The sequence below is a fragment of the Trichoderma gamsii genome, assembly GCF_001481775.2.
Source record: "Trichoderma gamsii strain T6085 chromosome Unknown Scaffold_13.2, whole genome shotgun sequence".
NCBI classification, from domain to species: domain Eukaryota; kingdom Fungi; phylum Ascomycota; class Sordariomycetes; order Hypocreales; family Hypocreaceae; genus Trichoderma; species Trichoderma gamsii.
In genome coordinates, this window is record NW_020171350.1 from 1 (window position 1) to 244,013 (window position 244,013).

Below are 244,013 nucleotides of genomic sequence, written 5' to 3' on the forward strand. Positions count from 1 at the left end.
CCCCCCCCCTTTGATCCCGTTATCTCTTAGTTAGACTATTCTCATACCAAAAAAAAAGCAAGGCGAATGGGAAATGGGCAAAAACACGATGGGAACGTGCAGCCACCCGTTCTACCCATCGTTCGCCCGGCCCGATGCAGCTAGAAACCAAGATACAGACCAAAAACTTGGATAAAACAGAACTAGCAGAGCTCCCTTGCATGTGCGAGTTAATATGTACCTGACGGTAATCTATGTATGAAGATGGGGTAAAACCGCCATACCGAAGGTGAAAGTATCCGCAGGATATACCGACGTGTGCAAGTGCTTCGCCTAAATGAAGATGATACCAAAAACTCTCACTGCTTTCCCCTCCCCTCTTCATTGCAGATGATCGCGAGAGAGAGAGGCGAGAATTAGGAATAAGCCGCATTTTTTTTGTCTAAGCCAAGTCGGACATTCTCCGCATGATGCCAGTTCATGCATCGCGTACAAGTAGCTTCACTGTCTGTTTTTTTGCCACTAGTCAACGAGCAGCCAGCTCGGTGCTCGGATATTATCCAAAACGAGGCCGAAAACAGCATCGTTGCCAAGTCTCAGGTAGCTGGCATGATAGATACGTGCTTACTACTGCTACGGCTAACGGCTTATAGACGGACTCAAGAAACAGAGACCGAGAGACCGAGCGAGAGTGGAGATGCTGCCAACAAACCACAAAGAGGAGTAAAACAAAGCGAGGCTGTTGTAATCCCCCCTCATCTCAATTGCATCTAATTGGATTTGCCTCCCCTTACTTTGCATTACACGGAGTGAAAGAGAAACATGTAAGCAAAATTGAGCACCGGGGAAAAGGAAAAGTGCATATATGCATGTGTTAGCATGTGCCAGCCATATGTTACAGCAAAAGGCAAAAGGCATACAAATGGATCCATTGGCTGGATGCCATCCCCCCTTTCCCATGCACATGCAAGACTCTCCCGCAAAAAGAGGCACCTGAAACAAAACATGATCAATCGTTCGATCAAAGGAAAAAAGACCCGGTTTTTAAACTGTACCCAGGCTTCGTAACATGGCCAACACAGCTTTCGCCTTGCTCAACCGGTTTCCTGCAGGGTTCAGATAGGCACAACCGGCATCCGGGATGGATATGGAGACGGAGACAGCAGAAAATGGAGACGAGACAGCAAGAGATGGAGACAAAGCTTGTAAATCGATCGAATCATCGGCATGGATACAGCGCATGCATACATATGTACGTGTTCCTGTATGTATGTCATGTACGTGATTGAGGCGTCTGTCTGCAAGACATGAATCAATCGCCGGCGGGCGGTCGTGCAACTCGATAGGACTTCATGGTGAAAGGTGATAGATGAGGTTACATGAGAACTTGTCATGTGTGGTTGCACCTTGAATGATTTCAGTTTTGTTTTAGTTTCGTCTGCCCATCTATGGCATGATACCTAGCTAACTATCCAAGAATAAACCCATAAGATAAAAAAGAAAGGAGACGAAATATGCTACAAATGTGCACTCCCAGAGTAGTTACCCCCTCGTCACTTCAAATGTCTGAACAGACACAAACACAGACACAGACAGATAGACAGACACATCACAAGCAAAAGACAGACGCAGACAAAACTCCGTACTCACACACACGTGCGCTCACGCTCACGCTCACGCTCGTCGTCGTTCTCATCATACCTTGTACAGCAAGTCGAGGAACCCTGTCGCCAGATCAACAACCACGCCCTTGTTCGGCAGCGATCCCGCCACGCCGTACAGCGCCGCAGAGTCGCCCATTGCCTTGCCCTTGGCCCCCTTGCCCTCCACCAGCCGCACCCTCTCCTTCTCGCGCTCCTCCTCCACCACCGTCTCCAGGTCGGTAACTAGCCGCTCCCACACCTTCACAATGGGCATGGTCACTGCGACGTGGATGGCGGGGGGGCTCTGTAGCGCGTTGAGGTGCCAGCCCTTGGATGACATGCCGTCGGCGATGTCATACACGTTGAGCGTCTTGGCGTTGAAGGCGACGACCGACACCAGCGGCTTGCCGATGAGGTCCAGCTCGCCGCCCAGCACGGGGCCGTTCTGAATCGCCTCGGCAATCTTCTTGGTTGTCCCCACAATCTTGACGCAGGCGTCTACGTAGCCCGCCTCGCCCAGCCGCATCATGCTGGCCCAGCAGCCGGCAATCAGCGCTCCAGGCCGCGATCCCGCCATGCCGGGCGACGCGTAGACGCCGCCTGCCCAGTCGGGAGAGACAAAGTACTGGTAGGATCGCAGCTCGGCGTTTCGGTACAGCACCGTGGAGCTGCCCTTGGGTGCGAAGCCGTACTTGTGCGTGTCGCAGCTGATGCTGGTGACGCCCTTGAGGCGGAAGTCGAAGAGCGTCGACTCGAAGCCGGCCTTTTCGAGGTTGGCAATGACAAACGAGCCGAGGCAGCAGTCCACGTGCAGGCAGAGCTTCTTACGCTGGGCGAGCTTGCTCAGGGCTGCAATGTCATCGATGATGCCGTGGGGGAAGTTGGGCGCAGAGCCGACAAGCAGGACGGTGTTGCTGTTAATGAGGCGCGAGACGCGGCGAACATCTACTTGATACGTGGGAGCAGGGCAGTCTACGTAGTGAATCTTGATCTTGAAGTACTCGCCAGCCTTGCGGAAAGCCGTGTGTGCGGTCGCAGGCAGGATCCTGTAAGTCATTAGTATGCCATACATACCATACATATCATGCCACTTGTAGGTAGATGGCACTTACATCTCGGGCTCCGTAACTCCACGCTCGTTGTAGGCCTTTTGGCGTGCAGAAAGCACCGCCATCAGGATACTCTCAGTGCCGCCAGAAGTCGTCACTCCAGCAGCTCCCGGAGGGGCCTGGAACATGTGGAGCACCATTGCCACAATCTCGGCCTCCATCTTGCGCACGCCAGGGAAGACATCCGGGTGGATGGGGTTCGCCACGGTGAACTTGCCAAAGGCCTCGGTCTGCAGCTTCAGCAGCTCGTCCTCGCCGTGGTACACCGCACCAGACACAAAGCCGTCCTCCCAGCGCGTGTGGTCCATGTTTGCAAGGGCGTCGAGCTCTGCGCGCACCGCCTCGTCCGTCATGCCCTCCTTTGGCAGCGTCAGGTATCTCGTCTGGCCCGGGGGCACCAGCTTGCTGGACATTTTCTCGAGCGATTCCTTGACCTTCTTCTGCACCTGGCCGCGCACGCCCGGCGCCCGCAGAAAGTAGCCATACAGCGTCCGCTCAATGTCGCGGTACAGCTCGAGGATGGCGCCGATGATGCCTCGGCCCTTGAGCTTCCACCACAGCCGCCGGGTATACCGGAGCACGAAGAAGAAGAAAAGGATGTTCTTGAGGCTGCGGCAGAGGAAGAAGAAGACGAGGAAGACGTTAGCAAGGAATAGGTCCATTCTCAGTTTCAATTGCGCCGCTCGGCATCTCGCAACACTCACAGGTCCAGGTTGATCACGCTGAGGGAGAGCGCCTGTCTGCGGCGCTTGACGCTCTCCAGACTGCCGCGGAGGCTCTGAGGAATGCGCGAGCTCCCTGGCATCGCGGCGGGTTGTTTTTTTGTTTCTGTCTATGCTCGTCTAACAATGCTGGAGCAGCAGAGGGGATCAATTCAAACAGGCGGCATAGCAAAGGGGAAATGAAGCCACAGCTCGAAGAGACGCTGCAATGAGAGGAGTGAGGAGGATAAGCTTTGCAAACAACCAGTTGCAGCAACTTGCCACTAACACGAGCTGCTCGACGTAGTGGATGTACATTCTGCCGCGGCACAGGTACCCCCGCCGCCAGATTTGTGCTGCAGAGTACATGCCATCCCGCAATCAATTCGTCGCAGCCAGTCCATGATGCGCGTGTTCCGTGTTCCGGGAAAGAGCAAGTGGTCTTCGTCTCGAACCTGCCCAATCCCGCGCCTCGGCTGGCATCTACTGGCCCCGTAAAATACCTAGAGTGGGTTAGCGTGTGATATGACGCCCTCCTTCACATGTTCCAGCAGGACGGCCGCTAAGCCGAGACGGGAGTTGAAGCGAGGGACGGAAAACCCGCGGACGCCGTGAGATGTTGAACGTTGAACAGGTTGATAGTAAATTGTCGTTTTTCCTCCAATGAAATCCAGAATCTTGTAGTTGGCATATGTTGATGACTACTGATTATACACAAAATACCGCAATGTTGAGGGCTTCTACAGAAGTGTTTGTGAGTATCTGTGACTGGACGGAATCGTCCAAGCAGCCCGGGATGGGGATTGAGTTTTGTATTTACCCGCTTGGCCATGAAAACATGCCATGTCAATATAATTCCTCTGGTTGAATGCGGTAGATCACTTACATGTCACTGATAATTAAAATTGAGATAGAAAACTCAGAGCAGCGTTGATTGCTGTGGTTCTCAATACTAGGTAGTGCCCTACCAACAAATGCCCTATGCATCGTGTACTCAGTCATTGTGTTATAACTGTCCAGCACCCCAGCTCTATTATCTAAACACTTTAGCTATATTATGAACTATCTTCTGCTACTGCCATTACTACTATTACTATTGTTACTATGGTCACTAAACGCATTACTTCTACTACTTGTATCCACTCCACAACTGCTACTGCTACTGCTGTCACTGCTACTGCTAATACTACTGCTGCTACTTCTACTACAAGTGAATGAAGCATCAAATAGTTATATGTAGGCTAATTGCCTTATCAAGCTATAGCTAGTACGTTGTAGTGTACTAGAGCTGGGGTGCTGCATGACTTTACCCCTTGTTCTATATGCAAGGCATATCATCACATGCTCGTGGACCAGCATGCCGCTTCATCCTAAAGCACACCCACTACACGACAGAGCACTGTTATACAGTAGTATTCAAATATCGTATTATCAAAAGGTAGCCAAGCAGCTCTAAATAAAATAGGTGTCCGCCCTTCCCCAAATATCAACTCATCCTCCACGCAGGACGAATCCAAAATAAGTAAATAAAAAGACATAATTCATCAGCGTAATACCGTTTTGCTTATATAAGGTTGCTTCTCCCTCCATCTCCCAGTCTTCCTCTCCACCTCGAGTAGTTGAGAAAACCCAATCATCGTTCTCTGAATACCTACTCCAACTTGGTTACTTTCACTCCATCCAACCCCCGTATACCGTTCCATTTTATGCCCAAAATACTCTCTTTTCTTCCAACTTTCAACAACACAAACACACGTTTAGTCAGCCATAGATAAAACGCCGTGGATGTACAGATTCCAAGAAGGATATATGCTCCGAACGAACGCCGGGATTATTACGCAAGTATATCGTTTTTTGTGTGTTTTTGTCTTGTGTTTTCCTTGCCGCCGCAGTCGCCCGCCTTCCATATTTTCCCAAGTGTTTGTTCAATTCTTCTTTTTATACCCATAATTTGCCGCCCGAATCTCTTCTCTCCCTTTCGCTAATGGTAGACGATTGGAACGCCTGCTTCCCCTTCTAGTTGCCAAAAGCCGCGTTCCATTTCTTATAGTAACTTGACGACACGGTTTCGCAGCTGCCCTCGCCTGACTTGGCGCAGCCCCAGAAATAAACCACAAAGTCGCCGTCTTGGTAAGCGTCGCCTTGGTCGGTGCGCGTGTATGGGCCGAGTATGCGCTGCGGCACGAGAGCCAGCTTCGAGAGAATGGTGGGGTGCCATTGGACAATGTGTTCCTGCATTCCCTGCGTTAGTCCTCTTTTTTTATTTTCTCCCATTTCATTAGTGTCTCGGCTACACTTACCAGAGCGTGTCTCTCTGCCTTTTGGAAGTTGTAGCTTCGGTACAGAGGGTCCATCCAAGTCTCGATGAAGAACTTGCTCCATTCGCTGTTCCTCATAATCACGCTGCCAGCCACCAGACCCGAAGTGTCCTGGCTGACAATGAAATCAATATTGTCGGCTCTCAAGTGCGAAAACGTTCTGATGATGCTGTCCGGAGGAACAACGGGGTAGTTCTTGATCATCAAGCTCTCCAGCCTCCTCTGGCCCACAACTTGTTCTTCCAATGACTTGTTCACATCCATAATGTAAGCGTCCTGGTCAAGATACCAGACAAACTTGCACTCGGGGAATTTGGTCAATGCGTGTCGTATAGCCATGAGCTTCGACCAGCTCTGTGGCGCTCCCTGGGTATCGTAGTCGTAGGCCTTGACGATAAATGCCTCGTATCCTATTGTTTTCTCTGCGTGTCAGTCATCTGTGCGCATATGGGAGCAAAGGTAGAGTGTGTGTTGAGATGCGAAGAAAAATGAGGGGCTACCGACCATGCTTGGCCGCATACTGCTCTCGGTTCTCTCTGATTGTTTTTAGATAGGCGTTATTGTATGAAGTCGGGTCAATAACGGTCACTATCACAACTGGCGGCTGGCCTGAGGGCACACGCTCGCGGTCGGGGCGAGGAACGCTTGGATTTGAAAACAGCCACAGCAGCGCAAATATCGCAAACGCAACAATGCCAATGGTCCTAAGCCGACTCCTCCGCAAGCTGGGCAGTCTCGTCGATCTGGGTCGGAAGGGAGGCGGGTTGGAGCTCTTGCGAGCAGGATAGGCGTAATGCATCTTGGCGGTTCGAAGAGGGTATCTCGTATCTCGTATATCCCCAACGCAGTAGCCCGTTTTGCCAAGGATATGTATCGATTGAAGCGGTTTTTTTTTTCAAGTCTCTCTTACTTCGTTTCGTCGCAGTGCATTCAATCAAACAATGCAGTCGAATCGCTCGTTTCCAGAGGTGGCAGGATGCGAGAGTCGCGGCAAGGCGTCTTCAATCGTCCTGAGGCCAGCTGTGCGACGGCCGATAAGGAGAGACTAAGCAGAGGCAAGTCCGTCAAAGCCACAGTCTGCAGCGTCCGGCGACTCAAGCTCGTGCGAAAAGAAGAAATCAACAAAATCAAGAACCCCAATCGAATCGAAGTAAACGAGTGGCGTTGGATGTGACGGGCCGCTGCGACAAAAGGCGATTCGCGCGCGGTGAGGCGATGGCGAGCGACGATCCCTTATGACATTGGATTTGTACCGCGCTGCTATTCTTAGGGGTCTGGTCTGGTCTCTTTTTTTGCGGCCACTCAACACGAGGTGCCGGCGCCGGGAGTACGAATCGCCGGCCCAGCTGCGTGCAAACGGCGCCCTATCCTTGCGACTTGGCCTCGTATTTTTGCTAGCAGTGCTGCATACGGACTCAAGCGCCGAAGCTGACGGGCTAGTACCAAGGAGGAGATGTGATTCAGGCGTTATCGCAGATGGGATGAGGCTGATAAGGGCGAGGCTTTTCAAGTCAGGAACTGTACTTTGCTCCTCGTATTAGGTGGCATAGGTGTGCAAGTCGAATGGGTACCTAAAGATTGCTTACAAAGACTGCCAAGAGAAATAGAAAAGGTGGTTGAATTGGGCTGAACAACAGTTGTAATGAATCATCTCAGTATACAGTCACGCCTCTATGTGAAATATGCCAAAGCGGCAACTGGGTGCCACTCCGTGGTGTTAGCTGCCTTTGAACACCCTATCCCAGAAAAGATACGATAATTGGCACTGTTTCTCAACAATTGTACTAGTAGGATAAGGTATGCATTCTAAGGGACTTTTTATCAACGGCTTCCCAGATGGAGAATATTGATCTAGAAGTATAATAGTCAAGTTCTTGGCTAGGAGAAGAATAACCTTTGGACAAGCTCGTGGAATTATTCCTTATAAAGAAAGATGCTGTATTTCTTGTACCACTTGAGTTAAATCGCATGTGAGTGAGATTGAATTACTATTTCGAGGATCATATGGATTTTTTCTTTTTCTTTTACTACAATGTAAGAAGTATTGAAACATGCGGACAGGGCGATCGACATTACAGGCCCTACTTATCGTGACTGTCTGTTCTTCATAGTGACTGTTAAGGACTTCTGGCACTTATAGCATGAAATTTATACATTTATACAACAATTGAGAGACGTGTGCTCCATAGAAGTGAGAATTAAGACCAGAAACTTTACATGTAGTTCAAATAGTATGAAAAAGGGGCTAGAAATATGTTCAGCAAAGACTAGTACCTAGACACCGCATGGCAGGGTTGGCTCGGTCCCAGCCCTAGGCCTTTGTTTAACATTTACCTTCCTAGAAACGTAGGCAAGCCGGAGTTGTTCAATAATCATGTAGAAGTCTAATATCTTATATAATATCTGACGTTAGACAAATTCTGATAATAAAACCGACTCCAAGCCCTCTACCTTCAACTATTTCTTTTGACATTTCAAAAAAGATCATTATCCCAACACGTCAGAATGCCAGATCTAGTCCCTCTTGTCATCAGGGTGTCGGCAGTCTTTCTTCTTCTTGGACTATCTCGATTGCTTTTGAATAGATACAATCGGCTGAGCAGAATCCCTGGCCCGTGGCTTGCATCCTGCACCAATCTCTGGAGATTTGCTCTCACATGGACTGAAAAGGCCGAAGCTACTCATATCAGGTTACATGCTCAACATGGAGACGTGGTTCGCCTGGGACCGAATCTCGTATCAGTCACAGATCTAAATGCTGTCAAAAAGATATACGGGGCTGGGTCCTCTTACGAAAAGGTGTGAAAGTTCCTTTGTGTCCCCCCCCTTATTTTTCTCTATTCTTCCCAAGATGGAACCTTCATTTCTAATGTTGACTAGTCCGAGTTCTATGCGCCTTTTCGTGATGTAGCGCGAGGGCAACTTCTTGAAAACTTCTTTAGTTTAAGGAATAATGCCTTCCACAGAGTTCTCCGGCGAAGCGTCTCTTCAGCATTCTCTATGAGCACACTCGTCCAGCTGGAGCCATTTGTGAACTCAACATTGAGCGCGTTTATGAGAGAGCTCGATAAGAGATTTGTCAATACGGAAACCGGCCCAAAAGTCTTTGACTTCTCACGGTGGCTCAATCTATATGCTTTTGACGCCATTGGCGAGCTAAGTTTCTCCGAGAGGATCGGCTTCATCGAGAGCGGTGGAGATATAGAAGGAATTATGCATCAGATTGAGATGCAGCTTGGCCATCAGAACACTGTAAGGCTAGCCTACCGTTCGGTATTCCACACAAATTGAAGCAATGTTGATACTCACCCGCCGCTTTCTAGGTTGGCCAGATGCCATGGCTCGATTGCTTCTGGGCGAAAAATCCAATCAAATTATGGTTGGGCAGAATGGGCATTCTACATGAGCGAGACTCCATTGTGGTTAGATTTGCCGCACGGAAATTAAAGGAACGGTACGAGGCCCTAAAGTCTGGCACCTCTCCGCCCACAACAGACTTTCTCGATCGGTTCGTCCAAGCGGGGATCAAGGATCCTGAGCTGATGACGGAGCAAGAGATCCTTAGTCTCACTCTTGTCAATATATTTGCAGGTGGCGATACCACTGCCATTGCGCTCTCCGCCACTTTCTATTTCTTGCTCAAGAATCCCTCCACTCTGGAAAAGCTAATGGCTGAGCTTCACGAATCTCCGCCTAGCGGGGATAATGGCATCATGAGTTATAGCGAGGCAAGGAAACTTCCGTATCTCAAAGCTGTGATCCAAGAAGGTCTCCGGATGTTTCCAGGAATTGGTAACCCCCTTGAGCGAGTTGTCCCTCCCCAAGGCCTAGAGGTTTGCGGACACTTCCTCCCTGGAGGCACAATTGTCGGGACTTCAGCTTGGCCACTACACTCAAAAGAGTCCATATTTGGTGCGAATCCGAGGGAATTTCGGCCGGAAAGGTGGATTGAGGCCTCTGAGTCTCAAATTAGCCTTATGAACAGTGCCATGTTTGCCTTTGGAATGGGTGGTCGCTCATGCGTGGGACAGAACATTAGCCTACTCGAGATATATAAAGTCGTCCCTACAATTCTTTGGAAATACAAGGTATGTAACCAAGTTGCTTTAGGTACCAAACTCTTTGAAGAAATCTACTAAACTGAATTTTAGCTTGCTTTTGCGAACCCTACAGCTGAGTGGACTACATCAAACCGGTGGTTTATATATCAGAAAAATTTCTTTGTTACACTTGAGCATCGAGTTTAGGCGATATAATTGCTTCCATATGATAAAAAGGAGAGCAAGAGAAGACGGTTGAATAGACTTGATAGCTGAAATGAACAACAATAATAATGTGTTATAAGGTATACAGTCAAGACTCTATGTAAAATGTGCCAGGCTGTCCAAATGATGCTGCTTAAAGGTAGGTGTACTAGGGCGTACGGAGCAGATACTTGCTGGAATCGCAGTCTCTTGAATCCCCAAGGGGCTTCTCGAGCACGCAAAAACGCACCGGCAAATCTCATACCATGCCCACGGACAAAGAACCAAGACGGCCTTTGCCCAAAGCGATGGCAGAGCGTCGCTATTTGCACGCAGACTAGTTGGCTTGACACGGAAGAGCGAGTTCGAGACAACTTAAGAGTGTGCAAAACGTTGGGATATCGTCAAAAGTAGAGAGGGGAAAGCACTGGTAGATTCGCATTGAGGCAGAAAAGTTCATCATTGATCCTTCTTTTCGTCCTCATCAAGGTCACCGTCATCGTCGTCAGTCCCGACATCCAAGACTCTCTCACTCACATTCTTCAGCACTCGTTCACTGAGTTTCTTCACTCCTTTCCAAATTCCCATCAGAGCCGTAAAGGCCCCAATAATGACAAACAATAGGCTGATGTTCTCGACTCTTGCTCTTCCGCCTTCCTGGCGTCGTCCCGTCATGTTGCGCAGGTTCCACCAATGCCACGGCGAGACGGCGAGCATGGATTTGAAGATGCCCACAAGGCCAAGTGAGAAGAAGCCTTTGACGAAATGTTCCGACCATGTTGTTGGCGGTTCCCAGTCTGGCTCTTGAAGCGCTTCAATATCCGTTACCACGCTCGTCACGGTTTCGCTGATTGTACCAACGGGATCGACCCAGAGGTTGAGGAGCGGGTCTGCCATGAATCCCAGCAAGAATATGCTCACAACAAGAATCGCCACCGTTAGCCCGGCTTGAGCCCATTTGCTGCTTAGCATCGAGGCCCAATGAAGGCGCACCAGTCGATAGGAGAATTTGCACGTTGGGCATTGCCAGTAATTTCTTGGGGCCGTGGGGTTTGACAGCCGCCAAGAATTGAGACATCCCTCATGCACATATTTTTGCGATCCCTTGCACTTGCATGGGGACAAGAGTCTTCCTAGCTCGGCGTCATCAGATACGTATACCGGCTTGCTCGAATTTGAAGGGTATTTTGGTTCCACGACATCCAGGCAGATACGACACGTTCGTGGTTTGTATCGCCTCTGATTGTGCGAAGCATTTGGTGGCGGCTGACTTTGAGTTTGTGCAGATGCGTGCTCTCTATCGTGGTCTGATGCCGTCCACTCATCTGGATACGTGGTGAAAGTCTTGTCCGGAACCGACGACTGATACGGCGCTCGGGCTCGCTCGCCAAACCACTCCATCGCGGCTGTAGCTTCTCAGCCAGCTGGTAAAGCAATAAGTAGTATCGAGAAGAAAAAGGATGACAGAGGAAGAGCAGTTGGTAGCTTCACATGGTACGAAGTGGCAGTACCTGGCAAGTTGTCTGGTCAGGCAGTAATGCGGGAAAGGAAGAAGAGCGACGCGTCAGGTCTTCACAGTGACAGTAACAGAAGAGGCCACTTCATCGATTTCCGCGTCACATTCCATGTAGCTCAGCGAGCCGAATTCTCCGGCTGCGTGACTGCGGAAAATGATTTTTCTCTGGCGGAGTTTGGTAGACGAGAAAAGCTGCCGCACCAAACGTGGTACCTACTAGTAGTGCTGGAAATTCCCAAGCTCCCCCCACCGGAACTCGGCAAAATAGAAGCTCCGCAGCCAGCCCACTGCCTGGCGAGCTTGACGCGCAGCTCAGTGTGCCTGCTGCCGCAAGTGGGATTCCATAGTGTTGTAGCAGAGCAGCTGGCCAGGATAGCTTCATCAACACCCGAGAAGAAGCATTTGGCGCTCCGCATATCGACGCAATTGACCGCATAGACTCTCGACCAGCATCCCGACATGGCTGACCGATACTCCTTCTCTCTGACCACATTCTCGCCCAGGTACGTAGCCTGATGTCATCTCCATCTCCATGCCAAAGACCCCTCTACTGACCCTGTTCCCTCAATAGCGGCAAGCTGGTACAAATCGGTACGCATAGCTCCTGGAAGCTGGATCCATCGCTCGAACCATTCGGATGGGTATAAAGTCGGAATTCCAGAACGAGGCTGACATGTTTGTTTTCTGAATCGCAGAGTATGCGCTGAATGCGGTCAACCAGGGCATCACTGCTCTGGGTATCAAAGGTATAGTCCAACTTCAAGAGAGCAGCAGATGGCCGGTGAGCTAACCAAATGAACTCACAGCCACGAATGGCATCGTCCTTGCTACCGAAAAGAAGTCGTCTTCCCCCCTCGCCGACCAGAGCAGTCTGTCCAAGATTAGCCACATCACGCCCAACATCGGTACCGTCTACTCCGGCATGGGACCCGACTACAGAGTACTGGTCGACAGAGCGCGCAAGGTTGCACACACAGGCTACAAGCGCATCTACAACGAATACCCTCCCACCAGAATACTCGTGCAGGATGTGGCCAGAGTCATGCAAGAGGCCACCCAGTCAGCTGGTGTTCGACCATATGGCGTCAGTATGCTGGTTGCAGGCTGGGACGAGGGCATCGATCCCGAAGAGGAGGAGACTGAGATCAAGGAGGGCGAGGAGGTGAAGAAGACAACAAAGACGGGAGGAATTCACAAGGGAGGTCCCATGCTGTACCAGGTTGACCCCACGGGCAGTTATTTCCCCTGGAAGGCCACGGCCATTGGCAAGAGTGCGACCAAGGCCAAGACCTTTTTGGAGAAGAGATACTCCGAGGAGCTGGAGCTGGAAGATGCCATTCACATTGCTCTGTTGACGCTCAAGGACAACATTGAGGGTGAAATGAATGGTGATTCTATTGAAATCGGTAAGCTCTCATCTCCTAATACATGGAACATACGAGCGGGACATGTTTATTGTTTCTAACACTCGATTGCTTTTTTAGGTATTGTTGGAGCCCCAGCTCACCATCTGCTTGGCGTGGAGGGCGTTGAGGGCGCCACTGGCCCCCGGTTTAGGAAGCTGACTCCCCAGGAGATTGAGGATTACTTGTCAAGTCTATGATAGACATACCCATGCTCTGAATAATGATAAAGCAGGCTTTGATGTATACCAATGAAGCATAAAAGCTTAATAAACAAAAAGAATTGCACGATACAGGGCTAATTCGGACCAACTGTATCTTGTGCAAGCCAAGCCGAGTGAAGCAAAGAGTGAGTAAAAGCGTTAATGCTCTTTGCAACAGCCCAGGGCGCTATATAGTAGAGTAATCCAAACAATCTTGTGAGATTTCCTGTCCCTTTTAGTAGGCTCTGCGGCGATAAATCAATTTACGCTTTGGCAGCCAGAATAAAGGATGCTCGCGGACCAGCAGCCACACACACAATCTTATAACCATCTGCAACCAGGAACGGAACATTCGTCCATGTTTCTACTCTCTCAACTTCTCTCCCAAGCCCAAGCTGACCATTTCTGTTCTCGCCACAGACGTAGATGAGCCCATCCGTAGTTAGTGCAATGGCATGAGCATCTCCCAGAGCGACATCCACCACGTCTTTGCCGCCGTCGACCTCCGTATAATTGGGCACGCCCGAGAGCTCTGGAAAGGCATGTCCTCGACGACGATGCTGAGAGTTGCCTGATGATGCTGATGCTGATGTTCTTGCAGCTGCCGCTGGCGAAGGGCAGCCCCAGACGTAGACGCTACAGCTGTTGCTCGTCAGCGCCGCGACAGCAGTTCCGCCGGCGGTGACGAGTTTGATTGGATCATCTGCCGACGCGATGTCATTGAGGTCGGGTACCGGGCCCGGCTGATCAGACGGTCTGTAGGATTTTGGTCGAGCCCGGGTTAGTGGGACCTTTAAGTCCGTTATTTTCGCCATCTACTTTCTTCAAGGTTGGCTTACCGATCTAGCGGATCAGTGTCTCTACCAAGACACGCTTCAAAGCGGGAATCGCCAAAGGTAGAGACAGAGCCATCAGAGTGGAGGATGACGAAGCCGGTGTTGAACGCGGCGACTTGCGTGGCTCGAGGGCGGCAGTCGAAGATGGACTCTGGCTCGGCACCAGCTCTTCGAGATGTCAAGGACGAGTACTGTACCAGCTTGTTGCTGTTGTTGGCGTCATTGTCGTCGCCATCTTTGTCGTGGACAATGGCTAAGAGTTTTCCGGAGGCGGCTTCGGCTGACGTGTAGAGAAACTCGGCTTCGGTATCAACAGTCTCGGGGGATACTAGGCCGGCGACGAGCAGGCCTCCATCTCGGTGAACTGCCAAAAGGAGTCCTTTTTGTTAGTATAAGCGAAATCGGAGTGTTTGTTTACGGCAATAGGTGGTATCATAATGTGAGCAATACCGATGGTGTAAGTGAGTCGAGAGACTGGTCGTTTGATGGTGGCGGCAGAAAGAACTTTTGCAAAGCGGTAGAGGTCATGAGGCTCCTCTTCTTCCTCTTTTGAGCTTTGACGATTGAGGCAGAGCTGGTGCCAGGCGTTGAAGCCTGTTGCGTAAAGGTCCATGGATGGAGACTTTTACATTTACATGGTTAAAGTGGTCGCTGGTGGGTCGGATGTGATGTCGATTGGCTTGTTGTTTTTACGAAGAGCCTTGTATGACAAAATGAGGCTGTCTAGTGACTAGCTCCAATGTTACTACACCATTTTGGCGACTCAACCAGATTATGGCATACAAGAGCTTTAGGCTCCTGTTTTCACTACAGTATAGGCAAGCCAATTGCTTATAATCCTTGGTGTTGATGCAGGTCAGATAACATCAAGAGAAGCGACATGTATAGATTCAATGTTGCCTACAGAGATAGGCAGATGGATTGACCCAAAAGCCATTGAAGGTGTGAAAGTCAACTGAGCAAAAGTACTACATCACCCATGGCTGATGGCTCAGTTCTGATTGAATGCTACATTGTAATCTTCTTTTCGTCTTGAAGTTGATAGATTCACGCATCCACTGCTTTGCTGCGTGTAAGTTACATTGTAAGCGGCAGGCGTATTACGCCGTGTATTGGGCGTATTATCCACCAGAGCGGGTTATTTATAGCGAATGGTACTGCGCTAGCCTCTGTAACTTTACGGCCGGTGAGCCATATCCGACGTATGACTCCTATGACTCCCCGGCGTTGCATGAGAGCACGGAACACCGCTGCGGTAAATCGGCCGTAAGGGATGTTTTGGCGAGTTCCTAACAGCAATTACTAGTTCCGTGATGGCGGGTCGAAATTCCCCGAGAAAGTGGAGGAGGTGCCGGCCGAGAGTGGTTGGTAGCATCAAGATTGATGGCTGGTTATATTAAGCGAGATGAGTGAGTACATGTATCAATTATACTTAGCTACAGGCCCTTGCAGTTACGGATGGACTATTGCAGTTACGCTGCTATGACAGATGACTTTTCAAGTCGAAGTCAGACTCAGTGTTCACTTCAAGATGCTACCTGCTTAGATTGTAGCTCAGACACTTATGATTCTCCACTGTAGTAATGCAGCACCGTGAACACTCATCTTGGCAATACACCTTTCAAAAGCACGCATTGACTTCTCATTAGCCGAATCCTTCTAGAACCGCGTGGTCTATAATTATTAATAATTATTATTAAGCTCTCCCAAAAGCCTTGGAGAAGATCAAAATTGTCGCGGTGCCCAAACAAGCCTTGTGACCACCTCTCAATTGGCTGGCCTGCAGGGTAAAGCGCCTTTGTGAAACGACATAATATCGCTCGTCAGGGCCTCCGACATATCAGCCTAACTGTCTTGGTCACGATATTATGTACCGTATGTGGCCAAGTTGGTAAGTATTCAGCGTTTGTGGGGTGAATTGAATAAGAAAACTCGCAGCTTTGCTGTAGGGCATTATTATCTGGCATTACTAAATGATCATGGCGAGGCCATCATGATTGGCCGTTACGGCACATGTAGACATCAATACATTAGGCATCACGTTTACGTTTGTCAGGGAATTGTCGGCAAAGCACTTGGACGAACGAGACAAACAGAGCTAACGACGCCAGCCTTGGTTGTGTCAGCTAATAGCAGGGTGCGGTCATATCTACACCAGCAAAGGCGTACAGACGGCGAAATAGACTTGCTTGAGACTACTACATACAGCCTTGAATGACGGTTGCCTACGTAACACCTAGTTGAGTTCTTAGCCGATAGAATGAACCGCCCAAAAAGAAAAAAGAATTGGAAAAAAAAAATTACTTAGCCCAAGTTCTATACAGGCTCTGTTTATTGAATTGGGCGCTGATGGCTCCAAAGTTGTTGGCCTCCCACCGATCTGAGTAACGGGTGCGTGTGTGAAGTCATAGGTAGTCAAAGTCGTATTTCCTGCGCATAATACAGGCCTCGTCCCCCGCTCGTCATCGGCTTGCGTCTTCACCTTCGACATCTTTACGAACATCTCAAGATCGTCTGTCGAATCGTCCCAAATATTAGCCAAAACGAGGGCCTATACTTTGTCCCAATCTGGAGACGCCTCAGCTGTTGACGCCTCGGGCTGTCTATACGCCCTTGAGCTGGGATCAAGCCCACCCACCGCGCGTACCAGCCGCCATCAATCGAAACCGACTTACTTGCCCACTATTACCTAGCAGCATTGTTTACCTAGTCATACGATTTCAAAGCAATCCAGGCTATCCATATTCCCTGGTTCGCACGAATCGATCCGTCTGATAGGCCACATGAGCTTGCACGCCCTAAGGCTGTTACCCCGCAACAAGCTCTAGGGACGCCTTGTGAAGCATAATTGATATCAATCTCGAGCTAAGGGCCAAATCCCGCCAACGGCCCTATTTGCTCTTTCGGGCAACTTTTTTAGACAAACAGGCCAATACCGCCTTTTCCCTTTCCGTTTTGATTGCGTCTGGGACACACGTCAGGCTGCCATCCTGGAGCCTGTGGCTTCGTAGAGGTGGTTGTTGCCTGAGTCACACCCGATCCGCAGCTGCGGGAGCGCCAAAGCACCGTCTCATGTGGCGCACTCCGGCATGCATGTTAGCGGCAGATGGCCTGGCATCTGGGAATGGAAATGGCCCTGGTCTTTGGCCTGGCCCGGCCTCGGGTCCGGCTCCGGGCGCGGTTCCCAGGGCCCTGTCGACGATGCGTGGTTCGTCTGGGGCTGACGTGACGCCGTCCAGTGTCGACGGCTCTGGCTCAGGCTCGGGCTCTGATTCGGACTCTGCAGGGCGTGGCTCGGGAGACACACCCCTGGACCAGGAGGCGGGTCATAGCATCGAGAAGTGGGCGGGCGTCATTGATGATGCCGGCATTGGCGTGGACGAGGCTCTTGTGCCTGGGGCTGATATTAGAGACGCCTCGTCCACCCAGCAGGTTCTGGACTCGGGAAGCCAGGCAGAAACTCCAAGTGGCAATGGAGAGCAAGCAATAATGGCGTCGAGGGCGTACCAGCTTGAGATGCTCGAGCAGAGCCTGAGGCAGAATGTGATTGTTGCTGTAAGTGTGATATCTTTTTATACTTACATCAACTTTTTATAGTGTTTTAGGAAAAAGTAAAGTTGTCTGACTAATGGATGTAGATGGACACGGGGAGTGGCAAGACTCAAGTGTAAGTCGAAGTAGACTTGTCCACCACTATATGCTGACTTTGCCTTGTACCAGGGCTGTACTTCGTATCAAGGGAGAATTGGAGAGATGCGACCCAAAAAAGGTGAGCTGCCAATGGCTTCATGCTGGAATGAAAGGAATACAGACGCTGATAAGACAACCTCTAGATTATTTGGTTTATCACGCCGACTGTGTATTTGAGTGCACAGCAGCATACAGTTCTGAAGCTGCAGATCCCCTCGGTGCCCATGAAAATGCTCGCTGGCAACCGCCATCTACCTGGTTGGGCGCAGGAGACCTGGAATTCTATTCTGGAAAACACTCGAGTTATCATTACAACGCCCCAGATTCTGCTGGATGCTCTCGACCACGCTTACCTTAAGATGGAACACTTGGCGCTGATAGTATTTGATGAAGGTAAGCGTTTTGATCTTTTCCAGAAGCAGCGAAAAAACATGGCAGTTTGATATATATATAGTTTCGAATCGCTGACATGTCGATTCTGATCTAGTCCATAATTGTGTTGGTAAAAACCCTGGCGGCAAGATCATGCAGAATCATTATCATCCATGCTTGTTGGCTGGCAAGAGCGTGCCAGCAATCATGGGCCTGACAGCAACCCCAAGCATCCAATCCGAGGCTACAGATCTCGCAGTCTTGGAGCAGCTGATGGATGCAAGATGCATCTCCCCCACGCTGCACCGAGACGAGCTCCTCAAATGCGTCAAGAGACCCAGTATCCAGCATAAAGTCTACATGCCTGCCGAGGATTACTCCACTCCTGCCATGGCATCTCTGGAGAAGGTCTATGAGGGTCTGGACATTAACGAAGACCCTTTTGTGCAGTCGCTAAGGGAAAACCTGACGGATAGGAACGAACGTTTGTTAGAGAAAACTATAATGAAACAAGACACCTATACGCATATTCAAATGAAGACATTCAAGTCTCAGTCGCAGAGCATATGCAAACAGCTGGGTCCTTGGGCTGCTGACCTTTTCATCTGGAAGAGCATATCGTCTTTTCTCGAGAAGGCTGAAACCGGCGACGAGTTTTTCGACCAGTGGTATCATTGTCGGAACAGTGAAAAGAAGTATCTGGCCGACATTTTTCGTCGAGTCGACGTCAAGCCCCCTCCCAAGGCTCCCCAAGATCTAAACGACATTTCAGACAAAGTCCTCATGCTGTTGGAAGAACTCTTGTCAATCGATGAACCAAGCACAATGGGAATCATCTTTGTTGAGGAGCGCGTCATGGTGAAGATGCTGGCCGAGCTCCTGTCCATCAACCCGGCCATTACGAAGAAATACAAAGTTGGCACCATGGTTGGATCTTCCAACTACTCATCAAAGCGAAGAATCGTGTATGATTTTGGAGACAAGGGCGATCTCAAGGCTCTGCAGAATTTCCGCTCTAGCAAGATTAACCTACTCATTGCAACCTCAGTCTTGGAAGAGGGAATTGACGTCCCTGCCTGCAATCTAGTCATCTGCTTTGACGTCCCAAAGACTTCAAAGTCGTTTATACAGAGGCGCGGACGGGCGCGAATGAAGGACTCGAGGCTGTTGCTTTTCTTTGACGAGAATGACGCTTCCTTGAAGAAATGGGAGGAGAAGGAAGGCGAGATGAACAGACTCTTTGAAGACGAACAGAGAGACATGCAGCAATTGGCGATGATTGAAAAATCTGAGAGCCTAGGCACTATATTTTATATTCACCCGGTGACTGGGGCGAGGCTCGACTTTGACAATGCCAAAGCGCACTTGGAGCACTTTTGCAGGGCGTTATCGCCAGCAGAGTTTGTTGACAGCCGACCAGACTACATCATTCACGAAGAGATGGGTGTGGGTTCTCATGCTTTGACTGCCACTGTTATACTTCCACCGTTCATACCTGTGAATCCGAGGCAGTACAAGAGTGCGTCTGTGTGGCAATCAGAAAAGAATGCTACCAAAGATGCCGCCTTCCAAGCCTACATGGCCCTTAACGACGCCGGGCTTTTAAACGAGAATCTATTGCCATTCAAAGCCGATGAGATTCCCGGTATCGATACCCGAGTGCCTGAGGTGGCTGTTGAGCCCATGATGAAGCCATGGCATCATGTTGCTCCTGCGTGGCGAGAGACTGGCGATAAATGGCTCTACTCTCTCACTTTATCTGAAGAAGATGGCCAGTTGATTGGCGAATATGAGATTTTGCTGCCTGTAAGGCTTGACCAGCCTCTGCCTCTAGACCTGTTCCTAGACAGAGGCCATAAGCTGGAGCTGAGATTCTCTGAAGGAAGGCCAGTGCCGCATGGCCAGGTTGCGTCTTTGCCAGACCATACGTCAGCTCTTCTTGCGCTGCATTTCTGCCACAGGTGGCCCAAAGAGGAACTCCACAACGAAGGACGAGAACACGTGGTGCGAATTTGGGCCAAGAACGACTCGCCCTCAATAGACCAGATTGGTGCAGTTGGATTTGAGCCGTTCGAAGAGGACCATAAAAATGGACAATATTTTATACGAGACAACACCAACTCTCCCTACATCTACAAGGACATGATCGAAAGAAAGCCCCCTATCGATCTGGTGCAGAATGCTTTTTACGGGTTTGAAAAGGCTCCCGAAAAGGGGCCTTATCTCGTGCTCAAGAAGTGGACGCGGAGAACCGATTTCCTGCACCGCTTGCAAGGGAATCCCGAGAAAGAACAAGCTAGCAGCAGGCCTTACTCGCGGGTGTATCCCATGGAGTGGGCAGTGGTTGATACCGTGCCGGCGACGCATGCCATGTTTGGCATGATAATACCCACGATTATTCATGAGCTGGGTGTCATGCTGATGGCTAAGGAGCTGGCCACGACTGTTCTTGAGCCTGTCGGGATATCGGACTGGAGATTGGTGAGAGAGGCTATCTGTGCGCGGAGTGCGAACGAGCCGATGAATTATGAGAGACTGGAATTTATGGGCGATTCTATTCTGAAGCTTTGCACTTGCATACAAGCTGCTGTTACCAGTGAGAAGGCCTCCCAGTTTATTATTTTCTTTCTCTGGCTAATGTGATGTTGCTTAGAACCCGATTGGCCTGAGGGCTACCTTTCTTACTGGAGAGACCGACTGATTTCTAACGTACGGCTATACCGGGCAGCAGTTGAATTTCGACTGCCCAGGTTTCTTGTCACAAAGCCTTTCACAGGTCATAAGTGGCGTCCTTTGTACTTGGAGGATGTCCTACAGGAAGATATCAATGCACCTACGACCGAGAGAAGGCTTTCGACTAAAACACTCGCGGATGTGGTTGAAGCGTTGATTGGTGCTTCATACAGCGAGGGAGGTATTGCCATGGCAGAGAAATGCATTGCCATGTTTCTGCCGGAGATCGTATGGGATGGCATGGTCAAAGGCAGAGAGATTCTCTTCAGTAGGGTGCCGCCAAATGAGCCTCTTCCGCCGATTTTGGAGCCCCTGGAGAGGCTGCTTGGGTATACCTTTCAGCGCAAGGCTCTTTTGACAGAGGCCTTGACGCACGCCTCGTACATGGCGGATAATATGATGGACCATGGCAAGCGATCCCTTGAAAGGTTGGAATTCTTGGGCGATGCTGTTCTTGACCACGTTATCGTGACCAAGGTCTTTGAAGTGACGCCGGAGCTGCCTCATTATACGATGCATACGCTGAAGACGGGCTTGGTGAATGGCGATTTCCTCGCGTTCATGACGATGGAACACGGTTTGAAATCCGTCGAGACTGTTGTGACGGAGGAAGGCAGCGTGGAACACCAAGAAACGCATACCTATCTGTGGCAGTTTATGCGGCACGCGGCGAATTCCATTGGAATCGAGCAATTAACGACGGTGACAAGACACGCAGCCCTAAGGGAAAAGATCCTCGACGCCATGGAGAACGGCACGCACTATCCATGGGCTCTGCTGGCGGCGCTGAACCCGAAGAAGTTTTACTCTGATTTGTTTGAGGCGGTGCTTGGTGCCGTATGGGTCGACTCGGGGTCCATCGAAGCGTGCAGGGCTGTGTGTGCGCAGTTCGGACTGATGAAGTACCTGGAGCGGCTGCTGCGCGATAAAGTACATGTGCAGCATCCAAAGGAGGAGCTGGGCAAATGGGCGAACTCGGAGACGGTGGTGTATGATTTCCATACGGAGGATGTGGTTGAGTTGCCCGGGAATAAGGAGTTCTTTTGCAAGGTTGTGATTGGGGAGAGGGTGGTGGTGGAGGCGAGGGGGGGGATTAACAAGGAGGAGATTAAGACGAAGGCTGCGACGGAGGCGTTGAAGATTTTGGTGGAGGAGAAGAGGAGGAGGGATGAGGCTGAGGCTAGTGGTGATGTTGTGATGGGGGAGGGGGATTGAATGATGGATGGGAGGAATGTTTGATTGATGTTTTGTGGATGAGCTTGTGGTATATTTTGATGATAAAGGAACTGGTCATGATAGTATGGAAATGACATTGAAGAAGGGACTTTGTTTTAGGATATAAAAGGGGATTGTAGATGACAGTGGTCTGTCGTCTTTATGCTAGGTTGGTTGACTAGATAGATACATTTCATTTCAAGAGCGATGCTCACATCTCTTTTTCATTTATATAGAAGGCTAATCAATAAACAGCCTCTTTATTATCTACTGTTCGAGTCTATCTATTCTCTCTTTAACAAAAGAAAAGGCTGTCCAACGTCTTAGTTCTACTATCTAACACCCCAGCTGTACCAGTCCATAAATGAGCGTTATATATAAGGAATCTTAACTGCGATATACATCCCGTAGTAGAAGCAGTAGAAGCAGTAGCTAAGATGCCGGATACCAGAATTAGTGTGCTGGATAACTTCTCGAAAAGTATCAAGCATGCTGCTTCAGCTCTTCTAATATCAAGTCCACCATCCATTCCAGAATCTTGTCCATGTCACCATCCGCTCCCTTCTCACTCGGCACCCGAATGGCCTCTCGCTCCAGCACATCAGCCTTATACTCACCCTCCACATCCCCGCCCTGAAACATCCACGAATGCTCCGCCACGTAGTTTGGCCAGACAATCTTGTCGACGTATCCCGGCGGGTCGGCCCAGAAGCCCTCCAGCGTGACGTATCCGTCGCGGGCCTCACGACGAGCCTTGGCCTTTGCGTAAGAGGCGCGCAAAAAGATTTTGATGTCGAGATGGGGCTGGATGGCGGCCATGGAGGGCGGGTAGAGGAGGAAGCCGTCCAGGATGCAGAGATTCAGGGCGGAGGTGGTTAGGGGGTGGGTTGAGGGGAGGAGGGAGGAGACTTTGGATTTGAGGGCTGAGATTGTGGTGGAGGGGACGGGGCATTTGCCGACGGAGTTTTGGTCTTCTTTGGAGTCGAGAGCTGGCTGAGAGTGAGAAGTTGGTTAGTTGGTACTTGTTATTAACATGAGTCCCCGAGGAGGAGATGAGTTGTGTCATACGGGAAAAGAGGCATGTTGGCGGATATAAGAGAGGGCCTCGGCCATGGCAGGGACGTCTATAGATTCTGCGCAGTCCCAGTCAAGAAGGCCATCCTTCATGGGGAGTCTGGAGTCGCTAGTAAGCATATATATATACATACAAGTGATGAGGAGATATGAGAGCTGAAGTTTGAGTGAAAATAGAAGCCATATTCACTCAACACACAACACAATGGAGGGGGTGAGTCTCACTCAGTCTCGGGCCTGTAAAAATCATCTTCGTGCAGGATAAACGTGCTGGGGAAGATGTCGCGCAGCAGCCGGGCGAGCGTTGTCTTGCCGCTGGAAGAGCAGCCTGAAAGGGCCACTATGAGGGCCTTTTTATCTGCCATGGTGGTGGTGAGCGAAAGAATGGCGTTGCGGATTCAAGGCGATTTATAAAGAGACTTGGAGGATTCGCGGATTCACATGAATGTAGAGCACGCGGTCTTTAGTGCTGGATTAGCGGCCGGAGGTGGGGTTGGAGGGGTCTTCCAGGGCGGGCAGGTCGCCGTGTTCCGGTGGAAGAGCGCTGTGGCTAGTGGCGCCTTTTTTCTTTTCTTCCGCCCGAGACTTGAAACTTGCATGTCCCGTATCGCTTGCAACTCCTGAGCATCACCGCTTGAGACTCTGCCTCTCATCTTCTCCCGCGTCTTCCACACCAAACCCACCATTAGATCATACGACAAACCTGCTCTCGCCGTATCCAGCAGTCAATTGTTCGCCCTCGTTTCTACCCCGCCATGGCTTCCCCCGACCAGCAAACGCAGACGGGCATGATGCTCACCACCGCCCTCGCCAGCGTCGTCACGGGCTACGTGTTTGGCATTTACACCGCTAGAGGATACCTCATCTCTCCAGCTCTGGCGGAAGAACGACGAAAGTACCACAACGATCCTGTAGAGAGCGAGGAGAGCGACGTGGATGAGGACGACGCCACACTGGACCATGCACCGAACTGGGCCAACGGGCTGGACGCCGACGTGAGACAGGGGCTCAAGTTTAGAGATTCGGGAGTGGCGGAGAAGAGGAGCTTGATGGAGGATACCAGCGAGGAGTGTAAGCTGGTGCTGGTTGTGAGGACAGATCTGGGCATGACCAAAGGTATGGTTTTCTGTTCTCTTGTTCTGCCTCTCTTTGCTTGGTGGACTCTTTAACTTACTCGCTCGTTCTATCACAGGCAAAATCGCTGCTCAGTGCTCTCACGCCACGCTCGCCTGCTACAAGGCCCTTGCCCGCGCCGACCCGGCATCCCCCGAACGCAAGTTGCTCGCCCGCTGGGAGCGCTTCGGCCAGGCCAAGATCGCCGTTCAAGTCAAGAGCCAGGCCGAAATGCTGGAGCTGCGAGGCAAGGCTCGCGCAATGGGGCTCACGGCCGAGGTGATCCAGGACGCGGGCCGGACGCAGATCGAGGCTGGCAGCATGACGGTGCTGGGCGTTGGACCGGCGCCGAAGAGCTTGGTGGACAAGGTTACGGGAGGGCTGAAGCTGTTGTAAGACGCTGTAAAGATATATATACACACGGGATATTATTGCATATGGTTTTGATTTTTATGGACTGAAAAAGAAGACTTGCGGGCATTGCTGCATCAACGGCGTCTAGGCGACAGACAGGCTGCTAAGCATTTTTTAAGCCACGGTAGGATGCTATGAGCTTCTATGTATGTATTGGTTTACACGAGACGAAAAAGGGTATATTAGGAACAGAAGAAAAAGAATACAGTGTTTGACGATTTCACGACAAGACATCTCTCTCCATCAGCGCATATGGTCACCAACTGCACATCCATTTCTTTCGTCTATGATGCTATGGGTATTAGTATATACTACGTTTTGATATGTACCAACTGCTATTACTCCTTCTTTGCAAAGCGCGATAGCGCCGGCCCCAGATCCTCCTCTACCTCTTGTCGCTTCTTGTCGTTCTTCTTTTGCTGCTCTTTCCACAGCTCGTCCACCCGCATCCTCTTCTCGTCGATGATGTTCCTCTTGCGCTGCTTGCGCAGGTACTTTTTCAACGCGCCATTCTTTCCTCTGGCGCGGTTGCGAATCTCCTCGGCAATGTCCGCAGGCTTGGCATCCAGGTCCTTCTCGGCCTTGCGCTGCGCGTCGGACCGCAGATCGATGTTGCCGATAAAGTTGGGGTCCAGGGCAATCATCTCGGGCGACAGCTTATTGAGCAGGCCGCGGACCTCGGTCTCCTGTCGCTGCTTGTTCGTCTCGAAGGGGTTGGCCTCGAAGGCGTCGAAGTTGGCCTCTCCGGCGCCGGGGACGATGACCGAGGAGAATCCCTTGTCGTGGCTTATGCCGAGGACATCTTCAAAGGGGCACCACTGGACGCGCTCGACGGTCTTGCCCTCACGGCCCCATTTCATGTAGGGGTGCGTTACTCGTTCCTGGGTGGCGGCGTTCTTGTCGAAGAGGCCCTTCCAGATGGTCGTGGATGTGCCCCAGCCGACGGCTGTGAGGCCGGTATCTGAGATGGCGACAGAAGACGCCGGGGTGTATGTCGAGTAGGTGTTGACTTCCTTGAACATTCGAATGTCCCAGACGGCCATTTTGGCGTCTTGTCCTGCTGAGACCATGTATCGGCCCTCTCGATCGACCGCAAGGGATCGCACGGGGCCTCGGTGTGCTAATAGCTTGACGACTGGCTCGGCGGAGTTTGGTGACCAGAGGGTTACTGTGCCGTTTTGATGTCCGGCATGGATGATGGCGTTGTAAGGGTTGTGAGTTAATGAGCAAGGGGGACCAAGTCTTGATGGGATTTCGGCGACGACCTGACCGGTTGAGGTGTCTTGGTACTTGAGAACGCCTCCGGTGTTCTAAAATTGTGTGGTTAGTTGGAAATGCCATTTCGCAACTGAAAGAAAAAGGGAAAACTCATACCATTGTAGCCAAGAGGAAGTGGTATGGGAGAAACTCCATGTGTGTGACTTCGGAGTGTTTCCGCAGGCAATGTAATTCGACGCCATTGCGGTCGTATATGTAGACGTATTTCTTCTGCGCCACCGCAAAGAATTGGTTGTTATGCAGCCACTTGACATCCCGGATCGTCTCTCCCAGTTGAATCTCGCATCCGAGCTTGCCTTCTCGCCAGTCCATGGTCGCGACGTGGCCCTTTCGCCCGCCGAGCAGCAGCTCTCGTCCGTTCCTCGAGTAGTCACATAGATATGGACCCAGTTGATCTAGGTTGAGCTCGAATCGCTTCTTCGCCGTCTCGATCGCAACATTGGCCACAATTTCGTCTTGTCGGACCTTGTATGTTCGTTCCAGCTCTCCTTCGGCCTCGAGGAATCCGGATTCGTTTTCCAGCAAGATCTCGGCATCCTTGGCTTTGAGGGCTGCATTCTGATATTTGTTCTCCAGCTCTTTCAAATTCCTTCTGAGTTTCTTGTCTTTGATCTGTTTGGTGTTGATCTGCTTTCCTCGGCCATAGGCCTGGTTGGCTTCCCTTATCCGCCGGGCCTTTTCTCTCTCTGCGCGAGTGGCTATGTCTGTTCGTCGCTCTTTGGTGACAATTGCATCATCCTTGCGGGCCGTGGGAGGCCGCGCGACGGCTGTTGGAGCACCCATTGTGCTGGTGTGACCTTTGGGCGATTTCCGTGATCAAACTAGAGAAATCAAGACGTCGGGTCCTGGGCTATGAAGGTCGCAGACAAAATTTCCAGCGCCCAGACTTTGTCGCGGCCTATCGCAGTGCTGCTATTGGCAGAGCAAGAATACGCTAGCCCACCGCGGTTATCGATAGCGAGCCACAACAAAAAATTCTCGATAACCAAGAAAACCCCACCATCGAGATAATCGATTCTGCATTTTGTCTTGCGCTTCGTATAGGCTAATCTTGCGAAACCTTGAAAGATTCGCATTAGAGTAAAAAATTGCCGAAAAATTACTTGCTATCTGGCATTTCGCAGCATAACAAACTGGCATCGCTACCGTTTCGGTTCAAGGCTGGGGGCGACGCAAACATGTCCGCCGTGGCGCATCATCATCGGCCCACGACAAAAGTCACCAACAAGCCATTCAAGTCCAAGGCTGCTTCCAAGCATGAGTTGAGGGATCGCGCAAAAGGTGCGGATACCTGATTGCGTGGAATTGAACTTTATTTCTTTCTTGCCTTGGCTACTTTCTCCCATATGTTGCACACAGCCCTAACATTGCATTCCACAGGCCGAGTCCCAAACGAAAAAGGATCGCGCAAAACTCCCCACCAACAAGTCATGTCTAAATTCGACCGACGAAACCAGGCGAAGCAGAATCGCCTCACGAAGCACAGAGAGCATCTGAAGGAGACGTCGGTTTTCTCTGGGAAAGATGCAGCCCCGAGGATTGCTGCCGTCATTCCTCTTTGCGCTGATGGCGACGCCAAGGCAGCCATTCAGTCGCTGAACAGCAGCGTCGATATCGAGACCGATCTCAGCAGCAACAACCTCCAGGTGACAGTCGACCGTTTCAAGCAGAAGCTGCAATATGTTGCCCTCACAAGGGACCTTAACGCTTGCTTGGATGCCGCCAGCGCAGCCGATTTCGTCATTATTGTTCTATCTGCCTCCGTCGAGGTTGACGCATTGGGAGAGCTGATTCTTCGAAGCGTCGAGAGCCAAGGCTTGTCGACGCTGTTCACGATGGTACAAGGGCTTGATAAAATTGAACCAGCAAAGCAGAGACCTGGTGTCATGACCTCGCTTAAATCCTTCATTACTCACTTCCACCCCGAGCAAGAGAAGCTATATAGCATCGATAACAGGCAGGACTGTGCCAACCTTGTGCGATCCCTCTGCAGCACAACCCCCAAGGGCATCAGGTGGAGAGATGAGAGGAGCTGGATGCTGGCGGAGAGCGTCAAGTTTGCATCGAACGACTCAGAATCTACAATTATCACCGGTGTGGTTAGGGGTAAAGGGCTGAAGGCGGATCGACTGATACAGGTCGGCGACTGGGGCACATATCAGATCGAAAAAATTGTCGCCGCCCCTCTACCGAAGCACATCAAGAAGAAAGGAGAAACGACGGTTGAGACTGAGGAAGAAAAGGTTTTGGAAGAGCCCTCTGAGGATCGAGATGGTCTGGATCAACTCGCGCCTGAGGACGTTATGATGGATGCAGAAGATGACGCCGCCATGTCTGTGGCGCCATCAGAGAAGAAGGGTGTCTTGCTAGACGAGCATCATTACTTTTCGGATGAGGAGGACGAAGCGACAGCTGGAACGAAGAAAGTACCCAAGGGAACCTCAAAATACCAGTCCGCTTGGTATCTGGATGATGTGTCGGACTCCGGCTCTGATATGGAAGATATGGAGATGGATGACGAAAACGCTGAAGAGGAGGAAATCGGTCCTGAGGATGGTATGGAAGGCTTTGCCCAGCCTGAGCCCACAGAAGCCGCTGCTTCGGAATATCCCCAGTCTGAGATGATGGAGCCCGATGAGGATGAGGATGCTGTTCAGTTGGAGCAGTACCGAGCACGGAAGCGTGATGAGGCTGAAGACGACAGAGAGTTCCCTGATGAAGTTGAACTTCACCCTAATGTTCTGGCCAGAGAGAGGTTGGCTCGATACCGTGGTCTGAAGAGTCTCCGAACTTCACCGTGGCAGGAAGATGAGGATCGAGCTCACGAACCAGAGGAATGGCGTCGATTGCTGCAGATTCCTGACTACAACTCTTCGCGATCAAGAGCGACCCGTGAGGCTTTGGTTGGTGGTGTGCAGCCCGGAACTCGCGTTCATGTCTATGTCAAGGGCATCCCAGCCGCCGCAGCGCAGTCCTACAACCCCAACTCCCCAGTCACATTAGTTTCCTTACTCCGTCATGAGAACAAGAAGACTGTGGTCAACTATCTAATCAACCTCAGCTCTGATTATACTGCTTCGATCAAGGCCAAGGAGGAGCTGATTGTCCAGTGCGGCCCTCGAAGAATGGTTATCAAGCCTCTCTTCTCACAGTCTGGCTCGACGCCAAACGACGTACACAAGTATTGCCGATACTTACACCCTGGCCAATCGGCCATTGCCACATTCATGGGACCTGTTACGTGGGGCGCTGTTCCTGTCTTATTCTTCAAGCGGACAGTTGCGGGTGCAGATGTTGAGGGTGAGGGCACATCAAACGCCGGCCTGAAGTTGGTTGCGACAGGCACAGCTCTGCCTCCTTCAACATCTCGCGTTGTTGCCAAGCGCGTCATTCTCGCCGGTCACCCATACCATATTCACAAGAAGATTGTCACCGTTCGATACATGTTCTTCAACCGTGAGGACGTGGAGTGGTTCAAGGCTATGCCCCTGTGGACCAAGCGCGGACGAAGCGGCTTTATCAAGGAGCCTCTGGGTACTCATGGTTACTTCAAGGCGACGTTTGACGGACGCATCAACCCTCAGGACTCTGTGGCAATTAGCTTGTACAAGAGAGTTTGGCCGAGACATGCGGTTCCTGTTACTGGATCGTTGTTGGCAGCCGGTGCTGTTGTTGCTGAACAGGTGCAAGAGCTGGATGGAGATACCATGATGGAGTAATGGAACCGTTGCAGAAGACATGATGGCATATTCTAGAGCTTATGATTATTATGAAGGTTTTCTCTCTGATTATACATTATTATTTGTGTGCCCTACTCTTTGAAAAGGGAATTCTTTGATGTGTAGTTTGAGGCTGCAATTTATGAGCCTTTGAAGAAGCCGACTGCTATTTCTGACGATTCCATTTCATACTTGATAAGTGAAGACGCCAGGGTAATCAACGTCCCAAGCTGATCCAACCCTTCGCACCACCTCAACACGTCCTTTGTTATACTTCCATAGTTATCACCAGCGGTTGTGCTGCTGACAAGCTCCTCAGCAGACAACTGCTGCGACAGCTTGTAATCAGACAGAGTGAGGATCTTGTCAGCAGACCTGCCGCGGAGAAAAGCATTGTATCGCTTCTTCCATTCAAACGTGGAGGGGACTTCCCAGAGATCGCGGATACAGGGGAGGGGGGCATTGGCGAATTTTTGGCAGCTGCGGAAGTCTTGCTGGCGAAATCTGATTTCGAGGAATACTTCTACGGTATAGACGAGACATACTGTTCTAATTTGTGGACTGTTAGTGACGGAAATTTGAGAGGGGGAGGGGGGGAGAGAGAATATTGAGTACCTTCGTGTGGCTTCATAAAGAGCCCACGTTTTGCGATCCAGAGGGTTGTCGGGAGTGTCAACGAATGTATTGTACTCCACGGTGTTGTGTACTTTTCGGCAACAATGCTGTGTGATGTTTTGTTGGTCTACTGGCTTTGGAGAGGGTTGATGCAACGATGGGCTTACCATTAATGCAGCGAGAAGAAACCTGACGTCGTTTCTAACTATTGTGGCTGTGTCTTGTGCTTGGAGTAGCATGTACATCGTCATGGCCTGCATGGACTCGAGCGATGTCTCCATATCAAAGGACTCATACTGACATTGCCAACAAGTGGTGATTAGTTCACCAGATCTTTATATGAAGTAGTGTATAAGATGTGTAGTAATACCTCGCTATCCAGTCTGGCAATCTCTTTGTATATCGTCTCCCATATATAAGGACTGCTAGCCGGGGTTCTCTCCAGCCACATGCCTACCAGAGCCGCGCAGATACTTAATGTCTTTCCTAGACACTCGTGCCTTTGTGCTTTTGCACAATTATATGTCGAGCTGTCATCCAGAGCACATTTGCTGTGGATAAAGGGAGGGAGGGAAAGGCCGCTGACCATCAAAGCGGGATAAGCGCTCACCTGGCCAAAGATTGTCTTTGTTGCAAGGATTGCATTTGCAGTGAGGCCGCGGCGGCTGGTGAGCATGCAAGACGAAGAGTCGTGGGCGAGGACGTCTGAATGAGTGCCTGAGGCGTTGATGGGGTCACGAAGGTGAGCGTCGTCGGCCTCTGCAACAGCCGCATCATGACTCATGTTCATGTCGACGTTGCCCATGAATCTCATGACATTTTGACAAGGCTCTATCATGGACGCTATGGTAAATGCTATATCAGCCCCGAGACCGAGATCAGCTTGCATTGTGGCCGTCCAGGTATCAGAAGAGTCCACAGACGGGGCCAGGACCGGCGCATCGGCCTCAGGAGGAGGCGGCTGGGTGGGCATTGCCATGGATTCGCTGAGAGGAGCAACTTCTGGATCCGGAGGAAGACCAAGCTGCGTTGTTCCGTGCTTGGCGGGGACGCTGCGGAAATCCGTAACGCCATCATGCAGGCTCCCGGATCGGCCATTATCGGCAGTACTCATGATCGAGTAAGGGGCCATGCGCGGCATCGTGACGGCGGCGTATTCGCACGAGAAGCCCTTGTCGATGCATCGAGTGCAGCGGGGGAGAGTCAGGCTGCAGCGCGCTTTTGCCTTTCTGCACTGGACGCACGTTTTTTTCCTAGACATGGGCATCTTTGCCTTTTCTTCTACACGATAATATGACGATAATATAAAAAAATAGTGATATCAAAATGTAAGAGATGAGGCTTTGAGATGTCAAAGTCCGCAAAGGGAAATACGCGGTCATCAATGCGATTCAGTATTAGTCAAGGACGGGCGGATAATATCTCCGTGGTATCGGAGTTCGCGTGGGTCTCATGCCGGAGTTCAGGTGGATCTCGGTCAGGGGGGCAGCGAAGGCACCGCCATGGCTTGATTGATGGATCTGGTGGCGCCAGGTCGGCTTCTGAACGGGTTAGACACAGTCACGCAGTCGCAGTACAAAGATGGAAGCGGATTAGACTCGAGCGTATCGGCTTAGTTAATCGCCAAGAGACAAATTAATACGTGAGGGTCGGCGACGGTAGGTTCATTATGCCTGAGCGATACACGCCTGACGGAGTTCCGATTTTCTATGGATGGCATCATTAATAATGCGATGCTCGATGAAGACGCAATACAGAAAGACCGAAACCACTATGACTGAATATAGGATGTTACGGAGGAGAAAGGGGAGACGAGATCTCATGTTGTAAGTACAAATAGTCCCTCAAGCCCTTGGGCAGATGAATGAATGAAAAGCACACGCTTCGTCCAAAATACCATCGCCAACATCACTCCTCAGTCTTTCCAACACAACAAATAACAAGCAATCTCACATTTGTCTCTGCTAAACTATCGCAATGGCTCCTACTCGAGTTGGTATCATTGGTCTCGGTGCCAAAGAAGCTGGCCTTGTTGCCGTTGGATCTTGGGCCGCTTCTGCCCTTCTGCCATCCTTTCTTAACTCGCCTTACTACGAGATCACTGCCGTGTGCAACTCTTCCGTGGAATCTTCTCAGCGATCCATCGACTTCCACAAGCTGGGTCCGAAAGTCAAGGCCTACGGCACCCCGGAAGATATTGCCAACGACCCCAATGTTGACCTGGTGGCTGTGTCCATCAACGTTGGACATCACTACGTCGTGACCAAGCCTGCACTCCTGGCTAAGAAGCAAGTCTTTGTAGAATGGCCTCTTGGAGCAAACACGACAGAGGCAGAAGAGCTCACGCAGTTGGCCAAAGACGCCAATTTGAAGACTGTCATTGGCACGCAGTTCCTCTCTGATCCCGCTTTTGCCAAGCTCAAGGAGATAGTCGACAGCGGTGTCCTTGGCAAGATTACGAGCACAGAGGCTCACATTGCGCCCAACTATGGACCTCCCGACGTCTGGGGCGCTGATGCCACCTATTACTTGGATCTCAAGACCGGTGGCAACGAGTTCCATATTGCAATGGCACACTGTAAGTGAAATCTGACAGGTGAATCGTGGTTCGGGCAACAATAGAAGCTAATATTCACGAAAAAACATCAGTCCTTGCAGGTCTTCTGCATGTGTTGGGCGACTTTGCTACCGTCAAGGCATCCTTCGCCACCCAGTATCCCACAGTGAAGCTTATCAACACCAGCACTGGCGAGATTGTCAGCCCATCATACCCCAGAAAGGCCCCGGAGCACATGTTCGTCCACGGTGTCCTCAACAACGGTGCCCTCGCCAGCGTCAACTATCGCCGCTCACCTCATGCCATTGGCAAGCCTACGCAGTGGGTCATTAGTGGTACAGAGGGCGAGATCGAATTCACCATTGAAGGACCCATGCTGCAGATGGGTAGTCACAAGCGGGAAATCCGTATCAAGACGGCCAAGGATGGGAACGAAGCCAGAGTAGTTGCGTGGGAAACGGAAACAAAGACGCCGGCCCATGTTGAGGGCGTGGCATTCCCGGGTCAGAACACGGCTTATCTGTTTGAAGATTTTGCTCAGGGCAGGGCTCCCGATTTTGAATCCGCGTTGAGGCTGCACAAGCTTTTGGACAGAATTGTCAAGGATGCGAACCCCAAATACGATTAAGATGCTTGCGATGTCTAATATATAGATAGCTCGCATTCAAGATTACCTTTTTAGCGCCAACAAACCGGTCAATTTACTTTAGTCGTTATGAATGAGTGCCCCGAAGCTGAACAGAGAATGATAACAACAATAATAGCATATTTGCCTAACGCGAAGTGAAGTTACTCATATCTACAGAGGCATTCTGAGCTGTGAAAGCCATTATTATCGATATATATATGTATAAAATCCATGTTTAGACGAAACAAATGGCAAAACTGCATGTACCTACTTTTGGACTGCAACAGCCGTGCACTCGCAACCAAACAAATGCAAGTGCGTAATTTCGATAGCGACAACATGCTGGCTCCTTTTCAAGTGCCCGTTCGGCTAAGCTTCTTGGTGTGTGTTCAAGCGGAGAGCTTCAAAGGGCTTTGAGAAGTTGTCGTCGTAGGCATTCAGTGATGCAAGGGCACTAGCTACACCTTCAGAAGACGCCATTGATTCCTTATAGTATAATTATGAGACGCGTAATAGTCAATTTACCGTGGGATATTTAAAGAAAAATTGTTCAACTATAACTACGTAGATTAATAGTCTAAGAGTATGAGTCCAGAAAGTAAGGTAGTGCAAGCTAGCGTTGGTGGTTACATGTAAATGGAGTCGAGTTGTAACGGCACGCGATGTCGTTGTGATTGCATGCAGCTCGTATTTTGATTGCTGCTACATGTACATAAATACGGAGCATATTACCTGTGGTTAAAGCTTACAATTGACGAAAGCTATGGCTTCTGTAGCCTCCAATCCACTTTTAGTACAAGTAATCAAGGGTCTCGTATGGCAAAGAGGATATTGTAGCTGGCTAGATCATTTGAGGAAGTACGTTTCGTCTAGCTACATATACCATTGCGCGAGCCCTGGGCAGTAATAAGAGTGGTATGATATATTGATATAGAGGTAATACAACGACACTAACTTTATCCAGTGTGCTAGTTGAACGTCCAATGAGTAAGGCTTGAGTATTGATTCCATTGTATAAAGCACTGTATGTGCAGGAGCCTTATCAATCGATCATATGACAGATGACTGATGAAAATTGCTCCACTGCATTTCTAAAAAATTGAAATTAATCCATCAATCGCATCTTATCGTGAAAATCTCCAAGGCGAAAACATGTTCTCGGCTGCTCGCTAAGATATACCAGATTCAATCACTCGCAGCGTTTAAGTGGCCAATTTACGCTACGATATCGTGCTAGTTCCAGACAAGAAGCTACAGAAGAGTTGCAATCGGGCAAGCAATTGCTAGTTGCGGGAAATCGCTAAAAAGCGGATATTCGGGCGGTAATGGCATCGGCATTATTATCAAATGAGTTTCGAAGCATCGCAGCTATGACGATAGGTCCCTCTTAGCCTATCTCAAAATATACCCGTCGGATTGCCCGTCCTCAAGGAGCTGGAGCCTCATCGCCCGACAATAGTCCAAGTGCTGTCGATCTAGACTAGATTTCTCTTGTTTGAAGCTACATTCTTGCCGTCGTTAGTATTAGTTGATATTTACCCGTCGGCCTCACCCCGCATTTCGGCTTCATCTCCACGATCTTCAAGATAAAGATGCAGTTGTAGTGCATCAATTTGCATTATAAAAGCTTGATGCCAACCATGGACTGTTCAATCTTTGAATGGCGATGCAACATCCAGCAGTGGTCTCACCCAAAGCCGTTGTCTTCCTAACATGAAAGCCTAAACTGGCTTTCAACAGCTTCATACTTGGGACATTGAAGATTCTTTGGTCGGCTAATTCGCCTACCTCGCTTTATAATGAGACTCTTTCGCCTGGGGCTAGCCCGGCTTTCATTTCTCTTGATTGCCTTCTTCGTTGCCTCTTCTTATCAGACATGCACGTCCGACGACGATTGTAGCCTCAATGGCGTTTGCGGGAAAACTGGCGTCTGCAAGTGTGACCCGGCTTGGACTGGTGATAAGTGCAGTGCGCTCGACATTCGCCCTGCCAAACGACCAAGCGGTTACAATCTGACGGCAGAGGGCACATCATCATGGTGCTCCAAGATCGTCAAGGACCCATGGGAGAAGAATCTATACCATCTCTTTGCTTCCGAATTCACACACGGCTGTGGTCTTGACTACTGGGCTCCGTATAGCCGCATCATCCGTGCTGAATCTCACACGGGTCCTGCTGGCCCTTACACCTTTGCCGCTGAGGTTATGGGAACGTTCGCCCACAACCCGAATGTTGTGTACAGCCCGGCTGATCGAGAATGGCTCTTGTATTACATCGGATGCCCCACGAATGTGACAACAGACAGCTGCCAGTCACAGAGCTTCACCTGCGGACCAGGAAACGACAACAATGGAGAGAGTGGTATCTCCGTGCTCGGCAGCAAAGATCTCCGGAACTGGGATTTTAAGGGACAAGTGATGCAGGGCGACAATACAGGCGATTGGGATGCCGATGTGACCAACCCCGCCCCATTTCCCTTGTACGCCAGCTCTTGCTCGAGGACAGGCGCATACGCAAATGGCCAACACTGTGCTGGCCACACCGATGCTATGCTTCTGGTCTACCGAGGCTGTCCGTATAACTGTGGTGGCGCAGAGCAGATCAACGTAGCCATCTCGGAGACTGGCTTTGAAGGCCCTTACACAAAGATTGAGACAGATCCCATATTCGACGAGGGTAACGAAGATCCATTCGTCTGGCGCGATAAGCGAGGCAACTTCCACATGCTTTTGCATTCTCTCGAAGCAGATGGTGGTTTTGGTTCTGGACCAAAGGTTGGTCGACACGCCTGGGCCAAGAATTATACCGGGCCATGGACATTTGGCAACGAAACGCTGGCATTTAGCACCGAGGTGGAATATGATGATGGAACAACTATCAACTTTTACCGCAGGGAGAGGCCGGAGCTATACTTTTCGGATGATGGACTGATGACGCCGCTGTTGCTTACCACTGGCGTGCAGCCCCAGAATAGCCCTCAAAGCTACAGTATTATTGTACCTTTGGGAGATGCTGGAGCGAAGGCTCAGGGTAAATAATACTTTTGATGAGCAAATAATAAACTCAGTTTAATTAAATAGGGCTGACTGGCGTAGATTGCTTGACCTTGGCAAAGCAAATTGTAGCCCAGGTGATTGACACAAAGTTCTTGAGCTCTTTTGAGGTTCTCAAAAATTTGACCTTTTAAATATGTAGAGTCTAACTAGTCTAACTCGTAATTTCATTTCTCATTATCTTTTTAGACCTCCGAGCTTAGTATTAATATGCCAACAGCGTGATGGAGCGACAAGCTTTTGAGTCATTCTGTCTTAAAACCTGAGAGACAGTTTACAGCGCATATCTGAACGACGTATTCTCTTTGTCAGACAAGTCTTCGAGAGCTCTGTCAAAGGTAGGCGGTCCATAGAGCCTTGTCCGATTCTTGTTCTCTCTGTCCAGCATAACGCGACCCACTTGAGCAAGGAAGAAGCAAACAGCAAAGCAAACCAGAATACCTGTAAAACTTTGACTAAACGCCGGAGCGAATTTCCTGCAGGGGAATGAGAATTAGCATTTTGACAAGACTTCCTTGTAATGCATATGAAGCAACATTAGCTATAACTTACTGGTCGAAGAGCAAAGAACCGGTAACATTGCCCAGTGAATAACCGATAAAAGTTCCGGCAGCGTATACGGCCTTTTTGGTATAACCGCCCGTGTTCGAGGTTCCAAGGCCAATACATTGAACCCAAGCTGCTGAGAAAAAGTTGAGAAGGTAGAAGCCAAAGATCTTTGCGCCCTTATTATCGACTTTCCAACTGCAATGCGTATTAGTAATCCTTCTAAAGCAGAAATATGGAAGGGAATGAACATACAGTAATGAACACCCAAGAATCACCGGAAGACAAGACAATGAGATGATGTAGAATCGAGAGTCTTTCCAGTGTCTGCCAAGATATCCTGAGCCCAAGACGCAGATGAAAGCCATGGCTCCAGTTGGAAGATTGAGTAAGAGAGAAGTGTAAGCATCGAATCCCATGCCGTTGAACACGATGGACGCAAACTGAGTGACCACGGCTGCACCGGTGCAGCTCAATAGAGACAGAACAATAAGGCCCCAGAACTGATATTCCAAGAGTGCCTCTGTAATCTGGTAGAGCTTCACATTTGTGTTCGTGGTGCCTGCGTTATTAAGACGCGTGCGCTCAATCACGCGCTCTCTCTCGCTTTCTGTAAAGCCCTTGGCGAGTTCCGGAGTGTCGGGGAAGATGAAGAGTAATGCGATGCCCCAAAAGAAAGAAAGACCTCCTGCAAATAGGTACATTATCTGCCACGGGTGCAGACGGCTGCTCTGGATATGAGCCAACCCAAAGTTGATAACGGGAGAAATCAACAATGAGCCGCCGCTGAATGAGAACCAAATGCTAGATCGCAAGACTTGCTCCTGCTTCGTATACCACATGCCGACGACGAGCATAAAAATCGGGTTGACGCCGGCTTCAACGACGCCGAGGAAGAATCGATTTGCCAGAATGCCAGAGTAAGTCTTGCACGCAGGGGTTGTGAGCATGATGATTGACCACAGAACCGATAAAACTGAGCAAGCTCGCTTTGGACGAAACCGTTGAGCCAACAGCGAAGCGGGATACATGCCGACTACATGACCGAAGTAGAATATCACAGAAACCCATGAGAACTTTTGGCCTTGTGTCAAGCCCAGGTCTGTTCGTAGACCAAAAACGGCTGCTTGACCAAGCAAGCCTTTATCCCAGTACTAATTGCGAGTTTGTTAGTGGTTTGCTTTCTACGCAACTTGGGCCTCCGATTGTTCGAACATGTCAACGAATCGATCTATGACTTCTTACCTGAAGGGCAAATGTGATACACAACTAGAAACAAGTCAGTGAAATGATCGAATATTCAAGCTTGTTTTAGTAACTGGAACTTACCACTGGCATCAAGCGCCAGTCGATCTTTCGCAACAACGCCCGATCCGCATCCGTTGTAATCTCAATAGATGGGTCGCTCTCAGTAGACCTGTCTACCACGCCCTCAACCAATGATTCATCTTTCTTCTCCATTGTGGCAGACATGCAGCAATACTACAAGAAGGAGAAAAGAGACAATCACAGGAGAAAAAAAAAAACTTTCCAAGGGTAGGATTCGATGCTTGTCATAAGTAGGCAGTAGGTAACATTGGCTTATACAAAGACAGCGGCAGTTCGGGGTTGTCAAGTCCCACTCGGCTTCAGTTAGATCAGCACTAGTCTGCTTAAAGGCGAGACGGGTAAGCGGGTGAGCGGGTATCAAAAGGAACCAGGGACTGCAGAATCGAAATATACACGTAGAGGCGAAATATGAACAGCTGGTGGGGACGGTTCATTGCCGTTTCTGTGTGTGCGAGACCAATTTCTGTATGCCGCCGATCATCTCGGAGGTTGGGTCTTTTTTATATCCGCGAGTCAACAATATGTCGATCAGCAATCGATTCATTTTACTGTAAGACAACCCATAGAACAACAGCGTATGAGGGTTATTAACCCTAGGAGATCTAATATCAGTACTCTATCCATATCTTGGTGCGTAAATAATTAAAAAAGAAGCTTTTTGGGTCTATCTAGAGCTTATCGAGCGTACTCCGTACGGCAAATATGATTCTCAGTGTAATCGAGCGGCTATCTAATGCCGGATGTAGTGAGCTTTTAGTCAGAGACATGGTTCAACCTTGCCCCTTTGCCTCGCATCCGTGTTGGATTAGCAATCACGTTATGCTTGACTAATAATACCAAAAAATAGATATTTTGTAATAGACCTTGGCCTGAAATGCCTACGGATCGCGTAGACCGATGCTATAGACTAGCTACTTAAACATGGTATATTTTGCAGTTGATACGTTGAAGCACAGGCCTATTGTCTACCCCACGCTGGAGTTTCGCTCCTGGGCAATACACAAACCAGAGGCACATCAGCCAAGTCGGAAGCTCAGTGATCAGGATAAAGCAAAGCGTATGGGCACACAATTATCACTGCATATACGAAGCATGTAATAGGCCTTTCTGTACGCTATGACTGGCTAAAGCATGCAGAGAGCTGTAAGTGAACGAGCTGTGTAGGTTAATTATGTTCTTATCACAAACAATCCTATACAGTGCTTGTGTTATGCAAGTGATTCGAGAACAAGATTGAGCCGGGCTAAGTGCTGGGTTCACGCCCCCGAACATGAAGCTTATCTTCCGGGGATGATCAACCTCGGCATGGCCCGCAGATGCGGCGATACGCGGCGACTTAACCGTAAGCAGCTTATATACAAATAGTCAACAGTCTCATTCTCCAACAAGATGCTGGCCACAAACATCTGTGTATTTGCACTTAATTTTCCATTCCTCTAACATGATTAATAGACAAGTCTAGTTTATGTACGCTTTTAATCCTCGCAGTCTCTCCTTGGCAGCCTCGAGCACAGAATCGGGCTTGCATACGGCAAACCGCATCCACTGCGCTCCAATGTGCTGATTCGCTGGTGAATAGAACTCGCTGGGCGGAATTGCTGCCACTCCAAGCTCCTGGATCAGAAACCACGCCAGCTTGAAGTCTCGTGGGCGTTCCTGGACATGGGGTGGGAACGGGTAGTTCTCTGGGAGGGTCACTTTGCTCATGTTGACCACTACAAAGTAGCCTCCTTCGGGTTCTGAGTACGGCATGTCAAGCTCACGCCAAATATCGTTAAAGAGATCCATCTTGCCCTTCATGTCAGAGACGCACTCGTTCCAGAAGCCGTTCTCTTCAGCCTGTTCGAATCCTAAATGACTTGTTAGCGCATTGTTCACCGGATTGGATGTAAGATCGGAGCTTGAAACTCACCAATTGCAAATGCTTCCTGGAGCGGTGATGGAGAGCAATAGCAGATTCGTGCATGTGCTTTTGTGACATATTGTACAAGCTCCGCGGGTCCCATAACCCAACCTATGCGCCTAGTTAGCTCTGAACCAAACATTGTTAGAGTATTTGAGAAACTTGAAGACTTACCGACTCGCCAACCGGTGGCGTAAAAGTTCTTGCCCGCGGAACTCAGGGTAAGAGTGATTTTCTCAACCTCCGGCGATAAAGTCGCAATGCGAGTAAAAGGAACATAAAATAGTCGGTCGTAGACTTCATCTGATATGATAAGAATATTGTTCTGAACGCAGACATCTGCAATTAATTTGAGCTCCTTGGGGGTAAAGATCTTTCCCAGGGGGTTGTCTAAGAGTTGAGTCAGTTGGAAGCCACGCTTTGCGGATACAGCGACTACTCACGAGGTGTATTTAATACCAGCATTCTCGTCCTAGGAGTGATGGCGTCTCGGAAATCTGCGATATCAAGGCTCCAATCACCGGCGGAATGTGTTTTTGTCATGCCAGACTTTGGTGGTTGTAAGGGCACAGAGACAACCTTGGCGCCCGCCATCTCAATATTGCTGATATATCTGCTACCCGTTAGTTTATAAAACAACAATCATTTCAATGCTTGTAGCTCAGACAGCATTAGATAGTGCGCTTACTGGTCGAAAAATGGTTCTAGTAGTAGAACTTCGTCGCCCTCCTGGAGGAACGCCATACAACAGCTCAAGAAGCCTTCATTGGCGCCAGTAGTAATTGTGATTTCTGTTTCAGGGCACAGCTTGCGGCCCCAAAAAGGAGAATATGCGTTGGAAATAGCCTCTCGCAAACGAGGCCGGCCCTTTGGAGGAGCATACTGATTGCAGTCGAGGCGCTCTACTGCGCTCTTCGCTGCGTCTATGAGGAACTGTGGAGGATTGTAGCCGAAAAAGCCCTGTCCCATGTTTACCACGGGCTGATTAGGTGTAGTTGCGGCAGCAGCGTTGATAATGGACCTAAAGGCAGCTATTAGTGCATCGCAATGAAAAGAAAACACTTGGTTGAGTCACTCACCACACATCCATGGTAGAGCCCGCCACCCGCGGAGCCGGTTGGATCGGGGACTTTGTCCCGTTCTTTAATTGAGCCATTTGTGCTGTGATTGATCGGTTTTTTCAAAATTGAGATATATTCTTCAGCATTCTACACCTGGAGTCGATGGCGGCGCGGCGGGCTGACCTGGCCTGCTTTATATCTATCGCACAGCTAGTAATGAAGTCGCTCCGTAGACGTCCGAGAGTGAGCTCGCGTCTAAAATCTGACGAGAGTGGATTGATTTTGCCATCACTAGATTCTCAGGGCCGCGCGCACTTGTGCCAGCTTACCGGCTGTGTTGACTTGTTTGCTATCATGACTCAATGCTACTGGCTCGCGTTCAGGCGTTATGGGGGCATTTATATTGCCGCCATCTATCTTACAGTCATTGAAAACTCCGGTCCCTTATTTTGTTCCACTATGTATGCTAGCTGCGCTCAAGATCCTAGCTTTTCAACTCCCTCTTAATGTAGAAGTCAGCTACTATTTTACTAGCTTCATGGGAAGTCTCTATTTTCGACAAATACCAAGAGCAGTAGTTGCTCATCGGAGTCGATACGGAGGTTGAATCGGCCCATCAAGAATCCGCAACCGTCACTTGCGCTAACACGATGCCAAACTTTGATGAGATATGTTTCGCCCTTGTGGCTCTAAGACAATATGCTGACTAAACCAGCCACGATACCACTGTGTAGACGATGTTGGTAGTAATTGTTTACCACGAAGTGTCTCAAGAAGGCACGCAACTATCCTTTTTTTTTTTTGTGCATCTGTAATGTTGTACGATGCTTAGGCTCTGGTATACATCGGAGAAAAGTAATGAGCAATTGTGAGAGCTAAAGACAATGAAGCACAAAACTCCGATTTTCGGCGGCACATGTAATCGTACCGTGAGCCGGACCCTCGGATCGGGTCTGACTACCTATTAGGTAGTTTAAAGAGTTGCTTAGTTCGATTCAACGAGACTGGGGCGAACCATCTTCTCCGAGCTAACAGTAATACGTAGCCATCCGTGCTATAGACTGCACACGTTGATCCGCCACCTATTCCACCCAATCATGGGCCGGCCATGAATCGTATCACGGAGTAATAAGGCTGAGGGTATTTGTTCCTATGGAAACGTTTCGTATTGTGCTGGCTCCTTTAGAAAGATCGGATATATAGCTTCCAGCAATCGTCCCACTTGCTCCGCTAGCTGCGCTTGTAGGCATGTAGTCTGCAGGATGCTAATTTGTACGTCTCACTTGGAACTAAGCAGGCTTTGATAGGCTATTCCAACAATCAAATTGCCATAATTGGAAGCCTGGTGTTGCGTCTTGGAATCCCGCCAATACCACATGCAGCGAGCTATTAGCAACATTTCATCGCGACAATTGTCGGAGTACCACTTTAAAATACGTATAGAAAGGGCTTTTGATGGTACATGATCTTTAGACTTACATATTGAGGCCTTCAAATTTATACCTACATTCAAACGAATCACTCTACATTTATCTTCCATTACTATTTTTGATCGTAATTTGAGCTATTTGGCCTTGTCAAGGAGCATCCTGCATTGATAGCTGAGACTTGACGGCTAAGATTACCGTCTCGGCGAATACGCTGCGTGACTCTGCTTTTGTGAACTCACTGGTTGTTTTCTACCAAATTGCGCCAACAATTTCGTTTTAGCGGTTTTTGCTTCCATGCCTATATAGATCTCGACGGGTGTAGATCATCAACGCATTTAGGAATGCTGTTCCTTAAAATATGTCACTTTTTAATTGGTTCTAACTGGTCACTGGGTAGCATGACCTAGTAAGTTTGTCCAGCCGTTGTGTTTCATTCATCTGGTCGCTTGATGCTTCTCATTGGAATTGACATGCTGATTGTCTAAGCACTAACAGCGCCACGCATGTACTAAATTCTCTCACCAAGCGCCATCAACCCTCTATCTAATGATATTCTCCCCATCATTCTCATGTGAAAAGAATTAAACGAACAGGTCTTATTTCACTCTCATCAGCTTAGCTACTAATCTTTCGCTAAATACGGCCCGTATGGTACATATGAACATTAGACTCTTCATCAAGAAACCCTAACCTCTGCTGCGACATTAACGCGTTCTTCATCGGGGATACCGCCTTTGTAACCATGTTCATGTGCAATCTCTAAGACCTTTTGTTGAATACACATTGCAGGGGGCCTGCTTTCAAAATTGCCTGATTAACCATATCTCGGTGAATTGAGGTCCCATCTTCGCCAGGAGCAAATTTGAAGTCGTAATTCCAGACTGTGTACGCTATTGTGAATCGCAGTACGATCATAGCTAGTCTCCTCCCTACACAGTTGTATGGGCCGAGCAGGAAGGGGTGGAATGCCCGCTTGTCGATAATAAGCTCAGGCCGTGTCGTCCACCTTTCTGGGATAAAGCTATTTGGCTCTTTAAAGTATTTTGCGCCTGTTAAGATTGCGGCGGTTAGAAATGAATTAGATTAAATGACTTGATGATAGTTGTAAGGCTGGATATGGAAGGGTAAGTTCCAGCGGATACTCACTTGTGTGCATAGAATGAATAGGCACAAATATTAATGTTTCGCCAGGAATGAAAACGCCATCAATTTCCAATCCCTCAGGCGGTGTCATTCGAGGTCCGTTGGCGCAAGTTGGATTGTCCATTCTCATCGTTTCATTAATCACGGCGTTCAAATATGGCGCCTCAGCTTCGCCCAAGTCAAGGTTGGTAAATTCCCCAGATACTGTACGACCGAAGAGTGACTGTAGTTCTGAACGGAGCTTGTCTCGAACGGTGGAATCTCTTGCCATATAGTAAAATACGAATGACAGTGCGGCTGCAATCGTATCAGTTCCACCAGTCATAACAGCCTGGGCGTCCGAGTAAATGACGTCGATATGGTGCATAGCTTTGGGTTCCTTGGAGTTGTAGTCTTGGAGAAAATATTTCATAATATCCTCATGTTCGTCAGTTGCTTGCTGTACTGGTATCAGTATGCCGCTTGCAAGATATATGGTGCAGATATTGCGCATCGCAGTACCTACCTCTCTCCTTTTGTCCACCATCTGGCAAGCCAACTTTTGGAAATTGATATGATCCTTGCTACCGCCAAAGGTTTGCAGCAATGCAATTGGCCACCATATCAAACCAAGCTTGGCAAGAGTACCAAGAGTCACTTCGAGGTATTGCAGCATGGGATTTTCTTTGCCAGCTTTGATTGATCCGAAACTGGCTGAAAATCCCATCCGGCCCATGTTATCAAATGGTATTAGAGTGGAATATAGTGAGGTATTGATGGGTTGGCCCTGAAGAGATTCCAATTTCTCTAGCCATTCGTATACTACCTCGCGGGCGTAAAGCTCGTATGCCTCTAGAGCTAATGATGTATAAAGATCTTAATACTGGAGAACAGCAATTTTGAACCGGGCTCAACTGACATTTCGTACTAAAAGCTTTGTCCCAAATCTGACGTCTCCAGCGATGTTCGTGGTGATTCAGGATAGTGTCAAGATTTGCATGACCGTTATAGTTCACAGATTCATATGGCGAATTCCGCTTTGAACATGCTGATCCTGCTCCATGTACCTTATGCTGAGCGTCTATCGATAGAGCCATGAGCTCATTAGGACCTATAATGTTCCATGAACGCGTCAATCTCAATTCCATATGATTACTCAACTGAAGGCTTACCAATTCGAACAATGTCTCCGTATTCTTCGAAATGCTTAGACCAGCGAAGGTGAGACTTTCCGTTCAAAGCTTCATATGGCCCATACAGTTTGGTGATCTTTGCTGCAAACGGACCGGGAAAGCGGCGCGTGCGATGAAAAAAGATGCGATATACTAGGATACTACTAAAAAGTCCCAGAAAATAAGACGCCGATATGATGCTAGCATTCGAGGCGCCATGGACCACCCCCTGTGAATGAATACAGCGCACCAATAGCAAGCATATTGCGATGAAGTAGAACCCAACAATTTTGGGAGCCTCCCAAGCCCTGTGTCCATGAATGAAATGAATAAGATGGGACAAAATACCACCTGATGCCGAGGCAACGGCCAGCATGACAGGCCTCATCGTTAAATTTCGGTACAACTCGTGAGGTTGGCTCTGTAAGTTCAAAAGGCTTTGGTGAGGTACTGCTGCAGACTGATTGAAAACAATTGAAATCCTGCGAATGAGATAGGAAGAACGTGGGCTTTTAAGAGAAAGTGTGACATGCAAGGGAGAATATAAGCACGGCAGAAAGTGTATTTCTATAGACGTCAAATCTGAATAATCATGAGCTAGGATAAGCTGAGAGTCTAGGCCTATAAAACTGCTTGAAAAAGCCTAGAGATGCAAAGAGGGGATAACAGGCCGGACGATTAATTAGCACAGACTAAATTTGGGGCTTTCAATCAGAGACAAGTCCGCTGTATTTTATTCAACGTATAACACAAGCTATATTGCTCCCGTCTGAGACGTTAAATGTTAGGGCTTATTCAGAATGACTTATAGGCCATTCTGATGCCGTCCTGATTAAACTTCGGGTTTCTTACCTTGAGCCCAGCCTAAAGCTTTATCGACGGGATAGATATAGTTTTTTCCTCATTACTCCACATTCCTATTTCAAACTTTCTACAATTAAAATCCCTCGTAATATATGGGGCTGAGTTTGGTCTGAGACTTCTTGCTGCTGAATTGATGTGATGACGTATCCGTACAGCTGGCAATGAGCGCTCAACTCAGCCACAAGTAGTTCCAACCGGTAAATTGATACGTCTACACTGTCAGGCTCAGTGGCTCAATCATAATGCTCAGTGCTTTGAAACTTGAGATTATACAGTATATTCCCGTAGAATCTTAAATCTGAAAAAGGCATTTGCTGATGCTGATTACGCGAATCGAATCCCGCCAAAGACATGGCTCCTGTGACTATATAAGCCCTAATTTGCTCGGCAATTGGAACATTCGCCAGCTTTGTTATCTATTAACAAATTAGAACATTTGCCATTTGTATTACAGCTCTTCATCAGAGACTGCATCACAATTGCAAAATTTTCCGACTTAGACCGAGAGTAATATTGTCAAGGCACAAAAGCACTCGAGTTTCGAGCGTAAATATAATAATCTTCAAAACTGAACAATAAATTGAACTTTGCAAAAAGCTATCGTAACCTTGCCAGTATGTGCTCACAAAATTTGGTGACTCTGAAAACCACGAATCATTTGTGCTCTCGTCGGGACCTATAACTCAAACACAGCTCTATACCGGACCGCATTTGCTTCCAGGTCACTGACAACCTTTTGGAGAGAGCCAAGATTTTCGAGTTTGGTGACTTGAACCAGAGGTTTAACCTCGTTTTTGGCTGCAAACTCGAGCGTCTCAGCATGCAATCCCCTAGAACCAACTAGACTTGCATATACACGATACCCATCGAAGAACATATTGCGCGTGCTTGAAACTATCGTTAGTAGACGTTCAGGTCTAAGTATTCATGCCATCATAAACATCGGGGCTTACTTAAGATCCATAGGTCCCATTGGAGCAGTCAGTGGCACGATAATGCCGTTTCTCGACAAGAATTCTTTTGTCATTGCCCTACACGGATGTTAGCCACGCATGTTGAATAAAGAAGGAACAAATTGACTTGAATAAAGTGTGATGAAGAAGCAATTTACATACTTTTCAAAATCGGGATAGTAGCTTCCAGTGATGACCAAGACGTCTACTGGAGCTTTGATGGTTTCGTACATGGTACTGACAAGGTGGAATTCACTGGCTCCCCATGCGTGTGCTTCCTGCTCTTTGTCTGCCGATGTACTGTAAACAACGACTTCGGTGCCCATCTTGGCAGCGAATTGAATTGCAAGGTGGCCAAGGCCACCAATTCCGTAGATACCAACCCGCATACCAGGCTCGACCGTCTCCCTGAGAGCAGCGTATACTGTAACGCCAGCACACTGGAGAGGAGCAGCGTCTTCGTTAGAAATGTTATCCGGGATCTTGTGCAAAAACGTTTCCTTGCCGATATAGAATTGGCCAAAGGTACCATTGTCGTAGTCTCCTTCACCCAAGACAATACGATTATAGCAGTAGATATCTTTGCCTTTAAGACAATACTTGCAACTGCCACAGGCATCTCGATGGAATCCACCACCAACCCGGTCACCAATCTTCAACTGCATCACGTCAGAGCCAACCCCTTCAACATTTCCGACTCCTTCGTGCCCTAGAGCAATGGGAGCACCGAGTTTGACAAATGCTATATCACTTGCGCAAAGACCACTGTGTGTAATGCGAACAACAACATCTTTAGGGCCCAATTGCGGAATTTTGGTGTCATATGCAATGATGCTTCCATCTTGAGATCGGTAGCCTCGATATTCTTTCCCAACGAGACTGGATTGAGCCATGGTGATAGGATGAGTTTTTGTTTCCTTTGTTGGCTGCTGTGAACTTGAGGCCAAGCGTTATAAGAGGTTTTATGTATTTTGACTTGATTGTCGAAAACGGGAATAAGTATTTGGTTAATGATTGAAGAATTGAGAGGCTGCCTCTGACATATATAGCTGTTGTTCAGAAGCGCTGAACGATGCGAATAAACTGCGTTTGTGTCTTTTCGACAAGATTAGCTTTCATATAGCAAGTAATCAAAAAATTTATAATAGATAAGATTGGCAATACTAGTCGTAGAATAAGGAATCAATCGGCATGATGATCTATAACTTAACCTATTTATTTGGCATACAACTTTTGAGTAAGTCGCTTTGTAATCCCTCCATCAAGATCAAGATCATAGCACGATTCATAGACTTGTGTGAGTGGGGCAGTGCATTTTATACTACTACTTAGGGAGCTCTCTCCGACGTCGATTGGCTATATTGGCATGAATATCCTCGAATTGATCTTCTGATTCCATCCGTTTCCGATACGATGTGACTTCGTCACAGGATCATCCGAGGTGACAGCTTACAGCGTATTATAGTTATAAAATGAACATTTAGTACATCTAGGAATCTTGATTATATGGTTATGTTGGAAAAATACTAATGGACAATGCAAGAAATATGGCCTCCGGTAACGACATTGTATCAACTCTATCATATAGACGATAAATTCGCCAAAGCCTCAGATTAGTAATTGTAAAAAGATTAGATAGCCTGATGCAGAATCTGTCCATCAAAGGAAGATTCCCTCACCTCCGGTTCGAATACTATACCTAACATTACGTTCACATTCGATTTGTTCACTACAAAAAAGCAAAGAAGGGAGCATAAAGGAAAGAGAGTGTGGCAGAATGGATCATAATAATATCGCAAGACAAACAAATACCGTAGCTTTGCTTTAACCACGCCAATCGCATCGCGCATTTAAACCAATAATCTGATTCTCTTCGTACTAGCAGCCAAATGAATCTAGAACTTAATCGACTATTAACCAGTATTAAGTAGACTACAACTACTACTTCGAGTTAATGCTTTCTTAGTGGTGCCTACCTCGGATTAAGGCATTGGCCAATGATCTGCTAAGATTATTAATCGCTGCGCTTTCCAACCGATTTGCCGAGGGGACTCAAAAAGATTGGTTATATCCTTCCCATATATTGACAAGCAGCCTCTTCGATATGTAATTCAATCTATCTGAGAGCGGAAGTTTCCGTTAACTTTCGCAGGGAATACACGATGGATTTGCATCGCAAACACTTCCGCTCCGCCAGTTGTCGCGCTCAGCAGCATGTATATAGCACGTTGACATGGAGATGCTGCGGAACAAGCCGAAAACACATCCTACATTTTACCAATCATCGCCGCAAGCCACGTCCTTGAAAGCAAGCAATTCTCATTTAGGAATGTTACGACTATGTTGTTCTAAGCCGTGATGAGACAATTAGTGATCACAATTGATTTCACATCCATTGTGGCATTGTAATGTATGCAGAATTATAGTATCTATACCAAGCTGCGAAAGTTTTACTAAGTCCAAATACTCTCTCTCTCTCGCCTGCAAATCCGCATACTGCCAACAACACTGTCTCTGAAATGTATATGTATAAGTTCATTTCCGTGAAAAGGTAAAGTTAAGTTATTTGGATAATCTCATACTCTTCTCCATCATACCTAGACCGCCTTTGCCTCATTCCAAACACCCACAAACTCTTTTCCAATTACCATCCGACGATCATCTTCTGTAAAAATCTTCTCATCGGGATTCAGCTTGACTGAAAAATCAGGATCGGCAAAAGTTGCTTTTAAAGAATCCATGTCGGAAAAAATAGCAGTAACGACAGCATCGCAGTCAATGCTACCTATAGCGCCGCCGAACATTGTTTGGATGCTTTCTTTGTTCTCGCCAGTAATGAATTGCTAAGTTGCACGTTAATAAACGCAAAGCTTCTTTTTTAGCAATAACTTACCACTCCGTAATACAAAACTCTGTGTCTATTCAGAAGTTCTGCGACCATAGGTATATGGACTTTGGTATAATGCTGTTCGAAATCTTCGTCAGACATACCTTTCTTTTTGGTAACAAGAAAGGTAGCCTTTATGCCTGTCTGGAAGCCGGTAGTCATCTTGTCTGTTGCTGATAAAGTTCTTATTCCTCTTTCTTTGATATGGAAATTTCGATCTTCTTAAATATTTCTCTGGTTAACTTGTATTATCGCCTTTCAACCCACCCTGGTCCCGCCTGCAAGGGCTATGTCCGCACGAATCCGTATTACCGGTTTTTGGCGGAGTTTGCATAGCAAATGCAAATAAGTGGAATTTAACTCCCGAACAACTCTTCAATATGTTGTCCCTTGTCAGCAGCTTATTTGAACGAATGCGGAGTCCGATAATGGTGATGGTAGCTACAACAGATCAGGTACGCGGATTATCAATACCCACTTGCATAGGCAGTTTACTCATCCAAATTGAGACTCATCAGTAATAACTCCGCTATATTTCATGTTGTTTCAATGTATTAATTTGTCTCGTCTTATATACCAGAGCTACATATTAATACCCCTTACAGAGGAGGGTTAAAGTACTGTTGAGTTTCTTACTGCGCGATCGCTACCCTTATTATATGGAGTTCCTGTTTGGCTGAACATCTTTAGCCTTGCGATAATCTCAAACTCTCATTTGAACACTCAAATCGGCTGTCCTCTTACACGCTAACGCCCTCCACATGATATCCTTTATTTGCGTTTACTTCGTACGCCGCGCTTAGGCACAGATATCTTCAACAGGAAAAGAAGAGAATCGCAAACCAATCCAGAGCTAGTCTTAAGAGAAGAAATCCGGAAGATGCCTCGTGTATCTCAGAAAAGAGCTGGCTCAAAGCCTTGAAAAATTAGTTCACACGAATCTAAACATGTCATTCACGTTGGGAGTCTCATCTCTTTAAGCTGACTGCGGGGTTGGCAGTTCAGCTGTCAAGTGTGCCCAATCCTAGCCCGATCAGGTCCATAGTTGTCATTCTGCAGACTGTTGCTAGCGCTAAGAACGCTGTGTGCTATCCTGTGCTCTATTGCAAAGCAACTGGCATTTATACAACTCAACCAAAGCCTCGAGTCAGAGCTTTTCTTTTTATTGTAACCCTTTGAGCACTTGAAACAGTTATCGGTAATGCACTATGAAACGTTGGCACAGCTCTTCTTGCGATAGCCCATCGGTTATTGTGAAAAACGAACAGCCGCATTGTCACGCATGCAATACCGAATGCAATCTGAAAGATTTAGCCAGCAACAGCGGCTCGCAGAAAGGTTTTAGCTTTTCAATTCAAAATGAGCCGCCAGGTCAGCTCAATCTAAGTTGGCCACCATCTGTTCCTTACATCGGATTGGAAAAACCAGGCTTATCGCTTCCGGTCAATGTACAGAACTTAGATTCTCAACAGGATACTGAGGAATTCCTAAACTATGGGAAAACTCTTGAACTGGATGAATTCAGGCTAGCCTGCCTCACAGCGCCAGAGAATGATGACTATCCAGTCCATTTGACGCTGGAGACTTACAAACACACAGATTGTCCCGAATTTGAGACAGTGTCATATACCTGGGGCGGGGAAGATGGTGACCACGTCCCATCTCAGCCAGTGTTTGTGGGCCCATACTGGGATGTCATTTTCCAGACAAGAAACTGTTGGAATATGCTTCGGTCTATACGCCCTTGGAGAGGTGTAAGGATGGTGTGGGTAGACGCCCTATGCATCAACCAAAATAACATCAAAGAACGTGGAGATCAGGTTGCGAAGATGAGGCAGATTTATGAAGAGTGTGCTCGGGTTATTGTCTATCTGGGCCCAGATATCGCGCTTCCGGCGCAAGGGCAATTCCCACATCGGCGCAGGCTGGAAGAATTAGATCAAGATCTGGGCCACCTACACAAGTCATCTTCTGACGACGAGAAGTTAGGGCAGATTGAGGTCGCCATGAGGACTCTCTTACATAGAAGATACTTCAGCCGCGTCTGGGTCATCCAGGAACTGGTAACGTCGCAAAGGGCTGTAATGCGAATTGGAGACACAGAATTTGCTATGGACAATACAACTGCTTCTCGACTGGAGGACGCCAGTACAGACTGGAGCTGGGATCAAAGTGGAGCGCCGTGGCTTCAATATATGACGCAGAAATCGATCCAGGTAGAGGATCTGTACGGAGTTTTGGCAGTTACTTCGAAATCGCATCGCACGCGACAGATCTACGAGATCGACTGTTTGGCGTTCTTGGTCTAATCCGAAGAGATGATAAAGAAGCGGCATCATGGCTGCCAGACTATTCTCTATCGGCCCAGCATATTTTCGTTGGGCTCTTGGCTCATCTTATACTCAATCTCAAGAAGACGCACCTTCTTCTACATGGCTCTACATTGTATGCAACGACATCTTCACCCTCGTGGACTCCATTGTGGGAGTCAAATGAAACATGGCAATTCCTTTTACTGCTGCAGAAGTCAATGGGAACGAAATGATTGGCTGCATTGGCCAATTTTTCTCTGCCGAAAATAATTGCGCAGAGACTCCAAATCTGTTCACATTGGAAAACTTTGAAAGCCCTCAACATCTTGGTAAAAGAGACACGTGTAATAAGTGGTTGGCCGATACTTTCCACTTAAGACCATGGGATCAGGATATTGCCATTCATTCAGCCACTGGTGCCTTGTCTATCCACCTAACTCACTTATGCGCAATCCCTTCAACACCAGTTGCTGTTGGAGAGATTGGAGCCTATAGAGTCTTTCAAGTGGCTGGACCCAAGGCTGATATATTTCTAGCCTCGAGCAATCCTCTTGATTCAACGGTCAAACCAGGGCAAGACCACATATTTATGCTCATTACTGACGACTTAAAATTGCTATATTTTATTCTGAGAGAATCGGAGGGCGCAATTTGGAGCCGAGAATTACAGATTAGTAGGCGCCAGTCTATCCAAGTTCGTTAAAATTTCCAACTACCAGCTTTGGAACAGATGGATTGAGAATCTATATTGTACGATTACACGGATCCGAGAGCTTCTGGATAATGCATTTGAAAACTTTAACACTCGCTCAATAAGAGCTTTCTTTCCCTTGGCTAGTACCGGGTGGGATATGTTTCCAGCTTATCATGGCCTCTACGACCCAGGGGTTGATTCCCGTTCAAACTTCGAAAAAGCCTTTCTCTCATGCTTTGAAGCTCGTTTCAAAGCAAGCGTCGTAGATGGTTTCTTCGAATGGGAAGTTACACGAGGCAAAGATGGTTTGGGGAGATACACGGATCAGTTGTTCCTGCAGAATACCGATTACACAGATTCTTGCGACATAGAAGGCTTCGAAAAGCTCATGTGGAATGGACATTGGCAGCCGGTCAAGAGAAAGATTGAGCAAACTAAGGTCTCAGAGAAACATATTTATTCAATTGAGACGACGCCGCTGAGCTTGAACAGGACCTTTCGGCTACGAATACCGGTTGATACAGTGGAAAAGGCAGTTCGATTCTTCTTTGCTCAGGTAGAGAGAATCCGGCGATGTATGAAGAAGAACACCAAAGAGGTAGAAGCAGTTCTTCGGGGAGAGCCGAGCGATCAGTATCGTTTTGTAGGATGCCCAATGTTTCCTGAGATGGAAAAAGGGTTTTGCCTTGATGGAAGCACGAATCAGGTTCACATTCATTAGCAGACGGTCGTTTCTTACAAATCTCTACTTTTCATCGCTACAGCGATATAGAGTGGAGTGAAGATGTGATTTAACACACGCAAGATTCGGTCAGCCACTAAGGCGCTCCCAACGCACCACTACTCTGCTCCGCGCAACGGCATCCCTGCCTTTTTATAGATGCCATCAATAATCTCCATAAGCTTCACACTTTCATCCATATCAACCCAAGGCCCATTGTATGGTTCCTGGATTTTTTCCGCCTTGACACGATCGACAAAGGCCTCGAGTTGGTATCTATACGTTGTCCACCAAGACTCTCCCCTCTTGCCCCATACGGGCCCATCTTTGTAGAGAGTTTCAACGGTCTTCTTGCCGCTCTTCTCGGTAATGATGATCTTGTGCCCAATGTACGGCGCAATAAAGGCCGTAAGCTCGATTTTGGCTTGCTCTAGCTCCACCACTGTTGTCGGCGTCAGATCCCAAAACTGTGGAATAAAACCCAAGAACTTTGGCACCACCAATTTACAAGTGGTGGTGCACATGACTGGCGGTCTCGCACTATCCGCATTACGGATAACAAAAGTTGCCTCCATGGCTTCATCGACTCGTTTGTCAAGCTTGCTGACCTGGGGCTTCGCTTCCAATACTTCAAAAGTAGTTCCTTTCACATCATTGGGAGCGGATGCCCAGTATAAAGAGCCCGAGACAACGTAGCAAAGATCCATGGAAGCTCCGCCTCCCAAGGCGTAGTGGAATCGGATATTACCTGAACCTACAGCACCAGGAGGAACAATCATTTTCGAAGAAGTAGCCGTGACGTGGCCATATTTGCCGCTCTCAATAATCTCCTTGACGCGATGAGCGGCAGGGTGAAGTCGCCAGTGGTAGGCTTCAAGAGCGATCTTGCCATTTTCTCTCGCGCAGTCCTGAATCTCTTTGGCCTCGCCAGCATTGGATCCAACAGGCTTCTCAATCAAGACGTGCTTGCCAGCCTTTAGTGCGTTGATCGCCCATTTATGATGAAGGCCGTTGGGGAGAGGAATGTAGACGGCCTCGACATTGGGATCTTGGAGGATTTCTTCATACGAGTCGTAAACTTTGGCTGCGGTGAGCTTGTATTTGGCCACCTGTGCTTCAGCTTTTGCCCTCGATCTGGCGGCAATGGCAACAATCTCGGCGCCTTGATGGGTCTGGACCGGGTCGAAGAATGAACTGAAATTGATCGCCGCGGCTGATATGACGCCAAATTTGATTGCATCTGGATTCTTTTCTTTCAGGCTTTCTTTTATCTTATTGATGCCGTTCCACCAATTATAGGCGTTGATTATATGCTTCGCATGAGGTTAGTATACATTGGCATGGGCTTCTTGAACAAGCAACTTACCTCAACCATAGACGACATCTTGTAGTTGGGATTGAGACAGTCAAATGATGAAAAATTGAATGAAAAATAAAGCCAAAATTCGAGGTGGTTTAAGACGAGGCGCGGGAGGGTATTATAAAGTCCGCTCAAGAGATGCGGACTTTGTGGCCAGAAACCCGAATCCCGCGCTATCACAAGACTTTGAGCGAAGGCCGAGGAAAGAGGAAGCTGTTCCTTGTTGATATAGTTAGTCTGAATGTAGGGGGTATCAACTAAGTCCGAGAGAGACAGTTCCCAAACAGAGTGCTTCCTTCCAGTCGCTTCAACTCGATGCCAGCAAAAGGCGTGTTCAACCTCGGCGATTTGTCCGCGAAGACGACACTAAGAACGGCGATGTTCCAGTCTCAGGAGCGTTTAAGCCAATATCTTTGATTGAAGCATATGCGATGAGATTATCGGTTTAAGATAATGAAGCAACACTCTCAATTCTCAATGGCGGAAACCAACTGGAAGAGGCAAACATCTGAAAAAGCCACATCGCGGAGAAGGAGCTAAAATGAATGCGGGGACCGAAGTGGACGCTTACAGATCATACGAGGTAGCAAGGACAAGGGTCGATACTACTTAGCTTTTACTTCACCGAAAGGCAATGGTGTTGGATTGGAAATTCTTAAGTCCGCAATTGCCTGGCGTGATGGCAGCCCCGATGTCGTTGTTGGCATCATTCATTTCGTCACGAGTTGTACGCCTCTAAACGCACGAAATAGCATTGATCACGGCAATCGGTATGCAAGCAAAGGAAGCCAATCGGTTGAAAATTTACCAGCTGTCATGACGTTGAGGAGCCCCTTTTGATCTAAAAGCGCCTCAATGTTCATATCATGACAATGATGAAGAAGCGGTCCGACGCGCACTCTGCTGATGGCTCGCAAGCCACCAGGGAGATAGCATTGGAATCTTGAACTCAACTCCAACACTTAGCAAAGGTCCTTAATGCACTATATGTATCTCTTAAGGCGGAAGATGAGCACTTAATAACTAAGATATATCCCAAATACTACTCGTCAATCCGTACTGACATGTAGGTTGCACGGCTCGTTTATAGAGCTCGGCATATGTGTGTGGTACATGCACAAAACTTGCCCAGTAGTAGCTCTTTATTGTTTCCATAACCCAATCGGTCAATGAGCCAAACTTTATATATTCTCCCCGTATTATCTAACTTGACTCTAATTTATGCTGTTTACAGTCAGATCTCTGCATATAACTTTAAATTAACACACACAATTCCCTTGCAGCTGATAGCTCGTCAATCCCGCCCTGTTAGTCAGCGCCCAAACGCCACTTAACGCGTGCCAAAACCCAGCCCAGCATCTCAACCCCACCAAAGCTCCCGAAAAGCCCAACCTCAGAAACGCGAGGCCCTCTGCAAACGCGCCCGCAATGCAGACACGACATGTCCTACTACGACGTTGATGCCATTCTTACCGACGGGGAGGTACGTATTGTTCTTGAATCTCAAGTTTCCAGGGCAAAAGAGCCCAACTTGACCGGAAACTTACTAAAAACAGAAAGTCCCCTGTCGCTTCGAGCTCGACGTGCCGTATCTCGGCCATCTCGACAACTCCAGTGGCCTCAAACCCGGCTCCCGTCTCGCGCTGCCCCTCTGGCTCGCCGAAATGTTTGCTCTCGCCTCCGCGGGCGAAGACTCCAAGCCGCCGCTGACCTTGACCCTGCCGCCCTGCCTGTCCGACCATGTCCAGGCCGCATTGAAGGCTGACCCGCGAGCCGTGGCGTTGCGAGACCAGAGCGCATACTTCTACGGCGTGGCAGTGCGCATGCTAGATCTGTTTGACGAGAGGGAGCTGAGCGCCATTCTGCGGAGGACGTTTGTGGTGAGGGCGGCGGATGTGGGATTGCATGCGCGAAAGGCGGAAGAATCCGGGCTAGGAGGACAGGGCGAGGAGTTCTTGCGGGGACTGGATGAGTGGGAGAGGCGGTTGTTTAGGAGAGGGCATGAGGGAGTCAAGGGTGCGAAAGAATGGACGGATAACGTGAAGAGGTCATGAAGTTTGAGCGAGGAATTGGGCGATTTAGCATGATACCCTGGCATTTGGCTACGAGATGCGGATGCCTCGAACAGAAATAGATGAACAAGGTCTGAGAGACCCGCAATGAATATAATGATCAGCTGTCAAACATGTATCTCTGGGGCTTCCGACTCAGAGGTGATAATGCAAGTCAAGATCCGACATTAGATCAAGTGCGGCAGCGAACCACTACCACGCAACAAGGCCGTCCCACCATGTCCGTACATACACATTGTGATCTTTTTACATTGATGTAGCTACCTGTGATACACCCTGAGCCAAGTGCTTTTCCGCAATCTTGCTTATAGTGCAAGACAAATGGTCAACTACCTAATACTACCGCATCTTCAAAACTACCAGCAAAAAGCAAACAGCGTCCATGCGTTTACCAATAGTAAGAGTATCCATGCACATTTCGCTTTCACAGCCTCATGCAAAGTGATAAATAGCGGTGGATGTGCATACAAAGACAAAGGCTGCCGTATAGGGTACGGATATGCCACTCAGGTACATCACCATTTTGATGACCAACAGCCAGACATTACCGGAAAAATGAAAGGGCGGTAAAACAAACAAACAGGCGGTAAAGAGGCATCAGGATCAACCGCATCAAGTACTATATACCCGAAATCATACGCTCCTATTGCTCCCCATCCAAGTAACGATACACACATGACCAGACATGTACTCAGCCTCACTCAATACAACACAAAACGATGGCATGCATGCATCACATCTCCACCAAGCAAAATTCTCTCCCAGTTAAATCAGAGGCAGAAAGAACAAAAGGCTGCCAGCTCATACCCTCCATCACGTTCCCACTCCCACACGCAAAAAAACCCCAACCATTGCCCAATCAATTTTCTCAAGCTTCCCACAAACTTGCCTCACTTTTCCCAAAGAAAAAGAACACTAATCTCCATCAAACGCCAGGGGCTATCCCTGTTGCTCTTCTCTACACCGAATTCTCCACAAAACCAATTTCCTCATTCGGAAACCTTCGGTGAGATCAAAGTCAGCCAGCAGGATCATGGCTCAAGTCTTTGGGCGACGTGGCAAGGCAAAGCTTCCTCGTGACAAATTATAAAAAGGCAAAAACTCTGATATTGAGAGAACCGTATACACTAAATAAAGCCAAACCAAAAACTACTGCAAAAGCCAATCGCAGCTTCGCAGCATGGTATATCAATCCTGTATCCTGTTGTACTACAAGTGCGCCTCCAGTGTATCAGTCTAGGTCTATCCTAGGCGCACTCTGAACTCCTACAATCCTGCTATTCAAAACAAAAAGAGTCTCATCCAACATCAGATCATACAATTCCATTACCGTAACCATGCCCATGTCCCATATTCCATGCATCAGTAACACCTCTTACAGAATCAAGAAAGAGCCAACTCCAAACAGCCTGCTGTAAGCGTCGCCCATCAAACCGTCGGTCTAACAACGTATCCCACAAAAAAAATCGTCGTACAACTCCACCGGCACTGTAAATGCTGCAACATGCAGGTGTGCATGCCAAAGTAATTAAAAAATAAACAGTGAGCACCAATAGTATGATGACCTCTTGCTTAAGAGGCAAAACGTGATAGTAGCCACTGCGAGCGCTGTGGCGGGTTGTTAAAGCCTGTAACTGTTTGTCCAGTCATTGGCTAAACGGCCCAGAAACGTATCCAACCATGGTCCAGTACAAAATAGAAATAAACAAGCGAAATTGGAAAAGGGGGGGGAAAAAAAAATAACCGAAAGAAAACGCAGAGCAAAGTTAGAAACCATGTCGAATACGAGTATACGACAAGTATTGGAAAACACACAAGCTGTACAAATACTCAAAGAGTGTCCATAAGGATAGTCCAACGGCAGGGAATACCGAATTGCTTGTTGCTGTCGGCTTCTTTCTAGTAAGACGAGGGTTCTTATTTTTTTATCCTTTTTTTCTTTTCTTTGGTATATCCCGGGTGTCCCAAAGTATTTCCTCAAATATGAAAACAAGCGTTGCACCAAGTCATCGGATGAAATCAAGCGTAGTATGCGCGACATGAATAAGTCAGTAAATTTTCTTCATTGTCCATATGATTCTTGCATTGGCCATAGCGAAAAATTTTCAGCGTCTTGAAAAGCTGACGCCACCAACGAGTCTTGCGACGAAGAAGCCATCTCAATGTCATTGTCGTCAAGTCCAGACACCATCATGTTGAGGCCTAGAGCATCGTCAATAGATTGAGACGCATAATCGAAGAAAGTGAGGCCGTTAGAAGCCATTTCAGGGCTAAAAAGGTCGCCGAATGCAGCAACAGTGTCATTCAACTGGCTAACAGGATCATTCATCTGTGTAGCGGACACAAATGCCTCCTCGTCAATAGGGAGAGAAGAGGAGCGCTGGTCTGGGGACCCATAAGCTGTGCCAAGTGATCCGGATTCGTCACCTTCGACAGTAACTTCGCGGAACCATAGCTTGAGCTGCTTCATTGGGGGCCAGCCGCCGCCTCCTCTGCCCCCATTCCTTCTGCCCACAGAACCTCCCCTTGCTCTGGTAGGCTTGGCTGTGAAGTGTGTGCGCCGAAGGTGGGCAGCGGCATTGTAGTATGCTCCGTACAGCTTCCCCGACGCGCAGGCTTTACACTTGGCAAGTGGAAAAAGGGCCGTGAGTTCGGAGTGAACGCCGGGATCGCGGCAAATCCACTTCGTGACGGTACTCCTATGCTTGGCTCTGATATGGCGCCGAAGTTCATGATCACCTCGAAAACCATTAGGGTATTCGACGCAGTGGGGGCACAGCTTGGGAGGCTTCGTCTTTGACTTATTCTTATCGCCCTCTTGAAGAGCGCGCTCCTTCCTGGGGGCAATGGAGGTTGCCGTGTTTGGGGGCAGTTGTTGAGGCATAGGGGCAATAGCAGTCGTCTTGCCATTTTGGATCGTGCGTTCGGTAGCCTCTTTGAACCGACGCTCCGAGTAAGAGGCGGTTGACCTTGTGCTGTTGATGCTGATGTTTGAGTATTCTCTTTCCATCGAAGCAGAAGAAGGGAATAGACTCTCCAACGACCCGTATTGATTAAGAGAAGGGACAATGCCATTTCCGATAGCCAGGAGATCATTATTCAAGTCTGAAGCCTTCCTTGGGCTACTTGGCTGAGAATGATTGAATGTTACTTGGCCAAAGTGTGGTTCTTCTTTGAAGGACGAGACCGAGGGCATTCGGTACATGTTGGGGCTGGCTTGAACACGACTATTTTCGCGACTCATAGGCCATGGGCGCTCAGCAACTGAGGATGTCGAAACCATTGATGGAGGACCTGAAGGCAGGCCGTGGGAACGCACGTCATCGAGAGAGGTGCTTATTCCCGTTCTGGACAGGTACGTCTCTGGATTCTCACCAAAATTGAGGGAGTTTAGAGAAACAGAGCGTTCGTTGATCTGAGTCAAAGGAACAACAGAGATCCTCTCATTGCTGTGAGGATAGCGGGCGGATGTCAGAGCCAACGTTCCTTGAAGATCTTGCGAGGGCATGCTGGATTCTGAGTGGATGGATGCGTTGCGTTGCATAGGAAAAGCCAGCGCTGTCTGCAGTTGGAGAGGATAGGGGTTGCGGTTCTATCAAAAAGAAACGTGTTAGCGGATGTTCTGTCCTGGCCATGGGTATGTGTAATAAGGAGAGATGAAGAAAGAGTACGACATAATAGACAAGAGAAGAAAGGGTATTGATGTAGACATTGGGTGAGTGTCCATCATGTCCAAATCCTTGGTAGATGACACCATGTGTGCAGAGACTGTGGAAGGTACGGGTTGAGACACTCACATTGGCAGCGGGCTCGAAAGGCGCAAACGCGGGATTGGCACCGAGGCCTCTGTTCAGGGCCGGAGCGCGATCCATGTAGGCGGCGTTGCTCCCTGAAAACTGAAAGTTGGAGACCTGGACTCGCGGAGCCACAGGCCGCATCTGCTGCGTATTCTGGGCGGAGAACATTGCGCTACGGGGGGATGTCTCCACGGGATATTCCATCAAATGCGCTGCCAGTTGAGGCTCTGGCCTGGCACTTTCTGGAAGCGGATATGGAATTATGAAGTCCTTGTGTCTCAAGATAGACGAAATGGGACAGGCGAGATGTTGGATGTTGATAGACACCTATGGATGGATAGGTAGAGAGAAGAGTGACGGGGAGGAGACAGGGGCACGGCGAGTATTAAATATTGGTGTGTAGCTCGCAGTATATGGCGTAGGGGGGGTATATAGCAGCCGCAGTGGCAGGAGAAGAGTGGCAGCAATACCCAGTAGGCCAAACGCGAAGCAAATGACTGACGTTGCCAGTGCGAGAACGTCAAAGTAATTAAGGCAGAGACTGGGAGCTCCGTGTCCGGGTATATATAGCAGGGCAGATAGGCAGCAGCAGCGAGTTTGTGCAGCCAAGTATGGTGCCAGCAGTAGTAGCAGCAGCCGCAGCGCTATAAACAATCGGGATAGGGCGAATGGATATGAAAAAAGTTGAGGGAAAGGGGAAAAGGATCGTAGGACGGTGAGCTAATAGAGTATTATAATAGTTGAGAAGTAGGGTGTAAAATGAGAGGTAAGAAGACGAAGAAGTAAAGACGAAAAGTAAGAAAAGACAAGGAGAGTCGGTCAGAAAGACGAGCGATCAAGTGTTGTTGGGCCAGATAGACAGTACTTGTATGCAAATCCAAGTAGGATAGAAGGGGAAAAGAAAAAGAAGAGAAGGCGGCGCGGCCAGTTATATGGTGCAGCCTTTAAGGTCCGGCGACTACAGTTCGCCAAAGCGCAACAGGTTGAAATGGAGCACCAGTATAAGCCGCCAGCCAGTTGAGTTGGCGCTGCAGACCGACCGCCTCGCTGGAGAGTAGAAAGAGCGCCAGGCGGTCGAGGCATCTGGAGCGGTGATGAGCTCTGCAGGTACTCGATACGGGACAGGGTGTGCCTTGGGAGCGGCCAGCACGAGGTACAGCGCTGGTAGAGGAGAGAAGCAAACGGGTTGCATTGGGAGTGGGAATCAGACTTGATAGAAGCGAAGCACCAGCGACATGCTGCTAGCCCCAGAGAACGCCGGACGGAGCGCCATACTGCGGGTTCAGGTGACTTGGAGCGTGCCCAAGAGGCTCAACTTAGCCCAGGCTAAAGACGGTCGCTGCCGACGCTACTCGCAGCCCAGGTCTCTCTACTGCGCAGGTACCTGCGCGCGCTGTATCTGCGCTGCAACCTGCGTCCACTCCAGGGTCCCCGCTACCAGAGCCCGCCAGCGCATGCAGCCCAGAGGACACGCTGGAGCACCGTCGAAGTTCTGCATACATGTAGTGGGGGGTGACGTCTCTCGTGCTGCTCGCCCAAGGCGGTCTCTGGGCGCTGATCCGCTGTAAGCCTGCTAGAAGCTGTGCAGTTTTGCACCGTGCGCACTGTCAATGTGTTCGATGGCAGCTGTTGAGCGCTTGACGGCAAGAGCTGGGGCTAAACGGCGGTCGGCTCCGTCAGGATTTTGCCTACAGCGTTTGCCCATCCTTGTCTCTGCCTCTTTTTTTTTTTAGCTGAGCGTTTTTGAGACCTGCAGCTCGTGTTCCAACCTCCCCAGTCTCCGGCCTAGACGCCAATCTGCCGATTCGAGAGCTGTTGAGGCATGCCCATGTCTACTCATCTATCGTTCGCTTGCCCTGCATCACCACTAATTGCCTCCTGGTCCCCCGGCGCTCTTGGATCGGTGCTAACAGGGATGCCGCGAGCTAGAGCGATATGGGCCAGCAAATCGCTCTCCGTCCATCGCGGGCCTCGCCACCGGAGTGGATATCCATTGGACGTCCACGATCAACTGCTGACAGGAAACGAGCGAACGCTGCAGCAATAGAGTAGATAGAGACACAGGGCCGTACTGCTGCTCAAGGGTACATGTACGGTTCTGCCACTAGCTAGCAGTTGCTGGCTACTGTCTGGAGACTGCTGGGATGGCGCGATTGGACGCCCAACCCTGTCCGTTGCTCGATGAACCTGCTAGACATCCATCGCGAAAGCCAAACCCAGTGATCGGGATGCGGCTATGCGGCTCGCAACCGAGACATGCCCAGGCAATCAGCACAGTTGCACCGTTACTGCTGCTAGCACATTAATAGCATTTGAAATCTGAGTTAGTGGCCGCTAGTGTCCCATCCTTATCGCGGGCGTCCATGGAAACCGAGGCCAATGACACAATGGCTGCCACTGCTCGACCTTGTCGTCTCTCCGGCTTCGCTTCATGGCTGAGCCACCACAGGAATAAGAAGAAGAAACTAAAGCCAACGATTGTAGCTGTACGCGAGCTCGAGGAGTATATCCGCATTAGAGCCATGTTTGGGGCTGGCGATTGATTACCTGCCACACCAAACGCCGGGCAAGGCAAGGCCTTGGCGTCGATGGGAGTTGCTTGTATGTACCACAGCGTCCAGGGGATCGGCAGCAAGATGTATGTCGAGTTTACTGCAGTACCGGTACCAGTACCAGTACAGCGTACAGCGTGCCTGTGCCCTACGGCGGAGCAGACGATGTCGAAAGGGGGGAAACAATGCGGAGGTACGGGGCATGGGTCAAAGTCTGCCAGACACGTCGACGCTCTGTAAACGTGCGAGCGTATGTGTATGTCTGCGCGTGGGTGATGCTTCAGCACCCGCAACGGAGGCACGTTCTTGAGACCATGTCAACCTCTGAAGCCCGGATCCAGAACGACGTCAGCCATCTATATGCCCAGCGGCGCATCACACAAAGGCCAAGGCCCCTTCGGTGTTTCGTTGGGGGCGCATTGACTCACAGTGCTGTGCCCGTGGCAGCTATTTTGCATCTTACCTTTACTGCAGGAGGCTGCTAGAGTAGCTCCAAAGGGGGGGCGATGCCCTTTGTTCAGTGTCGCCAGCGTCAAGACTTTTGCCAAACCATCCCCCAAACTTCGGTCAGTCCCAAGGGTTACCGAGAAGGAGGGGCTTGCAGCGAGCCAAAGCTAAAGCACCGCCCGATCGCCAACGTGCCTTCGTGGCCGGGACCATGGCTCTGTCAATTCAGGAGCCAAGGCAGCCATAGTAGCGACAACAAAGTAAGGCGAGAGCGCGCACGACAGCTCTGCCCCAGGCCAAGCCAAAGCAAGCCAAGTCCCCGGCGGTCTCTGGCATGGAGATGGCGTACAGTAGGCTCTGCTGTGGCAGAAACAGAGACTAGCCCAGGATGCCCGAGATCCCTGGTGTGCCGCCAGCAAGCCTAATTCTTAAGCCTCTGGCGCTTGTCTACAGAGGTGGATGATGTCTGGTCCTTGTAAGTGCGTGTGGATGCTGCTGAATGCGAGCGGTGTCGAGAGCATGCGCATGCACGTCGCAGCTTTATTTGCAACGCAAACACATATGCTGCTGCTTGCTGCAGGCTTACCTGACACCAGCTCATACAGTAGCCTGCCTTGGGTACCTGCTTATCACCGCTGAGTGCCTACTTGGTACCTTAATATTGCCACACGGCTGTCTTTTTCTACGTGTTTGTCATGGGCCGGCGAATTGGCGGTGAGAGCCAGCATCCGACATGCTCGTACGGGTACCAAGTATTACTCTGTATTCGTACTTTGTGCCTGTATTGCACGGCCCTGACTGGCCATGGAGATGCAGCGGCTGCAGTGGTCGGTGTTGAGTGAAACCGGGGAACGGCTGTGGATGCTGCTGTTCCTGGATCGACGACCCACTAAGGCAACCTACCTGCACGCCTGCGGTAGGCATATAGACGTGCTACATTCTTGTGTACACGCATGTGTGTGCTAGCGCATGTACAGATATACAGCGGTATGCATGTGCAAGCAGTTGCAGGCAGACCGGTCTTCTCGTCCTGCTGTCGTGGATGAGAGCTGCCAGGCCTGATCTGGGTTGGCTTGATCCGAGTTTGGGCTGTTTGCTGGCGCGCGACGTGAGAGGACCGACCCGATATCAAAAGCTGGCCAAGGAAGGGAAAGGGTGGCAGAGGCCGGGTGCCCCAGTCAGGTCAAGACCGCTGTCGCGAATCGCGGCTGGGCCTGTCTGATTCGACGATGACGATGGCGATGGCGATGGCGATGGGGATGGCGGGGATAGGAAGCGCTGGCTGCTAGCACTCGATTCGCATGCAAGGTCCAAATGGTTTCCTTTCGGCCCTGGGCTCCATGGGACACGGCGGAACTGTTCCTGGCAGCTTTTGCTCCCTACCGCACAACGTCTCAGATAGGATCAAGCCCGACCTTGTGATGAAAGTGCCGATTGCCAGGCCCACGGCGTTGCTCTGAAGGCGTACCCAGGCAAGCAAGGGAGAGAGGCCAGACCCTGGGATTCAGCTGCCCGTGCAACCATTCACAGACGAGACGCTAACCCAGCAACAACATCGAGTGCTGCTCCCAGCATGTCACTGGCAGGACTAACCAAGAAGCGTATCATGGTCTTGTCTCCTTACCGGCGCAGCGATACAGGTCTATAGACAGATTACGAAACCCATGCTTGCCTGTATTAGTATATTCGGTCGCAAGAAAAAGCAGTCCAGCGGTACTACACTACTCCGAATAGAGGCATTGCCGTGTTGCATTCTGTATCATATCACGTACATACACAGACTTGATGGCTGGAACGCCAAAGTTTCAGGCCTGGCGGTGCATGCAAAGATGCGGCGTCTTCTATGGTATGTTTGTCCTGGCAGCCCTATAATTCGACTGATAAAACCGCGCATGCGTTTTTGGCAACAGTGGCTTGTATTTCCCGTTTGAGTCCCGGTACGATGGGCACAAAAAACGCTCAAATCGCTTCTATTTACGGACCAGTACCAAGAACAGCTACACCGACCATCCTGTGAGTTACACTGTTGGAGCCAGGTGCCGAGCCCGAAGCCAGTAAATCAGCAAAGGACGCAATTAGCCGGGTACGTGTACGGAGCATTTTGGTTGCGATGCCATCCGTGGATGTCACATCTCATTCATCTCCTATCCAGCTGCCTTGTATGGGAGTTCGCTTAGGAGCTGCTCCAAACAAAAGAAAAAGAACCGGAATCGCCAGCCGGATAGCTCCAGTTGCAGTTGCTTGCAACAGATTAATGCCTCTCGTCTCGCTACATAAGGTGAGCACTTGTAGCAGCGCCTAGCTTAGCTCGCCAATTCAGCCTTGTCAGGATCGCGGCGCTTGTTCTATCCGTCGATCCCGCGATTGATTCTCCTGCTGCGAGAAATACGAGAAGCGCAACAAAGTACGGATGGCATGCGCGCGATACTGGTCCCTTGCGTCCAAGCCGTCTCTCCAGGCGGCCCTACGCACACAAGGCACAGTAGAAGATTCCAACCCCACGCAGCGAATGGAATCAAATCCTTCCTCATGTCGTCCTCCCAGCACAGACCGGCCACCCAAATCCCATCGCCGCAAGGTAATTGATGGGCTTAACATCACCCGAGTCATGGACTCAACCGCTAAACTAAATCGCAGGGTATGACTAGGGGGCTTTAGGCTAGGCGATCGCGGGGCTGATGGCGCTTTGGATGCTCGAGATGGATGCTGGCCGTGCCACCAGAGGCCATGGAACACGTCTAGAAGGCTTCGAAGGCTTCGAAGCCCTTGGCCCGAGCGTCGGGGAGGTGGTCCGTGATGCCCTCTAGTGCTCGATGATTGCAAGTCGCAAGGCATTTTCATGCTCTCTACCTACAGTAGTCCTTTCGTAATAGGCATTGATGTGTTGGCAAGTGGCTTTAATCGCTCAATGCAACCGGTTGCTAATCGCAGCTGCGCGAGCGTCTCGCTGACCTCACCCCCAAACTTGTTTTCAGCTCTTCAAGGCCGCGTCTCCGAGTTCGCAAGGCAGAGGCGAGACGGAGTTTTGAAAAGCCAAATACTACCGGGGAGTCCAGGCTTGGTGGCTCGAGCGTCAAATATGACCAAATGCTTTTATCATGTGAAAAGTCACAGCCCTCCTGCCCGGTTGGTGTGTGGCCTCTTTCTGCTTTCTCCGAGGACCCTGGAACGCTGCTCTCTCTCTTGTTAGTGGCCAATTGCGCTGCTGCGATTGAGTCTGGGGTCAGGCCGTGACTCAGATTTGCCGTCCCGATGTGCGTCAACCGCCATCGCAAAGCGTAGACGGTAACCTGCATTTGACCGAAACAATTGACTGCTGCAGCAAAGCCACCACGTGTACCTGATTGTATGGGGAGAGCAGTACGCGCGAAAAAGCTCATTTTACCACACGCCGGCTTTGTATCCGCGCCTCCTTTGCCCAGCGTTTGATCGAATGCCAAGTGTTGCCTTTTTTCTCTCGCTGTGTGGCCTTTCCTGATTCTGGACGCCTTCCGTCATCGACGGATACCCTGGGAAGTCCAATCCCGTCCGCCGATGCAGGGGTGCAACCTTCAACGCTCAGTTTAAATGGACAATCCGGCGTGTCAAATGACCTACCTTACTATTGGCCATCTAGAAGGGCTTAGCCCATACACAGCTCTGTACATGTACATACAGTCACTTCTGAGGTTAGAGAGAGAGTCCATCGAAAGTTTGTCTGGGGTGGGAGGCAAAACAAGCAAACCCGGGGAAGGCATTTTGGGTGGATGGCCTGTGGAGGTGGATATCTGAAGGCGCGCATCTCGCCGATGTCCTAGCTGAAGTTTTTCTGGAGAGAACTTCAAATCGGTGAAGGATTGGTTGGTTGATTTGGAACACATCTCTTATCTATCAGCGCAGAGGCTTGGCTGACACGGTAGTAGTGATACCTTTTTAGTCTGAGGGCGCGGAATTGATGGATGACAGATGAGCGGATGTTCGCGGCTGAAGCAGAGGCTAACGCAAAGTTGAAGCACATGACCCAGACGGCGATTGGACACGGACAATGGGATGAGGCAAACAGTTTATCAATGATGAAACGATTTGACTAATTGCCAAAATCACTCTATCAGGCATTACGAGGCGATAATTGTAAAAGAGTTTGGGCTTATCGTGGTCTTTTATTTGATGTCATGGCCCATGTGTACTTCCATTGCTATAGCTGCTTATTAGTGGGCGGCAAAAGCTCGGCTGAACCCTGCGGCGATGACACAGTGACCTCAACTGGATCGCTAATCGGGTGGTTGTGATCCGATTGCTTGGGGGTCCCAATTCAATGCTGCATGCTTTCCGTTGCCAAACCTGCCGGCATACTATGGCATGATGCGCCGTCTACAGATATCGCTTCTGGCGGCCTTGCCGCTGTGCAGGGCCAAGTCGCCTTCGTTTAGCATTCACGAGGACTTACAGGCCTTTCCGCAGGTACGTAGGGCTCTGGAGCTATGTAGTAGCTCACGCGCATGACAAATATGAGCCAAGGCTGATGATATCGCAGTTTGAGGTCGTCTTCTCGGACCACTACATTTCGGAAAAGGATGCGCAGTCGCTGCTGGAGTACAACATCGAGCATCCCACGTTCTCGGCCGATTCGTCGCAGCCAACAATCAGCGATGCCGGCGGCAGCGCCACAGCCAAGGATGGTCACGATGGACGCTACGCCGCTACCCAAAGCGAGTCGCCTCTCACGTACGAAGTGATGAACATGCCGCCCCATCGATACCTCTGCGCCATCCCAGTCATCGAGCCCCCGTCACCGGAGAACCAGACCGCAACCGAGCTGGCCAAGGCGGAGGAGGCACGCGAGCTGGGCCGAGCTGCTGCTAGCGGCTGGAATCTGCTCAGCCAGCTCGAGGACACTTGTCTCTACTTCATGTCGGGCTGGTGGAGCTACAGGTTCTGCAACAATCGCGAGATTGTGCAATTCCATGCCCTGCCCTCGACACCCATGGGGAAACCGCCTCAGCGCGATCCCCATGCCGCCGAATACGTCTTGGGCCAGGCATCTCTCCCCGAAACATCGGAGACGCACTCGACGTCTTCTAGCTCTGCCGCTGATGACGAGAAGCCACCGGCCGAATTACAAGTAAAGGGCGATCAACGATATCTGGTGCAGAGGCTTGAGGGGGGGACTATATGCGATTTGACGGGGAGGGCGCGAACCATTGAGGTGCAGTATCACTGCGTTCCGGGAATGCAGAATGATCGCATCGGATGGATCAAGGAGGTCACGATTTGCGCATATGTCATGGTGGTCAACACGCCGAGACTGTGTGACGATGTGGCCTTTTTGCCGCCCGAGGAGAATAAGGCGAATCCAATCACTTGTCGGCTTATTACCGATGATGAGAAGCAAGCTCCTCCGCTGATTGATCAGCATCCAACAAAGTTTCCCAAGCTGAATGAGCCGATTGCGCAGGAAGAGGAAGAATGGGATGAGTTGCAGCAGCATACCGTCAGTGATGAGGCTGCTACTACTACTACTCCAGTTACTGTTGGTGGCGTGCTCGTTGGCGGACGGAAATCACTCTCTGCTGGTGATCAAGACGGCCAGCCACCAATCGTACTGACGCCGCCTCGGAGCTACATGAACACCCAGCAAGCTACGGAGCAGCTGATCAAGGTGCTCGTCCAGGCGGCCAGCAAGGAAGACGGCGGGAAAGTCGACCGCCTTAGCAAGGAGGAGCTTGAGAAGCTGAACATTAAGCCGGACATGGTGGAGGAGATGGAGGAGGAGATGAGGCGGCTTGCGGGCGATGCGGGCTGGCAGCTGGAGATTGTGGGCGGGGTTGATGATGATGAGAGGCAGCTGAGGGGGTGGTTGCATGAGGATGGTGAGGATGATGACGGTGCGGATGAGGGAAAGGGGAAGAAGGGTGGTGATAAGGGAGAGGAGAAGAAGAAGGGTTTGGGGGGGAAGAAGGGGAAGGGTACAGACAGTGGTAAGCGGAAGAAGAAGGGGCAGGATGAAGAAGGGAGCGAGGAGCAGTTTTTCAAGGAGGAGCTGTGAGAGGTGTAAGTGGTGAAGGGGAAAATGGATGGATGAGTGAAGCCACATTTTTCCCTTTTTTTTTCTTTCTTCTTTGGCGTTGAGGGAAATTGTATTTTTCATTTGGCATCGTGTCCTCGTGCCGTGTCAGATCATAGCATCATCAGCATTCGTTTGCGAACTACGAAAGTAGGTATATAGTATATAGTCGCATTGCGTTGCAAGTGTTGATGACACTGTTTAAAACTACATTATATAACGAGTATTGAAGCTGGTGATGTCAGTTTAAGTTATATGCTGTACGGGAGGTATCTGGGGCGACAATCATTGTTTTCAATCTATAACATGCTCGTCTTACACGTCTGGCTATTCATATGCAAGGGAGATGTGGCAGCACACGGGATTGGGATCATCGTGGAAAAGACAAAGCTACTTAAAAAGACTTGAAACATTGTCTCTCCGTGTCTTCCCTTTTCCCGCATCAATGGAGCGTTTGCCACGTGTGGTGCGTGTGTTGCTGTATGACAGCTAGCTAGCTAAACCTGTGCCTTTGTGTCGAGGCGAGCAGGAGAAAAGATCCGGATACACGACGCATCAACTTACATGCGCTAGTTGGATATTTTGCCTTGATACTTGTACAAACATAGTTACGGGGCGCCACGACATCGTCGGGTGCGTTTTGCTGGTCTGGTGGAGAGGGCAGACGTGGACGCTTTATGCGCTGTTACGGAGCAAGATGCGGAGCTTAAACTCGCGAGCTCCCAACCATATACATGGGTGTGTATTTCTTTCATTTCTTCGCATATTTGTTGTGCTATATTTGTGCTTTTGCGTTTTTTATTCTTTACCGCTTTTAGGGACAGGGATTGATGTGGCCACATTTTGGTTGATGGAGGCGGTGTCGATGTGACGAGGATGAGAGGGAGGGGTTTTTTTGACTGGGCTGGGCTGGGCTGGGCTGCTTGACTGGATGGATTTTATGCAGTGGTGGTTACATGCTCGTACGGTATTATCAGTGAGGATGGAATTGCGCTATGGCGGTGATGCGATGAATGAATCATTGACAAATAGTCAGATGTGTGTGCTGGATAGGAGTTGCTGAGGTGGGTTGTTCGGTCTAGGACTTGCTCTAGGACTTGAAGCTGCGCTTTGTCTCACCTTTGTCTTTTGCTGACTACTCCGTAATAAATCAACTTTTTTTTCGTGAGCACCCCCGCTTGTTGAGAGAGGATGCAGGAACATGGGTAGTGAGGAAGATCGGTGTGACTTGCGTGATGGCTTGCTTTTGCCTGATTGCTTGCGTATGGTTCGTGGGTATTCGATGAGCAGGGCCTGTCGTAGAATGATCACGTAATGATTCAGGCAGGGCGGTTGTTGAGACAAGATGACTGTGTGCCAAGTAATTTGAAAGTCTAGGAGCATTTCTCTACCTCGTATAGAGGCGATTGACCGTTTGTTCAGCGTCGGTAGAGGCGGATATGGGCAATGGGAGGTTGCTTTGACAGGCCAAGCGACATCACCTCATTGCAGCATAAACGAAAAGAGAGATGCTTGATCAACAAACGAAAATAGATACCTACTGCATCCCTGCTTTGGCGAGCGACGAATCAACTGTGGCTGCCACGTTTTGTCGCTCGCCACGAGAAACGACATATGTTGGCTGGCGTTGGGTCGTGTGGCGTTGGCCTTGGCCTTTTGGCGTTGGCCAGCGATGAAGATCCAAGGAGAATGAAAACGGAGCTCTAAAAGGCGGAACCACGGCCCCGGCTCCAGCTGGAGTCGAAACAAGCCCCGCGGCTGCGGGAGATCCAGTGATGGGCAGCCCCGTAAATCGTGGCAGCGAGCGATTGAGTTTGTTACAGTACAGGAGATTGGAATTGTTAGCGATGAACCGCTGTCTAGGTTGGCGATTCGCCCGTCTGGCCGCTCGACAAATTAGAGTGAGAAAGTCAAAATGGCAGAGACAGAGACATTGGCGATTAACCTCAAAAGGGGCGGCTGCAGGAGGGGACATGCAGCAACCTGGATGCGGCAGTCCGGCTTCTCCACCGCTCTTCTGACGGGCGGCGCTTGGAGAACGTCCGTGGAGCGAAACTTTGAGTGCTGCGCTAGAAGCAATGGAAGAGGGCAAAACGTCCCATTGAAAGAGGCCGTTGGTGTGGTCGGGTGGCATTTTCTCGAAGTCTATACAGAACAGGCCGTGTAACTAGCCCGGAGTAGGCAGCATGGTGCAGCGCTACGACGAGACGGGGTGACATTCATCTATTCATTCATTGACCGCTAGTCCCTGTTACTACTATGGAAGTAAAGTAGAGCAGAGCATCAATGGATGCCAAAAGTCAGAGAGAGAGGGAAGAGAAGAGGAGAGAAAAAGAGCATTGGGCTGAAAAGTGAGCTGCGTCGTTGGGCTGCTGCAGCCTCTTTGTCTTGCTGCTGCTTCTTGCGCCGCAAACTGGCGGGACAGAGAAAAAATCGAGAAGGCGGTAAAAGGGGGCTGGGCTGAAAACAGTGTCATCGTGGCTTTGCGCGTAGCAAAAAGAGAGAGGCGGCGGGCAGGGCGGGAGACCACAAAAGGGTGGATATCAGGATGGAGACGTGGTTTATGCGGCCATGCGGGCACCGACTGGGCGCTGCATTAATTGGCGTGAGCAGCCTTGGGAATGAAGAGAAATAAGAAGAGAGACAGAGAGAGAGCACAGAGCCAGAGGTTGGTCTATTCGTGATTGCTTGTGTCTCGTTGACTGCGCCTTTGGGCCACTCAGCGCTCTTATAGACCAAGGCGAGTTAATTTGCTGCCGCAAACCAATCACCACTGACCTCCAGCTCAATTCATCCATTTGATTGATCCCTCTGAGGCCGGACCGCCGCCCCTTTGCGCTAAAGCTCAGGCCCCCGGCTTCAGGCACAGGCACTAGCGCGGGCCCCTGGCTCGCTGCAAGCCACCCACTGAAGCACCAAGTGCTCCAGCAATTACGGAGTAGCCGCACTACGCTACGCTACGCCTCTTCGCTGTCAATAGCTCCTCCCTCGGCCGGCATCGACATCAACTTGGTTCATTCTCCATCTCCATCTCCCGCGGCGCATCGCATCTCTCTGTCCCTGATTCTGCCAATTTACGCTCAACCGCATCTCTCGCTCTTGGTTCAGTTACGAATCTCGCATGGCTGGCGCTGGCCCGTACAGTATGTTCTCTCTGCTCTCTCCCTCCCTCTAGCCCGCCGATCCTGCACCGCACACAAAGAGAAAAAGGACCGCATCGCATCTGCCCTCGCCATTTGCCGCCATTCCTCCGCCAGACAGCCTGCGGCCTCAAATCGCCTCTCCACCTGCATCTCCATTCCCGACTGCATTCCTAGATTCCCCAGTTCATTCGCACCGGAAAGACGATACTGCCTCTTGTTTGATTGTTATTGTTGTCGATTGCCGGATTGTCTCTCTGTTTGTCTGCGGCCGCTGGAACATAATACGAACCCTTACCTTAAGCGAGTTTCCACGACGACGGCATACCTATTCCCACATATCCACCGCCTTGCCTATTCTGCCTTGCTCTGCTGTTTCAAACAAACGAACCCCGTCACTGCCCACTGCGCATCCTATTCACCTTCGCCAGTGCCTGCTCTCACCTCTTTATCCACATTCACCGGGCCAGGCCTTCTCAACGCCTGCAGCCGAGGCTGGCCGGAATCTGGATTGCGATACCCCTACCACGTACATGCTCCAGACCTTGCAGAATCGCGAGATCGACCCCCTTGGACTGTGCTCACAACCGACATGCTCCTCCTGCACCACGCCCTCTCGCGCGCCTAATTCTCTCACGCGATCGCGTCTGACCTCGCCTTGACATATTCTTATTCCCATCCGGCACATCATTCACTTCGTAGCACCACCGACTAAGCGCTAAACGTTCAGGCCTAGTAACTTTGACTTTCGATGCGGCCTTCAGCGCAAACCTTGACCAGCTGCTGCACCTGATATCTATACCCGCATAGGCATATATATCAGGTATCGTGTTTGTCGTCAACTATCGTCGTTCCTTATATTTAATCTCGCAGCGTTACGCTGCTCCGCAACCCCCATTCAACACTCAGTTGCGCCATGGATTCGTCAAGCATATCGTCAAGAGCCTATCAAAAGGCTCCGGCTCAATATCCTCGCGCCTCTTCGCGGACGTCCAACCGATCCGCGTCCACCCGTATGACTTCTCAAAGCGTGCGAAGTCCAGTCCCGGGCCCTCGCCTCGCGCCCTCACCTCAACTTTCCAATGACCACCCGAGCCATCGATACCACCACAGCTCTTACAAGGAGCAAGTGCTGTCGCCTCGATCTACACCCAAACCTACGCCGCAGGGGTCGAGAGAGGGCAGCGTCGAGTCCCCTCGTTCCCAAGCAGTTTCATCGTTCCTACAGGAAAAGTTACAGCGAGAAAGAAGGGCAGAGGTGGACAAGCTCAGCCAGAGCGCTCTATCACGAGTCAGCGAAGACTTTGGCGCGCCACTCAGCATTAGCCGCGTCAATTCTCCAAGGAGGAGATCGGTCGCAGCTTCGTCGGATGGATCGCGCCCCAAGTCGAGCAGCGGCAACGATCCTGCCAAGAAGCCCGGATTGGGCGTCAAGGACATGGACAATGTACGTCACAAATGATATGAAGTATTCTCGCCCCGTTTCATTTCTAAAAGCTAACTCATCAATAGGTCATCTCAAGACTTCACAAGGAAAACTTTGACTTGAAGCTGGAATTGTATCACCGCCGCGAAAAGCAGTCAACACTGGAATCAAGCATCGAAACCCTAGAAAAGGAGAAGCGTCAGACCGAAGAGATGAACGAAACCTTGCTCGACGAGCTCGAAAAACGCGACAAGGCTGTTGAGGAGGCCGTCGCCATGATCGTTATGCTGGAGGCCAAGGTAGACCAGTTGCTTCAAGAGAGGAACATGGTTCTGCAAGTCGAACAGGAGGGTTTCTTTTGCCGTCAAGACATGGAGCAAAAGTATCTTAGAACTTCCCTCGACCTTCCAGCTGACGACGCTGGTAAGCAATTGGACCGAGTCCGGGCCCTCAACCGCGTGCCAAGCTTCCTTTCAGAAAAGAGCGAAAACACCGAAAACTTGCGCAACGTCTATCTCGGAGTCCGGGGGAGTGCGCTGAGTCTGGCACGGGTCACTGAGGGGAACATCGAGGTGGATAACGGTGCAACTAATGGACCGGCTCCGGGTAGCCCGACCTTGAGCGTCCTCAGCGAGAGCTCCTTTGCCAGCGTCTATGGTAAAAAGGGCCAAGATGGCATCTTCCCTCCACCGGTCGATCAGCCCCTTGGCTTGGATGGTATTGATGCCGGCTCGCAGATTTACACAGCGGAGGGGCGGGACGTCTCCAAAAGGATAACTGGGTTCCCGCCGCGGGCCGCTTCTGCCAACCATTTTGCCGGGTCAAGCCGTTCATCCGCTCCCCGCCATTCTAGCATCTCGGGTCCTGTGGGTCACGCCTCCCCGCTACAGCAGATCGAGCAGCTGGCCCGGTCTCAGAGTGTGCTTCAAGAGGGCTTCCACCCTGTGGCCAACAATTCGAGCAGAGACCGACGACGCTCACAGCCTCCTGCTACCTTGAGAAAGGTCATGACGGACGGCCCTGGTGCTTTCAGACTTCATGATCCAAATTTCCCTCCCACTCCTGACACGATTTCGACATCGACACTGCATCGAATGCGAAGCTCCAACGACTCACTTACAAGACAAGACAGCCGAAATGACAGAGCCTCAGTCGTATACAGTGATCAGGACAATCAGTCGCTGCGAGTTTCATTCCGGGGAAAGCAGAGTCAATTACGAGGTGTAGAAAAGGGGTCTGGAGATGACAATGGACACTCGTATGGTATTGCCGTTCCTATGCCACAGCAGCACCATCCTCACCATAGAGCCGCCAGCGAGTCTACGACGTCTCGGAAGAAGGACAACCAATGGGATAGTACCGATTCTGACGAGCATTCCGAGTCTCACTCCCCCCGATCCAGTCTTGACATCTGGATGCGAGAGAGCAACAAACCAACGCCAGACGATAATATCTCTTCCGACATTTTCAACTTTCCGCCCGGCTTTGGTCATCAGAAGACACAGTCGCAGGGCATTGGCAACGATGCCGACTATATCAACGACCTCTTCTCACTGCGTCAGTCTCTCGTTACGAACACGGCTCCGCCTCCACCCGGCAGGCGATCAAGTCTCCATGCCCGCACGTCATCGACAACCTCATCTGCCCGCAACTCGCCCAGAACGCTCACTCTTACCAGCACTCCAGAACAGCCAGAACATCCAGAGGAGCCGCAATATGTCAGTCGCCCTAGGCAGCGGAGTAACAGCGTCCAGGTGAAACACGACTACCATACGCCTATCCAGTCTCCGTCCATTCCTCAGCTCCCACAAAGCGAGAAGAGAAACCACTACCCTCCGGTCACTGGACCACGGACAGCATTGAATAGACTGTTCCGTCGCTCAGTAGCTCCTACTTCCCCAGTCAGCATGCCTACGAGCGCCACCGAGACTACCTTTTCTGAATCGTACAAGAGCGCCCAGGGCGTTCCTCTTCAGCCCTGGATGAACAGAAACATTGACAGCGAGCTCGATCCTCGTAATGGTGCCGGCTCGACGCCACCACCCATCACGCTTACGCTTCGACAGAGGAGAAGAAATACGGTGGGAACTGAAGCCGCACCCTCATTTATACCCTCATCAACCAGTGCTCCCGTACGACTCTCAGAGATGGCTGTCAATGGACGAAACTCACCAACTGCGAAGAAACTACCGCCGCTACCGGCCGAGCCAACTTTGCCAGCGGCATCAGTCATTGGTACTCGCAGGAAGTGGCTACCTGGATTTTCAAGGGGTAGCAGCAGCTTGAGGAACAGAGCCAATTAGAAGCTGCGCTCTGCATCATGAAAGAAAGCAAAGGCCGCAAGCGGATACCAAACGCATTACAATGTCAATGTATCAACATAGGATATGTCAGCATTATAATGGATCAGAGCATGCATTATTCTGAGACTCTATCCATGCGCCTCGACGGGCACCCTTTTCTTTATCTTTTTGTTTTTGCTTTGCCTCTTATCCTCTTGTGTTGTAGCAAACAGCCATAGAGCGTAAGAGACTTGGCCCATAGTCACATTCTCTTCATTCTCCTTTTTTGTCTCTTGCCCTTTTTGACCTTTTGGCTTTTTGGTCCTTTCGTCTTCTTCTTTTTAGCCACATAGCAAGCATCGCACGAGGAGTCGGAAGCGTGTACTACATGTGTGTATTTTTCTTCTTCTTTTTTTGGTTCATGATGCATGACGATGGAAAGCAAAAGTGAGGCCTTCACAGGCACTCGGTTATGATTTTTGACTTTTGTGTGATTTGTTTACGGATTGATGAGATATATACTACAATATAATTTTACCTTTTTATTCTCTAAGTCTGTTGAAGTTCTTGTGCATGTGATAGCGTTTTCGCGGCTCTCAGCTTTCGACGGAGAGTTACCCTTTTGACTCGTAGATAGCATAGTCCATTGATACTCTATTCACAGCTTTGTCCGATAGCCTACCTAGATCACTCGTGCTTGTGGATGGGATGTTTGCAGTTTTGACAGAAGACGGCATATTAGAGAAAACTAATGGCCGTGCTCATGTTCGTATCGCGTAATTTTAGTTGGATAAAGATAGGATCAACAGGGAAATCAATCATGAAAAAGGTGCCTTTGCTTGGCTTTCCTTGGCGTGCATAGAGCTAGAATACCCGAGACTATTGTAGGTGTAACCGACGACTGCAAATGAGAGTGCTTCGGCTTGATTGGCTAATCGATCATCATACATGATGGCGAAATACGAGTCTCTGCTCTGACAAGCTTCATTGATGAAGAACTGGCCGCTTGTGAACAAGAGCGCTGCAGCTTAAGACTGGGTGATGCAGCGTCATAGAAGAATGCAAACTGTGAGTCTGAGTCTGTTCCATAGCAAGTTGCGCTGATAGGGAATGCACCATGTTGTTCTATATAAGTCTCGTTGAAGGGTCTTGAAAAGCTGCTGGGAGCACGATGCCGTGTTATTTTGACGCTGAAGGAACGGGGCAGACGATGGAGAGAGAATACTACCGGTCTGATACTATAACTTGATGTGTAATAATGGGCATTGGTGCGTTTTTCCGCCTCTTGCTGGTTGACGATCCAATGTAGGTGTTGTGGCTTCGTTATTGCGGTAATGTGAAACTCGAAATGTTCAGCGAAGGATGGGACTGTTTTCGACGAGTTATCTGTGGGTAGGACAGCAGACGGCAATATTATAACAATAGTAATTTGCTTTAATATTCTCATCATGTCTCCCAATGGACTGGGATATATAGCATGGGACTCAAGTAGGGAGCCAATGATGGCGAGAAACAAAGAAGCGCTCAGCAAAGGATGGGGCCGTTTCCGACGAAAGATCTGCGGGTAGGACAGAAGATGGCGCTCTTGATAAAAATAGCAGGGTAACTTACACCACGTCTCCTCTTGTGATGAGTTGGGGCAAGATACTCGATAAAGGAGCCAATCATCATGTGCGAGACAGAGGTATCTGGTAATGCTGCCGGCATCAGTGGCTGCTTTGCCACGGGATTTGCGGTAGCATCTCATTCCGTCAGTAATTGATATTTTGGATACCCGTGTCAGATGCAAAGTCATAGGTCTCTCGGGACCGGCCTGCACCTGCGAGAGAGGTCTGGTGACGGCCCTCAGGTTGTAATCTTCCTCTGAAAAGAAACAACACGGGTATAACTATAACCAGTCTCATTGAGAGAAATCCTTCAAAGGAATGCCATGCTGGCCGATAATGGAGCGATGGCCTGACTCGCAGGATGGAGAATTGCTTGGCAGATAGCTGCCTCGGCGATTCAGCGCAATCCAGCGTCATGAGCGTATTCAGTGCTGTTGAGCGGCGCGTTGAGCCTTCTAAGAGGCTTAGCTTTGCTTCTCGCGCAATCAAGTTTGCAATAAGCATCCCCAGCAGCCTCAATGCCGGTGGAGTTTGGCGATATGGAGTCATTAGCGAGAGGATCTGAGACTTTGGTACGTCAGTGCGCTTTTCAGCCGCCACTTGTGTGCCCCGGGGTGTCGAAATCTGCTTTCAAGGTTTGTCGAATATAGGCATCTCAACGCATAAGAAACCCACGTAGATGGCTGAATATGTGTCGTTGTTACGATTCGATAGGACGTCGTTTACCGTAATGGGAGTCGCCGTGATCACCGAGATCGTCGCTGTAAGTGCCCGTTTTGACCAGCCTGCAGATGGTGTGAATGGCTGTGTTGAAGAGCTGACCTGTTACGTGTAATTAGCAGCCGCAAGCCTCCCTATACTAATTATAGCCGTATAGGATGAGATTGGCAAAGAAATGCCACACGCCTTCATCCTGATAAAAGGGAAATAACACGTCTTCTTCGTGGTAAAATGGAATAAACACGCCTTCTCTCCCAAACACACGGCCCCTGGCGATTGTGATAACCTCAAATCCTTCAAGAGCAGGGCCCCAGCTCCTTTAGATACAGTTATTTCCGTGGCGTGTTCTCGCTTCGTTTTCGTTACGCCCGCCGGCAAGCAAGTCGCTTAGTGCTGCGCTTGAATGTATGTTGCTTACGGTGCGTTTCGCTTCATCTTGGCACAGGCGTCGATGGAATTGATGAAACAGAGTTGGAGCATCCGCTCCGTCTTGAGGTTCTGCCCGTATTGATAGGTACACATATGAATGGGAGAGCCTGGAACTGCCACGACAACCCCGTCGCTGTATCACAGGACAAGGACAGGCAGCGTTGCAATATTCTGTGCATGAGCGTATCCTGTCCCCAGCCCCCATTTGCTTGTTTTCTCCCACGTTCGGCTGCCTCCAGTGCGGGGATCCCTGCGTTGTCGTTTGTCTGTATCCTTGTCGTCGTTTGGTTCTCGATTTCAGCGTCGATGCTACCCGGCCCCAGGTGACGGCCCATTATAGCACTCGTAGCGAATTACCCGGAAAAAGCATATAGGGCAAAATCAAGCAGAGAAAAACGGGCATCAGGAAGACCGCGTACCCGTTGAAGGAGCCGGTTTGGGACAATCGTGTAATACCATAGCGCCGTAAGAGAGAAGGAGAGAACTGAACTGAGCCCACCCCACTCAGTACATGTATCTTACTTAGTGTGGCCACTACTATAACATCCATGTGCTGTTAGCTGGGCGTACAGCAGTAAGAAGATCATATAAGCGGATTGTCCGTTCTTATATAAACCACAGTTGTGAGGGATTTCGTAAGGCAGATCGGGGCAACTCCAACGCCGACAGAGCCGCCGGCCCAATCCTGAACTCAAGCGCGACGGCGACACAAGTCGAAACTCAACTTTCTCGTTGGCGTCGAATCCTCGGAGTGAGCTTTCCGTCAAATCGGTTTCAAACGGCTCTCGCTCTCACATTTCACTGCTGGCTGCCCCGGGCTACTGCAACGTCGCTAAAGAGGCGGTCGAGGAACGGATGGTTGGTGCAGAGGCTTACCGTCTACCGAGCGGGCGCTGTCAGGGATTAGTTGGTAAGGGCCACAGTAGGTTTTTGGACGTTGCAAAACGGCAGTCCATATAGCGCTTTGTTTGTTTCAGTTAGTGCTGTGGACGGCACTTTGGAGAACGCAAAACTGGCGTTAAATGAAGCAGTGCCTGAATCTCGAAATAGGGAAAGCGGAAGGAGCAGAATCCTCGAGAAGCCGTTGCACGGGCAGTTCTTTGCGATAAAGAAATAACTGGGGAAGAGGGAGAGAGGGCTATGACATAAAGGGAAATGTTAGAGAGCTACGACATAAGGAGAAAACTTCCCTTGGTTATGACCTGACACGATTGAGTTGGCAGACAGGAATTGAACAACCAGGGTCCCTAGTCACTATATGCGTAGGAAATTACTCTATATAACGATTGTAGTTATCGTATCAATATATTGAGTAATATTAATTGGAATAAAGCTTCTACAACAGTAAGTACCCTGAACGTAATAAATAATTTGTAAGTAGTAACTTTGTTTCGCCAGTTGGTTGCAGTAGAAGTGGAACAAACAGGCAATACATGTGTTCTGTTAAGCTTAACCCTCACAAATTCATCCTTTTCTTGCGTCAAGTCCTGTAATCAGCTATCTCAAAATTAAAAAAAAAAAAATTAAAAAAAAAAAAAAGAAAGAAAAAAAGATACATAGTAGATTCATGTAATATCAGCTCGTGTTTGCAGACTTCGCCGCTTACTATACTCATGCTGAGCCTCGTTTTTGTCATCCCGATCTTCATCCCAAGTGTGAGTGTGCATCAAGACAATTGTTTTGTCTTCTTCTCACTTGCGGTTTAGATGACGGCAACTGATATTGGCTAGACAACCAACCTTGGTTCTTCTTTTCTCTTCCCACAACCCTGGCCTTTACCTGATGCGCTTGAAACATAGGCTGCTAGCTAGCCTGGATGATCTCTTTTCCGATCGTGATCATAGTGGAGGGACTTTCATCAGAGCCCACAGTCCAATATCCCGAGGAATTACGGTTGGCCCAAGCAAGATAGAGAGATGGGCAATTACGACACTTACAGCCCTCTCATGGCTGGCTGTGCCCCCTCCTTTTGCCCCTGCCGCCTCTTCTTGCAGCCAATACAAGGTATGCACTCCGTGTTATGCGGTCAGATACCACGTGTGAAACTTTGGGTCACTCCACCGGCTCAATGCTACATATACGATAATCTTAGCGCTGAGATTTGGGGAGGCTTCGATTGCTCCTGGAGGCTTCTTGATGGACGCCGGGGCCCGGCCCTGGCCTTTGCTCTTTTCGCAAGGCCTTATTGCAAAGGATTCCAGATGCGACAGCGGTCAATGTCAATGCCCTAGATCCTGCGGCCTCAGCCAGAAATTTGACGGCAGGGCTTTGAGGCAGGCCGCACGCCTGAGCGTGTTAGTGCCTAGTGGCAGTGGTAATAACAAGACTAATAGCTAAGGGGGGGGAGGGTGTCTGTTCTCTCTTCAACAAGCGCTACTGCGGTGCCATCCATTTTGAGTCCTTGGAGGATTTTCAGCCCGTCATCTCCTATATGACATGTAAAGTAACGGGTCATATCGATTGGATCCTACACGCTTGGGAATACCGAACCCCTGGCTGCTAAATAAACACCAGCATCAAGGCTAGCAGGGGCCGGCCAGAGACCTCCAGTCCGGAGCACCGTCAGGCTAAGCTCCATGGAAACTGCCGTGGAACTCCAAGACTCTCCACTGATTGCTCCCCTCTGTCGTGGCTATGGAGAATTGAATCAGTGGCTTGTCTTATTCCTGAGCACAGGCATGCTAGCGGGAGCTGCCGGGGTCTGTCGATTGGTTGGCAGATAGCCTGATCTACCCCTCCATCCATCCACCCAGCAAGCAATACACGTAACCCAAGCACGTTTGCTCAGTCACCCCTTGCCGTGTCACTAAATAAATTGGAGGATTACACGTACTGTATTGTTCTATACAAGTATCTTTTGCCTAAATCTACAAGGCTATTTATAAGCCCACATGTATTGATGCTTATTAACTAAAATATTTACACATAAATACCCATGCATAATGATAGAAAGTGCAAATTGAGGATTTAAATAATTGTTATTATTTATTGTTGTTACCATAATAGTAATAATCAATACTTGAATTTACAATTATATGGAAACTTTAACATTAAAAGTTGTATTTACTATTTAAAGATATGAGTAGAGCCTATAAGGAAAAGTAATTGTACGAATTGTAAAAGGCAGACTGCTAGCAAGCTGTACTGTTACTCAAGTTGATACATAACCAGCTAATGCAATGCTACTCTATGGATACACGGCATGAACCTTCATAAACTACCAAGAATGGGGGCAGCAAAGGTGAGGTTATTCCTAATTGAGTCACCTTTACATGGGGGGGTCAGTGTATATGCACACGGGAATGTCTGCATCGTTGGCGTGTAAGATAGGGTCAGCGCAAATACATGTAATCAGCTCTCCTGCGGGAGAATAGCGGTTGTCGCTGGTCTGTGAGGCGACAAACACAGCCTATAAGCTGCCAGGTTCGCTTAGCCCGTTCCTGACAGGTTGCCAGGATGGCTAAGAGTCGGTAAATCCTTTGTAAGTTCAGAGGCAAGGGATAAAAGTCACGGAGGGGCCGTGATCTGTGGCGAGGATGCAGAAGCTGTGTCTCCACGATAAGTTATAGAATTGAGCCCTTCTTCCACTTTTCTTGGGTTGCACTGGATGTTCAGATGCTAAGTTTTACGCCACACTCGCACAAACAATCCGGTTGTGGTCGAGTTGCCCATTGACGACGACGACTTGCTTGGTCTATTACTTGTTACTATCCTACTTTTAAATTGCTCTTACATTATCTCTCTCCTTAATACCGTTGCTAAAGCCTCCCTCTCACAACCATACACCAAGCCGTCTTATCGGCACAAACCCGCAAACATGTTTTACACAATCTCCTACAACAATAGCTCGGCGGAAGTCGACAGCGTTTCCAAAATGGCCAGCAACCACACCTTTGGAGAATGTCGACAATCACGGCTTGCTTGTATAGAATGCCGTGCTCGAAAAGTGCGTGGATAACAATGATAACAATGCTCTTCCCTATGAGACAAACGCGCCACTAACACCGGAACCAACAGGTCAAATGCTCTGGAGAAAGCACAGGCTGCCAGCGATGTCAAGGGACCGGTATTACATGCGTCTTTCCAGAGAGAACAAAGCGTGGCACCAAGAGACGAAAGAACTCGGCTCCCTCCGACAATCACAGCAGCTCAAAGAGCAACTCAGGCAGCGAGACGAGCCTCAACAATGGCGATAGCGGCAGCAACACGTCTGCGGGGCTCACAGGAGACTCTCATCCTCTTGCCTCAACAGTTCCCACATCAGAATTCTCTCCGTCGCTGGACTTTAGCCCTTCATATTTCTCATTAGACTTGAGTGACAACTTTAATATCGGTATGGCTCTTCTATAACCGGGTGGTTCTTGTCTTGGCTTACACTAACGCCGCGAGCCGTCAATTAGATCTTGATCAATTAAACTCCACTCTTGGAGACCTTAGCAGCTTACATTCAAGCAGCAGCATATCACCATCACAAAGCCAACCTTTTCCCACCGTATCCCGCCGGACGGTGAGAACAACAGAAGGCTTGTGCCTGGGCGACAGCCCTTCTATCAAGGACGGCAACATATGCGCCTGCGCCCAGTCTGCACTCCACATGCTCGAAGAGCTCGAACTACAATACGAAAACGGTGTCGACGTTTCCAGCGACACGATCCTGGGCTACCAAAAGATTGCTCTAGCTCGCCTCAACTCCTGGATATCCTGCGACCACAGCCACACCCCCCGAGCAACAACCAAGCTTATCGTGCTGGTAATAGAGGGGCTCTCGCTGTATTTAGAACGAGGGGCGGCGAACTGTATTCGACAGATGCGGCAAGAGGTCGAGGATGAGGATCCTTCTGCTGCTGCCAGAATGTGCAATGTGGGGGACTACCACGTCGAATCGAAGCACGAGTGGGCACACATCCTCCGGGTTTCGCTGCTGGTACGATGCAGAGAGCTTTTAGCCGCAGTCACGAGGCTAAAGCAGCACGATGTCAACGACGTGCTTTTGCCGGCGGTAGAGACGCGGTTATCGAGCGTCATACAGGAGCTGAAGGGCTGGGAGGATTATCTGTAGACTTGCAAATGTGATTGGCTGTTTTGGTATTACTTAGACTCCTGAGGCTTTCATTAGCAGCTCGCAAATCCATAATCCCTTATCTTCCACATCTTAGATACCTAATGAAATGTCTCCTTCTCACACCCACACCACACCACACATGGCAGATGATGTTCTCGACATGCATCCACACGCCAACAGTCCTAGATCTTCGGCCTTCCGGGACCCTAAAGCAAAACGAAAACGCAAGTGTGTGTCACTCCCGGTAACGCTAGCATGGGGTTCCGTAGACACTTGAACACCACCTCCAGCACAATACACCTATTACCCCAAGTGCGTAACCAGAATCAGGCATATACTACTATCTCGGACAGATATTTACTGATTGCTGACATCCGCACCCCATCTGCGTCGAGGCTTCGTTGGTCCCCTGTTCCCTGTCCACATGCGGCTGTCGTCGTCCCAAACACGCCACATTTGTCATGTTTACGAGGAGAGAGACTAATGCATCTCACTCTTGATTAACAACCAATGCTTGGCTCAAGGCTCACGGAGGTTTTTTTTTGGGGGGAAGAAGTATACGCACGGATTTTTACGAAATCGATAAACCGGCGATGTGATTTGACCAACCCTACATAAGCCAGAGGGTGGTATTATTGAGATGAAAGACCTTGCAGTTCCAGCTCAATCAGGGTTGCATGCATTCATCTCACACCTCGCCCACGTGCGGAGCAAAGATCACCCTGCTTATCGCAATCGGGGAGCGGCGGGTGAGACACTGAGTCCTCCAGAAAGAGGCCACCTTCACGACGATCCCCTGTATATGGAGGTTTCACTGCGGCCTCTTTCCAACGACGTAATTGCCATTTGCGGAAGATGGTGAGTGCTCTGGCGCCTTGGCTATTTAATTGAATCCTTCGAGCTGAGCAACTGACAGCGATTGTGGTGAAGGGGGAAACAGCAGTATATACACCGGTACTTTATTTCCGTTTTAGGATTGAATTTGCGGCGACTCAAAGTTAGTGCTCAACTACGGCGAATTGTAATCACTGCATGATAAAACAAGCCAGGAACGGTTTATAGATGTAAAAACTACTTTAGCCGTATACTAATACACAAATTGTGCCATTATCAATAAGAATGGTCAAATCCCCGCTTTATGTGCAATTCTTGCAATAATAGAAAGTCCAAGTAGGTAGCAACCGTGATTGATGATAACTACATGTAAGCTTAGGCCAACAGCGGCCAAGACTCATGTACCAGGGAGCCCTGCAGCCTCGCTGTTTCGCCCGCTACAGGTATTACATACATGGTAAGGACCAAAATACTGCAATAGGCAGCGATTTCAAATACTAAAAACACTTGAGAATACCGTATCTCCGGTGAAAACTCGCTACATGTGCAAACGGCCCCCAGAAAGTCCCTAAGCCTCGTGAGGTTACGACTGCGTTTCTAGAACAAAAGAGGGTCCGTATAGCTCTATCGCCATATCTGGCTCAAGACCCAAGGAAAAATTGTCCCCTGTAATGCTACAACGCGATCCATAAACTTGGACAATATATGGAGACTCTTCCCCGGTCAGTTTTGCAAGGGAGCCCGGTACACTGCCAACGCTACAGTACCATGTTCAAAACGACTGCAAAGAACACCGCAACAATGAGGCTCTCGTTTGAGAAATCCACCAGGTGCGGTGTCCACCTTACTGGGGTATCCGATATCCGGAGTTTGCGCCCCCAAGATACAATGCCCGGCAAGTAATAGAGCCAAGTAAATGATCATTATTAAACATGTAGAGATCAGTAAATCACATGTTTGTAAAACGCCTATATAGGTGAACAGCTTGTTTACTCCAAACCATTCCTGACTCCACCTGTCAGCTTACATGTCTGTTCTAGTCAATCTACCTGTGATTGGTATGGCGGGTAGGCTTTTACCTTCCCTATCTACATATATTGCGTCCTAAAGGAAGGATTGATATCCTGATAAGAATCCATCCTCTTACTAGGGAGAGCCACTTCTCTATCCCGATCTTTGGCTCGCGCGCGACTACCACATCCAGTTCCCCACAACCTCATACAGGAAAGAATCGCTAGTGGAGATAACTCATCGGACATGGTTGCAATGAACGTCCAAAAAGAGACTCGCATCCTTTGGGAACCGCGCAGTCGGGAGGCTTGTAGTTCCCGGGTTGAGCTATCATCAGTTCATGATGTCCCAATGTTCTCTTCCGTAGCTCCCGCTTTGGGTGACACTTTGATACCCAGCTGCCCCATCGATCCTCTTCTTTTTAATAGCGTACTATCCCTGGTCGTGTTTCCCCTCTTCTCTTTCCTAACAGGACTGGTGATATGAAGATGGAGTAGATATTGAAGCAACTCACGTATAAGTTGCTGAGGTCAAGATTAAGTCGATGAGTTCGTAACCATTACCAGAAACTCTCTAGGTTTTCTGCCCTTGACCACTTGTATTCCTTCGCCTTTGTATATGATAATGCGTTGTTCTTCCAAGACATGGATTAGATTCCCTAAAATTGGTGAATATCCCTGTGATTTGGAAGCTGTGGAGCACATCTCTTGAACAACTCAGCTCGAGTCACCTTCAGGGGTTGATTTATTGGATCATCCACCTTCCAGAAAGCCTCTGGTGATATTTTTCAAATGCAAGTGAACATCAGGGGCGTAGAAAGAACATGGAAAGCTCATGGCCCCCAATCAGTGGAGTTGCAGGAGAGCTCGTCCGCGGATTTGGGAACCCAAAATAACGTTTGACAACTAGATGCCATGCTCATAAGTTACCCCTTTATCTAGTTGACTACTCCACTCAACTTTGTTCAACCTAGTCAAGCTCATCAACGAGTTTTCTCCTATTGGTGACTAAACTCTAGCAACCAAGCAGTGACTATAGTATTCGGCAGGCTGATACCAGTTTCAATGAAGTTGTACCATCAGTAAAAGAAGCATCAGCTAGGCTTGTATTACATCCGCGTATAGCTTCACTTTTTTTCACAATGAAGGTTCTCTTTTACCAGAGCGAAACATTGACTTGAACCAGCTCTTGGTTGAGGCACTACGAGTAAGAAAGACGGTGTACAGGACACGCATCATGGTTCAAGACAAAATCCACCAGGAGGACCAGTCAGTATAGTAGAAGTACAATTATTGAAACAGATATTCGTTACAAGGATGGTACACACGTACTCTATGAATGTGTCCGCCTATTATCATTTACTAATTTAGGCTAAAAATCAATGCAAGTCTCTATGCAGATTTCCTAATATTTAGAAGGTTCATGCTGCCTTAATTCTTCTAGTAGGCATGTTAGCACTGCTGCTTACATTAACTAGGGTCCTCTTTGTGCAATGATCTTAGTTACTGCTTATTAGTTTCTAATAGCGTATTATTCTTCCCCTGTTACCGGAGAATAAAAAATCCCCCTTTCCCTTGTTGTTTGAATCAGTGATTTGACAAGCGGTTCAACGGAGGGCGCGAGCAAAGAAGGATTCAATAAATCAAGCGCTTGTAGGCAGCAATGCGACCTTGGGTAATGATCTATTGTCCGTATTCATGATTCAGCAGGGTTGTTCATTCAGCTGGATGATTCGCAACGAGTTTTTCTTTTGGCTTATGTATATCATCTTATACTTGTGATGCTGCTCAAGGGGCGAAAGAGCTTTCCATGTCTAGGTTGGCCCGCGAACCGGCTTCAACTTTACTTGATGGAACCCGTCGGTACTGGCGCCGGAAAATTGCGCTGAGTGGCTTGGATAGTCTCGATCGTTGGTGTCAGCTTTCCCATATGGTGATCGGCCCGTCTTGGGCGTCACGAAAGCTTCATGCTCAGCCGCTCACTATTGGCTTGTATCCTATTTACGCGTATGTTGGTGGAGATCTAGGTAGCATTGATTCGGTCCGTCGCAGCTGAATTCCTGGGAAAAGAACGTGTAAGCTGTGGCAGTTTGTCTTAACGGTTAGTCGTATTGATGCTGTCTCAATTCTTGGTGGAGACTCATTGCGTGGCACCGATATCCCAGCTGCTCCCATGCACAAACCCCTCCACCGTGTCATACCCCTAATCGGCTCTGAGGCTCCTTCACGTCCAAGGAGGAATCGAAATGTTATGCTTACGACGCCACTAATGCTAGCACGTACTCTTAGCATCACGGTATGGGTATGCCCCTGCATCTAGTGTCTCATTAGAAGTACCGGCCAGCTACGTCCACGGTATTCATTACGCATAGCCACATGTAGATGCCCACGTGCTCGACCCCTGGAAGTCTACAACTCACATGTGGTAGAGCTGATCAAATGTTACACAAAATGCACAAGTGCACATCCATTACGACGCTACTTTTATACGTTGTATTCTATATACGAGTTCATGAGCATTGCTTACTCCGTGAAAAAAATTAGTAAAATAAATAGACACTGCTTGAAGCACCAGGCTTGTAAACAACATGTAATATTATATGCGATATCGTATAATATTTGAATGTTTCTAAGCAAAGTGGTTGCTCTAGGCTTAAGACATCGGTAGACACTGCTCCATTCTCAAGTTCCCAAAACCGCAATCGCCCTGGGTTGTATTGCATCTACGATCAGCGCGACTAACCCCTGTCTATCGATTTCCGTTTTAAGCCCCGGGCCGATCCCGATTTGGCTCGGGGTTTGATGTGGATCCACGATCCGTCAACGGCGTAGATACCCTGTAAATCATGCCATCATGCAAGGCACCCCTTATATCACGGGGCGTGTGTTAACGAATCCTGAGTTGTCATTGATCATGGGCCCGTCTCTCCGTATCTGGGTAGCAGTGACCCGAGAACTCAGTATCTAGCCGGGTTTATCTTCGCGCTCTTAAAAAATGGCGGGGAAAACTTGGAAGGAGTAGCTTCAACCTTTACCAAGCAGTTGCAGTATTTTCTTTTCTAATGATCTCTTTGTTCAACAGATCAGTGTTTTTACTTAATGTGATCAAAAACTGTTTCATTTATCTATTTTTCTTCATATTAAAGCAAGATCTCTAATGTCCCCAGATACTCTGTGTATACAATAAAAGCTATGATACTACAAGTCAAGCGTCTCAGAGCATAACCTACATAGGGCCGGCAAAAACTTTCGGCATTTGATTAAGCCGTCTCACTGCGTCTCCGTATCCAGTCTGTACTTTGTATTCCAAGTGCAAGTAATTTTCCCACCCCCTCCCATTACACTGGGTATACTGGGTATTCGTGTGATACGATAAGGCGCAACTTGACCACTGAGGGGAAGAGTTGGCCGTCTCCACATCTCTCATTGTCCCCCTGCTTTCATTTCACTCACGCTTTGCTGCTTCCGGCAAGTTTTGGCGTTGTATCCAGCTTTTCAGCTTGGCTGCGCCCAACGCAGTTATAAGACATTGATCTGTCGTAAGAAGCGGACTCTGCAAACAGAGCGTATCTTTGCATCTAAGACACCGCGTGTTTGAATTGCTCCAAGAGGGAAATGTGAACTCGTAGCTACTAGGTACTGCGCCATTGTTGTAATCTTGGCATAGATATTCCTTTCAAATCGTAAAAGCTTCCAAATTGTTCCTGCTCGTAAAGCGTGCTATGTTGCCACAGTTAGGCTGCCCGTGCTTTATATGCAGCAGCGGAGACTCGGCGTATCCTCTGGTTGCGCTTGCTCCCCAACCGAGCGCCTCTGCGTCGGATAATTAACTGATCAGGACGTGGGTTCGTCACTATGGCCCAACGCTGGCCCCAAGACTCGTCTCTTATATAGGTAGTGCGACCTAAAGATCCAAAGGGCTTCTAAGCTGCTTCTCGTTGGCCACAAGGTTATGATTGCACTGCGTCAATAACTTCAAGATGAGCGATACGCGAGAGCCGGAAGGCCCTTACCCGCTTGGCAGCTTGCCGTCCTCGTCTTCTCCAGATACCTCAGATCTTGAGTCTCCTGCTACGTCGCAAGATAGAATCAAAGAGCAGAACCAAGTGCTCGCATCAGAGCAAGATGGCGAGAATGCGCAAGCAGAGTCACAGTATATCACCGGCTTTGCGCTTTGGGTGAACATGATTTCTCTTATGCTTAGCATTTTTTTGATCGCCCTTGACATGGTACGCATGACATCTTCTTTTTTCTTCAGCTGTTTCAAAGGTTTTTTCATCGCATGTTTTTACTTGTCTTTTTTTTGCCTGTAACTATGAAATCGTTACTTATCAGACCTCTCAGACCATTGTCGCGACCTCTGTCCCTGCCATCACCAACGACTTCCATGGCATCAAAGACCAGGCCTGGTACGCTTCCGCTTTCTTCCTGACCGCTGGCGGCTGTCAGTCGACATGGGGCAAGATTTACCAAAACTTTCCCCTCAAGTTCAGCTTTCTCATAGCCATTTTCATCTTCGAAGTGGGCAGTCTCATTTGCGCTGTGGCCCCTTCGTCATCAGTCTTCATAGTAGGCCGTGTCATTGCCGGTATTGGGTCATCTGGTGTCGGCTCAGGCTCCTATACAATCGTCGCTTTCATTGTAGAGCCCAAGAAGAGAGCGAACTATACCGCGATACTTGGAGCGATTTTTGGGATTGGAAGTATTCTGGGTCCTTCAATCGGTGGTGCTTTTGCTGCTGATATCACTTGGCGATGGTAAGAAACGCATCTGTCTTCGAATCCCCCTCGTAAGAACTTTGATAGCTGAAACGAAACTCCAAGGTGCTTCTACGTCAATCTCCCTATTGGTGTCCCTCCCGTCCTCGGCGTCATCTTTTTCCTTCGCCTTCCGTCTATCGCTCGCCCCCGACAAGCTCCGTTGAAAGAGAAGCTGCTCCAGATGGATCCGATCGGCTTTGTACTGCTGCTGGGAGGCATCGTCTCATACCTCATAGCTGTGCAATACGGCGGCGTATCGCACGCTTGGAACTCTGGAACTGTCATCGGTCTCCTTGTGACTTGTGTTGTGGCGTTCATTCTTTTCGGATTCGTTGAGATGTGGCAAGGTGAAAGAGCGACAGTGATTCCTCGGCTCTTCAAGAAGCGTTTTGTTGGACTGTCGATGATTTACATAGCCTTTCAAGGCGGAGCCCTCTATGCTATGGTCTACTACCTCCCTCTCTACTTTCAGGCCATCCGAGATGATAGTGCTGTGCTTGCTGGTGCTCACACCTTGGCTTTTATCATCCCGGGCATGCTCTTCATTCTAATTTCTGGCATCATCACCACAAACACAGGCATGGTCACGGTTGTCATGTTTGTTGGATCAGCCATCGCAACTCTTGGCTGCGGCCTTAGCTATTTGTTCGACATCAATACCAATACAGGGACGTGGATTGGTATCCAGATCGTGTGCGGCATAGGCCTTGGCCTGGGGTTCCAGATTCCCCTCTCTACAGCTCAGGCGAGTGTTGAAGCGGCCGACTTACCAGCCGCCACTGCCATGTTATTGGAGTTTCAGACACTTGGTGGCGCCATCTGGGTGTCTGCAGCGCAAGCCGCTTTTGTGAACCGCTTGCTGGTCGGTCTGCCCAAATTGGCTCCCAATGTGATCCCAATGGAGGTTATAGCTACCGGTGCTGGAGATTTGCGAAAAGTCTTTTCACCAGCAGATCTACCAGGCATTCTTGCAGCTTACTCTATCGGTATTAGGGACGCATACCTCCTTATCTGTGCAATTGTTGGGGTTTCCATGTTGGTAGCTGCAGCAATGCCATGGAAGAGGATCGACCCAGATGCAATCAAAGCAGCTGCAGGTGGAGCTTAACATGGAATGCCCGTTCTTTGCATTTAGAGTTTAGTAGCGCGTGGGGAAAGCATTTGTATATAAATGGACATGTTCTTTATCTTACAATGGGTTGGACGGCCGTGTCAGAAGGCAGGATAGTTACACTTTATGCTTGAATTTACTGCATTATTTTCTTCTCAGACGATTACACCTTCAAGAATGTCTTGTATTTATCAGTCATAAGATCGCAATAAACATAGAGAGCACTTAGATTCTGTTCACTCAGGAACTTCAGATGAAAGCTGTCGTGGCGAGTAAACGTAAATTGGACGAGAGTCAGGTCGTGAAACCAAGAAGGCAGATGGCTATAGCACCCATCGTAGTTGCATGAACTATTTCTACCTGATCACAAAGTACCATGCTGGTGCAAAAATGAGACTATTTGGCAGGGCAGGAGTGCTGAAGAAAATATAGCCTTTTGGGAGCCTGGTTATGAAGTCTGATAGCGCGGGTATATTTCTCTTCTGTTCGTAAAATAGGCTGATTTTCTAAGCTTGAACAAACAACTAACTCTGACAAAGCTCACGATTATCTAGAAGAGAAAGAAAACAAATGAAATACAATCTTGTTGCGGGACCTAAGATAAAGGCCTTGATATCACTAGTATAATAGCACCATTCCTAAAATCAAAACATATTAAAAAGTTGGTTCCAGATAAAACTTTGTTCGCCCAGAATATGCCTTCAAACTCTCTGTATCGCGTCGGTGCAGACCACTCTCTGAATTAGTTGCTGATTGCCTGCAGCGCCTCCTGAACAGGAGCAGAGGGTAGCTCAGCCAATGTCTCCTCCCACAGCTGAGTGGCAATCTCTTTGCCCTCTGGCTTGTAGAGTAGAGCAGCCAATCTATAATCGAGGACGTTAGTTATGAACATCAAGATTGAATATCATTGGCTTGAGGCTGTACTTACGGGCGAATCTCTCCATCTTCTGTGTATTGTCCATGCGATGCTTCGCCAAAAGAGACTCCCGCATGCACGATGCTGCGGGCGCCAACGGGAGCTGGCTTGCCGAGTGCGCGGAATCCCAGCCTGTAGAGCGTGCCAAGGAAATGACCGTCGCCATCACGGACGATTTCGGTGCCGTAGCACAGGCCCGGGTTGACCAGGTTCAAGACGACGTCAGAAGACGGCACCTTTTCCACGAGCTTGCTCACGCCGAGCTGGCCCAGCAGCTTGCTCGTTGCGTAGCGCTCTGCGTGGTTCCAGTTCTTGGGGTCTGTCTGCTTCTTGTAGAAGGCAAGAAGCGGGCGCTCTTTTCTCTCCTCGAACTTGGCCCAGGAGGCCGTGTCGGATGAGACAATGGTGAGGCGTCCTGGCTTTGTCTGCGCCTTCTCCTTGAGAATCGGCAATAGTAGGATTGACAAGAAGATGGTCGACAGGTAGTTGACCTGGATACTGTCCTCGTAGCCGGTGGACGAGTGGAACTCTTCAAACGCCCGATAAGAACCGGCATTTAGGATCGCAATGTCGAGGCGATCCAGAGTCTTGGTGCGCTCTGCAAACTTTTGAATGGAATCGTATGAGAGCATGTCAATCTCCCAGACCTCAATCTCGCCCTTGAAGTCTTTTCGGCCGGCAAGCAGATTTTCCCGAGCCTTCTCGCCCTTGGAGACCGTGCGCACAGCCATGATCAGCCGGGCAACGCCCAGATCAAGAAGCTGGCGGGCGGTTTCGAGGCCCAGGCCAATGTTGGAACCGGTGACAATTGCTGTCTTGCCGGCAACCTGCTCAGCGTCCTTTTTGTCCACGAGCGGCGTCTTGCCGATGAACTGGCGATACGCCCACGCCTTTCTGCCGGCCTGCTTCTCGGCAGCGGCGAGGGTGAACTCGGGAGTGCCCATTTTGTTGGTGGGTGTGGGTTTCGGGGGAGAACGAGAGCGGCGGGACAGGAACGAGCAAATCGCCATGGACTGTAGTGGAGGAATTGGAGTTAAGAAGAGTGACTGTGTCGCAACAGGCAGAATCAGCGACTTATATGGACGGGCAGGAGGAGGACGAGGGGCCGTTGTTTGATGGCGGGGCACTGATTGACGTGATGTGACATTCTTATAGCACCCTCGAACCAACGAGCACGGCATGGGCAGTCCTGCCGACTATCCTTTCACACGTGTAACTGGTGCAGAGTCGCATTGAACAACCAACAAGCCGGAGGGATTATGTGGGGCTGGACAATACACCGAACAAGTGAATACGATTATATAATTCAGCCAGAATAGAAGTAGCATTCCAAGCATACTAAGCATATTAAAACTAAAATGATATAAATGACTTTTTATTTTTATTATTTCTTTTACTAATATACTGATGCTTTATCCCTTAGTGTGTACCTTGTAACCTGCTACTTGTGAAAACACCGAGATAAGAAAAGACACGCTCGGGGTGTGCGAATATCATGCACGGAGATCCTTTTAGCTAGCACTAGCAAAAGGAGGGGCACTACACGGCTCTTGGGCACCATCGGAGATTCCCAATATAGCCTAAGATGTCTGGATTGTCTGGATAATCCGGCCGTCCGTTCTACGAAGACCAATTACGATTAGCAAGCATTGTAGGTACCTGGTAATAAGACAATACTTGGAAAGTTGACTAGCTTGTTCAAAGAAATATGACGCCTGAGGACATGTCTGATTTCAGCTTTTGTACAAGGACAAAGTACACGACTGTGTAAAAACTAGGGCTAACCGTTTAGAGCTTTGATGAGGTATTGCAGCTCGCTACACGTTCCTGATAGAAAGTATGTAGCTAGAAAACAGTAATAAAGCCAAGTTTGACGTATAAAGAGAGTGAGCCTCTTTTGTTCGATGGAAACAAAACAATCTTACCACGCAATACGACACTCAGCTGCAGCAATCGTTTTATTTTCTGAAAATGAAGAAATCCCCAGCTAGATCGAATAATTCCTTAACTGTTTTTACAACATGGCTTTAATAGCTGTAAGCTGCTCATTCAAAGTACGTTCCTAGTTGGCAACAAAGTACACTATTTCGTATCATGTACTGATTGATCAATTAAACAAGTCCTCTCAATTACGTTCCGTCTCTTGAAAAGATTCAATTGGGCGCAAAAAGTCTGTTTATATGTATTCATTGGTATAAATTGGTCAAGTCTTCGCATAGTTATTCAGTCTAGCTAGTCATCTACAAACATTCATTTTTCTTTCCCAACTTCTTTAATCGTTTTAACCGAACATCCCTATTTCCAACTCGCCTTTCTTACTTTGCTTGCATTTGGGCGGCATTGAAAACTGGCATTGTGTAATGAGGGAGAGGCTATTTCGGTCCGTTGCCCATGGCGGCGTATTGCGCCGGATCGACGCCCGCAGCGGCAGCGGCAGCGGCATATTCCAGCTGTTGACGCATCTGAGCAACTTGAGCAACTAAAGGAGAGGTTAACAATCATTGCGTCTGAGATTTGAACAATGCCCCGTGTGTAGCAAAGAAGATAGCATCTGCTGGACTTTACGTACCAAGGCCTGCACCAAGAGCGGCATTTCTGAAAGTGCCAAAGAAACCAACTTGAAGGGTAACCTGGTCAGCGAAAGAAGAAAGATCAACATTCTTTAAGGCTGGCTTGTCTTCTGAGAAGAATTTCGCTACACGCTTCGCTGTCCATGACGGGTTCTCGTCACCTGGTGCACAATATTAGATACGATGCTCATAAAGTTGTCTGGAAAAGAGACATACCCAGCCAGTGGCCTGCCTTGGGAACCACGGCAGTGCTCAAATCTGTCGATACTCTTGCGTACAAAACACGCATGATATCCTCATTGCCGTTGCTTGCTTCTCCTCCAATTGCAAGCACGGGAATATTCAAAGGGCTTGGGCCCAGGTGGCTTTGGAAAAATTGTGAATCTGCATGGACTGTGGCGGATGAATAGACACCCAGCATTGATCTGAGAAAGCCAGGCTTGGAGATACTTGAAGTATATCGGTTGATCGTGTCCTCGCTGAAGCTGGTGCCACCAGAGTAGCTGCCCTTGTAGAAATACCACTGTAGAAGCTGCTTTTCCTTGCCAGTGACGAGAAACTCGGCAAAATCAGGAATGGTAAACGCTGAGAGTTGCGGGTTGCCGTACAGATCCATGTAAGGGCCAGGCGACGCTGCCTGCTCATAGCCAAAGCCGGGGAACAAATATTCAGCAATGGCCAGCCTCTTCACCATAGAGGGATGCTGGATCGCGAGAGCTGTAGCCATGCCGACTCCACTGTCGTGCGCAAAAACGTACGCAGACGTGATGTTCAAAAAGTCCAGCACGCCCTTGAGATCGCCAGCAACCGTTTCACAAGTATAATCCTCATTTGGCGGAATGCTGGAATCTCCAGTACCACGGACGTCTACCGCAATGACTGTGTATTGCTCTGCGAGAATGGGGCCAATGTGTTGCCATGTCAGGCTGAATTGAGGAGTGCCATGCACAAGAAGCACCGGCGGGCCTGAGCCTGCGTAGCGGAAGTGAATGCTGACGTCCTGAAGAGCAACACGTCCATGCTCCCAGTCATCAAAGTTTGACAATCCGGCGTTGACTGTTAGGGGGAGCAACGAGGCTCTGAGGAGGTTTGTGAGGCGCACCATATTGTTCATTGGTGCAAAAGATGATGGATGCTACAATCACTTGCTCGAGCAGGCCAAGCATCGATACTAATATCTGCTATAAAGTTGATAGCTATAGCAGTTTTACATGACAGTCTATTGCATCCATGGCGCATACTCGTAATACGGGGAATCTAGATACGGCTCGGTCCTCGTTCATTAGCTTATCTAGATCTCACCGACAGAATGTCATCCTTCGGCATTCCTGCTTGCTTACGTAGCCTTGCACTAATTCAACTATCTTATGAAAACGCAGCCAGCTAGTTGCTATGCCCACTAAAGATCACGTTTTTGTTATTCTATCAAGTGTTTCGACATAAGCATGTATCGAAAGTCCCCACCTTCCATGGGAGTAGAGAGGTATCCCTGTTGCCACATTGAAAGATGGAGATCAGGAACGCTGAACAAGAAACCACGCCCCCCCAAAACCCCCTCAGCTTACGGGCTGTCACTAGTGCTGCTTCTAAACCCTAAACGCTTCGGCCCGGACTGAAGTGGGAATAATGATCTGCAGAATCATCACCAGGTGGAGGCGCTCAAATGCTCACAGCCGCTTGCCCCCATTAGGTAATCATCTGTTTTCCGTATCTCTCAACAGGCTCAATGGCAGTTGAAGCTCGAAGCCTCGATAGCAGTGCTCCCATCAATACTGTAGTCTCAGTTTATCGAGGTTTACCTTGACATAGAGAGCTGGAGAGTGTTATAAGTTGCACGAGGCAGATTTCACAGCTGCCTTGACAGGCTAGTTTGTGCGGCAGCCTTTGTAATTGTGGCCGGTGTGACGATCCCATTCAGCTGGGATTTTAACCAAATAATTGCCACTTTTTTGATGAATTAGCATGTGATAAGCTCATAACTCTGATTTCGTACACTATCGTGGCTTTGAAACAGTTGAAAAGAGGTCGCAGTGCCGTCGTGCATGTTTAAGAAAGCTGAATGTGCACAGAATCCCTAGTAAATGCAGAAGAGATGTTGCATTTGAGTCCTGTGATCACATAACGAGAATCAAAGTGGCATCATGGCATTGCATTGGCTGAATATCTTTTCATAGCTTGGTTACATGAAGAAGCGTTCTAGCTTAGAACTCTCGGAACAAAACGCAAACCCTGACAAAACCTCTGTAGCATCCATACTCGGGGCTAGGTTCAACTTCAGCTCCAGCTTCGGCTTAAAATTCCCTACTCTCGCCAATGTCGCACACGTCAAAAACGCCATCTTCAGGAATACCCTTACGGCGTAGTGCCTCCTTCAGAATTCTGGGCGGTTCTTGTACTTCCTCATGAGTCAGTGCCCATGTTCCCCAATGGATGCCCATTGCCCTCTTGCACTTTGTGTCTGTAAAGATCTCTACTGAATCAAAAGGATTGGCATGCATAGCTGAGAAGGCAACCCTCGGATAGTACGCGCCAATGGGAATGAGTCCCAGATCGAATGGTCCACGATGTTCTCCAATCTGTTTGAATTGAGGGCACCGAGGCAGGTGATCCCAGTCTGGGCCATAGTCATCAGAAGCCTTGGGAACCTTTGGCACGGCACGGTATCCTGTGTCGCCTCCAAACCAGACCTTTTTACCGCCTGACTGGACAGCCCAAGAGGCCCAGAGCGTTGTGTCTCGGTCTACGTCAAAAGGGATACGACCCGAGGTGTGCTGACAAGGCAGACATGACAGCTTTGCCTGGATGGTCTCCTCTTTGCTATCGCCGCCTTGAGCTTTGATGGTCATTTCAGCATCTTCCCACCAGTCAAGCTCCGTGACATTGGTCAGCCCCGCTTTGCGGAACCATTTTTCCAAGCCCAGACCAACGAAAAATTGTGCCTGAGGGTGCGCCTTTTGGATCTCAAGCACTGAGTTGTGAGAGAGATGATCGTAGTGGCTGTGGCTGATTAGAACAGCGTCAATGACTGGGATATCTTTAACATCGCAGGGGCGTTGGGTGAAGCGTCGAGGCCCTAAGAAGCTGACTGGAGAGCATCTATCTTCGAACACCGGATCGAAGAGAACTCGTAAGCCTGAGGGGAACTCGACATAGTAGCATGCGTGGCCGAGCCAAGTAGCACGAAGTTTCGTCGAGGCTTTTCGGTGTGGAAGCCACTGGGGTCTCCTCACGGCGATCTTGGAGAGTGTGGTATCTGGGATTTGGAGCTCGCCGCGGATAACCGGCCTAAATTAGAGCTTTCTAGTAAGCAAACAAGAATACAATTAAATCTGAAGAGAAAGAAATAAAGCACAAAATAGGAATATTGTTCCAACTTGTGTAAGAGAAAACTCACCAGACGACGTTTTTGAGATAATGAACAAACTCGGGGTGTTCGCCATACGAGGGGTATGGGTTCCTGAAGCGATGAAAGACACCTTGATTGTAAACATGGTGTGGATTGGAGACGGCTTCTTCTGGCAGGTTTATCCTGCCTTGAAGCTTGCTAACAGCAATCTCGTAGTAAAGAGACTGCTTGAGGCTGGAGAGGGAAGTCATGATTATTGGAGGCTTGCAGAGGCAAAGCTAAGAAAGTAGCACATGCGGAGAAAATTGTTTCTACTAATGCCTCATAACAAAAAAAGGAAAAAGTAAGGCCGAGCGTTGGTGGAAGAAAAGAAGATACGTGCATATAGTCTACATGTACCATGTGCCAAGATGGTTGGAGCTCCTACCACGCGCAGTGTACATGCATGAACACATGTATACAGATTAGTATGAAAAGCTACTACAAGTTTTCTTGATACAGTATTTATCTTAATTTACTTCAAAGAATTTCTACGACTTTCATAATATTCCTTACAACTTTCTATTCAAATCTGTTCAAAATATTGTTATTCATAGAGTATTCTTCATGAAAGTGCTTGAATGCTGCTGTTGATTCTTAGGTGCTGCAGGGATTTCGGGGCTAATTTAGTTGCACACACTAGAAATCGGCAGCTGAAGAGGCCCCACGAGTCAGACCAGGGGTGCATGCCACTCTCCAGTCAGCACAGCCAGTCAACACAGACGATCAAAACAAGACTCGGCCCGTGAATATCGGTTACCGGCAAGATGGACACTATATTGGCTGCAAGCCCCAGCGTCGAAAAACGTGCCATCCTCCGGGTCTTGTGGAGGATTCTCTCCTGACCGTGTACCCGCTGTAAGCCTCAAACCACATGCGTCGAAGAGTTGTGCTAGCTGAGGCCAAGCAAGCCGCTTGATGCAGTATAGCGGTAATTCAGGACGGTAATCCAAGGGGAAACTAGTGGAAAGTGCGTCCAAAAATATCCAGAAATACGCCTGGAATATGCTCTTGCTCGAGGTTGCTGACCTCTCGTGTCAAGCTTCAAGCATATAAATCGTAGCTCTAACCCCTATACTTCTCGCCATGTAGCCTAGCACTGCATCTTTGTCTCTCCTGTCTCCAATCCAGCCATGGTCAAGGCGACCTTCTCAACTTGGGCATCTGCCCTCTGCCTGTTATCTCTCTCCGGAGGCATTGCAGCCCTTCCTGCAGCAGCAAAGGGAGAGTGTAAGGCAGATCTCAAGGGCCTCCTGACGGATCCAGCCCGCCACTGGGCTGTGAACACAACCATCTCATTTCCTGGTGACACTACCTTTGCTAATGCCACGGAGCGTTGGTCCATCTTCAACGCCCCGACATACAGCGCCGCCGTGAGCCCTGGAACAGAGGCGGATGTTAGCAAAGTGGTATGTAGAATAATCGTTTGGCATATGCTAAACACTCTGTTAGTTGAAAACTTTATTAATTTCCGTATTTCAAGATCAACCTAGCCAGAACCAATGGAATTCCCTTCATGGCTCGCAGCGGTGGCCATGGATATGCGGCTAGTTTCGGCAAATTACAGAACGGCTTGTCCCTGGACATGAGCAAGTTCAACACTGTTAAAATCGACTCAAAAGCCCAGACGTTGACCGTTGGTCCCGGTGCTCGCTATCGTGATATTCTTGACCCCTTGTACAACGCTGGCTTCTACGTCCGTAAGTGTTTTCTCCGTCGTAAATGCTCGAAGGTAACTTATGAATCTCCTAACTAATCACGTTCTTAGAGACTGGCAGCTGCTCATGCCCTTCTGTCATTGGTGTTGCCATTGGCGGTGGTGTTGGACGTCTGATGGTAGGAATATCTCGACATCCACAGGTACACGTTGCTAACATTTATCAACACAGGGCGAGCTTGGCCTGACTGCTGACGCCTTGACATCCGTCCGTCTGGTCGGCGCTGATGGAGTTGCCAAGACGGTATCGGCCACTTCCTACCCAGACTTGTGGTGGGCTATCCGCGGTGCAGGTGCAAACTTCGGTGTCATCACGTCTGCCACTTTCGAGGTCCAAACATTGGCCAGCAACAACAACGGCAACGTCTTCATGGTCGACTTCTACCTTCCCAAGGAGAGAAGTCTGGAGTATTTCCAGCTTATCGAGAAGAACTACAGCCCCATGCCCTCAAACCTGGCTGCTGTCATAGTGTTGAACTGGAACAGCACTCTCAACGTCGTAAGTTCATGCCATTTTAGTTAACTCAGATGAGAGATGAGACATTCGACTGAGTAAATGCTGATTAACCGATGTATAGAGCCAAGTCGGTTCCGATTGGATCTTTTACGGCACAGAGGCAGACGCCCGCAAGGCCCTCGCTCCAATTCTTGCGTTCGGCGCCCAATACATCACTGCTATTCTCCCGTGGAACAAGATCATTGCCTACAGTGGAGCTGGCTATGACCCAGAAAACTGCCTGCCCAATAAGCCGCGAAACAGCTTTTCTCTCAACCAAAAAGTCTACAGCGCAGCTGGTTGGCAGCAAGGCTTTGAGACCATCACGGACTTCTTTGCGAAGAACCCTGGTGGTCGCGCTAGCCAGATTATGTTGGAGCTCTTTGGCAACAAGGCGACTGCTGCTGTTCCTGCAAGCGAGACCGCTTGGCCATGGAGAGATGTTTGGGGCTTTTTGTAAGATCCACGATACCCATCGTTTGTTCTTCTTTCTTCATTCGGTCATCTTGCTAACATGGTGTTCGTTGTATTAGCCAAGCTCAGTTTGTCTACGACGCCGGAGACAGCGCAACGCAGAACGCAGCAAACACCTACGGAGCTCGAATTCGTTCGCAGTACGCCCCGTACACTGGATATAACAAGCCGACTATTTTCGTCAACTATGCTCGAGGTGATGAGCCCATTGAGAATGTATTTGGTGCAGACAAGCTGCCTCGCCTGGCCCAGCTGAAGCACAAGTACGATCCGTCCAACCTCTTTGCTTATGGCCACCCTCTGCCTCAGAAATATCCTTGAGAACTCATGTTCTTATTTGTCGTATTGTTGGTTTCCGCAGTGTATTTCCTAGAAGCCTCATAGCTGTGTAAATGGCCCATTCGACACCAATATGTAATTATCTATCAAATTCATTATATTTCAGCTTTTTACCTATTTTACATTTAATTTGATGTAGCTGAACTCTACATCTTTCCCAACCCATCTTCTCGATATACCTCCATAAATTGCTCTTTCGCTACCAACTTCCCATCAGCCGCCCTTGTGAATAATGTTCGACTGAACGATAAGACTAAGGCGCTTTCAAACATACTGCATAAGGATAGGATATGGACAACCAGCTTTGGGATGAGATGATGCAAGAGTTGGAAGTTGCCAGCGGTTTGAGAAATGCCGTATAAGACTAGATCAGTAGCATCCCAGTTAAGCTCTCACTTAATTTCAACGTTGGCGTTGTCTATACCCTGCTCCTGAGTTTTCTATTCAGTAAGGAAAGAACAGGAATTCTAGCTGAAGAATACCTTTGCTAATACTATGAGAATAAAAAGCGTTGAGCAAACCGCTAAGATGGCCAGCGGCGGACTTGACCATCTCGTTGCGAACGCCGCATACGTTTCAACGTACGATGCGTCTGACCCTCTTGGAATGTTGTAAGCCCATCTTAGCTGCAACCCACGCTTTTATCATATCATTGGAACAATCGAAACGAACTAATGTTACTTGTCAACGCAACTAGAGGCGAGGACTCCCAGGCCCTTGATCAAGACCTGCTCAAGTCCTTCCAAACCAGCATCGTTCGCAATACCCATCTGATCAACCAGTTCATGCCACTTATTCCGGCAGATAAACCAAAAGGTGATTGCTTTGTCCACTGGAATTGCGGACTTGGACTCCATCAACCAATTTTAATTGAATAATGGCTCAGCATACGCTATCAGCAAGGCGGCAACGAACGTTGTGATCGAAAAATTCCATACGCAGTACAAGAAAATGGCGATTCGTATTAGAATTTGCCCAGGTATGGTGGAGACTGGACATTTCAAGAGCCGTATGAGCTTCTACCTTTCTTCATTTTACTACCTATGTATCGATAACTGGCTGACTATCGAACTCCTAATCAGTGACCGCAGAGCGAATGGCCAAAGCAGGAGGCATGTTTCAGAAATTGTTGGCATATAGCCCACAATTCAAAGGTCTAGCCTCCCCAGAAGCCGACGTTAAAGATGTGATTTCCGTGTGGGAGAGTTCAACTATCAGTGGCGGAAGTGGTGGTTCATACGTGTCACACTATGGAAAGAAGTAGTGGCTGTAAGCTAGACGCTAACATTCATCGCATGACATTGATTCTCTGCTCAGTCTAGCTACTCTTTCCAGAATCCTCCTTTAGTGCCACAATACGGTTGAGCACGATCTTGTCATCTGTGCTATCCGAGTCCAAGGCCTAGTTGTGGAAGAAAGGATTGTCAGCATCTGCTACAGGTATCACAGGCAACCAAGTTTAACTTACAAAGTATGCAACACGAAGAGCCTGGAACCGCACGCTCTCTGGGAGTGCTTCTCCAGTCTTTTCACCCTCGGCTTCGGGCCAGGGCGCCCTTCGCTTCACTTCGTAGAAGCCGTTCTCAATCATTGCATTTGGCCAGATGGTCTCGCTGTTTGGATTGACATCACTCAAAAGACCGCCAGGGGCAGATGCAGGGCTATCAGATTTGAAAAGAGGCTCATGTATCCGCACTTCGGCTGCAGGAGAGCCTTCAGGTACCCACTGAATATACGTCTTGGGTTTCTTGCCTTCCTTGTCAAAAACAGCTCGGATCTCTTTGATAGCTCCTGTGGTTTCGTCTTTGGTGAAAGAAACAGCTTTGATAGGGAAAGGCACATTCAACAGGCCAACACTCTTGCCGGGAGCGAGGCGGAAGTAGTCCTTGCTGTCTACCTCCCGGAAATCTGAGCGGTCGATGTAAACGGTCTTGGTCAAGCGAAGAGTGTGAGATCCTAGCTTGGGGTCTTTTGGTGAAAAGGGAATATCCAGGTCCTGCTCTTCGCCATCCTCAATCACCACTGGGACAGGATCCAGGACAAGCATGAGGCGGGGAACTGTCTTCTCGAGATACACTCGGATAGACTGCTCAAAACGCTTGATATTAACTTGCGTTACGTTGGTAGTCACACCAAGCTCGTAGATGAAAGAGAGGAGTGCGCCTGGGGGGATGCCTCGTCTTCGAATTCCTTTGATCGTGTATAGTCGTGGATCGTCCCATCCGCGAACAATCTTGTTCTCTATCAAGGTCCTCAGGCCTCTCTTGCTCATGATGGTGCCGCTGAGGTTTAAGCGGCCGTATTCACGCTGCATAGGCTGGAATTCCACCAAAAGCCTACATTAATAGTTAGCTGATAGTTGGCTGCACCGAGATTTGCAGGCAAGGTACGAACTTATTCAACCACTCGTAGCTCTCTCGTGACATGATGAATTCAGTGGTACACAAGCTGTGTGTGATGCCCTCGAAACTGTCACATAAGCAGTGGGCGAAGTCGTAAGTTGGGTATATCCGCCACTTGGTGCCCGTCCGGTAGTGTGGCTCTTGGTCTTTGGGGATTCTGTACGCGGCAAGATCCCACATCTGGGGATTTGGATTGCCTTCAATATCTTGCTTCATGCGAAGCCATGCGCTTCTCGGCTCATATTCTCCATCCCTCATGCCTCGGAACTTCTTGAGGTTTGTCTCGACATCCTGCTTGGCATGTTCACAACGATATCTTGGAGACAAGCCGTCCTCGCCACCGCGCTGCTTCTTGGTCTCGACGTCGTCGCAATGGCACACGTAAGCCTTCTCCATCTTGATCAATTCTTCGGCGAGATCGTACATTCGCTGGTAGTTGTCGGACGCATACGTGATTTCACTCGGTGTGAATCCAAGCCATCGGATGGTCTCCTCAATAGCGACGAAGTATTCTCCTTTCTCAGCGTCGGGGTTTGTGTCGTCGAATCTAGAATCGGTCGTGTCAGCGGGAATCGACAATCGGTCAAGAGTTTCGCGTCGTTTTTACCGAAGAATCTATGGTCAGTTAGCTACATGCATCACAACGAATTGTTGAACACTCACAGTTCTACCACCGTGGAACTTTGCAAAGCCAAAGTTGACAGCGATGGCCTTGGCGTGTCCAAGCTAAACTCCCTGTTAGCTACTTCAAAGCCCTTTGAGACGCAGCATCAAGAATTACATGAAGGTAGCCGTTAGGCTCAGGTGGGAATCGCGTGACGACCTCCTTCTCTGGGCGCAGCTTGTAGACTTCGCCCAGGAATCCCTGCTTGAACATGGCTTCGGGGTCAATAACGCGTTCCTCGGGCTTCGCAGGCTTGGCAGCAGCTGGCGCGTTGCTCTTCTCCTGCTGGGCATTGGCACGGTTTGCAGCAGCATTCGCTTTTCGGGCTCGTTTTTGGGTTCGCTTCTTCAGCTCGTTCTTGGTGACCATCTCGCCCGTCTCGGCATCGAGAACAAGCTTGGCCACGCCCTCAGCCACCTCGGCCAAAGCGTCCGCCATCCTGAAGTCGTAATTGTGTGGTAACTGGGCTGGATGTCGTAGCTAGGTATAGAATGACTCTGCGATGCGAGTTTGGAGTTTCGATTTATGTCGAGCCAAAGCTGTGGCAGCGCAGCCAAATCTGAACCTGCCCCGCCATTCACGTGTGTACCCCTCCTGCCTTTTTCGCCGCGAAAGATACAAGATAAGGCGATGATGGATGACATAAGCATTCCAGACCACTGAGCTTGGCCGCTAAAAGGCCTACAATCACCAACTATTCATCGTCAAATGTGTTGTTGACTCATACTTTTGAGTACATTGGGATGATGATATTTCGATGACTCACAACAGAAGGTTTGCCAAGGTTGTTTAGAAAGATCATTCTATAGTATTGCTTGCACAGTGTCTACAAAGCTAAAGGCATAACAAATGACACTCTCATGCAAAGCTCGACAAAGCTCAGCTTACAGGCACTTGATAGCGAGTGCCTGGACATGAGCGGCGCTGACTGCTACTACAATAACACTGTTTATTCTGCTTTCTGAATAAACCAATCTAGGCTAGAATAGTTTCAATAACCTACTGTATTTCAATATCTATTGTATAAGAGCGTATAAAAAGAAGATAAAGTGACGAATGCATGCATCCACAGGCTCTTCAATCAGTAACAACAGCACTATACCACCTGAATTTGTTTTGAGGGTCATACTTGGCCTTCAAAGCCCAAAGCTTGGGCAGTTGTCCATCACAGCCATAGATAGATTCAAGAGGCTCATTACCAACAGCATAGTTGATGTATGTCGTGGGCCGGCGACCAGGCTCACTACCTCTCCAGAGGGTCAAGGTCTCATCGGCCCAAGCTTGAGAGAAGTTCACCAATGATGGCGGTGTGGCAACGAGGATGAGACTACATGAGAGTGTTAGCTCATAGACAGCTCAGCGGAAATTTGGAATTGCTTTCAGCGTTGACGTACACAAGAACATACTCGTCTCTGTGGGGGCAGGCTGGAGTGCTGGGATCAGTGGCTTGTGTAGCGAGCGTTGAATAACCTTCGGCAAAGACGCGAGCTCCAGCGGCAAGACCAGGGTTTTGAGCAATCCTTTCGTTAATAAGATCATATATCTGCCGCTGAGAAGTCACATTATATGTCTGAAGCCACGCACTGCTACCAACAAATGGCCCTGGTTGGTAAGACGCGCTGTTGGAATCTGTCCCTTGAGCAACAAGTAGGTCAGTATAGTCAACGTCGCCCATAGTGCTCGAGATGGCAGGAATTGCGTTGAATGGAGCCAGAAGCTCTTCGGCAGAGGCAGCAGGACCATTATAGGCAAAAGACCAAGTAAGAATAGCCTGTATAGTAAGTATTAGACTAGATTTAGAACCAATTAACGTCATTTAAATACGATTGCTTACCTGTGTGGCATTAATAGTTGGGTCAATGGAAAATTGGCCAAAGTTGACACCCATGAGGGCAGGAATTCGCCCCTTTCCTTGGAATTTGTTGAGTGCTTCAAAGACAGTTTCAAGCTGTTCTTGTGAACCAGACATAATTGTGGTAGTGCCAAGTGTTGACAACTTTGGGGTGGATTTTGATATTAGCACTGGTGACAATGCCAAAGTTGTGGCCGGCGCCCTTCATGGCCCAGAAAAGGTCGCCATGTGAGGATGTATTGACGACAACAATTGTGTCATTAGCTAGCACGATGTTCAAGCTGATGATGTTATCAGATATGAGACCATATTGGCCTTGGTATCTCCCAAATCCGCCTCCCAAGCCCGGCCCGAGGAGACCGACGCAGCCACCACTTCCGGTAGCTAGAGACGACGCACGCAGCGTTAGAAGATTGAGCTTGTTTTCATTTATTAAGTTTGTAAAACTTACTGGCAATGTAGCCTAGATCCCAGAGCATATCGATGACTATATCGGCATAGACTCCGCCTTGAAACAGGGCAGATTTCTTGTCGGGCTGTATAGTGATCCCAGTGAGTTGTGACAGGTTGATCTGAGTGCCCTGAAACTTAGCAAGTGTATTTGTGAGGCCATGGCCTCGGTTATACGTCAGGAAGTCAATGCTGTTTTGATAGCAATAGTGAACCTATACGGCTGGTTAGCACTTATGACATGGGTATAATACCTATGTGGCGACTTACAACCTTCGCAACGTCGGCCTCTTGAGTCACCTCAATTACAACCTCGATATTAGCAAAAGAAGGGCTAGAAGGGCCAAAAATTTGAGTGCCCTTAGAAAGAATCTTTCCGAGGTCGGTTTGGACTTGGGCCGGGGTGACAGTTCGTGAGACATCAGCGGCCCGGAGATAGTGAGAAACTACGGGGCTACTTGACACAATGAACGGAAACAACACCAGGTCAGAAGCCGAAAGGCTACCAAATTTAGAGAGCATAGCCTACCAGAAGAAACATAAGAGTGAGAACAATGAGTGGGCGAGTAGATAAGGCGATGATCTGCAAAGACCGCTAGAGAGCTTGGATATACGCCTTGGAGAGCATAGCTGAGTCGCTAGGGCTTTTTCTACCCAAAACGAATCTATTTCAGTGATACTTTTACTCTACATGAACATTTTTTAATTCTGGATTTGGTTTGCTTTGTCAAGTTTGCTAAGCATATGCAGTTCTTGGCCAAGATTTCACAAAATCGAGACCTGAGGATGGGGCTGGGATCATTCAAGTTAGTGGGACATAGAAGGCACGATACTGCCCTAGCACATGGCTCACACGTGTCGTACGACCTTCCGTATCTTGATATGTACTACATATATGAAGGTACAAAAAGTTCCAGGTAACTGGAGCTCGGGACAAAGCATTTCGGTGATTTCAACGTTCACTGCCAAATGCGGCAACGCTGTCTTGATACGGCCCGCCAATGTCAACAGGGTACCACATGATAGAAAGCGAATAAGCTAAGGCGGAGTTTGAGAAATAGGTATAGCTGCATTGCTTGTCAGCTCACCCTCCTAATCTTCACTCCCGGCCGCCACTAAAAGTGGGATAACGGAATCCTTCTGCATCTGCTCCGTGTTAGCAGCATACGTTCCAAGATACACCCTGATCCTCCTGGAAATAGTCAGATCTGACATTTGTCGCCATGGGATGGAACTTCGTCTTATTTATCATGCCATCCAGACTTATTCTCAGCTGAGCGGCGGTGTAGGAACTAGTAGTAGTAGGAAGATATTGGATCATGCAAATGCTGCCTTTGGATACCTAGCTAGACCCTGGCTCGTGCACGGCCAAATATGATGATAAATTTCCCATTGTGCGGCCCGAGAGATGACTTCAAGCACACGAACATCTCTTTGCAAATCACTTTATCATTGTTTTATGAATTACAATTGTCATTGTTGCGACTTGCTCATATATTGTTGGCTCACCAGCGATCCTACGCACAATATTCCAACTGTGTGCCTTACACCCCCCCTCCCCTCCATTTCCCTCGTTATCGCTGTTTTGATTGGGTTTTATCCTGCTATCAAGAAATTTTAAGTTCCTTGTCACACATAGAGATAGATTATGGCTTGGTTTTGGCAGTTGTGGCTTTCTCCTCGCCCCCAGCGATCGGAAATTGCCACAGATTTAACCGTTTATTCAAATAACGACGCGGCACTCTTTGAGTTCCTCATAGAACCTGATGGCCGATGGGTTGTAAAGGAAACACACTACATCAATAACCCCCTGGTAAAAAATGGGCTTTCTGGTCCACCACTGTAAGTCTTTTATCACACAAATGCGTTGTTTTTACATTGATGCGAAGCTCATCGCTATACATATAGGCACATTCACTGGAAGCAGAGTGAATATTTTCAAGTCGAACAAGGTGTAATTGGAATACATAAAAATGGAAAGCAGATAAGGGCCACAAAGGATGATGGCATCATCGAGGTGCCCGCTGGTACACGGTGAGCTTCACGCATCCTCCAGCCTTGACAGCCGTGTCAAATTTCGTGCGGGAACTAATCATTGCGATGCCATAGGCACAAGTTTTGGTCGCATGCTTCCAACCAAGAGGATTTAATTTTTAAAGTGTGGGCGGAGCCCCAAGGCCTCGACAACAGCTTCGATGAACGGTTCATCCGCAACTTGATAGGCTACCAGGCAGACTGTTACAAGGCAAAGATTGCTCCATCTGTATTCCAACTCGCGCTTATCTCATATGACTGTGCAACCTTGGCCACGCCGCCTTTCTGGATGCCGTTGTGGCTTCTTGCATCGGTCCAATATGTGCTGGCTTACTGGGTTGGTGGCTACCTACTCGGGTACGTTTATTGCCATGGGATTCCGCACCTTACTTTTGTGCAGCACTAACGTCAGACATGTGATAGATACAAACCGTCATACCCTGAGTATTTTAAAGAGCCAGAAGATAAGAAGTCGACGTGAAAAGGAAAAAGTGGTCGAAAAGTTCGCTCTGCTTCAAGCGAGAAGAATCATCTAAATAGATACAATTTGAGCGTTGTTTGCGTCAGCCAGTGGGAGTCCGGCATCATATTTAGAGAAACAAAATGAACAGTCTATTTGCTTATAAACTATTGACTTGCTTGGGAGAAGAATATGAATCACTCACAATCAGATTTCTCCGTCTTCCATGTTTTGCCCGTGAGATTCACTAAATACTAGCAGCCGCATACACAACAAAAGAGAGCATCATGGCTGCTATCCAGTCGACAACCGAGAAGCCTAAGAATTACACCATTATAGTCCAATTACTAAAGTTTAACGCGACTCAGTCAGTTGCTCCTCAGGGTGGTTAAATAGCTTCAGAGTTGGCGAGGTGGATTTGACGATGGGATCGAGAATTGTGTAGAACCAGGCATGCAGCACCTCATCGGAGGATTTACATGTCCGAACATATCTGTGCTTTGGTGAACGGTTGCACAGACGACAATAATAGAGGGATTCTACACAATTGCGCAATTAAGACGACAAACCCAACGAGAGCTCCGAATGAGCAGTTTCAGTTGGTGCTACTGTACCTATGATTTGTATCATCTCCAAAAGGGACCGGTAGTGATACTTTGCACAAAAGGCAATGACACCAGAAAGTTAGACTCAGCTGCTATTGGGAGCCTGTATACACGGTAGCCTATTACATTATAAACTACCTACATATATCTACAGTCACGTAGATTGTGACAGTGCAATACGGCGCCAATCAATAATTCCTTCCACATTGCGAACGAAACCATACCCTGTATCAGTTTTTCTAAGAGGAGTGCAGCCCTGAGCATGCTCCGTGCGCTTCCTGCACAAGAATCCCTTTGGATCAGCATTCAGCTGCAGTACACTCTTTCCCTGTACAACTAGCCCGACAGCCGGCTGGGGGTGGAAGACGGGGGGAAGATTGGGCCCATAAGATCTTCCTTTTCACACGCCCTCTCCACCACCACGCGGGCCGGGGTCTTCGTATGTGCTAGATAAACCCCCACCTTGATCTCAAATCACTCCGGCAATCCAGTGCACATCCGAGATGCCTGCTCTGATCCCTCATTCCGGGCCGGGACAAACTTGTGTGTCTGCGTGCCGTGTCGAACCAGAAGTGGCTGTATCCTGGTATCCTGGTAATATTGGATTCGAATGCCTGCAGCATCTAGCCAGGAACAACCTTGAGGCGTGTCTGTTGAAGCATTCATGTCAGCTTTTTTAGACATAACGGCTAAGTCAGTGCAAGCCTTGGTCAGCCTCATTTTCGAGATGGCGATATGATGCAATCTCTATGACTCCGGCGTGAATATGCGAGGATGCTTTGACATGGTGGGTTTTGGCAATTGTTGCCAATCTTGAGCTCCATAGCAAGAGTAGCTAGAAGTCCAAAATACACACGATACGGACAAGATTTTCTCTATCCATCAATGGCAGACTAATCTTGGTCTTGCCTGACCCTTCTCTCCGTGGTCCTATTTTAGATGGTGAACTCTAGACTGTAGTCTATCTTTTCTACTCTCTGCGTCTAGGGAGATGCTTCGGGTCTCCACAAGACTCATACTCCCGATCTAAAGACTTCGTTGACCAATCTAGCCCGCACTCGATCGGTCAGTACAACCATATCTTCTCTTCCCCTAGCCGATTTCAATGAGTTATAGATCATAGAACATCTTTGACTCGCTCACGTGTGTTGCTGATGCACAGGCTCAGATGGACAACGATATTAGCAAAGTGGGAACAGCTGTGTCAGATGACTATTTTGAAGACTGACCATCATTTGAACCTTTTCGCTTGCTACTACTCTGTCCTGGAGGTATCAATTAAATTCCTTTTTTGTTGCTTTGGCATCTGGGACATGCGCACGAAAATAAATAGAAGCATTATATAGCTCATGGTTTAATATACGGGAAATAATGAGAGAGGTATTGATACCACCGAATATGGCAGTAGTTGTTCCCTACGATTTTTCAATACCCTGTAGACCTGTATTGTTTATGGTGTTTGCTATCATGATATACATCGCCCCTCTGTCGGATTCTCACACCCGGGGTATATTTCCTATCGTGTCCTCGCTCGCATGAATGTGACAGCGGATCGTACCAGTGCCCAAACTAGTTGCCGGTCTGCATCAAGAGGAGGAGAAGCTTCCGAATAGGTTCTACCAGATTGATTTGATTAAATCTCCCATGACTTGGCTCAGATAGGCTAAGCCACCAAGGAGCATCCTCTCCCTAGGAATAATCACCGAGATCCCTTACTGCGCCATCTGTAAGGCCTTCATGGTCGGAGTCAAGAGACGAATCTGATATATGAGATTACTCCCAGTTTGTATGCGATCAGTCTATCTCTGAAATAGCATGTGACGTAGCATGTTGAAGCTTATCGTGTCTAGACTAGATACAGGCATAATAGCCCTCATATCCCATCCCTTTCGTTGTCTTTTGAGCCAATCGACAAGGCTCACAACCGCCTTTTTTATCACTTGTCTGCAATACCAGCCATCTGCAACCGGCTAGCTTAAACGTTCAGCTGCGCAGTGGTGGACTGGGCGAGGTACTCCTTGTATGGAGCAAGTAACTTCTCCACGGGGCCACCAGCGCCGCAGTATCTCTCGACAATTTCGACACTACGGCCGACATACAACTCGGGCTTCATCATGCCGTCAAGCTCGTCCCAGATGGGCTTGAAGTACTCAGTGTTGCGAATACGCTCAATCAAGTCATTCGGCTTGCCCTGAATCATATGCGATTAGTAATGAGCGAGAGAGCATGTAGGGGGGAGACATCTTACCTCCATCTTCACAACGCTTGCAGCTTGGCGTGAGATGACACGGATCTCCTCGTGTGCCCTGTTTCTTTTAGCAATGATCATCGGTTTTGTTTAGTCGCTACTCACTCTTGTCTTGAACCGCCCTTGGCCACAATCTTCATGATGATCTAGGGGCTATTAGCAAATGATTGAACAAAAACGCGTCTCCTGCTATAGACACCAGCTCTCGTGAAACTGAAGTACTTACCGCCTCGGTCACCATAAAGGGCAACTCCTCAAGGAATCTGCTTCGAATTCGTGCCGGGTAGACAACGAGACCATCTGTAACGTTGTCCAGGCCGATGAGGACAGCCTCTGCGAGCAGCATCATCTCAGGAATGTCCATTCCTATTACTGTTAGTCATGCTACTCTACATTCACTTGTAAGAAGAAGAAGATCATGATCCAGCCTCTTCTAACGGCAGGATAGTACTTACGTCTGATGGCAGAATCGTCCAGTGTTCGCTCCATCCATTGTGTGGACAGAGTGTTGGCAAAAGAAGCTGGCTTAGACATCAGGGCACGAGACAGAGAGCAGATTCTCTCGCTCCTCATCTATACAAAGGAGAGTCAGCAATATGAACAGTAAAAGCAGCTTTTTAAGAGAGCGGGAGCATTTTTGTTGTAAAGAGCTACTGACTGGGTTGCGCTTGTATGCCATGGCCGAAGAACCGATCTGTTTGGCCTCAAAGGGTTCCTAGTAAGAATTAATGTCAGTTATTGCTGGATTGTGTAACTGTTTCATCATCTGAGTGATTAACAAACCTCAATCTCCTTGAAGTTTGCTAGCAAACGAATATCGTTCGCAATCTTGTGAGCGCTAGCTCCGATGCCGGCCACTGCCTGAGCAATGATGAGATCAACCTTGCGCGTGCTTTTTTTTTCTTCAAGTTAGTATATCGCTTGGCGTTCAAGGCGAAGGTACAATTGGTATAAAGGAAACTCACTATGTCTGGGTAGAGATATCCTGGAAGAGAAGAAGAAGAAGAAAAGATGTCAGCAACATTCATTTTCACGAACAGAGAGAATAGTATCGAAAATAGCTCCACGTGGGAATAGAAGTGAGGAGAGCTAAGGACATACATAGCAGGCTGGGAATCCAAACTTTTTGCAAAGAATCCCGTTCAGCTTGTCGCACTTGGCGTGATCGCCTTGGAAGCTGTGAATTGGGCGGTTAGTAGACTGACTTGTGGTTTGGGTCTGGCATGCGTGTTTGATGCCGCAGGTGTGAACATACATTTCCAAGAAGGATGCCTGTGTTCCGGTGGTTCCTACTTGCCATCAGCAACTGAGCATGATGAGATTCTTGGAGTGATGGGGTTCGTCAGGTTTCACAGTGGCTGGTGCTAGACGTACCCTGGGCACCTCGGAACTTGAGATTTGCGCGAACAGTTTCGAGATTTTCCAAGTCGAAAGTGAGATCCTGAAGCCATTGGGCCGCTGTTCTCATCAGAATCATCTTCGTAACGGGACAGATGGCTTTGCACACTTACAGCGACGGCCAACTGTGATGGGCCTGTTGGGATTGTCAGCGCCTTGGCTTCAAAGCTTGTGGTCAAAACGGGGCGTCTTACTGAGCGCTCTGCAGATGGGTGTAGGCCAATGTAGGTTCAGCTATGATCCATGCATATTAGCAAAATTTCCTCCAGGGATTATTGAGGCACAGGCAAGACAAAAATCTCAATCTCATAACCTACATTTCCATTGGAGAGAAAATGCCTTGAGGTTGGAGATAACCTTGGACAGCTTCTGGATTAACAAATCAAGCGCCTTGGCCTGAAGAATGAGCTCTGCGTTATCAGTGACGTAGCAAGATGTGGCTCCGTAGTGAATGACACCAGCAGCAGCCGGAGCAACAAGGCCAAAAGCATGGACGTGCTGTGTTCTTGTCAGCAGGTTGTAGAGCGTCTTACGATGAAGAAAAGCTTACAGCCATGACATCCTATAAAAGTCATATTAGCAAAAAGAGTCTATAACTTGTAGCAACGTATCGCAAAGACAGATGCAACTTTGCCAACTTACATGACGTCTAATCCTCTCCTCGATACGCGCAGCTTCAAAGTCCTCGTCGGTTACGATAAGATGAGCCTTCATCTCCTCCAAAGCCTGAGGAGTAATGGTATCGATGCCCAGCTCGTGCTCAGCCTCGGCAAGGCCCAGCCAGAGCTTGCGCCAGGTAGAGTGCCTCGACCGCTGGCTGAAGAGCTGCGTCATCTCAGCGCTGCAGTAGCGGCTGGTCAGGGATGTCTGGTAGACATCGTAAGGGCTCTTCTGGGACGCCTTGAGCTGCTCAATCTGCTTCTGCAGCTCCTGGATCTGTTGCTCGGCCATTTTGGGATTTCTGAAAATGATCCCGTGTGCAGCAATGGAAACAATGATCAAAGTATCTGAACCGTGAGCTGCGAAATTTTTGGTGTTTCTCAACTGCCCATTGGCGTCATAATTTAGACTAAAGTCTAAGAAAAGAGCCATACAAATCTTATCGATAAAGCCGCTCGGTCCATAGCGACGAGAGCGCCTTGCCAGATTGGGATACTTTCACGGCTATAGCGGCCGACATCGCTAATCTGGGCATTTTCGCTGAAATCATTCTACTGCGTTGCCTTGAACATGTTCTGAAATAATTCTGCAGCAGCTCAAAAAATCTAGCTATTGCACCGTAACTACATATAAAGCGCCGTATTGGATTCCATTCAAAGGTCTTCTTTTACGATCAAATTGCTGTTCGTTTGCAATGTTACGCTTTAGCAGGCTGAGCTTATGCCATTTTCTGGTTCCTTGCAAAGTCTAGATGAGGTGCGGGTAAAGTAAATTGTCCCATAACAAACCTACCACATTGATCTAAAAAGAAATACTATATCAAAAAGTTAACTAAGAGCCTCGAGTAAATCTTCATTCTCATCAAGAGGTTCATAGTCTCTCCATTTGAGGCCCTCCGGCACAATCTTCCACTGCAGGTCCTCGTCAAGCAATTCTGCCATACTCTCCCATTCCTTCCTCACTGCTGCAGCTCTACTTTCGCTTCTTGGAACAATGTTGGCCTTGAAAGGTGCAGGCGAAATAAACAGACCATCTTGAATGTCATCAACGTCTGGGATAATCTCCCGTCCCGTCTTCTCATCAATTGGGCGCTTCAAGTCAAATGCCCAGAGGGTACGAGACATGGCCAGGAAAAGAGAACGATCAGCGATGTGCATGCCCTGGCATAATCGTCGGCCAGCTCCGAAAACATAGTGATCGCGCTTGGTAGGGTCGCCAGTGACAGCTGACTGAGCCGAATTCTGGTGGTCGCCTGCCCAGCGGGAAGGGTCATATTTTCGCGGATCGGGATGCCTTTCGGGATCATTCTGAATAGCCCTATGAAACACCTTTAGTGACCAATTTTGCTGTGAAGTATGCCATCTGAGACAACACCATTCAAACTTACCAGACGTTGAGAAAAACAGCAGAGTCCTTAGGAATATGATAGCCCATGTAGGAGTCATCCTGCGTCACGGCATGCGGTACGCCAAGAGCTGTAGCAGGCATCCATCGCATGCTTTCTTTCATGCAAGCACGGATGTAAGGCATGTCGGGAACATCATTCAAATCAGGCATGCGGTCTCCGCAGACGCGATCAATTTCTGCTTGAGCTTCTTTGGCGACCTCGGGATAGACCAGCATGGCCTCAAAGAAGCCAACCAAAATGATTGCCGTGGTTTCAGAGCCGGCTTGAAGGAGGGAGCCACCCATATAACATGCCAACTCATCTGAGAAGCCGAGCTCTTTTTGCGCGTTGAGAAGATCAATGGCGCAGCAAGGCTATTCTTGCCGTTAGCTCAACTAACACCTCATCTCGGGTTTCCTATATCTTACCTTTGCATTACCGCTCTTCAGCTGCTTACGAGCATTCAAGAAGTGCTTCATGAACAGTTTCATTTCTCTTTTGTGATATTCTTTTCCTGCCTTTCTGATTGGAAGGAGAAAATCAGGTAGAGATCTAGCAATGGGATACAAATCGAGTATGGCACCGGCCTATGGTGGCGAATACCGTCAACAGAGTGAACAAAATTGGAGATAAAGGCACTTACTTTATTTGTAGCGATTTGAGAGAGCTCATCAAAGTTCTATGAGATCCGGTCAGTTCAATCTTCCTTCAAATAAAAAGTCATGAAAAGGAGCGTACTTCAAACATGCTGAGCAAGTCTTCATCGTCGCTTGCCGCTGTACGGAAGCCAAACGCCATCTGCGTAGTGAGAGACGTTGTATACCGGCGAATGTGATTCAAGAAATTGTTTGGATTATCCAAGAATCCCATGAGCATGGCTTTGACTTCGAGGTCCTGGTATGGCACATATGTTCGAGAAATCTTGACATTGAGAATTCCGTGTGCAAGCTTTCGAACCATACGCCACACTGGAACATTTCCCTGTAGAGCATCTGGTCAGTCATTTCGATAAACGGCTGCAATACCAGCCAAGCCAAGACAGTATTGAGCTAGAAGTCGAGATAATGGAGTGTTATTGTGGAAAAAGAAGACTTACCATGAATAGCGGGCGTAGACCCCCGCTCATAATATCTTGACCCATGTACATTTCAGGTCTCCCAGAGTAGATTGAATTGCGCTTGTCCAGCAAATCTTTGACAGCCACATCCGACGATAAAACAATGGCAACTCTAGGTCCAAACATAATAGAGTATACCGGTCCATACTCTTCTGCCCATTTCTGAAACTGCAAGTGGGCATGCTTCTTTGGCATCAGATGAAGGTTGCCAATCAAAGGTAGTGTCGGCGGCCCAGGAGGATAGTTGCTTGGCCGTCGCCCAATTTTGCTGAGTTGCCAGAGCAGAAGCGTGGAGGCCATCAGGCCAAGCACAGCCCAGGCTCTCGGCATATCCGCCGTCACTACGCCCATAGTGACAACAGTTCGCAGGCAAAGAATACAAGCGTTTTGTACAGCTGTGACCTTGTTTAAAGAGCTTCTATCCCCAGGCCAGATATGAGAATAGCTAAATGTTTATAAGGCGTAAAGAGAAGGAGTTGTGCCGATATCAAAAGAACAGGCTCAGGTGTCACAGATTGGCCAATCTCAGGCAGGGTAATGGCTTACAGCTTAGCGCTCAGGGCATATCCCATCCGTTTTTATAGGTCATTGCTAAGAATAATACTGGTACGGTATAAGAAGTGCTCCTTCATTTGGCTCACAAATACACTGCCCGGTGTATCCAGATAGCAGGGCTCTATCACTGGATGGAGCTCTGTTGCGCCTACCAGTGCCATCGCATGGATACTAATCTTTCTTTTTCGGCTCCTTGTGGCGCCATAACGATAGAGAACAGGCAGACACGCACAAATATCTGCTGATCCGAGTATACGGGTAAGCTCAACAGTCGGAACTTACTGATCTGAGTACACAAGGATTTAGAGGCCGGAGTGGTACCTAGGTGGTCTTTGTTCACCTTCAGGCGATATGGTGCCTGCTCTAACTGTAAATGCTTCGGCCCGGCGGCGAGGGGCGGGCTCGATCTAGGATCTAGCGGAGCTGACGGGAGGTGTAAGGCGGCTACGGTGCAGGCCTATCTTGGATGTGGGATGCGAAACGCTGCAGCTTACTTATGCCAGGGTCTTATTAGCTTGCAATCGTGCTGAGATTCAGACGCTGGCTTTGTAGCCATGAATGGGGAATTAACTAAAATGGATTCAAAATATATTCATTGTAAGGATGCAGCCCAATAATAACTGCTCGTATTGAGTGTGTTCACAAAATCGCTATACAGCCCATCATCACATTTCAGCCACGTCAAGTTCCACCTCTTTCAGTGAGGGCACCTGTAATTCATTTACTTGCTTGTTTTTTGAGTTATTGACCAAGTTACTTCGAATCTCCAACACCATTCTTCCAAGCAATGGGCCGAGATCAAAAATTCGCCTTAGTCACAGGGTAAGTGCTGCAAATCAGCGGCCGTCTGAACTCTTCTGAAAAATCCTTACAGGTGCGGGAAAGGCGGAATTGGCGAGGCTCTTGTCCTAGAGTATACTCGTCATGGCGTACATGCTATTGCGACTGTGCTTCCAAATGAAGATAGCGATCATCTAACTGCTGCTGGGATCACTTGGTTTCGACTAGATGTGAGAGACGAAAAGTCTGTGATACACCTAAAGGAAGAGATCCTCGCAGTTACCGGCGGCTACTTGGACTTTCTCGTTAACAATGCGTAAGTATGCCGGGTGTGCTAATTTTCTCACTCTCGTTTAATATGAAACTTTCTCTAACACTGACTTAGAGGCATATGTATGTTGAAAACTCATAATTACATAATGGAAAACAATCATAATTGACTCTTCATGTGTATTCTAGGCTATACGATGACTGCTATTGACACTGATGTCAATGCTGTGAAGCGAATGTTTGAGGTCAATGTTTTTGGCCCAATGCAGATGGTGCATCACTTCCATGACATGCTCATCCGAGCCACTGGAACCATTGTCAACATTGGATCCATTGGCGGTGTCGTGCCATATATGTACGGAGGTACGCTGACGCTTTCAGAATTTCACTTTGGAGGACCATATGCTGACATTCGGAAGCGTCATACAATGCATCTAAAGCTGCTCTTCACCATTATTCTAATACACTGCGTCTTGAGATGTCACCATTCAAGTAAGGCATAACCATGAAAACGAAATGTGTGGTGCAACTTGTATGCTAATCAGCCGTCTACTATCGTACAGTGTTAAAGTCATCTGTGTGAGTTTATTGCAATTTTATACATGCATATTTGACATTCACCCGCTCTGACTGGGGGAATGCAGGTCATCTCTGGAGAAGTTGGAACCAACATTCTCAAAAACGACGTCAACCGAAAGCTGCCTGAAGGTATGTCGTTATCTGATGCTTTGTTATACTGAAAGCTGAATACTAAATGCGCCAAGGGTCATACTACACACCTCTCGCTACTGAATTTAAAGACCATGTCTTAAGAACACCCAGTAAGAACTCAATGATCTGATACATCTTACTTTGACAAGCAGCACGAAACTGAGATGATCCGTTTTTGCAGAGACTACAAGTAGGTTCGTTTACGCATCGAATGTTGTCGCTCAGAGCTTGAGGTCGTCCCCAGTACCGTGGCTCTGGACCGGAAGCGCCACTGGTATAATTCGATTCCTGGACATGTTTGCGTGGCGCACCATTTGGGTAAGTAAAAGTTTGAAGCAAGAAAATCATGGAAAAGAAGAAAGAGGTATCAAAGGCTGACGTTACTTGTCAATATTCAGGACTTTTTCTTCTACCGCGAGTTTAACCTGGATAAAGTCAAGAAAGCGCATTTGGCAAACGTCAAAAAGGATATATAGGTGGTGGCTTGGCATTTTTCTTGTCGGCAGCATGTATAATTTCAAGGGGCGGGGGAGGATTAAGAGAAGTAATGTAGTTAATTCAACGACTTGTTTTATCCAAATCAGTCGACATTCATTGTCTCAAATTTTGATAAGGTTTAATCGCTGAGATTCCTCTGGAATGCAGCCGCTGTAGATTAGTTGGAAGTGAACCGATCACTTTCCTTGCTTGCCCGATATGCTTAACGATTTCCAATAGGCATAAGCAGAAAGAAAGAGACATAGAAAAAGAGATAGAAGAAAGAAGAAGAAGAAAAATCTACACGCTATCAATCTTTTTTCCCCCTTTCGTATGAGATTTTAGCTCTCTACGTTCGATACATTCATGTTGACCATCTAGGTACTCTCTTTGGTGGCAAAGATGTTGGATGGATACCTACGTGTAATGAACGGGCGCATGTGACCCAGTCTTGCGTCTTGCTCTCCAAAAACTTTGGCACATCTGCCATGACACGATCGAAGTCATTTTATTCACATTAACAAGAAAGTGGTCAATATTAGGCATAGTGGTGCATCTAGCGCAATCGATGTAGTATTCCATTTTGAGGTATTCTAACTAGCCCACATCTAGCAAATCACTATAAAGAATACACGCGGTCCTCTAATACAGCAAAACCAATTTATCGGTTCTCATAGTAAGGTGCAAGCTCGTTGAGCTCCTCGCCAAGGGGCTTGCCATCGACAAGAATAGGCTTGCAGTCAAGCAGAACCCACAGCATACGGCCAGGCAAAAGACCGTTACCAGTGATGTTCTCCCACTGATGGGCACTGGCACGCTGAACACTGACATCGCCCTGGCGCAGGATGCGCGACTCGCCAGAGTCGAGAATCAGCTTGAACTCTCCCTCGATAACGACACCATAGTCGAGCGACACGGCGCGATGCATGGGGGAGATGACGCCGGGGGCAAAGTCAATCATGCGGCAAACAGAGCCGTTGTGGTAGTGCAGAGGAGGCTGTAAAAGTTAGTCTTGGTGCCAATAGTAAAATGAATTTCGTCAGATGCATGCTTACCTCGTTCTCCAGAGCAAACTTCAGGTCAACATCGCCGTTCATCTCAACGGGAGTCTCCTTGGTTGAGTAGATGATGTTGGCAAGAGCTTGGTCGTTACCAATGACACGGTGGTGGTCACCACAGTCAGTCTTGATGAACACACCCTTGCCCTCGGCGTTGTGGCCAGTGATGTGTCGGACGGAGCGTCGAAGACCGGGAGCTGGGAAGGTGTTGACATAGCCAGCGCTGGTGGCGAGCATCTTGGCCAGCTCGGGGTTGGCTTCCAGCATCTTGGCCAACTCGGGGGAAAGCTGCTGCTTCTGTTGCTCGGCCATTGTGATTATTGGGGATTTTTGTTTTTGAGTGTTTTGGGATTATTATTGAGAAATTGTTACTGAAGGAGAAGATGTAGAAGATGTTGATGAATAGTTCTTTCAATCGATAAATGGGCGAACAATGAAGCCAGTTAAATACATCTCGACTCAGCGATCTCCATACAAGGTGTCTTGATTCATCCCCAACACTGAAAAGTAAGCACTGTCACTCATTGTACTTGGCGATAAACGCAGGGGCGCAGATACGGCAATCCTACGGAGTACAATCGTCGGCACTCAATCACTCGGTGTGTAGTGAAAACGGCATCGGGCCGTCGTTGGTGTAAGCAGCTATCTCGATCTGGTTTTCGGCCGCTAGGAGAGCTAGAGGCAAAAGATTAAGGCTGGGGACTGATGTTCACAGCCCCTGCTGACGGAGCGGCTATGTACCTAAGATCCCAACCAAATGTACCAACCAAATCTGTCTCGACAAACGTTAAACTAGAACACTACATCTTACCAGCATCTAAATTAATTCCATTACATAGCGCCAAATGTATAAAGATTTAGTAATTACTTAATTTAGTATAGAAAATAAGACTAGGGACTTGTATACATACTGATTGGTCGTTACCCTGCAAACATCGCTAATTATAAGGTACCTAATAACATAGACTTTATGACCAGTAAAAAGGCAAATTTCTAGCAAAAATAGTACTACACAGCAGAGGATCTAATACATGTATGTATGTCTTGTTCTACAACTTCATATTTCTCTCCCTAAAAGTATCTTGCCTTCTTATTTAATAGAAAAAGTACTTTTGATAATCTTTGCTGGTTATTATTGCTCGTATCTAGTGAACTGCAAAACTAACAAAATGGATGCTTGCGGGGTGTAGCAGTAAACATCTGGGCCCTACATGGTTCTCCGCCCCGTCTAAGCATGGCAGGTAAGCGTGGTGCCGCCATCGATGATGAAACCGGATCCCGTCACGTAGCTGGCTCTCGGGCTGCTGAGGAAGATGACCGTATCCGCCACCTCCTCCGCAGTCGCAATCCGGCCCAGAGGCACCACCTTGTTGACCCAGCTGTCAATGTCCATGCCGCCGTCCCGCGCGCTTTGGATCATGGGGGTTTCCACCCACGTGGGACAGACGCAGTTGACCCTGATTCCGTAGGGAGCGTTGTCGAGAGCTACGACTAGCCGCATCAGTAACAATTGCCAAATGGGGTAATGGCCGCTAGGCGGGCCGAACGTACCGGCGTTCTTGGTGACACCCAGAACCGCGTGCTTGGCGGCCGTGTACTGCACCAGGTGAGGCGTGGCTGCGAAGGAATTCCCCGAGCCCAGCGTCACAATGGAGCCGCGAGTACCTCCTCGGGCCGGGTTTGCGGCGTCGATGGGCTTCAGTTCCTGGCGTTGCATCACGGCAGAGACGCTGCGCACCAGCAGGAAGGTCCCCTCCACGTGGATTCGCAGAAAGCGGCTGAACTCGCCAAGGTCTGCCTCTGCTATGTTGAGGGGCATCTGAACGCCAATCTGCGACAAAATTAGCATTCCCAGTCGGTATCTGCGCGCACCAAGCTTACCCCTGCGCAGTTGATGCAGTAGTCGATCCTTTCAAAGGTCTCAACCATGTAGCTGGTAGCCTTTGCCACCGACTCCTCCTGCGAAATGTCGATTTGGATCGCCTCAGCACGAAAGTTGGTGGCGGTTGCCACAGCTTTGCATTCCGCAACGACCCGGCCCGCAGCTTCAACGTTCATGTCCGCGATAAGGATACCAGCGGCGCCATCTTTGGCCAGGCCAAGGGCACAGGCTCTTCCAATACCGCTGCCTAGATACGTGTTAGAGGGCTTGTTAGATGGAGAAAGTCTGATATGGGGGGTTTTGCTTACCACCCCCAACGATGAATGCATTTCCAGTAATATCCATGGCTAATGATGTGAAATGGTTATCTTGAGTATGAAAGATGCGATCTGAGTCGGTGCGGCGTTCTGACCAATTGGTAATCAGTGTGAATCAGTGGTGAGTGTTCAAGAGTTTAGATAACGCTGAAACTTGCTGGCTGAACCGGAGCCTAATATACTTGTGGATGATGGACGGTATAAGCAAAGATTGATCCTAACCTACACAATAGCTACATAGAAATGATTGAATACACAAAGCCAAGCAACTTCATCATTTCATTTCATAGTCTATCACTTAGGTTCCTCTATATACAATAGCCGCTTGCAATACGTATCGGTCAATTTTTATCAAAAAAAAAAATCGCAAACTCCAGTTTCTACTATCGACAATAAAATGATAACTACATTATTTTACCATAGAAGCCTCAAATTGCCACTGATTGAATATGTTTGCATTTCGGAAATATTGAAATTACGTGAGAAAGCGGCCTGAACATCACTGACGGCCCGGATGTCGGAAAATCGACCTTCTGAGATAACCAAAAGAGGAAATAAACATAATTACACGGCAGTCGTAGTCCAAGTCTCGACTTCGGTCGTGGTCAAACTGAATATTGCCGAAATCCCTGCACCGTTGAGCAAGGGGGCGCATGCAAAATGGGGAAGGATTGAATCCCACCTCGCCTCGTGGGGCCGGGGCGTGAATCCTTCATAACGGTTTCCCGGGCCGCACCCCACGTGTATATGTTGTATTATCTCTGCAAACTACAGCCTGCAAGCTGCATGCTTCTCTCCGTTGGGAATCCAAACCCCCACAAGGTATTCCAGTTGCCAACATATGCCAATCGTGATAATCTCCGGAGTCAGCAAAGGATGATGCCCCCCACCTGGAGTAACCCGGACAAAGGGCTCCCCCCTAGATTGGATTGCATACCTTGCAAGCGGCTGGCTGATGTGAATTTGTATCCAGCTGAGAGTCTTCAATGCCTATCTTGGATATTCGCCCAGCATGGATACTCCGGGCAGCGATTGTTCGTCAAATAGCCTTTAGCGCTTACGGATCCTATCAACAAGAGTCATATCTCAGCCAGAGGGCTATGCGGACCCTAAGCACATCAATGCGTGCTTATTGTTAGAGGATAGAATGAGAGGCCGTTGTATGGAATCTAGAACTCCTACGCACATATCCTTTATCGTTCGGTCAATAAAATTGTGGATGCTAACGGATCCTATTGAAGAACAATCTGCAGGGTACCTGAGCCTTTACTTCGTATGGACAGACCCTGATGAGGACCGTTGAAACGCGGAAAGGGCCTGAAGGATCTCGGGATCTACCATTTACACTCTCTTACCGTGTTTAGCCTGTGGCATCTTTAGAACTTGGTAATCGTATTCATTGTGAAGGCGAGATAGTGGGTCGAATCATGATGCTGCGCCATACACTCGGGCTATCTGAGAGAGAAAGACTTGTACCAGCAATCATAGCTTTGATTACATGTCTGTGATTGCTCTACGTAACACAGCATGGAATAATATTTAAAACAACATCATCTCTCCCGAGTCAAAGTTTCAAAATCAAGCTTCACACAACACCTCTTCACCTCTCCTTTGTAGACTTCCATCTTCAGATCCAAGACTATCCTTGTCACTATCATCATTATCCTTCAAAATGTTCACTCTTGAGCCTGCTTTGGATATCCCCTCCGACTCGGAGTCTCTTCTCCGCAGTCACGGCAAAGATGCCATCGTTGTTACCGAGACATCTTACTTGAATGATGAAATACAGGAGACGTCTGGACCTTCCAGTGCCATCACCGATGAAGACAACACGGTGTGCATTGTTGGCATGTGTAAGTGAATTCAAACAGCTTCTTTTGTCAATACATGAGTATCTTGCCTGACATAATTCACCTTTCTCTAGCGTGCCATCTCCCTGGTGGAATCACCTCACCATCAGGGCTTTGGGACTACCTGTACAACAAGAAGACTGCACAATGTACCGTGCCACTGGAGCGATACGACGTTCGGGGATTCTACAACAAGGATGGTAGCAGGGCTGGTGTCATGGCTGTGGATGGCGGATACTTCATCAATGAAGATGTCCGCAAGTTTGACCCTGCCTTCTTTGGCATCAACAACCTCGAAGCCTCTTACATGGACCCTCAGCAGCGAAAGCTGCTCGAGGTTGTCTACGAGTGTTTCGAGAATGCCGGACTATCCATGGAAGATGTGAACGGTACTAGCACGGGAGTGTACGTTGGCAACTTCACTGCCGATTATTCGGTGATGCAGTCCCGCGATACCGACTATTCGCACCGTCTTGCTGCTACTGGTAGCGGTACGTCGATCATGGCCAACCGTATCAGCCATGTCTTCAACTTGCACGGACCCAGTTTCACTCTTGATACTGCTTGCTCGTCCACCATTTACGCGCTCCACCAGGCCGTCAATGCGATCAAAAATGGCGACTGTGACTCCGCCATCGTTGCAGGCGCCAACTTGGTCATGTCGCCCGAGCAGCACTTTGGAACTGCAAAGGGTGGCTTCTTGTCGCCAACCTCTGCTTGCCACACTTTCGATACCTCTGCAGATGGTTATGCTCGTGCTGAGGCTCTCAACGCCATTTTCATCACCAAGCTCACCTCTGCAATGAAGAGTGACCGCAAGATCCACGCCGTCATTCGTGGAACTGCCATCAACGCGTAAGCTCCCCCTTGTCCTAGTTTACTTTCAACCTCAACTAACATTGTAACATAGCAATGGTAAAACCCCCGGTATCACTCTGCCAGATGCCAAGATGCAGGCGGCTGTCATTCAAAAGGCCTACCACAACGCCGGTCTTTCGTTCGCTGATACCGACTACGTCGAGTGCCACGGTACCGGTACTCCGGTTGGTGATCCCATAGAAGTGGATGGCATTGCGGCCTGTTTTGCAGGCCGCGAGGGTGAACCCCTGAGACTCGGAGCCGTCAAAACAAACATGGGCCACAGTGAAGCCGCCAGCGGTTTGACTTCCATCATCAAGTGTGCCCTTGCTTTTGAGCATGGTGTGATCCCACCTACCTACGGTGTGAAGAACATCAACCCCAAGTGTAAGCCATCCTCGATATAACGCTTCAAAGCCAAGTTGCTGACATTCTTCACAGTGAAACTCAAGGAGCGTAACATGAAGGTCATGACTGAGAATGAACCATGGCCCAGAGCCATCCGTCGTGCCAGTGTCAACTCTTTTGGCTACGGTGGTGCCAACGGACATGTTATCCTCGAGTCCATCGGCAGCTACTTTGTTGGCTCGCTGGCCTCCTCTCCTGTCTCGCGAACTTTGACAAGCCCCTACGAGTCCAGCAAGGATCAGGTTTTCGTGCTTCCTTTCTCTGCCTCGTCGGGCAAGTCTTTGGAAGCTCGCCGCAAGCAAAACATTCAGACTCTGGAGCGAACTGAGCCAAAGGATGTCAAGGCCCTCGCTGCTGCTTTGAGCAAGCGACAGGCCAAGCTGCGTCTTCGCGACTTTGTCCTCGCCTCTGCCAAGCCCGACTCTCAGCCATCGCTGATCGAGACGGCTGACGCTGGCGACAAGGCTAGCCCTGGTGCCCAGCCTCTTCCCTTTGCCTTTGTCTTCACTGGCCAGGGTGCTCAGTACGCCAACATGGCCAAGGAGCTCATCGAAAACGATATTGGCTTCTTGGCTACCATTCGCGATCTTGATGAGGTCTTGCAGTCGCTGCCTGCCGAGTACAAGCCTGCTTGGACTTTGGAGCAGACTCTTCTTGACAAGCCTGCAGTGAGCAAGATCAACGATGTCACCCGCAGTCAGCCAATCTGCACCGCTGTTCAGGTCGCTCTTGTCAACATGCTGCGCACCTGGGGAGTCAGCCCAACCGCTGTGATTGGTCACTCTTCTGGAGAGATTGCGGCCGCATACGGTGCTGGTCTGCTCACTGCGTCCGAGGCCATTCTGGCCGCTTACTTCCGAGGCTTTGCTGTCGGCCAGCTCAAGTCTCGTGGCAACATGATGGCTGCCGGTATCTCCCCAGATGCCGCCAATGCTCTCATTGAGGAGCTGGGCCTGAAGGAAGTCCGAGTTGCCTGTGTCAACGCCCCCGAGAGCGTCACCATCAGTGGTGCCATCAAGGATATTGAGGCTCTCCAGGCTGAGCTCCAGAAGGAGGGCAAGTTTGCTCGCAAGCTCGAAACTGGTGGCCGCGCTTACCACTCTCACATGATGGTTGAGATTGGCGACCTGTACGAGTCGCTTGTCACCCCTCACTTCACCACCAAGAAGAACGGCGACATGGAGGCTGAGATGTTCTCTACCGTCGGCCACTCCCCTGATGCTCTCGGCACTGTTGACGCCTCCACCAACATGGCCTCTTACTTCCGCAAGAACCTTGAGCAGCCAGTCCAGTTCAGCGCCGGTTTGACCAAGATGATCACCGGTGACAAGTACCACTTGGTTGAGATTGGCCCTCACTCGGCTCTCAAGGGCCCTATCCAGCAGATCCGAACCGGTGCCAAGCGCGACAAGGAGGCTGTTCCCTACTCTCCCACTCTTGTCCGCAAGGAGAACGCCTACATCTGCTTGAAGAAGCTTGCGGGAACTCTCTTCTCCTACGGCCACAGCCTAGACTGGTACGCCGTTAACAGTGTTCCGCGACACCAGTCCCTTCCTGTGCCTATTCTGGCTTCGTACCCCTGGGACTACTCCAAGCCGCTGCCCTGGCACGAGCCTCGCGCCAGTGTTGAGCACCGTAACCGAAAGCACATCCGCCACGAGCTCCTGGGATCCCGAGCCACAGCCGGCAACGGCATCGAGTGGGCCTGGAGAAACATCCCTCGCGTGTCTGAGATGCCATGGCTGCGCGACCACAAGCTCGGCGAGTCGCAGATTGTCTTGCCAGGAGCTGCCTACATGTCCATCGCCATCGAGGCTCTCTCGCAAGTGCTGGACATCAAGGGCAAGCTTGTTGCAGGAGAGCCCTACGGCTTCGAATTTGAAAACGTCAACATCAGCGCAGCGTTTGTTGTGCCTGAAGAGAACGATTCCGGCGCTGATAGTCTTGAGCTTCACACTGTCATGACCCAGCGAAAGATTTCCACCGCCAATACTTCTGGTAACTGGTACGAGTTCTCCATCTCTTCTTTCCAGTCTGGCGTTGCCACTCTGCACTGCATGGGTAGCATTCGCGTCTCTGAGTCTACCATGGCTGCCAAAGATGGAGCCGTCCAGGTCAACGAACAGGGCTACGAAGTCTGGGGCATGGCTCGCTGGTATGCCAAGGCAAAGGAAGAGGGCCTCAACTTTGGACCGACCTTCCAGTCGCTGACCAGCCTCCACACTGATGGTAACCGAATCTCGACGGATTCCATCTCAACCACATACCTGGCTCCTCCCTCTGAAGCTGCCAATGGCATGTTCTACGCCATGCATCCCATCACTATCGATGCTTGTTTCCAAGCTGCCATCATTGGAGGCACTGCTGGAGTCATCAACGACCTCAAGGCCTTTATTCCTTGCTTCATTTCCAACTGCTCGATCCAGATTCCCAAGGGTGGCGCTGCAAGCCTGGGTAGCGAAGAGGTCAGAATTCACACGAGCATGGAGAAGACCGGCTTTGCGTCTCGCGCCGTTGCCTTCACTCTTAGACTGCCGGATGGAACCCCGGCCATCGATCTCCCTCACCTTCGCATGAACTTGTACACCGGAAAGTCTCCTGTGGAGCCTGAGACCAGCATGTATCTCCAGCGACAGCCGTGTCTGCGAATTCAGTGGAAGCCTGACGTTCTCCGTCTCCAGCCTGGTTCTGAAAGCGCCATTCGAGACATCATTGAGGCATTCTCAGAGGAGCAATCCGATGATTTGAACGACAATGGAGCTCTCATGGTGTTTGCAGCTCTGCTTGACCTCTTCGGCCACAAGATTCCCCGCATGAGTGTGCTGGAGCTTGGACAGGAGCGCCAATGGACTCCCAAGGACTGCCAGACAATTTTGGGCAAGGACACTGCATTCCCTCGCTTCAAGTCATGGAACGATGGTAAGCTCGGAGAGGACAACAAGATTGCCGTCGAGAACGCTAAGAGCACTGATCCCTACGACACCATCCTTATTCCTCATCTCTCCGTCTCAAAGAAGGTCTGGAGCAAGGCAGCAGACGAGGTCATCTCGCAAGTTTCAGACAACGGTATTGTCATCACTCGCAAGACCAAGGACGCCGTTTCTGCTCTTCAGGCAGCTGGCTTCACTACTTTGGAGCTGCCCAACGAGACTCTTGCCGCTGTTCGCAACGCCAAGCAGACTGGATTGGAGAACAAGGAGGTTGTCATTGTCAAGCCTAACCAGTCTTCTGCTTCCATTGATGCTCTTGCCGACGCTGTGGCTGCTCACTTCAAGAAGAACGCCGGTGTTGAGAAGCTGAGCACTGTGACTATTGCCAACATTGAAACTGTTGCTCTTCACGATCAGGTCGTCTGCGTGTCTGTCATGGAGATGGAGAACGAGTTCCTGGCTACTATCAGCAGCGAGGATATGGATCGCTTCCGCAAGATCACTGACAATGTTAGCGATCTCATCTGGCTGACAGGAGCAAACATGCTCTCTGCTCCCAACCCCAACCTTACCTTGTCCAGCGGTCTCTCACGAGCCCTGATGCTCGAACAGCCAGCTCTTCGATACACTGTTCTCGATATCGGCGCTGACATCACCAAGTCCAACTACCTTGAGGTCATCTGCAACAATGTGTCGGCGGCCTTGACGTTCCGCTACGCTACTGACGATAAGGAGTTCATCCAGAAGGACGGCATTCTCTATGTCAGCCGCTTCACTCCCGATTTCGAGCTCAACTCTCTCTTCCGCCAGCGCATGACGCCAAATGACACCATGAAGCTGGTTCCTCTTGGAGAAGTCGGCCCGGCCAAGCTCTCTGTCGGCCAGGTTGGCATGACTGATACCATTCACTTCCAGCAGATCTCCGAGCTCAAGACCACTCCCCCCACAGGCTTTGTCGACGTTGATCTGCGCGCTGTTGGCCTCAACGCCAAGGACATTTACGCCATCAACGGCCGTGTCGAGACCAAGGAAGCCACCACGGCCCTGGATTTTGGAGGTGTCGTTTCGGCTGTTGGACCTGGTGTCGAACATCTCAAGGTGGGAGACCGAGTTGCCGGTTTCATTCCCAACCACTTCAGCACCACGGAGCGAGTTCCCGTGCAGGCTGTCCACAAGATGCTGCCCGAAGAAGAGTTCACCGTTGTGCCCACTCTTCTCGGTGTCTACTGCACTGCGCTCGTTGCCCTCAAGGACCGCGCTCACCTGCGTGCCGGTGAGTCTGTCCTGATTCACTCTGGTGCTGGTGCTTTCGGTCTCGCGGCCATCACTCTGGCCAAGCACTTGGGCGCCACTGTTTACGCAACTGTTGGCTCCCAGTCAAAGCGTGAGTATCTCGTCAAGGAGATGGGCGTGCCAACTGAAAACATCTTCCACTCGCGCAATGCCTCCTTCGTGGACGACATCATGACTGCCACCGGCGGCCGAGGTGTCAACGTCATTGTCAACTCCCTTGTTGGAGATCTGATGCACGCCTCTTGGTCTTGCATTGCTCCCTTTGGACGCTTCGTTGAGATTGGCAAGCGTGAGCTGATTGACGCGGGCAAGCTGGACATGCGCATCTTCTTGAAGAACGCTACCTTCTCTGCCTTTGACTTGTCAGAGTTCTTCTACGACTCTGACAGCTACTACCAGGACGTTGTCTACAACCACACTGCCGAAGTGGTCAAGATGTACCGTGCCGGTATCATCAAGGCTTCTCCCATCGCAACTTATGACGTTTCCGAGATTGGCCACGCCTACCGCTACTTCGGTAACAAGGACCGTGTCGGCAAGGTTGTCGTCTCTATGGAGAACCCCAACAGCCTGGTCCAAGTTATGCCCGCAACTTACCAGTCTGTCTTCAGCCCCGAGAAGACCTACTTGCTCGTGGGCTGCCTGGGTGGTCTCGGCCGCAGTCTCAGTCGCTGGATGATGTCTCGCGGCGCTCGCAAGTTCTGCTTCCTTGGACGTTCCGGATGCGACAAGCCCAGTGCTGCCGAGCTTGTGAACCGTCTCCGCGATGCGGGCGCTACTGTGAGCGTCGTCCGTGGCGATGTTTCTGAGGAGGACCATGTTCGTGAGGCTGTCGCAGCAGCTGCCAAGGATGGCCCTATTGGTGGTGTTGTTCAGGCTGCCATGGGTCTCAGCGAAGCTCTGTTCTCCGTCATGACTAACAAGGCCTGGCACACTGGTATCCAGCCCAAGTGGAAGGGTTCTTGGAACTTGCACAATGCTTTGGAGGGCTACGACTCTGATTTGGACTTCTTCCTTTTGACTTCGTCCATCTCTGGAACCTGCGGCACTGCCACTGAGAGTAACTACTGCGCTGCCAACAATTTCCTTGACTCTTTTGCCAAGTGGCGCCGCTCTCAAGGCAAGCCTGCCGTGTCTGTGGGTCTGGGTATGATTTCAGAAGTCGGATATCTCCATGAGAACCCCGAAATCGAGGCCATGCTGCTCCGAAAGGGTATCCAGCCCCTCAACGAGGACGAGTTCCTCCAAGTCTTGGACTATGGTATTGCCGGCCCCTGGAGCGATGCCGAGTTTGCTCGCGGCGTCCCCATGCCCAGCGAGTCCGCCCACATCCTGACTGGTTTGGAGTCCTACGGTGCCCGCAAGTTGATGGCTCAGGGCTTCGAAGTGAACAACGGTGTCACGGAAGAGGCTCGTGCAACTATCCTTGCCGCATCTCTGCTCGCCGAGAAGGACGCCAATGATGAAGAGAAGAGCGGCGATGTTGGTCAGCTCGCTGCTGCTGCTGAATGGTTCAAGGACGTCCCCTCCAACGCTGTGTCTATGCTTGCCCCCGAGGCCAGCGCACCGACAATGCTTGATGCCATCCTGCGCCTTACTAAGAAGCGCTTCAGCAACCTGATCCTGATGCAGCTTGATGCGGTCGACGATCGCGCTCCTCTCCCCTCATTTGGTGTTGACAGTATGCTTGCTGCCGAGTTCCGAACTTGGTTCTTCAACACTTTCAAGGTCGATGTGCCTTTCTTGGACATCGTCAGCCCACAGAAGTCTCTGCACACGCTGGCAGAGTTTGTGGAGGAGAAGCTGTTGGCCAGCTGGGCCTAAGAGGTTTGCTTTAAGAAAAAGAATATTTCATGGGGAAAAAAAAATTGAAGAATAGAGATACCATGTGGACGAGTGAAGGCGTGGCTGAGAGTTTCGAGAGTGAGCTTAGAGGTGGGTTCTACGATTGATACGCTTGGCTGCGCTCTTCAAGGATTTCTTTTTGTCATGTTTCCTTGCATCTACGGATTTGTCTTTGTAAAGTTATAGTTAAAGTTTCTTTTGATTACATGAATGTTAGATTCTTATGTTTTAAACAGCCTACCTCTCAGCATCTTGTGACCCATGCACTTATAGTACACAGAGGCAGCCTCAAATGGCTTCAGATGATTAGACCTATTATTGAAAGCTTCCATATTATCATATACAAAGGCAAAGTTTTCTTAAGACAAAGCAGTAGTACATAGTCCCAGACATTCAACATTACATTGCGTCTTATAACACAACCAATCTGCCCTTGGTTGTCAAATTGCCCAGGCAGCGTTGAGCTGAATGAAATCAGCTAGCTACCGTATTATGAAGCAACACAGCAAGAAAAGTGGTAGGAGCCACGCAAGTATATCTTAGCGAAGGAGCTAACACCCCTCTCTAGATAGACTTCTTCAGCCCTAATGTACAATGCTCGCAAGCGTCCTGTCCGTTTACTCCCCCTCCCCCATCTCGAGATGTCATCAACCACGACCGAGTGCTTAGCTCGAGTTTTTAGAAACCAGCCGGTGCTTCTAGCTTATTGTTTGATTGAACTGCAAAGGACAATTTCATGTCAGCATATGACATATATGATCGCCTTTGATCATCGCCATATGTGCTCGTCATATGATTACTGCCCCTGTATCGCCCTCAGGTAAATAGCAGTCGAATGTCCCAATTTGTCATACATATTTAGCTCCGATTTGATGCAAACCTCAGCCCGCTGATTCTCACTGCGCAACTGAGTGCAGTCTCCACTAATCTATGAACTACTCGCGTCGCGAACAGCATGAGCGAACGCCCGAGAATATGGGTCTTCTACAGGGGGTCGATAGATGCTAAACTCACGCCAAGTATGGAGTAGCCTGGGAGAAGGTACTTCGTACACGGCGTGAAAGGGTTATCGAAGTGACCGACAGACCGCTCCGCAGACGATTCCGTCAACTGGGGAGGCGGTAGAGCTGCGATAGGCTACTGTAAGTATCTACGAGGTGGATTGCGGCTCTTGATGGACTGCCATCGTGAAACGATTGATTTCGGCAGAGCATGACACTAGTTCCACCTTGTAACGCGCGTACAATGCCACGTATGATGATGCGGTGTAGAAGAGGACTTGGATTGTACGCTGAATCAAGAAATCATTCAAACGCTGCGGTCTCCAAGACAAATTCTATCATAAACCAGGTAAGAAACTCCGACCTGCCGTAAACCTGTCCGCCACATGACCGTCAGGTCATCTCAGCCCTCGCTTGCGTCTACTTACGGTGACGCCCAATCTCAGCCGGTGGTGATAGCCCAATCTAACGAACTGCTCATCGAAGCTCCTTGCTCGCCAAGCTCGTTCCAAAAACCAATAAGAGTGCTCCCGGCGGCAGCGCCGTTTGGCCTATAGCCCTAGCGAGTCATAGTGTTTCTATGCCGGCCACTAGAACCTGTCATACAGCTGCCGGCAAAGTTTTAGCATTTGAAGCTCTAGTCGCTTTTGTTCTAATGAAGGATCTAGCGGGGCCTACTCGAAACTAGCAGGCGGCCCACCAGCTTGATCTATCTATTCTGTTTCTTTTCAATCTCTCATTACTCATTTCTCAATATTCTGGGGGGCTTATGGCGAAGATGACTTATCTTTTTGTCGTAACTCATTCTTAATCGAGTATCCGAGGGGGCCGGACGCCGGACCGTGAATAGGGAAAGTCAAGGAAGAGGACGCCGAAACGAACCCACGGCGGACCACGGACCTTGCGGAGCGGATGGGGGCCGAGTAGCTGCCGGAACCAAGTAGCATTGAGTAGACCGGTGAGTGTTACTGCGGAAGTGCTCGGTACCGAACTGGTGCATGCTTCTCACTGCCAGCTCTACTTGTTCAGCTATTACTTGATTATGATGGCATTGTGTTTTTTGGCCACTGGGCATATATGGCGGCAGATCTGCCTGTACCATGACTAGTCCACCTGCGCCCAGTGCCATTTTCATTCAATTCCAGTCTCATGTTACTGATAGTAGCACTATGCTTAGTGGTGAACATATCAAAAAGACAAAAAACAAATGCGCATTTCTCAGCCTGGTAAGGACTTGTCGTCGAACGGCCATTTGGGAATGAGCAACTACTGCTTTAGGAAATAAGTCACCGGCTTTTGGTACAAGGCGCTCCCAAATCCAATGCCGGTCCTCTACGGAGTACTGTATGACCGTTTACCCAATTCGTCCTGGGCTAAACCATCCATCGGGGCTAGGGCCACTCATTCGTATGTGTACCTATCAAGAGGGCATTCATATTACAAAGAAAGCCCTATGCGAAAGGGGAAATCACCTGAGTACCGCGCGCCCTACGCACACACAGTCGGCGAACAGGCCGGGGACCAAATCCGCATCAGATGAACCAAATTCCCGGGACGAACGCCGGCGTTAAAGCAAGATGCTGACAATTGCCCGACCAAGGGCTGGGCTGGCTCCTCGCTTTACTCTACTCGACTCGTAGCAGGCTCGTATACCGCAACGGGAATGCCTGCCGCGGGCTCGTATACCTACATACTATAAGCGTCTCCCCCGTATTGCGCATAACCCATGGCCCTCCTCCCCCAAGTTCCCCCTATCCGCCTCGCCGCCATACGTACATAATCACGGCTACGCGCAAACTGGGGGCTTCGGACCGCCTTGCTTTTGTGGCCCCCGCACACCCTGATGGCCTCTCTCTTTTTCGAAACTTGCTGCCTGTTCCGCGCCAATGTGGTGGGCGTTTCACGTTGTCTGGCCCGATCGGTGATGTAGGAGGGCGTATGCCGTTACCGATGTCAGTTCGCGTTTGTGAGATATGACGAAGATGGCGCACTGCAGCAAGGAGAGCGACAAGTATTGAAGAAAGATCCATGTCGATTGCAGCTAGACTGCCGAACGTTTCCAATCTCTCTAGAAAGCCCGTCCCTTCATGCGTCCCTACATACGGGTAGCTGGTACTACGGGAGCACGTTTTAGTGAAGGGCTAAGCCGTCACCAGTCAGTCACAAATCATGCCATGTCTCTAATTTTGGATTAGTCTGCTGTTTGGAGTTTGAAAGGCCGTGGTGTTGGTAGTTGGCCGATCAGACACCACCGGTCTTTAATAAGGTACATCACCTTTCTGGGCTTTACCCCTGCTTTTGCGGGTGCGTTGGTTGGTCGTCAGTCCTGGATCGAGATACGCTTGGAGAGATGAAGGTAACGTCGACGGTGACACCCATTACCAGGATAGCTGTCATTACAGCCAATCTAACGGCATGAAAATACATGTACCTGTGGAGAGAAAGCACCCTCGTCCCTGCTGGTATACCTGCAATGCTACGTGTAAAGAAGTAAAACGTTGATTATTGCAACTGTAGGGCTCTCTGTACTGCGAATTCCGCAGCCAACTCAACTTCGCCTAATACTACGCTCTTTCAAAGGCAGAGTTACATTCGGCAAACAGCAAACGGCGTTTGAGGCGTTTGTGCGCAACGCAAGACCCTCCACAGCATGGACCATTCAGCCCACCAGGGTGTCTCGCAGATTCTTGCATTCAAGTCCGCTCACGGGACTTTTCCAGGGGATCTGGCCTGCACAGCCAAAAAGAGAGGCAACAGGCGTTTCGCTTGTCGGCACGCAGAGGCCATCTGCCGCGTATACGTGCACAACTCCGCCCTGCCTGTCCCCCTGCGTCCAAATCATGAAGCGCCAGGAATTAGCGAACGAAACGCCAGGAATAAGCGAGTAAGCTCTGCCCTGATGTGGTATCTAGTATCAGTATGTATAAAAGAAGGCCGCCCAGCGCGTAAGGCGCCAGTCGGCTGTAGAATTCGCCCGCATATACAGTAGCACTGCCGTTGACGCTTTTTATGCGAACACACCAATCGGAATGGCTGCTGCTGCCCACTAGCTGGCCGACGATGGACGGCGATGGCGTCTGTGGAGATGGGGTGTGTGGTCCCCTTTTGTTCCCGTCATTCCGGATTGTGAAGAAGAGAGTTGACGAGTCGCATTCGAGAAATGAAGCAAAAGCGCATTTGTGGCGCCACTTTCATCGTTGACACCTTTTTAGTGTATTACGAGCCGTCTTTAGTCGCAGCACCTTTGGCTTGCTAGTGTCGAGATTGTCAGGCTTGCCAGAGCAATTAAGCAGGCCGTTGAAGACGCTGTCAAAAGCCAATCGCCAGATGATCAGCAGTTCCCCCCCATATTTTGCCAGTGAGTCTATCGCCACTCAGGAACACTGCAGAGATTGGTCACATGTTTGGGACACCATGCGGGGAAGCGGATCCTGTCTCCTACAGAAGCTGAGATACTTGTACTGTGTACGATATATCAGCCTCTTCAGAGAGGAGACAAGGCGTTGATGATTCAGCCAATTACTGATCTTGATGAGAACTGATATCTCGGTGCACAGAGCCACGACTGCCCCTTTTTCTTGACCGATACAACGTGGTTTGGAATGCATGTATGCGTGCAACTCGGCGCAGTCACAAATGCCTGTTGGCTGCAAGATGCAACAAGGATGAGCCACATGTGAATGCTACTCTACTGTACATGTACACATCTCAGGGGGGCCAACACGCAGCCATAGCTGTCTACGGAGATGCCTGTTATCGTCAGGGCGGATAACGGCACTGCCACCGCGTTCAGATTCTGCCCAGTGCGTTGCATTCGAGGGCGGTAACCGTAAACGGTCGAAGGATCGCAGCTCCAGGTTGACTGCCGGCTGCTCACATCAGCAGCAGCAGCTCCCGACGAGAAACCCCCCTATACTCGAGCATAGAGTCGTTATGTACGAGTATAAGCTCTAGTGAGAACTATGGAGACTCGAATCGCCCACCTCACATAGGGCTGGGCTATATCGCGTGGGCTATGCAGACTATCGGAAACATTCTCACCTACATGTACGCAAGGCCACCGACGGCCCGCATCGAGCTATTATGCGCATAGTACATGCAGCGTCTTCCAACAACAAGTTGTTGGGCAACAACTCGCTCCTCGGCACAATCAATCTCCGATTTCTCACTTCGTCTTCTCACAAGGACCTTCCAATTTCCGGGCTCCCGGTAACCAATCGCTAAAGTACACATCACAAAACAGGATTTTTTTTTTTTCCAACAACTCCGGTGAGGCTGTTGCAGCGACAGGGCCAGCAGCGACAGCCGTACCAGATACCTGGAAACGAAGGGATCTCAAATTGGATGAGCAAATTAGTCTAGGACTCTGTCTATTCGTCGCCTTGCTGGGTCTATTTCATTCGAGCTGAGGTCTCATACTCCGTGTCCGAGGCTGACGTGTCGCTGTGTGTGTTTGGCCATCTGTTGGAATCCTCGTGGCTTTCGTAAAGTGCTCCTCGTATGGAAATTAAACGTGTGCGCTGGGTTGGGCTGCGGACACACTCGCGTATGCTGTTATTGATGACTGGCTAATTTTGTTCATATAGTCATTTAGAGCATGGACTTGCGCAAAGAATTTCGTTTCCTTACGCTCGAGCCTTTCAGTATAGGGCTCCGTAGCGAATAGCTCAAGCCCTATGAAGATCATGCTTGTTTACTTGTAAACTCTAAGTGGTCTGTCTCGCAAGAAAGGAGGTATATCCGATGAGAAGAGCCAATGAGATCGATCCCTAGGCATCAACAATACGCAGTGCGAGAAGGAATTCTTTGTGTCGTCTTGTGAATAGTGTTGCTTATTTACCGGCTTTAACAGGGTAGGCCAACGATAGATGCAAGCATCTCACACAAACAGGCAGTCGACTGCGATAGAGCCGAGGGCTATTTGCGCAATAAACGCGCACTTTGCCGTTCTGGTGCAGTAGTAGCCTGGTTTGCTGGGAAAAGAATCCTGCGAGGCCATGGCTTGGCTGAGCGTCCCCTGGACCTTGACTATGGACGTTTGCGGTGTAGATGGATGCCGTGCGTCGGCGCCACCTTCAGAATATCGGTCCTTGACCGACGAGGCGTCAAATATGCATAGCTATTGCGTTAGTTTTAGTCCCTAGTGGAAAGGGACGCCTTTGGGGGCTGCATGCTTCGTATTGGCAGCGCCGAACTGACGGATGTCCGAAAGAGAGGTGAAGCTTAGGCAGCAACAAATCGATCCTGCCACAGCCCCAATCACACCGAATCAGTATCGCTTGACTCTGGTTCTTTTGAGTGCCTTCCAGCTGCTTGTACGTATTATTGGCTGAATCGTCTTGCGATTATTTTGTCTGCTACCGATTTAGTCAACTAGTCAACCCGGCGGGTATCGTATCGTACAAGTGGAACTTGCTTGCGCCAACGCTCTGGTGACTGCCCAACGCAGGATTTTGGGAAACGGGCACTTATGCAGCTCGGGGGAGCTGGCGTGCGTGTGCTTCGTAACGAATATGCGTGCTAACGACCATTAGTCGCGGGAAAACGCTGGCGTCCCTATTTCCGACTCTTGCCTCCCTAGGCCGACGCCATCACCAAGGCCATTTAGGCGTAGTTTTCTCTGCTAACAGCCAAGCGCATAACGAAGCATTCGCTCAACAGAGTTTACAGGGAGGGAGGCGTTTCTCAGACGAGTATGAAGTTGTCTCATGGTGTTTGGGGTTTAGTTATCCATGTAAATGTGTGTGTACCAATGTGCCTGCTAAAGACAGATGGTGGTATCATTCATGCGCCGCTCTCTCGCTAGAGAAAGCGAAATGCGCGAGCCTTCGCCGCGAGAAGGTTTTTTATCTCCGCAATGGAAAATCTACCCGTGCTCGCTCACATTGCGCAGATTTACACCGGGCTAGGAGAATTGACGCACATTATGTGAATCAGACTTATACAACATGTCCAAATGGGCCTGTCTTTTTGTTTTCTCTCTGTCCCACTTAACGTGTTACTGCTTCTCTCAAACAATGAAGTTGATATGTGAGCAGCTTTGGTGTCACTCCGGACGAGAAAACAGAGCCAGATGATCTGGCGGTACTGCCTATCCAGCACGCCGCTGATTGGATGCTCGCCGCCCTGAAAGAGGGGGTGTCCTCTGCATAGCATTATATAAGTGGACGATAATAAAGTCCGCGCGGGGAGAACAAGCCTGGGTGATATGATGTTATGACAGGTCACCTTGCTGTGACATGTAGGATGGATGGCTGCTGGCAGTGCTAGGTGCTGGTGCAATGTGACAGCAGACAGGAGAGTCGTATCAGGGGCACGACAATATCTGGGGTTAGCTTTTGATGGCCTGCAATACGACGCAACGCGAATCAATCAAATTTCACTGGTTGTTGTGGGAGCTGCCATCCAATGAGATGCATGAGAGGACTTGCGAGGAGGCAGGAAGGGAAAGTCTCCGATGCCCGTCAAACCAACGCAACGCAGCGCATGTAATGCCAGCTCAATTAGGTGCTGTTGTGCGACTGTAAGTCCTGTTTGCTCACGGTCCAGACGCATCAAGACTTCAAGCCACAGCATCATCGTTCAATGCGCTCGTATCCATGCACCACCTCACCAACCACACGCTGAGTTTCACAACGGGTAGCCAAGAAGAAAAAGGAAAAAATTGATGATAATAGTGACGCTCTTGTTATGCGCATTTTGCTCGCGATCAAATAATAAAGATATGAACCGGGGAAGACATTACCGTTCTAGTTCTAGCCTCAGTTTCTATTTAAGTCTTCGGCTCAACTCAGCTGAGGCTCCGGAGTTAAAACAAGGAAAAGACGAGAGGGCCAAGTTCACCAAACTGCAAGCAAACTTGATCTATGCGATGGGGGGGCAGATTTCAGCCAGGCAAAGCCTCAGCAGAGCAACAGCAAACAACAGCCGCCGTAATGGCGTCACACACAAAAAAACAATGCCGGGCATTCAGAACTGCACTGGGCTTAGCATTATGGGGCCGGTGAAGAGCTGAACAAGATTAGATGCGCTGGATTGCATTTGAACAACATGAGAGGATCGCGCCACCTTTTCAGGGGAACAGAAAGGCCAAGGTATACTTGCAGTTTAGCTGGTGAAGTCATAGCGCCAGAATGTATCGTTTCCAAGAGGCTGAGAAAAAGCACGGATGTTTGCTGGTCCAGATGACGCCTGTCTCAGCCATGGCGGACAGACTAAGACGAGACATGGGGCTTCGAAAGACTCATCGCGGCGGGATTACAGGTGGTTTTTGGGTTTAGTGCTTGTACCTGATTCACCCCAGCTGCTATTGTTGCCCTGGAAAGCCTCACGACTCAAGCTGGAGGCGAGTTTGCTGAATAACCAAAAAATGACTTGTCCCATTCGCTTTCGCAGACTATTGGTACTATATGATACTCCGGAAAATGCCAAGCGCAGCCACAGTCCCAGCTTTCCGGAAGGGCTGCCCGCAAAAAATAAAACAAAGATATCCTAGCAAAGAAAGAAAAAAAAGACGCCGCTTATGTTTCCAAAGATATCCATCTATCAATACATTTTGAATGTTCCCTTTTTCTAATCCCTTCCCAAAGAGGACCTGTCCTCCTGCGGACAGACCTCGTGATGATGGTGGCCCCATGTTTGGCCTTTATGGCCCTTGGCCGCCACCAGTGAAATGCCGTATTCGGTGTGTTGCCTTGGAACAGAGGCCAGCCTTTTTTGGTCGTGTCTTTGCATACCGGTGTGGTGGCACTGAGGCATGGCCACCTCCTTGTGATACCGTGGCTTGCTGTTTGGCCAGCCGCTGAGACAACACAGCTCGAATTGCGCATTGATCCATATCCAATAATCCCAAGCAGATAATAACTCCCTCCTCTTCCATGAAAAGAGGCTAATGCAGTGCAAAGCAACGCAAAGTGCAGCTAATGTTGTTATACAAAAACGACTGACTTTGCGCCTGTGAAACCGTCCCAAATGTAAATGAGCAAAGAAAAAGCAAAAACGATAGTAAAAACAGAACCCAGCGGAGAATGCCTGCTTAGCGAAACTCCGAAACAAATGGGCTAATGAACCAGGTTTGCACCTGGGGGAGAGTATAAGCCATTTCCTGTCCCATGCCGTCTTGTGTCCATATTATGGCAACTTTTTTTTGGTGTTTTGGTTTGAGGGGGTTGCGTGTGCGATCGTGTGCGTGTACGTGTGCGCCCCGTTTTTGGTTTCCATTTCCATCCAGTCAATAACAGTAAAAAAAGATGTCCTCCTATAGCCGTATTCCGTCACGTCCGATTGTTGTTCGGGCGCCCAATCCAATGGTATCTTTGTTGTTTGTTTGCTTTTTGTTTCCGGATTTTATAAGGTTCCAATTGATGATGTGCTCTGAATGGATAGAGCTTAGAGAGCCCAAGAGTATGTGTGATCAATGAGTTGTGTGTTTGTAGACTGGTAGACTTGGGCGTGTAGGCGGTGGTGATTTATCGGGCAGGAACTCGCGCCTGGGGAACCGATCGAGAGTCTGGCCTACGGATGAGCTTCGCCCAAGGGTGGTTGCTGGGTGTCTGGCGTTCGCGGCAAGCAGCTGTTGGTAGTAGTGTTAGTGCCCAGTCAAGTCATGAGAATCTTGGTGTTAGTCATGATGCATACCACAGATATCGTCGCCCCTGCAGTCAACATGTTAGCTTTGTAATGTGAATTGACTATTGTATCCCAAAACTTACCAGTACTGTTTGCTCACAATTGTGGGAACGCATCGTCGCTCAGTCTGGATATATTTGGGGCACCATGATTCTACCAGGTGGTAGTGGTGCTGGCACTTGAGTTCCTTCTGTAAGTGGCAGACTTGTGTTAGCAATGGCACATGAATTTCCAGCTTCGAGTTCGGACAAAATCGAGCAGAAGAAAAGAGGGCGGGCAGTCGTACGTAGATGTAGTTGCACATTGTTGCTGATGATATCTGAGGTGTGGTAAAAAGATTGGAGGGAGATGCGTCTCGGGTGGTGGTGGATATGTCGTAATCGTCCCCAGGCAGTCGACCAGTTGTGAATATTGAGAAAAGATTGGATGAGGTCAAGTAAACACAGATCGAAGCAAGACCAAAAAAGGTTGATGGAGACGTATTAGCAGTTGTTGTCGTGAGTGAAGCACCCCAATGCAGCGGCTTGCAGGCGGCGGGGGGACGCCAACGTTTATACCTGGATGACTTAGCCGTCAAACAAGGGACGCTTTTGACTGACCAGGTCTCCGGGACTCCCATGACAAGACATCGATGTAAAGAGAAAAAAAAGTAGTGGTTGACCCGCCCTCAAAGGCTGTTTCCACCTCCAGAATCAGCGAGGCGTGAGGTACCGCCGGAGGGTTATTGCCCAGGCGTGCACCCCTCTGGCCACTCTAACCCTGGCCTGAGTTACCCAAGCTTGAGCCATCTGAAAAAAAAAAGTTGTTTGCCCACCAAAGTCTCGCCATTCATGGGTCTTTGCCCTGACGTCGGGGGGGAGGGGTGCGCTGTGTTTGGCGCTGGGTGTGTATGAGGGCGAGCTTGGCTGAACGCCGAGAGAATGAGAGGAGAGCGTTATTACGAGTTACCGCTGGTACCTCCACAGGTACCAAATATGGTGCTACAGCTTGGAGAAGGGGGGTGCCACGAGGGCTTCAGCGAGTGGGGGTGTGTGGATATTTGCAGGGTGGTTGCAAAATGGGCAAGAATCCACGAGAAGAGTCGCTCTGTCAGTCGCCGGTGCGCTCAGACAGTCCGACAGGACTCGATAGTTGCATAGCGACCCTGGTCTGCCGTCTTGCAGGCGGTCGTGGCTCAACTCTCGTTCGCTGGAGCGTATATGAGAAGCGTATGGTGGCGTTTGGGGCTCTACAGTAAACAGCACGGAAGCTAGGAAGCAGCTGTTAGCACTGGGGAATTACTCGTGTAAATACCTGTTCCATGCTTGGTGCTGCTCGCTGCCTCATAAAGTTGCCTGTGTTACCGACTAACAAGGCGCTTGTAGTTGAGGAGGGGACGGTGCGCCGCTGTCTTTGCCCTCCAAGTCTTAGCAACGCGGAATGCTGCAGCACTACGACTGCACTCCGTCAGTTTAGCTGCTGCTATCGATTACTCGAGGCAGTCCTTTCAAGCCGTTCCATCCCATCCCATCCATCCCTTCCATCCATCCAGCCTGTTTGTCCTCACCGCCGTCTCAGCTTTAATCGCTCGCGGCACCTGCAGAGCAGACTGAGATGTGCCGTCTTGTCCGTAGGACTTTTACTAGTTGCGGCGATTCAAAAGACACGGCATGGGGCTCTTGTCCAGTCCATGTCTTGATTCATCAGTCTTGGTTCTTTACCCCCCTCTCTTGGCTGGGCAGGGGATGTCCTCCGATGGGACCAATCCACGCCGTCGGTACGGGAAAATATCCCAGAGTTGCGAGGATCTTGTTGAAATCACGGGCTGTGCTGCCTCGCAGGGAGCGGTTATGCGAATGGGATGATTGCTCGTTTGTGGTCATGAGACAAGCAAGAGGAGGAACACGATAGGCCGTTACAGCGTGCTACCAACGGGTTTATGACGAATAACATTTCCCCTCTCCGTGGCCTCTTTTAGCGATCATCCAGCTGTCTGGAGGCAAATATCCGTGGGAGCTGGTAGGGAATACCCTGGAACGCATTCTCTCCAGTTCAGCCAATCCGCGCTAGATCAAGCACCGACTTGAAGCTTCTGCGCTCTAGGGCGGATGGCGGAGTGAGGAGAAAGAGAGACTTTTGAGCGCCACTATATGCGACTGCGTTGAGTTCTTCTTTTTTGCGAGCTCCAGACTCCAATAAGCTCGGATGCCCATGTAGTTGAGCGGCGTCACATCACATCATAAGCCTCACCAGCAATGCTCCGTAGCCATGCAGCACTCCTCCATCATCTCATCGCCAGCATCGGCGTCAAGTACGACACTGGACATCGTCCATTGGCACACTGGCCCGCTAAAGCCATGCAGCTAGCCAGAACATACATGCATAAAAGTTGAGACCGGTGAAAGATGAAAATACCAAAAGGCGTGCTGCTGACATTGGCAAGCCCAAAGAACCCACGTGGTTGTATTGTGTCTTGGAGCAGCAAACAGTCCAAAAGCCCACAAATATTGGGGACCTTGGTACTGAACCTGGTCACTCACTTTGTTTGGTGGCAGCTTCTGCCCTCCATCCCGCGCTGGCTGGACTCATTCCGGTCCGTCTCGTGGCTGCCAAGTGATGCTCCATACCTATAACGTTTCTATTTTCCTGCTTTCTATCACCATTTATTTTTAAACGTTTCCATCTCATCAGGCTGCCAGATAAACAGCGCTACGATTTCGCCAAGAACAAGCCAAAGTGGTAAGCCGAGAAGGTGAAGACGAAGACCAAAGCAAACATCACCAGCGTCCAGTAGGGGTTTTTTTTTTTATTTGCGCAGAGTCATGGGTCCTTGCAAGCGCAGGATCCTTGGGACATCAAAGGCGGGTACACAACTTGGTGTCATGACTTGCTTTTGTCCGCCGTTAATGGCTGCAGCCTCTGGAGATTTCAAAGCTCTTGCAAAATGGTGTGCCATTGCTGCCGCTTTTCGAGCTGGGGGGGGGCCAGAGTTGGGAACCATGCTCGCGCCAAAGCTTCTTATGAGCCAACCCCAGCGCGGCTACTCTTGGAAGCAATTTTTATTTCAGATTGTGCACGCTCGAGATTACACACTCCAACAGAGAGTCCTTGTGTAGCTGTATAACACAAGCATGCCCGAGCCAAAACCGCTGAAAACTGCAGGATCACGACGGCCACCTTGACTCTTCGGCAAACTTCTAGGCAGAGACTGCGAGTGGATTTGTAGGTAGAATACGAGCAGCCACTATTGCGGCCCATTCGAAACGGCGGGAGACGAAATGGCGGCAGAACAAGGACCCGCCATGGACAGAACGAGTGATCCCTTGGAAGCCTTCTGGAAGCCTTCGCCAAACCCGCCCAGCCCACTTGGTGGGAGACGTCGTGGGTTTCGATACTACGGAGTGGTGCCTTCGTACAGTACTGGCTGCTTTAGAACGCAAGAGAGGCCACACCCCCCGGCAAATTGGACGGGCTACCAAATCGGTGGGAGCGCTTAAGAGTGGCTGGAAATGGCCTCGAATCTATCCATCGGTTCAAGCCCGAAACGAGAAAACCCGGTGCCGAATTGCCCTTCCAGTTGGCCTCGACTCTGTTACACCCCTGCCCAGGACGTGTTACGGAGCTCACTGGTCCGACAGCTATTGTGAAAACGTAAAAGTGCCTATATACTACCAAGCAATATTAAAGAATAGCAGCAGCAGTATACTCAGCAGCGCGTACTTACCTTTGCCCAGGGTCTCAAGCTCATACAGACGTTTCCATAGATTGACATCTCCACGACTTGGCGAGCAAGTCCCCTAAGCAGGGGTCTCTGGCTTAAGGAGGCGCCATAATAAGCACAGCCGCAAGGTGGCATGCAGCGAGCATATCGAGATGGTGTTCTGTCAAATTTTTCTCATATAGCCGTATGTAGCAGTTACTGCCCCCATGATCCCTGGAAGATATTCGGTCTCCATCGCCGGTCAAAGAACGAGTATGGATGGTCGTGTCCCTCTCTCTCTCCATACAAGTCAAGTACACGCTCGGGGAACTACTGTACCGAATTCACCGGCGGTGGAGAAGAGGGCGTGTGTCTCGGAAACCACCAGACACGCTCAACCTCAAGCAAAAGACTCCATATTTTCGCAATGAACGGACGGCCTGTGATGGGAGACACCAAAGAAGTGTCATGACACAGTTCAGCTGTCTGTGCTTGTTAGTTAGCCTGCCTTCCAAATGCAGGAACCAGCAAAGTTCGCCGCCGCATGGACGCCGGCAAGGCCGCAGTAGCTTCATTAACGATTCCGCTAAAGAGATGGAGATGTTCTTCACCACGTTTTTCTCTCGTTTGGACGGCGAATGTCTCAGTGGCGCGCCACATGGCACGGCTCGTAACGGTAGCGGTAAGATTAGGACAGAATGTCCTGGGGCCCTTTGGCACGCCGTTAGTTGACAGCTAATTCCGGTCGAAAGCACATGTAGACAAGAGACAAATCAACTGCCCTAAACAGAACTGCAAAACAGGATACGAGGTCACAACAAACTCTGAATCGCGAATTTGACATGTCCACCCCCTGTATTTCCGCCAGCATTGAAGGGCAAAACAGAAAAGAAAGCTAGAAGCAGAAAAAATCTTCGAAGGAGCTTTGACACATCCCCACATAGTCTTCTTTTTTCGACACCGTTAATCACCAGCAACTTAGCCTCTACCCCTTGGTACCCAATCATTCCCTTCGGACCGCTCCCTTCGTCGCGTTCTAAAGCCCCCTCAATGACATAGTGAATGAGTAGTTGAGCTCATCTGTTGACAGCTTGCGGCTCGCCCGATGGCCTGGGACTCAGTATCGCGTCTCGAGCTAAAGTATTCTCCACGCCGCATTGTCTCAAAGGGTCTCATGCTTGTGGCTATACAGATTCATGCAATCGTGCTGAGAGTCGTCACTGTCGCCGCCGCATGTTTCATATTACTGGTCGTGGTCACGGACCGTCTGACTCCAAAGTCAACAGCAGCTAATGGCGCCGATATCAATGGCATCATAGGCAGACAAGACAGGTACTCAGGTAGCTGCAGTCATCATCTTTTCCCACTTTGATATTGCCGTAACCGGCATGGATGTCCTGTGCCGGAAACTGGTGGCTCCCTCCCTTAGCCCGGCCCCATTGAAAAGAATCTGTATGGAACAAATGAAAGAGCCCGCAGAATTTCATTAGTACTCGTTACAAGAGTGAGGTCGGTGTCCTTTCAGATGCGGAACAATCCGAAGCTTGTGACTACAGAATATTGAAAGATTGACATTGAAGATCCCCAAGGGGGCTGTCGCCCATCCAGGCACGAGACCCAGCTAGGGGTGCAAGTCGGCCACAGCATTGCGTCTACAGTACGTGTAATTGCGGCTCGAGCCAATCACTGGCGTCACCGACTGCTCGTCTCTGGGATTTTCCAGGATGCACAGCTGGTTGGTTGCAAGGGCCGAGAGTGATTTTCTGGGGGGCAGAACGCAGGGCCCTGACGTTCCAAGGACGCAGAGTCTGTAGCAGCGGTTCTCGCCCGGTCCTCTGCTGCGAACAGCCTGTTTTTTCTCATGGCCTTGTTGCATGAACACGGAGATGGGCGTATACTTGTACATGACATGACGCGCATGAACAAATGTCACTTGCACGAAGCACTGGCTTCTGTTTCTGCCCCAAGCTGTAGATATTTCCAGGATGATGACAGTTCCGCCGCTGCACGGAATGAAACAAAGACGCGATTCCGCTGCGAACGGGCCTCGCACCGCTATTTCGCTCAGGCAAACAAGAGCATTTCCCTTGTCGATACTAAAGGTGCTTAGCCCCTGGTAGCGGCCGAATCTTACGACCGAGCAGAGCTGCTCTCCACTTGTTGACAGGACAGCTCCAGAGACTCGGCCAATAGCCTGCGTGTGAGGCAAAGAAGAAACGGCTAAGCTGTCAAGCCTGTCTCTCTCTCTTCTGCCTCGCTCCCTCTGTACCTATCGCCATCATGTAACTACTGAAGATTTCCAAGCCTCTAGCGTCGGTCGTGCGGACAACGTCCTGGGGGAGGGATTCTATCCTCCCGGCCTAATCGACGGCCACACGCCACCAAGCCGCAACAAGGCAGTAGTGGATAGACGCCGAGTTCTTATCGGTGAGCCGTTGATAGTATGCACCCTGATGGGTTTGTTTTTTTGCGGATTGCCTTTCCCTCGTGACAGCCTCCAAAGCCCACCTGTGGTTGACGCCTTTGCAGAGGCGCTGATGGCATATCCCGGCTCATTGGCTGCGTTTGGGTCTCAGCACCACGACGACGGGACGGCGCGCGGGTGGAAATCCCAGTTATAGCAAGCAGAGGAACTTTGTCGAGCCCTATTGGCAGTGTTGGAAGCAGCAATAAGTAGCACTGCTTGAAAACTCGTCGGCTTTGGACCGAGACCGGGGACATAGCGTCGTATTTCAAGAAGCAGCAGACCGAATGCGCCAGCGGCCCGAACAATGGCTTGCGGGAGACTTGCGGAAGACTCGCGGCGTCTGGCACCCCGGCGTGCTGTATATTCTTTTCACCCTCTTTCTCTAAGCTTCCCGTTGTGCAGAGATGAGAGTCTTGTGCTATCGCTGATACGCCAGCATTTTAAAAAGCCTGTATACAAAGTAAAATGTCGTCTGTCATAGGGGATGCTCTGGAATAGTCGCTGCTATCAATCTAGAATTGCATTCTGAGAGCCGAGATCGTATATAACAGTACGCCTTACAAGGAAACCCTCCGACAGTGGAGTGCATACTCTAGAAATAGGGCCTGCATTCACAGGCGAGTGGCAATCTTACACGGCCAAATTTAACATGTTGCCAGCGGCTTGCCTGGAGCGGCAATATTATGGGCTCAAAAAATCACTTATTTTCCTGTTAAGCGTGCGGCGTGCTTTCTCTACATATTACTAACGGGGATTGAACACTATCACAGAAAAGTCGAATTTGCCGATCCGACTTGCCGACGGGAAGTTTCTTCGAAGAAACGTAGGATGTTCAAAGCTCGCATGGGCGGCAGCCAGCCCTATTGCTGGGAGTAATGTACGGCTGGTTCAACAGCCCAAGGAGCCAACCTTGTTCAGAAGAGAGAGAGCTTCCGTAATCAGGTGTGTGTATACTAATACGGCGCAAAGGCCCCAACGAGTCATACTGTCCGGCAAAGAGGGAAAGAAAATTTTTGCCAAAGAAGAAGTCGGCATTGACATCAAACTTCGCTTGGGGTTAGTTTCAAGTTGGACGCAGCAAGCGGGCTGCCAAAAACAGCTATCCAGATGGCTTTCGCTTTTGACATGGCGGTAAGAATGGAAGCGTCATGCAGAGATCCTTGTAGATGCAGATTGACGTGTGCATGCATGCCCTATTACTTACTCCATATTACTGTACATGCACCCCATACTGGTTCGTATACGAGCAAACGAGTGCCGTATTCCTGCGCAACTTGCAGAAAGACTTCGACTTTGAGTCTTTGCATATAAAGCGTTCCGTGTTTCAATACCTAGCTATCTTTGGCAGCTACTTGCCTGATTGTGGTAAGTAGTGGAGGGATTTTCATCAGAATCCACAACCAAGGTTGGCGAAGATGTGCGGTAGTCGTGGTGGCAACCAGTGGTTGGTCGATCGGTGCATGTCTATGTAAAGACACAAACATCATGTGCGACAATCTTGGGTTTCGCTGGGATGAACGGAGGGAATATGTTTACAGTTGAGCGTGAGCATGGAGTGAATGTGATAGACTATTGTTCTCCGCCCGGGCCAACGTCTATAGAAGTCGGGCGGATGATTAGTATTTCTACCAATGAAAGTTTGCGCGGCTTGCTTCAAACAAACATCAGATGAAAGCAAGTTATTAATCAGGCTGGTATATGCTTTAAAAAGTAGGATGAAATCGCTCCAACCTGTGGAAGTGAGCATGGGCGTATTAACGACAGTGAGCAGGATCTGGGTGTTGTGGCAATTCCATGTCATGTACTCTGTAGATGTGGTGTATATATCTTTTCGGCTGTCTTTTGGGTTGCTCTCATACTTCGAGTTTCTGGTGTATCTATGTAGCTGTCTTATGTTCTAGCTAACAGTAGTTCCACTGTGTATTCTTTTGCAAATGGTCAGATATACAGTCAATTACTGCCATGTTCCAAAACTCTGGCCTGGCGAGGCTTCTACCTTTTGTAACAGGCAACCAACATTGTAAATGATCATGCCATCGATTGCAAGTACCTCTGTGTTGGGCGATGATGCGACCGAAGTTTGCTATGCCGGCTATATGTATGTTTGAGACCGCCTCATCAGTAAAAGACACCACAGCAAACATACCACAATAGCAGGAACCATGAGACATTTATTATTCTCTCTACCAGTTGAATGCTTGAAACAAGTGCAATTTTGGGCAGAATAACCTGTGGCAAATATCTTTGCAACTTCATATACAATCACTGAGCAAGTATAGAGTCAATCCATCCTGCGCCGGTAAACTGTATATACATAAATGTTTTCCCATTCTCCGCCTATGTTATAGATAACTTCATGATTCTTGCAACTCAACTAGCGAGGATGAGTATGTCCATTTGCATTGATAACAACTTGGCTGCCTTCAGGTTTTGCCACATCCCAACGTCCCTCGCCACCACTCGCCAATGCGCGCTTGCAACTTGAGTCCACCAAATAAACGAGCACGCCTCAAGCTGCTAACTTTGGTTATTTGGATAGTCTTTCGACTTTCTTGTATCCAGGATACCTTTGCGCGTATAATTCCTAGGCTTTAAGCTTACTCAATCCTCAACAGAGATATATAGCGCTGAGGATAGACGCTCAAACTCATACATTGTTTGGCATCCTACACATACTGGTCACTGTAATTATCCTTCTATATCATCTGACCAAGCTTTATTTTGTCATGTTTCACTCGGTTACGAGAATACCTTCCGCAAAGAGGTTTACATGAAGTCGAACGGGTTTGTATAACACCCTGTAGCTATGTTGAGGAGCCACAGTGAAGACCGATTTGGTGGGCTACGCGAAAACTGGCAACTCTCGTAAATCTCTTTAGACAACAATCTCCAAAGTTACTATCATAGAAGATTGTATGACAGACTAAAGCGCTTCTTACCCCACCGCCAAGATTTGGTAAAAAGTCGGAAAAAAGGTTCGATGACTTGGTGTAGTATGGCGACCTGTCGCCGAAGAAAGAAGTAAATAGTAATTTGACGATCACTTTTTCCACATACATATTTACAAAAATATTGCCAATAAGAGATTATACTAAATCTTAATCTTATGTGTTTCTCTCTTCATAGCTTGCGTAAAGGGGGTTTTCCCCCTCTTGAAAGCTTTCTTGGTCTCAAAAAAGGAACAATGTTTGTCTATTCTTACAAGCCGGATAGGATGTTATTCAATGACATAAAACTCCGTCTAATTTGCAGTATATTATTTTCCTGAGACTAAATAGGGATATTGAGGTACTTCAGCACAACAAATAAAGCCCGCATTATAACTTCTAACGCCTGTCACGTGGCATATACATGTTTGAAGATGGATGTTAAAATAACAGGAGATGCACAATTGGTCAACATTTTTAACATGCATTTAGAGATTTGTATCAATTATCTAGGAGACAGCTATATCGGAAATAGTCACCATGTTGACTTAAACGCTCATGTGCAGGTGAGTTCCATGGCAGAGTGATAGTGGCCGTGCACGATCAACGGTGGGATAATTTTGCACGAATAGTAGTCTTACTGCCATTTGTTATTCCTATTGTAATAATGCGTCATCATTTGCTCTGATTATAAACGATAAAAAATAATATCCCATTCTAATATTCTGGGGTCAACATATTTAAACAAGGCTCTCGGCGGTATAAAGACCCCCGAACCAGCATCTTCCCGTAAGCCACCCTTGGTTCGCTTGTCGCTTATGGGGTGTTTAGTTGAATCCTAGTTTTCGTAAGCTGTAATACTCCGTGGGCAGGTTATAAATTACTCCGTAAATCGTGCTATGTGGCGATCCTGTGAAAGGGATGGGCTACTGGAGTTCAGATGAAGACTCATAGGGTGTAGCTTGGACCGAGTAGGTATTAGATAGTTCTGTGCCAACCAAGAATTACGGCCTAAAGGACGATCCTCCTTGCCCACGCCTCTTCTCCGCCTCCTTTCGTCTTTGCGTCGTTTCTACTGGCCCGCTTGCACATGTTGGTTGAGTCACGGGAAGATTCCGTTAGAGACTGCTGTACTTTGTAATCCTTCTTCACTGCTAGGCAATATCCCTCCACCCTTCTCTGTGCCCCCAAAATCTGCGGGATCCAATTCGGTCAGCGAAAACTGGCTCTCGGTATCTCCCAACTCAGCCATGTGATTATGAAGTCCATAGGCACTATGCCTATTCTAGGGCACGGGCTGCATGCTCCGTGAAATGCCCCCACAGTCGTGATCTTGGGAAGGGTGTGAGTATGCGTATAATTGATACAAGGTTGTGTGTTGGCGAGGCCGTTGCTGCAGGCATCCAGTGCTTGCTGGGTGGCGGAAATATTCACCTGCGGCGGCAGCCTCAGTCGTAACTCGCAGACGGCCCACTATCAGGTATTGAGACCGGGCTGTTCTCCTGTAAGGACATGACAAAGGCGAAAGCCTTGCATGCAGCAGGTGGAATATACTTGGGGCTGTAACAATGTACTTGTAGCGGTAACCGTTTGCTAAAGGGATCTGCGATCTCCGCAGCGAATATAGATAGGTCTAAGTTTATCATTCTCCAAGAATACCTATTCGGCTGAAGCGGCTAAGAAAACACGAAATGTACTTGCTCGACAGTGATACGTGCAGAATCTTAACTGTTCTTAGAACTTCGTGGATAGGCCACGATGGAGAAATTTCTATACCTAAAACTCCCCTCCAAAGTAAAGCATCTGGCCTTTGAAAAGTACAAACGTCATGATTAGACTTGACTATTACTGTAAAAGCGCTCTTATTTTTCCTTTTTTTAAGCTGCTTACTGAAAACCGATACTATTCCAAATAGAACACACTCCGCCGACGGGACGGTTATTTGTGGGCAGATCACTAAAATTGCCGCTCCATGAGTGGGCATCCTTTTTCTTTCCTTTGCTCTTAATTATTAGCTCGAACTGTGCTCTCTGAGCAAAATGCGTGACATTTCCTCCTAAGTACGTTAAGATAATAGCAGTAGCCTTTCTCAGATATGACCTGTTTTTGAATAGGGAACTCAAGAGCTGAGAAAGCGGATATAGTTACCGACTTGCCAAATTTGGCTCTTCAAAATGGGCTAACCCGCGCGCTGGCCGCAATCAGCAAGTCTTATAACGCGTGAGATTCACCTGAGTTGAGTTTGTCAAATGAAGTGTGAGATGTGAGACCGTCTGCAACCCGCCGATCCTGTGCTATTTCCGGCCGGACAATATACAACTACGGACGACTTTGTGCGGCTCTCATTAGCGTCTAGCCGTTATGTAACGATACTGATCAGACGGGCGACCGTCAGCCCTATGCAGTGCTGCGTCTCCACGTTCAAGATAACGCTGCGTATTAGTGACAGTTACCTGATACTGCTGCTGCGAATAGTTATCCCGTAACTGCCCTATTTGCAATAATAATCCCTAAAGAGGTCGAAAAAATGGACCGACGTGGGCTTTGTTCGTCTAATTTGGTGATGCAACCTGCTCGTTACATCATTGCCCGAACTCCTGGGACAGATTTTGATAATCTTACTTACATAAAGCATCTTGACGTATAGGTCGAAAGTTCACTGATTCTTACCCTCGATGAAACCTCTGGCATGCCTCGGCACCTAGTGGAGCATCTCGCTTGTGGAAAGAACGGCCTTCTGATATCCCGTGTCCCGCTGTGCTGACACACTCTGCAACTGAAAATTTTCGCAGAAGTGTTGTTTCGCTATCCTATCGGATACGAGACTATATACGAATGCATCGGCTACATGGCTTAGATAGGTAGGTAGTAGAAGTAAAGCAGCTAGCTTTGATGAGCACTGCCGTTCATGGTGCGCTATGGACTGAGTCGTATCCTTTCTAGAGCGAATAATGATTTGATTGATCTACATTCGTTTCTCTTAGCAGCGCGTATACATATGTTACCAGAGCTCAACTGACTACCCATACCCATTCCAAAATGCTTCCATATAGAGCTACGATGCTGATCATATTTCGCATCCTGAAAGTGATTTACCTACCGTTACTGCATTCTTTGAGCTTTCTCTTTTTCAGTGTCGTTTTTACTGTTGCTTCGGTTACGCGACCATGAAGATCTGAGTGCGTAGCACCCGGTACGCAATAGTATCTGGGACCGGCTGTACAAACCAAATAGCAAACATTGCAGCCTGAGCAATCACAGCGATACGGCCTCCTCCATTGAGACGCTTTCAATGCTTGCCTTTTTTTCTGATTCTTTTCCGCATCGTTCCATAACAGAATCTGGACATGATATTGAGGTTTTATAAGCGCGTCATAGCAATAAGCTTTCTTGTAAAGCGCTATAGTTTGGCTCTCGTCCTAAATACTCTTGAAGCATTTGGAGCTGATCTGAATGACTTCCCCCGTATTCCAAAACTCCGTAACGGAAACGATCCCATGCGTCTCGGCTGTGTAGATCTTTTGCAAAGTTTTCTTGAAAAACATCTTGGGCGTATGCTAGGCAGCTGGCAATAGTAGTTGTGTCAATTTCCACAGTAACGACTCATCAAGAATAGAGCTGAGGAAAAAATCTTACCTTAGATAGCCATAGTATCCCATATCATATCCGCTCACGAGGTGGCCGAATGTCGCGTGTTCATGGCCAATGGCCCGTGAACAAATCATATCTAAGCCTTCGATCTCTTCTCGCAGGTCATACCAGAGCTTTCCCAAGTCGACTTGTTCTATCTCTTCGTGCGTTTGAGGAGTGTGGATTTTGAGATCAAAAAGTGAAACAACCCTGTAAGATTAGAGATATGTACATTGAATAGTTGCAGTGTATAAATGAACAAAAGACTCACAGAATGTGCAACAGCCTGAGACCACGATGTGTTTTTCTGGACTTGACGATTGATTCAACTAGATCATCTGGTATCTGAGCAGGTGGATCTGGTGCTTCAGGATACTTTTCATGCCACTCAGATAGGTACTGTTCGTCGAGAAGCGTATAATGGCAGCTGAGATACTTCAAAATCTCGCGATCCCAGCACCAATTCTCCAATAATGTACTTGGCATCTCTCCGAAATCCACGGGAAGTTGAGTGCCATGAAATCGTGAGAATTTTGTACGAGAGATTAGGTCGTGCATTCCGTGGCCGAGTTCTAGATATACAGCATGTTACTCTCTGATGTCTCATGATTAAATCTCTGGTGTAACATCATACCATGAAATAATGTTACCACCTCTTGGTGTTTTAGTAGCACGCAATTGGACTCATTTGAGCGTGGAAAGCTACACATAAGCACCGTAGCCGGGAAGTTTCGAGTTCCGTCTGGTTTCAAATATCCCTAAAATCGATGTTAGCTGTCAGAGAACGCTTAGCTACGTTAAAATCTTTACTTACACTTTCAATATTAACATTTTGCGAACCCTTGTACTTTTTTTCGCGCCACAGGATATCGAGATAGAGGAATCCAATAAACCTACTTTCTTTATCATCCCAGGCTTCCCAAACTTGGACATCTTCGTGCCATATGCAAGCTGGATCTAAGAGATCTGAGGGAATCTGTGTGAATTTGAGACTAAGAAAGGACTCAAAAAGCCGCAACATTGCTAAAACAGTGTGCTCCAAGGGAAAGAACTGCGATATTTCTGTGTCGTCAATTGACGACCGCAAGCTGTGAATGTGCTTGTAGTATTCAAGGTCCCAGGGATAGAACCGATCATTGTCGGTGAAACCATCGTCATTTGCATCGTTCTCCATCAGAAGACGATGCTCATCACGGACTTGCCGCAAAGCCTGTAGTTCCTCTCTTCCATGTGGGACTAGCGATCGCTTCAGTTGTTCGAGAAATTTCTGCACATATTCTATTGATTTGATGGCACGATTCTGGATACGGAAAGACCCATGATTGTCATATCCCAGCAGCCTCGCTTGAGAATCTCGCATGCTAATGATGCTTCGAAGAATGTCCACGTTGGCTGGAACTTTTGCCTCCTCTGCCAAATACATTTTTTTGCGCGTTTCTGCTTTATGGGCTCGAGCTATGATTGTTTTATAGCCACCGTTTGCAAAAGGAACAAATCGCTTGCCTTCGTTTTCATCACTCCCCACGGTCCAGCTCTTTATATCAGATTCTGAGACGCCGATCAGATCCGCTTCGTCAATCCACAAGCCAGCGCTATTGTTTCTCAAGTTATTATTATACTGCTTTCGTAATTGGTCAATCACAGATCTTTTGCTCAGATATTGCTTGATGCTCCTCTCATCGGCCAAGCCATGGCCAGCAGAAATAAAATCGCGTAGCTTTGACTGGATCCAAAGCCTTGATTCTGGATCCAATTTTTCGTCTTTATCAGCGGCCGCTCGCAAAAGTGCAAAGAGATCTGTTCGGCTGGTCCAAGTGGTAACAGCATTATTGTACAGCCTGCCTGCTGCGTCCACTGCATCATGTGTCTCTTGATCGGGTGCAGCATAGCTAAGTAGCCATATCATTCCGAGTTGACCCTGCGTCTCATCTGCGACCTCTGCCCATGGTTGGAATACGTTAGCAAAACAGGCAGAAGACTGAGTGACTGTATTGATTATATTTTCCTGCATATGGTGAAATTTGGAAATGATCATCTTCATCGCTGGGACGATCTCTGATGGAGCCAAGACTGAGGGCGGACGTGGCTTGTCCATTTTACTGAGTTCCAATAAAGTAACGAGAATAGATAGGAATCACTACTAGGGGATTAATAGTTGCGTATATTTTACTACTTCAACCATAATTATTCCGTTACTGTATCGAGAGAAGAGGGGAAGCAGCTGGTTTGCGGCCTTTTATCGCTGTGTTACCCGCACTATCGCCGAAAGTCATAAGGTCCTAATGAATCTCATTATGGCCTTTCAATTTTTTAACATATGCTTTATTCTGGAGCTACTGGGATGTATTGATATGACGATTTTGTTACTTTATACATTCCTATTCTTAGTACCTCTCGAAGCACAATTACATCAATGGCCTTGACTAATGGGTTAGTGTAATGCAATGCCGCCAACAATAATGCTTGGAGTAATGGTATCTACTTAACTATTCACTATTATTAAACGTAGTATCAAAATAAGACTGCTATCGCGTGACTTGTGCGAACTACTGCAGCTAACACAACTAACACAGCTTGAAAAAGATGCCACATGTTCGTTTATTTGCACTGTATGCACAAATTAGAAAGCTCCCTCACTCTCCTTCACTCTCATGGAAAGAAAAAAGATGTTTGCGTTATAGCCAGCCTTTCCATTGCGAGTGATACTTGTACACCAACTAATTGACGTCATCATGTCCACTTGAAGAAAACAGAGTAATTAACCCTTTACAAGTGTCTGGAGTTTCTCACTGTGTTTCTGTGTTCCGGCTGCTAACAGCGATGCTCGTGCAGGTATTAAAGGCCTGAATACTTTGATCGCAAAGATATTCTAGGAATTGGGTATTCTGTATATATGGAAAGCCGCTGATGTTTCAAATGCGCAGATATCTTTGAACGCCAATTTTCCTCTCAGTGGCTCCTGACATGGAGAATCGAAAGGCGCCTGGTTGTCAGAAGTTTTGGCTGTTTATAAGTAGCTGTTTTTTTGTCTTCAATTCATGAAGTATATTTGGTATGAGCGTGAAATATACAGCTGCATTAGCATGAGCCTCTTAAGCGATTAACTGGTCTATGTTGGTAGGAATGAGATGCGCAAATCTAATTATATTCACTGTTGCAAGCTAGAGAGTAGTCCTTAGCTTGAGAACATGGCACAAATGGATAATCGCGCTAGGTTTATGATACAAGCATCGTAAATGATATGTTTAATAATCCAGCGAACACCTTGCCATAATTTGTTAGAATATGCGACGATGCAGGTACGAGCCAAAATGCCGTTGCATGCAAAGGATTATGTTCGCACAAACTCGAATCGGATTACTTGGAGCGCCCTAAAGTATGACGCCCAGGTACATAGGACACATACCTTAGGTATCCTCGCCTGAAATCGGTCGAAAGTGGACAAACACCTCTTCCCATATGACTTGGAAAAGAGACGTTACCGAAACCATCAGTCGGGAGTTTTTAGCTTTTGTCGGGATTAGTTATCGTTAATGCTGTGCCGCGCAATGTAATTTCTTGGACTCGCGTATGAGTTCCTCTTGCGATAGCGTGGACCGAAATACAAAATAACATTCATCTAGTGCTGAGTAAACTTTAAACTTGGTCCTTCACTACCTATCTACCTCATAGCCATAAATCTCACTCGGGCGACATATATAAGGCCCTGTCATGGAATGACCAATTGCTTTTTTTTAAACTCCATGCTGTGCTCAATACAGTTGTTTAGTTTCTTATTAACTGTGCGATGGATCTTCTGTTAACTTGGCCATTTATCAGCTTGCTTGCAGGAATTCCTGTAATTCTGGAGCTCTGCAAACAACAAGAATCTCTGGGTGCTCATACAAGGCGTCAATCTCTATGGAAGTCATTAATAAACGATCAGTCGTGGTGGATGAAGGCTGCGTTGCCTATGTACTTATTGCATCAATTCGAAGAGCATGGTTATGACTTCATGGGGAGACGATACGCGTTTCGGTCTCATTTTTACGATCATCTTGTGAGATCCCCTTTACCTCTTTTCTCTTTCATACTTTAGCCCTCCATGGGCCCGGAAACGCATACTTACAACTGTATCTCCACAAATCAGGGCTTCGATAACATCGAAGAGTGTCCGTTAACGCCACTGGTCATACTCTTTGTCAACAGTACAACAGTGTGGGTTACTGCGATCTTCGCCCGCACGAGAATCAACGTAGCCAGGAGCTTTTACGGATTTGCTTTCATAAACGGATTAACGCACGTAATACCATCATTACTGGATGGAATGACCTATAACCCAGGCCTTGTAACAACATGGCTTTTGTTCTTCCCTGGGGCATACTTTGCGCTTCGATTACTGGGAAGAGCGGGAAGGGGAATTGCAGCTGGAATTATTTGTCACATTGTCTTGATGGGCTCGATGAAGCTCGCCGCTCAAGGCTATATTGCTGAATGGGCTCTTTGCAGCGTTCAAGTGTTGAATACAATATTACTGATTGGCTTTCAATGAAGGGCTGAGGAGTACTTCTTTCAAATTCACAGATTGTAAGGGGATTCACCAATTTAGCCTTCGATATGTATTAATTAAATTATCTAAAGCTATCTATTTTGAGTATTTGTGTTCAAATACTTTTATAGCACTTGGAGTATTTCCATGGGCTATTTTTGCTATCACACTGAAGCTGCTGCATTCCAGTTGTTGACGTTTTTCTACTTACCCTAACATTAAACTAGGTATGTCGAATATTTTTACTTCAAGAAATGGATAATGGGAAATGTTTTTACCAGACTATGGAAGCAAATATGTGTTTATGTTAGACTAATACACCACCATTCAACCATGTGGGTTTTTCGCTGAACTTTGATGTATTGTAATGCTGCTGGGCGTCTGTTCTTTTTATAGGTTTGTTATCCAAATACAGTTCTTTCAACTTGGATAAGCTCGATTTTGACTACTTTAGCGCATCAACTAACATATGTTTGGCCATAAGTGTATATAGATACCCAATGTAATGATTACATTGAGGTGGCGCTTGAAGGAATTTACAGATAGGCTGCTAGATGACAAAGATGCCATATGGATTATGACCAGACAAAAGCGGATTATAACTGGTAGTCAGATCAATTTAGTCAAGATATTTCCTGGCTTAAGAAGTACAATTAATTTGGAAAGTGCAAAGAAAAATAAGGCCGCTGTCGATGTTCTCCGTGATTGTCGATGCCTCTATCGAATGAGCCATAAGTGCCCACGCTACGTACCAGGGAAATATATCTGCGCAAGCTAAGCTCTGAGTGTATTGATGGCTTTATAGGGTTGGCAATCTCAATATTTATCGTCTTCTATATCTTGGTGCGTGCTACCAAGGCTGGATAACACCAAGTATTCAGTCTTACTGTTCAACACTAAGCATGGTTGATTAGGTAGCCGTTAGTTCCATATTTGCGGGCGCAGAAGTCTGGATGATTGCGGGTGTGAAGATGAGACCGAATCGTGGTCAATGCCGACGGATGTAACAAAGGCTCCAGGTCGGTAATATGGCAAAGCCCCGATGGTAGTCAGAATCATGTTGACATATAAAAACACGATATCTTGAGTCGCAAGCATCGCTGTTGCTATTTTGGTGAATACGAGAAAGCTAGTTAGCTTCAAGGATGGCTTTTCGTTCACATGTAATCGTAAATTGAGTCGAAGAGCACAGAGGTGCCTATATTCATCGGCTCATCGGCAATAGTAAGCATTTCTAATCGATGCGGGGGTCTCGGTCCATCGCGAGGGGAATATCGGTCATATTTTCCCCCACGGGGATTGGTGATTGAGCTTACTGACGAATGGTTAAACCTGCCTTGATAGAAATATGATATTTGTCGTAAATGCAGTGAATTCAGCCCAGCTTGATGATCTTGGCTGGTGAAGACATATATACTGGCAAGAACTAGTCCGGTACAGGAAAATGTATTTGTCGCGGGGAACTGGCTGGCATCGTCTTGAAGGGATGATATGTCCGAACCCTGGGTGGAATATATGCACAACCTTGTATATAGATGCCGCTTAGCGATATAGGCGAAGTACTAGTGAATATGCTTCTTTGTGTTACTGTGTTGTCGAGCTTGACACTTGAATAGATATGCAAGGGTTGTATTACAATGACCAGATGGTGATGTTGATCCATGGAAAAGCGAAGGGAGATATGCTTGACTAGGAGCAATGGAACGGATAAGCAGGCTTGGATAAGAGAATGGGTCTACCTGACCACTCAACACTTCCCCAAGCCTATCTGATTTTCCAAAAAAAAAAAAAAAAGAGCTCTTTTCCATCAAGATTTTCTAGTTGCCATGCCAGTCTTCATCCAACAGGGTCTCCATCTGTTTGCTTCTCAACTAATCCACCAACCCAATAGAAAATCCTAATCATCGTTTGTTTTCACCAAGCAATCTCCTTTTTTTTTCCCCTCTAGATGTTTGGGAAAGTAATGTTTTTCTTATTAGATAGTCACTTTCTATGCTGCCTTGATTTCCAATGATTGGTGATCTCTTCGTTCTCGAGTTAGACTTTCTAGCCGAAATTTGTTTTTGACGAGTACAACTGAAACGAACGTTTGCCTTGCTGTTAATTTTCTCATTTCTCGTTTTAAATCTCTCGCGAAGGGCGGTGATTTTCTTTAGCACAATGTTGCGGCTCTAGGGTATCTTGTGTGCCGATGATCTCCCTTGTTCCTTTTCCTCATTTTGGTGTAAAGCGCTTACTTTTGTACCGCGGCGATACAAGGGCTTATAACTTGACTAGGTGTATAAGGGACTGTATTACAACAACCAATTGCTGATGATGGGGTTATGAAAAAGGGAAGGAAAATAGGCCTGACCAAATGTAAATGGAACGGATAAGTGGGCTTGGCTAAGAGAGTGGGTCTGCTTGACAACTCGACAGTATTGAACTACCTAGGTATGAATAGGAAGTTGCTCTCTTCTTGGTTGAAGAGATTTATTCACTGGTTATCCTAACAATTGCGATCTCTCATCGATATACAGCCCACCTCATCTTAAATAACATTTGGAACCTTCCCATCATAAAGGTTTTCTTTGTTCTCGTTGCCCTCTTCGCAGCCGTCACCGCCACCACCGCGTCCCAAGATTGCAAAGGAACGGCGTGTGAACCCGGAGAGTGTTGCACGGGCGAAGGTGATTTAGAAACGCGAGGATACAGTGAGTACCGCCGTTTCTGTATGAGCTATAGATTATATATGTCAAGTTTTGATTTCATGACTAGCTCTGTTAAAAGGAGACTGGCGCGCCTGAGTTGACTTACTTGAAGGCTCGGTGAATTTCTCATATGCTATGGCTATGTCCACTATCACGCGTGCTATGTCTTCAGGAAGAATATTAATGACCTTCGAATGTAATCGACAATCTATATCGTTGAAGAAATGCTTTTGGGGAAATGCAAAGTATGTATCTGAGAATTAGTAAATGTCTTGGCTCGAAAATCAATGTGAAAGAAGAGGAACTACTAGCTGGTTCAGAACACGCAATGCCAACTTGATTATGATCTTGATAACTTCGCGGTCCAAGTTCAAGTTACTTCTTCTCTGTTGTGACACAGATCACACGCGTGAATAAATTGCATATTCTGGCTCCTGGCATCATTCCCAAGATGGGCTGCACAAGATGCCATGCTATTCGCACGGCCACCCAAAACAACTTGCCAACAATCTAATGCGTCTAAGAGGATACATGTAAAAAAGGTCTATGCTTCAAGCCTATTCTTCATCCATCAGCTTAGCGTATCTGATACAACAACAATGATGCCCACAGCGCCATCGCCAAGCACCACTAGGGTTGAACGCCAAGCCGGCAATGGTGACATGGATCATGGGTGAGAAATGTGGCTGTGGACCTATATAAGTTTGGAATATGCCTATTTTGTACAGAGTCTCCAGTGAATGGAGAAATCTATTGCAGTGAAGCCTAGTTGCGAAACTCACAGACACATATATATACGCTTAGGACTAGGTATTTAGGTCGAATGTAGCAGCAACTCCAATTAAATCTCGATTAGGTAAAGGGCCAAAAATGCCAACACCGAGTTACTGAGATAGCAATGAGCAGTTAGCATCGCGTTATGCATTGACCATCCCTGCCCAGTATCTTCCAATACGCTATTTTGAAAATAAGATGAAGCATACTGACCAAGGTACTACCTATGCATAGAAATCCTTGGACCCCTATAGGCTGATGGAAGTGACCAATCACATTTTCCGTTTTGCAAGCGCGGATACCGCGATTGGAATACGATCCAAGTGCGGATTCCGGAGTTCAAGCTCAAAGGGTTCCGGTTGGGTAACGGAACTTTCTATACCGAGCTCTAGGTGAATCTCTGGTTCAGATTTTCCCCATTATAGCTCATTAAAGAGCAACTCTTGAGGAGCTCAACTCTCACGCTATGTCATCTCGGACCGAGTACACTGTTCTACTGTAACTTTTTATGTTCGATTGTGAACCGATATCCAGTACGCAGCAGCAATTCTCAGGGGCTACAATCAGCGGGGACAAGGTGATGTATCTCACTGCCCACCTTAACCTAGCGGACACCAAAGTGGCCCCGGCGACGTAAGCATATCTAACTGTATGCGCTCCAAAGCGTTTTATCGCCTGTTTTATGATTGGAGGTCCACTGCTGTTGAGACTTGAAACATTTGAGTCGTCATCTTCTTTCCCTAGCTTGTTCCCAGCTACAGCGTATTAGTAACGAGTCTCTGTTATGCTTGAATTTCTGTCATTGAATTAGGTAGTATAATATGATCTAACTCCTATTGAGTGTTTCGCAGATCTTGATCGTTATTCCGTAGCACCGTGATTGCCCCCAAATTATACTCCATGTCGTAAATCAGACCCATTTGATTCTCAGTGTGAAAAGATGCAACCGATATCGCCAAAATGTATATGTACACGAATATACTCAAAACAAAACCCATTTCCCCCCCTCATGCCAGCTTGCTCTCTTTGATGGCATACGTGATGGAAGGAACCTTGCGAAGGAAAGCTTCACAAGTAATTAGCAGCAAGTAGTTAATCAAGTACAGGATGGCAAGTAGCGCTATCGCTCCGCCCAAGAACCAAGTCCATGGTCGAGTTCCCAGCCACATCAGCGCATGAGCGTCTGCCTTGTGCCATGTAGCGCTCTCGAGATCGGTAATGTAGGCCGTCAGTTCAGAAGGGTGGATGACCTCTACCGTCGGCGAAGGCAAAGAGGGCTGCCCCAGCAAGTAATCTTTGACCACGAGACTGAGGAACAGTGGACCAGAAGACATCATGATGTTGGCGTAGGGCTGAATCTCTGCCCAAAATCGGGTGATGTCGTAAAAGAGTGGCAGCTTGGAGACGGCGGCTGCGTAAGCGGGGTGTCGTGCGGTCGAAATCATGAAGTCGTTTGTGACACCAGTTGGCAGCGTGGACTTGAAGAGGGCGTAATGAGGCGACGGGCCAGCCTCGAGCTGCTCGAGAGGGATGGGCTCGTTGCAGAAAGTGTCCATGTCGAGGTAGATGCCTCCGTAGTGGTGGAGAACGAAGTAGCGGATGGCATCGGCGCGCTGGATGGGGAATGCGTAGCCATCCCAGTTGTCCACGAACCAAGGGTATTCGGAAGAGATGAAGTCGCGAGCCAACTCGTCGGTCCACAGCTAAGCAAATTCCAGTTAGTGACGAGCCCAGACAGTCTGCAACCGTGTCGGTGTCGGGTAAAGGAGGAAGCGCAGTCGGCAGAGAAACGCGCCTTTCCACCATTTGGTGGCCTGTTCTGTACTGTTCTGTCCTGTCTGTCCTGACTTACCTTGTACTCAAAGTCAGAATATGTCTCCATGCAGCTCTGCTGCGATTTGACCCATTTCTCCGGAATCGTGCTGTTTTTGGTGGTCTGGTGAAGGATGCGAGGAATCTTTTGCCGGCTTAGATCGCCAGAGTAGGACGACGCGCTCGCGGTGCCGTTGAGAGGCAGTGTGACTGTGGGCGTAAACAGCTCCTCGTTTCTTTGCAGGAGAGTGATGAGAGGCTCGAGTGTGTAAACAAGCATTCCCACGATGGTCAAATCAACCACCAAAAGCAGGAATACGGCCATCTTGGTCAGCCTCGGCAACCTCAGGTACTTCATCGACCATCTCTGGCAAGACGAAGTAGGCTCGCCGCCGTCCTGGCGCTCTTCGTCGAAGGACATGGTGGTGTTTGGGATGCTGGAGGCCAGCCGCCGGAATTGCTGTATGATGGAGATCGAGGATGAAAGCAGTGTGAAGGTACTAGCAAAGAGGGCCCTGGGGAATGTATTAATGTTTTGGCTCCCGCGCAGGTTTTTAATCTCAATCAAACGCAAAACCACAGGCATGGGTCCAGCAGAGGATGGAGCACGGCTACTGCGAATAGCGTCCCTCCCCCCCGTGGCTAGAGGACCAGAAGGTCAGCCCTGGCGCCGCTGATTGGCCACCAGGGGTAACGCCGAACCAGGGATGCGATGCGAGCTTCTAGGGGGTCCAGGCCTAGGGGGACGGTGGGCCCCAGCGGCCCTCAGAAGCGTTTTTAGGCGTGTACGTTAAGACTAAGTCAGGTACGCGCCAAAACTAGCAGCAGCGCCTAGCCGATCTCAGATTAATCGCGGTCGTGCCCCCGGCCCCTAACCCCCACTGGCTGCCAGCCCTGCTCCAAAACGGCCTCCAAAAGGCTTGGTGAGGGTTATACGTGTATCTCGTGCGCAGAGATCAAAGCCCAACTCGCAGCCTCTTGCCGGCCTGGGCCTGGCACTTCTTGGCACAGCGCGCAGCCTCAACTCACTCGTCATCAGCATACTGTACAAGCACTGGTAAAGCGAATATCGCTTCGGGGGCCCTCCAGACGGTACCGCGTGCGTGGGCTCCATCGTCGGTGTCGGTTCAACTGACGCTCGACTGACGCGCGTACCGGCGCTGCACTGGTCCCTCTCTGCGAGAGCCGCGTATGGCTTTGGGGCGGTGCGGATTGTGTGCTGCCATGGCCACTGAGCCAGGCTCGGAGATTACTCGCCTGAGTCGGGTTTGCACTCTCACACGGCGCTTCACGTGGTTTCTCTCTTGCAATGGACCCTTCTCCTTCCCGTGGCGGCGCCACATGGCGAACACAAGAACGCAATTTAGCCGGCCTCGCGCATCCAGGTGCAACTACTAGTAGCAAGCAGAGGCCCCTGAAGATGAGCGCTGCAAGGCGAGCGTTGCAAGATTCGCGAGGTTCGGGCCGCGCGACATGAGGTCTGTGATTCGGAGGGAGCCTTGCCAGTCGCTTCCCTTTGGTCATTGTAGTAGGTGGCTATACGTTCTCGCATCTGTCTACTGATTCAAGCTGCTCTTCTCGAGAGCGCTCGTTCGTATGCATGCACTCGTGCCCTCGCGAGGGTTCAAGTCGATAATCCCTATTGCGGGGATCCAGGGAGACTAGCGTCCAACGCCGTGTTGGGAAAAGTGGAAGATCTGGGATGCAGTTAGCCGATTGGGAGAGACCCGCGGCGCTGATCCATTTGCTCCATTGGAGGCCTGTTTGTGGCATCGTCTCCGCGCCTTGAACACCGTTGGCTTCTGGAATGGCACCGACCGACATGAGGCATATACTCGTGGGAGCGTGCTAGCAGCAGCCGAAGCTGAAGAGGTTGCAAGACGATGTCGACGGACAGCGCAGCCCACGAGTCCAAGATGAGGAGAAGAGGTGGAGGGTGATCAGCAGAAAGAGGGGAGCGGCCGTCGAGGAGAAAACCTGGCACGTGTGCTTAGCTCGTGATAGTGCCAGTACTTATCAGCAGCAGTAGCGCATCAGTATTGATACCCCTAGCTCTGCGGATTGTATATTTCATATAGGAGTACGGGGTACGCTTCCCGCAGACTCGTCAGAAGTACTGAATCATCCAGCTAATCCCTGTAGCAGTACGACTTTCATATGAAGATGCGTATCCAGGCTAGTAGCATCTTCAACATTCTTGATGGTAGAAAAGGGTTACTATTCAAGACTAGTATGGCACGACGCGCACGCTGTGGCGGATATGTGCAGCCAACCTGACGGAATAAACCGCCTTTAGTTAGCATTGTTGATACTAGTACTAGTAGTACTTGCAGTAGTAGTCGTATATAGTACATAAAGTCCAGCTCGAGAGCAGAATTCCTGGAATATCGTCCATGGCCCACTGTAGGTAGTGGAGAATGGGGTTGTGGATTGAGCTAGCCAACAAAAGGTCCACGTTCGTCCCTCCTCTGCGACAAGCGGCGAAACCTTTTCATCGACGGCTGTGCTGGTTTGTGTTGGTGATGACATAGGAAGGACACCACCTGCTACCATATACACATGCCTCGGCAAAACTATACCGATAGTGACGACGAGGCGCTTTACAACAGCTTCGACAATACTTCTAGGTCCGGGTCTAAGCAAGCCATCTCGTATCTTGACGCCCACCTATAACTTTCAGTCTACATGCTGGGGCGCTGTCCTGCACCACCGCGCTCAGCGATGTGGATGAGAAGCCCAAAGATACCATCCAACTTCTACTTTAACTCTGAAGGATCCTCTGCCTATGACGAGTCCATCATGAGGTGCCTATGACGAAGGTGCCTATGACGAGGGATCATCCTCTGTCGATCCCGTAGCTTTGAGTTCATTGTTCCTGCTCTAGGCCTCTGTCATGCCAAGAAATTGTTTGGCCAATTGGCTAAATACTAGCTCTGAGCGCGTTGCTCGTAGAATTCAATGGTTGGTCTCCATGTCGATCTTTTTTTCGGTCTGGGCGAGATTGACTTGAGGTGCTAATGCAGTGGCTTATCAGTATCTTATTAGCCTCTTATCGCCACTGCGTAGCATGTCCCCGCTATCTTTTGGCTGTCGCAGCGTGCCAATTGAATAAGTGTGTATGGCCAGTGATGCGTGCTTTGTTCTGAGGCTTTGTTGAGTGCTGAAACAATTTCTTCTCTGTAGCGTCTTCTGCAATTCTTCGAATGTTCTTCAAACGCCAAAACGAAAGAGGGAGCTGACGTATGGCCATAATCCCCTGGATCATACCCAAAGCACATGTTTGCAAGCATAGGAGATGACCGCCCACATGCGACGCATCCACCTGCCAAAAGCTGAGACAACCCCGTGCAAAAACAGAAGAATTACAAAGGCGCTTTTCTGACTCGCTGGAGCCAGTTTTTCTCCGTGGCCAGTGTTTTGTTTCGATCGCCACTACGGAGAGATATGGCCCATACAATTGGCCCCATCTTTTGCTGCACGACGCCTAGTCTCGTGCCGATACCTGTAGTCGATGCTTGTTGATACTGATCTGAGGGGTCATGAAGATTGATCGTTTCACAGCATGTTGTGAGGCAAGATTCGCCAAAAAAGCACAGTGCCACCCAGTTGCGTCTAATTGTTGGCCTAAAATCCAGCGCAACGCCCAACGCCACCGCTAGACGCCAATCCCGGATCAGAAGCCACCGGCTGCGGTCTACCTGCGCTATGTCCTTGTGGCCGTCCTTTGCTGTAAACTATACTATTTGATTCAAGTAACTGAGGACTGCTATAAACGCAGCGTATAAGCCTCACCATGACTCAAGAAATCTCTGAATGCCAGGTGCGGAACTGATGCCCGCCAAAGAGAACTGAAAGATGAATCTCGAGCTAACATACGCCACTATTGGCCACGAATGAGTAGGCGTTGCACCTTTCTGACGGTAGCAAGTGCATGAAAGAGGCTACACATGCAAATGGAGTCTTTTGCTGGTTCCATTCCAAGAAAGTCTACGGCCTCTATAGGGGATACAAACGGCGTAATGCTTCGCTGGATACGCTGGATGACGAGAGCCCTCCATACCTAAAGAAAGCCAAAATTACTCTAGCCAACCAGACATTTGAGGACATAGAAGACGAAAATACTCTGAGAGTGGTGCATTCCCATTTATTCGAGAAATATGTCCTCATTGGAAAAGTAATTGATGCCCGCAAGCTTCACCATACGCACTTCTATTCGCTTCAAATCGACTATGGGCACCAAGCGTACATTGATAAGCTCAGCAGCCAGCGTCAGAATATTCTTACATCTCTAGAGAGATTGGAAAAGCGCACTGCTGATCTACTCTATCGGAAAGAACAATGGTTTGCTTGGGTGCGCAGGGCCCAGGAAGAAGAGGAAGCAACTCGTGAGAAGGAGCAGAAAAGAGTCAAGCAAGAGGCTTCCTTGTTCAAACGCTATCGAGATCAATTGCGTACGAGGTTGGAACGAGCTAGGCGAGAGGAAGAAAAGAAAAGCCAAGATGCATATCTCGAACAAGCTTACCAGGAGCGCATGGCCATGTCAGCGGACGAGACTGACAACGACGAGGATTGGGATCCCATCAAAGACATGGAACTTGATAAACGGACTCAGTACATTGACTTGATCAAACACTTCCTTTGGATGGATGTCATCGATCCCGATGGCGACAAACAGGATGCCTCGGTCGATCCTGTGGCCGCCTCCACAGAGGCTGTTCCAACGCAAGACAGCCAAACCCCTGCTAAGAAAGCAAAGAAAAGGTCGAGTGCCAAGAGAGGTGCCACGAAATCCGGCAATATGGGCATTTCCGCTGCCGCCAGCCTAGCCGAGAGAGGCCAAAAGAGGCTCATGGCTATACAAGAAGGCAAGGAAGCTAGAAAAAATGCTGACGACCACGTGCCGGACAAGAAGAAAATCGAAACGGAACGTGAGATGAGGAAGCGCCTGAGCGAGGGGGTCGACAAGAAGATGGAGAACATTTGGGGCTTCCAGCTTGTAGGATCACTGGAAAATCCTCATGAGACCTATACCAGAACGGCACCGATGACGGATGATGAGATTGAGTCTGCCGTCAAGGATATTAGGGAGATCAAATTGCTACTCTTCTGCCGGCTGCTGCTTGCGCAGGCTTCAATTCTGCCGGCTGCGCTCCGTTCCAACAGCGTGGAGGAATTTCTCAATGATGTCGATATAGTGGACTCGGACTTGCGAGATCTCTGTTTAAAGTTGGAAGATCCTTCTCTGCAGCAAATTCGAGATGCATGCGCAGATTTCGCACGCGGAGATGATGCGGAAGAAGAAGCTGAGGACCTGTCGGACGAAAGTGATACCGACGATGAAGATGGCGACACCTTCGCCGACATGGTAGCTGATAATGATCGATATGCACACCTCCATACTGACAACTGGTTGGCGGAAAAGCTGTTCCCTGACGAGCTAAAGCCCCGCAAGGACAGAACCAAATCCTCATCACAGAAGATTCGAGTTACTCTATGTGGCAAGAGTGTATGGAACCATGCCAGCGAAAAGGCAATGTCTCGAGACGGCTGGCTACAGTTCTCCATCATAGCCAAAGACTGTGACCTTAAGCATGCCATTCAGCTTTGCCGGAACTGGGCCGAATTCTCAGATTTGAACCTGCTCACCCATTGGCAGTATTTCCCTGCTTCTAACTGGGCTTCCTGGGGCACCAATAGGCTTATTCAACAGCTACAAGAGCTAGAGTTTTTCCCCTACTTTATCGATCTCGACGCTCAACAATACAGCCGCCATCTTCAAGTTGGTGGCCGGAGCAAGATTCGGCGCCAGCATGACATAGTCGAGGGGAGAAACATTATTGTCGGTCACATGAAGCGCAGCAACCCCGTCACCCGGCGGTTTCTACAATACCTTACTATGCGGACTGGAGAGATACTGGTTCTGGTAAGAGATGGTAAAACTGGCCGCGTGATAACGGCACCTCGCGATAAGCACCTTTGGACTTATCGTAGGAAGCACGGCGTTGGTAGGGCTTCAAAGAATGAATGGGACAATGTTCTAGAGGTGGGCCCTGATTACTTTGATATGACTGACTCTCTGAGAGAATGGCGCTTTGAATTCCAGGACTATTATGATGTTTTCATTTGGAGCTTCGTGCCGGATGAATCGCCGATGGATATGTATAACGTTGTGATAACAGTAAGCTTCGTCCAATATCATGCGACGGCAAGGAACCTTTTCACTAATCAACTTTGTTCGAAATAGGAACTTCGTATGGCATGGCGCCTAACACATCCGCGGGATTCATATTTGCACATGAAACCGCTGTTGCGCACATTGACCAGAGAGAAAGACACTATGCGCACTCGCAAAATAGCGCCGGGCGAAGATGTCGAAAGTATCTGGGACCATGTGATGAGCGAGCAGGTCCATTTCAGGCTTTTCAATATCCAGAAGGACAAAATAACTTCCCGAACCACTGACGAGCTGGGCGATTCTCCATACATGTTTTACAATAAAGCCAACGTCGTTGAAGACGAGATTCTATTTCCAGACGAGGCTGGCTCCAACAAGAAGAGGGTCCCTTTCCGAGAGATTCGGAATGGTATTAGTCGCATTGAGACTGCCAATCATCCTAGCAGCGTCCGACAGCTCGAAAAAAGCTGGGCGTTGGCTCGTGAGGGTAAAGATCCTGCCGCCGCTTTTGAAGAAACGCTAGACAGCGATGAAGGTAGCATTTGGGCCCTTCCAAAGGTATGGCAGACTGCCTTTGGACAGTTTCCTCAAGAGACTCTTTCAGTGCAGCAGCGCATGCTTCTCAGTCGTACTGGCCTTGACACCGTCAGCCCGGCTCAGCTGTTGGCCGATAGACTGGAAGATGCAGATTTTATGGAAATTATGGAACGCGACAGATCCTTTGGTAAGTAATTACTAAACCAAATTCTATTGAACTATGAATACTTATTATTACGATCAGGATTCAAAGAGGCATTCCACCAGGGAGATCTCGAACCAGGTAGTAACGAAAAGTACTCTCAAGTCCAAGATAAACTTGGCGCCATGCTCAAAACTGCTCATACCGGATCGACTGACTGGGTTTTCTTACTTGTCGAAATCCTTGACTGGCTTCAGATTCGAGCAGACTACGACGACTACGCCCAGGATCCAGCTGCTCCATGGCCTCATCCCTTCATTGTTCAGGATTTAGTCCAGGCCTTCGTGATGGTGGCCATGTTTTTCCCAGAGTCAAATGTGACGACCAACGTGACAGCATTCCTGAAATCCGACGAATGCGAAAGCTTCAGAAATTCTCTCTTGTTCAATCCACAAGAACGGTGTAAATCTCTGCCTGATCGAAGGAGTCGGACAAGCTACAGATACCGTGATAAGAAATTCTGGGATGAGTGGAACAAGATTGCAGAAGGTCCAGGATATTTCACAGACATTTTCCCTCTCGAATGGAGCCTGAACATCCGCCCAACTATAGCCAAACGTTAGTCTCGCTTGCTTCAACCAGCTCTAGGAGGGAGCCTTGATTGTGGTAACTGCTAACAAATTACAGTGTACCGAGCAGGAATCATCGCCGGAGCCTATTGCCAGAACGATCCGCAAATCGTCCCGGGAGTGGCCGTGGCAGCGATGGAACCTCATCGCCCAGACGAACTGGACCTTTTCATCTGCTACGAGGATAAATACAAAAACTTTCCACAAATCTTCCCGCCCTCCTTTATCGGACCAGATAAATGGACAACGCTGCTGCCCCACGCTCAGGCGTTTGCAAGCAAACATCAGGGCGCGCGTTTCGCTCTCCTTCGGCTCTGGTCAGCGCCACACTTTTACCCTCTTATGGTCGGACTGCAGAACCGACAGGGCAACAGCTTCGTTGACAGCGTCGGCCGTTCCTGGGAGTGGAAGTTTGTGCCCAAGGACATGCCTGGCAGCGAGTTTAGCATACACCACACTATAAGCACGAGGCTAGGACTATTGAAGGAGCAGTTTGGCGACCGAGTGTATAGCAGGGCGGATTTGATCCTCGTTATGGGAGAGGATGTAGCGGATTTGCTAAAGCACTGTGTGGCCGTGACGTTTGCTGTGCAGACGAAGCCGTGGCTGAGAGAAGTTGATCTGTGGAAGAGCTTTATTAATGTCGAGCTCGAGTTTCTGCAGCAGTTGGATCCTTACTGGCTTGACTGAGTACATACATCAAATGGCTAGCTGATTTTGAGACATTTGGCAGCGTAATAGGATTTCACAACGACAGCACAGTAAGCTGGCTGAATCAGACATGCACAAAGAACTGTTGTAAATATGAGTAATTCGCTGATCTGGCTGTTGCTTTTACACCAATCACTTTCCAGCTTGATTCAGACCTATTAAGATGAAACTCGGGCTGCATTGAGTCTATTGAAAGCGTGCGTGAATCTAACTCGAATTGCAAAGCCTTGCTGCATTTTTATGCAAGGGATATCAACATGCGTCATTGCACTGCATGTAGTAATACCTATATATTGTTTGTCCAGCCCCTCAAATTCCCCCGCTCGCAGAGCCTTGTCTTCCTACCTCAATTCTGCCGCAAACCCTTTGTCAATCAGCTTTGCCACCCGATTCTCTCTAATCGCCAACTCCTTTGTGTGGCCATGGAAGAGGACAACCTCTCGCAAGCCGCCTTGGCTGAAAAAGATGAAAGCAAGGGTGAGTAATTTCCAATGGCGAGGACGCAACTTCATCTGGTTCCTTGAACCTTCTCTCCCAGTCAATATCAGTCAGGATGGCTAATGGCAGACTTATAGATCCTACTACTAAATCACCAGTGCCTTGGGAGCTTGTTGAACACATAGTAGGCTATCTGGATAATCGCTCAATCAAGAGCCTACGCTTGACTTGTCGGCTCTTTGGCACTGTCAAGCTGCGCATAAAGCGAGTCTTTATCTCTCCGTATACGACCGATATGCAGACATTTTACGCTATTGCCGCAAGCGACGTCTATCGGCCTGACATTGTCGAAATTGTTTACGACGATGCCTTTGTAGGGTATCTTCTTGAAGAGGGCGTTAGTATTTACACACTCCCAGCATCAGATTCAATGTACATGAGTACGGATCCGATGTGGCTTCAGATTGAATTAAATGCAAACGAGCAAGAAATAAAGAGGCGTTTTGGCAATGGCGTTGGAGTCCTTCCTAAACGCATCAGAAAAGCCCAGCGAGCAGGTGGTAAAATATCAGTGGAGGATGCAAGCCAGTATTGGCTGAGGCTAGAGAAAGAACAGATGCAAAATATTCTTTTGGGAGCTGATGCTGAGGCTTTTCGCTATGCCCTGCGGCACTTGCCCGCGCTGCGAACCATCACCGTTACGCCAGCGACTCATGGGGTTCCCTTTGCTCCTCTTTACGAAACTCCTTTGATTCGTTCTATTCCCTTTGGAATGAACTACCCGCTTCCGCGCGGCTGGCCGACACGGCACGGTGGTCATCCCATCAGGTTCACAGAGCGTTGGGAGGAAGACAAAGCAATATGGCGCGGCTTTAACATGGTGACGAAGATTCTGGCTGAAGAGAAGCAGCACCATCATGTCTCGGAATTTTTCATTGACGCTCATTATCTTCACACAGGCCTTAGCTGCAACCTCTTTGAGCAAGAATGCGAAGAATATGACAACTTTCGGGCTATTCTGCAGCAGCCCAACTTCAAGAAGCTACAGCTCTCGATTCTTGTAGCTGGGCAAGAGAAGATAAACATGCGTTGGCCGGCCTTCCGCACCGGTTTGCTGCGAGACGCCATAGCGGAAGCTTCGCAGCTAGAGCACTTCAGCATGGAGACGGACTGGGATATGGACCGTATCGTTCAGCCACCAACGTTGGAAACGTTCCTCCCTATTGAACAATGGGCGGGACTTTTACATTTCCGGCTGTGGAACTTTCCACTACGCAGCGCCAATCTGATATCGACGCTCTCGCAGCTTACCAGGCTGCAATCTATTGAGCTGGGCTTTTTGGATTTGGTTGAGCAAGACAACTACCATGACCTGCTCAATGAGATGCGCGACACTCTGCGGCTGCACGAGCGATCGGTGCGGCCTAGAGTCAGATTGGGCATACCCATACCCGATTTGATGCACGGCCGCTCGGACTATCTCCGCGGACGTGCAATTTGGCTTGACGAAGAGGTCGAGACGTTCTTATACCGGGGTGGCGAGAATCTCTTTCATCCTGGGAAGGATACCTTGGCGCGTGTTATGGGGGTTGTGAAGGATGCGTTTGATCCCACGTATGAGAGGCCTTATGTGCCTTTTTCTCGTATGGATCTTTATTATAGCAATCGTTCAGTTAAAGTTAGGGGTAGTATGTAGCTTTTGCGAAGCAAAGAGATATAGATTGACAATATAAGATAATGAATTATGACAAATGAGCCGAAGCATTGATCGCTGTATGCTGTTAATCCAAAGTGTATCTGTCTACACGAGAAAGTAAAAGTAAAAAGCTCCAATCCCAAGAACATCAAATAATATTTTTCTCCGTGTAACATTTAAAACATGTGAATCTTCTTCGCCGAGTGAAACATCGCCGGCAAAAAATCCCTATTGTCATTCAAATTCTCAATCGCCTGCCTCAGAACCGTAGGTGTATCCTTCAACACAGTAGCGCTCAAATGCTTGTCATAATGCTTCGCCGTCTTTTCAGCCACCTTTTCAATCAGAGGCAAATAGTCCCAAATCTTGGATTTCTCATCCGCTTCTGCTTCTTCTTCCACCACTGGTTCATTCTTCCCTACTACTGTTATGTCGTCGAAAGATGGGGTCGGTACCTCTTGGCTTGGTCTCGTGTCTCGATCTCCGTAATTGGATACGGAGTCTTCGGGGCGAAGTTCCCGGTTACCCCATCTATCTGGTTCTTGGACGCTTGTGGTTGAGTACTGGGAGTTGGGGTCTGGTAGAGCTGACCATACGTCGTCATGTTGCACACTTGATGCAGAGTCTTGAGAGTATATCTCCGAGAATGGCTGCTGTTCCCTGCCGGCATCGTTTCTGATATCGTCGTTCCTATTTTCAGCAAAGTCGTCCAGATAGTCGTACTCATGTTGAATGGGGTTGCCTTGTTCCTCGTGGCTCTCACTTCTCTCCAAGCCATTAGCCCCATTCATCTCGTAGCCATTAGTTTCATTCCTCTCGAAACTACCTCTTGGGGTTCCTTGAGGTTCCTCTTCAGCTTTCTCGTCGAGTGGCGCAAGATCACGTATAATGCGACCCACTAGCCTCCTTCTCTTGAGCTTATGCTCCTTGGACTTAAGGAACGTCGCCAGTATTTTGCACATTTCCTCTTTCTTGCGGTTCATGTATCTGTTCCACTCAGCCACTAACCCATCCTCGGGGAAGCAGTTGTTGAAATCAATCTCGCTCGTCGGTATGCGATAACCGTAGAATGGATGTGTAGAGCCTAGTTCGAGATGACAGAGGAACCAGTCCGCATTGGCCACGCCCGAGCATCTCGCAAGAACCCATTCACCCGCAACAAGACGCAAATCATCTTCCTGGATAAACTTGATCATGCGATTAATGGTCTTCTCTTCGTCGAGGTCGCGAGTTTGAGGATCTCCCAAGGCATCATTCACTGCTTCGCCTTCGTCATTGGCTTCGTTAACGTTCGTCGACAATATTTGGTCAGGTTCGGCATCCTTTTGTTTGTCTTTCTTCTTCTTCTTTTCTTCCCTACCCTTTTTATCCTTCTTCTTCTTCTCAAACAAGACCTTACTTGTCATCTTATGTTCTCGCTTTTTATCTTCCTTTTTGTTCTGCTCTTTCATGACGCGAAAGTCAATCCCGTCATTGACTTCCAGCTGCTTTCTCAATAGTTCGCTCTTGCAGGAAAACTGAACAATAACTTGCGCGAATCCGGTGCTAATCGAGCAATAGCCAGAAATAATCTGATCTGGGCTTGTTGCATGCTCGACTTGTGACCGTAGACCTTGAAGATCAGCCATTGTGATGATGACACGTTGAATGTCAAATATGCTCTCAATGCCTGCGTTTGTAACAATGATGGGATGCGGGGAGACCATATTGGGAGACCCAAAACTAGCTGTCTTGTAAATACCATTTTCTCTATCCTCTTTCTCGATCTTATGCCGTATCCCCTGTATTTTGGCTGGCAATGGGGCCTCAAAGGAGTGTGAGTTTTTTATGGTCCATTGGAGGGAGTTTGTGGTCCAGTTTCGAAGGTATCTCGATATCTCTTCATTTTCACTTAAAGGAACGTTGCTTTCAGTTTGTGAAGTGTCGTTTTCGCCCGTCATAAGTGGCACCGGAATCGTACCTGCTTCTGAAAGCTGCTCAACAAATCTGCTCTTTCTACCCACAGGAGGAGTCCTATTTTCTGCATCTTCCGTTGGTGTTGGAACATCGACTAGTTCCGGCGGAGATGTATTTTCCGTATCAAACGCATCTTGACCGTTATTGTTATTGGGAATGGAATCGCGACCATTTTGCTCGTGATTTGTGTCAGGCGTCTGAGCAGGTGGATCCACCACAATCTGAACATCTGGATTGATATCAACTTCAAACCTCGGGTTTCGGATCACCCTACTCGACAATAGCCTTTGTGGGCCGGGCCTCGTTTGACTTGGTCCGTTGATAATAAATCCGATGAATTTGCTAAGGACCTCAATTTCATACGGCAATGCGCTAGTTCCATTTGAGATATTGCTGCGCCCGCTCAATTTCTCTATTGTCTCAGCCGAAGCTGAGGCAGTCTTCAGCTTCTCTAGATCAAATGAATAGATGATGGCGGAAATGTAGCCAATCCATTCAACCACCTGCTTCGGCGGTACACTTTTTTTGAGAAACTCAATCAAGTCGCGTAAAAGAGAGACGATAGCATGGTAATAGCTTGTAGTCTGAAGCATCTTGTCTTTCTCGGTTTCGGCCATAGAGTTGCGGCTATAAAGACGGCTGTCTTTGGCTTGATATGCCTCCTGGGTCGACGGATACATTGAACGCCCGCGGATGGAGCTTCCTTTATTGTAGCCGGCCCAGTTAAAAACAGATACGTCGTTATGAGTAGTAACTGTTTCGTCAAAAAGCCGACAAAGTGCCTTCTCGTACCCTTCAGCAGGAAATGTCGGAAAACGAACGCCCAAAATACCCATTAGCGAATATGCGCGATCAAATGACTTTGTGGTCCTTCGCTTGCATGCCAGCGTCATGACTTCTTGAGTGGTAAAGCCATGTCTGCGCGTTCCATCTACCCACGAATCTAGAAGAGTGATGTTTCCAAACTCGGCGATGTATTGCCGGTCATCCAGGATTAAAGTGTTGACCTCGTCAACTAGGACATGCAATATGTGTGCAAATGTCTTGGCAATTGCTTCTTCTTTTTCTTCAAGGTTTTCAAGAATCTCAATGGAATACTGCTCTTTTGCTTCGGGGAAAGAATCCAAAAGCTCTTGAAAAAGCCTTTTCCTTATTTCAAGCTTCACCCTCTTTTCGATTTCTCGTTTTTGCTTCAAAATGGCCTTTTGTTCACTGTCGCTTTGTTTCTGGCCCAAGTTCTCTTGCGATGACACTTCTTGAATAACCATCGGATATTTCGTTTGCTCATAGCACTCGACTAATGCCATGGTAGCAAAGAAAACAGCTTGAGCAATCTCGGTTTTAGCTGTTTCAGGAGATATGTCCTTGGGAAAGCAAAGTCCCACCAACTCAAGAGCTTTGATGATGGAAAGCGCATGCGACACCTTATCTGCCGTGGTCGTATATTCTTCAAGACGAAGATGCTCATTTATTTTAAAAGCCTTCTGTTTTCCTTTCTTCTTCCCTCCCTCTTCGATTTGAGGGAATTGACTGGCCAGGTTCTGATCCCATATGACAGAAATTTCGCGGAGCAAGGCATCTCCAGACAGTTTAATCTTAGTCTTCTCATCTTGCTCCTCTTTGGCTGGCTCCGGCTTCGCAACATGAAAGACGGTGTCCATTATGTTCCAAGGCATAGCAATCGAGGCCAATAAGGCATTGCTCAGAGAGAAACCTTCTTCAACCTCTTCTTCATCAGACTCGTTCTCGATTCTAGGATAAACAGCCTTGATCGCCTCTGTGTATTGAACTGCCCCGCAATTCAGCAGAGCCGTCATGAGAATTTCTGGTTTCCACGCATTTGAAGTGGGCTTGACGTCGAGGAGGTTGGTGTATACCCCCATGTGCGGAATAAGATGGTATGCTCGCCCCAGGTTTTCAACTGGTCGCGGTAATAGTTGCCAATCAGCATTCACGTAATAAGTCATCCTACTCATCACGAGCTCCTGTAATGTCCATCCCCGGGTCGACCATTCAATCTCTGGCTCCTTCGCAATATCTTCGTATTTTTGAACTGGATCTGTTCTTCGATTGGCAATAGTCTCAAGTTTGTGATAGTCACCATCTGTCTGCAAATACTCATCCCAGTAGATCTCAGCATCAGATCTGTCGGGGACCCTATCAAATCCAGTGTCCAAGTGTACTAGGGTAAAAGCAGATTGGGCATACCAATCTCCCATCAGCGACATTGATTCGGAGTACTCGTTGTGATTGCTCTTGTCGATGCAGCAGGTATCAAGCCACACGTAGAATTTCTGCTGTTGTTTATACCCGGGCACCAGGCCTCGCTTGAATATTTTCTCAGCCTTTAGGATCGATTGTTCAATCTTGATGGCAGATCTCCACAACCGTAAGCAGCGAACCATCTTCTCCACCATGTCACGCAGATCACGGCTGAGAGTATCGAATTTCGCATCATCTGAATGTTTGTCGCGTTCCCACTCGGCGTCGAATATCCTCTCATAAGCTGCTTTAATAGCATCGGTGTCATCGTCAACATCGTCAACTGCAGGCTGTTGTTCTTCGGGATTGGCCAGCGAAGCTCTGGTTCCATCGTCGTCAATGCTAGACTTTGTTTTATTGCTGAGATCCTTGAAAACTCTGGTTTCCATATCTGTAACCTTTTTGTCATGTATCATAGTCTCCAGGTGCGCGTGAGCATCTTTGATCTCTTTACGAATCTGTTTGCTGCGGTGGTACATCCGAAGAAGAGACAAGACGTAGCAGTCGTTTTGGGCCAACTTCTCATCAACCCTGTTCTTCACGGCGCAGCCATTGACCTTTTTCCTTTGCTTCATAATTTTCTCTTTACAATACTTGAGAATCATTTCGACGTCAGTTCGGTCGGTATTGTACCAAGTCGGATAATCCTTTGACACTTTCTTCTTAACTCTTCGAAGCATATCAAGGTTGATTTCCGGATCTTTCCAACGATGGGACACCATACAATACGGCGCAGAGGGGTCGATATCGTCAACAAGCATGCCATCGGTAATGTCGAACATTCTAAATGGCCTCGATGCCTCAACAGAGCTATTTGATACTCCCAAAAACCCTAAATCGTGAATTTTGGCAAGACGTTGGTCGTATTCCGCAATGATCTCGGGTTTGAACTGAGGAACAAGCCATGATGTAACGATACTCCTAATCATCTCCTGGTTAAGGCCCATGGTTTTGATCATCTTCATGGCAATCTTAGCCCTCTTTGATGTGTCTTCTGACTCTGCAGACTTGTCTAATTGGCCGTCCGCGGGCTCCTGGTTACGCCCCATGTTTTTCATCATTTTCGCAAGCCTGGCTCTTTTTGACGTCTCCTCTGGCTCTCCAGCCTGAGCCAGGGTTTCCAATTCGTCGTCCATGGTGGTATAGGAAATGGAAGACGCGCGCTACTCTGCTGCAGATAGAGATGGGAGGATCGAACCACCGTATCTGGTGGGAAATAGGTGTAGCATAGCCTGCAATTCTCTGAATGAACAACGAGTGAAGAACAAGTTGGGCGCTAGAAGATTAGACGCATTGAACGAATGGAACGAGTGCCTCGCTTAATAATCGTTGAGAGATAGGAAAGCAATGTTTGGAACACGGATAGAGGCATCATATATCACTTATTTAGAAACAGGTTAGCCATTGTGCCGCTTCTTCAGCTGCCGCCATGACTAGTGGTTTCGTCGCAGAATATGCGTTTCAATTGGTTGCTCCTTAACAACATGCCATCCGGCGGCTTTTTATTAGACAATGTTACCCATAATTCATGCAGTCGGCATCTCTGGATCCATAAGCACCTGCATTACTACCCAAAGCCGAGTGACGTGGTCTCAACAGTGGTCAATTGATGGAAATGATAGGATGCCAGACGCAGGACTAATGTGAAGCTATGCGACGTTTTGCGCTACTTGCACCTATAGCCGCATGAGCTAGTTGATGCTGACATTCATGCCTTTCCCCTGTAATGTTTGATCAAGGGCCAGGTAGTGTCAAGCAGCGGCTCCAAACTCATCTGCGCCTCGGTAATAGATATTAATATTCTCTCTTCTCATGCATGTATCATCAGCTCTTTTAATGTCTTAACCGATCCTTAAGCTACCGATTCTCTCAGAAAATGGCATCCTATCATCGTGTTCTTCGGACCTTTGATCGAAGTATAGACGACAAGATCATCGAATGCGATTAGTGGGTAACCGCAGATCTCATTAATTGACGTCTATCGTGCTTAAAAGTCAGCATCTAGCGACATCCATCCATGGGATATTCTCATTGACAGGGAGCGGTGGCCTGGCAAGGTCCGGCTCATCGGCTACATTGATGTATTCTTCTTGATATGCTATTCGGGCGAATCGCGATTTGAGCATGGCATCATCATTTATAGTAAGCTCGCTTTGTTTTCTTGTCGGTTACTGCTCTGAGAAAATATCTAATGCAGGCCGATAAATCTTTAGAGGATGACGAAGCCATTCGGCAGCTGCTGAAGCGGGCAGGCTTGAAAGCTGACGACGAGTCTATCAAGCTTGAGTGTATTAATAACGAAAAAGATGAAGGTAAGCTAGCACTCACGTTGTTATGAGGGTCCTGTTTGCTAATGTGGTAACAACCGCAACTGCACTTTAGCCTTGCGAAAATATTACTCATTAAACACTGAAGAAGATGGTAATAAGCACACAATTATCAGCTTGGGTCATCCTATTGGCTTGGCGATAAAGTATCGGAAGTCGCAACTTAAAAAGTATACTATTAGCCTGCACAAGGGACACACTCCAGCAATGCAGAGTAGGTCAAACTTTTGAAGCAAACCTGCCGACGCAGGAGAGGTGGTCAGAATATTTGCTAACAGGAAAATGCGAGAACAGAAGAAATACAACGTGGCGTCATGCAGCACGGGATAACGAGGTTGATTAGCGACGCTCTTAAACTTGGCGTGGTCTCGACAGCTGGGCTTATAAGCAAGATCAAAGGAACCATAGTTAGCGGTTCAAGCCTCGAAACAACCACGACGAAATCCATCAATGCACTTACTGCTACGAATGCACACAAGGTTACTTTGTCGGCTGACCAAACTTGAGGCCACAGCAGGGTGAAGCACTGTTTCAGAGTATCGAAGGTTTTGCAATTCGTAACTGAGAATGATTGCTTCGGAATTGCTGGGGCCAATTAGTGGAAATCTTCATGTGTCAACATGGACACGGTATGATATGATGGCGATTATAGAGAACCAATCCACCATTGACTCAAAATTGGCTGTATTAAGCTCAAGAATGGGAAAATGTGTTCCTTGTAATTATACCGTACTATAAAAAAGATCAATTGATCGTACTTACAGTCTATATATCGCGCATATCGCTGGTTTGTCAGCCAGAGGCGCCGTGACTGAATCGCATACCGACATTTTGACGTATGGTGCCGTGGAGTTGGATGATCTCTGGCCCAGCCACTCTTTTTCCATATGCTCAGATGCCAAACAGTGACAGGCCCTTAGCCATATTCCGCATCAGCCAATTTAGCTCCCGATCCAGACCATCGTAGGCCCTTGGGTGATTCGAATCCACATGGCTGTGGCCAGGCGGCTGAGGCTGAAATGGCGGCGCTATCAAGCACTAAGAATGAGATTTCTCTGCCGTTAATACCCAGCAGCTCCTAATTAGACTATTTATTAGACAGCAGACTAAACCCTTTATCCATACTTCACATGCTTAATGAACAATTCCATGCCCCTCTAGCTGAGATCGTCCATGGTGTTGGGTATCAAATTCACGGCATTTCAACAAGGCGGGGTTATTGCATGAGCTGAGCGGGGTAATAAGGCATATTCACACCTACACAGCCGCCTCCTTTTCCCTGCATATATGTGTGGACTCTGCCTTGGAAGATATAAATATCATGTATATTCGTACCATTGTCTGTTTTGACGTCTTTCTATAACACTCAAAGCCATACACGAGCCTTTTACGTCTTTTATTTGTTTGCATATTCTTATAGCGCAATGTCTTTCCAAGCTTCATCACGAGATATCTTTCTGGAGGATGGCCACATTCTCTTCGCCAACGTCTGTGACAGAGAAGGAAACTGGGTCGAGTCCAGAATTGACCTGGACAGATTCATCGGCAATGAAGATGGCTGGTTTATGTGGGATGGCGTCAGTACGTATTGTCCTTCCCTGCCCTCTTTTGTTGCTATTCAATTATCACACCACTTTCGATATATTTACGATGCCCCTCATTTTAAGAATGCTTTTTATCTTAATAGCGTCTTGCCTTATTATATGCTGCTCTTCATAAGGAATTTGAGTATAGACAATTGCTGATTAGTATTTTCTTAGACTTCTCTGATTCAGCCAACGATATTCGTCTGGAGGGCACTCTCTTGACCGCTGAGCTGCCTATGCGTGACGGAGGGTACCGGGAACGCCAGGGCATTGAACTGAGCGATCGTATTGCTAACGAGAACGGCGAATTGGTTGTGAGTCTTCCTTTTATATAAGCCTTAAACCTCCTTAGAACCAATATTGACTAACATTTTGTGTATAGTTTGTCTAGATACAACTATTAAAGAGAGATGGGCTCAAGGTCGATCAGACTATCTACCTAATGGCGGTAGACAAGGCACTACAGTGTCAAAGATAAGGCCAAAAGCCCAAAAAATAATAAATAAAGCGATTTGAAGCGCCTCTACACGCGCGTACGCCATATCAATCCTCTTCTATGTCGGCTCCGAGATAGGTGCAATATGTATTACCTAGAAGTGTGATATCAGTATCTATCAGCTGTAGCAGCGTCGTAGCTAGAGCTTTTTAAACCCTGTCGATTAAAAACTCTGGTTGCCATAACACCATCTTCATATCTCATATGACCAAAGTCGTGGGTATACGACGCAGCATACGTCAAATATCGACTGATGGCTCACATGGCTGCAAGCCAACCGATAATCCGATGGAACACACGTGAACGCTTGGCGTCTAAGAGAAATAGCGGGCTTGCACTTGAATGAGACTTGGCAAGGATATCTGTGTTATACGAATCATTTCGATTTAGGAAAAAAATTACATTCGCACTTGTTCAACATGAGATCAATTTCTCTGCTGGGTATCCTGCTTGCATTAACCACATTGGAAGCTGCTACGGCATCCAGAGCCTAGAATCGTGCTAGCGATCATGTAAGCACTTCTCAATGTTCAGTAGGGGCTCTGCGCTGTCCCCCCAGATGAAACGGCCTGTTTTTGGCGACAACTCACCGTGCATCATCGACAACAATGAAGCAACGCTCTTCTGTCGTCAAGACCAAAATGGCATAAACGGCAAATGTGTCAATAAGTCAACTACTCTATGCGTGGGAGAACGATTTGCATAGGAAAGAATTCGCAATGCATGCATGATCAATGTTAGCGTATTGATTGGTGGCAGCGGTGCTGTAAGCAACAAAATATGTTGCGCGGACGGTAAATAGGCAGTGAACGGCAAATGCTATGCTTACAACACAACGCTGTCGCAATTCTCCCGAGAAACGGTATGAGGTTGGAGTAAAGGATTCAATTCCGCTTGGAATGCAGGAAATGGGGATTCAAGCTATTTCAGACTAGTAATACTACAAGAGTACTGAGTGTATCAAGAAGCTATAATAATAGCAGCCATTTCTGATCGTCTTTTGGTGCTGGTACAGTATCATTCGGTAGTCAACTGCCCGACAGCGCGATTGGTGTGGACGCTACGTGCATACCAAAAAGATGCGATGTGTAGGAGCCAAAAGCCCGACATCTGAAAGGCTACTGGCAGCGCAACAGCTGACATGAATGTTTCAGATTAACAACAAAGTGAGGAGGCTCCATATAAGCGCGAGATAAGAGCCTCATCTGCGACAGAACAATAGCCTAACCCATGGTCTTTAGATTCTATGTAGCGTTTCCTGTCATATGCTCCCTTGTGCCCTCAACTATAGCCTGAAAATCCTCCTCGTATTACGTGGCAAGGCCCTGGTGCCACCAGAGCGTAGGATCGGCTTCACAACATAAATCTGATGCTCTTGATTAGCTCAACCGGCTTGTCTATATTGATTCTATAACTTGTTCATCGGTGGCGTGGTAGGATGTCGTTGCCCCGCCTCTTAGTTTGACTATAAGTGCCGTTCCCTCTATATATATCCATGCTGGATGCAAGGGGCCTTGGTTTGGGGGCCTCTGAGGCTTAGCCGAGTTGGCTGTTGGATCGCATTCCCTGCTCCCAAGGCTTCCTTCTCAGCCGCCCACGTAGCGCTAGAGAGCACCATGCTGGGGTAGCACAAATTGCCTAAAGATACATGAGAAACATACTTGAGGCCCAGAAGCCGCCGATGTCTAGCGGTCTTCTTTTTTTGGCAAGCAAATTTCTCTTTTTCTCTCTCTTTTGCTTCATTTGACCTGCCTTGATAACCTCATCAAAATGGCTAAACCCAAATACTCTACTTATTCTTCCAACCTACAAAAGGCCGAAGTGGCAGTCACGGAGAAAGAAGATGAAAAGCATCACACCGGCGCTTACACATCTATCATTCTTGCAGCAGCGATACCTAGCCTACTCGTATTGTCTGTCACTGGAGTTCTTCTCGGCTTGACCTTGAAACACCGCGTAATTATCAACAAAGGCTTACCGGAACTACAAGCTTCTCCCTCTGGCAACAATACTGCGCCGTCGAGCGACTTCGATAGTCTGGTGCAAACAGGAGGTTCGAACGCATACTATATCGACTTCAATCCGTCATCTCTCACCACCATTGCTTCTGTGACTGGAAAGTTCATTCCATATCTTTCGAGCGCTGTCACTGGAATAGCCGCCTTTTTCGCTGCGAACACCATACATAAGATAACACAAAACGAACAAGATGCTAAACTGCTGACGCCAAAGCAAATGTCCATTATGCTAGGACTGCTTCTCAGTGGTTGACAGGGCACTTGGGATTCTATATGCTATAGAGTGAAGAAGGGTAACAGATTTAACGGTCCTCTGTTGGCCGTTGTTATCACCCTTACTGTCACAACACTCTTGGGGTACGTATTATATCCACATTAAACACTTTGATATAATATCTGTGTACGCATTATTTACCATTCATCAGTTTTATAATTCCCGCTATCGATACGTGGTTCGGCATTGTCGTTGTCCCAAAAGAACAAACGCAAATACAAGTCATCAGTCCTCCCGCCCACTCATTTAGTCGCGGACTAAATGACTCAAGCAAATGCATAAAAGACGCCGATGATGGTAGGCCATGTAATATTGGAATCATGCAGATGCAAAGCATCCTTGAATCCAGTAGCGAGGGCTTCCAAATCGCAAACAACGTCTCCACCACCAACGTTGTGAACCAATTCTCAGCAAGCCCATCGCAGACGATCTTGTATCTCGCAGATGCAGCAGCAGTATCATCAGGCCTCGATTACAAAGCCAACACTTTCGCAGCGTCCGCTCAGTGCCAGTCGATAACATACGAGTGCGTACAAAACACCAACATTGAAGCTGGGAACTCGGATTACAACTGCACGAGCGCACTTGTGGGTGATTTCAACGAACCTGACAACAACCCAGACGATGCACAAATATTTTATAACCCGTCGGGCGCAAGATTATTCACCGACGCAAGCTTGACCAAGACCACCCGCTTCAGTTTCCAGAATACAGTATATTTTGCGGCTTGGGCTACAAGAGTACAAATTGATTCCAGTGCTTTGATGGCCGACAAAGGGATTACTGCTAGCTCTAATATTCCTAACGTATACAATTGGATCCTTAACTGCTCCGCGACATTTTACGAGGCTACGTATACTTGGGTCAACGGCTCTGTAACCAGCCTCAACACTACGCTTGTGAATAATACCATGGGCGGTATTCTCTCCGCTCCTTTGTCCGATCAGCATGCAAACGATCTGATGCAAGTTGCCACAAACTTGGCAAGTGTCAGCAACAGCTCTGCCGAGATTTCAACGATAACCGCAAACTATGTCGCCCATATTGCATTGTCGCTATCGATCGGCGCCATAAGTAGCCGGGCAAATCTCCTTGAGCAATCTCGCTCAACCTTGTTGCTCACACGGGTACCGACTATTCCCTTTTATCTTTTGATCATTTTTAAACTCGTCTACGTCTTGGGCGTTGTGCTATTTGCGATCGCTGCCATCATTTTGACGCATCCCAGCGAGTCAGCGGGCATTAAAGCGAGACTCACAATTGATGGACTCATGACGACGATATACAGAAAAGATAAGATTGAAAGCTCGCCTACAACGAGTTCAGACGACCAAGCGGATTTGCAAGAGCCAGGACAGATGGAAGAGGCAGAGGACGGTTCAGGGGTGGCTGGACAAAGAGATGTAAAGGTGTCCATAATAAGGGATAATGACGATTGGTCCTATGCTGCAGTGATACGAGATAAGAACGAAAAGGTAGTAAAGATTTTGTAAGAAGGATGAGAACATGAGCGAAATTCTCTACACAAATTGAGATGGAGAAAGAGGTCGAGAAAAAAGTCGAAGACTAGTTAGCAACTTGTACCAGATAAAAGCGCACATAGATACCAAACTAACGAATGAATGAGTATTGTATTTTATAAATAACAATGTAAAAAATAAATAAAGCAATTTAGATCTGAATTTTACAATTGCGTGAAGCTCTCAGTCACTTCAAAACAAGTAATCAGTCTAGCTAACGAATCTTAATCGATCAGTAGGGACGAATGTGTAACCGTTTGCCCAAGAGCGTATGTTAATAGCAAACGAGTCTCTATGGAACCGACTCTGTCAATCTGCTGCAGATCGATCGAGCTGGCACTAATCACGCTTGTGACATTGCAATGACATCCAGCAGTGGCTTCGGGGCATCCTGCGCAAATAGGAGGCTGGCACTCCCGTTGCTTCTCTCGATCAAATCCTTTCCGCGCTCAAACATGTCTTTTTCATATGCCTCCACTGCCGCGTCTAGATTTCCCACACCGTGCTCCACGATCTTTCTAGCCAGCACCAGAGAGTCGAACATCGAGCAGTTGACTCCCTCTCCCACGAATGGGGTAGACAGGTGAGCAGCATCTCCGATGAGGGCTACGCCTGGAACATGGTTCCAGCTTAGCGCACTGGATGGAAGGTGATACAGCGGCCAAGCCTTGAAAGCGCCTTGTGAGTTTGCAATAATGTCTTTGAGCTCAGAGCCCCAGGTTCCGTAGAAGTCAGCGTTGGTTATAAAGAAACTGCGAGCAGCATCTCCATCTGACTTGGAGAGGTCCACGACGCTTTTAGCAAAATCCTCCGGGACAACCAAACCGAGGTAGATACGATAAGATCCATCTCCCTGCTGTGCAACCGAAAGCTGTTTGCCTTCTCCCAAAGCGATGAGACTTGCGGCACCGAATTTTTCATTTACAGTGGGATGATACGGATTCGAGGTGGAGATTTTTCCTTCAATATAATGCTTGCCAGAATATTGTGGCTTCGCAGAAGTGAGCTGATTCATAGTTAGCTTTCAAATTATATAAACATCTAGCAGCTCTTCTCGCTTACCAAGTGTCTTGCTTTGCTCCACGCGCCATCTGCACCAACAACCAGCTTGAAGCCGCTGGCAGAAGTGCCGTTGACAAAGTTGATCGCTATATCCCCATTGCCAAGCTTTTCGACGCTTTTGACAGCATGATCCCATCGAATCTTGCTTGGAGGGATAGCCTCGACAAGAATCTTGCGCAACGTGGCACGGTCGATTTCCGGTTCGTCTTGATCTTCTCCAGAAACGAGATGGGTTGTGCCGTTCTTGTCCTGGATGATTGTCTTTGACGCTTCCCAGCGCGCATACTTTTTGAACTCGTCATGCAGACCGGCTTCTTTCAGGACCTGTTGACCAGTTGTTCCGTGGATATCGAGCGAACCACCTTGGCCTTCCATCAAGGAGGAGGCATCGCGCTCGTAAACAACATAATCTATTTTGTTGCACTCCAGCAGCCGAGCGAGAGCAAGGCCGCTGGGACCACCTCCAAGAATAGCAATTGTCGGGACTGACATGATAATAATGGTGTAGAAGATGCTGAGACTAGGCTGCAGAGTAAAGAATGGAATATATAGAGAATATTGAAGTGTGTAGAGAGTGTTTGCCATTTACAAACGGTTCAATAGTAGATATATACTTTTCCTTGTGAGCCGCAGCTCGAGCCTCGGAAATCTTGTTCCAGCTCCGGCCAATAAGACGATGCATCTTCGGATGCGTTCCACGTCGCAGATAGCCCCACGCTGGCACTCCGTATAGCCCGGGCTACAGCTCCAAAGATAATGCGGAGAATTATATGCCAAGATTGATGCTCTAAGAATAGGGGTCGGGGATCTGATGAATACCGTGTTCCCGGTAAGATATGCATGGAGGTTTATCGGGCCAAGCTATCCATAAACGGCATTTATACTGCTATCGATGCTGAGATTGATGAGTAGGGAAATGTCTACAATGCTAGAAACAAAAGTTTAATAGTTAATAATAAAGATGCCCAATATTTCTTTATATTTTAGCAAACGATTTAGCAAACGATGTTTCGCGGGCTGATTGATACTATAAAGCCTTTGGTAAATTGTTGGTCGCGGCTAACCTGAAATCTGCTTGTGGATGTAGTCTACCATCACCATCATCACCGTTGCCCAGAATCTAGCTGTTACTGATACCTAGTGGTTGTGGCATCAATACGCATAATCTACTATCTATCATTTTGCACAGGATGAATATCTAGCGGTGTAGTTTCATGCATTTTCAACAAAGGAGGTTGTTAGAAATCATCTCATTTGCAACAAGTCTATGCCACCCTAAACGCTGATTGGACGAGCCCGGACTTATGTAAGAGAGAAGCAAAATAAACTCCGGACGCAGCCAATGAAAGGTCTCGGAGCCGGAATTCGTTACTGACACATGGTTGGCTTAACTCTCCATTGTCTTGGAATCACCGGAGGAACACAGCTTCGTCCAAACTTCCTATGTCATCATGAGCGAGAATATGCCGGTTACCAAAAATGCAGGACTAGCACGATTTGCGGTACGTCGCATTTGACATGTGCCATAATGGCCGCGATCGTTCCTTGTAGCTGATGCCCATCCATCTACAGTGCACTCACTGTCGGCAGAAGAAGATCAAGTTGGTTTACCAAGCTGCATGTTCTGCCAAGATTGCTAATCAGAGAAGATGCTCAAGGGAGCTTCCTAAATGTGCAGCATGCCGCCCTTGGCCCGGCGAATGCGTCTATCACAGGCAAAATCCAATCGCACAATCTGACAAGAAATGTTCCGTGTATGTCACTGCAACGGGTTCTCAGAGTTGACTTGAGTCCTAACTGCACTGCACGCGATAGAAATGAGCCAGCAAAGTTAGCAGCAAGCACACCCCTTCAATACTCCAAAGGTGTCGACCAGCGTCTATCTCGTGTTGAGAAAGCCTTGGAGACTCTCTCCGAAACAATCAATACCTCTCTCACCAAGAATGCGGATTCCGAAACCCCTTCAATCCCGACAAGATCAGATCATGAGGCTGCGTCAACCTACCAGCCACCAGCCGATAGCCCCGAGCTTACCTTGGATGACTCACATTCATTCGCCTATTTGAGTGAAGCATCTAGGCATTTAGAGTCGATCAAGAGTCAATCAGTACCTGAGCAGCTCCCCGAGCACCAAGCAGCCTCCATTGCACTGCAAGATCTTTCTAAATCCCTGACTACAATTACTCTTCAACCACCTTACAATGACACAGCATCTTTTGAGCTCATTAACGGTTATTCCATACCTTCAAAGCCCATCGGATACAGGTTAATAAGTTGCATGTCTGCCCTACTTTACCTCCAGTTATCAGATGACAAGGCTAACGATATCAGACTTTCTCCAAAACGTGCAGCTCGCCGAAGTCTTATTCATCACACCATCCGAAGAAACTCTCTTAAATGCCATATTCAATCCAGCTACCTTATCTCAACGCGCTTGGATCGTCTACATCAACTTCATCCTCCTCAGCCTCCTACAACACGACGCTTCGCAAGCAGATATCGTCGAAAACCTCAAGAAGAATACAAACCTGGCACTAAACGACTTTAGAATATTCCTAGAGCCCAGTGAGACAAATATCCAGGCACTCATGTTGCTAGGGTGCCACGGCGAACAATATGCTTCGCCCAATCTATCGTGGATGCTCGTAGGCCATGCCTGTCGCCAAGCTCAAGCAGTCGGATTGCATAACCTTAAAGGCGATAGCTATGAACGGCGACAACGTCGATTGACACTCTTTTGGTCGCTCTTTTCTGTGGATAAATCTTGTTCCTTAGCATTTGGCCGACCCATGTTGCTTCCAACCGCCATCTACGAAAATGTGCCTCTACCTGATTTCCAGTATCTCTTAAAGTACCATCCGCATCGAAAAGAGCCTATACAAACAGAGGATGGACCTATTACCTCAACATTTGGCGCCCATTACTTCATCCAGGGAATGCTATTAGCAAGAATGACTGGAGCTGTGCTGGATTTTCTAGCAAACCCCGCAAAACTGATTGTCTATCAAACTTTGATCGCCCAGCTGCAATCGTGGGACTTGGTTACCAACGAGGTTAGTATCCTTCCCACTATTTAAGGCAGAGGCTTCAATCCTAAATTGACAAACAGCTCCTATTGAAAGCCATCGATACAGAATCGGCCAACTCAACAGTCAATCAGCTTCAAGAAATGATGATTGGTATCCGTGTCATGAGATTCCAGTATCTTCACATCCTAATCCTGCTACTACGCAAAGACGAAAATAATAAAGAGCTCCGTATACAAGCTGCTCGAGATGCTATTGAACTACTCCCTGGTCTAGTATCTAACTCAACCCACGTGTATAATGGGCTAGTGTGGTGTGTGCTATCAAATCAATTCCAAGATTGCCGGGCCTGACAATTTCGTAGGCAGTTATTATACTACCCATACACGCCATTCTTTACAATTTTCGGCTACATCATAAAGCATCCCTCATCACCCACCGTGCACCAAGACCTTGAACTGCTAAATCGGACCGCCACTTATTTCAACAGTATGAAACGGCTCGGATCCCTTCCCGAAGCCTCCTCTAAATTGGAAAGAACGGCTCTCGTGTTCTACAAGTTAGCTTGCTTCATCACATCAAAGGAGTATGCGAATTCAAATGTTCAAGGTACTGAGTCAACTATAGCAACCGCAAGTTCAGAGGACACTCCTGTCCAAGAGATGGATATCCTGTCAAGGGGGATTGACTTTGAGTCGTATACTGACGCCTTCATGGCCTATATCAATGATCAGGATAGTGTTGCACAGCCGGGGTTTGACAATATTGATATTGAAAACATATTGGGGTGTTTGGAGTCTGATGACGCTCCACATCGTACACGTAAACGATCATTTGAAAGCACACTGGATTGGTTCTCTTGGGACTCTCAATACTATCAAGACTAGTACAACATGACATCCGAGACACTGCATATCATTAACGATCCATTAATACTCCTGAAGCAGATTATTTTCTTATTATGCTCATGTAGACATAAAATATAGAAGAACGTTATAACCGGTGTATATAACGTATGACCCACGCTGAGATCTAAGAGATTCTAGTCCACGTTCCGCCTCTAGCAATACCTCTAATAATTCCAAGTTACCATAACGCCTTTCTAACCTCCCTCTAAAAACGACAAGAATGAAGTAAAGACATGCATAACAGGACTGGGTGCGTGACGACATCTCAGTGTAGTCCGCTCTCCCCTGTCTCAGCCATATGCTTTTGGCAGTCCAGCATCATCTTGAGCTGTTCGCTCACTTCGTCAAGGCGGCCAATAACTTTGTGGTTACCGTCAACAAAGCCCAAAATAGAATAGGGAACACTAGTGTCTTGACAGAATTCCTTGACGAGAGTCTGTACTCTTCGGAGATTGTGCCTTGGAACTCGTGGGAACAAATGATGGACAGCTTGAAACTGCAGGCCGCCATGAATAAAGTCAAGCCAGGCAGGGCAGTCCACATCCATGGTGGTTCGTAGCTGGCGTTGGGCAAATGACTCGGACTCGCCTAGGTCTGATGTCGACATACCCCAGTGCGACAGAGTAATCTGGACATGCAAAGGCATGGTGACGATGTGCGATACTAGAACAAAGGCCACCCGAATAGTCCAAGTCGGGAGTGAGCGCCAAACAAGGCAGTACCCAAACAAGAACCAGTAGCAGCTACAGAATGCGATTTCGGTCGGCCGAATCCACCATGCCTTGGTAGATCCCAGCGAAGATGATTTGCCGGATAGCAGGTGTAGCCACGAGAGAAGGTAGAGGTTGAAGCGGGCGAGGGCCATGATGGGATAGTATATATACTTTTGGTATTGAACAATGAAATCAGCAGCAGCATCCCAGACGAAGACAAAATTGTTGTAGTAGGTGGAACGAAGTGATCGAAAGAAGGAAGGGCAGGTGGCGAAAAGAGGAACATTCTGAATGTCGGGATCATGCTCCTGAGTTACAAGATTAGTCTATCATTCATCTGTGATCATTCATCTGTGAAGCGGAAGGGAAGAGCCATCAACGACTTACTGGTTGATTGGTGATGAGATGATGGACATTGTGACTGCTCTTCCACCACCCAATGGACAGGCCACAGCAAAAGTCAGCGACGAACATGCCGATGAGCGTGTCGACGGCAAATGTCTGAGTAATGGCTAGATGGCCAGCATCATGAGCAGTGAACATGATTTGATGCTAGAAGTCGGTGAAACATTATGTTAGCATATTCTCTTTGGCTGAAGACACACAGCAATGCTAACCCAGAAGAGCCCCAGCATAACAGCTGAAGTCATGTACCACTCAAAGTACAAAGCAGTGAGAAAGCCAATAAACAGACTCGTATATCGAATCATTTCTTTGCCATATTCGATATACCGGCAGCTGTAAAGCCCTTCATCGTGGATCTGCTGATGTAATGCTCGGTACCTGTCGACGATACCTTGCTGCACCGCGGGATCTACAGACGGGTAGTCGCGCACGCCCTTATCGACCCCTTGCTGCACGGCCCAATCCGTGTATTGGACAGGGCATTTGGTCGGCGGAGTAGCAGCACTAGTAGTAGATGAGGCAGATGAAGCTATGCGTTTGCGAAGACTAAGACCTTTTCCCAAACTTAGACGAGGGATGCCGGCATTTGGTGCGTCAACGCCGTCCAAGCTAGGGGTGCTGCATGGAGACAGAGACGCAGGTGTGTATGAGGAGCTTAGGCGGTCGCTAAGAAGATCGTCGGACGAATCATTGTCGGCATCGTCTGAAAGGCTTTCCGGTTCTGAGATCCAGATTGACGAGTCCGGAATCTCCGGCTCATTGTGGAGGCTGTATGGTCGAAAGATGCCGCCCCTGACTGGAGGAGTCTTATTTAGCCATGGACCCGTCGGTTTCCGACCAATCCGGTAGCCTTTCATCGTTCGCAGCGTGGCAGCTGAATGATAGCTAGAGCACAGGTAAAGAGATCATGTCAGCAACTTGTATACCAATCAGCAGCATGATGGACTAAGTGAGTGGGTGGTCCTTGGGGATCTTGATCAAACTTGGCAACCCCCGCGTGCCGTCCCGCGTACAGGATGCACCACTTGCTTGCTACGGTATAACGCTGTTTAAGCTTAAACAAGATGGAGCCGGTGGTTTCTGCTCTCAGTGCTATTTTTGGTTTACGCAGTGCATCAAGGGTGCAGCATCATAGCAAGCCGCTGTATTTGACATGCAGGCAGAGTGCACACATGGGAAGCGAAGAACAAAAAAAGAGGGTAATTGAGAAACAGAGGGGATATTTACGCTGTGATTTCATCGGTCGCGTCTCGGCCCACCATGTGCTGAATAACCAGAGAGCCGCCGGGATGCTTGTCGAGCCATCCGTTGAGTCGTAAGACGTAGTCTTGGAAGATGACAATCGTGTCGCCGTCGGCAATCATGCCTTCGACAACACGCTGAGAGAGGACCTCATCACGGTCCATGGTCGAGAAGCGTGATTTCCGAATCGAGGATATCGATCGTTATCTGGGTGTGTGAAGGATGTATATCGATCGTCGAGAGTATAGTTGGATTCGAACAGGCGCTTGTTTTCGTTGCGAAGAATAGCTTTCGTCAATGCCGGCAGAGTTGAAGAGCAGAGGAAATTGAGCGCTTTAATTCGAAATTGAAATGTTAGAAGCAAAACCCCAAGAGAGGAGGAGCGAGGGTATCTGAAATGTACAAAGTGCAGGCGCTGAGGAGGACCTACCCGCTGAGACCATGTCCTACCTCCTTTTCTTTCTTAACCTTGGGTCAGCTACAGTACCCGGATAGGAAATAAAGGACGACTCGATGAAAGAGATTGGACCACTGCCCACACAACAACGGTATACGGAAATCATGTTGGCCGTTTGGTACACTCCGCCGCGCGTCGGTTAGAACTATGGAGCATGGTGGTGCTTTGGCCACGAGGAAAGGAGAGAGAGGATCTCGGCTCGTCACGCCAACGGCGATATTCAGACGCTAGGTTTGATGTGCAAACGGAAGTGGACTATTGGCTTTTCGATAGGAGGCCAATCTAACTTGTATGTGTTACTTGACTGATACTCCAATCCATCCTTGCAATCGCAACCGTGTCTTTGTGGCTTGTCTCTGCCAGGTATCACATACACACACGGAAGCTGAGATGAAGCACGACAACGTCCCTCGCAGCAAACGTGTCTGCATCTGTGTAAGCGTCATGCAGGTACGTTTGGCAAACAAAGGGTCGTACATGAGTCGAGGCCCTCGCCATTTCAGATTTGTGTGGGGATCTAATACGCGCATCCTCCAGCTAGTACTTGATAACAGCAGCACGATAGGTTATTCTGGAAGTAAATCTATGCGCCACGCGCGGCGCCTGATCAACCACCCGCCAATAAAGTGACACTCTATTCAACTAGTGTCCATTGAAAAACAGACACTAGATCTTCGCTAGTGTTTGGCGAAAGTATTGTTTGCAGTTACTCCACGGCCATTGCGTATCAGAATTCTAGAAGCCCAGATACAGTAAGCGATTCGAATATCAGGAGGCCTCTCCAAAATACCCTGCTGTCCGTGCTCAATCCGTGAGTTCAACGTCGGAAAGATGCCTCGTCATTATAGAGGCTGAAGCAGTTTAGATAGGGGCACGGAGTACGAAATATCAATGCTCAGCTAGGATCGTTGAACAAGGGTTTACTCGAATGACAACGTCTTTTGGTCCCTGGGGTGGCTGAGATAGTACGACGCTTCGCCCCGGAGAAGGACCCCCTGCCTATACGGCGTATTCTCTTGCAGCCAATTGGTTAGGGTTCACGCAGCAAACAAATCACATACTAAATATTTTTTTGAGGGATTTAATCTCAAAGTTAGGAGCTTAGATCTCAATTCCAATAGAGCGCGTGTTAAGCACGGACGCTATTGAGATCAAACCCTGTCAACTCTGTCGGTTTAGCTGCTACTAGAAGGATACATGTAGAGAAGAGGCAAAGTGGCAAAACCCAGCTCCTCACTAAACACTCCAACATTGTTTAAAGGGAGCAGTTGATCACTTCTGACTCGCTTGGTAGGATCAGAGGCTCATGATTCAAACGGGTGCAGGCCGTGCATTCGAATCAATCCATTGCTTTTGTCCCATCAGTCTTCTGTTACAGAGCCCATGTGCTGTTGTATGAAAGAGGAGCCCAGGGTGGGGGACCAGGTCCCTGCATGCACGCTGATCCAAACGAGTGGGAGTGGCAGTGGGAGTGGTTACGTGGTTTCTGCTCAGGAGCCCGGCTAATAGGAGATCGTGAACCTGAGAACGACGCGTGCGCCTCTGACGTCCTGGAGCCGATTGTCCGAGATCTTCGCGGATCTAGAAATAGAAACTACCCACACCCACGCCTTGTTTCTTCCAGAAAACCATGACTGAGTCAGCACGTCCAAAGGCCTTCTGGCCGAGGCAGATGATACCGCCCACGCCCGAAAGCTTCAAAGAGCTGGCCAGAGATGGCGGGGAGCGACTGGCGGCTGTCTCGCTGGCTCAGATCCCGGCTATTCCGGCCGGCGCCAAAATTCATGACAATGGCTGCGGATCTGGAGCTGCGACGACCGTTATCATGGCCTCGCTGCCGCCAGAGGTAGCAGCCTCCATCAGCATCACGGGCACGGATATTTCGAGAGGCGCGGTGGACTCGTACCGCGCTCGGGCGGCGTCCTCGTCATGGCCGGCCGAGGGGCTCGTCATGGACGCCGACTCGCTCTCGTTCCCAGACGAAACCTTCACCCACAGCTTTGGCAATGCGATGATCTTTGTGGGCCCGCGAAATAACGGCATTGATGCAGTCAAGGAGATGCATCGCACGCTGAAACCGGGGGGCACGCTCCTCTTGAACTGCTTCGGCCACAACAATGTGCTCGAGCCTATCCGCAAGGCATCTCGAGAGACCCGCGCGGGTGGCATATTGCCGGAATGGGACTCATTCGAACAGTGGACAGATCCTAGTCTTATAGCCAGCATTGTGGAGGCTGGTGGCTTTGAAAAGGAGGCCATCAAGGTGATACCGTGCCACATGTTTGTGAACATCGGCAACTATGAGCGAGCCACGACGCTGGTCTGGAGTATGAGGGGAATGCCAAGCGGTGGATGGCGCGAAGAAGATGAAGAGAAATGGGATGAGGCCGTCGACATTGTGAGACGCGAGCTGCAACAGACGGAAGAATTCAGAATGCTCAATGATGGTACTGCAGAAGTCAAATATCCTGTTATTGTTGTGACAGCGACCAAATAGCGGCGCTTCTAAGAGCGAGAAAATCACGGCGTATCGATTGAGATGAAAGACATTCAGCAAAAGTGTGATGATATAATAACGGGATTGTAAAATATAAATTATGCAATGATTCAAGAGCCTCAGAAGACATCCCATTATATGAATCCTCGTCACAATTGGAGTCAGATATGTGTAATTAATTATTATGCATAAGATCAACTGTCAGTGATTACGACAAGCTTGGGTAAATGTGTCATTCAATGCAATTTATCAGGGTAAGACGCATCCCCTTAATCTTCAACTCTTATTATTCTTCATGTTGTCATAGCTTGCAGTGGCTGCTCTTGCTCCTGCGACTCCCTCTTCTCCTCCATCTGGAACGGAGGCTGCTTGCGCCATCTGCGCTCGTCGTAGAGCACCAAAAGAACCCAGATCGTTCCCAGAATACCAAGAATAACATAACTCCTCACATACGAGCTCGTGTGGATGATCACATTCTTCTGAGCCAGCTGAAACCCCAGGCCCGTGTTGATCATGCCGGTCACGATGGCGCTCCGTCCCAGCCAGCGATGCATATATGCAAACTTGCTCTTGCCACCCGTCCTCTTGAAATATCTGTGCTGCAGGATACCCAGAAGTGGCTGAAAGAGTATAATTGTGCAAACGACAACGAATCCAATGACGACGTGGGCGCGCACTGGATGGCTAAGATAGCCAACGCGTGAAGCAATCTTGATGCCAAGGCCAAAACCTCCAATCATCATGACGAATCCTATCAGCTGGATTGGAACGTGCATCGCCATGACTTTGTTTTGAAGATATGTGTTCTTCAGATACGGGATATGCAGGATAGGGAGGTGGAGAGAGATTGCACCGAGGGGATAGAGCACAATGAAGACGATGGACATGATGCAAGCGTGTGCATTTCGTTCTCGGTTCCATATTTTGAAGTTCTCGGGGCCTGGATCGTTTAAATGAAATTTTCTGCGCTCAACGTGGTTGTCAATTTCTTGTGCAAGAGCTAGACTTGATGCTGGGAATTGTCAGTTATGCGATTCAGCCTACAGCGGATACACCACTACTCTGCAGTCGCTCACCGAATGTCAAGAGAAGCGCCGGTAGCGTAACCCCGTAACGTCGCATCGTGATGATTGGTTTAAGAATATGGTATTATTATTTTTCGAAAGATAATTAGATGACTTGATGACAGTGTAATCATGATATGAAAGCAAGAAGGCGGCTTGGCGTTTAATAACATAATTCACCAGCTACACGTCAAGTAGATAACAGCCTGGTGAGCTTCTATAGCGGCGAGATGCAACCTACTTCCGGGGGGCATAACAGGCCGACAGACAGGAATAGCTGTATTCGGGAGGATTATTCGCCCGTAGCGGAAGGTTAGCGTGTGCAAATGACGCTTTTAAGAAGATGAAGCTCTCTGCTTCATTCACCAGAGTCACACGCCACACCTTAGTCAGATAGGTAGCTCTACTAAGCACCGTCTTCATTCGCCTTGTTTCTTGAATGTCATCTTGTTCTCATCAATGATCGATCTTGTCTTATTGAGACATCTAACATGTATGTCATCAGACTACATCGGGCTAGACTTTTTGCCGACGGTCGGGCGCAGAGGTTTGTGGTGTTTGGCCGATTTTTCAAGATTCCCAACCTGGTTTACGAAAGAATTAACCCATAACTCTGATACGTCAAGGTTCCAGGCGGAGATATTTCTACTCAAGTTAATCCATATTGACCCGTATTTGCGAAACATGATTTATAGAGTGTCAAGTTGACACAACTCGACAGAAATTATCGTGAGGCAGTATACGTGTATCATTCCGATAACGTGCTGACTGATGCTCTTGATGGGTGCACGTCATTTGTCCTGTCATTCTGTCTCTCGGCACAGCCGGCCGCATAAGCGAAATTGTATCGCAACAGCGTTGGCTAGCATCTGCGTCTATTAATAGAACACCAGGTGATATAGCTCGTTGTCTGAGTGTGTTTAAGAAATGTTTGAGTTGTAGATTGCTAGTGTTCATTGATATATCAGTACTAATTCTTAGGCAAGTCTTAATCGCGTTCTATTAAAGATGTTTGTATCTTGTTCGTATCAAATTATTTCCCATGCGTTGTTCAATCTTCCCATCGTTCCTATTATCCATCATCTCGTAAAGTCATGTACTCCGGTAATCCCAGATCGCTTTGTTGAGGAGCGCTATACCTTATGCTCTCAATCCAACCCCCCATTATTCACCAGTCAACTCGTTCACTAGCAATTCCCACCCGCTGTGGTCTGACGACAGTCGGAATCTCAGGTGAGACACCCAACCAGAGGACATCTGGGCGGCTAAAGTGTCCCGTAGAATCGACAAACATTTTGGTCCGAACCAGCTCGTCCATGTCCAGCTCAGCGTAAATAATACCTTCTTCATCCTCGGGGAGGGCCTCTGTAATAACTCGACCGTCCGGGCCATAAATAGTCGTGAAGCCACCTCCTGGGGTTGACATGATAGCTTGTCCACCTGTGTTCATGGCCTTGATGCCCTTTTCAGTAATCACTTGAGTACAGTGCAGCACAAATGTCCCAGACTCCATGGCATAAGTACGCGAGAGTGTTTGAGCCCCTTCAAGGTAAGATTCAGCAAAGTTGAGCACACAAAATCTCAAGAAAAAGCTGATACGTACCTTCTGCAGTCATAGAGTAAGCGCCTAAATCTCCAACAACATTGTTAGACAGCGGAGGCCAAGCCGCAACATGAATGTCTCCGTTCTGCGTGATGGCATTGTACTTGAGGAGGGGCTGTAAATGTTCCCAGCAATTCAGCGAGCCCACACGGGCAAACGGGAGCTCTTCCACGTTTTGTAAAGCGTGACTAGAGCCGTCACCAAAAATTGTACGTTCCATGTGAGTCCCCTTCATCTTGCGACGGTGGACTTTAATCTCTCCGTCGGGTCCGATTAGAGCTTGAGCGATGTAGAGCGAGCCATTGCAATTCTCTGAGAATCCCAACGAGACTGCGATATTGTGTTCACGGGCGCAATCCTGGATTCTTTGCATTTCCGGAGAGTACAGGCGAAGAGAGTTTTTGATGTACTGCACATTTAGATCAAAATCGATATTTCGACACCTAAGTTACAACATCAAACAGAATTAGGTTTACTGAAAGATTGAGTATATTAGATGTTCTTTCCGGATTGACTTACCAAATCCAGCATGGATAGCCCGGGATCCAGACTTCGGGAAACCCAACAAGATCGGCTTTGTTCGAGGCCGCTTGTTCTATGAGCTTACAAGTCTTATCCACAGCTCCTTGAAGATCGAACCAGACGGGCTCAGCTTGGGTGGCGGCGACTCGGACAGTGGGGTAAGGCATAATTGCGGATGATTTGGCTGAAGAACAAAGAGTGTGTTATAGAAGAGTAGCTCTCATCTTCGGCTTTGTTAAGGGCAGAGGAAGGTGGCTATATATGCGACGAAACAAGTGTTGATTCAAACTTGGACTTCCAATTGTGCGACTGCGTGTTCAGATATTAAGATGCTTGAATTTGTAATTTAATCTTGCGAACGGAGCTGCAATCTTGTGAACAGAGCCCATATCTTGCCATAAATGAGCCAAACCCCTCACTTCATTTCTTATCGCAGCGCTTGGTGCAGCGTCTGAGTATGACGAGGTGTCTCGGAACTTCGCCAATGGTGGCGCATGTACCTCACAAACATTCATGAAGCCCTGCAGATGGCGATGCGCCACTATGCAAGGTGTTTGCAGCCTGCCAAGCTTTGTACGGAGAGGGCATTCCCATCGTTGCTGCGCGGTGAGCTGGGCGCATTCCAGGCGTATGTGAGTTGTTCACGATGCACTGCCGGCTTTCATTTCCACACTTCGTCTCACATGTGTCTATTCATGCCGAGTTTGGAGTTATATGGTCGGGTTTCAATGTACAGGCACAGAGTCGATAAGTGGAGCAAAGCTTCAGCATAGAAGCGAGATTCTTGACCCTGGTTTAAGAAACTACATCGCCTCTCTATGGTCAATAATATCCCTGATACAGAAAAAAAAACACTAACAGACAAAACTAGTAGATAATCTACCGGTTTAAGTTACGACCAATTGACTGAAAGAAACATAAAGCTTGTTGTGCTTGAGTCTGACCCTCAAAGTGTATAATACCTCGAGAGTCTGGGAGATGGGTAGCTAAAATAACGAGTTGTGCTAGAAGAGTGATCTATAAAGACATGATCAAAGTGAAGAGCAGTTCAAATCAACCCCTTTCGTTAGAAAATGGGGCCACACGCTGATATCTGTGCAAATACAAGAAAGTTCGTATCTTGATACCACAGGCAAACATTCTTCCGGCTAGGTAAATCTGAAAGTTGCACTGATGGGCACATACAGGTCAAAAACGGCGAGCCGCATGCTTGCTTCTACAGCAGCTCCGAGGGGGCAAACGTGCAGTGCCACCGTGAGACATGACATTATTCTGTGTAGATGGTCAATGGCATGATACGGCTTCAATCTACTGCCCAGAACTAGCTAGATAATATGATTTGAAAACGTGGAATAGCTGAGCGCCATTGCACCCAAATTTTATAAGCAGGAACTGGAGAATGAGAGTATCGGCAAATGCACTGACGACGTGCAAGTGTAACGCTGAGATCGTGAACAGGCCATGAAAGGTGCAAGTGTCCTGTTCTGTACATATGCCGAGAAGAACATGATGAACCAACTGGTCGAGATATGCTGCTATTTAACTCACCTCAGTAGCTACCAAGCTATATCAGTTGGCACACGAATTTCCTCATTGTAATCATGACTACCTACAATTCCGAGGCAAGACGTGCAGATGGTGTTTGCTAGCAATGCTTCCGTGCTGCGAGAAATGGCTGGTGACATCGTACATCAAGACATGCCAAGTTCTGGCGATGCTCTCACGTTCAACGCAAGGCACACGAGTTCTGCAGCGGCTCGTCGGGCGTCCGAGACACTTGCTGCCGCCATCAACGCTCAACGCAGAACCCCCACACTGACTGGTCCATATCTGGCCCATATCTGGCCCATATCAAGAGACAGACTCGATGCTGGTGTCACAGTTGCCGTGCCATGGCCGTGTGGAGCAGTCGACGCAACGATGAGGAGAAATGGCAGCCCAACGCGTCCACACGGATGCAGCTTTCATGTGCCTACATGCATGCAGGCGCCGTGACGCCAACAAGAGATTTGCTTGCTTGCTTGCTTGCTTGCTCCTAGCATCAAGACTTTGCATGTGCATTTCGCCTTTGCCGTAAATTGCGTGCTCCGCCGACTCGCATGAGGTGGTGCATCTACGCGACATGCAGGCAGCCTGTGATGCGTCGATTTGATTCGGTGCGCGTTCTTTCACCGCCAGAAGATTCATTGCCGATTCTGCCCAATCTTTTCTTTCCTCTTTTTCTTTTTTTTTTTCCTTCTTTTTTTCGAGGGGGCTGTTTTCCCCACCACCAGTCCACATTTGGTGGGATTGCTAGGATGGAGAGTTTTTGATTGTGTTACACGTGCCCTGTGACCCTTGATATTCCTCTCTCGTGCTCTTCTCTCTTCAATTTAGAGTTTCTTTTTGCGTGAAAAATCTTGATTTTCTGCGGGGGCCAGCCATGTCTAGGTAGCCAAGCGAGGGGTTCGTAAACTCTTCGGCATGTCACCGGGTAAAGACTTGAAAGACGAGCACGGAAACAAGGCGTTTGCGCATACGTGCATGCATTCATTGCCGTCTGACCACAAAAAGAAGAAAGACAACGGGAGCAAAACGATGGGATGGAATCAGCGCCGTTGGCCGTCACTTGCCGGCGGCATTGCCCCGAATCGGGCGTCTGGTCCAGCGGTGAAGGGTCCAGCTGCATGCGGGCTGCCTGGCGAGCCACTGAGAATGGCCTCTGAGTCGGTTATAATGCGTGCATGATATCTGCCTTAGCTTCGTCCAGCGCATCGACGGGTTGTGATGGTGATGCGACCAGGGGGCCCTGGCCTGGTTCCTGAAGGGGGGCTGGCTGCTGAGTGGGTGGTGGTTTTGGTTTTGTTTGCAGCAGGCGTTTATTTGTTTTGGCAGCATGTGGCCATACCTGACGACGCGACTCTTTTGCTCAGCAAGATGTCGTCCTTGTACAAGTATGAAAAGAGGCAGTCACATTGCATGGATGCGTTTCATTTCACTTTGTATTGTTCTTTTTCCCGCTTGGCTCTATGACAAGTCGAGATGGCGGCGTGCAGATGCATTTACTACCAGGAGTATCTCTCCCAAGGCGATGAACCGTCAGCCTCAAATCTTGTCTCAGATGTGGCGCAACAACGTGGAGATTGGGAGAGCGCAGATCATGCTACTGCTCGTAATTCACACTTCTGGCCATGTGCCGTGTTGATTTTTGTTGTCTGTCTGAGCTTCAATTGACTCCGGGCTAATGAGCCATTTTCACAACCATCCAGGAGAGAGGGAGGTGTAGTACCACAGCATGCAACCCCATAAGGCAACATGAGCTCTTGTGGTGTGCACAGGCAGTATATATATATTTTTTTTTTTTGCTTCATTTGCCGCAATCAATATGATTCATGAGTTGATGCTCAATCAATGTAGTTTTGACCTGAAATGATAGCCATGGCTGCTGTATCGTTTTCCGGAGGTAGCTCTGTTTTATACATCATGCTCCAGGCGTTGCCCAGGCACTCCTTGCGCTACACGCAGCCACTTGTGGGAGCTTCCCCGCATAAAGCTCCTGCGTTGGCGCCAAGCAAAAACCTGCCCCGGGATCCGCGCCCACTAGCTCCAAGCCAATTCTCTGCCCTCGACTCTGATGCCGCCACAGCAGGTCTGTCTCTTGCAACAGCTCGCATCGCCAGATTTCGAGGGCGACGAGAATCTGGAAACCAGCTGCGATCTTTATTGACATCCACAGACTTGATTCCACCGCCATAATCGCCGAATCACAACAGCCGCACAATCCCTCCCTCTGAACGATAGACCCGCAAGCGAGCGAGAAAAGTCCGAGCTCCTAGCCATTCGATGCGAGCACGATGCACACAAGACGTCGACAATAACCATTGCCACCAATCATCTCACGTCCCATCAATCGCCTCTCTCTTCTCTCCTGGCGCCTTTCATACATACGGACTCAGAGCAGTCACCATCGCTGCTCACCAGCGACAAAAGCGCAAACAGAACAGAGGACACGCGAGTGCCATACGCACGCAAAGAGGTACCTGAGACTGGCACCACAACCACGCTTTTGCTAGCAGCAGTGGCCCCCCACAGGCTCCTCCAAGGGGTCCCTCACACGTTTCGCGCATCTCGTCACGCTCGCGCCCAACTCCAGTGAAGCTCGAACAGGGGAGCAACCCGCCATCCCTGCTTGCACGGCTGACTGGCCCATTCGGTTGCTGCCGTGTCATCTGGCTTTTCTCCCTCCAGCCTCGGGCCTCTTTCTTCCATGACAACTTCTTTTTTTCCCTTGTGCCAGTAAAAGTGGACTTGGCTCTGCCGCCGTCAACCGCCGTTTCTTTTTTTAAAGCTGAATTGCGGCTGCTCGGGCGAAACAAAGGGGGAGCTTGGCGCTGAGCTGAACGTTTCTAGCGCCTGGCGATCTCGTGCTGTCAGTGGCTGGCCCGCAACTTTTTTTTTCTTACCATTCCATCCATAACATTTCGCATTTCCATCGTGACGCAGGGAGCAGCTTTTTTTTTTTTTCGCACTGCTTTAGCTCCGGCCTTGCGACAGGAAAAAACTTTCGGTTTGACGCCTGCCAACCACGGTGGCTGCCGGGTGCATGTCCACGGGCGACCTTCTGCAGCTCTTCGGCGGCACGACCAGACCCGCCTCCAGGCCCGACTCTGCACAATCATCGTCGCCTCTCTTGTGCTTCTCGCCTCGCATTTCCTTTGCACAGACAGGGCTTGGCTCGCACAGTCTCAGGTGACTGTGATTGATCGCCGCTGGATCGCTCCGCACGCCCGGGTCGCACTTTTCGAGCTAGCAGCCAAAACTTCGGCACTATGGATCCAAGACGGTCGCCAGCACTTTACCCCAACCATCACCACAACCACAGCGCTTCGGCATCGCGACCGCAGTTCCCTCCGTCGACGCACGCACCGGCGCCTCCCGCGGCCGCAGCCTCGCATCGTATCCCCAGCCCAGCCTATGCCGCGCATCAGCGACGCATCTCCGACGCGCCCTACCACCGCCCTTCGCACGCCGTCCGCGACTATCCTGCAGAGCCCAGCCATTCGCGCGCCCAGAGCGCTTCGTCGCTGCCCACCGCCCGCGAGCTCAGTCGCAACATCAACATGCCGCCGCCCTCGTCGCCTCCCCAGCAGCCGGGGCCACATTCGCAGCATCAACACCAGCATCAGCACCAGCACCAGCATCAGCATCAGCATCAGCAGCCACACGTCATGGGATACGCACCGCCTCCGCCCCGGCCTCCGCCAGTCGCTGTCGGGCCGCCAAGCGCTTTTCCCTCTGGCCGTGAGCTGCCCGCCTTGAGCTCCATCGCGCGGTCTGGCTCCGTGTCTAATGGCGGGAGCTCCATGTCGATTTCGTCCATGCTCGGCGGCCCTCCTCCGGCCTCGCGAGATGCCCAGCCTCCAGCTTCATCGGCGCAGCACTACTCTTCGCACTCGGCTCCCACGTCGGCCTCGACCTCTGGTCCTGGCTTCGCATCAGCTATCCAAGCCTCACCTCGAATGCACTCTGCATCCTCCGAATACCCCCCCTTCCGACGTCCTCAAACCCCCGAGCTTCAGCGACCATACGATCCTCGTGTCGATCCCCGAGTCGGTGCTGCGCCTTCTCCCCGAGGCCAATACGCTACGCCCCCAGAAGTCCAACGATATGGCACACCACAGCAACAGCAGCAGCAGCAGCAGCAGCAGCAGCCGCTGCAGCCACAACAGCCATACCACTCGCGGCACCCATCAAGCTCGGTCGACCCTTCGAGAGAACAAGCGAGGATACCGACAGGGCCACCTCCTGGTCAAAATGCTGCGCAACCAAGACCGTACGGAGCCATGCCGCCACGGCAGATGGACATCGGGAGGGCGCCAGGGCCAGAAGATGCGTATGGCCGCCGGGAGGAAGGCATGCGGCCCGTACCAGGTATGGAATACGGCGATAGGACCGGCCTGAGACCTTATCCCTACGACGATCGCTACAGGGCCGAGCGCGAAAGGGCAGCTACGATTGGATTGGAGCAACAGCAACAGCGGGAGCGAGAAGGCAGGGAGCGCGCGTACTCCGGAGGCGATCCCAATCGACCACCTCCGCCGCCACATGATCAGGCGCATCGCGAACCCCCGGTACATCAATCTGCCCCCTACGGCCCACCCCCTGCCGAACTGCTCGACCGACGCGATCCTCGGGACCCTCGCTGGGGACGACCCGAACCCGAAGTCAACTACAGAGCCGCAACACTGGAGCATCAACGTGCTCACCCAGACTATCCTCCCGCCTCTGGACCATATGCACCTCATAATCCTTCAGCATACCCGACAGCGCCTCCCGAGAGATTCCCTCCAGCGCCACATCCAGCCTACCCCCCCAGCTCGTCTGGTGTTGCCGGCCCGCCTCAGCCACACGAGTCTCCAGACCGCGCGCGAATGGAGCTTCACCACTCCCAACAGCAGCAGCAACAACAGCCACCTAGACCGCGACCTCTCGATGAAGCGCCCCCGCCTCATTCGTCCGCGCCCTTTGGTGTTGCTGGCGGCCATGGCCACCATCAGTTCGATCCCTTACGAAACAGAAATGTTGACGACCCGTCGGGAGGATCTGGAATCCACCAACGCAATCTGCTCGCCATCCAAGAGATTAACCGTAAAGGGCGCGTCTCCCCGCTCCCACAAGCAGTTCAAGGCGCGCAGCCTCAGCAGCCGGGACCTGCTGCAGAGCCAGGCATTAAGAGTGAGTTTGGCCGCATGTTTGCGGGCATAGGCAGCGGTGTGGGCAGCATGGGCGGCATCTCAAGCCCTGTTACGTCTGCACCAATGGCCCAGTACATTAATGCTGCGCTGGCCAAGCGAGAAGACTCTGAAAATCCAGCACCAGACGCGGGCCCAGATGGCGCGACCAAGGGTAGGGGCAGACGGCGCAAGTTGAATACAGAAGAGAGTCGTGACGACGAAAGCTCGGGCAGATTGACGCCAGTGGGGCGTGGCGCGAAGCGCATTAGGGGACATGCGCATCACCACCACCAGTAAGTTTCCGTTTGGTTATCCCTGCTCAAGTTTTCCTTCCTCTTTATTGTCCTTGAACTCTTTGATCGCAAACGTTTGGCTAACCTTTTGATAGCCACCACCATCATCACCACCACGCGCCCGAAGGAGCGGCCTCTCCGACTGTTGGAATCACCACATTCAAGAACTTTAAAGGCGTCACTCCGACTACTTCACCGACGGAGAAGGCGCCGGCTGTAGCGCCCCATCATCACCACCATCACCACCATCATGCCGCGAGAACAACGCAGCCAGCCCAGGCTCCAAAGGCCGCTCAGAGTCCTCCAGCGCCACTCCCACCAAAACCGCGAACGATTGTGTCATCGAAAGCTGTGCTGGAGCAGGTGGCTCGCCAACCCCGCCACCACCTGGGCGATTTCATGTATGAGCCCGAACTGAAAGCCGGACGGCTGCTCCCGCATACCCCCACCCACCGGGGCTTCTCGTCGAACCCGAAACCGCTGCCGTACGATCTCATAAAGGGCAAAGAAAATTGCACTTTGACCGTCAAAGTCTCGCGCATCCACCTGTCTTCGATTGCTCGAGAGGAGATTACATCACGAGCGTTTTTATGGGGAACAGATGTCTATACTGACGACTCAGATGTGGTGGCAGCATGCATTCACGGAGGATGGATCAAGGGAGAATGGACCGAGGACGTCGACACGTCTCTGCTGGACTTGGATCAAGGTGCGAATGGAGAGACAAAGCGCCGAAAAACTAAGAACCAAGAAAGCGAGCCCACGAATGCCACATCCGAAGGGCTCATCTCCACGCCTCCCGTCGCTGGTCCAATGGCCGTCCCTACCGAGCGCGACCTACACGTTACTGTTTTGATATTACCTCGACTGGTCAAATACAGCGCCTCTACACGCTATGGTATCACAAGCCGAGAATTTGGCGGCGAATACGGATCTCGACACGCTGTTCATGATGGGCTAAGCTACATGGTCAAAAGCATCCGCTGGGTACAGAATGGAGCTCAGCCCCAAGCTCGACTGCGCGGAAAGGGCCGACGAGAGCGCATGAGAGAGCAGGCGGTCAATTATATAATGATCACAGGAATGACCAAAAGCCTGGATGCTAAGCCCAGCCTAGGCAGCGAGATCTCTGGCAACTGGGTGAATAGAAACCCCACAGACGATTCTCTGGACGCTAAGCGCCGACACAGCGAAGGCGACAAGGAGAACCAACCCGATGAGAAGATGATCGAAGCCCAGTCTGAGGGACACGACCAAGACAAGGACGTTGAGATGGGGGACATGGGAAATGAAGAAAAGGTGGCTGCTGTCGAAGAAAAGTAGCTTGCTCATCCCTGTTTCCCTTTTCATTCCGCTCAACCATTTACTGTTTTTTAATTACCTCTTTTCTTTTTTTTCTCTTTTTTTTCACGTTGATTTTACGACCATTTAACGAAGGCTTTTTGTTGCTCTGCATAGGAAAGGAAATCTTTCAAGGGAAGAAGGGAAAAAAGCTCACGGGGAGCTTTTGTGTATTTATGGACGGAAGGGCAAGACAAAAAATTAGCGGGATGGGCAAAAATTTGCTTGACGATTTCTGTGTTTTCAAAGAAGGGCTGTGGGAGTGTAAAAAAAAAAAGGTCATTTCTTTCATTTTCTTTTGCGACATGGAGGAATATTTCTTCTTCTCTCTACTCATCATGATATGTATACATGTGTATGTAGCTATAGTAATGGTACATGATTCATTGCATTTCAGGTCTATGTAGTTGATATAGTGTACAAATCCAAGTCGCGCTGGGCGACGTTGAATCTCTTTTTCCCTCATGATTATGATGCTTTAATGCTTTCTCTCTCTCTGGTTGTGTTGGTTCCTCGATTATATGTCGTGAGATGGTTGTTTTCGTTCAGCTGCAGGAATAGTCTGTAGCAATCAATCCATATAACTCGACTTTGTCATATCGTACACTCTTTCAAACCTTTCTTCCAATTGCCTTTTCCATCCTTTTTCTTCGATTCTTCGTTGTTATTTTTTTTTTTTTTTAGAAATCAGTCACCCTGCCATTATAGCTCCAGTCGCCATCCCCACCCCACCGCAAAGGCTCATTCTTCGGGCCCCCAATCTCGCCCGTCTTGGGATTCTTGTCGCCCTCGAATTCTGGCGGCGCGCCGCGGAACAGGCCCTGGTTCAGCGAGCTTTCGCCGTCGCTGCTGTTCTTTGTAGTGGTAGCGGCGACGTTTGTTGCGTGGCGGGGAGATTCCGTCGACGGAGGAGTTTGCGTTTGAGTCTGAGATTGGATGTCTTGGAAGGCGGAGGAGACTGCGGCGGCGCGTTGGAGGCGCTCGAATTCGGCTTGTTGGGCGGCGGGGAGTTTGGGCGGCGCGGGGCGGGAGGTGAAGGTTGATGAGAGGCGGTGGGAGAAAGAGAGGCGAAGGTTGTTGATCTTGAGGGGGCGGAGAGGAGGCATTTTTGTTTTGTTTTAGTGGTGTTGTTTCAGTTGTTGTGGAAGAGTTGGGAGGTTTGAAAAGATGAAGCTGGAGATGAGGAAATGGCTGTGGCGGCGATGATGACGGAATAAGGCGGGTGGATAGCCGAGGTTTAGGCTGGTGGGCTGTATGTAGTGTGCTGAGCTGGTGCTTGGGTGAGTTTCTGGAGATGTTCAAACAGCTGGAGGGACCTATTATAATGCCGGTGTTATTTCCTTGAGGCTGTTTTTGGAGAGTGTCTGTAGTATTTGCACTCGGCTTTAGAAGAATGAAAAGCGGTCTGCAGTTTGGCGCTTTTCCGCATTGTACGCAACACCTCATATATTGCCTCGGCCACCGTCAGTCTAGCTACCTATGCTTCTGTAAGAAAGTCTCCGTTGAAGATGCCAAACTCTTCTACAGCTACTCAGCTTCGAGTAGGATATACAGCTTTGAGATATTCAGAATCAGAATGCGTGGGATTTATTTCCATTTACTTCGGCTCAGAAAGATGATTGAAGTAAGAAATTGGGGAATTAACTGAGCTCATCGCCATAATCTCAGGGTAACCAATAAATCGTTAACTTGCAGCGTACATGTATACATTCTTTCTCCGCCATTCGGTTGATCTCAACGTAGGAGACAGCTACTTTTATATCACCAACAACCTCAGTGCTGTACATGCAAGGCCTGCGTATTCTATTCACCATCTTCAAACAGGTACTGACACCAAACATTACCTCTTTGAGTCAACCCAACGGCGTCATACAGTCCCCGAATCGCAGGATGGAAGCCCAGCACCGCTTCGAAAACGTCTGACAAGCCAACTGCTTTCACAAACACCAATAAGCTTGTAATGGTGAAGTCCGCATAACCAGGGCTATCACCATCGATAAATGGCCCGGGAACTGCATCAAGCCAATCGCCCAGCTCTCTGAGTCGAGGCTCTGCGATCGCCAGGCCTTCTTGTATAGGATGCTCCTCAACCCACTGCTCTACCGATTTGCCCCATCGCAGTTTTCGCTTTTCGCAAAACGCTACTGTGCTGCGCTCTGATAATATTCGAGGCACGTGTCCAACGGCGAGTTGAAGAATCGGCGCAAAAGCTGGTCCGAAACGAGTCCTGTATTCGACACTTCGCGGCGTATCAAACCGGAGAGATGGTTCAGGTTTCAGCTCTTCCAAGGCTTGGATTATTTTCGAAATGTTCATTTCGTAGCGCACAGAGCCAGTTGATGTCTGGAGCTTGAGCACCGGTATTTCGTATGGCTCTATAGGGTCATCTTTCGGTTCCAGACTCGTCGGCGCAAATGTTGAGATGATGTCGGGATACTCGACTCCTTTGAGTGAATAGGGAATTCCCTTATAATGGAGCGAGAATAAAACCCGGAGTACATGATGCGACCAAATCTTGCCCTCTTTGCCAAGATTATCAAAAACCAGAACGTCGCTTTCGGAGGCCATATTGTGAGAGTGGTGGGCTTGAGGTCTATAGAATGAACTTAAAGACAAGTTTCATGCTTTGACCTTTAAGCTATTTACAGATAGGTGAGGCCTCCTAAAGGAGCAATAAGAATGCAATTGAAGTCTTTGTGTACTAGGTAGCCAATTACCCCGCGTACGGGGTAATTATTGCCGCTTCAATTTTGGTCTTTTGGCGGGGATGCTGTAGGGTGGTCGCAGACTTTTATCCCAAGACCGTATGGCGGGTTCATTTTACGAAACGTCAAGTTAGAGAGTTTTATCAGACTTTGGCTTAGCAGCTATATCAAGGTGTTATATATAGTAAGAGGAAAGTTTAAGAAAAAAAAGACAAATTGATGTAAAGGGCAATTACTTTATCGTCTATGCGATTAATCCTAGTATGGCATCCAATCAACTACAACAAAGAACTTACAAGTTCAATTCTACGAACCACTTCGTTAGTTCTCCGAGACATTGCATCCCACATCACCGCTGCTGTAGATCCATATCTGCTTAAAGTGTCCTCCTGATTCATAGTCACAGCTTTGACCGCGCTCATCATCTGCGTCCATAGCAGCGCCGTGACAGTTGTTATCGAAGTCATGTACATGTGTGAAGTAGCCTTTGAAGATACCGGATTCTTATTATCGACTTGTAGGCTTGGAAGAGCCACTGAACCCACTTGAAGCTTTGGCAGGATAACGGCCCAATTTGTGTTTGTTGGCGGAGCAATAGAGTGCTCCAGACAAGCCCGTATCATATTCAAAAGACTTGTGTATGCTTCGGCCAACTGGCAGTGGCATGAGAATATGAGAGAAACGAGTGCCTCGTCTGGATATAAGGTGGTTTGACCCTCTTGCCCTGGGGACGAGGACAAGCTTTGTATGACATGATTGAAGTCTTTGGTGTGCTCAAAGAGCTGGTCGAAAATGAGCTTGACTGTTTTCCTCGTTTTATTCTCGACTGTTGTCGCTTTTTCTGCGGCCACACGAATCTTTTCCAATGTGGGAAATGGCATCACAGACTCATACAGCGCGACACTCAGCGTTGCAAGTCTTCTAGAAGCACGACATCGTATTTCAAAGTCATCTCTTGGATCTAAATCCTGTTTTCGCAAGCGCACATTGATGCTATTCTCAACCAAGGGGAACCCATAACTTGAGTCGCGAGAGAGCGGAAAGTCATCCCAGTTGTTAATGAAAGTATCCAAATCATCGGAGCTTTCGGTAGTAGCGGGAAGTATTCCCGACCAAGAGAAATCTTGAAAGCTACTGTTGGAATAGAGAGTATCTGATACGCAAGGAGACAACCGAGTCATTTCTTCCGAGTTGAAGTTTCGTAAAGCCGGCAGCGGTATGGAACCAATTTCTTCAGTCAATGAAGTAACTCGGCCTTGACTGGCTAGTTCGCGAGGAACGCTCACTGCTCTGTACACCGTCGAAGAAGGTTTAGAGCCCCGGCGGCTGTATTGGCACGGCACTTTCAGACGCTGACACCGGTCGCAGGTATCGGATTCGGCATTCCGCCTGCATCGGAGTTTTTGTCTATGGCAGCGATCGCATGACGAGCGAATGCTTGGCCCCTGCCTCTGCCTGTTTGTGCTGTTCGGGGTTTCTGCTAATGATGCCGATGCCGCATGTTCTTGATTTACTGACAAATCCATGATGTTACTTTAGCGTTCTTAGTACTGATAACGATGATGATGAAGACGACGAAGGAAAGGAGATGAACGGTAAAGTAGTGTTGATGATTGAGGGAAGCTAATCATGCACGGTCGGCGTTTCTTAGTGGGGGGTTCGGCGATTGTTTAAACTGGTCAGAGTCAGCCATTCCAACCTGTAACCACAACCATAGTCAAGACAGCTAGGTTGACAAACACTCATCTCTAGATATAAAAGCGCCCCCGGGAGCTCGATCAAAATGGCTTTTTCTAAACAATATGAGCCTTCTAAGTATAAAATTGCTATAGTTTTGTTTGTCTAATTTGCTTTCACAATGGTTTCCCTTTCGCAAGTTCGGGCCTCAAACTCCTTAATCTCTTCTACCTTTCCCGAAAAGCTTGTAGCCGTTTTTGTCGGAGGCACAAGCGGAATTGGCGAAGAGACCGCCAAATGCCTAGCCAAATATGCCAAAAGTCCTCGCATCTACATCGCCGGTCGTTCTCGAGACGCAGGCGATCGCGTCTTGGCGGAATGCAAGCGCATCAACCCCTCAGGACAATACATCTTTTGCAAATCCAATGCGAGCTTGATCCGTGGGGCTGATGACCTCTGCAATGAGATTAAGAAGGAGGAAACCTTCATCAATTTGCTCGTTATGAGTCAAGGTGTATATGATTTCAGCCGAAGTGGTGAGAACTGCGTCTATGCCCCATGTTTGTCCAATTGAACTAACGGGTGAGAATAAGTTACTTCCGAGGGCCTGCATCTTCTCGCCGCGCTGAACTATTATTCTCGCATCCGAATCATTCAAAACCTCATGCCGCTTCTGGAGCAAGCCCCGTTCCTTCGACGAATAGTCTCTGTAGGAGGAGGAGGCCATGAAGGCAATCTGGATACGACAGACTTTCAAGCCCTTAACGTGCCAATGGGGAATCTTCGCGAGCATCTATCGACATTGGTTACTCTTGGTTTACAAGCTGTGGCAAGATCTTCTCCGGAGGTCAGCATCGTGCATGGTTACCCCGGCACAGTTAAAACATCGCTCCTCAAGGATGTACCTGAGGAGACGTTGAAGACGATGACGTTTATACCTTTGGAAGAGTGTGGCGAAAGGCACTTGTACTTGGCTACAAGTTCGAAATACTCGCCTCTGAAAAGCGAATATGCGGGAATCCCTTTGGGAGATGGTGTTGAAGTGGCGGTGGGATTTGGCGGAGCTGGAGGAGGCGTTTACTCTATCCGAGAGGATTGCGAAAATGCCTCCTCCGAAGTTATGCAGAAACTCGCAGAGTTGAGAACCAACGGGGTTATGGAAGAGGTCTGGTCCCATACTCAGGAACAGTTTGCGCGTATTGAGGAAAGTGACAAGTAATCACTGGACGATTGAAGTGTTACCTCGCACACGAGTAGTAGCGTTATTATAAGTTAATATATCGTTCTCAAATGAAGCGTGTTAAATATTACTTGTATGTGTCTAGTATTCTAGGTCTACGCAAGGATCTTGGTTGCTTGAATACTTTGGTAGTGAAACTAGAATCAGGGTAATGTGTCGACCAACGAATAGCCAGTGCAGTATAAAACAAGATCGGTGAAGATTGCTCGCTCACGCTCCCTCTGGCCTTAGCCACTCAAACGTATCCAACAAATCGAAATTAAAAAACGTGCTAAAGTCAGCCGAAACATCCATATTCCAATGCCCTCCCTCATCCAGCATATTCGTCTGCACAGGTGCCTCCAGCGCCTGCTCCAGCACCCGCCGCACAACCTTCTTCACTCTATAGCAGATATCCGCGTTCGGCGACGTAGGCCCAACCCAGTCTAGGAACGAAGCCAGCATTCCCAGCTTCTCGACAATGACGGCCTTTGTAGCGACCGGACTCATAGTGCCGCGCGTTGTGCCTTTCAATAGCTCCATACAGAGAACTCCACCCGCTGGTGCAGCGTACGAAACCACGTTCCACTCAACGCAGTCTTGAGCCGTTTTGAGACGGTTCTGATGCGTCCAGAAGAGATGCGCGAGCGTCACCATCTCGATGCTGATTTCGAAAAGTCGTGTTTCGTTTGCTTCGCTTGCGCCGTCTTCTTTGCTGAGGAGGCGCTCGATGAAGAAGAGGTTCTGGAGGTGTTCTAGCCAGACGAGGAGTTTGCCGTAGAGTTCTCTTCCGGGGATTTCGAAATTGTTGATGTCTTCGGCTTGGTAGATTAGACAAGATGGGAAGCTAGCGACGATTTGCATTTCTCGTCGTTTCAGGTTGCTGTTCGGTTGTTTGACGGTCTTAACAGAAGCTCTTAGAGAAGGAAGACAGTAGGTGATGGAACTTACACGAGTGCCGTCTTGCCACCAAAATCCATGCCCTGCAGAGAAATCTCCAGAATCTCATCTCTTATATACGCCAGCATGCCCCTTGCGCGGAGAGTTGTCGTCGTGTAAATCTTTCCATCAATGTTCCATCCATTCTCATCAACGCGACAGTCTTCACGTCTAGTTATTGAAGGATTTGACAACAGCAATTCATCACTCATGTCAAGAGGCAGCGGCGTCGATGTGAAATTCCTGCCGAGGAACATAGGCCTTCCCGTGAATGTGGATGTTACCTTGTCGTGTGCAAAGATGGCAGCGAATAGTCGGCGCTTGATTTGAGTCGTTACGGACCAATCCATGGGATCGGCGTTTGGAGAGACGTGGAGGCCCAAGTAAGTCGTCAACGCCATGAGATCGCCATGCGTCCTCCAATACTGCATGCCTGCATCCCCTGATACGGTCGATTCCAGCAAGCAGTGTCCAAAGACAACAAATGCCAACAGGGTATTGCTATTGGAAGCGTCACGACTAAGCTCGATACATTTCCAGGCAGCCGTCTTATACCGGCTTACAAGACAGCTCCCGTGATTGTTCTGCAGGTCGATGCAGTCCTTTGGGAGAATAGACTTGTCAGGAAGTCTGCGAGCACCATAAGCCCAGAAAACAAACAGTATCCCAAGAGATTCCCATCGGAGATTCGGTCCGGAAAACTCGTCAAACCACTCCTCCACATGTTTGTTCCTATCATCTCCCAAGGGAACCGCGCTGTTTTTACACAGCTTAACAGATATACGCCTAAGCTGCTCTTCGTCCCGAGGCTCCTGGCCCAAAATCCCACCATAGGCCGCCCACACAGAATCAGTCAGCCACTCCCCTGCCAGCGGACACCAGCCTCCGTAGAAGCTGGAGTACATCCTCGCCAAGAGCTTGGAAGTAGCCATGTCGGGGATCGCGCGCAGAGCGCTGAGGGCAAACTCGTCCAAGCGCGGGAAAGCTTCCACAATCTTCAGCGGCAGCGTCTCCGGATCGGGCTCGCGCTTCCATGCCGTGGACAGGCGATTCTGCGCCTCCTCATAAAAGGTCGTAATGCTCGTTGCGCCGAGATACCCAACATTGTTGTTCTCCGACATGTTCGCCTTGGGAGTTGAGCTGCCGTTGGCAACCTGCGGCGGCCTCAAAGGCGGCACTGCAGCGACCACGGACGACCTTGAAATACTGTCATGGCGGCTTTGATGAGGATGGGTCCGCTGGCCAAGTTGAGTCATATAGACGCACTTGTCGGCGACGCCTCCGCGGCGACATCGCGAACACACCGGAAGGCGGTGGTCACACGCAACTTTGCGCTTTCGACAGGGCTCGCAAGATTGCAGACGGCCATTTTTACGCTTGGGAGCTTCTGATAGAGAGATGGGGCCGTCCATGGCGGCGAGGCAATTGACGAGACGCCCTTGAAAGTGAGTTGATTAATTGTTCAGTAGTTGTCGAGATTAGTCAGTTGCGATTACATTTACGGTGCTTACATGATACTGGCACTGTACCTTGAGCCTGTTTATGAACTTGAAGGAAATCATCGTAAACGTTGACAAAGCAGACAAATGTAGTAGGTTTGCTTATTACATCGTATTGTGTCGAATTCTCATTTATTAATACGACATGACGCGTATGCATAAATAGATGATACTCCTTGTGTTAATATAAACGTAGGGACATTCCGTTGATATGGAGTCTGCGTCATCGTAAGGCGCGTGGAAGGCGCGCGCAAGTCAAGAAACACCATCCACGTCAAAAAGCACAAAATTTTGAAGAAATGGAATCAGGAAATTGTGATTAGAAATATCCATTCATGTTTAGTAATATTTCAAAGTCAGATTCATCTCCATATCAGGCCTGGCATCATGTCATCGGAGTCAATTCGAGTCAATCTGCCCCACGGCCTCGTTTCTACCCCAAGTTGGAGCCAGACTCATACAAACGCCCGCCCCATATTATGCCGCCGCTGCATTCGCAGGGCGATTATCGGCGAGATAGTATTCATAGTTGAACCAGAATAGCTGACATTGGAGCTGAGAAGATTAGGCAGTGATCAGGTAATACTTACTCCAAGAAGCCCCAAGGTCTGGATAGAAAATTTCTTCTCCTTCTGCTTTTGAATTTCTTCTCTCCTTGTTACTCCTTTCGATGTCTCTTTGAATATCAACAAATTTTCTCACAGCAATATGACTCCCTCAAGCACAAGCGACCTTGTACTGTTAGACGATACACCGAGTCCGGAGTGGCACTCGGGCATTTGTATTAGCGATGGTTCTGTGAAAGATCCTACTATTGCTGATATTGATGCCCGTCGTCAAGCTGTTGGCCAGATGGTGGCGCCGACAGCCGCCTATGCTGACTCGGATATGTTTAAAATACAGTGTTCAAGAGTCAGTCAATCTTCTCAACACCTTTTATATGTCCTATAACTTACTGGAACATGTGTCGTGATAGGCAACTAACAAACCAGCGGCAAGAAGATGGGACAGTAAGTCTGATTGGCGTTGACCACAACAAGCATTTCCTAACGTATTACTGCAGGCCACTTGACGGCTGAGTCCCTAGCACGCGCCCCTGGCATTCTAAAAGTCGCCGCAAGATTCCTCAAAAGACCGGGCATCATCTCGCTGGCTGGAGGTCTACCAACTCCAGACTATTTCGGCTTCCGCTCTATAAGTGCTCAAGTTCCCACCTCAAACCAGAGCATCCTCTTCGAAGACGAATCAACAATTACAATGGGGATACGCGATATAGTTTCAGAAAACGCAGCATTTGATCTCTCCGTTGCTTTGAACTACGGCCAGGCGGCAGGCTCGGCACAAATGATCCGTTGGATCACCGAGCACGTCGAACTGGTTCACAATCCTCCCTACGCCGACTGGGATACCTGCTTGACGACTGGAAGCACGGACGGCCTATACAAAGCGCTGAGGATGTTATGCGACAAGAATAGAGGTGATTCGTGGATGACTGAAGAATACAGCTACGCTACTGCGTTGGAGACAGCTATTCCCCTGGGAATTAGAACAGTCGGCATCAAGATGGATTCAGAAGGACTGATACCAGGGGCTATGGATAAAATTCTCACCAACTGGGATGCATCAAAAATGGGAGCAAGAAAGCCACACGTGCTGTACACTGTACCAACTGGTCAAAACCCAACAGGATCAACGCAAAGCGCATCGAGAAGAAGAGCCATATACGACGTCTGCCAGAAACACGACGTATACATCCTCGAAGACGACCCATACTACTTCCTCCAGCTACATGCTCGCACTTCTAACGGCCAACCTCCAAAACTCTCCATCGGCGAATTTCTCGCCTCTCTGCCACCCTCATACCTAAGCATCGACACCGACGGCCGCGTCCTGCGCCTCGACTCATTTTCCAAAGTCCTCGCCCCCGGCACGAGAATGGGCTGGGTGACTGCCTCAGAGCAGATGATTGAGCGATTCATCCGCCACAGCGAAACGGCAAGCCAAGGGCCCAGCGGCTTCTCCCAGGCCATTGTGTATAAGCTGGTGGACGAGAAATGGGGCCACGCAGGGTTTTTGAATTGGCTGCAGCGTTTGCAAGCGGGATATACGGACAGGAGAGACGTCATGATGAGTGCGTTTGACAAGTTTCTGCCAAAGTTGATTGTTAGCTGGGATGTTCCAAGTGCAGGGATGTTTGTAAGTGATGAGATTCCATCAGGACAATGTGTTTCCAAAATGCTAACATGAATGTTACAAGTGTTGGCTCAAAATCAAGTACAACTGCCATCCCAACGCGAAAATATACTCCACGCTCGATATTGAAGAAGAAATATTCGCGGCGTGCCTCAAACGAGGCGTTCTCCTCGCAAAGGGCTCCTGGTTCAGGGCAGAGCCGGATCTGCCGCTCCAGGACGTCTTCTTCCGCCTCACATTTGCGGCGGCGAGTGCCGAAAGCATAGAAGTGGCTGTTCGGGCTTTTGGGACTGCGCTTCGCACGATTTTTGGCTTGGTTTGAAAGGATACGAGAGCCAGCGTGTATCATAAATCCTCATCTCTCCTCTTCTATCTCGGCTTGTTTGACCGATCATATATCCTATCCATAAATCTTGAAACAGGAATGAGAATGTGTATTAAAATGCCTATCTATAATATCATGCCCTGTTATCCCATTATTAACATTCTAGAGTTGCTGCGTACTGGTCAACCGCCTCTATACACGTTCCAATCGCATCAAACAAATGCGACTCCTTAAACATCTCCGTAAATAATCGCAGCACCGAATACGCAATGTGTTTAATCACCCCTGCGCTGCAGTAGTCATCTGAACTAGGTTCGAAGAAGGGAGTCTCTTTCAATATCCGCGCAATGATGCGGATCAAGACCTTTTCTTCTGCTTCCAACAACTCACTCTCCAAGCTCGCCCGTTCGAGCCACTTGCTCAAGAATAACGCGCATTCCAGATTAGCGATGCTGTGGATGATGCTCCAGGACAGGATTTGAGTTTTCGATGCATATCTGATTCCGATGCGAACTGGTATACTGAGCGCATGGGCGCTCTGGAGAACGGCCGAATACAAACGCGGCGAGCGTTCAGGCATGGGAGACTGAGCAAATGCAGCAGCAATTATAGCTGGATCCCTGGTGCTAAAGTTTCGACATACGGCCATGTTAAAGCTCAGCCTTATCCAGGCAATGCGGAACACTGCTGTGGCATTGAAGCCCAGCGGCGCCATATAAGCAATGGGCTGCGCGGTATTCTCTCTATTCCGCGACCAGCTGCCATCCCAGCGGCAAAGGGCTCGTCTAAACTTCATGTAGACGTCTTCTGAAAATGGCACCTTGTCAATATCTCCGTAGGCATCAATGTGGAGAAGCGTCTCTCTCGTAAGGTGGATTTGCTGAACCAAGCAATGAACAGAGACCAGGCCCCCAAAAGCAGAAGTGCGATGCTCTGGGTTTCGAGACGCCTTGGGAACGGTCAGTTCCAAGTAATAATCGCCAAAAGTACTCGACAGTGGCGGTTCGCGACGCCGTATTTCTTCCCATTCGCGCTCTGTGGATGCCCACCATACATTTTCGTGCTGTGGCATCGTTATCGACCACATTTCCCGAGCCATCAGCCGCGGCGGAGTCTCGTAGAAGATTGTATGCAGATTGAAAATGATAAATGCAATGAAGACCGTCCTACGACGCCCTTCGCGATATATCCACTGCTCCCACGTTTCATTCGCTAGGACATTGTCTTCGTGCAAGTATCCTCCTTGACGCAGATGAAACGCAATTTGGTCTGCCAAACTGAAGGCATCTGGTAATAGATTCTTATATTCCCATGAGCATAGGGACATGCAGATAATCATGGCCTGGATTGTTTCGATTTCCAGCGGCAGTTGATTTATAGACCTCCCTGAGTTCATAATGCTAGCAACGGCTTCATGAGTTGGCTTTGCTTGTATTGTCGAGTTATGGGCAGCCTCTACTACGGCTGCGCAAACCTTGCTGAGTTTGATATCGATGAGGCTCTTGGCAGCGTAGTACAGCGACAAGGCCGATTCCGCCTCAAATCGATATTGAGCTCCCATTGCTGCAATGGAAAACACGAGCTCCAATGGCATATGAGAGAGGTTTTTTGTTGAGAGATGTAGAAACGGTCGATGTAAGTTGAAGCTTGAGAAGCCTTCAATATATCTGCTGAATGTATGCTTCGAAGGAAGTTGAAAATCTAATGGGAGAAGCGCAATACTATCTTGGGCTCTGGCTGCAACTAAGTCATAGGCATCCCGGGACATGTAGCAGGGGTTTCTTGCCGAAGATTGCAAGTGCTGCTCGCTCAAGGTGCCAACCGTTGCATTGGGAAGCATTGGCCGAGGGTGTATGGTTGGATCTTGGACAGGGGGCTGGAGCAATAGTGAAGAAGCGCACGGCAAATCGTCTTGCCAAATACATTCTTCTGTTCTAATGGACATATCTTTGTCCGATGTTGCCGTCTCGATTAGCGACGGCATACTAAGTGAAGGTGAAAATTCAAACGCTTGAAAGTTCATCGGAAACTCTGGATGGAAGTATGAAAGTTCAAAAGGGTTGTGTTGTAATTGGAAGCTGTCCCATAGCATGTCCAGCTCTGCAGAATGCGAGGGCTGCGCATTCCTCCCGGACGGCGTCGAGACATTTTGTTGATTGGTATCATCAGCTCTCAACTCTTCTGTTTGATCGAAATCCGGCATGGGAGTTTCAGTCTTATCCTCTACCCTCCTTCGGGGGGAGGCATTAGGATCGAGAGGCCCATGCTCCCCCAACTCCTTGGCCAATTTGACATGGCGTGATAACAAGTCCCTGATTCATGTGAGTTTCCGCTTTACATGAAAGATGGTGGGAGAATAGACGAACTGGCGCGAGAAGCTCCGTCCACATATACAGGCATGCGGCTTCTCCTTTGTATCTACCCCAAATTAGCGGTTATGAGACCAGACGAAGCAATTCCCATATAAAGCACGCACGGGTTCTCTCGTGGCGCCGTAGATGCTCAGTCCTCAAAAACGACTTATTGCAGAACTGGCAGGGGGGCACCTTGACCTTGTGCCGCATCTTTCCTGGTGCACGCCCTTTGGTCTCTCGGTGAGCCGGAGTCTCTCAGACGAATCTACCCCAACTTTTAACGATGCCCGAGACGCCGGTTCCACTCCATGTCAATGTCAAAAGCACGCCCTAGCGCCTTACCAAGGACAAGAACACGTGATGGAGGCATCACATGACACTCGTTGACTGACGGAGACGGAACGCCGTACGCCGTTTGATGGGAACACAAACAATGTCTTTTCAGTTACTGGGGTAGCACTGCCTGAAGTTCTGAATTTTCCGCTTATTTATGTTGCGTCATGTTGCTTGATTGTTAAGCAGATCTTGACGAATCTCGACGTGTTTCTTTAGCGGGTGGGTTACTCGGCAGGACGCCTCCGAGATCCGCATCGCTACACACACGTATTACAAGCCAATGGAAGCCAGTCAATCATGCATGCATTTTGGTCCAAGACGTACAGACGCCATCAGTCAATTCCTTGATAGATTCATTCGATAGTCATCATCTTGAGAAGATGATTATTCCTACGAAGGTGGAAACGTATGCATCTTGTTTACTACAGGCACATTCACAGCCATAGCAGGGTAGCAAGTACCGAGGATGTAACGATCCACGTACAGAGCCCGTGCAAGCTGATCCTTGACACTTGAAACGCTGGGCTGCTAGCTGACAGTTTGCCCGAGAAGAAGTCTGGGACTTTTTCCAGATCTAATTGTCTGCTGACGTTTGTCTTTCCAGCACTGCTACGAAGACTGATTCTAGCCGCTGCAGCCTATCAAGCTCAACATGAAGCCTCTTTACCACATCGCCGCCATTGGCTTCACATTATCTCAGGCATGCTGGGCCGATGGCAGCGTTTCGAAACGAGGTTCAACGCTTCCTCCAAAGCCCTCGTGTGACCCAGGATTTACTCTAGAGGGCGTCTCAACCGAAGCGGTCAACACTCCGGGGACTCGGTTCAAAGCCGTCATCTCATGCTCAAGCCTCGACACCGAAAAGGTGTTTGTATTCGTCAATGGCGAAGAGTATGGCGATTTCCAAGCATCAGATTCGGGTATTGAATTCACCAACGGCCTCAGTGACGGTACAGCTCTGCTAGGAATCATCGCTGCCGATACCCACGGCTACCCATTCGTGAGCAGCTTTTCGCTTCGCTTCGGCACCCCGACTTCGAGTGTGAAGTCTTCACAGTCTCAGCAACTTCTCCAGGCTGCGGTGGACAATGGCTGCTCGACCTGCGGCGACTGCAACTCGTGTCCCGGCTATCCAATGTGCGCAAGTACGTGCCAAGTGCCGCCTCCTCACCAGTGCGACTTTTACCAGACGTGTGTCGAGGATTCTGTGCCCTGCTCCGGCGACTCCAGCTCGTATGCCATCAACTATGGATTGAAAAACTGCGAAAAATTCGACCAGAATCTTGATCTCTTTTCTGAGAACGGCCAGACGTTTATATGGGGCACCATGAACTGCCTGCAGAAAACACTCGTTCCGGTGGTTTCGGCTTGCAATGCCACGTGCCAGAGCATCCATGATGCGGCTTTTGGGTCGCACGCGCAGTGCTACATTGCCAATGGCTTCTGCAGCCTCGAGTGCAAAGACTATGTGGCCGAGTTATATACGGTGGGCCTGGATCTCTTCACGTCGGATGCCATCAAGTCTATCTTTCAGACAGCAACCGGATGTCTTGAGCGGATTGAGCAAGTCATCCAAGAGGGAGCTTGCGTGAACAATGTACTTCAAGATATCATCATGTCCATTCTTGACGTTTTATCCGCCTGAGATATTTAGCGCCATCAGAAATCACCCATGAAATCCGAGGTTAAATACATCTTCACAGTCAAATGTCCACCCATCGATCCCAATTGCATGCTCAATCTTGGAAAAAAGAAATAATGATTCATCTAACATTGATCATGGTGTCATGATGTCGTATATAAGTCATGATATGCGTGATAAAGCTCAGGCAAAAAGATTTACCCGCCAAGCCAGCAAATATGTATAGTGAAAGATACGAGGACGTGTGATTGCTCCCCCCACGAGAAACTCATGTGCTGGCGTCAGTCTCGACGCCTTTCGAAGCAGGCAGGCTAAATCCCATTTCCTGCCACGACTCAAACTCCTTTTCAATCGCAAGCAGCTCCTCCTTGTACCGGTCAATGTTCAACTGGTACTTTTCGAGCGCGTCCGGCAGCTGGCCCTCGGAATCTTGCTGCGGTGTCGATTCCGCCGCGGCATCCGCAGAAGACGCCGCGTCCTTTTCACCCATCATTTTCTGCTCCTCCTCCTCAAGCTTCTTGATGAGCATGCTCTTGCGCCGCCTTGTGTCTTCCAGCCATTCCAGGCGAGCATCGGTTATTTTGTTTGACATATCTACAGTGGCTGGTTAATACGGGCAGTAACGAGTGGTACCTAGCAGTAGCACTAAAATATCTTTTTTTACGCCTTACTTGTTATTCCGTGGAGCGGCCTCTCTCTGATCTCGTGGTCTTGCCAATCTATAATAGCCAACTGCAACTGGCTGGAAAGGAAATATGGGAAAAAAGGGGGCTAGTCTGAAGGGCCTTTGGTTCCAAAGCTGAGAGAGGGGGATAGCTTTGGCGGGGGCAAATGGCGTGTTGTGAGAGGTTGAGAGAATATGCAGGGGGGGTTACATCGCGAAAAAGGGCCCAACTGAGAGCCGATGCCGAAGCTGGAAGAGACGGATTTTCACCAGCACCGAATGATTACGCAGCGTCTGCGAAGCATAACGTGAGTGGAGGTTCTTTGCATGTTGCAGGGCAGTGAGACGGCTCGCAGCAGAGAGGGGCAAAAATGGAGCAGAGCGGCAAAAGCGTGCCGCTTCACAGCAAGAAACAGAAAGAGCTGAATCTAGCTCATGCGTGGATGAGATACTAATCGATAATAAGGGTACTGATATGGTTGAGTTAGCCTCGTAAGGTTACTGGGTAGTTTATAACTGAATCGCTATCTGGGACGTGCTCCTATTCCCAGCTCCTCAGCAGCGTGTTGGTCAGGCAAGTTTCAAAGGCTAGCTCGGCCCGAGCCGTACAAACGTCCGATGTATGGGACAATGCCAGCGAATGATCAAGAAAATAGTATAGGCAACAGTTGCTATATAGAGGAATATCGTGTGCATGTCTGCTTATAGCCGCCTGCAACTTATCTTCCGAGCAAACCAAGTGAGGCAGATATCCCACAACTAGAACGCGATAATAGGCCCTGCAGTTATCCTTTTTATTAAGACACCACCACTGACATGTGAGCAGTAAAGTGGTTATTCTACTATAGGCATCTCAAGCTACCTCGCTTGCATGCAGCTTTATGATAAGCAAGATAGAAGCCAACTCCATAAACTAGAGCCGACGATCACACGCGCTCAGAAACTGGCCTTCCATAGGCTCGTCAACCTTTCTCTTCAGCCCAGTCCTCAGCATGCCGCAAACTATATGAACCACCAGCCCTGTCCCTGCCGCATCTTCCATCGACGCTCGATCCAGTCCAGATCTTGAAAATGCCCGGAAAACAAGCTTTCTTTTTTCCCTTGCCCTCGCCTACAGTTTAGAAAAAGTTGGCTAGTGCCGGTTCGCCTACACTGAAGCAGACAAACCCTCCCAGACCGACGCCAAATCCGGCAGCGCAATCAATCGCCAGCAAAAAGTCCCGCAGCGCTCGCAAACGCAGCTTTCCTCTCCCTCCTATCACACTAACAAGATGGCACATGCGCTTTCTCGCTGCTCCACTGCCTGATGCCGAATCGCCGGTTGGCTCCAATGCCGGTGCCGTTGACCTGCTGAAACGGGCAAGCAGGCCGCGGGGGATAAAGGCCCGTGAAGATTAGATCAGCCTCTCACGGCTCAGAGTCTGGGCTTTGACGCAGATCGTGGTCGAGATAAGGCATCTGATACGGCTCTGGATGGGAAACAAGGGAACAAAGATCCAAGGCTAGCATCGCATTGAGTATCGCATCGCATCGCCAAGCAACGGCGGCAACTTGCGGGCCGGGCTGGAGAGGATGAAGCTGCAACACCAATTCTGGGGGCAGCGCATATATAAAGTTGGAGTTGCTGGCTGTTTATGATGCAGATCCCTTCCTGCTAAGACGCCAGTGAATAAAATCTGCCACCAGCTTCAAAATGCCTTCCATCTCCAAGGTCGCGTTGACGGCTCTCGCCTCAGTCCAGGGCGCCCAAGCCTGGGGTGCTTTGGGCCACGCAACTGTTGCCTACATTGCCCAGCACTATCTCACCTCTGCCACAGCGTCATGGTAAGCTTCAATCGTTGGAATGGATGAAGAAGAAGAAAACTAACAAACGAATGAACAGGGCTCAGGGCGTCCTTGGCGATACCTCCAGCTCGTACCTGGCCAACGTCGCCTCGTGGGCTGACGACTACCGAGCAACGACCGCTGGCAAGTGGTCTGCTCCCTTCCACTTCATCGACGCCGAGGACAACCCGCCCACTTCATGCAACGTCGACTATGACCGCGACTGCGGCAGCTCTGGCTGCTCCATCTCGGCCATGGCCAACTACACCCAGCGCGTGGGAGACGGCCGCCTCTCCGCCGCCAACGTCCAGCAGGCGCTCAAGTTCCTCGTCCACTTTGTCGGCGATCTGACGCAGCCTCTCCACGACGAGGCCTACGAGGTTGGCGGAAACGACATCGAGGTCACCTACCAGGGCTACAGCGACAACCTGCACTCCGACTGGGACACTTACATCCCCGAGACGCTGATTGGCGGCGGCTCCCTGGCCGACGCGCAGACCTGGGCCAACACGCTCGTCAGCGACATCACCTCCGGCTCGTACAAGTCCCAGGCCGCCAGCTGGATCGCCGGCGACGACGTCAACGATGTCATCACCACGGCCACCCGCTGGGCCAGCGACGCCAACGCCTACGTCTGCACCGTCGTCATGCCCAACGGCGCCGCCGCCCTGCAAAAGGGCGACCTGTACCCGACCTACTACAACTCCGTGATTGGCACCGTCGAGCTGCAGATTGCAAAGGCCGGCTACCGCCTGGGCAACTGGCTCAACATGGTCTACAGCACCAACATTGCCAAGCGTGAGGCCGGCGATGATGCCGCCCCCAAGCCTGATCTGCTGGGCCGAGACTTGCTGCCTGCTGCCCGTCCTGCTACTCGTGCCAAGCTTGCGAGGGCGGCTATGGAGGGCGCGTGCTGCAAGAGCCGAGACCACGACCACAAGCACTAAGAATAGATGCTTGGAATGTGTTTTAGGTTGGATGATTTAAAAGTGAGCGAGAGCGATGGTTTGGAATGAGTCAATGAAAAAATACCATAGTGAATATTGATTACTTTCACGTATAGATGTTGAGATTTTGTACTGCCTTCATGTATTGTTTTCTCTGTAGGACTTTGTAAACTGCGCTGAGACATGAGAGTTGGAGTACAGCCATGTTTACAAGCATGCACGTGAATTGGGTTGATTTAATCAAAACAGCACCTTTCCACCAAATGACTATTTATCATGTCTAAATAAACAAGAAGCGAAACATCTTACTATGCTCATAATCAGTGTCCTATCTATTGCTTCATCATAATAAGCCTAAGCTACATGAATAACACAGAGCCGCTGGGAATAGGTATTCATAAGTCCTGGTGAAATATATCGAGTGCTCATATGAACAGTGATGACTCAAATGTTTGCGAGTGGATTTGTACCTACTTCAATCTTATCAGTCACTGTGCTTTGAAGCTCTCGTCGTCGCCAAAAAGTCATAATAAGAACAGAATTCAGTAGCGCCTGCATCAAATGTTTACATCCACTCCCTTCCGGCCATCCGAGCATTTTACACGCCTTAAAAAGCAATAAATCGTAAGTTCAAAGACCGAATATGTCCAAACCAGTTCATAAACCCCTTGACCATGAACCTTCTTATATGCTAAAAGTTCGACCTGAAGTCTATCTTTGTTCCTGGCCCCGCTTTTTCACTCTGAGATTTATCAGATTTATCCAGAGTTTGGCTGACGAAGGTACTAGTAAAAACCATATCTTGCTAATACATACACGTATAGCATCTCCCATCAAAATATCTTCTTCATTCTCCAATCATGGTATTCTCTGTGATACAACAATAGTGCAGCTACGTAACGTCACCTTGTATCACCGCACTGGCTATAAAATCCCCGTCTGCCTCATAACAGCATCTCACAAAGAATACAACAGTAACCACACAACTTCTCCAAAACGATCTGCATGCCATTCCTCTCCAAAAATCAAGCTTCATCCCCCGGCTCTCCATCCTGTGATCGCCCCGATTCTTACCTTGATCGTCGCAAAAACCAACCCCTCACTCATGCAAGTTGACATAGCACCATGCTAATACACCCCGGTCAATGGACCATTCACTGGTTCAAACGCAATTCATGCATGAAACAACCAACTTTTTAAGTTTATTTTCTCATCAATCAAGTCATGTGCGCAATGGGGAGTAGCAGTTGCATTGTTTAATTTTTTGTTATTGCTCTGTACCATGGCTTTCATGTGTCCAGGTAGAGTTTCGTATGAACATGATCTGTAGTATCCAACTATGTATGTACAAACTACCTACCCATCTCTCGAAATGCACCGCCTTAAGCATTCACCCACTTGCTGTAGTTCACACTAGGCTTCACCGCAAAGCTCTTATCCTTGCCGGCGTTCGCCGCCACGCTCGTCGCATAAGCAGCCTGCAGACGCGCAGCATCCTGCTTCGTAATCTTCAGCTCAGGCGTCAGGCCAGGGCGCAGAATCTCAGTCACAATCTGCGCCCACTCCCAGGGAGCGCTGGTGTCGCCGGGCAGCGAGTTGAAGTACTCCCAGCCCATGACGCCGCCGATCTGGCCGTACCTTTGGTCCAGCGTGATGATGGTGTTGTTGAGATCGGCCAAGGGGATGTAGCCGCCGTTGCCAGACGGGTTGGTCACCTGGCCGGCGACGATGATGTCGGGCGAGTAGCCGGTGTTGACAATGTTGATGAAGTCGTTGGGCGATTCCATGGTGCCGAAGCCGCTGTAGAACTGCGTGTTGTACCAGTCGATGGAGGAGCCCTGGTCGGTCTGGAGCTGGTTGTAGTTGAAGCCGGACAGGTTGGCGCTGTTCTCCAGAGCCGTCGCAACGGGGGCCAGGGTGATGAGGAAGTCTGGTCCAAAGTCGGACCTCAGACGGGAGATGAGGCGGTTGATGCCGTTCTGGCTAAAGGGCTGCTCAACGTCGAGATCCATGCCCTCGAGCTCAAAGTTGACAATCAGGTCGTGAAGCTGGCCATAGTAGTGCTCAAAGGTGGTAGTGTTAGAAGAATCCAGAGTAGTAGTGCTGTAAGAACCACCGGCGGCACCGCCGACCATTCCCATAATCTTGACACCGGCCTGCTTCATGATGACAGTCTCGTTCCATAGCGTAGCGAAGTGAGGGTCATCGGGAGGAAAGTCATTGAGATGAATGACTCCGCCCGCGTTGATGTGGAACGAGCACACAATCAGATGCGTCAGCGCAATGCCCTTCTCGTTGATGAGCGGCAGCATCGAAATGGGGTTGTTGTTCTGGTCGTGCGTCGTCTGGAAGTAAATCACCAGACGGGGCAGATCAGTCGGCTCAGACCGAGCTACAGCAACATCCTGGACAGGGGCAGCCAGCGACAGCGTCGCCAGCACGGATGCTAGAAAGACAAACGCCGACTTCATGATTGAGTCAAGCGACGATCGGCACTGGCAAAGGCAGGGCAAGGCTCAAGAAGGCAGTGGATGGACAAGATCCCATCGCCAAGATCCACGCCGGCGCGGGAGGAGATTTATATATGCCTCCATCCTCCGAAAAAGCTTCAAACAACACCACACAAATCTCACCGGCCCCCCTTACCTTCTCCTCCGGGCAATTCAGCCAAATTCGGGCCTTTAGCACCGGCCTCTATCACTGCCAAGGGGGCCCTCATCGCGGTCCTCGTGGCCTCGACGCTTCTCTCTCTCCCCCCCTCCCCTTCAAATCTGTAAGGGCAGGCTCACGGTCCACTTACACTCGCATAAGAGGATTCCAATATTTGGGACAGCTTCTCCCTTGGGAAACAATCAGATTCTTGCAACCTTCCCAAGTCGGCCATGCCAAGACTCCGTTGCGGAGCCCTCGCTCAGCACCACGGCCGTCCCATTCTCTGGTATAAGACGCGGGGCTCTTTTGCCGGGGCGTCTCCGACGGGAGATGGACAGGCCAAGGTCAATGGCGAAGGTTACATTTATGCACGCTAAGCATATATCAACCTAGGCTCTAGAGTTTATTAGCCGTTCCAGGGCGCACGACCAGGGGTCCTGATAGCTGCCAAGCGCCACCATTCTTCTCGTGTGATTGTGATCAAGGCGGCCGCAAAGGGGCCACGGCCAAATATTAGCCCCTTCTGCTGTCTCTTTGCCGCAAATTGCTGCGTCTGGCACGCAGGCTCAACTCGATAGCACGGCATGCTGTTTCCGGGAAGTGGTATGAAATAGTCGCTGGTTTAGTGTGTAATTCTAATCAGAACGGGCGCCTGACTATTCGTAAGCCGCCCTATCTTGTAACACTTCCATCTTCTTTGACACATAGTACGACGCTGGGCCTCATGGAGCCTACATGTATCTGTCTCACTCCAATTACCCAAGTCTGTTTCAACGGCCAAAACACTGTCTCGCTGTAATCTTAATACTATTATTAGTAATACTACATGTAGTTAAAAGTGTTTCTGCCGCTAGTACGATCTTCTGGGTAGAATCGAGATTCCAGAACGCACACAATTTCCGCTGTCTGACACACACGCTGCATCCAATACCAGCACCTCATATTGCTACTCCGCACAACAATTTATGTTTCCGCCCCCCTCCGGCAAAACTCAGCTTCAGGCGACATCAGCCTTGGAAGTGGGTAGGATCATGCCGCTCATCCTCTTCTGTAGGGCTGTGAAGGAGCTTCTTCAAGATCTCATTGTTTTTCTGAAGCGTCTTCGAGATCTCAAGCATCTCCGAACTCTTCTTTGTTTTCCAAAGCGTTCCCGAGATCTCATTATTCTTTTGAAGTGTCTCCGAGATCTTTCTATTGCAGGTCAACATCTCCCGGATCATGACGTTACGCGCCATCGCCAAGCCGGTGCCTTGATTGAGAAGCTGTGACTTGTCAACGTCTTTGCCGGTCCGTTTTTGGATTCGCTTTCCGTCCTCGCCCTTCGGCTTCTTCGTCTTCTTCTTTGTCGTCTTGGAGCTCGTGGGCCCGCTTGCCCTCGATGAGTTATAGAGGCACTGGACTGCGATCAAGTCATATAGACTCCCCTGGCTCCAGATTACAGCCAAGTATTCTCCCGCTGCGGCTTGCATCGCATTGAGAGCCTATTAAACAGCATACATCCGTCAGCTCACTGCAGCCGCAATACGGTAGGTCGACCTACAAATCTAATGGGGTATTCATCTTTTCCAGTCTGAATCGCTTTTCTTGCAAGTTCACGTGCTTGTGTCAAAGCAGTACCTTGTTCAAATGCGTTGAAGCCACCCTGATTCCATATTAGCCCTCTAGACGATTCTTCCAACCACTCGCCGTGCTCACCAAGGTACATGTCTGTCTGGCGTAGGCGCATTCGATACAGGTCTCCGTGCCCAAGATTACTAGGGCACGTCAGCGATTGGGAGACCTAAAAGGGTGAAAAGCTGAATGAAAACGCAAGGCCTAAGTGTTTCATACGAGGATCTTTTCGGCAAAGAGCGCGATAATCACCGTCTTGCATACGCAGCGCGCAACACACACACGGCAGCAGGCTTAAAAAGGGTCAACTCGCCGTCGCCATGTCGTATAATATGAGCAACAGAACGTACCTTTGAAGAGCGCAGCAACAAGTACCCGTTTGAACCACAAGATTCTTTGGTATCTGTTCAACTGGTGGTGGATCCCGCACAATCTCTAGTATAGGTTTATAAGGAAAAGGCGCGACGCCAAGTTCCGGGAGATTGTTGAACGTCCATCTTCCAGAGATATACGAGCACGAATCCTTGAATACAGCGGCTTCCTCGCGATTGGGATGCATCGTGCAGTTATAATATTGGACGGGGAAAGCATCGTTCTGGGATTCAATCTTGTCTCTAAGAATTGCAGGCATGCTTGAGGGAATAGAAGAAGTGTGTAGAGCATCCTCGTTCGTTGTTGGGCCGCCATCGCTTTTGGAAGATGAACTTTCCCCGGTGGTTTTGGGGTTTCTGAATGGATTGATCCACATGGCTGGCAGGAGGATGGAGAGCACTATTAGTCGATGAAGTAGAGAAACGAATGCAATAAATGAAAATGGGCGAGGTGCAAATATGAGTGCGAGATTTGGTGTTTGCTTCGTCAGCGTAGTAAACAATAGTTGAAAGAGAGGAACTTGAAGTTCATTCTCGAAGCTTGGGTATTGAGCTGGACCTGCTTTACAATGCGGCAGCTGCCAGAACTACTACTGCTTTCGTCTCAGAGCACGTGCGCGCTTTACATTTATTTGCTACGTTCGCCATTCGGCAAGAGGTTGATGACAGTTGAAGATCAAGTTGTTGCTACTTAGGTAGTGCCTACCTACGTACGTACTTATTTATGATTAGGCGCAAGTATTCGTCGTCGAGTATCTTATGTTATGAGATTGTTCAATAGCGTTTCAGCCTTTCAGCTGCAACTTACAACATAAATATCCTAGAATAATATGTGTCTAGCCATCTGATGCATCGCTGCACCAAATGTTTAAACCTCTAAGGCGCGTACGTAGCTTACTTCGCCTATCACATATTCAATTTTAAGAGTGCAAATAGTCCCATTTTACGAACTACTAGGGTTTACTACGACGATAGGGAGTAAAGGGCATTTCATATGAAGCACGTAATCCTCCTTCTTCTTCCTGTACCAAAGAATCATATTGCTTATAGGCCAACACCAGCTTCCTTAATAGGTACAACGGCATGGAAGATGACAGGCGAACAACGTGATACGAGACAAGGCGCGGTAGTATTAAGTGCTGACCAAACAGGGATTCGCACCCTGGCAGTTCTCCTGGGTCGTACAAAATTCCTGGCGCCAGTCTTGCTGCAGGTTGCTGCAGGTTACTTGTGAGGCCCTATCAAATGCCGTTGAAGAATGGTTGAGTAACAATGTTATTTGCGCATAGGGAGAGACACGCGTAAGCTGAACTGTTGCAAAAACATCATTCGATGTGAATAAAAGATAACAAAGTATTGGAGTGGAATGAAGATGGTGTACATATTTTGAAAATTCAACTAAATATGGCGTAAAATATGTATGCAAAATAATCCTGTTCTCCATATTACACCAGTACCGTGTAACGACGCTGAACAAATACTAGGCCTATGTACTACCCGGAATATGCATCAGCTTCCAGGGGCCCTCCCTTGTACAATAAAAGCCAAGCCGCCGTTGGATATAATTCTGTGCTACGCTCTGCTTCGCCTATAGAAGTCAATACCGCCTCCTAATGTCTTTTCATGTACGCCCACAACCCGATGCTAATTATCGGCACCAACGCCGTCCCAAAAAGCTTCAAAACTGAGTTCCTAATGCGAGGTCCCACGTATTTTTTAACAATACCTTCAAACTCCGCAGGAGCGTTACCTCTAGGGTACGGCGTCTCAGGAATATCTTTCTCAAGAAAGGGACAAATTTCTTCCCAACCAAAGCCACCTTCCAGAGTGCAGGCCAAAAGCTGGCCCTTTGGAGCCAGTCTTTTTGCCTTTTCCCCACTAAATAGTTCTTCTTGTTAGCTTCCTACAATTGGATGGAGAAGAAAAGAATAAAGAACAATAGGCCATGCACATACTCTGCTATGCTATCCCTCTTTGCTTCTTCCATGCCCCCTTCCATGCCTTTATTGTGGAACATGACGTCTTCAAATGTGATGTGGAGAGCGACAAAACCGCTGATGAAATGATCAACGTATTGACTGAGATTCATGGGGAACGATCTGCAAGCCTGCATAACGGCCTTGACGGTATTGTTCAACGAACGTTCCCAAGCGTCGACGTCGCGTTCGACGAGTATAAACTTCGCGTTGGGATAAAATTCGATGAATTCTTCGATGAAAAACTGGGGAATCTCGACGACGGCCTTGTTATAGCGTTAGCTTGTATCCCTTCTTACATGGTGGAAGAAAAAGGGACGGAGGGACGAAGAGATGTTTTACATCGTAGTTGGCGAGCCATTTATCGAATTCGGCTTTGCCATATGGCTTTTCTGTGCCTGAATACTTGCAACGTATAGCCTCCTCGAAGAGTTGGAGATGGGGAACGCCGTTGGTGATCACTTCGAACATGTGGTAAGGGGTGTACCCTAACATTTTGAGAGCTTGGTAGAGGGAGAAAGTTCCAACGCTAAAACGAGCTATCGTGTTAATTGGATAGAGGTAAAACAAGGTAATGAGAGCCTACCGGCTACGACTGAGCACAACCACTTTCTTCTCCTTCACCTTCTCCGGTGTGGGGAGTCTATCGATTAGGCGGGACATGCTGAGTCTGATGTGTGTTGAATTTCGATGGAAGACAGTGTACTCCCCTGCTGTTCGCTAAGTACTGTAAGTACTGAAAGGCAATGATCTAAAGGAATACCAGAGCTAGCATCTCGCCAGCTTCTACGTGTATATATAGCCATCTTTACGAGGTCCGCCAACAGCTACGACCGGTACCCTGTCTGGTTTCAAAGCCTAATACCAGAGCAACAATGACCTGATTCCTGATTAGGCTATGGATCGAGTTTGTTCACTCAGCATGAATTACGTGGGCTGATTGGCTGCACTCGAAACTGCTAAGCTGTTGGATTGAAGATGGTGCTGACCGAAAGCCACGATCTGTTAGCGTATGTGAGTTGGACGCGCTACTTAACAGCTTTACAGTGGAATTTGAAGACACATATTAGATTTCTGAGAATATTGAACATGATTCATTTAGCCTTGTCAGACTGGAGCCATTGTCATCAAGAGCGAGCAAAGCCGGGCTGCCATCTCTCGAATTCACTAACAGCTGGGCGATGAGGCGTTGAAGCTAAGGCACATGTAGGGAGTAAGCTCTAGCAGGATGTTAGCAACGCCGACAGCCCGGTCTCATGGGATTGAAATAGAAACAAGAAACAGCCTTTTGCAAGGGCTTACTAACTACTGGACAGACAAAGACGAGATCATATACGAATATGCGATGCTGCGTTGATTGGTTACTGGTACACGTACGATGCTTGACAATAAAGCCTATTGGACTGTAACTTTTTGAAGTCATTCGTAAAAACGTAGGCTTACCACCTGTGTAGAGTAGTGCATATTGAGATTGCAGTTAGCAACAGCTTGCTGAGCCAATGGAAAACGATGGGCCGTCACTTGACTGAATGAACACATAGCAAATCCTTCTTCCCTTCATCATGAACGAGAAAGTTGAAGTAAGGCAGTAAGTGAAATAAAGGCAGCGAGCTAAAATGTATTACATTGCATGACTATTGTTTTCACTAGTTTGGAATCACTAGTTTGGAATCTCACTGGCTCGATAACGCCTGTTGAAGTTTCACGATGACTTGCTGAGTAGCTCAAGCGCTAATCTCATTGTCAACTTATTCTACGATGCGGATTCTTAGGTAATGACCGTAGCCATGGGGCTGAATGCCATAAGCACTGATCGGAACGGCAAATGGATTTACCGGACACGTTGAATAGAACCGTGGAATCACGCCTCTTCAACCTCCAACTCGGGAATAGCCTGTGCGAGCTGAGGGTGGCCACTTTATCTCTGTTGCCATGTGGTGTGACGAACCCTGGCGACGGGTAGCCCTCCAAGGGATCATTTGATAATCTTCATCCCACCAACCGGGTGAGGCATATTACACTTCCCAGTTGAGAGATATAAAACGGTTGACAGTCAATTTGGGGGTCCGGCCAGAGATAGGTTTGATCCCGGGGTCACTGCGTGGGAGGCATCTTTTTCTTCCCTCTTTATCATCTTCCTTCTTCTTCCGCAATAGGCTTGTCATCGTCCAACACCCCATGCCGCCTATATCACAAGCCAGAATGAAGCACATGTAGCCGCCGACGAACCGGGCAATTTACCATTTAGGCAATCCCTCAATCCTTCTTCCCCACGCCTGGTTAAGAGATTGCAGCCGCGCTATGAAAGAAACAGACAGGGCCTTTCATTCAAGCTTCCCGTCTTGTGGCGCTCCCGTTCCGTCGAGCGATTTCGGGGGGAGGGGAAAAAGCAGAAAACTTGGGGGAGAGAAAGTCTGGAGAATCGTATCGTAGCGTATCTCGTTATCCTCGCGGGAAGGGAAAGCTTGAATTGAAGAGCGCCCCCACCAGCCGCCAGAAACTCGGGCCTCTTTCTCTCAACCCCTACCTCTTATCTTTTTTTTTTTTTTTTTTTTTTTTTTCACTTTTCACTCCCTTTTTTTTTTTGTGTGCTTCTTTATTTCTTGTGCGTGGGCGCGTGAGAGAATCGAGAAACTCTCGGATGCGAATTCGTCAAAGAAGCCGGGGAGAGCAGCCAATGAGGGCTTGACGATAAGACGCCCCTTGCAAGTGGAGGCTAGTGTGAGGCGCGTTGGAGATTTTCTGCGCCCTTGACTCCGTAGTTCGGCTTAGTTTGGTACGGTGCAAAGGATGGACATTCGAGATATTATTAGCATGACAAGTGACCTAGATAATATGGAGAGAGAGAGTTTAGGACGAGCGGATAAATTGAGCGAATTGGGTCAATGTCGTAGAGGATTTTGAGTGATTTGCATGTGCCATGTTCTGCAAGGCTACGGAATGCAGCACCCCTCCTATCCTTTTCGTTTTTTTCTGGTCTCTGATTCTCCCGTTGCTGATCTGTCTTTTCCACTTAAAACACTAAACATATGCTAAACTACAGCCTAATAATCACAGAGAGGTATTAATTTCCCTCTGCCGCAAGCAGAGTCGCATTCTTTGCAAGGAAGCATGTCTTATTCGGGCTTTTTTCAATTTGTATTGGTCGCCCAAACGGCTCAAAGCACAGCCGAAAGCGACTGGGAAGGGAGCCAAGCTAGAAGCGTCAACTCTCGATCTTCCCCATGTCTTAGTTCCGCTAGGACTTGTGCATCGTGTCTCTGATCTGTCTTGTGGCTTGTCTCGTTTTCTCAACGTTTCCCGAGTCGCAGCGACGTCGGCATCGCCACAGCTTCAGCTTCAATGGACCGACACTGTGCTCACATGTCGGGCTGCCGCTTGTGGACGGCCTCGCCGCCAGCACAGGTACCGCATACGGGCTTGCTTCGTTGCGGCCACAGGCGGCTGTAGCAAGTACCGCAAATGGACCGCCGGAGTGGATGCGGTGGACGAGTGACCTGTGCGCGATTCGGGAAGACTCACGGCATACGGAGTACATGCGTCCCTATCTCTGCATCGTGTAGTATAATCCACAACAGACTCACGGAGCATCAAGTCCAGTACTTTGTACGTACAAACAATCAATGACCTTGTTGCTTCTCCTTTTTTTTTCTCATCTGTTGTTCTCGTTCCTGGACCGATGCGTCGATGACACATGACACGTACCTGCGCAGCTCTCCTCGGCGTAAGCCGATTCGATGGACGCGACCAAACAATAACGTAAAAAGAAACCCAAAAATACGTGGTCGATGCTCGTTCTCGGCGCATGGGACCGCCTAGAACAGGCACTGCCAGCGATGCGATGCCCTATTGTTCATGCGGTGGACGGGACGGTGTAAGGGGAAGCACCAAGCTAATAGGGACGGTGAGCGATGAGATGCACGAGTGCCTGAAGCTAGCGACGCGGATGCTCCGTAATTGAAGGCGTAGCAGCAGCTGGAAGAAGCATCTATCTTACAGGTATTACTCGTAGAGCGCTATTACTCGCGATACTCCATTTTTAGAAACCAGCGTTTGATTACGGAGAGCGGTATTGAGTACCGACTCTACGGGACGAACAGGCTAATCCTGGGATACTTTGGACGGACTCAGCTCGTGTTTGCGCACAGCCTCAAGCTTTGGCCTTGGCTGAGGCGTTGCCGCGGCCACAACTTTATCCCGTTCCTCTGTGCCACGGCAGAGTGGCGCATGTGCTTGTGGTCTGTTCTACACGCCGAAAAGTATCCATGTGTGAGAAAGAAGTCAGATTAGGTAGATTACACGTGCAGATGTAGGGAGACCCAGTCAGATTTAGGTGCTGGCCACAAAAAGTAAGGTTTGGTGATACTGTGCAGCTCTGCATGTAAAGCTTCAAGTACGCCACCAATTGCAGCCGTTGGAATTCCCCCAAACAAGGGCCTCAGAAACGAGATACAGTCATATCATCTGTCATCGGATGGTAATCGGAGCTGGGCCACTGGCTCGCGGCTTCTTCCCCCCTCCCCCAGGATAAGTGACGATGGGAACAAAAAATCTTGGTGAGGCGTTTATGTAAATTTTTAGGGCCCATGGCAATCAGTATCGAATGACACGAATCAATGAGCAAAAGCCTTCTGGACCGCGGCCACTCGCCCACTCAGAGTCCAGAATCAGCAGTGGGACCGGGCCAAGCAGCCACCACCAATTGCCTCTGCGCCGCCCCTTATCAGGTACTTGTGGATGGAGTACAGCAGGACGGCGGATAGGGCGAGTGCGACCAAGTACCGAGTACCGGAGGGGGAGGTATCTTGGAGGGCTGGAGATTTGAAGCAAACACAGATTCGAAGCAAACGCAGCTTTGAAGCAAACACAGATTGGGATGAAAACACAAATTGGGATAGAAGCAGAGATGTACGTCATAACTAGACAGCAGAGAAAATAGACCAAAATCAAGATAAAGGCATTTATGCTATTTCCTTCTGCAAAGAGGCGACGCTTCCAACTTCCAACTTCTCGCGCCCCTTCTGCGCCTTTCATCATATACTGCACTTGTCATACACACGACACGCCCCATTACGCTATTTACAGCACATAGGTCACACAGGCACCACAGATAGCGGGGGACCCTCCTGGTGGCGATACCCATCCCCTAGTACTCCGTACTTGTGCGACTTTACGGGGCCAGGCGCTCCATCCGGGGGTGAAGGTACCTGCGCGCCAAGTCCCTGTGGTTGGGGCCTCTACCACTTCTCGCTCGCGTTCAAGACAGTTTAGTACTTAAAAGCCTCGCCGCCCAAAGTTTTGCATCGAAAACAGAAACCTTCTTTTTGGAAAACCATCATTGCATTCCAGCTGGTTGCGCAGTTACTCTTTTTAAATACCCGACCTTGCTCACACAAGTCTATCCTCCACCCTCCCTCTTGCATCGTCTCCGCAGACCTGCAGAGTAATTATCGATTTCATCTTTTCGCATTTCACCAAACACCACACAAACCGCTATCATGGTAAGTTATCGCTGCTACTGCTGCTACTGCTGCTATCGCTGCTACTGCTGCTATATTCTCCAATTGAAAGAATCTGGGCTAATCATGTTTTGCGCGCTACAGGCTGTCAATCAGACTTCAACGTCTCCTTCGGAGATTGTACGATAACCCTGCTCCAATCCCGCTGAACCAAACGCGCGAATCTAACGACGACAACAATACTGACTCTTCTCTCTCCAGCAAAAATATCTCCAGCTCGACCAGAAGAACAAGATCATGGCCGAGTACGTCTGGATCGATGCCGGCGGCGAGACTCGATCAAAATCAAGGGTAGGTTCCCTCCAGCGCATTTTCCTTATCTCGACCCTGGTCCCTGCTTCTTGGCGATGCAAGGCAACCTTGCCGGCAAGACCCCGACTTGTCCCGCTGGCCCCGCCACGCATATCGCTGGGACTCGCTCTGTAGCTCTGCGCGTGTCAATCATGACGCCACAGCTGGCGTTTTGGTGTGTGGCTCGGGGGCAAGCGGGATTTGGGATGGGGGCTTGGGCTTGGTACCAAGTGGGGGACAAAAACGCTGGTTGTCGGCTTCTACGATTCTGTAGTGCCTGACGCTCAGTGTAATTTGTCTGCCGCGTAGTGCTTAGTCCACTCTCCAAGTATCGTCCCGGCTCAGCTTAGCCTTAGCCTTGCCTTGCCTTGGCCATATCCCGAAATAGCCCCCCTCGTTCTCCTCAGGCCTGCGCCTATCCACCCCGGATAAGGATGACCCGCCTGTCTGGGGCTGAGACCTGGGATGACTTGCGCCTCGGCCAGTGTCGGGTTTGCCAGTGATCGCCCAAAGGGACCATGGCGGTGACGTGAATGAGTCGCGTGTGACGTTATTGACGCTGTTGACGGCATCGTCACTGTAACCTGTATTACGAACATGCCTGCTGACTTCACCATGATAGACTCTTGATGCCAAGGACGTCGAGTACACTCCCGAAAACCTCCCCGTCTGGAACTTCGACGGCTCCTCAACCGGCCAGGCTGCCGGCCACGACTCCGACGTCTACCTGCGCCCTTGCGCCGTCTACCCCGATCCCTTCCGCGGTTCACCCAACATCATCGTCCTCTCCGAGTGCTGGAACTCCGACGGCACTCCCAACAAGTACAACTTCCGCCATGAGTGCGCCAAGGTCATGGAGGCCAACGCCGAGCGCGAGCCCTGGTTCGGTCTTGAGCAGGAGTACACTTTCCTCGGTCAGGATGACCGGCCTTATGGCTGGCCCGTTGGCGGCTACCCTGCTCCGTACGTCATTTATTCCCCGAGACAAGCATGTCTTGACAAAGAGTCCTCGAATTCGAGCTAACCTCTCCTATAGTCAGGGTCCCTACTACTGCGGTGTAGGTGCTGGCAAGGTTGTCCTGCGCCACGTCGTTGACGCTCACTACAAGGCCTGTCTCTGTAAGTTGACACAATTCGATACAATACATCCCTTGAATAATGGCTAATCAGCGTTTCAGATGCTGGCATCAACATCTCTGGTACCAACGCCGAGGTTCTGCCCGGCCAGTGGGAGTTCCAGGTCGGCCCTTGCGTCGGCATCAGCATGGGCGACGAGCTCTGGATGTCCCGTTTCTTCCTTGCCCGCATCGCTGAAGAGTTCGGCATCAAGGTCACCCTGCACCCCAAGCCCATCCAGGGCCCATGGAACGGCTCTGGCCTGCACTCCAACTTCTCCACCAAGGACATGCGTGCCGAGGGTGGCATGAAGTATATAGAGGAGGCCATCAAGGCCCTCGAGCCCCACCACATGGAGTGTATCAAGGAGTACGGTGAGGACAATGAACTCCGTCTGACCGGCGAGTACGAGACCGGCTCCATCGAGAAGTTCAGCTGGGGTGTCGCTAACCGCGGCACTTCCATCCGTGTTCCTCGTGAGATTGCCGCCCGCGGCTGCGGTTACTTTGAGGATCGCCGACCCGCCTCCAACGCTGACCCGTACCGTATCACCAAGGTCCTGATGACCTCCATCTTCGGCAAGATCTAAAGGGAACGGCTGAGGATGAGCGGGTGGACTGTTGAGGTGGAGAGCCAAGGGAGTCTGGATGTGGATTGGAAAAACCCTATGTGGGCGAAGTTGTAACAATATGGATAAGAAGCTGCACACACTTTTAATATGATGAGGGAAGATATGGACTGACCAGAGTAATTGTTACCTGGTTTTACGGCGTAACGGATTATGATGGGATTTTCGTTTAGACATTGACCGGCTGTGCATACAGAAATGCTGCCGCTTAGAATTACTTTGCAAATATATTAGCGACTACTTTTGCAACTTTATTCTGACTCTCACTCTCACTCTCACTCTCACTCTCACTTTGACTCTGACTCTTACACTCTGTCTGAGTCTGCTCCTTTCTACTCTCACTACTCTTCCCATTCTCAAAATAAAGCGACTATGTAAATATGATGATTGCTTTTGAGTTTGATATAGGCCTACATGATGTTTTTAGCCTAGCCAGTATCATTCTTGTCAGATGTACACAGATACATCTCGGCACAGATATCGTTGGTGGAGAGTTTGGCAAGTGGATCAGACCCGTTACGCGGAAGATACGTGGACCCTGAATTGACTTTAGGTCGAGATCTGGGAGAGTGGAGTTTCTCTACCTATTCCATGTTTTGAGGACGATGGTTTGGATCATGTATGTTTATACTTTATAGCAACTTTTTGAGACCAATACCGCCCAACATGCTTCCATTTGCGGACAGATACGCTGACTTTGGGTCAATGTAGCCCGAGTCATTTGCTCGGCGCCTTAAAGCTATCCATCCACCTTTGAATATTGTGCCAAAGCTTAGATATGATGAGCTACAACAAGCTCTCAAGCCACCGGCCTCTTTTCTCTTCTAAGTAGTAGATATACGCGACGTGCAAAGCCACCTCAACAAAGCATATCAGCGAAGAAGTATAGCCTTTTATCTTTTGATTTGAAAGTCAAATCGTCTCGGTTGGCATGAAAAACGGTCCACAGGGCTTTTATCATTCGGATATTTGCAACCTTGGTGCTATTGTTCGTCTATGATGTTGGTACTACACTCACACCGTACCTGGACAGGATATATCTCTTATTCTGATGATAATTAATATGTGCTAAGAATACTCTCACCATTGCCCTCTGCGCACCGTAGAAGGCACCCGTACACTGTTTACATTTGCAAAAAGAGCTCCACCTCGTGGCTGAAAAATAATAGTCGGCCCACAAAGCAATCGGGAAAATGCCTCTGCTTCTTGAGGCGCCTGCGATTATTTCCACACACAGGGCATCACTCCTCTCCTCTCTAGAGACAATGCGTTGTTGGGATTTGCAATATTCGCAAAGACAAGGTTGGCGACCCATTGGTCCGAGGAGGAAGCTGGCTGAAGTCAGTTCTTTTGCTAGAGCTGAGCTGCTTTCCAAATGCCAGAGAGAGAAGTATGCGTCCTGAAGCCATTGTTAAGAAATCTCTGAGGCGTACGAACCCGAATGCCCTTTCCAAATTTGGCCGCTCTCGCCGATATCCAACGGTGGAGCTGTTGATGTTGTGTAGATGTTCACGATTAAACTGCAACCGACGCTGTTGTTAATCTATCATTGTGAAGCTGCTGCTGCTTAGAGCCCTTACAGCTGCCAATGGCCTATTTTTTTTTTTTTTTTTTTTTTTTTTTTTTTTTTTTTTTTGGCGAAGTCATTCCGAAGTGCAATAATGTCTCGTCTCATGGCTTCTTAGTGATTCTTGTGACCAAGTTAGACGGGAAAAGCCATGGTTATAGCATCAGATGCCCTACGACTCAACTCCGATCAGAGCAGTATACTAATCTATCCAGTTTAGTAGATGATTTCCTATCCTTATAAGGTAGATTTTCTCATCTAATTAGCACATACGACCATAGGTAGTGTAAAATTCGGGGTCCCGTCTGCTCCCCCTTAGACAAGCCACTAACCGGCAGATTAGTAGTCAAGTGGGTGACCATTGGCGAACACCGGCTGTTGTATGTTTCTTTCTTTTTGCTTTTAAAGGAGGAACTTTGTTTATAAGTGATTCCAGACGTCAGCACCATCACATACGACCATATCTATTGGAACAAGTGGGATCCTATCAAGCACTTCTTCTCGAGTGCAATATCTTCATTGTTCTGCTTTTCATAGCTCTAAATCTAGAGATTAATTACGGTTTAGTCCTCACTTGCAATTAAAACAAAGCCAACGCTGCCACTACTAGGGAGTCTTAGAAACGACCCAATCCCCGTGCTTGGAAACAAGCGCGGGGCTTCCTTAACGACACCAGGACTGGAAAGCTTGAGGAGATTAGACTCGCTTCGCTATTTTTGGCCGAACTGAGCTAGAAATAGCT

General features: G+C 48.9%; 68 protein-coding genes across 68 annotated transcripts; 28 read left to right on the plus strand and 40 right to left on the minus strand.

Moving 5' to 3' along the window:
- Positions 1–19: 19 nt before the first annotated feature.
- TGAM01_v204452 (hypothetical protein) lies at positions 20–303 on the minus strand (the record flags this gene model as incomplete). The annotated part of the gene is made up of 2 exons (XM_024549428.1): positions 20–195; positions 264–303. Coding segments are annotated over 2 exons (216 nt in total), but the record flags the coding sequence as incomplete, so codon positions are not given.
- A 1,371-nt stretch (positions 304–1,674) lies between these two features.
- Positions 1,675–3,536, minus strand: TGAM01_v204453 (hypothetical protein; the record flags this gene model as incomplete). Its single annotated transcript, XM_018807692.1, has 3 exons — positions 1,675–2,668; positions 2,735–3,340; positions 3,436–3,536. 3 exons carry the CDS (start codon positions 3,534–3,536, stop codon positions 1,675–1,677), a joined length of 1,701 nt encoding a protein of 566 aa, XP_018659030.1.
- A 1,912-nt stretch (positions 3,537–5,448) lies between these two features.
- On the minus strand, positions 5,449–6,549 carry TGAM01_v204454 (hypothetical protein; the record flags this gene model as incomplete). Its single annotated transcript, XM_018807693.1, has 3 exons — positions 5,449–5,664; positions 5,733–6,160; positions 6,255–6,549. 3 exons carry the CDS (start codon positions 6,547–6,549, stop codon positions 5,449–5,451), a joined length of 939 nt encoding a protein of 312 aa, XP_018659031.1.
- A 1,905-nt stretch (positions 6,550–8,454) lies between these two features.
- On the plus strand, positions 8,455–9,997 carry TGAM01_v204455 (pisatin demethylase; the record flags this gene model as incomplete). Its single annotated transcript, XM_018807694.1, has 4 exons — positions 8,455–8,465; positions 8,693–9,002; positions 9,074–9,838; positions 9,902–9,997. 4 exons carry the CDS (start codon positions 8,455–8,457, stop codon positions 9,995–9,997), a joined length of 1,182 nt encoding a protein of 393 aa, XP_018659032.1.
- Positions 9,998–10,453: 456 nt separating this feature from the next.
- Positions 10,454–11,395, minus strand: TGAM01_v204456 (hypothetical protein; the record flags this gene model as incomplete). The annotated part of the gene is made up of 1 exon (XM_018807695.1): positions 10,454–11,395. The coding sequence occupies one exon, from the start codon at positions 11,393–11,395 to the stop codon at positions 10,454–10,456; it is 942 nt and encodes a 313-aa protein (XP_018659033.1).
- Positions 11,396–11,969: 574 nt separating this feature from the next.
- TGAM01_v204457 (proteasome subunit alpha type-2) lies at positions 11,970–13,113 on the plus strand (the record flags this gene model as incomplete). The annotated part of the gene is made up of 5 exons (XM_018807696.1): positions 11,970–12,013; positions 12,082–12,101; positions 12,206–12,256; positions 12,317–12,916; positions 12,995–13,113. 5 exons carry the CDS (start codon positions 11,970–11,972, stop codon positions 13,111–13,113), a joined length of 834 nt encoding a protein of 277 aa, XP_018659034.1.
- Positions 13,114–13,379: 266 nt separating this feature from the next.
- TGAM01_v204458 (hypothetical protein) lies at positions 13,380–14,565 on the minus strand (the record flags this gene model as incomplete). The annotated part of the gene is made up of 3 exons (XM_024549429.1): positions 13,380–13,872; positions 13,956–14,331; positions 14,403–14,565. The coding sequence occupies 3 exons, from the start codon at positions 14,563–14,565 to the stop codon at positions 13,380–13,382; spliced, it is 1,032 nt and encodes a 343-aa protein (XP_024405769.1).
- A 2,459-nt stretch (positions 14,566–17,024) lies between these two features.
- On the plus strand, positions 17,025–21,962 carry TGAM01_v204459 (RNase3 domain-containing protein; the record flags this gene model as incomplete). Its single annotated transcript, XM_024549430.1, has 6 exons — positions 17,025–17,507; positions 17,591–17,619; positions 17,673–17,721; positions 17,786–18,035; positions 18,130–20,610; positions 20,668–21,962. 6 exons carry the CDS (start codon positions 17,025–17,027, stop codon positions 21,960–21,962), a joined length of 4,587 nt encoding a protein of 1,528 aa, XP_024405770.1.
- Positions 21,963–22,445: 483 nt separating this feature from the next.
- On the minus strand, positions 22,446–23,401 carry TGAM01_v204460 (hypothetical protein; the record flags this gene model as incomplete). Its single annotated transcript, XM_018807700.1, has 3 exons — positions 22,446–22,955; positions 23,031–23,136; positions 23,262–23,401. 3 exons carry the CDS (start codon positions 23,399–23,401, stop codon positions 22,446–22,448), a joined length of 756 nt encoding a protein of 251 aa, XP_018659038.1.
- A 390-nt stretch (positions 23,402–23,791) lies between these two features.
- Positions 23,792–24,545, plus strand: TGAM01_v204461 (PTH2 family peptidyl-tRNA hydrolase; the record flags this gene model as incomplete). The annotated part of the gene is made up of 2 exons (XM_018807701.1): positions 23,792–24,152; positions 24,229–24,545. 2 exons carry the CDS (start codon positions 23,792–23,794, stop codon positions 24,543–24,545), a joined length of 678 nt encoding a protein of 225 aa, XP_018659039.1.
- A 356-nt stretch (positions 24,546–24,901) lies between these two features.
- On the minus strand, positions 24,902–26,624 carry TGAM01_v204462 (U3 small nucleolar RNA-associated protein; the record flags this gene model as incomplete). Its single annotated transcript, XM_018807702.1, has 2 exons — positions 24,902–25,873; positions 25,938–26,624. The coding sequence occupies 2 exons, from the start codon at positions 26,622–26,624 to the stop codon at positions 24,902–24,904; spliced, it is 1,659 nt and encodes a 552-aa protein (XP_018659040.1).
- A 395-nt stretch (positions 26,625–27,019) lies between these two features.
- On the plus strand, positions 27,020–29,560 carry TGAM01_v204464 (hypothetical protein; the record flags this gene model as incomplete). Its single annotated transcript, XM_018807703.2, has 2 exons — positions 27,020–27,122; positions 27,222–29,560. 2 exons carry the CDS (start codon positions 27,020–27,022, stop codon positions 29,558–29,560), a joined length of 2,442 nt encoding a protein of 813 aa, XP_018659041.2.
- A 140-nt stretch (positions 29,561–29,700) lies between these two features.
- On the minus strand, positions 29,701–31,442 carry TGAM01_v204463 (hypothetical protein; the record flags this gene model as incomplete). Its single annotated transcript, XM_024549431.1, has 4 exons — positions 29,701–30,109; positions 30,176–30,282; positions 30,343–30,471; positions 30,546–31,442. 4 exons carry the CDS (start codon positions 31,440–31,442, stop codon positions 29,701–29,703), a joined length of 1,542 nt encoding a protein of 513 aa, XP_024405771.1.
- A 710-nt stretch (positions 31,443–32,152) lies between these two features.
- TGAM01_v204465 (oxidoreductase family protein) lies at positions 32,153–33,360 on the plus strand (the record flags this gene model as incomplete). The annotated part of the gene is made up of 2 exons (XM_018807705.1): positions 32,153–32,753; positions 32,825–33,360. 2 exons carry the CDS (start codon positions 32,153–32,155, stop codon positions 33,358–33,360), a joined length of 1,137 nt encoding a protein of 378 aa, XP_018659043.1.
- A 1,799-nt stretch (positions 33,361–35,159) lies between these two features.
- On the plus strand, positions 35,160–36,398 carry TGAM01_v204466 (hypothetical protein; the record flags this gene model as incomplete). The annotated part of the gene is made up of 1 exon (XM_018807706.2): positions 35,160–36,398. The coding sequence occupies one exon, from the start codon at positions 35,160–35,162 to the stop codon at positions 36,396–36,398; it is 1,239 nt and encodes a 412-aa protein (XP_018659044.2).
- Positions 36,399–36,687: 289 nt separating this feature from the next.
- Positions 36,688–38,432, minus strand: TGAM01_v204467 (hypothetical protein; the record flags this gene model as incomplete). The annotated part of the gene is made up of 5 exons (XM_018807707.2): positions 36,688–36,889; positions 36,966–37,157; positions 37,215–38,113; positions 38,205–38,228; positions 38,289–38,432. The coding sequence occupies 5 exons, from the start codon at positions 38,430–38,432 to the stop codon at positions 36,688–36,690; spliced, it is 1,461 nt and encodes a 486-aa protein (XP_018659045.2).
- Positions 38,433–39,746: 1,314 nt separating this feature from the next.
- On the minus strand, positions 39,747–41,281 carry TGAM01_v204468 (aminotransferase class I and II; the record flags this gene model as incomplete). Its single annotated transcript, XM_018807708.1, has 6 exons — positions 39,747–40,138; positions 40,201–40,302; positions 40,366–40,581; positions 40,635–40,804; positions 40,880–41,212; positions 41,271–41,281. 6 exons carry the CDS (start codon positions 41,279–41,281, stop codon positions 39,747–39,749), a joined length of 1,224 nt encoding a protein of 407 aa, XP_018659046.1.
- Positions 41,282–43,441: 2,160 nt separating this feature from the next.
- TGAM01_v204469 (L-ornithine-N5-monooxygenase) lies at positions 43,442–44,540 on the minus strand (the record flags this gene model as incomplete). Its single annotated transcript, XM_018807709.1, has 3 exons — positions 43,442–43,731; positions 43,829–44,264; positions 44,331–44,540. 3 exons carry the CDS (start codon positions 44,538–44,540, stop codon positions 43,442–43,444), a joined length of 936 nt encoding a protein of 311 aa, XP_018659047.1.
- Positions 44,541–44,956: 416 nt separating this feature from the next.
- TGAM01_v204470 (cytochrome P450 3A24) lies at positions 44,957–45,364 on the minus strand (the record flags this gene model as incomplete). Its single annotated transcript, XM_024549432.1, has 1 exon — positions 44,957–45,364. One exon carries the CDS (start codon positions 45,362–45,364, stop codon positions 44,957–44,959), a length of 408 nt encoding a protein of 135 aa, XP_024405772.1.
- Positions 45,365–46,516: 1,152 nt separating this feature from the next.
- TGAM01_v204471 (hypothetical protein) lies at positions 46,517–47,686 on the minus strand (the record flags this gene model as incomplete). Its single annotated transcript, XM_018807710.1, has 3 exons — positions 46,517–46,727; positions 46,794–46,871; positions 46,956–47,686. 3 exons carry the CDS (start codon positions 47,684–47,686, stop codon positions 46,517–46,519), a joined length of 1,020 nt encoding a protein of 339 aa, XP_018659048.1.
- Positions 47,687–49,390: 1,704 nt separating this feature from the next.
- On the minus strand, positions 49,391–49,842 carry TGAM01_v204472 (hypothetical protein; the record flags this gene model as incomplete). The annotated part of the gene is made up of 2 exons (XM_018807711.1): positions 49,391–49,636; positions 49,687–49,842. 2 exons carry the CDS (start codon positions 49,840–49,842, stop codon positions 49,391–49,393), a joined length of 402 nt encoding a protein of 133 aa, XP_018659049.1.
- Positions 49,843–51,039: 1,197 nt separating this feature from the next.
- Positions 51,040–51,989, plus strand: TGAM01_v204473 (hypothetical protein; the record flags this gene model as incomplete). The annotated part of the gene is made up of 2 exons (XM_018807712.1): positions 51,040–51,051; positions 51,153–51,989. 2 exons carry the CDS (start codon positions 51,040–51,042, stop codon positions 51,987–51,989), a joined length of 849 nt encoding a protein of 282 aa, XP_018659050.1.
- A 1,537-nt stretch (positions 51,990–53,526) lies between these two features.
- TGAM01_v204474 (hypothetical protein) lies at positions 53,527–54,791 on the minus strand (the record flags this gene model as incomplete). The annotated part of the gene is made up of 2 exons (XM_018807713.1): positions 53,527–54,720; positions 54,774–54,791. The coding sequence occupies 2 exons, from the start codon at positions 54,789–54,791 to the stop codon at positions 53,527–53,529; spliced, it is 1,212 nt and encodes a 403-aa protein (XP_018659051.1).
- Positions 54,792–56,208: 1,417 nt separating this feature from the next.
- Positions 56,209–56,821, plus strand: TGAM01_v204475 (hypothetical protein; the record flags this gene model as incomplete). Its single annotated transcript, XM_018807714.1, has 2 exons — positions 56,209–56,250; positions 56,324–56,821. The coding sequence occupies 2 exons, from the start codon at positions 56,209–56,211 to the stop codon at positions 56,819–56,821; spliced, it is 540 nt and encodes a 179-aa protein (XP_018659052.1).
- A 2,080-nt stretch (positions 56,822–58,901) lies between these two features.
- Positions 58,902–60,840, minus strand: TGAM01_v204476 (hypothetical protein; the record flags this gene model as incomplete). Its single annotated transcript, XM_018807715.2, has 2 exons — positions 58,902–60,431; positions 60,637–60,840. 2 exons carry the CDS (start codon positions 60,838–60,840, stop codon positions 58,902–58,904), a joined length of 1,734 nt encoding a protein of 577 aa, XP_018659053.2.
- Positions 60,841–67,973: 7,133 nt separating this feature from the next.
- Positions 67,974–69,660, plus strand: TGAM01_v204477 (protein OS-9; the record flags this gene model as incomplete). Its single annotated transcript, XM_018807716.2, has 2 exons — positions 67,974–68,075; positions 68,149–69,660. The coding sequence occupies 2 exons, from the start codon at positions 67,974–67,976 to the stop codon at positions 69,658–69,660; spliced, it is 1,614 nt and encodes a 537-aa protein (XP_018659054.2).
- A 4,074-nt stretch (positions 69,661–73,734) lies between these two features.
- On the plus strand, positions 73,735–76,547 carry TGAM01_v204478 (hypothetical protein; the record flags this gene model as incomplete). Its single annotated transcript, XM_018807717.1, has 2 exons — positions 73,735–74,265; positions 74,331–76,547. The coding sequence occupies 2 exons, from the start codon at positions 73,735–73,737 to the stop codon at positions 76,545–76,547; spliced, it is 2,748 nt and encodes a 915-aa protein (XP_018659055.1).
- A 6,552-nt stretch (positions 76,548–83,099) lies between these two features.
- TGAM01_v204479 (hypothetical protein) lies at positions 83,100–83,478 on the plus strand (the record flags this gene model as incomplete). Its single annotated transcript, XM_024549433.1, has 2 exons — positions 83,100–83,228; positions 83,269–83,478. The coding sequence occupies 2 exons, from the start codon at positions 83,100–83,102 to the stop codon at positions 83,476–83,478; spliced, it is 339 nt and encodes a 112-aa protein (XP_024405773.1).
- A 6,690-nt stretch (positions 83,479–90,168) lies between these two features.
- Positions 90,169–92,056, plus strand: TGAM01_v204480 (SGE1; the record flags this gene model as incomplete). The annotated part of the gene is made up of 3 exons (XM_018807719.2): positions 90,169–90,417; positions 90,524–90,945; positions 91,012–92,056. The coding sequence occupies 3 exons, from the start codon at positions 90,169–90,171 to the stop codon at positions 92,054–92,056; spliced, it is 1,716 nt and encodes a 571-aa protein (XP_018659057.2).
- A 745-nt stretch (positions 92,057–92,801) lies between these two features.
- Positions 92,802–93,985, minus strand: TGAM01_v204481 (short-chain dehydrogenase; the record flags this gene model as incomplete). Its single annotated transcript, XM_018807720.2, has 2 exons — positions 92,802–92,922; positions 92,988–93,985. 2 exons carry the CDS (start codon positions 93,983–93,985, stop codon positions 92,802–92,804), a joined length of 1,119 nt encoding a protein of 372 aa, XP_018659058.2.
- Positions 93,986–95,347: 1,362 nt separating this feature from the next.
- On the minus strand, positions 95,348–96,659 carry TGAM01_v204482 (hypothetical protein; the record flags this gene model as incomplete). The annotated part of the gene is made up of 3 exons (XM_018807721.2): positions 95,348–95,454; positions 95,545–95,706; positions 95,762–96,659. 3 exons carry the CDS (start codon positions 96,657–96,659, stop codon positions 95,348–95,350), a joined length of 1,167 nt encoding a protein of 388 aa, XP_018659059.2.
- Positions 96,660–97,836: 1,177 nt separating this feature from the next.
- Positions 97,837–99,142, minus strand: TGAM01_v204483 (hypothetical protein; the record flags this gene model as incomplete). Its single annotated transcript, XM_018807722.1, has 2 exons — positions 97,837–98,830; positions 98,940–99,142. 2 exons carry the CDS (start codon positions 99,140–99,142, stop codon positions 97,837–97,839), a joined length of 1,197 nt encoding a protein of 398 aa, XP_018659060.1.
- A 921-nt stretch (positions 99,143–100,063) lies between these two features.
- TGAM01_v204484 (hypothetical protein) lies at positions 100,064–101,938 on the plus strand (the record flags this gene model as incomplete). The annotated part of the gene is made up of 6 exons (XM_018807723.1): positions 100,064–100,339; positions 100,414–100,630; positions 100,699–100,766; positions 100,820–101,146; positions 101,226–101,599; positions 101,677–101,938. The coding sequence occupies 6 exons, from the start codon at positions 100,064–100,066 to the stop codon at positions 101,936–101,938; spliced, it is 1,524 nt and encodes a 507-aa protein (XP_018659061.1).
- Positions 101,939–103,274: 1,336 nt separating this feature from the next.
- TGAM01_v204485 (glutaminyl-tRNA synthetase) lies at positions 103,275–105,460 on the minus strand (the record flags this gene model as incomplete). Its single annotated transcript, XM_018807724.2, has 6 exons — positions 103,275–103,358; positions 103,425–104,292; positions 104,351–104,905; positions 104,966–104,973; positions 105,022–105,084; positions 105,140–105,460. The coding sequence occupies 6 exons, from the start codon at positions 105,458–105,460 to the stop codon at positions 103,275–103,277; spliced, it is 1,899 nt and encodes a 632-aa protein (XP_018659062.1).
- Positions 105,461–112,398: 6,938 nt separating this feature from the next.
- On the minus strand, positions 112,399–115,020 carry TGAM01_v204486 (adenylosuccinate lyase; the record flags this gene model as incomplete). The annotated part of the gene is made up of 15 exons (XM_024549434.1): positions 112,399–112,614; positions 112,672–112,729; positions 112,777–112,817; positions 112,898–113,037; positions 113,127–113,244; positions 113,330–113,386; positions 113,455–113,563; positions 113,637–113,656; positions 113,773–113,960; positions 114,046–114,129; positions 114,183–114,205; positions 114,264–114,303; positions 114,387–114,567; positions 114,620–114,631; positions 114,712–115,020. 15 exons carry the CDS (start codon positions 115,018–115,020, stop codon positions 112,399–112,401), a joined length of 1,596 nt encoding a protein of 531 aa, XP_024405774.1.
- Positions 115,021–115,556: 536 nt separating this feature from the next.
- TGAM01_v204487 (hypothetical protein) lies at positions 115,557–117,584 on the minus strand (the record flags this gene model as incomplete). The annotated part of the gene is made up of 6 exons (XM_018807726.1): positions 115,557–116,046; positions 116,117–116,490; positions 116,545–116,703; positions 116,760–116,795; positions 116,855–117,097; positions 117,213–117,584. 6 exons carry the CDS (start codon positions 117,582–117,584, stop codon positions 115,557–115,559), a joined length of 1,674 nt encoding a protein of 557 aa, XP_018659064.1.
- Positions 117,585–118,575: 991 nt separating this feature from the next.
- On the plus strand, positions 118,576–120,025 carry TGAM01_v204488 (short-chain dehydrogenase/reductase; the record flags this gene model as incomplete). The annotated part of the gene is made up of 10 exons (XM_018807727.1): positions 118,576–118,610; positions 118,663–118,884; positions 118,954–118,961; positions 119,028–119,201; positions 119,258–119,330; positions 119,384–119,417; positions 119,483–119,546; positions 119,603–119,659; positions 119,731–119,867; positions 119,948–120,025. 10 exons carry the CDS (start codon positions 118,576–118,578, stop codon positions 120,023–120,025), a joined length of 882 nt encoding a protein of 293 aa, XP_018659065.1.
- Positions 120,026–120,687: 662 nt separating this feature from the next.
- TGAM01_v204489 (cupin domain-containing protein) lies at positions 120,688–121,396 on the minus strand (the record flags this gene model as incomplete). The annotated part of the gene is made up of 2 exons (XM_018807728.1): positions 120,688–121,023; positions 121,082–121,396. 2 exons carry the CDS (start codon positions 121,394–121,396, stop codon positions 120,688–120,690), a joined length of 651 nt encoding a protein of 216 aa, XP_018659066.1.
- Positions 121,397–122,312: 916 nt separating this feature from the next.
- Positions 122,313–123,311, minus strand: TGAM01_v204490 (short-chain dehydrogenase/reductase SDR; the record flags this gene model as incomplete). The annotated part of the gene is made up of 4 exons (XM_018807729.1): positions 122,313–122,575; positions 122,636–122,915; positions 122,966–123,213; positions 123,275–123,311. 4 exons carry the CDS (start codon positions 123,309–123,311, stop codon positions 122,313–122,315), a joined length of 828 nt encoding a protein of 275 aa, XP_018659067.1.
- A 1,644-nt stretch (positions 123,312–124,955) lies between these two features.
- On the plus strand, positions 124,956–132,446 carry TGAM01_v204491 (hypothetical protein; the record flags this gene model as incomplete). The annotated part of the gene is made up of 4 exons (XM_024549435.1): positions 124,956–125,136; positions 125,208–125,988; positions 126,044–126,378; positions 126,433–132,446. 4 exons carry the CDS (start codon positions 124,956–124,958, stop codon positions 132,444–132,446), a joined length of 7,311 nt encoding a protein of 2,436 aa, XP_024405775.1.
- A 9,490-nt stretch (positions 132,447–141,936) lies between these two features.
- Positions 141,937–145,031, minus strand: TGAM01_v204492 (hypothetical protein; the record flags this gene model as incomplete). The annotated part of the gene is made up of 4 exons (XM_024549436.1): positions 141,937–142,040; positions 142,106–142,122; positions 142,180–142,286; positions 144,945–145,031. The coding sequence occupies 4 exons, from the start codon at positions 145,029–145,031 to the stop codon at positions 141,937–141,939; spliced, it is 315 nt and encodes a 104-aa protein (XP_024405776.1).
- A 9,510-nt stretch (positions 145,032–154,541) lies between these two features.
- On the minus strand, positions 154,542–156,894 carry TGAM01_v204493 (hypothetical protein; the record flags this gene model as incomplete). The annotated part of the gene is made up of 5 exons (XM_018807732.1): positions 154,542–154,734; positions 154,806–155,009; positions 155,071–155,371; positions 155,434–155,557; positions 155,614–156,894. 5 exons carry the CDS (start codon positions 156,892–156,894, stop codon positions 154,542–154,544), a joined length of 2,103 nt encoding a protein of 700 aa, XP_018659070.1.
- Positions 156,895–163,798: 6,904 nt separating this feature from the next.
- On the minus strand, positions 163,799–165,189 carry TGAM01_v204494 (hypothetical protein; the record flags this gene model as incomplete). Its single annotated transcript, XM_018807733.2, has 2 exons — positions 163,799–164,494; positions 164,644–165,189. 2 exons carry the CDS (start codon positions 165,187–165,189, stop codon positions 163,799–163,801), a joined length of 1,242 nt encoding a protein of 413 aa, XP_018659071.2.
- Positions 165,190–168,396: 3,207 nt separating this feature from the next.
- Positions 168,397–172,776, plus strand: TGAM01_v204495 (hypothetical protein; the record flags this gene model as incomplete). Its single annotated transcript, XM_018807734.1, has 5 exons — positions 168,397–168,423; positions 168,505–170,781; positions 170,848–171,502; positions 171,560–172,075; positions 172,145–172,776. 5 exons carry the CDS (start codon positions 168,397–168,399, stop codon positions 172,774–172,776), a joined length of 4,107 nt encoding a protein of 1,368 aa, XP_018659072.1.
- Positions 172,777–175,107: 2,331 nt separating this feature from the next.
- Positions 175,108–180,285, minus strand: TGAM01_v204496 (hypothetical protein; the record flags this gene model as incomplete). Its single annotated transcript, XM_018807736.1, has 1 exon — positions 175,108–180,285. One exon carries the CDS (start codon positions 180,283–180,285, stop codon positions 175,108–175,110), a length of 5,178 nt encoding a protein of 1,725 aa, XP_018659074.1.
- Positions 180,286–181,025: 740 nt separating this feature from the next.
- On the plus strand, positions 181,026–181,982 carry TGAM01_v204497 (hypothetical protein; the record flags this gene model as incomplete). The annotated part of the gene is made up of 5 exons (XM_024549437.1): positions 181,026–181,096; positions 181,155–181,291; positions 181,363–181,461; positions 181,532–181,690; positions 181,771–181,982. 5 exons carry the CDS (start codon positions 181,026–181,028, stop codon positions 181,980–181,982), a joined length of 678 nt encoding a protein of 225 aa, XP_024405777.1.
- A 918-nt stretch (positions 181,983–182,900) lies between these two features.
- Positions 182,901–183,453, plus strand: TGAM01_v204498 (hypothetical protein; the record flags this gene model as incomplete). The annotated part of the gene is made up of 3 exons (XM_018807737.1): positions 182,901–183,057; positions 183,237–183,376; positions 183,445–183,453. The coding sequence occupies 3 exons, from the start codon at positions 182,901–182,903 to the stop codon at positions 183,451–183,453; spliced, it is 306 nt and encodes a 101-aa protein (XP_018659075.1).
- A 2,717-nt stretch (positions 183,454–186,170) lies between these two features.
- On the plus strand, positions 186,171–187,343 carry TGAM01_v204499 (hypothetical protein; the record flags this gene model as incomplete). The annotated part of the gene is made up of 1 exon (XM_018807739.1): positions 186,171–187,343. The coding sequence occupies one exon, from the start codon at positions 186,171–186,173 to the stop codon at positions 187,341–187,343; it is 1,173 nt and encodes a 390-aa protein (XP_018659077.1).
- Positions 187,344–187,713: 370 nt separating this feature from the next.
- TGAM01_v204500 (hypothetical protein) lies at positions 187,714–188,924 on the minus strand (the record flags this gene model as incomplete). The annotated part of the gene is made up of 2 exons (XM_018807740.1): positions 187,714–188,376; positions 188,433–188,924. 2 exons carry the CDS (start codon positions 188,922–188,924, stop codon positions 187,714–187,716), a joined length of 1,155 nt encoding a protein of 384 aa, XP_018659078.1.
- A 959-nt stretch (positions 188,925–189,883) lies between these two features.
- TGAM01_v204501 (hypothetical protein) lies at positions 189,884–192,345 on the plus strand (the record flags this gene model as incomplete). Its single annotated transcript, XM_018807741.1, has 6 exons — positions 189,884–189,934; positions 190,023–190,186; positions 190,248–190,697; positions 190,750–191,485; positions 191,542–191,771; positions 191,823–192,345. The coding sequence occupies 6 exons, from the start codon at positions 189,884–189,886 to the stop codon at positions 192,343–192,345; spliced, it is 2,154 nt and encodes a 717-aa protein (XP_018659079.1).
- A 286-nt stretch (positions 192,346–192,631) lies between these two features.
- TGAM01_v204502 (fatty acid desaturase) lies at positions 192,632–194,890 on the minus strand (the record flags this gene model as incomplete). Its single annotated transcript, XM_024549438.1, has 4 exons — positions 192,632–193,405; positions 193,467–193,631; positions 193,685–194,369; positions 194,712–194,890. 4 exons carry the CDS (start codon positions 194,888–194,890, stop codon positions 192,632–192,634), a joined length of 1,803 nt encoding a protein of 600 aa, XP_024405778.1.
- A 1,923-nt stretch (positions 194,891–196,813) lies between these two features.
- On the plus strand, positions 196,814–197,680 carry TGAM01_v204503 (hypothetical protein; the record flags this gene model as incomplete). The annotated part of the gene is made up of 1 exon (XM_018807743.1): positions 196,814–197,680. One exon carries the CDS (start codon positions 196,814–196,816, stop codon positions 197,678–197,680), a length of 867 nt encoding a protein of 288 aa, XP_018659081.1.
- A 293-nt stretch (positions 197,681–197,973) lies between these two features.
- TGAM01_v204504 (integral membrane protein) lies at positions 197,974–198,802 on the minus strand (the record flags this gene model as incomplete). Its single annotated transcript, XM_018807744.1, has 2 exons — positions 197,974–198,692; positions 198,757–198,802. 2 exons carry the CDS (start codon positions 198,800–198,802, stop codon positions 197,974–197,976), a joined length of 765 nt encoding a protein of 254 aa, XP_018659082.1.
- Positions 198,803–199,912: 1,110 nt separating this feature from the next.
- Positions 199,913–201,036, minus strand: TGAM01_v204505 (hypothetical protein; the record flags this gene model as incomplete). Its single annotated transcript, XM_024549439.1, has 3 exons — positions 199,913–200,286; positions 200,348–200,790; positions 200,867–201,036. The coding sequence occupies 3 exons, from the start codon at positions 201,034–201,036 to the stop codon at positions 199,913–199,915; spliced, it is 987 nt and encodes a 328-aa protein (XP_024405779.1).
- A 4,641-nt stretch (positions 201,037–205,677) lies between these two features.
- On the plus strand, positions 205,678–209,198 carry TGAM01_v204506 (hypothetical protein; the record flags this gene model as incomplete). The annotated part of the gene is made up of 2 exons (XM_018807746.1): positions 205,678–207,875; positions 207,971–209,198. The coding sequence occupies 2 exons, from the start codon at positions 205,678–205,680 to the stop codon at positions 209,196–209,198; spliced, it is 3,426 nt and encodes a 1,141-aa protein (XP_018659084.1).
- A 698-nt stretch (positions 209,199–209,896) lies between these two features.
- On the minus strand, positions 209,897–210,322 carry TGAM01_v204507 (FMP21; the record flags this gene model as incomplete). Its single annotated transcript, XM_018807747.2, has 1 exon — positions 209,897–210,322. One exon carries the CDS (start codon positions 210,320–210,322, stop codon positions 209,897–209,899), a length of 426 nt encoding a protein of 141 aa, XP_018659085.1.
- Positions 210,323–211,019: 697 nt separating this feature from the next.
- Positions 211,020–211,784, minus strand: TGAM01_v204508 (hypothetical protein; the record flags this gene model as incomplete). Its single annotated transcript, XM_018807748.1, has 1 exon — positions 211,020–211,784. One exon carries the CDS (start codon positions 211,782–211,784, stop codon positions 211,020–211,022), a length of 765 nt encoding a protein of 254 aa, XP_018659086.1.
- A 1,995-nt stretch (positions 211,785–213,779) lies between these two features.
- TGAM01_v204509 (hypothetical protein) lies at positions 213,780–214,817 on the plus strand (the record flags this gene model as incomplete). The annotated part of the gene is made up of 2 exons (XM_018807749.1): positions 213,780–214,134; positions 214,192–214,817. The coding sequence occupies 2 exons, from the start codon at positions 213,780–213,782 to the stop codon at positions 214,815–214,817; spliced, it is 981 nt and encodes a 326-aa protein (XP_018659087.1).
- A 231-nt stretch (positions 214,818–215,048) lies between these two features.
- TGAM01_v204510 (hypothetical protein) lies at positions 215,049–217,168 on the minus strand (the record flags this gene model as incomplete). The annotated part of the gene is made up of 2 exons (XM_018807750.1): positions 215,049–215,700; positions 215,769–217,168. The coding sequence occupies 2 exons, from the start codon at positions 217,166–217,168 to the stop codon at positions 215,049–215,051; spliced, it is 2,052 nt and encodes a 683-aa protein (XP_018659088.1).
- A 795-nt stretch (positions 217,169–217,963) lies between these two features.
- TGAM01_v204511 (aromatic amino acid aminotransferase) lies at positions 217,964–219,770 on the plus strand (the record flags this gene model as incomplete). Its single annotated transcript, XM_018807751.1, has 4 exons — positions 217,964–218,167; positions 218,232–218,265; positions 218,319–219,451; positions 219,513–219,770. The coding sequence occupies 4 exons, from the start codon at positions 217,964–217,966 to the stop codon at positions 219,768–219,770; spliced, it is 1,629 nt and encodes a 542-aa protein (XP_018659089.1).
- Positions 219,771–219,927: 157 nt separating this feature from the next.
- TGAM01_v204512 (hypothetical protein) lies at positions 219,928–221,334 on the minus strand (the record flags this gene model as incomplete). Its single annotated transcript, XM_018807752.1, has 1 exon — positions 219,928–221,334. The coding sequence occupies one exon, from the start codon at positions 221,332–221,334 to the stop codon at positions 219,928–219,930; it is 1,407 nt and encodes a 468-aa protein (XP_018659090.1).
- Positions 221,335–223,115: 1,781 nt separating this feature from the next.
- On the plus strand, positions 223,116–224,108 carry TGAM01_v204513 (hypothetical protein; the record flags this gene model as incomplete). Its single annotated transcript, XM_018807753.1, has 1 exon — positions 223,116–224,108. One exon carries the CDS (start codon positions 223,116–223,118, stop codon positions 224,106–224,108), a length of 993 nt encoding a protein of 330 aa, XP_018659091.1.
- Positions 224,109–224,373: 265 nt separating this feature from the next.
- On the minus strand, positions 224,374–224,697 carry TGAM01_v204514 (hypothetical protein; the record flags this gene model as incomplete). The annotated part of the gene is made up of 1 exon (XM_018807754.1): positions 224,374–224,697. The coding sequence occupies one exon, from the start codon at positions 224,695–224,697 to the stop codon at positions 224,374–224,376; it is 324 nt and encodes a 107-aa protein (XP_018659092.1).
- Positions 224,698–226,462: 1,765 nt separating this feature from the next.
- On the plus strand, positions 226,463–227,540 carry TGAM01_v204515 (hypothetical protein; the record flags this gene model as incomplete). Its single annotated transcript, XM_018807755.2, has 2 exons — positions 226,463–226,593; positions 226,652–227,540. 2 exons carry the CDS (start codon positions 226,463–226,465, stop codon positions 227,538–227,540), a joined length of 1,020 nt encoding a protein of 339 aa, XP_018659093.2.
- A 1,382-nt stretch (positions 227,541–228,922) lies between these two features.
- TGAM01_v204516 (class III chitinase) lies at positions 228,923–230,011 on the minus strand (the record flags this gene model as incomplete). The annotated part of the gene is made up of 1 exon (XM_018807756.1): positions 228,923–230,011. One exon carries the CDS (start codon positions 230,009–230,011, stop codon positions 228,923–228,925), a length of 1,089 nt encoding a protein of 362 aa, XP_018659094.1.
- Positions 230,012–231,199: 1,188 nt separating this feature from the next.
- TGAM01_v204517 (hypothetical protein) lies at positions 231,200–232,551 on the minus strand (the record flags this gene model as incomplete). The annotated part of the gene is made up of 3 exons (XM_018807757.1): positions 231,200–231,673; positions 231,733–231,946; positions 232,154–232,551. 3 exons carry the CDS (start codon positions 232,549–232,551, stop codon positions 231,200–231,202), a joined length of 1,086 nt encoding a protein of 361 aa, XP_018659095.1.
- Positions 232,552–233,818: 1,267 nt separating this feature from the next.
- TGAM01_v204518 (hypothetical protein) lies at positions 233,819–234,645 on the minus strand (the record flags this gene model as incomplete). Its single annotated transcript, XM_018807758.1, has 4 exons — positions 233,819–233,850; positions 233,901–234,052; positions 234,130–234,416; positions 234,493–234,645. 4 exons carry the CDS (start codon positions 234,643–234,645, stop codon positions 233,819–233,821), a joined length of 624 nt encoding a protein of 207 aa, XP_018659096.1.
- Positions 234,646–239,648: 5,003 nt separating this feature from the next.
- On the plus strand, positions 239,649–241,665 carry TGAM01_v204519 (glutamine synthetase; the record flags this gene model as incomplete). Its single annotated transcript, XM_024549440.1, has 6 exons — positions 239,649–239,651; positions 239,754–239,789; positions 239,871–239,960; positions 240,583–240,923; positions 240,997–241,079; positions 241,139–241,665. The coding sequence occupies 6 exons, from the start codon at positions 239,649–239,651 to the stop codon at positions 241,663–241,665; spliced, it is 1,080 nt and encodes a 359-aa protein (XP_024405780.1).
- Positions 241,666–244,013: the final 2,348 nt, after the last annotated feature.